The 288358-nt window shown below is 48.1% G+C and overlaps 2 protein-coding genes across 2 annotated transcripts; one reads left to right on the top strand and one right to left on the bottom strand.

Moving 5' to 3' along the window:
- Window positions 1-36267: 36267 nt before the first annotated feature.
- On the top strand, window positions 36268-46751 carry LOC129342286 (5-hydroxytryptamine receptor 3A-like). The gene is made up of 10 exons (XM_054997972.1): window positions 36268-36701; window positions 37113-37318; window positions 38148-38314; window positions 39312-39356; window positions 40045-40154; window positions 42288-42457; window positions 43913-44076; window positions 44784-44994; window positions 45963-46196; window positions 46462-46751. The coding sequence occupies exons 1-10, from the start codon at window positions 36268-36270 to the stop codon at window positions 46749-46751; spliced, it is 2031 nt and encodes a 676-aa protein (XP_054853947.1).
- Window positions 46752-60738: 13987 nt separating this feature from the next.
- Window positions 60739-263486, bottom strand: ZBTB16 (zinc finger and BTB domain containing 16). Its single transcript, XM_054997477.1, has 7 exons — window positions 263420-263486; window positions 260346-261668; window positions 171817-171914; window positions 141752-141838; window positions 80483-80653; window positions 69221-69388; window positions 60739-66921 (listed from the first exon to the last, which is right to left on the bottom strand). Exons 2-7 carry the CDS (start codon window positions 261590-261592, stop codon window positions 66692-66694), a joined length of 2001 nt encoding a protein of 666 aa, XP_054853452.1. The 5' UTR covers window positions 261593-261668; window positions 263420-263486; the 3' UTR covers window positions 60739-66691.
- Between the last annotated feature and the right edge of the window lie 24872 nt (window positions 263487-288358).

The following is a 288358-nucleotide window of genomic DNA, read 5'->3' as shown; positions in this document are numbered from 1 at the left end:
TTATTGTAGCATAAGCTTTCGAGAGCCACATCTGACGAAGAGAGCTGTGGCTTTCGAAAGCTTGTGCTACAGTAAAGTTGGTTCGTCTTAAAGGTGCAACTGGACTCTTTGCTGTTTTCCTTTGTGCATTAGTCATATCGTTAAAAACAGGATGAGGTGACTAAGAATAATGCTGAAACAGATGCGTCTCATGGAAGTCTGTGTTGGCTTTCATTCTGTTCTTAGACAGGCAGTATGGTGCCTAGCAGAATAAGAACATAAGAACATAAGCACATAAGCAAAGCCATGTTGGATCAGGCCAGTGGCCCATCCAGTCCAACATTCTGTCACACACAGTGGCTAGAAATCCAGTGCCATCTAAAGGACTGTCAGTGAGGCCAGGACACCAGAAGCCCTCCCACTGCCTTCCTTCCAGCACCAAGACAACAGAGCACCACCTCCCCACAAAGAGAATACCATCTATCTCCTGTGGCTAATAGCCACTGATGGACCTCTGCTCCATATATTTGTCCAGTCCCCTCTTGAAGCTGGCAATGCTTGTAGCTGCCACCACCTCCTGTGGCAACGAATTCCATGTGTTTATCACCCTTTGTGTAAAGTAGTATTTTCTTCTATCTGTTCTAACCCGACTGCTCAATAATTTCATAGAGTGCCCACGAGTTCTTGTATTGTGAGAAAGGGAGAAAAACACATCTTTCTCTACCTTCTCTAACCCGTGCATTATCTTGTAAACCTCTATCATGTCTCCCCTCAGTCGTCTTTTCTCCAGGCTAAAGAGCCCCAAGCGCCTCAATCTTTCCTCATAGGGAAAGTGTTCCAACCCTTTAATCATTTTAGTTGCCCTTCTCTGTACTTTTTCCAGTGCTATGATATCTTTTTTAAGGTGTGGCGACCAGAACTGTACACAGTACTCCAAATGAGGCCTCACCATCGATTTATACAGAGGCATTATGATACCGGCTGATTTGTTTTCAATCCCTTTCCTAATAACCCCTAGCATAGCATTAGCTTTTTTTATGGCAGTCGCACACTGTGCTGACGTTTTTAGTGAGTTATCTATCATGACTCCAAGATCTCTCTCTTGGTCAGTCTCCGCCAGTTCAGACCCCATCAACTTGTATTTATATTTTGGATTTTTGGTTCCAATGTGCATTACTTTGCACTTGGCTACATTGAACCTCATTTGCCACATGGATGCCCACTCTTCTAGCCTCGACAGATCCCTTTGGAGTGCCTCACAATCCTCTCTGGCTTTCACCACCCTGAACAATTTCGTGTCATCTGCAAATTTAGCCACTTCACTGCTTAATCCCAATTCCAAATCATTAATAAACAAGTTAAAAAGCATTGGACCCAACACCGACCCCTGTGGCACCCCACTGCTCACCACCCTCCACTGTGAGAAGTGCCCGTTTATACTCACTCTCTGTTTCCTATTAATTAGCCAGTTTTCGATCCACAAGAGGACTTGGCCCTTTATCCCATAGCTACTGAGCTTACTTAGGAGCCTTTGATGAGGAACTTTGTCAAAAGCTTTCTGGAAGTCAAGATAAACAATATCTATCGGGTCTCCCTTGTCCACTTGTTTGTTCACTCCCTCAAAGAACTCTAACAGATTGGTGAGACAAGATCTTCCCTTACAGAACCCATGCTGAGTTTTCCTCATCAGCTTTTGGTCATCAATGTGCCCACTAATTTTATTTTAGATAATAGTTTCCACCAACTTACCCGGTATTGACGTCAGGCTGACTGGCCTGTAATTTCCCGGATCTCCCCTGGAACCTTTTTTAAAGATGGGGACAACATTAGCTACCTTCCAGTCCTCAGGAACAGATGCAGAGTTTAATGACAGATTACATATTTTTGTGAGGAGATCTACAAGTTCACACTTGAGTTCTTTCAGAACTCTTGGATGTATGCCATCTGGGCCCGGTGATTTATCAGTTTTTAAATTATCTAGCAGTCGCATAACCTCCTCTCTCGTCACCTCAATGTGACTCAGGTCTTTCAAAACCCCTCCCAAAGTCAGTGCTTCCGGAGTGGGCATGCACTTCTTATCTTCCACAGTGAAGACAGAAGCAAGAACGCATTCAGCTTCTCGGCCATTTCCCTATCACCCTTTAGTAATCCTTTTACGCCTTGGTCATCCAAGGGCCCCACTGCCTCCCTAGCTGGTTTCCTACTTCTAATATATTTAAAGAATTGTTTATTGTTTTTCTTTATGTTCTTTGCAATATGCTCCTCATATTCCCTTTTTGCCTGTCTGATCACAGACTTGCACTTTTTTTGCCACAGCTTATGCTCCTTTTTATCAACCTCACTCCGACTAGTTTCCCACTGCCTAAAAGAATCCTTTTTACCTTTTACAGCTTCTATTACATTGCTTGTTAACCATGCTGGCCTTTTCCTAAACCTATTTGTGCCTTTCCTAACCAGCGGTATATATTTAATTTGAGCTTCCAGGATTGTAGTTTTAAATAGTCTCCAAGATTCCCCAAGTGTTTTGACCTTTTTTACTTTCCCTTTCAGTTTCTTCTTCACGTACCCCTCATCTCAGAAAAGTTACCCCTTTTGAAGTTAAACATGGCTGTGTTGGTCTTATTTGGCAATTTCCTATTTATACATATGTTGTACTCAATAACATTATGGTCACTGTTCCCAAGTGGTGCAATCACATTTACATCTCTCACCAGGTCTTCAGCATTACTGAGGACCAAATCCAGGATCACCTCTCCCCTAGTAGGTTCTGTAACCATCTGTTCCATAGCACAGTCATTGAGACAGTCTAGAAACTCACTTTCTCTCCCCCGATTCGAACACCCATTGGCCCAGTCAATGTGTGGGTAGTTAAAATCACCCATTACAACACAGTTTTTTTGTTTAGCAGCCATCTTTAATCCTGTCATCATTTTATAATCCTCCTCTATTTTCTGATCTGGAGGGCGATAACAAACTCCCACAGTTAAGTTTCCATTTGGGCCCGTAATTTCAACCCATAGCATTTCCAGAAGCGAATCTAATTCAATGTATTGTCGAAGGCTTTCACGGCTGGAGAACGATGGTTGTTGGGGGTTTTCCGGGCTGTATTGCCGTGGTCTTGGCATTGTAGTTCCTGACGTTTCGCCAGCAGCTGTGGCTGGCATCTTCAGAGGTGTAGCACCAAAAGACAGAGATCTCTCAGTGTGAGAGATCACACTGAGAGATCACACTGAGAGATCTCTGTCTTTTGGTGCTACACCTCTGAAGATGCCAGCCACAGCTGCTGGCGAAACGTCAGGAACTACAATGCCAAGACCACGGCAATACAGCCCGGAAAACCCCCAACAACCATCGAATCTAATTCAGTTACCTTCTCAATCTTACTGGAATGTATACCTTCTCTGACATATAGAGCCACCCCACCACCAACCCTTCCCTCCCTATCCTTCCGATATAATTTATATCCAGGAATCACCGTGTCCCACTGATTTTCCTCATCCCACCAAGTTTCTGATATGCCCACAATGTCTATGGATTCGCCCAACACTAAACATTCCAGCTCCCCAATTTTACCTCGGACACTTCTAGCATTTGTATATAAACACCTGTAACTTCCCCGGCACACTTTGCCTCGAGACGTAGTTAGGTCATCTGCACTGTTTGTCTCCATCTCAGTTGACAACTCTAATCTATCTCCCTGTAGAAGTGTTATACCTAGCCCTTCATCTCTCTGAGATGAACCATCCTGAACCAGAGACACTTTATCTCTTGTCGGCTTTCCCCTAGCATTTAGTTTAAAAACTGCTCTGCCACCTTTTTGATTTTAAGTGCCAGCAGCCGGGTTCCTTCTCGGGACAAGTGGAGACCGTCTCTCTTGTACAGCTCCCGCTTGTCCCAAAAAGAATCCCAGTGCCTAACAAACTTGAACCCTTCCTCCCTACACCATCGTCTCATCCACGCATTGAGACTCCTGATCTGTGTTTGTCTCTCTGGCCCTGCGCATGGAACAGGTAGCACTTCTGAGAAGGCTACCTTGGAGGTCCTGGCCTTGAGTCTCCTGCCTAACAGCCTAAATTTTTGTTCCAAGACCTCACGACTGCATTTCCCAACATCGTTGGTTCCAACATGGACCACGACCGCTGACTCCTCCCCAGCACTATCTACCAGCCTATCTATAACACGCGTAATGTCCGCTACCTTCGCACCAGGCAGGCAAGTCACCATACGGTCAGAACGCGGTTGTGCCACCCAGCTATCTACTTGTCTAAGGATCGAATCACCAACTACCAAGAGCCTCCCTCCCGCCCCACCCAGGGATGGTTCCTTGATGCGAAAGGAAACCTGCTCACCAACTGAAGAAGAGGTCCCTTCTGAGGGCATGTTCCCCTTATCCTCAGTACGGTGCCCTGATTCCACAAGATCCTCATTCTCCTTGACAACAAGAACGCTGCCATTTTTAGAGTGGGACACATCTATCCTGTCCCTGAGAATCTTGTCCTCGTGCCTATCTAACTGTCTCCGCTTCTCCAGGTCAGCCACCTTGGCCTCAAGGGTACGTACTCATTCCCTGAGAACCAGGAGCTCCTTGCAGCGAGCACACATCCAGGACTTCTGACCAGAAGGCAGATAGTCATACATGTGACACTCAGTGCAATACACTGGAAAGCCCCCAACCCCCTGCTGGCATTCTGACTTCATTATTCTGTTTTAGGAATAACACACGAAGAGGAAAGAAAACGGCTATGATCCCCCGGCTAAGAGCCACAGGCCAAGAGCCCTTTAGCTCTCGCCCTTCGGCTCGCGCCAAGGGCTCGCGCCCCTGCCCAGCAGTTGCCTTTTCAATGCAAAAGGTCACTTCCTGCTAAGCACAGGAGGTGAGCACAAAGGGGGTGTGTGGCTTGTACTCCAGCAACCCCCAGCAGCCTTACAAACACACTCACCCTCAAACACAATCAAGCCCAAACACACTCAGCCTCAAAACTACACTCAAATCAACACAAAACTACACACAAAAAGCCCCAAAGCTAGAGAGGACCACCCTTAGCTTCTCAGCTTAACCCACCACAGCCAAGAAAGGCAAAAAGCCCTTACCTCCTCTAGCAGCTGCAGACCATGTGCTCCTGAGCCCAGGTGACGCTGCTCTCCCAGGTGACTCTGCTCTTTCTTTTAATTCCGCACAGCCCCATTTAAACGTGTGGTGAGCCACTGTGGCGTAGTGGCTAGAGTGATGGACTAGGACCGACATGACCCAGGTTCGATCCCCCAGTCTGCCACGGAAGCTCGCTGGACGGCCGTGGGCCAGTCACACATTCTCGGCCTAACCTACCTCACAGGGTTTGTTGTGAGGAAAAATGAGAAGAGAATGACGTAAGCTTCTTTGGGTCCCCACCTGGGAGAAAAGTGGGGTATAAATGAAGTAAAATAAAAAAAAATAGGTGTTGCTTTTGAGCTCAGTCAGCATCTTATGTTTCCTCTCCATTTCCAGCTCTGAGGACTTGGACGTCCATCAGAAAAAGCAGGACTGTAAGAGAGAGTCCTGGGGCCTACAAGGGAAATTCTTGTTTTCCTGACATGTTGGGGGGGGGGGATATTAAATTGTCCTGCAGCCCCAGAATAATCTGTGCTTTCATGTGCACTTGTAACATCCCAGTCATGCCTGCCATATTCTTACGACACTAGGCACACATGCACAGTCTGCAAAGAGCTACTGCATTTCCATACGGCACGTAAGTCTAACGGGCTTTCCTTTTTATGTTGAGCATGTACAATACACATGAAGCTATGGGGGTCACAACTGAGGCACCATCAACCACCAGGAACAGGAATAGTAGGTTGGGAGGGGTGGATGGGAGAAGCATCATGCACAAGTCAGAATGCCCCCTGCACAGCCCACCTCTTGAGGAACTGGGGTCCGGAGCAAGTTAGCATCGTACCTGTTCTTCCTCGATGGAATTTGCAGGTGTCTGCTATGACTGACAAGTTTGGGATTGGCAAAGGTTCTGACCATTGTTCCTTTCCAAGGTTTGGCATCCAGACCTGCCTTTTACTCAGCTAAATTCATTCACTTTGCAAAATGGCCAGTCCAGAGAGACTCCTTTTACCTGCTACTGTTGTCTCTGTTCGTGCTTAACACTAATTGCCCATGAAACGCTCCTGCCGCAGCTAATGAAATGGAGAGCGTCAGGCAGTTTTCAAATCACCTCCTCGAAGGAGTCCTTCCATCTCTCCCTTTTGAGCTCCTCCGGTTTAGGAAAATGGGGAAGGGATCTAGCTACAGCCTCTGGCTCTGCAGTGCTGGGGCAACGGAGGCCTGCACTCCAGTTTGTAGAATTCACAATGGCTGGCGAGAACTTCAGAGAGCACCCAGTCATTTGGCAAGTCAGTGCTGTACTTTCTTCATAATTCCTTAGCAATTCATATGGGCTGGATACTCACATCTTACTTGTGGAAATTCCCTGCGGGATCAGAATATATAGGATAGAAATACAAGATTCTTGAGAACTGCTGCTTTCATTTAAAAATCCATGTTTCCATTCCACATTAAGTATGTCTGGAAAGCAGGCAGGCATTCTCTTCCATCTCCCTACCCATTCAATGCATTTTTATCCCACCCTTCTCCCGAGTTGTTGGGGGGGGGGCAAGGCTGTCTTTCCCTTCCCCATTTAAATGGCTTCAGTGTTCAAGGGGTGCAGCTTTTGCATTCCCTCCTGAATTCAGGGATACCCCCTGACTCAGACACTTCATCTACCTGCCTGACACCCCTTAGACCCATTCTGGTAGCCTGTCTCCTACCCACTTCTCTTTTCAGCAGGATCACACATCAAACTGTGAATAAAAGAGGGAAACTGGCCCTGATCCAGCAAACGTTCGTCAAACCTAAGTTCCCCTTGCAACCGGAGGAGACAAATTAGCCCTGAACAATCGAAGTCTCATTGATTTCAAACTCATGAGCTTACTATAAACTTATTACCATGAAAGCTTTGTTATCTGACGCTCATGGGAAATGGGGGCTGCCAGTTAATCCAATGTGCTGGATATTCAAGCTTATTGCTCTACCCAGGCCCCTACCCAGAGGAATCCACAGTGACGAAACTCCATTTCACCGGGAATGCCGCAGCGACAGACCCTGTGCCTGCCACGACCCTCAAGCCACGGAGACATCTGATGAAGCAGGCAGGCCAGAAGCCCAGGAGCCCTTGCTCATAGCCGGCTCCTGACAGCTTGAGGCTGGCTGAGGGAGAAGGCAGCCAAGAACGGAGTCTTGCCTGGAAATAGGAGCAAGAAGAAAAGCCACTCAAGGCGGCCTGTGTGATCATTTTGTTGTTCAAAGCATCTTAGAACAGCCCTGGAAGAGCCATCAACCCAAATGGATCTGCATGGATCTGTGGAGTGAAATCAGCGCTGGAGACAAGGTCTGTCCGAGCCCCTCTGATGGAATTGGGTATAACGCTTTATCCATGGCTCTGTTTACCTTTGGGATACAGATGTTCCGCACCTGCAAGCCATTGGGCAGATGCTTGTCAATTTTTCAGCTGAGGACCTCAAGCTAGCAGAGAGGAGAGTTTTAACAGAGGAGGAGGTGGCCCCCCTGGGCAAGGATCTCTCTGTGATGACCATCAATAGCACTTTTATCCCACTTTCCTCTGAGAAGATCAGGGCGGCGTGTGTCGTTTTAGCCTCATGACAGCCCTGCTAGGTAGGTCAGATCATGGGGGAGAGAGGCTGACCCAAGGGTGCCCCGGGAGCTTCGTGGCAGAACCCTGGTCTCCCCAATCCGAAACCAGCTCTATAGCCACTACACCATACTGTCTGTTTACTAGCCAATAGACAGTATATTCTCCCGCTAGAGCAGAATTCCTTTTTTAAAATATTCCCAGGCTTCTAGTTGTGAATCTTTGAGTGCACTGCTGATGAAACTCAAAACTCTGTTTTGAGTTTCATCAGCAGTTGTGGAAGAAGCTGTTGTGGAAGAACACATACCTGCCACTGCCTACCATCACACGGCTGAAGGTCTAGAGAGTTGGACTGAGGTCTGGGAGACCTGGGTTTAAGTCCCTGCTCTGCTATGAAGCTCATTGGGTGATCTTGGCTAGTTGGGTGCTCTCTCAGCCTTGCCTACCTCATAGGATTGTTGTAAGGATTAAATGGAAGAAGGAAGGAAGAGCTGCTTGGAGACAGGGTGGGATAAAGTGCACTAAATAAACATTATAAAATTATATTTGCCCCATTAGGGGAAATGCCCAGGCGACACAGAGAAATGTGGGCTTCCCCCAGTGGGGAAAATAGTAGCATTTGGGAAACTTTGAGTGTAGGGAAACAGTACAAAGGGTTGAGTTAACCTCACCCTGATCAAGTCATAGATTCTCTGGATATTTTGCAATAAGAGATATTCTGGAGGTCTATTCCTGGGCCTTCCAGCGTGGCGTCTGGTTCAACCTGAAGTTGCTCATCATTACACTTGTCTCTCTGGAACACTTTTTATGGAGAAAGGCTTCAATGCCACCCCATTCATGTTCTACTGCAATCGACAATTGTACAATGAAATACCATCATATCGACACCCCCCCCCACTGCCGTCCTGCGTTCCTCCCCCACCCTGTTATTTATTGCCCTTGTTAACTTTTATTATTAAGCATGTAAACACAACTTGAGGAAAATTTTCTTATCACTGTAATAAATTCTGATTTCCGAAGAGGCATGAAAATAAATTTGGAGGCCATTATGCACCTCTTTTCTTAATCGCTCTCACTCGTAAAGCCTAAGAAATCTTGAGAAATTACAGACTGGGACAGAAACGCTGGATAGCCGAATCCTCCTAATTCAGAAAAAGGACTTTGGGAAGCCACTACGTGCTTTCTCCTTCCGGCCACTACTAACATAAGGGAAGAAAAGACCCGGAGAAAGAGGAGCAGGAGGAGACAGAGTCCCACCCTACCAGATCTTCAGCTAGTTAGAACTTGGGCTCCATGTCAATGCATGAGATGTCCAATAAAAGACATGGGGACAAGATGGTACTAGAGCGTCCCACTCCATGCAGGCTTCTTTATGTCATGGAACATGAGTCCAAGCACAAAGCATGCGCTCAAACACAAGAACACAAGGTCTGTTGCTGCAGGGCATGCAAAGCATAGCGATTTCCGTACAAACGAGCCCTGCTTCATGCTTTGACTGTGGACTTCTCAGATTCATCTAGCTGGCTACTCTGGAAAGAGGCTGCTGGATCGAATGGACATTTACACTAATCCAGCAGGGCCCCTGAAAAGTCAATGGGAGATCATATATGTGTCTACTTAACTCAACGATGTTTGTGCTATGGGATCCCACAAGGTAGTATCCTGTCCCCCATGCCTTGTAACATCTGCATACAACTTTTGGGTGAGGTGGTCCAAGGATGTGGGTTGAGGTGCTGTCAATATGATGGTGACACCCAATACTCCCTCTCTCTCTTCTTCAATGGAATCAGGGGAGTGTTGGTTGTACGTATTCTAAGCAGGTGCCTGGAATCAGTAATGGACTGGTGACAGTTAATAAACTGAGAGCCAGTTTGGTGTAGGGGTTAAGAGCAGCAGGACTCTAATCTGGAGAACCGGGTTTGATTCCCCACTCCTCCACTTGAAGCCAGCTGGGTAACCTTGGGCCACTCACAACTTCTTGGAGCTCTCTTAGCCCCACCTACTTCACAGGGTGATTGTCTTGAGGATAATTATAACCCTTTGTAAACCGTTAAGTTGCCCTGGAGGGTGGTATATAAATTGAATGTTGTTGTTGTTGTTGTTAAGTTCACCCAGAAAAGAAGGAGAAGGTCAGTGGGTTGTTTGGTTGTTCAAGGAAATGGTATCCAGCCTCCTTTGGATGGAGTTGCATTCCCCTTGAATGTCACAGCTTGCCAGTTAGAGCCACACTTTATTTCAGAGGACCAAGCAAACTTCGTGGCTCAGTGTGGCTTTTAGCAACTTAGTATGTCAGCTGTGACTCTGTTTCTCTCTCACACACATAGACACCAGATTCAGGGATACTGGTAATAGTTATCACACACTGCTGACATTCAGTTTAGTTTATTGCAATACATGAGGTTGTCTTTGAAGAAACACCATTCAGTCCTCAATATGGCAGCCAGCTTCCTGACTGGGACTGGCTGGCTGGACCATATTTACGGCAGTGTTAAAAGATCTTCCCTAGTTTCCAGTTTGTTTCCAGGCACAATTTAAAGTGCTAAAGGGCTTCAGACTAAACAGCTGAAGACCTACTTTGGGCCATACTGTTCTGCCCATCTTCTTTTTTTTTTCCTTCTGTTCTGCCCATCTTCTGAATCACCCTGGAAGACCCTGTTCCAGCCTTCAGTGGTTACATGGTGGCCAAGGCTAGGCCCATCTTTGCAGCGACAGCTTGTATGACATTCCCTTTCCAGGGATATCACTCTGTACAGGGCACCAAGTCTGAATACCACTGGGAACTTTTTCCTCTTAAATATTTGACTATGTGGTTTTAATGTTGGCTTAGTGTTATTTTTTTTCTGGCTTGCTGATTTTTAATCACTCTGATATTTGATTGCTAGTTGGGCATTTTAACGTTATATTATTGCTTATGGTTTTTTATGAGCTGCCTTCAAGGTGGAAAAGACATTTCTTAAATAAACAAAGCTCTCCACAAGCACTGTATTTGAATAACTGAAAGTCCAGCTGCTGGGACCCTCCATTCCCAAGAGTGACTCGATCGAAATGTGTGCTAAGAAGATCCATGTTGCAGGCATTGATGGCCAGTTGAAGCAAGGCCATGGCATTGCTCCCTTACAGCTGGCCAACAGGCACACATTCCAGCTTCATGCCCTTGGCATCCTGGTGGCTTAGGGTTACAACTATGGTTGCCAGCTTCCAGGTGGTGGCTGGAGATCTCCTGGAATTACAACTGATCTCCAGGCCATAGAGATCAGTTCATCTGTAGAAAAGCGCTGCTTTGGAGGGTGGACTCTATGGCATTATACCATGCTGAAGTCCCTTCCCTCCCCAGACTCTGCACTCTCCAAGCTTCACCCCCAAAATCTCCAGGTATTTCCCAACCTGGAGCTGGCAACCCTAGTTGCAACTCCAAGCTGGGAAGTCCCTGGAGATTTGGGAAATACCTGGTCAATGGTAATTTGTGGCAGTTCACCAATTGTCTTTTCCCACACTGCTTCCCATTTTCAGGAGGAAGCAATGGGTGAGCTAATGTCCATTGTCGCACCACTGAGCTTGTGACTCCTGCACCCCCTTGGCTTGCTCCAGGGCCATTTTTACTTCCCAGTCCACTCCTGTCCTTGACATAAAACAAGGGGCTTTGGGCGTCAAACCTGCACCCACTCACAGAGGCAGCCCCGAAACTTCAGCCCAGCCCAGCCGGGCTTTGCCCACCATTCCTTTGGGCCTTTTCTGCCCAGGGAGATTCCTTCCTACCAAGGACTGTGCCCATCTCAGGCCTGTCCCACGTTGCTCCTTCTCTTCCAGTCCACCTCTATTTACGGTGAGTTATTTACCTAAAGAGACATTTATGGCTTCATAATTAGCAAGACAATGCAGCGCCCGAGAAGCTGGCGATGGCCTGCCTCTTAGCAAGGGAGCAAAAACCCATCAGTGTCTGAAATGACCCATGACAGCCATTAGATTAGCGGAATGTGTCGCGGCGCTCCCCTGGCTCAGCCTCCTGCTGGCAAAGGGCCCCCAGCTTTCTGCTGATCGGATCAGGGAGGGGGGGGGATGTACTTAAATTCGTGCTTCATTTGGCAGCACTGTAAAACTGAATTACAGCAATGCCATACCCAGGGGCCATGGGACGAGAGAGAGGGAGAATTCTCCGGTGTTCGAGGGGAAGCTTTTCCCGTCTATTTCCTAGAGATACGGCGCCACATTAATAGCCCACTGAGAGTTGCTCTCTGCCTCCTAGAATGAATCGCATTAAAGAACAGGCCACAGTAGGAAGGAGGCAGCAAAGAATTAAGACGCACAGGAGCAGGGAAAAGTGCAGCCCATTGCGCCATTTTCTAGAGGAGCCTGTTGCATCAGCGCAAGGAACTTCAGGCTGTGGCTGAACATGTGCGATGCAAAACCCCTAGCTTGCCGCAGCAGAATCAACGTCCAGTGCCAGTTTTAGAAGCAAATCCTAATCGTTGTTCATTCTTCCTTAGAAATCAACTGGCTTAATTCAGCTCAGAGGACTAAATAACGTACCTGTGACAATTTATAACGGGAGTTGCATTTACCTCATGCGTAGCCCAAAGGCCCCCATTTAAAAGCATATAGGCAGGATAAGTACATGGGGCTGGCTCATGAAATTGTCACCCACCACATCTGAAGGAGACCCTTAAGCATAAGGCAGACAACCTCCAAGTGGAGCTTGGAGTTCTCCCAGAATTCAAACAGAATCTCCATACTACAGCAAGATTGAGGTGCAGTTGCATCTTAAGGATGAACTAGATTTTCAGAGTATGAGCTTTCAAGAGTTAAATCTAAAGGAGCTTCTTCTACTCTTCTACTACAGACCAAAATGGCCACACATCTGAAACTACTTCCATACTACAGAGATCCCTTGTAGGAAATGGCAGCTTTGGAGAGTTGACTCTATGGGATCACATCTGCCTCCCTAAACTCTCCCTAAACCCTGACACTACCCCCAGATCTCTAGGGATTCTCCAACCTGGAGTTGGCAACCTTGGGACAATAAAGTCCCATGTGATCATCCGCAGCCGTACAGTGGCTAGCCACAGCAGTGCCACGGGAAGACACTGGAAAGTAGCCCCCACGGGGCAAGCGCAATTCATGCAGGGTGACTTGGGGCAAATGAAACACAGTTCAGGAGAGTTGAAAGCAGCCTGCTTAATTAATTAATTAATTGTTATTATTTATTATTTATCAAATATATAATATTTGATAAATAAAAATGCTTTATTGTTATTATTTATCAAAATGTAGCTGTGGATGGTGTCAGCAGGGGAACAGGTGTGCTTAACCCTTCCCCCTCCCCTCCAGTTTATCAAATTGTCCTTCCCCGGTTCTTTGTTTCCCTTGCTGGAGAAAGACAGGGGTCTCTTCTCTTTCTTCCCTTGTAAAAATGATTTTGATTGGGGGAAAGGTGGAGGGGTGGTGGTGGCACCTCTATCGCTTTGCCCCTCCTCCGGCCAAATCGACAGTGCCCCATTGCTGTGCCCCTGTCCTCAGGAGTGGCCGTGCCGCAGCAGGTTGGGCCTCTCGTAGTCCAAGGCTGTTCTGCTTTCAGGTGCAATGGAATCCCTGTGGGCTGCGCAAGTTAAGCCAAGGCCTTGTGAAACCGCACAAAATTAAAGGCCTCCCGGCCCAACATATCCCGCCCTGCCTGATATCCTTCAAAAACCCATTAGCCTTTATGGGGAGCTTGTCTCCATCAAAGAGAGAAATGGCTGACTGTGCTGCCATTTACAAACCTCTGTTACCCATCAGACACGTGATGGACGTGGCAGGGAAAGCTTGCTGAGAGGAGCTGCTTTCGCTGGCCCACAGAGGGCACTGCCAGCCGCGGGACCCTGCTCGGCTGGCACTGGAGAGAACAATGGACTCTCCCGACCCCGTCCCCATCATTGGGCCAGGGAGTAGATGCCGCTGAGCCTCGTTTTGGATGCCAGGCAAGGAAATTTGCGGGTGATGATGCCAGCACATTTGGCAAGGGCTTCTGCTCCTCTTCAAGTGCATTATGTTTTTGTCTCTCGGAAGCGCTAATTAGAACCTGAATTTCAACCAGGATTTTTTCTTTAAAAAACAAAACAAAAAACAGGAGGGTCATTTCTGAAGCATTCAAAGCAAACTGTATCCCCCCTCCCCCCCGCTTCCCTCATGTTAGCGCCTCCTGAGAACATGAATCCAAACGAACACTTTGATGAATCCTGGAGAAAATAATTGGATGGGGGTGAAGTGGAAGATATCAAAGTCAAACCCTTCATAGCTTCTTCCCGATAAAACTTGCAGCTAATTTCCCTTAGGTTACTCTAAACTACCTCCTCCCATCCCGTCCAGCCTGCCAGGTGAGATCTTTCTTACAAGATCTGCAATCTGTGTCCCTGCCTACAGAGGTGAGGCGGGTGACAACCAGAGGCGGGGCTTTTTCGGTGGTGGCACCTCGCCCACTTTACTGTTCTGTAGGCCTCAGACAAAACATTGCTTTTTACTCAGGCTCTTAGCCAGGGCTTTTTTTCTGGGAAAAGAGGTGGTGGAACTAAGTGGGTTGCCAGCAGAGGGGGCAACTCTTGGCGGGAGGTAGTGCCCCTGGTACCACATGCATGTGCACGAAGTGCACGCAAGTTCCCAGGACCGCACAATGACATCACTTTGGGTCAGCTGGAACAAGGGGGGAGTTTTTTAAAGTTTAAATCGCCCTCGGAGAAAATGGTCACATGGCTGGTGGCCCTGCCCCCTAATCTCCAGACAGAGGGAAGTTTAGATTGGCAATCTAAACCCCCCTCTGTCTGGAGATCAAGAGGCGGGGCCACCAGCCATGTGACCATTTTCAAGAGGTGCCGGAACTCCATTCAACTGAGTTCCAGCTGAAAAAAAGCCCTAAAGGGTTCCAGTTTGGTGTGGTTAAGAGCAGTGGGACTCTAATCTGGAGAACCAAGTTCGATTCCCCACTCCTCTGCTTAAAGCTACCTGGGTAATGGTTGTTGTGGGTTTTCCGGGCTGTATTGCCGTGGTCTTGGCATTGTAGTTCCTGACGTTTCGCCAGCAGCTGGGGCTGGCATCTTCAGACGTGTAGCACCAAAAGTGCTACACCTCTGCTACACCTCTGAAGATGCTACACCTCTGAAGATGCCAAACACAGCTGCTGGCGAAACGTCAGGAACTACAATGCCAAGACCACGGCCATACAGCCCGGAAAACCCACAACAACCGTCGTTCTCTGGCCGTGAAAGCCTTCGACAATACATCTACCTGGGTAACTTTGGGTTAATTACAGCTTCTCAGAGCTCTCTCAGCCTCACCCACCTCACAGGGTGATTGTTGTAAGGATAATAATAACACACTTTGTAAACTTTTCTGAGTGGGCGTTAAGTTGTCCTGAAGGGCGATATATAAATCCAATGTTGTTCTTCTTGTTGTTGTTGTTATCTTTTCAAGCTGTTCTCGTGGTCAGCTTCCGTCCTGTGGACTCTTTTATGGATATCCTTTTTAGGCTGCTGTTTTGTTTTTATGGCATCTTATGACTGATAATTTAAAACTGTTTTTTATGGTTTTATTACATTTAATTTTGTGGGCTGCCTGAAACTGGTCTCTGGAGAGGTGGCATAGACTCCAGCTAGGTCTGACTGCAGCAGAACCCAAATGTAGCCACTGGAGAGCAATTCTGTCTGTTGGTTCACCACCCTCAGTATGACCTAGGAGGATGGGCAGCAGCTCTTCAGGGGCTTAGGTAAAGATAGGTCTTTGCCTGCCCTGTCCAAAGAGCTTTACCTGGAGACACCAGGAATTGAACTGGGAGGACTCTCTGGCTGGAAATCACCTCTCCTCAAAGGGTAAAGCACCTGTTGTAAAGCAATCTAAAACATATATAAACCACAATAAATAGTAAGACTGTAACTATCCAATCAGAGAAGTCTCTGACCACCCCAGTCTCCTTCTGAAAGCCCCTTCCTGAATGAAAAGGTCTTTAGCAGTAATACAGCATCTTCCTACATTTTCAGCCATTGCTTTATGGGAACTTTGGAGCAGTTTACAATATTCAGAGTGACTTTCAGTTGCAGCCAGTTGGCTACCAAAACTTGGAATAGGGCTGCCATCTCCAGGTGGGTGGAGCCTGGGTTGCACAGGGTTGGGGAGGGGAGGTGCCTTAGTGGGGGTATAACTCCATACAGTCTACCCTCCAGAGCTGACATTTCTTCCAGGAGAACTGATCTTAGTCGTCGGAACATCAGTTGTAATTCCAGGAGGTTTCCAGGCCGCATCCGGAGGTTGGCACCCCTACCTTGGAAGGAATCAGTCAAGAACTCCCAGAACAGCTGGATGGAAGTGATTGTTAGTGCTTTGCCCATCCCAGGTTTATCCTTGATCTTTCAGACAACAATTCATTGAAAATAGGCAGTCCCTAGCTAAACACCAAAGGGTCTGTTCGTTGTGGTGCTTACACAGCGCCGAATGGGTAGCCATCTTGTGCAAGCCCCCCCCCCCGAAACAGCAACTCTGGTTCCTGATTCTGCCAAGTAGGGCAATCCTTGATCCAGCTTGTTACAAGCAGGAAGGACTAGGGAACTAGTAAAAACCATTAGGGGGGCTGGAGATCTCCTGGAATTACAACTGATCTCCAGGTAACAGAGATCAGTTCCCCGAGAGAAAATGGCTGCTTTGAAGGGTGAAGATGACTATGGCATTCTACCCTGCTGAGGCCCCTCCCTCCCTCCCAAAACCCGACTTTCCTAGGCTCCGCCCCCAAATCTCCAGGAATTTTCCAACCCTGAGTTGGCAATCATAAAAACTATGGTGGGAGTGACTCTTTTTACACAAAATGAGAAGCCGAGCCATGCGAAGTCTTCCTGGGATGTAATACTTAGGGACTGGTTGTTGGCTCTAAGAGAGTGTGGCTCGCTGTGGCCCTGAAGAGGGCTTCTTTTTCTCAGCCGGGAGGCCTCTTGATACCAAGCGCCTTTGATTTCCCAGAAAACCAATTACTGAACAGCAGATTACAGAGCTAATAAAATCCCATTATACCATTTTCAGAAAGTAAATCTGATTGGGATGCAGCCAATTTATCTTTGATGACCCACAAAGAACGCATCCATTCCTGTGGGCGTCCTGTTAACGGCTCTAGATGGACGGGGCAGAGGCTCAGACGTGAGGGTAATGCAGAATTAGAATCTATCGGACTAATTAGCTAGCCAAAATAAGCAGGGCCAGAAAAAAGAAAATAAAACTCATTTTAAGAATTGTAAATCACCTGATCAGCATTCAAGAGGTCTCTTAACTTAGAACTGGATTTCTAGGCCAGGAAAACTGAGGTTCTAAGCCTCCCTTTCCTGCCTCTGAGGGTTGCCAGTAGAGGTGTGCATAATGGAAAAATGAGCTGAAAATATACAGACATCACTGGTTCAGCTCATTAGAGCAGTTTCCGGAATGCTAACCAAATCTGGGAAACTAAATTGCAATGAGTTCCTCCCACCAAAAAGTTTGCATATTTCGTTCCATGACTTCCAGCAGCAGACGGGCGCTGGGCTCATCTCACAGGGCAGCGGCTTGTTTTCCTGAACAGATCCCAAGAAAGGAGAGAGACCTTATGATATTTAACTCTGTTGGTGGGAAGGCGGAATGACACCAAGGCTCATGAGCGCATCCCCCCCCCCATAGCTACCCAGGAAATGGCATGGTCTCCCTGCCTGCCCATCAGGTCCTTGCAAGGGGAGACCCCTCCCCTCCCCTCCTATCAGCTTTGGAAACATTTGGAAGGGAGATGTCAATTTGCTGCAATATGAAAGACATTTCCCAGGGACTAAGCACTATTGAATAAAATGGGACTTACCGAGTAGACCTGTTTAGGCTTGCTCCCATATTCTTCCAGGGCTCTCTCTTTTTCTGAGTCAAATGGAAAATGTGTACCTATTCCCCTCCTTTCAAAAACAATCCTGCTTTTCCCCACAGCAAATGGAACACTTATGGGGCAAACATTGGTTTGTTTGGGCAGGGTGGTGGTGGAATTCAGCCAGTCATTCTGCCTGCCTGAACACCCTTGGGTGATGGAGAAGATGGGCCCCAGAGTCTCATTTCCCCATCCACCTTGAAAGAACTGCATGGGTTCGCACACGTGCAGCCAACGCCTGTGCAACGGAACAAAACTCAAGAAAATAGGGTGAAAAACCCCAAACGGATCAGTTCCAAGCCTGCATTGACCAACCTGGAACAAACTAGTCATGGAAGGGAATTATTCTGGAACCCCCGAAACCAAAACAGAAACAGAGAAATTTTCTTGATGTGTGCCCCTACTTGCCTGCCTTCAGACGAGGCCTGGAGATCTCCCAGAATTACAACTGATCAACAGAGATTAGTTCCCCTGGAGAAAATGGCAAGCTCCGTGGTGTTATATCCCAACTGGGCCCCTCCTTCCCCCTCCCCTCCCTACCCCACCCTCCAGCCCCCATCTGTAAATATCCAGGAATTCCTCCACCCAGAGTTGCAACCTTCCTGTCCTTTCATGACCTTTCATAAGGGTGAGAGACCCGCAGTGACATCGGTGCGTTGCACCTTTCCTCATCTGCACCCCACACCATTGACTGCCATATGTGTTTTGAGAAGACTCATGATGCCATCACGTCCAGCCATGGGTTTGATCCCAATTCCACGTCCCTGCCTCATGCTACTTTTCCATTAACATCAAAGAGCAGGGCTTTTTTTCTAGGGAAAGAGGTGGTGGAACTCAGTGGGTTGCCCTCGGAGAAAATGGCCACATGGCTGGTGGCCCCGCCCCCTGATCTCCAGACAGAGGGGAGTTGAGTTTGCCTGCTGCAGCTGCCCTCCACTGGAGCGGCACAGAGGGCAATCTAAACTCCACTCTGTCTGGAGACCAGGGGGCGGGGCCACCAGCCATGTGACCATTTCCAAGAGGTTCTGGAACTCCGTTCCACCGCGTTCCTGCTGGAAAAAAGCCCTGTCAAAGAGCATAGTCAATTTGCAGGGAAAAGCTGTGAAAACACGGCACAAATCCCAGGCTCCCGGAAACAAGACAAACACCCAGAACCTGTGCAGAGTAGCTGCAACAGGCATTAGTGGAGTCGAGCTCCTTTTGGGGCCTGCAGTGGCTCCCCTGTGAAGGGCCACTCAGGCTCGTACGCCTGGTCCTTCGCTCGACTGCTCCCTCCTTTCTGTTATCCAGATTCAATAACAGCAAACAGCTCCGAGCCGCTGCTTCTTCCCCGCGAGGAGGCTTCCCATCTGCTAACAAAGTCAACAAATCAAATTAGCGTAGGCTTTCCACTCGCTTTCTCTCTGACACCACTATTGGCAGTCGGGGGTGAGTTCATCAGGGTTTGGCACTAATTTCTTGTCTTGTTTAAGTGACTCTTTGCTGCCGTCGATGCAATTTGCCCCGGCTCTGTGGCCAAAGGCTCCAATTCCTGCCAGTTCCACCACCAGTCCCATTAATAGAGGAAAATAGAACCCCGACTGCCGCTCCGTCCGAAAGCAGAGAGTGCCACAGTCAGCGTCACCAGGGGGGAGCAACAGGCCTCCAACCGGGTCTCTCCTGGACTATTTCTGAAGGGCAAAACTCCATCTTGTGAGCATTGCGGTACGCGGTCCAGCTTGCACTGTGCAGTGTGGTGCAAAGGGCATTTGGGTTGTAGGCAAACTTACGGCACACAGAGATGATCTCTTTCGGGGAGACGCATCCTGCAGTTGGGGCTGGGCTCCCAGGGCCTGAGAAAGAAGTCATTGTTATGCTGCCATCCATTTGGGCGGCAGAGGGCAGGTCACATTGCGGGATGCTCTCTTAGGTACAAAATGGCCTGCAACCAGAAAAAGGGCACAGCAAGAGGCTAGGGTTGCCAGCTCCGGGTTGGGAAATTCCTGGAGATTTGTGAGGTGGAGCCTGGAGAAGGTGGGGCTTGGGAGGGGTGAGACCTTAGTAGGGTAAAATGCCATACAGCCAACCTTCCAAAGCATCCAGGGGAACTGATCTCTACGGCCTGGAGATCAGTTGGAATTCTGGGAGATCTCCAACCACAACCTGGAAGCCAGCAATCCTGTTTTGAAGAGATCGGGCCAGACTAATATGTGACTTTTTCTTCTTTTTTAATATACTGGCTCTTTTCTCTTTTCTGCATGAGTGTGTACACGTGCAGATTCAAAACGTGCTGTCTTCTCCCTGGGGTTGCCAACTTTTCAGAATTACACGTGATCTCCAGACTACAGAGTTTAGTTCCCCTGGAGAAAAGTGCTGCTTTGGAGGGTGGACCCTACGGCATTATACCCCACTGAGGTCCATGTTCTCCCTAAACTCTCATCCACCCCCAAATCTCCAGGAATTTCCCAACCCAGAGTTGGCCACCCTAACTACCTATAGCTTGCAGGGTGTATGATCATTAGGATGACACCTGCCATGCTCTGCAAGGTTCTGTACACTGCGTGTACTCTGAAAGACCCTGTGTACTATGATGATATCTGCTGGAGCTGTTCTCTCTCTTCTCTCTCTGGCTGGAATGTGAGTCTGAATGGGAGGGGGCTGCTCTGTGGTTATCTGTGTGTTTTCTCTTTAGCCGGGGAAGCGGTGCCGCATGGTCTTGAAGTTTCCAACACATCATCTCTGCTTTGTCCTGCTGATCATCTCTTGAACTTAGCTGTTTCCTGAAGGGGGGGGGCACTCTAAGGATTAGGCGGAGCTTAGAATCCTATATATGCTACGCGCTTGTAGAGAAACACCATTCCTGACAAAGAATGCAGTAGGGATAGGATTCTAGTAGCTTATCAATAAAGTGCTTTAACTCACGCAGTTCCTGGACTCATGCAGTGAAGTCTTTTGAGAGTTACCTGGCAGGTCCTTACAACGGTCTGCTCTGCCAGCTCAGAAGAGTTCTGTAGCCTGATTCGGCAGCTGGGGTTGATCTCAAAGTTCAGTTCAGAAATGCCGAAAGAGCAAGAGGTAAAACGGGCTGCACCACTTCAGGCTGCAGGTGAGAAGTACCATTCTGGCATGGTTTGGAAGAGGAAACCTTCCAGCAAGTATAAAAAGTCCGAGTAACAGCAGGAAAATCAGTTCTAGCCCAGCTGTCTCCTTTGCTGTGCTTGTGAGTTATCTTTACATAGCAGGTGTTAAAAATGTGACCTTCCAATTGCCTTTTAGTTCTAGGTAAGGGTGTCTGGGGTGTAGCAGCCCTAATAGCCCAGACCAGGGCTTTTTTTCAGCTGGAATGCAGTGGAACGGAGTTACGGCGCCTCTTGAAAATGGTCACATGGCCAGTGGCCCCACCCCCTGGTCTCCAGACAGAGGGGAGTTTAGATTGCCCTCCACACTGCTGCACGGAGGGCAATCTAAACTCCCCTCTGTCTGGAGATCAGGGGGCGGGGCCACTGGCCATGTGACCATTTTCGCCCAGGGTGATTTAAACTTTAAAAAACTCCCCCCTTGTTCCAGCTGACCCAAAGTGACATCATTGTGCGGTCCTGAGTTCCACCGCTGAGTTCCACCACCTCTTTTCCCAGAAAAAAAGCCCTGGCCCAGACTAACCTGAACTGGTCAGATCTCAGAATCTAAGCAGGGTCAGTACTTGAATGGGAGACCCCCTGGGAAAATGAGGGCTGCTCGGCAGTGGAAGGCAATGGCAAACCACCTCTGCTCATCTCTTGCCTTGAAAACCTATGGGCGGGGGGGGGGGGCGGGATAAAGTTGCAGAGTAATTATTGCGCAGTAGAATCAAACCACAGACTCCTGTGGTTTTAGCTCTAGGAAAACACTTTTACTATATATCAAGGGAAAGGGTGCATTTTAGAAAATATAGAATAGCTAACTGACTCCTACATCTTGATGGTCAGACTAGAACACAATTCAATCTGAAGAAAGACCGAACAAAGAGCAATAGAACCCTAGTATATGTTGCTAGTTAATTGCCCCCCAATAAACTGGTTCACCCAATAGACAATCCTAGATCCCTTAACTTGAGCAAAATACTTCCCCCTTCTGTGGCGGGAACTCTTACTCTACAGCTAAGTGGCCTTGGACAAGCTCCCTATTTAACTAAACAAAAAGAACAATTTAACTCTTCCATGGCTGAATTGAATGATGCTTGCTAAAAATCCCTCAAACTGTGATACTGGATTTAACTGTTTATTAGTTGATGTTTGGAAAATTTGTGACGGCCTATGGCTATATAGACAATAAACTCTTTGGGTACTTTGGTACTAAAAATCCCAACAAAACCCGAGGAGGTGGAATCACTCCTGGGGTCACCATGAATCAGTTGTGATTAGACAGCACATTTTACTTTTCTTATGTCTGGGGTATTGCAACAAGGACGCTTTGTCCCTGAGCTGCCCAAAGAACTCAGGCCCCCACCCCCAAAGGTGGAGCTGGCAAAGGAAAAGCCCATCCTGAGGGGGTCTTCATAAGATGGGGGCCTATCCTCCTCTCCTCTGGTCTCCCCCTGTGAAATTAGGGTTGCCTCTTCCAGGTTGGGTGATTCTGAGGATTTGGGGGAGGAGCTTGGGGGGTGGCATTTGGGGAGAGAAGGAGTTTAGCAGGGATGTCCTGCCACAGAATCCACCTGCCAACGCTGCCGTTTTCTCCAGGAGAGCTGATCTCTGTTATCTGGAGATCAGTTGTAATTTTGGAAGAATTTGGGATGAGGTTGGCACGCCTATGAGAAAGGGAGATGGCACAGACAAAACAGGATTCATTTATTTAAGATGTTTTATTATCCTGCCTTTTCAGCTTATAATGACCCCCAAGGCAGCTTTTGAATGTTAAAACAATATGCAACCATCAACTTCGGCACTCAGGCAAAAACAAGAGCAATTAAAGGAAAAAAACCCTTGATAAAGAATTCATAAGAAGCCAAATTCAGCCAATTAAAATGAAATGCTATTAAAATCTCGGGCAAACAGGAGATCCGGAGATGCTGGTCTGCCCAAATCTGTGCTGAGAAGGAGATCTACTCCTGGAGCACCACAAGAGACGTGGCTCCTTCCCCCTGTAGCTCCCTGCCTCACCTCTGAACTTGGGGGTGCTGGAGAAGATCTCATCTGATGGCCAGCTTCACGCGGCACAAGGAAGAGTGCGTGAGGCCCCGATGCTGCAACAGCTGGCTCTTGTCTGTGCCCTGCAAACCCCACTCATCTACAGGATGGGTTCAGATTGCACAAAGAATAGCCTGTCAATTGTGAGAAGCGTTCATCCTCGAGGATGCTAATACCTCTCTCATGCTTATCTTTTGGATCACAAACCCATTCCTGGTTCTCAGGTCCCATAAAATGTAACCGAGGCTCATCGCGTTTCAGTCTCGGGAGAGATGAAGCAAACACCATCCGATCCCGGTCACTTCCTTTCACAACTTGATATGTTAATGCAAAAATTATCGCTCCAACGTCCTCATCAGTTGGCCAGGAGCAGGTTCCAAGAGGTCTCTCATCCGGTAACTCGTCATCTCCAACTTCATGCAAAAGGCTCGGCCGTGGCCCTCCCTGCTGGATAGGAAGAGGCAACAAGCCTCCGTCCCTGCTCATTTTGCCTGACATCAACTTGGGTGGGTGCATGTCTTTGGATTCTCTCTGCCTGAAACTTGAGGCAGCAGAGAGAGAGAGAGGGAGAGAGAGAGAGGGAGAAGAGAGAGAGGGAGAGACTGATTGCAACATTAATTATGCATTTTCAAAAAATCTGACAGTTAAGGGAAAACAAGCAAGGAAAGGAGTGAAGTGGCCTCTGGCTCCTTAATTGCATTGAATTTCTCCACAGAGAGAAGAACGGAGAGGGGGAACGGGTGTGAGAGAGAATCGCAAGACTCCCTTGTTTGCCTCCGGCTGGTGTGGCGACTCCTGCCCTCCTTCCAGAGGCCATCTATGGCTCCCTCGGCTCTGCTGATGTTTCTTCTCTGGCTCCTGTTTACCTTCATGCTGCCAGGCAAAGGTAAGACAACTTGGGGAAAAGTTTGACCGAACCATGTTCATTGTACATGTTTGGGTCAAGACCACGCAAGAGAATCTTCTGTGGGTTCAGTGGAGAGATGTGGGCAAATCTCTTTTCAAGTCAGCAGGTGGCTTGAGACTCCTGGGGCTTCTGGTACCGTTTTGTACATTGTGAGAACACCTGTGTTGGTTATGGAACAACCTCGACGGGCAGCCGTTGTGGTGTGAGAAAAGGAGTGTTTTAGGGAGGGTTGGAAAAGTTGAGATGAAGAACGAAAGCCCCATTGCCCTAAAATTTGCTTCTACATGCTGTACTGATGGCCATTGGCTTTGAGGGCTTTAAGATGGTACTAGATTCATTCATGACATAAAGGGGTTTCAGTGACTATTAGCTGATTGAAACCTCCAGTTTCGAGCACAGTGTACCGGGCAGTATCAGATGCACTAACAGTAAGGGAGGGCTTTAGTCTTTTTGCTGTGCTTGTCAGTTTTCCTGGGGCAATTGGCTGGCCACTGTTGGGAACAAAATAGTAAAGAGTCCAGTAGCACCTTTAAGACTAACCAACTTTATTGTAGTATAAGCTTTCGAGAACCACATCTCTCTTCATCAGTCACATTGTCAGATGCATCTGACGAAGAGAGCTGTGGTTCTCGAAAGCTTATGCTACAATAAAGTTGGTTAGTCTTAAAGGTGCTACTGGACTCTTTACTATTTTGCAACTACAGACTAACATGGCTAACTCCTCTGGATCTATATTGAGAACAAGATGCTAGTCTAGATGAACTACTGGTCTGACCTCACAAGGCATTTCAATGATTGCAAAAGTTCAGCAAGTTGGTGCCGATTCTTTGATAAAAAGGCTGGCAGGTCTGGAAGCACATTTAGCATTTAATGAGCTCTTTAACGAGGCACGTTAAGAACAGTCATCAACACAACTCCATGTGAGAAGGAGGAATGATTATTTCTAAGAAGTCAAATGCAGCCCTGAAAACCTTATAGAAGCTCTTTACATTAAGAACACTGAGCTTTGGAGAGGCAGTTGTCCACCCAGGGCGTTCGTCAAGAGATACCCACTTATCTCTTCAAGCTTCCAGTTTCTTATCGTTCAAATTAACTAGGAAAAATAAAAGACTGTAGGCTTGGAAAAGTGAAAATTGTTTGTGGAAAAAAGTTTTTTTTTTTTAAAGAACCCCTAGTTTTTAAATCCAGGTTGAGAACCTCTAGTCTGAACCATGCCAACTTGGAACGAACGAACGCCTGTGCTTGAGTGTTTGATTGGGGAAAGTGGCAGGGGCTGAGATTCTTGGACTACACAGGTGGTGTTGAGGATCAGATGAATGTGTTGATGCTCACACTTCCTGTTCCTGATAGCACAACACACCGGGCAGACTAATGATCATCTGCTAATTAGGAGTAATTTGGTTTGCTAAGCGACGGGAGCAGAATTTTGAGTTGCTGGAAAATGATGACAGGTGGGCATCTGTTATGGTTCTGTTGCCATCTCGAGGCAGGTTGGAAGTTGTTTTTCATTCGGAAGACATTGCAGGGCTCTCTTGCCCGCTACAGAAAACTATCAAAAATTACCATCCCAGAAGACAAAAAAACAAAAATGTATGGGAGAGAGCAGGACTACCTGTGTGGCTCAGCACTGGGGGCACAACAGGTGTGCTGTCCTCTATTAGCCCCATTGACAGGAAGGCTGGGGCATTCAACAAGTGGGACAGGTGTCCAGTGGGACCATGCACACAGTTATTAAGAACGGGTGTCCAGTGGGACCATGCACACAGTTATTAAGAACAGGTGTCTGGTGGGACCACGCACACAGTTATTAAGAACGAGTGTCCGGTGGGACCACACACACAGTTATTAAGAACTGGTGTCCGGTGGGACCACGCACACAGTTATTAAGAACGGGTGTCCAGTGGGACCATGCACACAGTTATTAAGAACGGGTGTCCGGTGGGACCATGCACACAGTTATTAAGAACGGGTGTCCGGTGGGACCATGCACACAGTTATTAAGAACGGGTGTCCGGTGGGACCATGCACACAGTTATTAAGAACGGGTGTCCGGTGGGACCATGCACACAGTTATTAAGAACGGGTGTCCGGTGGGACTATGCACACAGGTATTAAGAACGGGTGTCCGGTGGGACCATGCACACAGTTATTAAGAACGAAACAACCTCAGTCCTTCTCAGTCACCTAAGACCCTTGGGATGTTATGGCCCCCGCCCACTAGAGCTGAGGGAAGGACTGATGGAAAGCTGAGCTGTGTTGTGATGCAAAGCTCAGGTTCTGGGCCCTCTCATGACTGTCTCAAAGGAAGCCTTGGTAGGGCCAGTTTCACTCGAGAGATGTTCGGCAGTCCTGGATTTTCCCCATCGAAATCACCACAGCTCTTTTCTCTACCCACATCCTTTCAGGGATTCATTTGATGTTATATCAACATACAAACCTGCCTGATTCCGAGTTAGTCCGTCTAGCTCAGTGGAGTCTTCTCTGGCAGGTGTTCTTTCCCAGCACCTGGCATCCTTTACTTGGAGATGCCGGAGACTGCCTGTGGGAGATTCCGTGTGCAAGCCACGCACCCTGCCATTGAAGAGGCGGTGGTGGTGAGTGCCCTCAAGTCATGGCCAACTTACGGCGACCTCCTGGTGGGCATTTCATGGCAAGACACTAACAGAGGTGGTTTGCATTTATCTACTAGCCTTAAGCAATATGAATCAATGCACTGGGGACCCCCAGCCTTGCGGGGTCTGCCGTCGCCTGCCTCCGCAACCCTGGTCTTCGCTGAAGGTCTCCCATCCAATCGCTACCAAGGCTGACCTTACTTAGCTTCAGAGATCTGATGAGATCAGGCTCACCTGGGCTATCCAGGTCAGGGCACCGCTGAAGAGGAGGGCACAAAGTATCTACATGGAAATGCATGGAGCTCCATAAAGTGAGACAAATGACCCTGCCTTGTACTGCGCCAGGCCACTGGACCATCTAGCTTGGTCTCCTCAGCTCCCATTGGCCCTCCAAGGACTCAGGGAGATGCTGCAGTCGGTCCAGGGATGGACCGACTGCAAGCATGTGCCCCAACACTGAGGTACGAGCCCTCCCTCCCTCCCTCCCCAGCCCAGGTCCAAACTGTCTGTAAACTTGCTGGAATCCAGCATGCCCCAGAAGAGGCCACATCACAGCAACAGAGAGGTCTCTCGTGCTATCATTGCACCACTGGAGTGCAGGAGATGTGGCAAAATTTAATGGCTACCCAATATGTCCCAGTGCTTGCGGAGACAAGAGCCACCGCATTTACACCCGCACATGACCAGGAGGGCGCTACCGATGATCAACTCCCTACCTGCATGTGCTCTGAAGTCAACATGGAAAGCCCCCCCCCCCGCCATGTGGTGAATCATTGTCTCCATCTACCACCCCAGGAAAAGATGGCTCATATGGCACAAGCAGAGTGACCTCCACCCCCACCCCCCGCCCAACAAGTCATACCCACTTGGCACCTCCAGTCCCTGAACCTCTTCTTGGGAGCCAGATCTCACTCCTGCCCTGTTCATCCCACCATGAGGAACATGTGCTCCCTCCTTGCATTTTCTCATTGACAAACAGTCCCTGTGTTCCTGTACGTGTGTGTGTCTGTGTGTGAAAAGCAAGCAAAGTACAAGAGTTCTCTGCAGAGCCCACTGCCTTCTGTTGCAGGCAGGAGCCTTGGGGGTGGGGGAGATCGGAGGGAACTGTAGTCTTCTGAGGATGCCGAGAAAGCAACCTCAGAGCAGCAGCCCCTTCCCCAAATGCACTCTCTGGGGGGCTCTCTGCTGGGCCCCTCTGTCTGTCTTCATATACCAAGTTTGTTGATTCACGACAGACATAAAATCCCAGTTCTTGGGCAAGCCGTCCTTCAGGGCCACAGGAGATAAGCCAGCTGATGGGAGGGGGGGGGGGGTTGGCGGCAAGATAGTCTTGGGAACTTCCCCCTGCACCCCCCTCCCCAACTGCTGCCAGTAGATATCATAGGGCTGTATCCAGACTACAGGCACAAGGAATTTTGCCCATGGAGCGCAAGGCCCCCTTCCCATGGCAGCTCCAAATACCCCCCAATCCTGCTCCTCCCTCTTCCACGAGAACAGGATTTTGGTGGCATTTTGGGCTGCTGGGGGTGGGGGGTGGAAATAGTAAAAATGGTTCTCCATGGACGGAAGTCCTTGTGCCTATGGAAACGCCTAGTCTGGCTGCAAGCCATGGAGTATTTAAATGCATGGAGTAGTGACCTAGTAAATGCATAATCTCTCTTCTTGTGCGGTTTCCAAGGATGACACCTTCGTTAAGAATGTCGGTTCACTGGCTCCGCAAGCAGACTTCCTCTTGGGCTCTGTGAGCCACTGCCCCAAAGACCGAGGGTGCTACCTTTTTGTCTACTGTGGTGGTGGAGATAGGTCAAGACGGGTTATCGTATTGGTCTGTCTGTAGCAGTAGAAAAGAGCAAGAGTCCAGTAGCCCCTATAAGACTAACAAAATTTGTGGCAGGGTAGGAGCTTTCGTGAGTCATAGTTCACTTCAGGTATCTGAAGAAGTGAGCTGTGGCTCATGAAAGCTCCTACCCTACCACAAATGTTGTTAGTCTTATAGGTGCTACTGGACTCTTTCTCTTTTCTACTGTTGTGGTGGAGAGTGCCATCAAGTCATAGCTAATTTATGGTGACCCCTGGTGTGGTTTTCATGGCAAGAGACTAACAGAGGTGGTTTGCATTTGTCTACTAACCTTAGGCAATATGCATATATGCACCGGGGACCCCTAGCCTTGTGGGGTCCCAGGGCAATTACCCACCTTTGCTTCCCTCTCTGCACCCATGGCATTCTCAAGATCCTCCTAAGAACATGACGATGCTTGATTCGTCACTCCTAGAATCATATTTTCCATTGTGGTCGACCAGATGCCAAGTCCTCAAGCAGGGTGAAGACAATCGCCTCCCCCTATGCTGTCCCCCAGCACCTGGCGCTCAGAGGTACAGTGCCTCTGAGCTTGGAGGTTTTACATAGACATCGTGGCTACGAGCTGCTGGGAAACCAAACCTTGTGACTTGAAGATTCCTCTCGATAGAGAGCCAAAGCTTTGCATCTCAGCTCCCCTCCATCTTTATCATGAGAGAGAGTGATGCGCTCGGAGTGGCAAAGCGTCCACGGGCAGCCCCTCCTGCCCAGCTGCAGAGACCACCAGATGCCAGTTGGCTCTTTAAGGGTCATTTGGAAGAGACAAAGGGAGATTGCCTGGCCAGCCTGCTTGTGGCTGACTCCCCTAATTTGTTTTTCTCTTCCTCCTCTCTCTCCCCTGCATTCTTCCTCCAGCTGCCTGCGGCTCGTGAGCCCAGCGAGCTGAGAGGAATTACAGTTGGTATGAAAAGGCAGAGGGGCTGCTTGAAAAGCCTTCTCCAAGGCCGCTTCCCCCCAAGTACCTGCAGATCTATTCCAATTAGCTGCTGCTTGCAAAGTGTGAATTGGGTCCCAGTGTTAGGAAGTCATGTTCAGGGAGCCAAATTGCAGGCAGCGGGTCGGGTGTTTCGACTGGGCTCTCCCCCCCACCACACACACACACTTTCTTTTTTTCTCCTGAGTTGCCTTGTAAGAAAAGGTTGCTTTGAAGGCAAAGTTGCAGTGAAATTAAGGCTGGCTGGGGGTTGCTGTTGCCAAAGACAGTGGGGGACAAGAGGCCAGCAAAAGTCCCCAGATTGCAGCACAGATGCCATTCTGAGGGCCAAGCTACAAGTGACGAATGACACTTGAACAGCAAGTGGATCGAGTGGAGCGCAAGTGGAGGGCAAGTGAACAGGGAGGAAGACACTTGCTGTTCAAGTGTCATTCGTCACTTGTAGCTTGGCCCTGAGGAAGCCACCCAAACCATTGTGTGTTTAAGTAGAGATTCCACCCTGTGCTGTTGGGGAAGATTCAGTGTAGGTGCTAAATTATCCATGTCCCTTTAATTATATAAATATATTTATCTAGATGTGCTTGATCTGGCCTCAGCTATTGATGTTCTGGTCACATCCTGGATAGACTGCTGCAGTTGGGGCTGCCCTTGAAGGCTGCTCAGAAATTGAAGTTTGTTCAGCACCAAGATTTCTGGCTCGCCTGGCCTACAGAGAGTGTACTTTGCCTGTGTTGAAAAAAATGGCCACGTTCTTTTTGAGAAAAATTCAAAGTGCTGGCTTCGTTCATGTGGTCTAGGGTTGGGTTATCTCACGGGCTGGCTCCCTCGTATGACCCCTCCCATCCACTGAGGCCTTCTACTGAGCCCCTGTTCTATGGGCCCTCAACAGCTGACAGAAGTAAGGGAGTGTTGACCAGAAGTAGCATCTTCTTTTTCATGGCATCGCAACATGTGGACGTGGGGGCAGTGCACAGCCCGGAGTACAGCTTGTGATCTTCGCAGGCAGAAGCTTCATTGCCTAAGCAGAAGAACGGAACCAACAGGGAGCTACTCAGGAGGCCAAGAAGATGAGAGAGCTACCATAATTCAAGGCATCCAACCCACTTCCCAGATGGGATGCCTTGGATTTCACTTGCAGAGAGCCAGGGGCAGAGAGGAGAAGGGATAGGCCAGGAGGAGAAAGACTCACATTTTGGCTACTGAGGCTGCCTTCCCACAGCCAGCCTCAGAGAAATCATCACAGAAAGATCGGGGTGAATTCCTCAAACACCGCAGAGTTTTTACCCTTGCTTGACTTAATGTCTACCTATCTGCTCTTCTGGATGGAAGACATGCTTGCAATTCTGTACGAGAAATGTCTCTGTCCAAGCCCCTCTGGTATGGTAGAAACAATTGAGCGTGTCCTCCTATGCTGCCAGTTTTACCAGAACATTCGGAATGGATATATTGCTCCACAGGCACAATTATCTGGGTAGATCAAATCAGTTTTACATTTCACTCCTTCTTGGTGATCATTGCAATGAAATCTCTTTTCAAGTAGCTAGATTTTGTGCCTTGGCATGCTTAATGAGGCAGAAGAACATGCTTTAGCAGATTTTAACTATGAACTGTATTTTATGTTTAGTATATTTTATATATTTATGAGATGTATTTGATGTATATGTCTGTTGATGATTTTTGATTCCCATTTCTGGTCGTGGATTGTAACAACAAATACATACAAAAAGATCAGAGGGAGGTTGGATTCCCCCCCAGCTCACAGTAGGTGAGCAGAAACGGGTTGGAAACGGTGACCTAGAGTAGATGTTCTCTTAACAGTGTGGACTGAAAAGACGGCCTCTTTACAAAAGGCTCCCCCAAGGAAGAGAGTTGAGATTCTATCCAGAGGGATCATTGCGGAGGTCTGCCAGGCTAAGTGCTGGGTTAGGAAACGCCCCCCCTGCCCCTTCCCTCCTCTCTACTGCCTCACCAATCGCATCACCTTAACTGAGAAGCATGACAAAGACAGACACTCCGTTGCCCGGGCAGAAACAGCAGCTCCAGTTATTCTTGTGAAAAACACTGGCAACTTTTCTCAAAGCAGACGGTCAAGAAGGGGAGATGGGAATATGGCAGCCTTGGATGCTGCAGGCGAGGTTACATTCTGCAGACATCAGAGAACCACAGGCAGCTACTCCGGTCCCGTTCCACAGCTAGAGAACTGTTGGAGATTGACAAGGGCTGTCATTACGAGCAAGTGTGCTATGCTCAGAAGGGCTGTCCCAAAGATGACAAGCTCAGGGTAGCCACCTTGCTTGGCAGTGGCAGGAAATCCGCAGGCAAAGCTTTCCCTAGCAGGGAGATAAGGACGAGGCAGGCTTCTCTTGCTTGATAGCTGCACATCTGGCAATTGTGAAAAGCACAGGCGCATGGTCTGAGAAGCGCGAGCGCCCGACTTACCGGGCGCTCGGTTTGCTGCCGCGGGGCCGGAGGGCGGAGAAGGCGCGGTGGCTGGCTGCCGGCCGGCCCGGGCTGGGACGGCGGCAGCCAATCAGTTTGAATCCCCGCCGTCCAATCGCGGCCGTTGGGGGAGGGGCCGGGGCGAGGCCGGCTGCCGGACCACGGGGAGGGAGTCTTCCCTCTGGTCCGCCAGCTAGGTATTTAAGCAGGCAACTGCCTGGCCCCTCCTCACTCGGCGTCGGGCGGCGAAGACGGAAGGAGCTCCGAGAGAAGACACCGAGGAGGACGGAAGAGCGAGCGGCGTGGGGCAACGTGTTCGGAGGGAGGCTGCGGTGCAGAGAGGTTTAGCTGAGCCTCTCTTTCGTCACCCAGCTCCTCTGCCAGTTGACTCCCAGCCTGAAGAGGGCGACGAGAGCGGCACGAGGAAGGCGGCGGCGGAGAAGCTCGTCAGAGCACAACCTACCCAGCGTCCAGCCCCACGCCAGTCGGCTCCCTGCCCTCGGCAGAGTCCAGGGGCAGGTGGGAGCACCGCGGCCGTTCGTCCCAGGGGCAAGCTGAGCCTGGGGCGCGGCGCGGAGAGGAGGAAGGCAACAGCGGAGCTTCAGCGCAGCAGGGGGAGGGGCAGGCTTTCGTTTTTCGTCTCCCACATCGCTGCGATTTTAGGCCATGGCACCCAACAAGAGGGCGGGGGTGGCCAGGTCGGGGGCAAAAGAGGGGGGGAATAAGAAAACTACCCCCAGAGCCCACGGGAGGGCAGGGCCACCCCAGAAGGGGGACAAGGGTAAGGCCAAAGCCAACGCCACTGATGGGGGAAAGGGGGCGCGGGCGAAAAGGGTCCCCCAGCAGGTAAGCGGGGGAGCTCCCCTCCCTTCACCCAGCCAGCAGCGGGCAGCAGCACAGGGCCATAGGCAGGCTGAGAGGCCTCGTCCCCGCCCCTCTCAGAAAAAGGCTGCAAAGGGAAAGGGGCCCTCGAACAGCAAGGGCACAGCAGGTTCCCTCCAGAGCATCAGCCGGGCATTGGAACTCCTCACGGCCCGTGTGGAGAGCTTGGGGAACTCCGAGCCTGGGGGGGCCGTGCCCCTCCCAGAGCCTGTGGAGGTCCCTGAGAAGAGGCGCAGCCGGAAGAGAGCGGGCAGCCCAGCCAGGGGCCGCCGGGCACAGAGGTCTTCAAGCTCCAGTTCCAGGAGCTCCAGCCACAGCCGGTTGCGGCCTGCCAAAAGGAGGAAGGGCTCCAAGAAGAACAGCAGAGGCCACAGGAGACGCGAGGAGTCAGACAGCGAGGGATCCACAGGTGAGTCCACCTCCTCTGGGGAAGAGACCCTCAGGGAGGATTACTGGGACGCCGCCGCTTCCATCCCAGGTCTCCCAGGGTGGGCCTTGCGTCGCAGGGGCGGGGGAACAGGAAAGGACGACCCCTCCGGGGTCTGGGGCGAGGACCGGACTGACGCCCCCCCCTCTGGTTCCTTTGGGGATGAGGAGGATCCCCCTGGGATCCACCTGTCCCGCAAGGTCCGAGAGCGCATTTTGGACGGGTATTATGTCGACCTCTTCTCCCTCCTCAGGCCGGAGGCAGAGGACGGGCGCTGTGGCCCGCCTTCTAAGCGGGACAAAAAGGGGCCCAAGAGGGATGTGGCAGAGCGCACCTTCAGCAACTGGTTAGAGGGATTCACCGTATATATGGGGGTCGTGCAGATTGCCTACCCGGAGCGGGGATGGCACCTGTCCAACCACTTGAGCAATGTCCTCCGGGCCCGGGCCTTGGCGGGGGAGGCGGCGGCATTGGACTATGATGAGGCCTTCCGTAAGAGGGCCTCTCACAACCCAAGGGCTAGGTGGGATCTCATCAGCCAGAAGCTCTGGCTTTGGCTGGTGGGGCCGCAAATGAGGGCCAAGGGCGAATCGTCGCGGGGTCCCCGTTGGTTCCCCCGGCGGGACAAGCAACGCGGCCTATGTTGGGAGTTCAATCTGGGCAGGTGCCAGCGGCCCAAGTGCCGCTATGAGCACAGCTGTGAGTCTTGCGGGGCCCCGCACGCCCGTCTCTCTTGCCCCCGTGGCACCCTTCCCTTTCGGGGGGGAAGGCCCTCCAGCAGCGGGTCCCATAGGGATGGGGGTCCACCACCGCCGCAGCCCCACAGCCCAGCAGCAGCAGCAAGTAGGCCTGACCATGTCAAGTTAGGCCGGGCCCACACGCCGGTGCTGGTAGCAGCCCTCCGCCCCCTCCTGGAACGATACCCAAACAAATTGGCGGCCGCCTTCTTGCTCGATGGCTTCTCGGCAGGTTTCCGAATTCCATTCATGGGCGCCCGCGTGGCCACCACCTCAGGCAACCTAAAATCTGCAAGGGAATTGCCGGAGGTGGTCGCTGCCAAGATCGCCAAGGAGGTGGCGGCTGGTCGGGTCGCCGGCCCCTTCCCTTTCCCTCCGTTACCCAACCTTAGGATTTCCCCGCTGGGGGTGGTACCCAAGAAGGCCCCAGGGGAGTACAGGCTCATCCACCACTTATCCTACCCACGGGGCTCATCGGTCAATGACTGCATTCCGCAGGAGCTGTGCTCCGTTAAGTATGCCTCCTTTGATCAGGCGGTTCGCCTGGTGCGATCCTGCGGGCAAGGGGCCCTCATGGCCAAGTGCGATATCGAATCCGCGTTCAGGCTCCTCCCCGTGCACCCTCAGGACTTTTCCCTCCTGGGCTTCAAGTTCAGGGAGCAATGGTATGTAGACAGGTCCATGCCCATGGGGTGCTCAGTGGCCTGCGCGGCTTTTGAGGCATTTAGCACTTTCATCGAGTGGGCGGCCAAGGACCGCATGGGGTCCCCCCATATTACTCATTACCTCGATGACTTCCTCATTATGGCGCCCCCTGGTGGACACACTTGTGCCATCCGCCTCAGGATCTTCCAGGACCTGGCGGAGGAACTCGGGGTCCCGCTAGCCCGGGAGAAAACCGAGGGGCCCTCCCCCCGCCTTACTTACCTGGGGATAGAGCTCGATTCTGAGGCTGGCCTCTCCCGCCTCCCCCAAGAAAAATTGGGCCGCCTGCGGGAGATCATTGCCGCCACTCTCCTGCGGGAGAAGTGCACCCTGAGGGAGCTACAGTCTATCATCGGGCACCTCAATTTTGCTTGCAGGGTGGTTTCCCCGGGCCGGGCCTTCTGTGCCCGTCTCTCCAGTGCCTGCAAAGGGGCCTCGGCACCACACCATCACATACGTCTCTCTAAAGGTTTAAAGGAGGACCTCAGGGTGTGGCTTGATTTCCTGTCCAAATACAACGGGGTGTCCCTGTGGCAGGGGTCCCTCTCCCCGGGTTCTGACTTGCAGGTTCAATCCGACGCAGCCGGCAGCTTGGGGTTCGGGGTGTACTTCAGGGGGAGATGGTGTGCGCAGCGCTGGCCCTCCTCCTGGGCTGCCTCTGGGATCCTCCGGGACCTGACCTTCCTCGAGCTCTTCCCCATTCTGGTGGCCGTAACAATTTGGCGGGAGGAGCTCCGGGATAAAAAGGTCCTGTTCTGGTGCGACAACCAGGCCTCCGTGCGGGTCATTAACAAGCAGTCCTCCCGATCCGACCGGGTCATGAGGCTGGTCCGCCGCTTCGTGTTGTGCTGTCTTGCTGCTAACATCTCTTTCTCAGCCCGTCACGTAGCAGGTGTGGATAACAGCATGGCAGATGCGCTGTCTCGCTTCCAGATGGAGAGGTTCTTCACGCTGGCACCCGGGGCCTCCCGCACACCCGAACCATTCCCACCGGACCTGTGGCGAGTTGGCGAGACACCGTGACGCAGGGGATCCTCTGCTCCGTGGCACCCGCCACTCTGCGGGCTTACTCCAAGGCGGTAGCGCGCTTCCTCCAGTTCGCGGCGAAGGATGAAGGGCAGGGCTCTTGGCCGGCGTCCAAAACATCGGTGCTACGATATCTTGCCCACCTGCGAGGAGCCGGTTTTGCCCCAGGAACCATGCGACGGGAGCTGTCCGCCATTTCCTTCTTCAGCAAGGCCGCGGGTCTCCCTGACCCCTGTGACTGCTTTGAGGCCCGGAGGGCCATAGAAGGGTGGGGCAGGGTCTCTCCACGGGTGCCTGACCAGCGCAGGCCTATTACGCTGCCCACCTTGCGGGCTATTCTGCGGGAGGTCCCCAGCATCTGCTGGTCCCCCTACGAAGGGCGGCTCATCCGAGCGGCCTTCACCCTAGCATTTTTTGGAGCTTTCAGGGTCAGCGAGCTGGTGGCGGGGTCTCGCTGGGATTCCTCCGGCAGGGCCCTCGCAGCTGGTGATTTGGTGCTCTCCAGACGCACGGTTGCCATCTCAATACGTCAATCCAAAACCGATCAGCGAGGCCGGGGGGTCTCTGTCCTCCTGCGGGCCTCGCGGGATTGCGCAACCTGTCCCGTCGCGGCTGTCCGATCCTTCGTGGCAGGTCGGCCTCAGTGCTCCGGTCCCTTCCTGGTACACAAGGACGGTACCCCCCTCACGCGCTACCAGTTCGCTGCCCTGCTGAGGGCATGCCTTCAAGCTGCCGGATTCCCACCGAGGGACTTTGCCTCCCACTCCTTTCGCATCGGTGCAGCCACGTCGGCAGCACAGCTGGGCCTTCCCCCCGACGCCATCCAGCGGGTGGGCCGCTGGCGGTCTGGGGCTTTTCGCACCTACATTCGCCCTTCTCGAGTGCTCTCCCACTGAGTTGTGTCTGTGCTTCAATTTGTTGCAGGTCAGCGGAGGACTGTTTGGATCTGCGGCCATAGCATCGTGTTTTGGGCCGGGAAATATGCTGCATCATCGGGATGGGGAAGACACCTCGGGCTGGACGGCCACATCGCGATTCGCTGGATCGGCACCCGGGGTATGCTATGGGAGACGCTGGCCCCCACCTTGGTCCGACAGGCCCGCCGGGAGGGCCCACCTGACGCGCTGATCATCCAGCTGGGCGAGAACGACCTGGGCAGACGGGAAGGCCCGGAACTGCAGCGGGCGATGTGCGCCGACCTGGACTATCTAAGGGGATTGTTCCCTCGGACCTTCCTTTTGTGGTCAGACTTGCTCCAGAGGTGCTGTTGGCGCTTTGCGCGTAACCCAGAAAAGGTGGACGGGATCCGGCAGCGGGTGGCCCGCGCCATGGGGCGCTACATTTCTTCAGCTGGCGGCCTACTCATCCCACACCCGGACATTTCTTTCCGCTTGGAGGCGCTGTTCCGCCCGGACGGGGTGCACCTGTCCAGCTGGGGCCACGACATTTGGCTTCAGGACCTGAGAGATGGCCTGCTCGAGTGGTTGCGGCGGTAGGAGCTTTGGCGGGAGCCCCCCCCCTCCTTGGGGGAGAGGGGGGGCTCTGGTGGCGGTTGGTCATTGGATCGGATCTCATTTTGCGGGAGCCAGGGCCTCCGCCCTGGTTCCTGTTGAGGGGATTCCCATAAGGAATCTTGGGGTGAGTCACGGAGGTGCATGCCCAGCTCGGGGGCTGCCAGGTCGGACTCATCTCCAGGTGGCAGGGGAATCATGCAGGGGTGTACACCCAGATGATCTCCTCCCTTAATGCCACTCCTCCGTTCCCCCCCTCAGCTGGGGTCTGAGGGGGGAGGGGTTCATCGGCTTGGCAGGCGGGCCCGCCGATGCATGGGGATCCGATCCAGATGACTGCCTTCGCTCCTTACCTGCTGTGTTAATAAAGTTGTGGCCTGTTTTCTCTCCAGCCGTGTGTTTGGTCTCTGTTTGTCATCGCGCCCGCGGCCTCCGGCCATCAGCACTAGGCTGCAAGCGCGAGCGCCCGACTTACCGGGCGCTCGGTTTGCTGCCGCGGGGCCGGAGGGCGGAGAAGGCGCGGTGGCTGGCTGCCGGCCGGCCCGGGCTGGGACGGCGGCAGCCAATCAGTTTGAATCCCCGCCGTCCAATCGCGGCCGTTGGGGGAGGGGCCGGGGCGAGGCCGGCTGCCGGACCACGGGGAGGGAGTCTTCCCTCTGGTCCGCCAGCTAGGTATTTAAGCAGGCAACTGCCTGGCCCCTCCTCACTCGGCGTCGGGCGGCGAATCCCACCCACCACTCCCATTGTTCAGCGGACCGGGGGGGGGGTCAGTGGTCCTTGTAATTTTCCTTGTCACAACTGTTGGCGGTTGGTCATTGGATCGGATCTCATTTTGCGGGAGCCAGGGCCTCCGCCCTGGTTCCTGTTGAGGGGATTCCCATAAGGAATCTTGGGGTGAGTCACGGAGGTGCATGCCCAGCTCGGGGGCTGCCAGGTCGGACTCATCTCCAGGTGGCAGGGGAATCATGCAGGGGTGTACACCCAGATGATCTCCTCCCTTAATGCCACTCCTCCGTTCCCCCCCTCAGCTGGGGTCTGAGGGGGGAGGGGTTCATCGGCTTGGCAGGCGGGCCCGCCGATGCATGGGGATCCGATCCAGATGACTGCCTTCGCTCCTTACCTGCTGTGTTAATAAAGTTGTGGCCTGTTTTCTCTCCAGCCGTGTGTTTGGTCTCTGTTTGTCATCGCGCCCGCGGCCTCCGGCCATCAGCACTAGGCTGCAAAAAGGTGGCAATCCAGTTCAGGCCATGTTGGATCCTCAAGATGTCCATTTTTACAGGACAAAGAATCTTGCCAGCATCCTGAACTTTTATACCACAAACTCCCCCCACACACCCTGAATCAGTTCAGGAAAATATAAAATTTGAGTTCTCCATGGAAGAAAATTAATTCTTGTTCCCATCAATATGGCATCTTTTGTTTTCCAGCATCTCAGAGAGTCACCAGTGGTCCTGCCAGCTCCAGTAAGGGCACCTTCCTCCAGCTGTCCAACTATCTGTTGACCCACTACAAGAAAGGAGTCCGGCCCGTGAAGGACTGGAGGACCACTACCAATGTGGCCATCGACGTCATGATCTACGCCATCCTCAGTGTGGTACGTTCCTTGGCCCCGCCCCAAGCCACACAGGCCCAACACTCTTGCTGCACTGATTAAATAGGAGTGAGACCATCAACACAATCCACCAACATCTGGAAAATGCTCTCAATTGACAGAAATCGCAGTTCTTCTAGACTCCCTTGTTGGGGGCATTAAATTACTTTGTCGCCAATGTTTACTGAGCATCGTAACAGAATCATAATTTGGTTTATGTTTCCCCCCATCCTGGTTCTGATGTTTGGCCAGAGTCCCTCCCCCTACTCCAAAGTCCTTACAGACTTCTTTTTGGGTCAATGACCAGTTCAAAGTCTTAGAGTACCCATTATCTTTTGGAGATACCCAGCTAAGATTTTAAGGGTATACTTAAGAATATGTGTGAACGTAACACAGAGGCATTTGGAAAGGTATGTTTTAAAGACATGCTAAGTGAAAAGTCGGGCTGGTCAACTGCTTCCCTAGTGAGCAAAACTAATAGGAAACTTGGGTTTGGTGCTGTACCATTTTGAACGTATGCCTCCTCATGTGGAACCAGCCCCTTGTCCATATGGCCTCAGAGAGCTGACAGCAGATCTTTGAGGCATAAAAACAACAACAACATTCGATTTATATACTGTCCTTCAGGACAACTTAATGCCCACTCAGAGCGGGTTACAAAGTATGCCATTATTATCCCCACAACAACAAACACCCTGTGAGGTGGGTAGGGCTGAGAGAGCTCTGAGAGAGCTGTGACTGGCCCAAAGTCCCCCAGCTGGGTTCAAGGGGAGGAGTGGGGAATCAAACCCAGCTCTCCAGATTAGAGTCCTGCGCTCTTAACCACTACACCAAACTGGCTCTGCATCATGCAGAGAAAGACCTTTCCTAGCCCTACTGCCCCAGGAGATGCCGTGGACGGAGCCGTGGCCTGGAGCAGGCAGAGCACATCCTTCCAACCAGGTGGGCAAGCAGGAGAGATGGTCTTCGGCAGAACTAACCTCTTCTCTGCTTTGAACAGGATGAAAAGAACCAAGTTCTTACGACATACATCTGGTACAGACAGGTAAGGCACCCCCAATTCTGTGCTGTCCCTTCTTTGCACCAGCATTAGAAGCAACATAGCCAACCTCCCAGGGTTGGACCTCCAGCTCTCGCGGGTCTTTGTTTAATGTCCTGTAATGCATTTAGTGATTCTTCTGCTTCGTCTCCCTAGTCTAGAAAAATGTCTGAGTTCAATATGTCTGTAAGACTGCAGTTACCATCATGCTAAGTATGCTATACGGCAAGGTTTCAATAAGCGAATGGTTTGCAATCTGAGATGTCTGAGATGCATCTGACGAAGAGAGCTGTGATTCTCGAAAGCCGACGATGCATCTGACAAAGAGAGCTGTGGTTCTCAAAAGCTTATGCTACAATAAAGTTGGTTAGCCTTTAAGGTGCTACTGGACTCTTTACTAATCTGAGATGTGTGGCTATTGCTGCCCACCTTTGAGAGTTTTTAAGGGAAATTCAGAACAATATGAGGAAAAAAATGGGTTAGCAGTGCACATCAGATTATTTGATTGAGTGAGAAAGACAATGTGGAGGGGAACGAAAGAGGGTCAGAGGAAAGGAAGTATGTTTTTGTGGCCAATAGATGCAAAGGACTGAGCAAGGATGTGCCCACTCCCTAATGGTTCTGCCTAGCCCACTCCCCTGTCTTTTAATCGGTCCATCGGCCAAGTCTTCTCCTCCTCCTTCCCACTCTGCAGTGCTGGACCGACGAGTTTCTGAAGTGGGATCCGGGGGATTTTGACAATCTCACCCAGATGTCCATCCCCACCGAATCCATTTGGGTTCCTGACATCCTGATCAACGAATTGTAAGTGGAACAAACCTTCCGGGGACCCCCAGCCCTGCCTCCACTTTGGGGAGTGTCAACAGGCTTAGCCCCCTCCAGTTCTGCTTTCTCTTCGTCTCTTTCCACTTTGTATTCTTGGCAATGGTCTCCGGTTGGCTCAAAGCTGGCACAGGTCTCTGTGTGCTACATATTGCAGATGGGGAGAAGGCTGAGCAATTGGGCTGGTTCCAGTTGTAGAAAACGCTAAACACTCATAATTACCCTTGCTGTGCTGGGCGTGGGATTCAAATATTCCGAGGAAGTCTTTGTCGAGGAGCGAGGAACAATACAGGGGCAGCTGCAGCACCATCAACCCATACTTGGGAGAGAGAAAAGAGGGAAGGGGGAAATAGACCTATTGTTACAAGCATCCTTCTGTTGCTACCAGGAGGAGAAAGTCCTTGTTGGAGGGGGAAAACCCCTTTTCAGATTTCTTTTCTGAAGCCACACAGCCCTGTGGTGGACTCTGTGGGGTGCATCAGAAAAGATCTGCTGCTTCAGAAGAAAGAAAGAAACAAAAACAGGGCTGTGAGGTTCGGGGAGTGAGAAGTGGTGGAGAAGAAAGCTGATGTAGGGACTGTCCACGCCTTTATGGTGGACTGGAGTGATGGGTCTTGTCCTAGAAGTACCCTTGCCTGCATCCTGGAAGTGAAACTGGGAAGTCTGCATGAAGCTAAAGAAAAGGGAAATGATATATTGTCAAAGGCTTTCAGTCGGAGAACGTTAGTTGTTGTAGACGGTGCTACACCTCTGAAGATGCCAGTCACAGCTGCTGGCGAAACGTCAGGAACTACAATGCCAAGACCACGGCCATACAGCCCAGAAAATCTACAACAACTAAAAGAGAAAACATTGCATGTAGGATTTAAAAGATGGGTGTGTACAGGGCTTTTTCTCTGGGGAAAGAGGTGGTGGAACTCAGTGGGTTGCCCTTGGAGAAAATGGTCACATGGCTGGTGGCCCCACCCACCCTGATCTCCAGACAGAGGGGAGTTGAGATTGCCCTCCGCGCTGCTTGGCACGGAGGGCAATCTAAACTCCCCTCTGTCTGGAGATCAGGGGGCGGGGCCACCAGCCATGTGACCATTTTCAAGAGGTTCCAGAACTCCGTCCCACCGCGTTCCCCCTGAAAAAAAACCCTGGGTGTGTAAAGAATTATTGTACAGTTAAACTATTCATAGCAAAATGAAATATACTGTAAGTCAGAGGATTTTTGTGGACAGAAGGATGTATGTACAATTTTTGCTGATTCTCCCTTCTCACGGCAGATCAACTCCCCCCCCCCCCCGCCCCCGCCCCCACTGTTCCTGGATACTCCCTCTCTGGCACAAACCTCCGCTCTGAAGTCTGTTCTTTCACACGACCACCTGTGTTCCAGGGAGGGGGTTACCTTTACAGTCCCCATCCCATCTAATGAAGGGATCTCTGACTGTTGAAAGTTTAAACTGTAGAAATCTAGTTGGGTCTTTAAGGTATTACTGGACCCGAATCTTGCTCTAGTTTCCCTCCCTGTTAGCTTACTGGGCAAAAACCAAGGTCTTCAAGGAACAAGCCCTGAGTGCAAAAGCTCCCCCTTCTGTACAGAGCAGGTGCCTGTCCAACCAAGGCCTCCATACCAGCCTGCATGATGAGGGCTGCTCCCTTTATCAAGATTCGAGTCCAGTAGCAGACCAACAAGGCTACCCACCAGAACCTTCCTTTATCAGTGGCTCCCTTCTTTCAGGTGAGAAGTTGCCACTCATGGACAGCAGGAGCCATAGGCAAGAGGTCTGTCCATTTGGTGAAGCTGGCAAAAGTGATCTTCCCGTGCAATGATGGCATTTTTTGCCATTAGTATTTCCATGAAAAAGCATAGTTCAGAAAAGAGGCCTCTGGAAATGTCAAGAGCTTTTCAAGAATTAAAATGCAAAAGGGGGGGGGGTTGATGCTGAGGGCGCTAAACAGCTGTGCTGCAACGAGATGCCCAGATTTCCATTTCAAGGTGTTCAGGAGCTTTTGCAAACTTTCCCAAAGCTCTTGCGTTTTGAGACCGGGCATCCAGCGCTGCAGCCTTCCATCCCGGGCGCGCACGGGTTGCGTTTCAGCTGCAGCAAAGTGACTTTCCTTGTCCGGCAGCGTGGATGTGGGCAAATCCCCTGACATTCCCTACGTCTACATTCACCATACCGGGGAGGTGCAGAATCTGAAGCCGGTCCAGGTGGTGACCGCCTGCAGCTTGGATATCTACAACTTCCCCTTCGACGTACAGAACTGCTCCCTGACCTTCACCAGCTGGCTACATAACAGTACGTGGTGGCTTGTGTTGTTTTCACCCTGGGAGCTTCTGGCATACTGGCCATTGTAGGGAGAAGAAGCTGGGTCAGATATCTAAATGGGGATGGGGCGGGGGGGGGGGGGCATACCACTGTCACGTTGCAAGGATGCCCTTTATTGTTCCAGCTTAATATCTGAGGCACTCCCTTGCTGCTCCTGGGATAGGCTTATCACTGGCTTCTTTTCTCAAAAACAAAGTGCAAGTTCCGTCTTCAGTGGTAGTCTGTCTTTAATTCCAATCTCCATCTCATGTTGATTGTGAGGGGCATCTGGGGCAACTGTTGGAGACGGAGTGATATAAGTAGGCAGCTTGATAAGATCTAGCATGGTTTGTTTTTGCGGTCCTCATTAATCTTGCAATGATCTTGATGTTCAGGTTCTTAACAAGGTCAAGGTAGTCCCCTATGCAAGCACTGAGTCATTACTGACCCATGGGGGGACGTTGCATCACGACGTTTTCTTGGCAGACTTTTTACGGGGTGGTTTGCCATTGCCTTCCCCAGTCATCTACACTTCAACCCGAGGAAACTGGGTACTCATTTTACCGAAGGATGGAAGGCTGAGTCAACCTTGAGCCGGCTACCTGAACCCGGCTTCCGCTGGGATCAAACTCAGGTCGTGAGCAGAACTTGGGCTGCAGTACTGCTGCTTACCACTCTGCGCCACGGGGCACCTTTTCACATTCTTTGGCCCATCAAAATCACAGGCTTAAGACAATCTACTTTTATTTCATTTATGTCATTTATAGTCCGCCTTTCTCACTGAGACTCAAGGCGGATTACATAGTGTGAGATTAGTACAACCAGTGGCAAGGACATTTCCATACAGTGTCAAGGTCATTATCATAAACAATGCCATAGCGTAAATAAACACAAGTTTGCAAAGACATACTTTTAGCAGGAATCCAATACAGAGTTGAAGAAATGCTGAAACAGAACACAAGCAATTCTAGGACTGACATTAGACAACATGAAGCACGGGTAGTACATAGAGTACATATTGAAAGCAATAGATAATATGTAAGTGGTGAAGTCTATGGCCCCTAACTCATTAGCAAAGCATGTGAGACCCCCTCCCTACAATATAGCCTTCCCATTTGAGTAAAAAGCCTTTTTGAATAATTCAGTTTTGCATCATTTGCAGAAAGCCAGGAGGGTGGGGGCTCTCCTGACCTCCTCAGGCAGACCATTCCACAGGGCAGGGGCCACCACAGAGAAAGCCCGTGTGTGGGCTGCTGTTGACTTCGCCCGTGTACAGACTGGCACCTGTGCCTGCCCTCCAGCTGACATTTAGTGAGAGCTCGCTGTGATGCATAGATGCCAGCCAACCAATCCCTTGGAAGAAGGTGTGGCATAAAGAGGGGAGGGGTTTCCTAGAGAAGGTGGGTGACACTTTTGCTTCTCTTCTTCCTCTCTGCTGTCCCTCAGTCCGAGACATCAACATCTCCCTCTGGCGGTCCCAAGAGGCCGTGAAAAATGACAAGAGTGTCTTCATGAACCAGGGTGAATGGGAGCTTCTGCACGTGCTGAGCTACTTCCGAGAGTTCCGAGTGGACGCCGCCAGCGAGAGCTATGCAGAGATGAAGTTCTTTGTAAGGAACGGTGGTGGTGGGTTTAGTGCGAGCAGCAGGATGGGTCGGGACAGAACTTTCAAGGCCAGTGCGGAGGGTTAGAGAGACATCTCTGTGATGGTGTTAACGTCTGGAAGGCGGCATGGCCATGTGTCATGGATCTGCTTGCCCAAATCCTCCCAACTAGCAATCCCACTAAATGCATGTCCAATGGAAAGTAGATATATTTTAGGGCTCTTCAAACAGTACATATTTGTTAGGTTTTAGCCATTTGTTTAACCAACCAACCATCAGTAGCTGGAGATTCTTATCCGGACAAGGAGAGATACAAAATGCCAAGAGGAACGTCTCTCTACATTTTCTGCCCATTTTGTGATATTAAAACACAAACAGGGAAATGTCACAATGCAAGTCAAAAGGCCCCCTTTCCAGGGGAGAAAGGGTTAATCCTGCTAGACTGCAGTTTTACAGCAAGCAAAAGGGATAAATATTTCAGCAGGAAGAGAAAAGTGGGCAACAATGAACATCCTGGGGGGGGGGGGAATCCGCTCTGCCTCCTCCCTGCTTAGTGAGGCGCCGGGTGCTGTGAAGCTTTTGGCTTGTGTCACTTCGGACCAGCACGAAGGGAACTAAATGAGCTTTAATGGGTTGGGGAAGAGCCAGCCAGCCATTAGCCTTTCTCCCCAGATGGGCCTTGCTCCGGCCTCAGCGTGTCTCTGCACCAGCAGGTGGTCATCCGGAGACGCCCGCTCTTCTACGCCGTCAGCCTACTGCTCCCCAGTATCTTCCTGATGGTAATGGACATCGTGGGCTTCTACCTGCCCCCTGACAGCGGAGAAAGGGTCTCCTTCAAGATCACGCTGCTGCTGGGTTACTCTGTCTTCCTGATCATCGTGTCCGACACCTTGCCAGCCACTGCCATTGGGACCCCACTTATTGGTAAGAGCACGAGAATGCCAGGGAGGCTCACTGCTAGTGCAAAGGTGTGAATGGATGAGGATGCAAAAAAAGTCGGTGGCACAGCATCCCTGGGTAGGTGAAGGTTGCCCCATCATCCAAGTTGGGTTTCGGAGATCAGAAGCACCACGAGGGGAAGTCTATGGAGACTGGCTTCCGGGATCTTTATGGAAGTGCTGCTCGGGCGGTGGCTGGAGCCTGTTTAGGCACAAGCGGGATAACATTCTATTTATTTATTTAGTTAGTTAGTTATTTGATTTTTAGCCCTCCCTCCCCATGAGAAGACTCAGGATGGGTTACAATCATAAATAAATTGCAATAGATAAAACCAATACAATACATCTCAGTGCAAACGTAGATTTCAGCATTCCAGATGGTGCACCCTGTCCCTGCCCACCACACACAAGGGAAGAAAAGGGTGGAGGTGTGGGTTGGTGAACCTCTAACTCCTCAAGCATAAGGAGGTAGATAGACCATATGCTCCCCCTCCAGTGGCAGAAGACAGGCAGGGAGGCTAATTAAATGGATCCAGTGCTGGCCTCAACCAAATGCCTGGTGGAGCATCTCCGTCTTGCAGGCCCACTGAAAAGATACAAGATCTTGGCAGGTCTGAGTGTCTTCTGACAGAGAGTCCCACCAGGTTGGGGCCAGGACAGAAAATGCCCTTATGCCAGTCAAGCCTCTCTGGGGCCAGGGACCACCAGTAGATGGTCCCTACTGCAGATCTAAGAGCTCTCTGAGGTACATACATGAAGCTACCTGAAGGCCAAAGTAGGAGTGAATTCCAGCTGAGGGGAACTTTGGCTGGGGAGTTGTAGGAGAGCTCCCTGGGCGGGGACCGTCAGGAGTTCTGAGCTGGGGTGAGAATGGAAGGAATGGGGCGGGGGAGAGAAGGGCGGCTCTATCTTGAGTTGACTGAGAAAGGGCCGCTGCTGCTTCCCCTCCTCCAGGCGTCTATTTTGTGGTGTGCATGGCCTTGCTGGTCATCAGCTTGACGGAGACCATCCTCATTGTGCGGCTGGTTCACAAGCAGGACCTGCAGCCGCATGTCCCCGACTGGGTGAAGCGCTGGGTGCTGGAGCGAGCCGCCGTCCTGCTCTGCATCCGAGACAGGAACGCCTTCTGCCCTGTCCGCACTCAGAGCTCTGATATGTCCCGGAACGTGGAGAATAATGACAGCACAGGTGAGTGGGAGAGCTAAGCCCCAGCCGACGTCAGGACACACAACCACCACCACCCCTTGGGCCGGGTAATTCATTCCCTGCCCAGATCCAACTAACATCATGGAGGGAAACCATTTCAAGAACGGCTTGTAATGAGCCAAGGTGAGCGCTGACATAAACTGGCCCTTAACTCCCGCACTCAGCTGGGGCACAGGTCCCAAACTGGGTCCCCTTCATTAATCCCAGCTTTACTGAGAAGTTGTCCCACCCCTCTCCATTCCTGCAGCCAAACTGAATCACTTCAGTGTTGAATCCACGCGTGACTATGATGGAACTGCAAGTGGTTCGGTGATCCCGGCGCAGGGAGGGGACTCCCTCATGGTCGAAAACATCCTGAAGGAGATTAGAGCCATTCGCCAGTTCCTGGAGAAGCGGGATGAATTCCGCGACATTGCCCGTGAATGGCTGCAGGTCGGCTACGTTCTGGACGTGCTGCTCTTCCGAGCCTACCTGGTCTCCGTGCTGGCCTACAGCCTCACCCTGGGCACTTTGTGGTCCATCTGGCAATATGCTTGAGACCTCCCCAGCCCCAGCTGCATGTAGGTGGGCTTGGCAGGCGATCTGCATACAAGGCTCACACTCCATGAGTCTTTGGGAGATGATTTGATGCCTCAGTATCTATCAACCATGAAAATCCAGGCTTTAAGGTTCTTCTGCTCTTTAAACACACTCATCATAAGACTTGGGGCCTCCACTGACTCTTAAAACTAGCCGGCATGTATCTGTTTCAACAGCCACATTGCAAAATTCACCAAGCTGGGTTGTGTTCCGCCACTCACAGTTGTCTAAATACATAGAAGGACCTATCATTGCTCCTAAATGTCAAAATATGTCTTAAGACACATGCCAGTAAAAAGCTGCTAGAAAAGACCTTCAAGGGTGATCTCCATTTCAAGGCTCCAGAGTACTAGGTGGGTAGAGTGGAGGAGGAGTAAACATCCACAGAAAGGAGAGCAGGTGGCCAAGTAATGGCTCTTTCTTGCCATTCTCCTTCCTTGGCATTTTGAAGCAACACCTTTCCCACTTGCATCTCAGAGTTAGAGAGCTACATCTTGGCCATACATATATACTGTCACTCAAGGCATTTTGCCCTGTCTATACCTAACACAAGATCAGTGTTAGAATGAGAATCCTGCATTGAAGTCTCACCAGCGGAGGAAGTTCAGTTCCTAGGTGTTAGGAAAAGAAGGTTCCTCTGTGCAGACTCAATGCCCGATTTGACGGGGCTGGGGCGTACACCTACGCACTGACCCCAGCACCCCCCTCCTAGCTGTTTAGCTTTCTTGAATGTATGCTTGGCATTCCTGTGGTTCATGTTCCACTAGACCTGCCAATTAGATCTTTTCTTGTTGGGGTTAGTACTTTTTAGCCATCTTGAAAAATGTACCAGTCATTCATTTTCAAGATCAAATGATGATCAGACAGTTCACCCATTTTGTAAATAGCATTCTGTGCCACCTGTACAGTGGGGGTAAGGACTGGCTCCAATCTAGCCCCCTGCACTGCAAACTGTTTTTCTTTATTGCACCCTTGTGCAATAAACTGAACGCTCCTCTAGTTAAACTGAACATGCTGAAATGTCTCCATGTAGATAGAAGAGGATTTGAAAGCTGACAAGGTATCTGAAGCAGCTACAATACTCAGACCAGATTTTTTAAAAGAAAAAAAAATGATTCAGTTGGGGAGAAAATACTTGTTTAAAGGAGATAAGATGGTATCATCCGTTCGGCCAATTCCTGCTGAAGCAGAAATGTACAAGCTTTGGCCCCAATCTTGAGAAAGGTGCCTGCACTTCAGCTCCATAGAAATTAATGGGAGAAGTTAGTGACAGATAATTCCCATATGTTTCAATGAGATTTTTAAAAGACTAACTTTTTCTAGATTTGCTTTGGATTTGACCTAACTCAACCTGACCTCTGTTTTCTTTCTTGTCCTGAAAAGAAGTCAATGTATTTATCTAAGAAATTCCTATACCTCTTGTTTGTTGTGCACTCAAAGCTATTAATATTTATCAGCCACAGTGTTCTAGGCACAAACAATGTGTACAGCTCCAGTTATTGTTGGGAGTGACAATGAAGTTATGGATTGAATCTAAAGTGCAGCTTTAGCAAAACAGAGATCTTTTAGGTTCCTTGATCATTAAAGGGGTCTTCCTGTATACATCTAAAAATTAGTTAACCTTTTCACAGTATCTGCCAGTGGAAGTTGCCTAACCAAACAACTTCCATATTTTTATATGGGCATAGAGTAAGTCAGCCAAAAATATCAACATACCTTTTCCACCAAACTAGAAAGCTAGAGAATCCCTTGTTCCAAGGAGATGTTCAGCACCATGGATAGAGCAGAGAGCTCACGAATGGCTTTGCGGTCTTTCCCCTCCTATCCGCTAGACTAGAGTGGAGGAATTTCCTTCCCAAATCACTTTTACAAGCTTCTGTGCGAGGATGTAATGGCACTGGGCGCTTTGGGAGACAAAAAAAGCCCACAGGAAAGAAACGCAACAGGAACTTAATTCACACTGAGCTCAAAAGCGCTGAAGTGTAGCTGTTGTCCACAGCACATGCCACCGACACTGCTGGCCATCTGTCAAGTATCCTTTACAGCGGTGTTCTGCCCCACTCAGACTTCTCTGTCTCGGCCTATGGCTGCAAAATGAAATGCAGCTTTGAACCATCCATTGAGAAGAAAGAGGAGTGGGATGGAACAGCTGTCCAGCCCCCAGACTCTTCTTGGGTTGGGTTCAGGGAAGGGCCACACATGTCTTTGCTTATTGAGAATACCCTAAGAAAGCTGTGTGCTGGGATTGCCAGCAAGGAAGAACTGGGAAAATATATCAGAAGGGGATCTTACTAGAGGTGTTGATTATCATGTAAAATGTGACAAAAATAAACCAGATAACTCCCCGAAGTCTAATTAATGCCTTATAAAATCAGGTAGCCAAGGCTCCATCTGTTCCAAGGTGACCACAACCAAGTAGTCATGATGAGGCAAGCTCATCTGGTTGTGGGCCAGCCACCCAGGATGACAACTGAATCATGCCGTGGCTGGAAAATCAAGGGCTCGTGTGTTTGTCTACATGGCCACGAAGGAGAGCCGTCCTGCCCCGGACTGGGGGCAAGCCCCAAGCGGCAAGTACTGCAAGGGCCCCTGGCTTCAGGGTTGCCTGCCTAACTTTATCTGCAATGCCCTTTTCATGGCGCACATGGAGCTTTTTTGTCACAGCATGGAAGGTTCACGTAAGATTTTTAGAAAGACTAGATGAACACAGAGCAGGCTACCAGCAGCCAAGAAGCCTTCAAGGCAACGCTGCGGCCTCTGTCTGGGGGTGCCGTGACTCTGACAAGATGCTGAGGTTAACAGCAAGAGTGTCATACTAAGACCTGAGTTCAAATCCCCACGCTGCCATAAAGTTCATTGGCTAACCTTGGGCCAGTCACACATTCTCAGCCTAACATACTTAACAGGGGTGTTGTGAGGAGAAAATGGGGAAAGGAGAATCACGGATACTGCCCTGAATTCCTTGGATGAACAGCAGCAAAAATGGCAATTAATGGATAATCAGATAAATTGATCGTGCCACATTTGCAATAGACAGCAGGCCACTGACAGTGTGCCAAATGTGATGGACCTTTGATCTGAGAGCGGAACTACAAGTGACAAAAGGCACAGATTGGACATTTGTCAGCTTCCCTCAAGTTTTGATGGGAAATGTGGGCAGCTTGGCGGAATGCTGGACAAGTGACAGTTGAAAAGTCCATTAGACAGCAGTCGGAGAGCGAAGCTGCGAGACCAGGATGCCAACATTTCCCATCAAAACTTGAGGGAAGCTGACAAGTGTCCAACCTGTGCCTTTTGTCACTTGTAGTTCCGCTCTGAGATCCACACCCCATGTTGCATTTCTAGGCTTATGCATATGCCTAGAAGTCTAGACAACAACAAAGGAAGTGTTCTCCAAGCCTCAGCCTCCATTGGGTGTCTCCCAAGGACGAGCATCTTTACTGACCATCTTATTTTCATTGGAGTGTGCTGTCCAGAAGGAAAGGGCTGATCAGGCAGGGACACCCTATTAGGGTAGCTATTAGCCAACAGCTGGAAGGTGGAAATGGAAGCCGAACATCTGGAATGCTCCTTCCTTCAGCAGTTCTACCAACAGCCAGGTCCTAACAGACATTTGGGTAAGCGTCTTGTTTTGTGTAGGGAAAAAGAAAACAGAGCCTCTGCATCTCAGCAACTGGATTTCATTTAAAAGTATGATAGGTTTGAATTATAAACTGCTTTGGAATCCAATCTGGCAGAAAAACAGGGTTGAAATATATTATGTAAATTAAATACACATGTGCGTCATGCAGGTAAGCCATTGGCAAACCAGAATTAGCCATCTCCCCGCTGAGCTGAGTTAGAGGCGACCCCGGGTTTGCTGCCACATACTGGGCGAAACGGCCTCAGTCAGCCTGGCAGCACCCAGGGCTTTTTTTTCTGGGAAAAGAGGTGGTGGAACTCAGTGGGTTGCCCTTGGAGAAAATGGTCACATGGCTGGTGGCCCCGCCCCCTGATCTCCAGACAGAGGGGAGTTTAGATTGTCCTCCACGCCGCTCAGCGGCGCAGAGGGCAATCTCAACTCCCTTCTGTCTGGAGATCAGGGGGTGGGGCCACCAGCCATGTGACCATTTTCAAGAGGTGCCGGAACTCCATTCCAAAGTCTACTCTGCAGACTTTGTTCTTGGCCCCATGAGTTCTCCATTCACTGACTGTCAAGTCTGAAGGAGTCCACTCCACAGATGACATAAACCAAACAAAGTCAATTTCCTGCTAGAGGATTTGTGAAACCTAGGCTGCCTGGGCTGGAACCCCTCGAGAGGGACTCGTTTTAACCGGGTGCCAATGCATGACAAATTCAAGATTTAGCTTGCAGTCCTGTTACATCCAAGCTCGTCTCAAGAAGGCTGGGCTGCCGTGGTGACCATCTCGGCAGAGGCTTCACCTGCAGGAAAACTTCAGGATGACTGGCAGGTGGGATCCTGGCATCAGGGCCAGCATGGGATCCTGGCATCAGGGCCAGCAATGAAGCGCTGATGATCTGTAAGTGGCTGGCTATTGATGAGGTGTCCAGCTAAAGACTTAGTAAGACACTAAATCAGCCCCATTGATCCCGCAGAGATCGATGGTGCTACAGACCTGATCACTGCAACGGGCAATTAACAACCGCTGGAATGAGCTGCCTTCATGTAACATCAAATGCTTCAACAGACAAATCCAATCGGCCCTTCGATCCAGCCCTTCGTGGTGCCACAACAAGGGCTGCATGCTCGCGCGCTGTATGTGCATGCAGGAAGCACATGCATGAGCAGGGACGTGCGTGCACCTTGTGGGCAAGGGTCACCGAGTCCCATCCCATCCCATCCCATCTGTGGGTCTCAACTTTGATGAGTGAGCCAAACTGTTCAGTGGACATTAAACGGCAGAGGATTAAACAAGGAGATTCAACTTTTTGGCTCTCCTCTGTTCCGTTCCCCTGAGGTGAAAAACCAACAGTTGTAGTCTTATTACTTCTCTTTATACATTTATTTATATTTTCTTGAGACAAAGGCCAGTGTGGGAAGTCTACCTGGAGCTCCTTCTTCATGTGGCCAGGAGGGCCAGATCCTGGGCCCCTAGGACTCTGAACTGGGCAGCCAGTCCAGTCCAGTCCCATCCAGTCCTGTGCTGTATGGCAGCCTGCTGCTAAGCTTGGCCCTGGATTGGGGGCACTTATTGTGGCGTATATTATCAAAAGTAATCCAAGCAGTCTGATCTGGTGGGGCTGTTTTTCAAAGAGGCGAGTCCTCATCTAGTAGCCTCTAGGCTGTGAATCAGTCTCAGACTCCCAGAATTAACAGTGAAATCCTAAACAGAGTTACTTCAGTCCATTCAAATCAGTGGGCTTAGACTGGAGTAACTCTGCCTAGGATTTTACCATAAGATGTTCTGCATGCTGGGTCAGAGCTGTAACAGAAGAAAATTTGGGGAGGGTGTGTCAATTTCCTCCTTGCAAATAAAGGATTATTACTTCTGATGTATTATTAAAATTACAGCAGTCACATGAGAAGGTTACTTGAAAATAAGGATCTCCTTCAATTGGAATGTGAAAATAGCAGAAATTCAGAGTTTTGGATCCAAGTTCTGAAATGGAGATCTGGCCGAGTTTATCGCAAAACCATCAAGGCCTGCCCCTTAGGCAAGAAAGGGTGTGGGAGGCATGGAGAGTTTGACTCTGTGGACGTGGGGCCTGGAGAACTTTCCTCTGACGTCAGATTGGTCAGAGATGATGGGTATCTTTTGCCTTCTGGAGTCATCTATTGTCAACTGACCCTGTAAAAGCTTTTGAGAAAAAAGACAGGAAATGATCGTGATGTCTTTGATTCCTCCTCCGATCCCTCAGCTGATCCTCTTGTACTGCCTCAGGATGGGGTGGGGGGAAAGAACGAAGCTGAGTCCCGACTACATCCAGCAGTACAGGAGAGAGGCGGGTCGGTGAAAGGCCTGTGGCCGGGAGGCAGCAGGCCAAGCCTCTTCCACGGCTTTGGAAGGAACAGGCGAGCTCTGCACAGCTGCACCAGCCAGCATTGGGCCTGCTCACTTCCAGCAGTGAACTGGAATCAGTGCTGCTGCTGCAGCTCTTCTTCTGTCCTCTGCTCCGTCCGATTGCAACATGCCCTGTGCAGGCTAAACTCTGAAAAGTCGATGGGCCGTGTAGCTTGCTGGTCCCTTCTGTGGACATGTTTGCACACTCCAGTTCTCCACATGGGGTCACGCTGGCGGATGGAAGCCGTGACATGGCCGCTGTGGTGTAGTGATGACTAGGATCGGGTGACCCAGGTTCGATTCCCCACTCTGCCATGGAAGCTGGCTCGGTGACCTGGGCCAATCACACACTCTCAGCGTAACCTACCTCACAGGGTAGTTGTGAGAATGATGTACGCTGCTTTGATTCCCCAATGGGGAGAAAGGCAGGGTATAAATGAAGTTTAAAAAAAGAATAAAACTTTGCAGCTGCAATTCCCATATTTATAAAATTTGCAAAAATCACTGCCAAGTACCATAGGCCAATATGGGCTGCAAGAGCCTTTCCTTATTCCCTGTGCAAAGTATGTCAGGAGGTTTCCTATGCGTGAAACACACACACACACCCCACATTCTACGAAACCCTTTGCTAATCCTAGGAACAAGTGAGTTAATAACCGTGAGGAAGAATGAGCAAACTGAGATCATTTCCCAGGCTGTCCACATGATGGCAGCGTAGCCCAGTGATTGTGCCGCAAGAGCACAGGTACCCTTTACCCACCTCACCCCGCCCTATCCCATAGAAAGGAATCGAAGAGGGCTGGGAAAGGTCAGCAACAAAGCTGAACAGCAAATCAGAGACAGGTTTTGGGGACAAGAACGTGTAGCAACCGGTGTCAGCAGGATCTACGCCGCTGCTTAAAAGGCTGGCGGGCACTGCTTGGCTGGTTCTTAAAGTTGCAGTTATATGCATTATTATAAAAAAGAGGCTGGGAACTCTCGTCACTCTACATGCCTTCCAAGGCTACTGATAAGGTCTTGCTAAGTCTGCTGTGGCATGCTGAAATCAGGCCAAGGGGCCCCAGGGGTGCCATCGTCACATGGTCCGAATATCTTGTTCTTCTGATACAGCAGTTCCAGTTTCTGCCGTGGCTTCTTCCTAGGGCTGGGGGAGGGGCACAAACACCAGCAATGACGGGGTGGCTGTGGTGGTGGGGGGCGGGAATCAACTGAGAGCCAGTTTAGTGTAGTGGTTGAAAGTGCGGGACTCTAATCTGGAGAACCAGGTCTGATTCCCCACTCCTCTGCTTGAAGCCAGCCGGGTGACCTTGGGTCAGTCACAGCTTCTAGGAGCTCTCTCAGCCCTACTCACCTCACAGGGTGTTTGTTGTTGTGGAGATGATAATAGCCTACTTTGTAAACTGCTCTGAGTGGGTGTGAAGTCATACGGAAGGGCGGTATATAAATCGAATGTTATTATTATTACTACTATAGTAAATAATTACAAGATAAAACAAATAAGGGCCTAGCTATGTGGAATTCTCTGATACAAAAGGAACAGAAACTGAAGATTAACTAGAATGCAGATTTGAGAGGGGTGAAGTAAATATCACAGCAATCACAGAGAACAGTGCATTTTTGGGGGGGCGCATTTGGAACTCACTTGTGATGTGCAAGAAAGAACACACGCACATGCGACTTCCGGCCTATCAAAGTGAAACCTAAAGGCCTGCTCATGAGAGCTTTTTAGCTAGGGATTGCTGCCTTAATGAATGGACATGCCTCCCAGGACACCTGTCTCTTAGTCCCTTCAAAACCCTTTCCCACAATGCCTTTGGCATACTTCCGTTAGTCCCCACCAGGGCTTTTTTTCTGGGAAAAGAGGTGGTGGAACTCAGTGGGTTGCCCTCAAAGAAAATGGTCACATGGCTGGTGGCCCCGCCCCCTGATCTCCAGACAGAGGGGAGTTGAGATTGCCCTCCGCGCCGCTTGGTGGCATGGAGGGCAATCCAAACTCCCCTCTGTCTGGAGATCAGGGGGCGGGGCCACTGGCCATGTGACCATTTTCAAGAGGTTCCGGAACTCCGTTCCACCACGTTCCCGCTGAAAAAAAGCCCTGGTCCCCACCTCTCCACTTACATGAAACTAAGGCAGAACTGGCACAAATCCATAGGCCCCTCCCATTTATCTTGCCTCCCCTGTCCTATTACAAGCTCCTTGGGGCAGGGACTTGTCTTGGACTTTGGAAAGCATAATGCACGTTTATGGTTCTTTGAAAATGACAAAATAATATTCACCCCTTTTGATTGGGGGATTGGTATTGTGTATTTGATGGATGCCCTCCCCAAACTTTTACATTGCGCAGATATTCAGCTTTAGGTAACGTGGTTTGGATCCATTGTTTTCTGTGGCTAATCTCTCTTCCTCTTACAGATGATCGTGTTTAATCGAGGATCATGCAGTGAAACAGATGATCACAGGGGAGAACCTGAAGGGAAGTTCTTAGCAGATAGCAGTAAGTAAAATCACATGGCAGCGTGTCGGATTTGGCTGTTTAACAGCACAAAGTTAAGCGGAGGGCGACTTAGAACATGTGAGCCAACATTTGAGTAAGCGGTTACGAAAATCACTAAGAAGATGGGAACGTTATTTTGGGGCAGGGGGGCGGGGCTACCAATTTTAATTCAGCCATTCTTTATTCCGAAGGAAGTCTTCATGAATACTGAGTTTTCTTCCTCCCGTTAAAAAAACAGCATTGCAACATTTTTGGGCATGGCGTGTTTTATTGTTTTATTGCAATGTTTCCATCTCACCTTTTAGCCAGAAGACTTCACAAGGTGGATAATAAAACCAAATACAATTGATTAGTGACCAAAGCATCTCATGTACACAAAAAGGTAATGCGAAACGTCTGAAGAGGCGGCCTCGGGAGAAACCAGACGGATAAAACAAAGATCACTGCAAAAGCACACAGAGATTTAAAGCCAGTTCAGTCTAGCTGGGGTCCTCCAAAGCTTTCCTAGACCACACCTTTAAGCCGGCATGTCCATGCCATCAGGGCAAGGTTGCCATAGCAGGTGTTGTCTCATCTCAGTGCTCCTGTAAAAATGATCCTAATCCACCTGGCCACCCACTTGATGGGGCACACAGAGAAGGGCCTTGGAGGAAGATATGGACATGCAGGCAGGGCCATATGAGAATCAGCAGGCCTCCCATGGAATCTTGCAAGGACTTGCGAGTGTGTTCAGGATTAAGTGTGCGCGTGTGTGCATGCAGGTGCATTGTCTTCTTGGAGAAACGTAGCAAGGAGAGAGCCTTCCCCCCTCCCCCACCTCATCAAATACCAGCTTCGCACCCAGTGTCGGTTCAGCAAGATCTCTGGGGTCCCCAAATGAGGATCATTTTTTGCTGTATGGAGCCAGTGATAGTGTCTCTATAGCTCATCAATAATGGAAAGTATAAACAACACTTTACATTAAGTGACACTAATTACCCCCATAGACTCCACGTAATTACATGTTTAACTACCTTTTGATTTTTATGGCATTACGCAGCCCAGCATGGCAAAACCCCTCATGAAGCTCCTCGGGTTCACGTTTTCCACCGGGAGCATCTCAGAAGAGAAGGGAGGGGGGGAATCTCTCTCTCTCCAGGAGTTGCTCTCACGTCAAGCAGAAATGGCTTTTGGGATGGCAATCTCAGGACTGGACAGGCTTGCATTTGGGTTCAGGTTGTCAGGCTTCAGCGAACCGAGGAGTTGCCTCTCTCGCCCATTGACTTAGATGGGGGCCCAACCCAGTGAGAAGTTCCCAGCTGCACGAGCCCCCTTCGTGCCTCACAAGGCACCCCCCCAATGAATTGGAGCCTCTCAAGAATCCCAGCAGCTGTCTTTTGACCCACCCGAGAGGCCCCCGAGCTTCCGCACAAAAACCCGCAGTGCCCCAGCAGTGGGCTGTACAGTTTGCATCTCAATAAAAGGAGCAGAAACGCGGCAGTTAATGTAGTCAGTAAATAAATAAAGGAGGGCTTAAGCTTAGTGTACAGCAATCAGTTTAGAACTACAGGATAATTAACCCAGCAGGGGGCTGGAGCAGCATATAGTCAGGTTTAAATGAACGAGTTCACTTTCATTGAGGCAAACTTGCTCGACTCCCTGGGGAGTATAAAAATACATTGAGAAGAGTCGGGAAAAGGCGCTGAGTGGAGGCACGCACGGGCACACACGGCAGGCCCCCCCCCCGACCGCCCCCTCGTCTCCTCAACCCAGAACAGCTCTTTCCTCTCCTCCTTAGACATGTTGATTTTGAGACAACACATGAATCCCAGTTCTGTTCTCAGTCCCTTTTCCACACAAACAGAATTCTACTATCACCCTCTTCCCCCAGGCCTTGGGAATTGTCTGCCCAACTAAAGCCACCTTCCCCTATCACGTCAGCTACTACGTTTGTCAACATTACATGACTGAGCCTTCCCCTTCCCAGGAGTTACAATATCTGCAAATTTCTCTGCTCTTTCACAGCAGTGCAGCCAATGGTCTGGGAGGGCTTCAGAAGTGGGGAACTGCTAGACTTGTATATCAAACTTGGTTAGGGTAGCGGATGCCCTATTTAAAGGGTCCACTTAGTCTAAGGCTAGATCAACCAGATCCCGATAAGCTTCACACAGGCAGTGCTTCTTTGTGCAGGTGGTCTCCACCGACATGAAGAGGAGCAGGAGAATCCAGTAACCAGCCACACACAGAGAGGCGGAGGGGCGAGTGGAGCCTGTGGGCCCAGGAGCTGTGTGGGGAACTAAACTGGGAGCGATCTGTATCTCTCCCTGCAATGCAGATCCCTTGTCAAGGTCCCCAAGGAACCAAAGACCCTGAAAGTCACCTGTGGCGAGCCAGATCTCCACCTGGAAAGCCCCTCTTGGTCCTGGGTGTCTTGGGGCGAAGTCTCAGGAGATGTTAATGGAAACCACGTTCTTGCTCCCTGTACAATAAAGCCAGAGCGGCCAATTCATTTGGCCCGCGGTGAAACACGGATGTCCGCCCAGAGTTTCATGAAAACATCCAAGACATTTCTAGGGTTTCAGGGGAGGCTCCTCCAAGGCCAGCAAATTGTCTCTAGGGAGGGTGGAGGGGTTTGCCCATTCTGAGACTTCTCTCAGGCAAAATTTGTGGTGAATTTGAGGTTCTTGCTTGGGATAAACCCTTGGTGAAATTTCTGATAGTTCTGAGAGCTAAGCTACAAGAGACGAATTACACGAGGAGGAGCACGTGAAGGGAGAGTCGCAGTGTTAGCCGGGAAGCTGAGTTTTAAAAGAGATCGGAAGGCTTTGTTCATTTCCCTTCTCTACAGAGCCAGGGTGATGCTGCTCAAGTGGTTTATTTCCTCTTCGCCTCTGAGAAGGGGAGGTGAAACTGACAGAGCCTTCCAGCGGCAAAGAGGAAATTAACAAACCCTCTGAGGAGGGATCTTTGCTGGCTCTGTAGAGAGGGGCAATTGACAAAGCCTTCCGATCTCATTTAAAACTCAGCTTCCCGGCTAACATTGTGACTCCCTTTAGGTGAGCATCCTCCTGTAATTCGTCTCTTGTAGCTTGGCTCTCAGTCATTAAGACAAGCAAAACTTCTCAGAGGAAAAAATCTCCCTAGACAAATCTCATCTGTGTTTTTTGCAATACAAACATGATCAATTTTCTCATTTCAAAGGGCAAAGGACATCCCCCCCGCCGTTTGGTGAAAAGATACGTTTTGACATTCCAAATTTGCTGGAAGTGAAAGTTGTAACCATCACAAGGAAGCATTTCAGTAAGACGAGGATAAAAGCCAGATATCACAATATCAACTGCAATTACAAACTAAGGATGAGAAAAGAGAAGCTGTTTCATCGGAACAAAATGGCCATTTTCTGGATAGTTGACAGCGCTGCACCGGGAAATTCACAGCTTACCCCTTGCGACAGAAAACAGGCTCAAAAAGTCTCCCTCAACACAACTAAGTTCCTGAGTCGGCAGCTGAGCCAATCTAGGATTCGAAGCTGGCTCAAAGCTGTTCCAAACTCACATTGTCAAAGCTCCCGTTCTAGCCATTAGATCATATCTGGGTCAAAGAGCACACAAGGAGGGAAAGAACTCCTGCCATACAATGTCTATTCAAGCCCGGCCGCTATTCACTCCGGTCTTCTCCCCCCACAACCAGGAACACATGACCTCTCCCCCTGCCCCCCATCCGAAGCCCAAGCCTATACCTTTTGATGTCACTTAGCAGAAAAAGGCAATTAAATGTTTTCAAGAGGCTGCCTGGAAGGAAAGCTCTGATGGGAGCCACTGGAGCAAGGAGCAGGCAATGAAGATGCATGTTTAGCTCGCAGGGTGAAGAAGGAAAGGACACCCATGGAATTCCAGGGCTCCATGCAGATATTGGAACTAGTTTGTTCCCAATGACATTTGTTTTGCATCTTTGATGCTTGGACATACTGCTTGGAACAAGGAGATGACCGCATCATGTATTAAAATAGCAGAGTCCATCTTATAGACTGACAAAGAGAGCTGTGGCTCTTGAAAGCTTATGCTACAATAAAGTTGCTTAGTCTTAAAGGGGCTACTGGACTCTGTTATTTTGCTACTACAGACTAATACGGCTAACTCCTCTGGATCTATGCATCATGTATGTTTCCTTGGAAGCAACTTCCTCCACGTTTCTATGAAATGTACTTCCAAGTAAGTGTGCATAGGGACTGCAGTCAAAGAGATAAAAATAACACTCCCAGCTTGAGAACATGGGGGGGGGGGACCCTCTGGATGGGGGAGTCTATTGGCCCATCGTTTAGACCCAGCTCTCCAACATTTCAACCTACATTCTGTCTCAGGGCCAAGCTACACATGACGAATGACACTTGAACGGCAAGTGTATTTCTCCCTGTTCACTTGCCCTCCACTCAATCCACTTGCCGTTCAAGTGTCATTCGTCATGTGTAGCTTGGCCCTCAGTTGGTGAAGGTTCCTCTTTGCATTTTGCACATCTGTGTAACGGCGGTTTAAAGGGACACCCCATCTAGAGGTGTGGATGTTTTATCTCTGGCTCTAACGCATCAGGAAAATCAAGTCTTATCATTCTTTCCCCTTTTTGGGCTTGGGGAATCATTCTGAGAATATGGAGGTTTAAGATTTATCTCTATGAGAAAGATGTACTTTGAAAATGTACCCAAACAATCGTCAAGTCTGTGATTTTAAAATCAAACTGAAAGGTATTGGACATTGTCAACATTAACTAGCAAGTATTAACCCATCCCCTCACTGGTAATGGGAGCCTAAATTGAGCGTTGGCCTCTGCTCATGTCTGGAGCAAGCAATGGAGTCCACACCAGGTTCCATAACCTGCTCCCAGCGACTCCAAAACTTTCTGGAGTGTAAGCAACAGCTCAAACAGATGAGAGGAAGGTTGGGTCTCTCAGTAACATGAACACTGAGGCTTCTGCAGCTTCAATTTGCCTTGGGGCAGCACAGGAAAGGGAGGATTTAGCTCTTCAATTTCCATCTGGTTTCTCCTCTCCTATAAGCATTTTAAAAGAGAAAATAGATGATTCCTCCTCTAAAATGCTAAAAAGCAGAGCAGGAGATCTTCAGGTCATCTGCTCAATCCCCTAGACTGTCTGTTCAGTCCCGTTTCCAACCATATACTGCCTGCTCACTGCCCCAAAGGGTTCATTCCTTGGCTCTTTTCACATTACTTACTTGCTTCCGAAACATCGCGAAATGTAGCGCAAAAAACGCAGAAGATAGTGTCTTCTCGCGAGAGTTTTGCACGACATCACGCAAAACTCTCGTGAGAAGACGCTATCTTCCGTGGTTTTTGTGCTACGTTTCGTGATATTTCGGAAGCAAGTAAGTAGTGTGAAAAGGGCCCTTGTTTTTCGCCAGTTCTCATTCCATATTTTGCTGCCAAGAAAGAGGGAAGAAAATAACGAGACACAAAACATCAACGACTGAATTAACTTTATTATTTCTTTTTCTAACTGCAGATTCAAGGTATACAACTGAACATTTGCTATTTTCCTTATGAGACTTATAAATAAAAATACAAAAAATGTCCACTACAAAAAAATCTACCGTTAGTAGGATGTAAAAAATATTCTCTTTGCTATAGAAGGCACAAACTTCACTTAGTGACAAATGGAGAGAAAAAAAACCTGCAGCAGTCAAATTCTTTTTTTTAACCTTTTCTTTTTTTTTTCCCTCTGCCAGAAACACTGAAGTTTTACAAAGAACCGCACCTGCCCCCTACACAGAACAGATGCAAAGGTGGAGAACAGCAACTAGGAGAAGACGGCACAACGTTCCTTGGGATGGGGGGAAATCTGAATTATGTTGCGTGGATTTCTTTTTTTAGCTAACTGCATCTGTGACTCTAGAGTAACACATAACAGGGACTCACAAGCGGTACTGCAAAGAAACAAACAGAAGAAAATTTTGTACAGGAAAAAATACTTAACCCAGAATCTGGGGGGAAAAACCCACAAAGAACAAAAAAAAAAATTGGGCACCTTCTAAAATTAGGCTAAGAGGAGGTGCTGAGGTAGACAGAGCCAAGACAGCAATTCAAAACACTCTTTCTTTGAAATCACACGGGCAATCACACGGGCACTTGTGCTGTCACGACGTCAAGAGACAAGCAGGAAAAATATTAAGAAGAAGCTTTACATTTTGCTTGGTCCTAAAGGACAAAATTGGTCCTCAGTGCTATAACAGACATTAACAGAAACGCCATGGAGACTGACCACGGCTTAGCCTCCAAAGATCATGCATACGCCAACACTAGGCAGAACATATACTAAGACGCACGCCAAGAAGCTGGCACCCAAGTGCCGAAGGATGTCATGGTAGCGGGGGAGCAAATATTCACTGGGCTGAATGTTCCGGGCTCGGGAGTGTCTGCCCTCCCACCAACACAGGCCCTTCCTTGTGTTGGTGGGCGACTGAGCAAAGCACCCTTACATCAAAGCACAGCAGGAGCTCTCGGAGGGGAGTGGGGGGTGGACATGGAAGATTAACTGCAGGGAAACGGAGTGAAAACGAATGGAAAAGTTGCCTGACAACCCATCGCTCGACTAAATTCTCATCTCTATTAGTACATCTCGGTAAACTTCTTGTTTTACTTGGCAGGAGTTTTGCATAAAGGAGTAATTTTCAGGCTTGTGAAATTCGAAACTGGCAAGAAACTAGGGCCATTTTCATACTGCTTACTGGCTGCAGAACATGGTGCAAAGCTCCCGGAACAACAGCGTCTTCCTGGCACGATTTTGCGCGAGAATTGGAGTTATGACACGCTAGAAAGACTCTGTCATTCCGGGAGCTTTGCACGATGTTCCGTAGCCAGTAACCAGTGTGAAAATGGCCAAGGCGTCTGGAACTGGGGGGACGGACGGACGGACACCGAGGTCCCCTTGCAAAATTCAGGATCCTCTAGAATACCATGACATCCCTTAGCTAGGAAAGTCCAAACCAAACAATGGTGAGACATTGCAGCATTTCCCCTCTTTTAAATGTGGGAGAAAAATTACCTGTTTCAGGCCCAAAGATGAAACAAGCCATTTCCCAAACACTGCCAGGAGAATGGCACTCGGTCAATGCCTGCCTCCCTTCCCACCACAAAGCAGCAAAGAGTTAAACTTCTCTCACAAAGATGCGCACCAACCCACATTCATCCATGCACGTATACAATACTTCTTAACACTTTCACTTCTGAAGCTTATTCCCAAAGCAAGAAGCACAGACAGCCAGGAATAGTTTATATACTTGCAACGGGATTCTATGCAAAACATAAAAGTGTATATACGGTAGACAAGCCAGGTTTCTGGATTTGCAGGTGGATAAACATTGAATTAAAACATGGTAAAGCCTTTGTAATTCAGTACCATAAAGCAGTACTCAACCAGGTGGCTAAATGTGGGAGTTACTTGTATGCGGTCAGCGATGCAAAGTAAACCGGCTACCCAAAAGGCCGGCTTCATAAAAACTGACTGTACTTTAAAGTGGGAGGAAAATATTTCCCTTAAATTCAAACCCAGCGTGTGCAATCCCGACTGCCAAGTCAAACCAGTCGCCCCTTCTTCTGAATCCACTTTGTTCTCTGCCATTCAAACACAACTTTACTCGTGCTCAATCAACGTTCACCACGGGGCAGAAGCAGAATGCTTGCCCCCCAAAAGAAGAAAATGCAGAGGAAAATTGCGTCTTCCCACAGACTCACTAGGCGTGGGTAACAACGGTTGCAGTATGGATGCACAACCCCACAGTCGCAATGAGCACCGCCCCCTGACCTCCAGTCCTTTCTCCTGGATGAGGGAAGACCCACTGAGGCCAACCAGAAGGCTGCATCCAAAGGCGTTTTCCCACGTGTGCTTTGGAAGCTGCGATTTCACCCTGATTCAGTACCATCCTCTCTGGCAAACAGTGGATGACAACAATACTGCATGATTTATTTAATACTAGGTCACACCCACTCACACCCATACACATACGCACACCAATTCCTGTTCACATTACAAAAGGATGGGTGGGGGGGAACAACATCTTGCCAAAAACAAGGGGACTAACAAATGATACAAAAATATTACACTTTGCAAATAATTTATCCATCCAACACTTTCAGCTTGGTGAGTGTTGAGTGAAAGAGGAGGTGGAAAGTTGGGGGAAAGTTGGGGACACCCACAGAGGCCCTGGAGGCATCTCTGCAAGCAGGTGAGATTGGTCAAATTACTGCATATTTTGCTTAACATCATCTGCTTTGAGTGATGCTATAATTTGCTTTTCACATTATAAACAAAGCTCTACTTAAACTATATTCACATATTCAAGTTTAACTGTTTTTTTTCCTTTTCCAAATTACTAATTTTTCACTAAACTGTTTCAACTCTCTGAACTGTTACAATGAAGTGTGCTCCGCTCCCACTATTTAAGGCCTTCAATGTTTGTCAGCAGTTGAGACAGGGGGATGGCGATGGGGGCGGGGGGGGGGGGGGCGGGGGCGGGAAGGACAGCAGTACACAGAGACACCCCGTAGCAATTTCCCTTTTCTCCCATCTACATAATGCTTCCCTAAAAACTTTTTTCGATATATAAATGCAGCTAAATTAGAATAAAATATACATTTGCAAATATAAAGCATGAGATGAAGATTGAAATGAACATCACAAAGCAAAAAAAAACAAACACAAATATTGCAAAATGTGCTTTGTAACTGCAAAATAAAAAAAAAACAAACCACAATAGAGGTAGCTTTCAGGATAACATGATCCCGTTTATACCAAGCGGGTCATTAAAAACAAAATACCAATTTTGGTAATAATAATGCACAAAAAAATTTGTAAGGCTGACATGGAAACCGGAGTCAACGGCGCTTTTGCGGCTGCACTGCGGCACTTTGGCGCGTCATACCAACGCTTTCTCCTCAGGTTTCTCAACACAGCCTTTTTAACAATCAACCCAAAACATGTCCCCCCCCCCCCAAAGCGAAAACAAATAAGCTCATGAGGTCACAAGAAACCGAGGTAATTTCAAGTACAATGTGCTAAATCATTGTTTTAAAAAAACACATTAAGAAAGCTGAGACAAGGGAAAGCCATCTTAACAGTCCACTCCTTCACAGACACGGGACAGGGAAGAACGACCAGGCAGCTCGCATACTTCACAAGCCTTGGGCGGGGTGGGGAGTGCCACCCACTAGAGAAGATATGGCCAATTGTCAAGACTAGGGGGACAGGAGGGGCTTTAAGTGTCACTTGGATTGGGGGTGCAAGTTGAGCTGGAAGGAGGTGGGGGGGGAGAGAGAGAGAGAGAGAGAGAGATTGAGATTCCTCCCCATTGGCTCTATGAGAGAAGGAGGAGACTGCTAGAAAAATGCATACGTGGTGCTGTCTCAGTTTTGTCTCTAGTCTCCTTCCCCATCCTGCAAGAGGCAGCAAACCAACTTCTGCCACGTACAAGAACTTTTTGCCTGGCCTGTTGGGGCAGACAACTCTAGTTGCCGACCCCCGCAGCAACTGTAGAAACAACACAAAGTGGGAAAAATGGTTTGGGGTCTGGCCCTGGGGAACAAGAGGCGACGCACCATGGATCTCTGCAGGGCCGTTTGTGTATGTGCAGGTCAGTGTGTGTGTTTGTGCGGGTAATGCACCTTCAGCCCTAGGATGGATGTCCCACGCATGCATGCCAGTGCTTTCAGAATGCAAACAGTCCTGTGCATTGCAGCCGCATACCACCACCCCAGTTCAGTGCGTCCCGTGGCACAACTGGGCATCATGACTGCCTCTGAAAGGCAAAAATCTGAAGCACAAAAAAGTGGCCCAAAGCCACACCCTGGGGCATTCAAGTAGCCCTCGTGAGTCCGTGGCTGGATTGCTGTCAGTTTCCCGGATCCGGGTTCTGCTGCCCTCCTTCATAACATGCAGGCCACCTCTTTCTGTTCCCGGGAGGGAGGGTTTGGCATGCGGAAAGGAATGTGAGGGGCAATCCCATTCTCCCAGGGAAATACATGTGGAAGCTCTTGCGAGTGGGGGAGCTTGACAGGTGCAGTGGAGGCCCCAGGCACTGCAGCCCACCAGACCAGAGCTCACGTGCCTACAAACTTCAGCACTTGCTTGTACCGACTGAGAAGGGCTGCTCAGGAACTCGGAACTGGAACCCCTCCTTTGAGATGGCTGACCATTAGTAGTGACAAATGTGCAAAGTTTCGCCATCCCTAACTGGTATCTCTCACACACATCCCGTTCCCACCTCTGCTAAAAAAAAAAAATGCATAGAAGGGTCTTTGGTTGGGAAAAAAGGTGGCCGCCTAAAGGGAATGTCTACAGGTGAGTTGCGAGTTCTTGTAAGCACAGCATGCCCTAGGTCCTGCTCCCTGGGGGTGGGGTGGGGGAAACAAGACCAGTTTTTAACTCAGAAATGCAATGGTGGTACAAGCTTTAGCCGAAAATAGGAAGTGTGGGGTATCTATGGACAAAGGCAGGCCCCTTCACTCAGTGGAGTGCACAACCCCTCCATCTCTGGCCAAGGATGGCTTCTTGTGCTTCTCCCTTCCGGCCCTGAAAGTACAACTCAAGAGCATTGCAAAGTTGGAGCCCGCCAGGGTCCCGTGCTCTGCACACCACCTGCAAATTCTGGCCCAGCATTCTCCATGGCACCGCAACATCTGCCGAGCCATGCTGCTCAATGGCAGCCCTATGCATTCCCACCCCAAGGGACTACCTGGGTGGGGCAGCTAGCCCAGCTCAGGGCCTGCCCAAGAGGGCAGGTGGGGGAAATGGGGTGCTCAGGCACTGGGTGGCTAACAGGTTTGGGGGGGGCATCGAAATGGGCATGCCTGACATCCAAAAGAAATGCCCATGAAGAGCCACTTTCAAGGACTGTTTCCCTGGCCAAATGAAGCCCGTCACGCCGGCATGCCTTTCCCCGGTCCTAATGGATGGCTGGGTTTGGAGAAAGGGAAAGGGATCTCTAGAGAGAGCCCTCAACACCTTCACCATACCACATTCCCCCTCACTTCTTGGGGGAAAGGGACCAGGACAAGGATGCTGGGTGAAAATCCAGCTCCCGGTCTCAGCACAGACAAGAGCCTTGAGTGAAATCTGACAACCCTCCCAGCAACAGCCACAGACCCTTCCCGACACGGGCACCCAAAACCCAAGCAGGACCACTTAAGCCACGGGCGAGGGCTGGATTCTGACTCTTTGCTTCTTCTCACGGGAGCTTCCTCTTTCCCTTCCCGTAGCCCCACTGCAAAAGCAAGCCTGAAGGAAAACTACCAAGTCCTAAGGGAACAGAAACCAAACAGGGAAAATGAGAAGGGAGACGGGACGGAAGAGTGAGGCCGGGGTCGATTCGGGGTTTTTGCCCAGTCCTGCATCCCTCCACCCCTCCTCTCGTCCCTTGCTTTAGACATAGCAAAGGTACAGATAGGTCTTCTCTATCCTCCAGTCGGTGGGGATCTCCTCTGGTTTGTGGCCCTTCATGTGTTTCTGCATGGCGGAAAGGCTGGGGCAGTACTCCAGGCAGATTGTGCACTGATACGGTGACGCGCCGTTGTGGGTCCTGAGGTGCTTGATCATGGCGGAATAATCTCGGGACCGCTGGTGGCAGAGCTTGCACTCAAATGGCTTCTCGCCTGCAAGGGAGGAAGAGCAAAGCAGAGTCACTGGCGAGGGGGTGGCGGGTAGCAGCACGCATTCAAACGTGAACAAGCTTTGGGAGGGCTGGCTTTGCACCGCCAACCTTTTTTAAAAAAAAAATTGAAGGAGCTTTGCCACACCTTTCTGGGTGTAAAATATTAAAGAGTCCAGTAGCACCTTTAAGACTAACCAACTTTATTGCGGCATACGCTTTCGAGAACTACAGCTCTCTTTGTCAGATACATCGTCAGCTTTCGAGAACCACAGCTCTCTTTGTCAGATGCCTGATATATACACTTTTCTGGGTGTATATATCCACACACTAAAATTTTCATAAGGAGAAAAAACCCAGAAGTCCACTGACACTTTCATTCCAGCATGAACTTCCATGAGTCAGAGCTGCCTTCTTCAGAGGCTCTGGGAAGTTAACAACAGTCTAAACGACAATGTGGAAATTCTGTGCTGAGCAAAGCTGAGTTCTGCTGCCTAAGCTAGCAAACTGGCGTAATTCTTCATTTGAACAGTTTACTCTTCTGAGGCAAGAAGTAGGACACTGACAACTTATTCAGCAGGTGCTGCCCATGAACGTATCCTATTCCTCTCCCTTGTATGGACTAGAAACTTGTTCGGGAAAGCAGGATTTGAGTCCAGTGGCACCTTAGAGACCAACTATATTTCCAGGGCATGAGCTTTCGAGAGTCACAGCTCACTTCTTCAGATACCAAGGGGACCTCGACTTTTGAAAGCTCATATCCTGGAAATCTTGCTGGTCTCTAAGGTGCCCCTGGACTCAAGTCCTGATCTTCGACTGCAGACCATCACAGCTATCTGCCTGAAATGACTTGTATGAGCAGTTTCAAGTGCGTAGCCGTGTTGCTCTGCAGTAGAAGGGCAGGATTTTGGTCTTGTAGCATCTTAGAGACCAACAAGATTTCCAGAGCATGAGCTTTGGAAAGTCACAGCTCCCTTCTTCAGACACCTGACTCTCAAGAGCTCTGACTCTTGAAAGCTTAATCTTCTTGGTCTCTAAGGTGCCACTGGACTCAAATCCTGCCCTTCTACTGCAGATCAACACGGCTACCCACCCAATTGTTCTGAAAAACAACACACTTAGATTTTTAGGGGGCTGGATAATGAGGAATGCTGCACATCGTGCCTTGTGGAACTGTAGAACTCCTGCTGCTCTGGCTAAATAAAACCGGATGTTCATGCCATTAAGGCCACTCGGGTATTTTGCGTACAGGACATGGGCTTCTCTGACTTTGCATGGGAGGGTCCCAGAAGCCCCAAGGACACCTTTCCGGGGGTGCCATTCCTGCTGAGCTGGTCCCAGTGCACACCACGCAGTGGGATGAGGTGAAAGACTTCTGAGATAGCAGGTGGGGGAGTCATAGTTTTAATTTTCCTCTACCTTAACAACTCCTTGCAAATAAAAACATCTCAGGGAATAAACTTCTAGACCACCCTTCATATGCTGTGCTGGCTTTCAATTTACAGAGGATTATTAATATAGGGGAACTTTGAAAAACGTAACCTTTTTCCTGCAGCCTGAGCTGGGACAATCTATACCGTCCCTTCCCCACCTCAGCTCTCTGCTCCCTCCTTCCCACCCCCTCCTGCCTGTCCAGAGCAGGCCTCTCTGGGCTCTTTGGGAGAATTATTTTTGCTACTGTATGTAGCAGCAATGGTTGGAAGCCTCAGGGATCATTTCTACCCCATAATTAAGTGCCTTGGCCTTCTCGGTATCGAGACCCACTCTCTGCACAGACAGAGCGAATAATGAAGTAAAGAACAGCAAAAAGCGATCTCAATATTGATCTGCTATTTACAATACTTGCTGCCAGACAGAACCCAGGATTGCCACGCAGATGCGGCCTCTACTCCCGACCCCCTCTCTGACCCCACTCAGCACGGGATATGCCAAGGATGGGGGCTGAACATCAGGCCGGAGGCCGGAAGCACCAAATGGCTTTGGACCAAAGGACCTGAAGGGCATTCTCCACTCATCAGAATTTGCTCTGGACTGGAGATCTGTTGCTGATACTGGCCCAGGGAACCCCATTCTTCGATATCAGGCTGCCAGGCTTTTGGGACAGAACTGACCCCCCCCCAGGGTTCCCCCTTGGCACCCCCACCCCAAAGAGAAAGAGAAGCATCTTTAGACATAAAGCAGGGGGGTGAGGCGAGCATATGGGCACTCAAGGGGCTGCATCTGGCCCAGAGGCCACCCACTGCTGCCTGTCCATTAAGCTTTGGCCAGGGCCAGTGGTGGGAGGTTTGGCTGAGGGCAGGTACCTGTGTGGACCCTGTAGTGGGTCTCCAGTTGATGCTTGAGGCTAAACTTCTTCCCACAGCCATTGCATTCATAGGGCTTCTCTCCAGTGTGGATGCGTTTGTGGCCCTTCAAAGTGCTCTCGTCCCGGAAGCAGCTGCCACAGAATTCACACTCGTACGGGTGGTCCCCTGCAACAAGAGGGGAAGTCAGAGGGAAGCTGGCTTACAGATCGAGAGGAACCAGCAGATTATTTTTCATAGGTTTACCCATCTTCCTCTTGGCCCTGTCGAGTGTCTTGGCTGTAACAACAATGGTTTCTGGGAGTCTACACCTTCACTGGAGACAATAAAATTTGATGTTTTATTGGGGCTGGGTAATATGGGCTGCTGTCTAGAGTTGTTTTTATGACTGAACTGTATGCCTATTTGTGGTTTTAATGTAAAATTTTAACGTACATTTTAACTCCATGGCAGTTTCGCTCATCTGAACAGGGGCTCCTGCAGGTACCACCCTGCACATCGGCGAAATCAACAGCAGCCCGTACATGGGCTTTCTCTGTGGTGGCCCCTACCCTGTGGAACGGCCTGCCTGAGGAGGTCAGGAGAGCCCCCACACTCCTGGCTTTCCGCAAATGATGCAAACCCAAATTATTCAAAAAGGCTTCTGTATTGCAGGGAGGGGCTCTCAGATGCTTCGCTAATGAGTTAAGGACTTCACCACTATGTTGCCTTACATACTACCTGCTGTCTTAAATATGTGCTCCTATGAGCTGCTTGTGCTTCTTGTGGTCTAATGTCAGCCCTAGAACTGCTCATGTTCTGTTTCAGCATTTCTTCAACTCTGTATTGGATTCTTACCAACGCTATGCTTTTGTAAAATTGTGTTTATTTACCTTATGGCACTGTTTGTGATAATGTTCCTAATGTTGACTGTACTAATCTCACATTGCGTAATCCGCCTTGAGTCTCAGTGAGAAAGGTGGACATAACGACATAAATAATAATAATAAATAATACTGATGTTATTCGCTCTGAGCCCATTCATGGGGAGAACAGACTATGTCCAATCAATCAATCAATCAATCAATCAATCAATCAATCAATCAATCAATCAATCAATCAATCAATCAATCAATCAATCAATCAATCAATCAATCAACCAACCAACCAACCAACCAACCAACCAACCAACCAACCAACCAACCAACCAACCAACCTTTTTTCAGAACAACAGTTTCCACTGCTTCATTAATGAGCTGGAACAGCCAATTCTTAGCCGATTTCGAACCAAGGGGGCCACTCCTGGCGCCTTCAGGAGCACCGAGGCTCCAGCTCAGAGGAGGGGGGTTGCTAATAAGGCCTCTGACTTCCCTGTCTGTGAGGCAGAGCAGGAAAAGAGACGCGGAACGCTCGGCAGAGCGAGGCGCAGCTGACGGCAGAGGCTGCCGTGTGGAGACAGGTAGGGACCCTATTACAGAGAGGTTGTCCTCAGCACACTGCTAACAAGAGCGAGGGCTGTGAAGGTGACGGAAGGGACACATGGCATCCTTCTCCAACAAGTCCCTCAATTTCTCTCTAGGGACCGCACAACTCTACTTCACACAGGACTGTGTTATGTGAAAACCGATATACAAATCCTAAATCACTTCCTCCTCAGTGTCAAGGCAAAAAACAAACCAACACAACCCTGGGGTGAGGGACTCCTTGTGTTGTCTTGCGAGCCTTAAAAATGATCAAAATAAAACCCCAGAGGAATGAAGGAGGAGATATACAGGCATTCAGGATGGCGTGCTGGTTAGGACTGGGCTGCAACTGGAGAGACTCAAGTTCCAGTCACTATGGGACCACCACGATGCCCTCTGAGTGTGCTTGGGCCAGGCACACTCGCTCCGTCCAATCTACTTCACAGGGTTGTTGTGAATATAAAATGGAGGAGGGGGGGGGGCAACAAACTGCTGCTCTGAGCACCTTGGAGGAAGGACTGGGTATAGATGTAGACAATCACTGACTGATTTATCTGACCTCATGAAAGCTTCTAAATCATCCAGTTCAGAGATTTATATTCCAAATTATGAACAGTTCAGGGAGCTCCAGAGAAGGTCTAAAGACAGAGATCTTTAAAGAACTTGTTGCTTAGCACAAATAATTTCTGCAAGTGCTTCTTGTTTAACCCTTTCCATCAAGGAACACAGAGACTTCTCTCAGAGTTTAATCTTTGTTCTTTGTTGAAATAATCTTTTTAAAAAATAAAGTAAGAAAATAAAACATAAAGGCTTATTAAAATAAAACCAGTAATTGATGGACATTGTCATGCAATAAAACCTCTTAACATTTCTCAATTAAATCAATGAATGTTTTAAAATTAGATCATACTCAGGGCCAAGCTACACATGACAAATGACACTTGAACGGCAAGTGGATTGAGTGGAGGGCAAGTGAACAGGGAGAAATACACTTGCCGTTCAAGTGTCATTCGTCATGTGTAGCTTGGCCCTCAGTCTTCTTATGGAATGCATTGGATTTCCAATAAATATACATCCAGAAGAAAATATTTCTCACCCAAGTCTTCTTCATGAGATTTCCTTCTTCAAAACCCTAACTTTTTATTTTATTTTATTTTAATTTATTTATTTATATTCAATTTATATTCAGCTCTCCCCACATCAGCAGGCTCAGGGAGGATTACAACCAGAATTAAAAATCACATTTCACAATTTATATGATTTAAAACCATAAAACATTTAAATATCCTAGATTAAAATACATATATATCCTATAACAATTCTCTTCGCGTGTTTCAGATGATGCACATTTATCCTGGTGCGCCTGTGCGGGCGCACCAGGATACAAAGGGCACCATGGAACGCCGCCACCCGAGGGCGCTGTTGGCGGCAGAAGGCCGGACAAGTCTGCCTGGCCCTCTGCTGCCGGGCTTTGTAGCCCAGCTGGAGGAGGAGGGTGGCGCGGCACGGGAAGGGCAGCGCGCCTACAAACCCCGGTGAAGCCAGAGCGGGGGCAAAGCGCCCGCTGGAGCCAAGCCGCGTCAGTTTTGGCAGAGATGAGAGGCGACAGAGTGGGGGCAAAGTGCCCACTGCCCCACTGGAGCTGGGCCGCACTGCTCTCCATGGAGCCGGGACGAGAGGGTGGGGGGATGAAGCTCCCGCCACCCTGCGAGCCCCACCGGAGCCAGGCCGCGCCGCTCTTGGCAGAGCTGGGACGACGGGAGCAATGCGGTCCAGCTCCGGCAGAACTAACAGGGCAGTGGGTGCTTCGCCCCCTGCCTCATCACCTCAGATCCACCCAGCGGGGGGGGGGGGGAGGAAGGCGGTGCGGTGCGAGCGCCAGTGGAGCTGGGGCAGGGACAAAATGTCTGCCACCCTCTGAGCCCCACCAGAGCTGGGCGCGCCGCTCTCCGCAGAGCCGGGGCAACGGGGCCGGGGGGTGACACGCCTGCCACCCTCTGAGCCCTGCTGAAGCCAGGGCGTGCCCTTCCAGTGGGGATCACAGGGTGGCAGGTGTGTTGTCACCCCGCCCCATCGCCCCGGCTCTGCCGAGAGCACCGAGGTTTGGCTCGGGCTCACAGGACGGGGGCGTGTCACGCCCCTGAGTCTCAGCCCTCTGCAGACCCCCCTTGTCCCCCTTCCTGCCAACTCTCCCCAGACCCCTCCTGCCTCTCAGCTGTCCCGACCCCCCTTGCCCCCTACCTGCCACCCCTCCCCAGACCCCTCCTGCCTCTCGACCCTCTCCGAACCCCCATTGCCTCCCTACCTGCCACCCCTCCCCAGACCCCTCCTGCCTCTCAGCCCTCCCCAGACCCCCCTTGCCCCCTACTTGCCAACCCTCCCCAGACCCCTCCTGCCTCTCAGCTCTCCCCAGACCCCCCTTGCCCCCTACTTGCCAACCCTCCCCAGACCCCCCTTGCCCCCTACCTGCCACCCCTCCCAGACCCCTCCTGCCTCTCAGCCCTCCCCAGACCCCCCTTGCCCTCTACTTGCCAACCCTCCCCAGACCCCTTCTGCCTTTCAGCTCTCCCCAGACCCCCCCTTGCCCCCTACCTGCCATCCCTTCCCAGATCCCTTCTGCCTGTTAGCACTGCCTCACATCAACCATATGCCTGGCGGAACAGCTCTGTCTTAGGGGGACAACTTTTATACTAATGGATATGTGCTATCTATAAAGACATCTTTAGGGTTTTTCACATGTGACAATAACATAAAAATACGATCGATTTTAGATTTAACTGGTTCTTCAGATTTTCAATCATGTGGCACTCCATGAAAGACAAGTGTGCTGCTATGGTGCACCTGCGTGACAAACTCTATAGTGGTCCATTCTAGTTATTAGTGGTCCATTCTAGCATTTAAAGTATTGTTCATATACGTTTGTTCAACTACTTTTAATTTGTTGTCGTAAGATAAAGGAACAAACTACATTAAAGTTCACTACAATATATATTGGTGTAGTGGTTAAGAGTGCGGGACTCTAATCCGGAGAACCAGGTTTGATTCCCCACTCCTCCACTTGAAGCCAGTTGGATGACCTTGGGGCAGTCACAGCTCTCTCAGAGCTCTCTCAGCCCCACCCACCTCACAGGGTGTTTTGTTGTTGTGGGGATAATAATGACATACTTTGTAAACTGCTCTGAGTGGGCATTAAGTTGTCCTGAAGGGCGGTATATAAATCGTATGTTGTTGTTGTTATTATATATAACTAGAGAATATTCTGATTTAATCCATATCCTCACTACAGACAGACTTTTGATTATGTAAAGAGCTTACATATGATTCTCTGAGGTTTGCCACTTAGCTAGTTTTGGCAAGCACTCTCCCACATTTGCCATGGACCTTCTGCTGCTTTCCTCTGAGCAGCAGGAGGGGAATGCGGGGTAACTCACGGCATGCGCTGCAGCATCACTTCCCTTTGAAAACCTGGTAGTCCTATTAGAAGCAACACTATTACTCTCTAGGAATGCCTCAAATCTCTATAGCCTTTACCATAGAAATCAGAAAGAATTTGTAGAGAGTTGCATTGGGGCCGTGATGTCTCTTCTGGGTTTTCACAGGAAGTGATGTCACAAAGCACACAACACTGTTTTTAAGTGTTCCTCCCCTTGAAAGCTTCTGCTGTTCACAGGAATGAGGTTTCTTCAAGATTCCCAAACCCCACAGGAGAAACCATACATGCTTAAGGTGTCTACATACATTCAATTGAATGCAGGTATTTCTGGGTGGAGGTGGCCTTTGTTTCCACTGTCTACCAGGTCCTGTAAATTCCTACCTTTCATTTTTTAAAAAGTAAATCTATAGTCCCTTTTGTTTCAGAGATATAAGAGGAAAGGCATATCTCCACAATGAAATGGGCTAGAAACTTACTTCCCTTTGTAAACGAAAGCTGGGAATTCAGAGAACCTGACAGAATGATCATTATAACGTTACGATGCTATAACTACCGGTCAATTACCAGTTTTAAAAGCCCTTTGGTGGTGGTGGGTGGAAATGGCTGCCATGGGGAATAGGGGAAGGAAAAACGGTGGGCAGCAATGATCAGAACTTTCCTATCCACATGGGTACTACCCTGGCTTTCTAGTGCTCTTTCCCAAAACATCTCAACCAGGTTTGGGAAAAACCATGGAAAAGACAGGAAAACTTGTAAGGTGCACAAAAGACCCACAATCCTGTAAGGGAAACTCCTTACTTTCCAAAGCATCTAAGCTGGGCAATAAGTGACCCACGATTATGAAGGTTCCCCCCCCCATTTGGAGGAGGTTACATTGGCTTGTGTTTGTATATGGCTTGACTTGTTTTTACAAGTTTTCAGAAGTTTTTCTGCTCCGAAGTCCTTTCTGATTACTGTAACTTACTGCTCTCTGCTTGTGGGTAAGTAACTGGTTTAATTAGGAGTGGGTTTATGCAAAGACGCAGAATTCTCTCCCATTTATTTATATTACTGAATCCATAAGCCATTATGAAAAGGATATGCGGTACAGGAAATGAGCGCTTCGTATTCTTGGGACTTACACTTGGCCACATGGGATTTGGGGAAAGGAGTTAGGGGTAGTGGAAATTCACCTGCTAAGAAGAAAGAAGGTTGGATATTTGCTAGTGACATATTCAAAGCATGTTCAATAGTCTCTGTCATTCCATCACCTTTTACCATCCACGTAAATGATCTGGGGCCTAAATGAAGTGCAGGATGGAAACGTGGCCTTTCCTGCTGTGGCACCCCAGTTAGAGAACTTCCTCCCAAAGGAGAGTCCCCTTGGTGTCATTTTAGACACCAGGCAAAGTTGCACAACACAAGTCCCCTCCCACTCCCCCTCTCCTGCTCTCACTCACCTAGGAGCCACCTTGCTCCACTGCTGTTTCTGGCTGTATTTTAAGTTGCTCTTCCCCCCCCCATTCATTGTTTTTTGATGTTTTGTTCTTTTGATCGTCGGCTGCCCTGGATCACATGATGGCAGAAAGGTGGCAGGCATATCTATAATTTAACAGCAGCACTGTAGAGATGAAATGGCTTGAGCTGATTCAAGCCTCTACTGTCTCCATTTGGAAAGTAGAAAAGAGGAAGAGTCCAGTAGCACCTGTAAGACGAATAAAATTTGCGGTAGGGCAGGAGCTCTCGTGAGTGACAGCTCACTTCTTCAAATCAGGCATCTGAAGGCATCTGAAGAAGAGAGCTGTCGCTCACGAAAGCTCATACCCCATCACAAATTTTGTCAGCCTTATGGGTGCTACCGGACTCTTCCTCTTTTCTACTGCTACAGACAGACTAACACGGCTGCCCATCTTGATCTATCTCCGTTTGGAAAGAAAGCCCTACAGCAGAGCACGATTCATCGGGAACTTCTCACTGAAACAAAGGGGGAACGGTGCTCACGTTTCTCCTCTTTATTTCAATGCAGAACTTCCTGGTGCCTTTTTCTTTTTTGTGGGGGGGGGGGGAGAGGGGTCGGTCGCTAAAAAGCTCCACCTTGCATCCATTGGATAAATGAATAGTTTTGCCCTCCTGGCACCAAACCCCAGGACTCCTTCCTTCCCAAGGAAGGGAAAAGGTGAGCCCCCCCCGCCCCCGCCCCATCCCCGCAGCTCCTCCTTATTTATTACAGAAGCCAACGCAAGGACAATAAAGATAGATTGATCGCCTCAGACTTTGTTCATGAATATTTAAATATCGCTGATTTGTCTTGTCAGTGTAATTACAATTTTCTCTGGGCCTGCGTATCCGCCGACCACAAGTTTATGGTAAAGAATGGGCCACCGTATTTCACTTGCCCCGTTGCAGATGTGCGGAGCCACCAAGCGTGTAATGCTCCTCGCATTTCATACATTTTCCTCAGCTGCTGAAGGCTTAAGTCATCCACAATGACCTACGCTTTTTCATTATCTCCATGTCAAACCGAACTCGTGCCTGAGCATAAATTGTCCTCCTCGTTATAGACTTGCCTGCTGCTGCCTCCACTTCCTCTTTACAATGATATTTTATTCTCCCTTGCTTATTTGTCTCCCCCTGCCCCCCCCATCTCACAGCACCCTCCCCTCCTAAATCAGGACCCTCACCCCATCAATTCCAATCCTGAGGCAGAAGTCTGCAGGCGTTGCCGAGCAGTTCTTTCAAAGCCATGCATGGAGCAAGTTCCAACGTTACGTTTTTGGAACTCGGGAACATAGACAGCTATTATAAGCCAGGTTGGGTCCAAAACGGTTTAGCCTGGCTGGCAGCAGCTCCCCATGACCTCAGGCAGACAAGAGCTTTCCCCATCATCTCCTACCCAAGAGCCTTAACTGGAGCTGCCGGGGCCTGAACCTTGGACCTTCTGCTTGCAAGGCAGGAGCTCTGCCACTGAGCCACAGACTTTCCCTAGATGAAGGTGCTTTGCTCTGTGTTGTGCCATGGGTCCAACCGGCTCAATCTTGTCTCCTCAGGCTGCCAGACATTCTTCAGGGCTGCCACTAACGAAGAGCTTTCCCTCGCCTTTGAGAAGCTGGGGGTGGGCTTTGGGACTTCCACATGCAAAACATGCCCTCTGTCCCTAACTGCAGCTCCCACACTTCATTCCTTCCGCGACTGGGACGAGAAATTGTCAGACCATGGAACAGTGAAGGGGGGGGGGCACTTTCAACAACGGAACATGCGTGAAGCAAGAGTGCAGCCTTGCAAAGTCACTTTCTTGGCTACCTCTAGAATGCCGGCTGTCCTGGCAAGCAACCAGCAGGGACCCTTTTGTACCCCGGAAAGAGGTATGATTCTTCCACCCCCAGTCCCTCCGTGCTGCCACAGGGATGCCAGACTGAGATTGGGGTGGGGGCGTGGGGGCAGCATTGTGAGCATGATGATGTCACTTCCAGGGAAAACCCAGAAGAGATGGAGAGCAGCGGCACCAGGGCTTTTTTTCAGCGGGAATGCGGTGGAACGGAGTTCTGGCACCTCTTGAAAATGGTCACATGGCCGGTGGCCCCACCCCCTGATCTCCAGACAGAGGGGAGTTTGGATTGCCCTCTGCGCCAGTGGCGCGGAGGGCAATCTAAACCACCCTCTGTCTGGAGATCAGGGGGCGGGGCCACTGGCCATGTGACCACTTTCGCCAAGGGCGATTTAAACTTTAAAAAACTCCTCCCTTTTTCCAGCTGACCCAAAGTGACATCATTGTGTGGTCCTGAGTTCTACCACTGAGTTCCACCACCTCTTTTCCCAGGAAAAAAGCCCTGAGCGGCACCATACGAATCGCTGAAAATCCTATAGGAAAACTGCTATTTAAACCCCCCCCCACACACACACTGTTTTTTGGATAGCATCAGGCAACCAAAGTGCAGGGAGGGGTACCCCTGCCCCCAAGGGGGGCATGGCAGCCCTACACTGCCAACATGCTAGAAATGGCTAAAAAATGTAATGGGACTTGTGACGTCCATGTTCATATTTGTCAGTGTGTCTGAGCATGTGCAGAGTGCATTTCCCTAACCGCTGAACTGTCAACAACCCACATCAAGATATTTTTGGGAACAGGCTTGGGACTCTCAGACAAGTTAAGCACCAATATCATTTGTTAGGAATAATCCTGAAATTAGGCTATATAAACCAGTCTGTTCCTAAGAGCGGCAGGACTCTAATCTGGAGGACCGTGTTTGATTCCTCACTCCTCCACTTGAAGCCAGCTGGGTGACCTTGGGTCAGTCACAGCTCTCTCAGAGCTCTCTCAGCCCCACCCACCTCACAGGGTGTTTGTTGTTGTGGGGATAATAATAACATACTTTGTAAACCGCTCTGGGTGGGTGTTAAGTCATCCTGAAGGGTGGTATATAAATAGAATGTTGTTGTTGTTGTTGTTGTTGTTGTTATTAAATGCCACGAACACACTCCCTGCCCCCAAGAATAGCCTTCTCCACCCAGCTGCAACCACATCTGGAGGACCTTCTATGGTTTTATCATTTAAGCGAATTTTTCAACAGGCAGAACCCCCATGAATGTGAACTGGGATTCGCTTCATAATTTGCATTCCCAACGGCCAGCAATCCCTGCAGTACTTTACAATTATTTTAAAACAGGGTTTTCTTCCTTTTGGTTACACGGAAATGGAGTTCTAGACCTGGAAGCTTTTTTCACAACCTCTTGGCAAATCTAATTATCAACCTGATCACATCTTAAAGAAGTCAAAATCTGGATCATCCAGAAGTCTGGCCAAAGACACCTGCTTTGTAATCTGTGCAGAGGGACCAAACCGGATCTACATCAGAGTGCCCGGCACGCTGAAACGGCTGCCAGACTTTACACACACACTCACACGCGCAATCCAATTTATGGCATGTTGATTAACGTTGTGGAGCGTTTTAATGAGGTTGACATTAAGCCCGGGACTAACGGGACTAATTAGAGCCCCCTCTGGCCAGGCAGCTGCACCTGTGACCCAGCCTCAGTGTCATTACCTGGCGTGCTCCCCAGCAAGCAGGGCGGCTGGTCCTCGGGCCCTGTAAACCGCCTGGCCAGCCCATCTCGGGGCTTTATTCTCTAGCTGGCCAAGTAAATCAGAGATCTGTCACTGCCAGGAGCTCGGCTGGCCCGTTTACCAAACGCAGCTGCTGATGCTAAACATACAGCACTGGAGGCAAATGGGGCTGGAGAGGATGGAATAGTAATGAGGCGAAGCGGAGAGAGTGCACCGCGCAAGAGCATCCAGCCCCACTAAGGCTGGTGCACTGCCAAACAGAGAGGGGCTGGCTCACCGACACCCATGTGGGTCTCTCTGGAAGCAGGGACAAGTTAAGTAAAACCCCGCATCTCACAAATCCAGAGGAGTTAGCCATGTTAGTCTGTAGTTGCAAAATAGCAAAGAGTCCAGTAGCACCTTTAAGACTAACCAACTTTATTGTAGCATAAGCTTTCAAGAACCACAGCTCTCTTTGTCAGATGCATCACCAGCTTTCAAAAACTACCGCTCTCTTCATCAGATGCATTACCAGCTTTCGAGAACCACTTATCTCTTTGTCAGATGCATCTAACGATGCATCTGACAAAGAGAGCTGTGGTTCTCGAAAGCTTATGCTACAATCAAGTTGGTTAGTCTTAAAGGTGCTACTGGACTCTTTACTATTTGGCTTCTCACAAGACATCTTTGGGATTTTTGCTCCTATGGGCTGTGTCACGCATTGTGCTTCCATTTAAGATACCTGAATGAGATTTAGAGTGACCACGCTGACATTTCCCAGTCCTGGCTGATAGCCACTGATTGACCTGTTCTCCTTGATTGTGTCCAATCTTTTAAAAATACACCTGAGCTAGCAGCCATTACCCAGAGGTGAAGGTCCATCTGAATAAACTCCCAAGCCCAACTCCCATTTAGTGAACCCAGTTACAAGTAGCTGGTGGGAGGAAGGAAGGAAGGTCTGAAAAAGTGATGCTGGTCTCTTTCCAGCTACAGCTGGCCTCATTTTCCGAAGCAGAAGTCCGATCCATTTCCAGCATTTGACATTTGAAGGATGGGATGTGGAGCATTATTCCTCCTCCAATCAAGCACAACTTTCCCAGAGCGCAGCCCAGATGGGGGACCAGCCCGGTTAGGGCTACCTGGTACCTTAAGCGGATGAGCTGTGATCCAGCAACCCACATGCACACCACACACGGAAATCTCCCACTCCGGCCCAAATTGTTAGAAGCGCATTTGTGGTGCCTTTCAAAAGAGGGGAACCCGAGAATCCCCCCCCCCCCGAATGGAAGCAGCCGGTGCACAGATGACTCTTCGGGTGAGCCCCCAGCCCCCCAGCAGGCGTTTTGTGTCTCTCTGCCACAACTTACCCGTATGGGAGCGCAGGTGCCTCTTGAGGGCTGTGTGGCTGGGGAAGGTGCGGTTGCACTCACTGCAGATATAGCTGCGCACCCCTGCATGGACCTCCATGTGCTGCTGGAGGGCGGTTTGAGTCTGGAACCGTTTCCCACAGAGTAGGCAGAAGACGGCCATGTCAGAGCCTGGGGAAGGGACACGGAGGAAGAAAAGTGCTCATCAACAATCTGGTTAGTCATTTTGACACACTTCTCACCCCAGAAGAAGTCACTGCTCCAGTCTGTTCGTCAGGAACGCACCAAGAACGTGCAAAATGGGGACTGTGACCCCCTCAGCCTACTTTGTGTTGCCCCTCCCAAAGGCCCCGCTGCACCCTCCGGTCACGGCAAACCCTCTCTCTTCTGAGACTTCACCAGGCTTTGCTCACACACTCTGAAGCATATTTTTGCAGTCTAGAGGACAAGAAACTTGCTTAGATCAAAGAAAAGAAAAGGGTATGTTTTTAACTTTTCTGTTCTCCTACAGGATACAACACAGGCACAGTCCTGCTTCGTACCACGGCTCTCCCTGTGTCTCGCAGATGTAAAACACACACATACAAAATACATTTCTTTGGTTCATCGAATCTGGATTTCTGTAAAGCCTACTCAGTTTGCCTGTGGCAAGATGGCCTCACAATTGAAAAGACACCTTCCTTCGTGCTACACGTTAATGCTCCGACTTTAAAACAGTTACATCAAAAGCTGTTATCAAAGAGCATATTAGCAAAAACATCTTCTCTAATGAAACCTGATTAAACTAGTTAGGAAGCAAATTAAAATAAAATAAAATAAAATAAAAAGGCAGATTAAAAGGGGGGGTGGGAAGGAATGTTATGATGTGTCTACAGCAGCTTTTGAAATTTCATCAGCTGAAATTGAGAAGAGAATGCTTTTCCTAATGTATTTTTGCACTATCCATCTGCAAGAGGTAATTTTAAAGGAATAAAATTAAAAATATTAACTATCACTCTAAAAACTGCCTCGTTGCAGGTTGCAGAGAGCAAACAGGGAAGGGCTCCAATTTTATCTGATGGCCAGCAATAACGGCAAAGCATTTTATATTGTAACAGTAAGATGGAAAGGGAGGAACTTTCAGAGACAGCCTCATAGAAGGAGAGTTTGGTCCTCGTCAGGGGCTACTTTTTTAAGGAGAGGTGATGGAGGTCAGATGTGCCCGGAAACCAAGGCAAGCCATGGACTCCAAAGCTCTTCTCCCCAACTCAGAGGTCAAAACCCCTTTCCATTTCACCACTGTCCTCAGAAACAGACTTTTGGAAAAGCTTGGAGGAGGTTCTCACAACCACGGAGAGCCACAGAACACTGCAGCTCGCAGTATCACCTGGCCACAGGAGAGGAGATACCACTTGGCTTATACAGGTCCCAAGAAGCACTTTGGATGTCGATACAGGCCAAAGCAAGCTTTGGTTCGAGGTAATCTTGGCCCTTGCTTCTCTCAAGTCAGTTCTTGTGGTTTTACAAGGGGGGAGGGGGTTAGACGACCCCCCTTGTCTAACAGAAGATCAATCCAGACCCAACTGCACAAGTTTTCGTAACTGGGAATTACAAAACAGCTTTTTATACCAAGGGTTCATCTGAATGCCCGATTGTGTCCCAGTTCCTAACCCAAAGTACACCCTTCAGTCTGAACAGGAAGCGTTCTTCATGCTTATTGGCAGGCAAACATGAACTCTGACACCATACATACTGACAGCGCAAGTGGCGCCTGAGCACGCTCACTCACAACTGGGAAAAAATTACATGCCCTTGGCCTCCTGCACTGCTTGAAGCCACCTGGAGCAGTGCAGGCCAAGGAGGCACCAAGGGGCTCCATGTGCTGCCTCCACAGAGGTGGTAAATCTCTCTCCATCTCAGTTCCAATCTTTACATTTACACATTGACAATAACAGCCACCCTACGAATGACCTTTGCGCCACTAAACAATTTTCTTTTGTTTATGCTAAGTTGATCGTTTCAAAATGCACGAGCCAGCGCACACCGCATTATGCTGGGAAGATTAAAGCAAGAAAAAGCCGCCTTTTTGGAGGCAGAGTAGAATGGAGGGAGGGCGGGCAGAAATAAAATTATCTCCAAAATTGTATGAGTTATTCATCAATGACACCACAATGCTATCAAGGTAACCACCATATTTTGCAGTGCTCTTTTTCTTTAAGAGAAAAACACCTGAGGAGCAATTTTTACTTTATTGGCACATTCTCCCCTCCAGGAGAATGTTTGCAAGGCACACCGAGAGATGCAAACAGCTTCAATCACAAAGGCCAAATCTGGCTGAATGCAGAGCACAGGGCGCTGGGGGAAGATGCACAAATGCCAAAGGCAGAACTGGTTTTGTGGCCTCTGTCCCTGATGGACAGCAAGTGGGGGCTGCAGTGGGGGCTGCCACTAAATTCTGAGATAAATTGGGGGGTTCTGATGTGAATCTGGTGGCAATTGTGCCTGGCATTTGCAGCACAGAATTGGTTGTTACTACTTGCACAATCTTTCCATAAAGCTAAGAGCCCAGAATAAAACCAGAGAGCCCTCTTCTCTCTCTCATCTCCATGCTAGGGAAGAGAGAATCATGCACTTGCAGAAGTTACAAAAAACCTCTCTGCTTACACCTGCGCTCGCTATCCTTCAAGAGGAAGCAGGGGAGTGCAGCAGGAGTTGCGCACACAGCTGGGGAACATTCCAGGTGCCATACCTTCCAAGAGGAAGCCTGTTATTACCCTGCATCGTAAATGCTGACTTAATCAGGGAGATGGACCTCTAAATATACACAGGCTTTTTTGGGTAACAGATTTCTAAACAAGAACATGTCAGTGTCGGAGAAGGAGCTGAAGAATTATTACGAGGTTAGCAAGACCCAAAACGCTGCCAACTGTACTCCTGCAGGCCAAGAATGGGGCGTTTTTCCTGACCCAGGTGGCTTTGTGTCTTCTTGCCTCTCCAAGGCAGGGTGAAATGCAAATAAAGATTCCAAACCCTTTCGGTGGTGCGGATTGACTCTTCAAGCTACTGAATTTTGAAGTCCTGTACTGATTAAAAAGGGAAGCCGGACCAGATGGCGATTTTTGTCCCAGGCACCTTTCATGCCAGGAGTTCAGGATCTTGTCATGTTTCTGGCCCCTATAAAACCCAGTGTGGCCTGCTCTTCCACCTTAGGCTGCACTTTGATATGCTGAAATGGACAGGCAAAGCTTTTCCTAGCAGGGAAATAGGCACCACCCCACACTAATGCTTAACGATCAAGGCAGGAGGCTGCCAGGAGCTGGCAACTGCCAGCTGTTTCCCCTTCGCAAAAACTCGGTAGCGTCTCGATGCGAGTGCATCATCAGCCAGGCCAGCCGCCCTGTGCAAACCGTGCCATTCCACCAGAGCAACCAGGTGCTAGGGCTGCAACCAGGGACTGCAAGGAGACACAACAAAGGCTTTTCACAAGCAGGGACGCACATAGCAGTGAACTTCGTAATTGTGAGGACTTCAGTAAAAATATGGGATGGATCCTTAGAATCACTGCCACCTCCTGCCAGCCCCCCTCAAGGGACCACCCCCCACCAACATCAAGCAAGCCCCCCCCCCATCCCATGCATGGAAGGTGGGAGCTGCCACGGCAGAGCTAGTAGCCAGAGCCCCAGTTAGGGTGGGTTGGAGCGGCTGCCATGGGGGAGCGCTCTTCTTCTTTTGTCCCCTTTGTCAAGGGGAAGATGGGATCATGGGTGGTTGGGGGCCCCCAGCGCAGGGTCCAGGGCAGCCCCCCCCCCCCAAGTTGCCCATTGGCTAAATCTGCCCTGGACACAGAAAGAGATTCTGCCCTCAAAGCACCTCTCCCTCTTTGTGACCTCCTGCTCTTCAGCTTGTCCCAATATATGCATTAACTCCAAACCGCAAACACTCAGGCTCAAACTCACCCCCCCCCCCCAGCTGTAGTTCTGTTCTAAGGAAGAGTTTTCATTAATGCAAACGACTTTTCCGCACCCTGGCAGCCGTCGGTGCATTTGCTGAAGCCTCCTTTTTCATTCAAGGATGTGCCTGCCTTCTTTCCGATATAAAACTCTGCAGCACGCCAGCACCGTGGGAGACGGGTTTCTGTCTGCATCTTAAGAGGATGCAAAAGAAGTTGAGCTGACAGCAGAACACGCAGCTCTGCTCCTTCTTCCGACATTCCCTTTATCTCCCCAGTTCGCAGCTGGCACTCTTTCATCCTTTGCTTCTTTGGATGGTCCCGCGATGGCACGTCCAAATGGCTCACTTTGGGCTTCAGCCCAACTACTTTCTCCCCTGTGTCAATACACTATGCGCCAGGATAGTGTATCCTGCGTATCCTGTTGTTTGCCCTTCAGAGGAACCAGTTTGCTAATGTATAAGAGGCTGCTGGACCAGATGGGCCACTGGTCAGACCCAATATGGCTCTTCTTATGTTCTTACAGACCGCCTTTCTCACTGAGGGCCAAGACAGATTGCATCCTACGTGCAGTTTGTGCTCCAAGAACTGAAACGGCCTCACTTGAGGCACACAGAGAGTTGTAAGAGCATCTCCTGTTGGTTCCCAAAAAAAAGGACAGGTAACCAGGTCAGAAAAACAAGGCAAGATTTTTATCTGAAGTGGAGACCTGTCAAACTCAAGCGGCTTGCAGCCTCCCAGGACAAATTAAATTGGCCCTATGAAATACTACAAATCCTTTCTTTTTCTCTCAAAGAAGCTGCCTCCTTTGATTCTGAAGGAAAGAGCATAACAGATTATGCATTTGGTTGAAAGGCAAAGATAATCTCGAAGTGTTCCTTACTTGGGCAGGGCGGGGGGGAGAGGAGAAATACAGCTTTCTGCCTCTTCTTTTTTCAATTTATATCCCACCAAAGGCTTCAAAAAAGCCTCCGGGTGGCTTAGGAGGGAGCAGACGCAAATGCATTTCATTAGACGACACCTCCACCTACAGTAAACACATTTGTCAGCTCACTTGCTCATTAAGCTGCATTTTCTCCCCCCACCCCCCAAGAAGGATTTATTGGTACTTGGACCGTAAAAGTAACCTGAATTGAGTTACTAATTTTGTCAATCACTTTAAGAGGAGGGGGAAAAAGCAAAGTTCCCAAAGTGAGGTTTTGGACCACAAAGGGAATACTAAAATAACGATGGGGTTGGTTCCAAAATGTTTTTGGCTGTCCCCTCCACCCCCAGCTGAAATAAGAGCGTCCATAATGTCGGCTGTCCTCCCCAAGCCACAGTTCGTGAGGTGGCCGTTCATTTCTAGAGACCAAATATCCCAGAAGGGGGAAAGCTGAACGATTCTGTTTCTGGTGGACCCCGACCTGAGTAGCAGGCACCTGGGGAAGAATTACTGAGGCAAGGAATTAAAAACACACGTTCAGAGACACTCTTAATGCCAAGCCGAAGGAGCCCCCCTTTTCTCGGCTTGCCAGTCAGGAGGGGAAAGAAAGGCCCACCACACACAGCCAATGGGGAACGCTCCGCAGAGCTCCCAAATCCACCCCCTGCCTCGAAACAAAAGTGGCCGCACCCACAAAAGAGTAAATCCCACGAGGTATGCAGCCCTCCGGTCTGTAACTTTCAAAATGACAGCAGGATGGGGGGCAAAGGTCAGTGGGTCTGAGCCCTCAGCCCCTCGGCCAGCTGTGGCGCGGAGGCCCTTGGCCGGCAGGATGCCTGCCCAGAGAAGTCGCCCGTAAGTAGCACCCGCTGAGGCCCAGAATAAAGGTCGCCAGCAGGAGTGGAAGGCAGGACAATGCCGCTCGGCCAGCGCGCAGGCCTGGAACAAATCTATGGTGGCACCGCAGGGTCCTCATTTGTGAAACTAATTGCGCCCCCCCCCAACATTTTAAAAAAGCTTGGACTCCTTTTAGCGGCCAGGAGTATTGGGCAGCAGTTGCCCCACAGAAGCAGCCCCCACCTCAAACAACCACCAAAACAAACTCCCTCCTGCAAAATTTTGTATGTATGAGGTTGGAAGAGTGAAGAGGGAACAGGGCTATCGCTGAGAACATCCCTGCATGGTAGCCTGGTGCCAATATGAACCTGGGTTCCAGATCCACTGATGGGCAAGCAGCAGAAATAGAGGAGTTTTTATAGCAGGCAGTAGCACCATATTGGCAGTTGGGTATCGCTTGATTCCCAGAACCAGGAGATTGACTGGTTGGTTGGTTGACTGATTGATTGATACATACCCCGCTCTCCCCACAAGCAGGCTCAGAGCAGGTAGCAACAATCAATAAAATCACATTAAAATACATTAAATATATTAGTTACATTTCTGGGCTGCAATAACAATGTCCAGGCATGAACGACCTACATATTTTTGTTCCTCTCCTAGCAGTCTTGGCCTGGGTAGCCCAGGTGAGCCTGATCTTGTCAGATCTCAGAAGCTAAGCAGGGTCGGCCCTGGTTAGTAATTGGATGGGAGACCTCCCACGAAGATCAGGGCTGCAGAGGCAGGCAATGGCAAACCACCAGGGGTCACCATAAGTCAGCTATGACTTGACGGCAATCTCCACCACCACTAGCAGCCCAGGGGATATGGGGGAAGCAACCACTGCCTGATTTGGAGCCCCCACCCCAGTTTGGGCCCCAGTAGTAAAACCATAGCTACCCAGTAACAAAAGGAGCAAAAGCAGAAGCTGTAGCAAAACAAAACGGCTAACAGAAGACTATAGTTTGGCTGGTTAATTTCCGATATACTTCCAATCAAAGAAATACTGGGGGCTTTCTTGCCTGCAGCTGATGATGTGCTCTTGGGCCATTCAACAGTTTTCTTAATGCCCCGATGTTCACGTATAACTCTGTGTACTGCTCTCTGCCACCATCATTAATACTCTACCTTAGACTACCACAGTGCACTTTAAATGGGACTGCCCTTGAAGACTATCTTGAAACTTCACTCAGTCCAAAAGGTTGCTGCTCATTTATTATCAGGCACAAATTGGGGGGGGAGCACATCATACCTATGCTCTATGGACTTCACTGGTTACCCATTTACTTCCAGACACAATTCAAGAAGTGGTTTTTTTTTTACCTTAAAAGCCCTTAGAAGTTGGACCCAAGGTACCTGCCAGAACATCTGTTCTGGCATAAGCCTTTCCGTTCTCTGAGGCTGGTGGATGAGGCCCTATTGGATGCAAAGACTGGTGTTCAGAAAGGCAGCTGAATTTTTCTCAAATCCTGGGAACTTTTGCAGATGTAATATGGTCAGATGTGGGAGAACACATGCTTTGTTTCACTGGAAGAGAAAGCTACAGTTCCTAGGCTTCGTGGAACAGCAGAAAGTCTGGGGGACTAAAGAGGTGGGCTTTCCATAAGGCTGAGTGGTGTGAAAAGGACAAAGCCTGCATCATTTGGGAACTGCTTCCGTTGGCTACCCTTGCCCAACTTTGGCAGATGTTCAGCACAGAGAGAGAGAGAGAGAAAGAGGGAGAGACAGACTGAAGGGGGTGGCTGGCATTGCTCCAAGAAATAAAAAGCTTTTTTGTAAGCCAAAGCCATGTGGAGGTGACATGGGGGACTTGACCCAATTTATGGCGCCTGCCAAGACTGTTTGTCTAGACTCTCTCCATCTTGCCAACGGCTGGCACCAACACCTTGCATGGCTGCGTCCTCCAAGGCCGCTGCTAGACCTGCCACGTGGCAGAGAGGAGAGACCCATCCCAGTACCAGCCTGAAGAGTTCAAAGGGAGGACAGGAGCGCTGTGCAATCCAGACAAGAAGATATGTTTAGTAATGACATTGGGAGGGCCTTCCCAACATCCTTCCCAGACTGGAGACTGAGGCATCTAGAGATCATGAAGCTGCGTTATCTTGAATCAGACCACCGGTCCAGGCAGAAAAACATTCTTCATATCATCTTTTTAACTAGAGATGCTGGCAGGGGCTGGACCTGGGACCTTCTACATGCCATGCAGAAGTGGTTCGACTGTGAATCCACACTCTGCTGGTTCGACTCCCACTCCTGCCATGAACTCAGTAGGTGGTTTTGGGTGAGCCACTCCTCTCAGCCCAGCTTCCCAGCTGTATTGTGAGCATAATAATAACACTGACTTGTTCATTGCTCTGGGTGAGACACTAATATGTCTAGAAGAGTGGTATATAAGTGCAATTATTATTATTATTATTATTATTATTATTATTTGAATTACATGCAACACAATCAATAATAAAGATCGCATGTTATCATTGATTGGCCTTGCTGAGCTGATACAAGTTTCCACCAGAGACCTAAGTATCAGCCAGGTATTGGTGTAATATGGACGCTGTTCCAAGAAATGCTGTCTTTTGCAGTTCTGTAGGTGTTATATCAGAAAGCTGCAGTTTTTCCATGTAAGTTGCAAAATTTTTCAAAATAGTTCCGAGTGCCCAAATGACAATGGGGACCACTGTTGTGTTCTTCTTCCATAGTCAGGTGGTTTCTCTTGCCAGATCTCTATATATTTAATCATTTTTTTCTTGTTCTCTTTCTTCGACTTTGGCATCCCCAGGAATTGCCATGTCAATTATTCAGACTTTTTGATTTTCCACGACTGTTATGTCTGGTGTATTATGTTCAAGGTGCCGATCAGTTTGAATTCTGAAATCCCACAAGATCTTGACTTGTTCATTTTCTAGCACCTTTTCCATTTGACGTTCTCATGAATTCTTTGATACTAAGTTATACTTTTTACACAATGACCAATGAATCAACTTTGCAACTCTGTCATGTCTAGCTTTGTAGTCTGTCTGTGCAATTTTGCTGTATTCAGAGATAAGATGGGACAGAGATAAGGTGTATCTTTATTATTGTTGTTGTTGTTGTTGTTCCTTGTCAGTACAGCAAGGATGGCCCAAGGGACAGAGAATGGAATGAACTGTTCTTGAATATATATTTTTTTTAAATCCACAAATCTGAAAATACAATTTGTAATTATTTTTGAGAAATTCTGCAGCACACTGGGGCAAAAGCAAAGGGGCTGTGCAATTCTTACTTCACTCATACAATTTTAATGCACTGGAGAGTTTTTAAAAAAGCTTTGTTTTACTGAAACATGAGAATATTTTGGGGGTAGTGGGGGGGGGGTTGCACCTGGCACACAAAAAGGCATCTCATCCAAAATAACATTCAAAGTAATATATTGTCAGCAATGCCAGATTTAGATTTGGTAATCTGAAATGTATTGGATTTTGCTTAAACATACTGAAAATCTCCTAAAAGGCCAAAGATGGGAGGGAATGAATGTGAAGTAGCCTCCTATACCTTTAAAGTTGTTTAATTCATTCTCTTGAACATAGTAAGCATTTTCACCAGCCGTTCTCTCCAAGATGCGCGGAACAGAATTTTGGGAAAGCAGGTTGGCCCAGGATTTTGTCAATGTTGTTTAGTATCTGGTTCTGCTCCACCCCAAATGTTAATATTCTATTTTTGATTATGCCTTTTGTACAATCTTGGCCTTAAAAATGCATCACACACACACACACACACACACACCCACACACACACACTTTCTTATCTTTCCCTTTCTGCAGCAACCTAGGTTGAAAAAAGAACCCTCTCTTAGAAACACAAACATATTGTTTTAAGAAGCACTTATATATTTGAATATAGTGGTGATGGGGGGGGGGGATTGCCCCAGATAAACAGCCACCAATAGTGAAAAGGTGGGGGGGGGAGAGAAGGAACACACAATGAAAGAGAAAGAGAGAAAGAGAGAGAGGCAGAATTCTGCATTTTGCTGACATTTTCTGTGGGTTTTTTTCTCCCTCCAGAAGATGATTACAAATTAAGCAGCATTTAAATGCTTTTTACTGTCAACAATTAAAAAGGGAGAATATGGAAAGGGAGAGTGCAGCGGCCAATTCATTTCCACGGTAACGGTGCTATCAGAGAACACCAAGGGGGCCCTGCCTGTACTGTACGCCACACAATGGCCCAAAGAGGGAGGAAAGTACACCATTAATTTTGTAGGACATTCAAAAGCAAATTAAAATATAAAAAGCTTGCGGCACAAAGATAGATATGGAGAGAGGGGGCAGGACAGGTCAAGCTTGTGGAATTAAAGTCTTAACAGCAGTCGAGGTTTAAGCACAGCCTTCTGACGGTGCATTCAATAGGCACGTTTTCTCATCTTCCAGGCCTTCTTTTTTGGGATGGTAGTGTGTGTGTGGGGGGGTGGGGGGGCAGAATAAGGCATGGAGAGATGACAAATAGGAGAAAAGAGAAGGGGGATACATGCACACACTTGGGGCTGTTCTCCTGAAGCCAGCAGGAGAAAACAATTAATACAGCATGCTCACCAAGAAGGTTCCTAAGGATAAAAGCCACTGCCTGGCACGGGGCTTCTTGGATGTGGCATGGCATGTGTGTGTGTGTGTGAGCGAGCGAGCGAGCGAGAGAGAGAGAGAGAGAGAGAGAGTTAAAAACACAGCTCTGTTTGATTCATGCACGACTGCTTTAAATAACAGGTGATTTGGAGAGCAATTTTGACTGCACTGATGCACAAACGAAGGTAGGGAAAGTGTTTTAAACAATATGGAGAGCTGTCCAAATTTCTCCCTGACCTCCGTTACAAATTGTATATCTATTCCTCTATTGCTAGACTTTTAAAAGACAAATGAGGCTGTCTGAATGGCTTCTCCCCCCACCCCGTTTCAAGATTGGAGGGGGAGGTAGACAGACTTTGGTGAAAGGTGGGGGCATTTTCCATTGCCCTTTCACTTCCTCTTCCTTTGCAAAAAGAAAAAAAAGAAAAAGAAAAATTGAGGTGCTAGCTTAGTGACATCCTTACCCAATATGCAGAGAAAACTACAATGGTATGGTGTCAGTGTGTGCGCGCGGGTGTCTGTAGGGGGGAATAAATGTGTCCGGGGACACACATCCCATTAAAAGTTAAGCCATGAGCACTCTCTGCTGTGGCGTCATGCTTAATATGCAGAAGGTAGGCCAAAGAAATAAAAGAGACACGTCCCCTTTAAAAGGAAATATAATTTACAGTGTGCAGCCAGCCGCTCCATAGTTTCAATCTCGTTTACTATAGAGAAAACGCGGCTAGCTGCTCTGTATCCCACAAATCCGATTTAATCAGACAAGCCAGCCAGCGTGGCTTGAAGTAAAAACGGATAATTAGTAAACAGAGAGCTACTTCAGCGCTTCATTGGCATTCGAGCCGGGCGACTGTGTCGCATTTAAAATGCAGTCTGATGAAGTTTACAAAATCAAACCATTTGTTACTCCTATTGAAGAGGCTTCGGGCCACTTGCAATTAAATTGGAATTAGTGCTCGGAATGAGATACAGCAAATTCATACTAAAAAGGGATCTGACTTTGAGACATTTGACTTCAAGTCTTTTCTCCCCCCCCCCCAACCCCCTTACCCTACCCAAAACATACACATTATAGTGTGTGTATGCACACTTGCGGGTTGTGGGGTAATGCAGTAGTCGCCAGCTTCTACGCAGAGATGCATGCAGGGGGAAAAGAGCCGTGGAGCACGCCCTTCGGATCAGGAAACTATTTCCCACGTCTTTCCTAGCAGGATACAAAGAAGTGTCCAGGCTTGGGGAAGTCTTAAGGGATCTTGCCCATTCTCCCAAGCTTGGAACTCCCTCCCAGAACACTTCCAAGGGACCACCTCTCTCTCCACCCCCACCTTGTCTATGAAACTTTGGGGCTCCAAGTTATCAATCCTTGAATGGGAACAAAGCATAAGTATATGCCACTCTTCACCAAGCTGGAGCTATCCAGTAATTGTATTTCCGCTTTTGTATCTTCCAGACAGGAAGCAGTCCGCCTCTCTATGGGCACCCTGGGAAGGGGTGAAGCCAGCCTGATTCTGTCAAGATGAAGAAGAAAGTCAGCAGGAGGGTCCATGATGATCAAAGAGGACCCAACACTTCTGAACTCTCTTCCCTCCACCTCTCCCAAGAGAAGTCCTAGAAGTTACAGAGCATTCATTGCTTGTTCAAATGTCTATATTAATGCAGCCCAGCATTTCTTTGACTCTACTGGTTGGGTCCCCTTCTCACTGTCATGCACCTGAGTTGACAAGGTGGGTACAGAACCACCTGCCATGGACTTCGTGGGCAGGCCTACCAGTTTTGTGAACATCGCTAACGCATGCAGCTTGGCTGGGCTCACAATCTGGTGGGACACGCAAGGAAGTCAAATCACATATGGGGTGACCTCTGGAAGACACATATGATGTGTGCCAGTACCACGCCAGAACAGTCATACAAGGGCAGCCTCCACGCAAACCAATGATGATGATTAAATTGCAACTGGCTTTCTCTACCACGTCTCTGGGTATTAGCCCTTCTAGTCACCTCTCCCTTTCAGGATGGTCTTTGAGAAAATGAGCACAGCCAATAAGGAAATGAAGTTGCTCTTTGGATAGTTGTTAAGGGGAGACAGAAACTTACTTAAGGTTAAAAGGGGGTATATTATTATATTTTAATGGTATAGTATAGAGTTAGAGAGTTACAGTATTGTAGTAGTATAAATTTAAGAGTAAGATAGTATAATTATTTGGGAAAGTATAAGATTGAATAACAAGATTGTATGGGTAATAGTAAGTATATATGATATTTTAGGGATGTAACAGAAATAAGAGATTTATAATACAGATAATAGGGAGTTAAGGAATAGTATATATATATATATATATATATATATATATATATATATATATATATATATATATATATATATATATATACTTATTATATGGTTATATAATTTTCATACTCTTAATTTAGATAAGTATTATATTATGATAGTTAATATAAGTAAATAGACTAGATATATATGATATATATTATTATAGATTTTAGGATATGATATATTCTTTAGATTAAGTTGGGGATGGAAAACTGTTGGGAGTCACCAGAAAAAGGGGGGGGGGAAGGATGGGGAAAATGCAAAGGAAATGAAGTTGCAAGCTTGTTGAGGCAAGTGTTGCCAGGGCAAACAGCCGTCACTCACTGTACAACGATGGCATGTTCCCAAGAAGGTTTTACAAGTCCCGAGATGAGGTGGTGGTGCAAAGCACTGTCAAGCTGCAGCCAACTTACAGGGACCCACCTAGGGTTTTCAAGGCAAGAGACGAACAGAGGTGGTTTGTCATTGCCTTTCTCTGCATAGAAACCCTGGGCTTCCTTGGTGGCCTCCTATTCAAGTACTAACTAGAGCCGACCCTGCTGAGCTTCTGAGATCTGATAAGATTGGGCTAGCCTGGGCCATGCCAGATCAGAGTGACCTCAACAGATATATTGTCGAAGGCCTTCACGGCCGGAGAACGATGGTTGTTGTGGATTTTCCAGGCTGTATAGCCGTGGTCTTGGTGTTGTAGTTCTTGACATTTCGCCAGCAGCTGTGGCTGGCATCTTCAGAGGTGTAGCACCAAGAGACAGAGATCTGTGACACTGAGAGATCTCTGTCTTTTGGTGCTACACCTCTGAAGATGCCAGCCACAGCTGCTGGCGAAACGTCAGGAACTACAATGCCAAGACCACGGCTATACAGCCTGGAAAATCCACAACAACCATGGACCTCAACAGAGTTTGTGGCATTCCGGAGTTCTTTAAGTTAGCAAGGATAGCTGCTGGAATCGGGGGTGGTGGTGGAGCAAACAACCGCTCCAGGGATGGTCATGGAGACAAAGAGTTCATTCTCTTGTATGCTTCCAGATTCCAACAGATTCTGGATGGCCAGCCAGAAGACCATGTGCAGTTATGCTGTGGTACCTGTTGTGTGTGTGTGTGTGTTATGTGCTGTCAAGTTGCTTTTGACCTATGGCGACCCTATGAAGGAAAGACCTCCAAAAGGTCCTATCGTTAACAGACTTGCTCAGATCCTGTAAACTGGAGGATGTGACTTCTTTTATTGAGTCAAGCCGTCGCGTTTTAGGTCTTCCTCTTTTCCTAGCATTATTGACTTTTCTGAAGAATCTTGTCATCTCATGATGTGACCAAAGGTACCTGTCATGTCACCTCAAGACCAAGGAAGGCATTTCTGTCAACTGCAATGTGCTGAATGCCCTTCATTGGGTCCCAGTTGTGCTAGTCAATCTTCCCCACTATAAATCTCTGAACCAGGAACAAAAATAGCGTTTAACTTTGCAAAGGAAGAGGCCATCATGCTAACACATTTGCACCTTTAGTTCTCGGCATTAAGGATGTTGTTCTATTGAGGATTCAGAGCAAAGCCTTCTCTTGGCTGTCTGATGCCCTGGACTATCTTAGCACCACCTTCAGCAGATTACTGGATGGTTCCAGGCCTTGCTAGGGCTTCTGATACAGCACATGGGAGGTTTGATGGAGGTTGATGAAGCAGCAGGCACAGGGCGGGTGGCTCTTAATGGTACAATGAAGAACAAATTAACATGGAAAATGCTCCACCAAATTAACAATAGCAGTTGGAGATTATGAGGCTTAAGCATCTGATTCCTCAATGTTTCAGTCTTGCTTCCTTCCCAGAGAGGGCATAAAATGGAAAAGAATTGTCGCATGCGTTCGTGAAAATGCTGGAGAGCTCATTTAAAGGGCAGTGCGGTAGCCCTTTGTAATCCAGGCCATTGCAGTAGACAGCTGGATATGTCCCACTAGTAAAAAAAGACAGGAGTTATAGAGGGTATTATTGGGGTGGGGGGGAGGGGAGGAAAGAACCAAAATTCTCTCTAACTTCCTTCAAGCATATTTTAATCTTTGCTTGGAAATGAGTGGATCCATGACGGAGATGTTATGCACACAGTGAAACATGGCTCTTGCACGGATATAGTTTACAATGATAGATGGGCCAGGCAAAATCCAGCACTGGGCCCGGAAGGGCGTCCATCGTCTGACAATTTCAGGCCACAAAGGGAACTGCAAGACAATCAGCCAGATTACGAAAGAAGCCTCATGAAGGGAGACGGACAAATATTTGTTTCCGGATGTTGGCATTGCAAATGGTTGTGTTTTACAATTCTTTATTGCTGGAACTGGTGAGTCATTTGTTTCTTTTATGCAATTTAGTTTATATGGTATTTATACATACAACTTGCGTCATTTAAATGTATAATGCTGATTTACTGATGCTCAAAATAATTCCGAAATATTTGGCATAAGGGTACCAAGTAAAGACTCCTGGGCTCGATTCTTAAGAGAAGGATCACAAGCAAAATGGAAATTCACAGCGAGTCGGTTTGTGAAATGTGACAGTGCTCTGTTCTTGGAGAGCTGCTCATGCGATAACACCTGCTCTCCCCCACCCCACCCCACCCCACCCCATGCCATGAAAGCCTTCCAGGTCAGGATTTTTCTCCACATGCAGCCAGTTGCTGTTCCAGGCCATACAAAGGACCTTTTCCTGGACACAACTCAACCTTGTCTTGCTGTCGGGGTCCTGGTAGAAGCCTGGACTAACTTCAAAAGAGATGAGATTAGGAAAGGGACTCAACAGCGCCTTGGGTGGGGGGGCAACTCCAGAGCTCTCCAGAGCTGAGGCCGCTCCTCCCTTGGAGCTGCTCACATCTTAAGCCACCCCCAGTATATTTTCCCTCAACAGCATCCACCCCCAAACCCTCCACTCTACACCACACCACTAACACATGTTGAAGACCGCCCCCTGCCAAGTTAACAAGGATTGGTAAATAGAACCTCTATGTCCAGAGGCAGTCTACCTTTGAAGAACTGATTCTGGAGACAAACAATGGGGATGCTGTTGGCCCTTTGCTCTTCTTGTAAGGCTCAGCTTTGGCTGTGCACTGCTCGAAACAGAAGGGTGGAATATATGGAAACAGGTGACTGGTCCATGGCCACAAAGCAAGCTAGCACGGCGTAATGTTTAGCGTGTCAGAGAAGGATCTGGGAGGCCCAGGACTGGATGCCTGCCTGGGCATGGAAACTGGCTGGCTGACCTTGGGCCAGTCAGACACTCTCAGCCTAACCTGCCTCACAGGGTTGTTGTGAGGCTAAAACAGAGGAGAGGAGAACGATGTAAGCCACTTTGGGCCTCCAAAGAAAGGCGGGGTATAAATGACAATAAAGTAGAAAGCAGAGAGGGTATGGGCTCCGAATCCCACAAATAATCTCCCTTTCCTAAAACTACCATTCCTCCAACAATATCTGCTGCTATTCCATTGCATACACCACAATTTGAACCCCCCCCCACCCAAGACTTCACATGTTTCCTGGGGGAAAAGGTCAAGTCTTGCAACTGGAAGGGGGGCTGACATCAGAGTAGAGCGCCTTTTCTCCACGGCAGCACCCGCTTCAATGCCGACTGCAGTTCCTATCTTCTCTAGTGAAAAGATCTCAGACACCAACGAGAGAAAGGCCATTTTCGACCTAAGATCCACAAGAAGTGTTGCCAGGCCAATGCAGAGGCCATTTCCACATGCACCTTTAAGACTAACCAACTTTATTGTAGCATAAGCTTTCGAGAACCACAGCTCTCTTCATCAGATGCAACTTTATTGTAGCATAAGCTTTCAAGAACCACAGCTCTCTTCGTCAGTGAAGAGAGCTGTGTTTCTCGAAAGCTTATGCTACAATAAAGTTGGTTAGTCTCAAAGGTGCTACTGGGCTCTTTTCTATTTTGCTACTACAGATTAACGTGGCTAACTCCTCTGGATCTGTTTCCACATGGGTTATCTAGCTAGGGTTAAAAAGCTGTTGGGAACAGGCTTTCCCCCCTGCTTCTCCACAGCATCATGGAGCATTTGTGTACCTGTGGGGGCTTCCCTGTTTCCCCCCCAGTCTTTCCCAAACCTGCTTTGCTCTGAAGCTTTGGGCACCATCACAGCAAAGTGTGGGTGGCTACATTGTGGGGGAGAAAATTCAGATTTTCTCAGTCCTGCCCATATGGCAGCCATTTCCCCTCCAGCAACTATTTCCTACCTCCCACCACTGGGAATCGTTTTGGTTTTAAATGGCAACTGAATATTAGATCAATATAAAAGAATAATAATATATGTAACAGGTCCTCTGAATTCCAAATTCATTAAAAAAAATTAAGTGATCGTCTAGCTTCTTTCATTGTCAAGATATAAGGGGAAAAGGCATAGTTCTGCAATGGAAGAGGCTAGAGAATTTTTAAAAAAATGAGAACTGGGAATGCAGAGAAACTGTTATTGTTATAATGTTATATGGATATAATGATATTCAGTTGCCCATTCCAAAAAAGTGCAGTAGCAACAGGGAAACCACACATGGCTGTCCCTATGTGGAAAACACCTAAGACAGAATCAAAAAGAGTCCAGTAGCACCTTTAAGACTAACCAACTTTATTGTAGCATAAGCTTTCGAGAATCACAGTTCTCTTCGACAATATACAGTTCTCTTTGTCAGATGCATCTGACGAAGAGAACTGTATATTGTCGAAGAGAACTGTGATTCTCAATAGCTTGTGCTAAAATAAAGTTGGTTAGTCTTAAAGGTGCTACTGGACTCTTTTTGATTTTGCTACTACAGACTAACATGGCTAACTCCTCTGCATCTATGACCTAAGACAGAGGGAGCAGCAGTCTGATGGGGGATAAAATAACTTCATTTTCTAGGTCTCGTTTTTGTAGGGATCAACGCTCAACAGTAGAGCCCTTGCCTTCTGTGCAGAAGGTCCCAGGTTCAATCCTGGAGAGCTCCAGAGAACAAACCTCCAGTTCAGGGGTGGACTGGCCACTTAATTTTCAGGGAAATTTCCTGGAGGGTTGCCAGTGACCAGGAGCAAGTACAGCCAAGCCCCCACAGCTCTGCCAGGGTTTCAGGGTCCACTTCAGTGACAACAGTCATTGGCATCACCTGGCCAGTTGTGTCCTCCTGCACTGCCACCGGTTTGTGGGAGGAACTCCTGGGTGAGCCTCTGTCCAGTGTGGGTGACACTGAACCGAGTGTGTGTGGATGTCCGCTTCCAGTGCTGCGGGGACCTCTCGGCTTGGCTTTCTTCTATTCCCCGTCCACTGCTGCTCCAGTTGCAGGTGCAGGGAAAGACCTTAATCTGCCCAGGACCCTAGGTGGCTGCTGCCAGTTCTAGCAAACAACACTGAGCTGAATGGAGCCGTTGTCTGACTCACTAGATGTCAGATTCACATGTCTGTGGCTTCTTGAACACAACTCATTGCCACAGAACATGATCACGGCAGGATTCATGGAGCACATGCCCAGAAATAGCTGATGACCATGACTGCTAAATGAAACCTCCATGTTCAGGGGCAGGGTACGTCTGAGAACCAGATTCTGGGGATGGGAGCCCATCCATCACCACATTCTGCTTATGAGCTCCCAAAGACATCTAAGCAGCAACTGAATTCTAATGCATAAACTGGAAAATTGCAGACTGGACTATAGGACAGTTTGGTGGATAGGGAACTGGTTAGAGGACCGCACCCAAAGAGTGGTGGTCAGTGGCGTTTCATCAGATTGGAGGGAGGAGTCCAGTGGGGTGCCGCAGGGCTCGGTTTTGGGCCCAGTACTTTTCAATATTTTTATCAATGATCTGGATGAAGGGATAAATGGGCTACTCATTAAATTTACTGATGATACCAAATTGGGAGGCGTGGCAAACACCCAAGAAGAGAGTTAAAATTCAACAAGACCTGAATACTCTGGAGAAGTGGGTGGTTGTGAACAGGATGCAATTCAACATAGACAAGTGCACTATTACATCTGGGGCACAAAAATGTGAAGCACAAATACAGGATGGGGGATACACTTATGGGTAGCAGTGTATGCGAAAGAGATCTTGGAGTAAGAGTGGACTGTAAACTAAATACGAGCAGTCAGTGTGATGTGGTGGCAAAAAAGGCCAATTCAATCCTGGGTTGTATCAAAGGGGCCATAGCGTTGAAATCGCAGGAGGTCATAGGCCCTCTCTACACTGCCTTGGTCAGACCGCACCTGGAGTATTGTGTGCAGTTCTGGAGGCCTCACTTCAAAAAGGATGTGGACAAAATCGAGAGGGTGCAGAGGAGAACGACAAGGATGATCAGGGGTCTGGAGACTGAGCCCTACAAGGAAAGGCTGAAGGCCTTGGGAATGTTTAGTTTGGAGAAGAGGAGGTTGAGGGGGGACAGGATTGCTCTCTTTAAATATTTGAAAGGCTGTCATTTGGAGGAGGGCAAGGAGCTGTTCCAGTTGGCAGAAGAGGAGAGGATTCAAAGCAACGGGCTAAAACTACATGCACAAAGGTACCGGCTGGATATCAGGAAAGACTTTTTCATGGTCAGAGTAGTTCAAAGGTGGAATCAGCTGCCTAGGGAGGTGGTGAGCTCCCCCTCACTGGCAGTTTTCAAGAAGAGGCTGGATGAATATTTGTCAGGGATGCTTTAGGCTCATCCTGCACTGGGCAGGGGGTTGGACTAGAAGGTCTATATGGCCCCTTCCAACTCTGTGATTCTGTGAATTTTCCTGATTGACACAACTGCCCTCTATCTTTCCCCAAAAGCCTTCCCCACACCTTCTCACCACCAGTGTCTCTCTCACCCAGACGGCTTCTCCCACCCTGCCCAATCCTAATTCTTCTCACTCAGTTCAGAATCAGTCACCAGAAAGAGCCCTTCCAGTTTAGTCAAAGAGAGCCTGGATTCCATGCCCTTGTTCTCAGCCTCCAGATGTGGGGAGTAAGGTGCAAAATTCAGAATGAGCTACTGCTGTCCAATCAGCAGCCACCTCCCAATGTGCTGATGCCAGTCTGCCCCCCTGCCTCCTTACCAACCAGACCACAGCACAGGTGCCCACGTAGGGGCAGGCAGGGGGATGTGCCTTGCAAATCCTTTCATCACTTATGCACCAGTGCGTCTGATTTTCATCTTCAGTCATGCTGGCTGCATATGCGCATCCCAATCTTTAAGGATTTTAAGGCATGCCTCGGCACAGTGTGTGCACGGAATCAGAGGTCGTCACCAGTCTCCAGGGTCATAAGCGGCTCTCAGCTGCCTCATTTCTTACACTGGTTTCCTGGTGACTGTCAATTATTTAAGAGAAGAGAAAAAGAGGTGGGGATTTCACAAAGAGACACCCTACATTTGATGTTGGAAGCACCCAAGGGGTGTAAAAGAAGAAGCGTTCATCTGCGAGGCAAACAAGAAGGCGCAGCCGGAAAGGGGATTTGCACGGCCTCACAAAAACGCATATGCCAACTTGGTGCCCTTGGAAGCTGCTGAATGGGCACTACAGGTTGCCCCACATGGTTACCTTAAGCAGTTGATTCTGGACTTAATATCAGCTCCCATGGCCACAAACTCTAACAACATGGGACAAAACACAAGCCGCCCCTCCCAGGGCAACTCCCAAGCATGTCCCTCTGAAATACACAAAAGGGAACCTTTTAGCAATGCTGTTTTCTGAAGGCCTTCTCATGCATGCCTAGAATATGTACACATAGAGTGCATGTCATCCCAGCCTGAGCCGAACCCGTCCTTTTTACACTTCCTCCCATCTCATGTCACTCGGCTGCCACACGGCTGCACGAAACAATGCTGCCATTGAGAGATGATTGCGGTTTTCTGCTAATAGAGCAGCCTCAGAATGCTAAAAGCACATTTTTTAAAAAAAGGATACTGTATTTAAAGATGCTTTTCAAAAGCGAACATGCAACCACCAATCTAGCCAATGCTGGGCTGTGCAATAAAATGTTAAAGGGGGGGGGGGAGTTACTGTGCCCACTCCTGAGCAATTCAGCAACAGAAAAAGATGGCTTAGAGGAGTGTGCTTGCTGGTGAGGTAGCCGTGGCAGAAATGGAGCGCTTTGGGATGGGGAGGGGATCCAAGTGAAGCCCCCGCTCCCCATTTCCCTTCTCACCTCTCTCTTCTGCCTGCCCGCATTAACCTTCAAAGCGGACCACGTAGTGGCTGCCTCCAGTGTTGTTTAAGGATTTTGCTGTAGCTTGGAAGAGTTCGGGCTACCCTCAACCATTCTAAATTCTTGCGTGTTGCCACCTAGATGTGCAACTGAGCCTGAAATGCGAAAACCCCGGCAGAGTTTTTACAAGGTTGTTGAGAGCCAGTGTGGTTCGAGTGACAGACTAGGACCTGGGAGATTCAAGGTTTGACTCCCCACTCTGTTGCTGAAGCTCCTTGGATGACATTGGGCCAGTCAAACACTGTTAGCCTAACATACCTCACAGGGTTGTTGTGAGAATAAAATGCAGAACAATGTAACAAAGTGTAAAATTGTAGATAATTATATAACAAAACCCTCCTAGAAACTCTTAATTAAAAAAAAAGAAAAAGAAATGTAAGCCACTTTAGGTCCCCCTTGGAGAGAAGGACAGGATATGAACGAAGTAAGCAAACAGCCAAATAATAAAAGAAATAATAAAAGATTGTATTTAACAGAAAAGCAAAGACATGCAAATAGCTGTTAACTTGAAGTTTTCACAACAATTAAAGAGTTTGTCTGAAGTTGGGTTACAGAAAAAATACCTCCCTGGGCTAATGGAGTAAAGAGAAACAGGTCAAGAATAAAGTCCTTTGAGGTGACTAGTTTGAACTGGTCACCCAGGGTCCCTGTAGGAGGGGCCCATTTTCCTACCCCAAGCAACTATCTTGCGAAGCAACTCCAGGAAATGCACACTGAGCTTTCAGGAAATGCGATTTTGTACGTTTCTCCAGGCTCCTGTCCCCTTCCTCAGGACTGGTCACAATTTTCTTTCTCAAAGAGGGCGGGACCGATCCTGAGTCCTGAATTTCCCCTGGGACCTCTGGGCAGGAAGTGGAGGACTAGTCCCTCCGCCTGATCCCCACATGGTCCCTATTAAGGTGTCCGAAATGCAAAAGAAGTTGCCCAGAGGGCCTAGGAAGGCCACAGGTGCCCGAAACCCTGGCCAAACAGTGAATGCTATAACGAACCTGCAGCCGCTCGGTCCACGGTTCGTGACAGACGGAGATTCGGGATTCTGGGCCACTGGCTCGGCCAATGACCGGCACTGCAGAGTTTCTCTCTATGTTCAGGGTACCCACCCCTCCTCTCTCTCTCACACACACTGTTGATTGTAATGGTCATTTATTTATTTTCATGATGGAATGTATTTTAAACTAAGCTACAGGTTTAAGGTGAACGATAGGACATTTTGGAGGACTTTCATTTATAGAGTTGCCATTGGTTGGAGGAGATGTGATGGCGCATAACACACAGAGAGACGTTTAAGCTAAAGGAGGGCAGTTTCAGCTGAACTGTGACCAGGCAGCGGTGTGTGTGGGGGGGGGGGGCGTTCCCTTGCTGCAGTTGTTCACACTGGACAGACATCTACTGGCTTTGGATCTCCTAGGCAGAGTATTGGTCTGGACCTAGAAGGCTAGAAGGTCCCACCCAACTCAATGCAATGGAAAGGGCCCTGAGAACTCAGTACAATGTATGCATTTATTAAACCAACTAATAATTGGATCACTGCGGGCACCCATCTTTTTAAAGCATTAAATTCAGTTGTTCTTCTTCACTTCTGCAACATCTCCAATGTTAACAGAGAGTGATTCCACACACATTGGATAATGCACTTCCAATCCTCTTTATAGATCATTTGGAATGGATTTTTTCGTGTGCGGAACAAAAAAATCCACCTCAAACGATTGATAAAGTGCATTGAAAGTGCATTATCCAATGTGTGCGGAATCAGCCAGAGAGGGAAGTAAACCAGCTCTCCCTACCTTGTTCTCAGGCTGAGAAGAGGTGACGATCCAACTTGAAACTATCGCTAGAGAGAGATCAAGATGGGTAGCCATGTTAGTCTGGCTGTAGCAGTACGAAAGAGCAAGAGTCCGGTAGCACCTAGAAGACTAACAACATGTGTGGTAGGGTATGAGCTTTCAAGAGTCCCAGCTCACTTCTTCAGATACGACAGCTCATGCTCTCCCACAAATTTTGTGAGCCTTCTAGGTGCTACTGGACTCTTGCTCCTTCCTCTCTCTATAGAGTCATATCATCGGTCTATCCAGGTCAGCCTGACTGGAAGAGTCTCTCCAAGGTCTCTCACAGAGGTCTTTCTATTACTTACCATCTGATCTCTTTAACTGGAGACACTGTTGGGGACTGAACTTGGAACGTTCTGTATGCAAAGCTGGTGCTTTAGCACTGAGCTGCAACCCCATCCCACGTCCTTGGTACCGCACAGCGACACAGAAGGACAGAAGCAAAACTGCAGCAGGACAGAACTAGTTTGACTTGAACTAGTTTGGCTCTTTCACACAGCAGAAAACTACCACTAGATCTTCTGACAATAAGTAGTAGAAAAGAAGTGAGCTGTGACTCACAAAAGCTCATACCCTGTCACAAATTTTGTTAGTTTGATAGGTGCTACTGGTCTTTTGCTCTTTTCTACTGATACAGGCAAACTAACACGGCACCCATCTTGACAATAAGAAAATGCTGAAGTTTTATCAGTTAAGTGGAATCCGGACAATAATAAGGCAGGAACATCTGGCAACAGAGCATCAATGCAAAATCAACTGCTTTGGAAATGGAGATGTCAGAAATCCCGCGAAAAAGCCACCAGCGTTCAGTGTGTGGGGCTCTCTTTTCAGGACGTGTGGAAATGGCCATAGTCCAGCAGTCTATCCATTGGCATCGTTCTGGTTTTCCATACTGACTTCCTAACAAGTGCAAGCTCTCTGGTTTGAGTTCTGTAATACACTGACAACATCAACTGTTTGCTTTAAAAACAGACGGAACACTGACTTTCTTTTGCTGCCTAAATTTTGCTTAAGGAATGCCTGGCAGAAGCAGAGCTGCGGCCGAGATCTCCTGGCCTTCTTTTTAGAGAGATCAGGGGTAACATCAGAAATGCACAGAAACTTGCTTTGCGCTTATCAGTGAGCACAGCGCACCCCGTACAGTGCAGAAGGAGCAAATGGGTTGGCCCTCGCCTGCGGTGCAGGCCCTCTACATTGGCCCAATTTACTGGTTCAGCTAGCCCAGTTGTGTATCCTGGCCAGGGTGTCAATCACATGGAGGTTTCCCCAACCCTCCTCGCCAGTGCAGCCCAACAATTCAAGTGCTGGACTAGGATGTGAAAGATCGGGTTCTGTTCCATACTCTGCCATGAGGCTCAGTGACAGCTAAACCACATGAGACGAATTACACAAGGGCACTCAAGTGAAGGGAGACACAATGTTAGCTGGGAAGTGTAGTTTGAATTTCACGTCTCGCTACAGAGCCTGCAAAGATCACTCTTCAGAGGGTTTGTTAATTTCTTCTTTGCCTCCCAGAAGGCTCTGTCCATTATTAACAAACCCTCTGAGGAGCAATCTAGCTGGCTCTGTAGAGAGAGGTGAAATTCAAACTACACTTCCCGGCTAACAGTGTGTCCCCCTTCACTTGAACGTCCTCGTGTAATTCGTCTCGTGTGGTTTAGCTCCGAATGACTCTGGGCTAATCTACCTCACAGAGGTGCTGTGAGGATAAAGTGGAGGAGGGGGGGACCAGGTACGTGGCTGTGATCTCCTTGGAGAAAGGGTGGGAGAGAAGTGGAACAGATTGAACTAAGGACCTCCTGCTTATGAGCGTTTGCTCTGCCGCGGAGTTGAGGACTCTAGTAGCAGCACTGGGAAATCAAAGGATGTACAAAAGCATTTAAAGGCTAGAAGGGTGAAGAGAATGTGAGAAGGGCGCAGGAGGGGTGGAGAGGAGAGGGAACATACTGGGATAAATTAGGCAGGTACACACCAAACCCGCAACCCTGCAATTTGTCTTGTGGTGGACTCGTCGCTGGTCTCTCCCAACCAGGTTCAAAGGCTGCTTCAGAACTGCTAGAGAGTAATTCACATCTTTACAGGATGCTGATTCTCCTAAGGGGGTATTTGTTTTGTTAGTGTTTACTCAGAAATGCTCAGCTTTCATTAGAAGGTGGCACAATGCCCCTCCTAGTCCAAATAACAATCTTAAGTTTTTAAAAATGCGTAAAGCAACATCCTTTGAGCACAGTAAAAAGGGTTGGAACACAAACGTTTCTAAATCCTTCCCTGTTAGCACTTCTGGTACCATTGTACTGAAGTGGTCAAGTTTCCACCCACACTACACGGACATTTCTGCACTAAACTTGGGGGTTCCACATTGGAAATCTCCCATGCCACTTTCTTGCACGTTCCCAGTCATCTGTAGTTTTGTGTAGTGGTTAAGAGTAGCAGGATGCTAATCTGGATAACTGGGTTTGATTCCCCACTCCTCCGCTTGAAGCCAGCTGGGTGACCTTGGGTCAGTCACAGCTCTCTCAGAGCTCTCTCAGCCCCACCCACCTCACAGAGTGATTGTCATGAGGATAATAAGAACATACTTTGTAAACCACTCTGAGTAGGTGTTACGTTGTCCTGAAGGGTGGTATATAAATTGAATGTTATTATTATCATTATTATTTTTAAAAAGCAGTGACAAGAGGAGAGACCACTGGAAACCAAACAAGGCAGGGCCCATCAGGCGAGGCAACGCTGCCGCCATTACCGCCCTCTTTGTTTCTCCCTCAGGCTTGACTTAAATGTGAAATTTTCTGAGGCAAAGGCGCTTGTGAGTGGGCCTTTGCCCTCAAAAAGCTTCTTATTTCAATTGCTACCCATGTCAAGCAATTTACACAGGATGTTTAAAATGGGTCTCAGCCAATGCAAAGAAGCAGCGTGGCACCACAACTTCCCCATATCTTTCTCTCCACTCAAAGCGGGTTCAGTGAGACGGTTTGTGATCAAACTCACTTTTACCTCAGCCCGCTTCGCTCTTCAAATCAGGCCTAACTAGGCAGGAGTTGGAAAAGAGGGCATTTTACTGCGGGAATATTTCCCTCCTTTCCATAAGAGTATGAAAGATACAGAAAATCTCCTGACGAGTTAGCCATGTTAGTCTGTAGCAGCAAAACAGTAAAGAGTCCAGTAGCACCTTTAAGACTAACAAGCTTTACTGTAGCACAAGCTTTCAAGAACCACAGCTCTCTTCATCAGATGCAATCTCCTGAGAGATTGCATCTTTGTCAGAAAATCTCCTATTATATTAAGATGGCACCACTGCATTTATTTGGGAGGTGGGAGACGGGAGGGAACAGCAGCAGCAACTAAAGTAGCCCAAAGTGAGAGGTGCCACACTGCTATGCTCGGGAATGCCGTGCAACAGCTTTTTAGAAAAAGAATTCCTGATGTGGCAGGGGAGATCTCAATTAATTTGCAACGCTGCAGCTGCGTGGCATCAAAGCTCCTGTCACAAATAAAGCTCCTGCCGTGGGGAACTTCGGCTGCATCCTCACGTGGCTGGATGCTGGGATGTCATTGGACTAGAGTGATCATGCACAACAGGGCTTTGCTGTACGGGCCAGAAGGTCCAGGAGCAAAAGACTGCTACAGTGAAACTGTAACGTAATATCCAGTGATGTGCAGGCGCAGCCCGAGCATGGCAAACTATCCGTCCCTAGCAATTTCAGATGTTTGCAGTCACCTGCAACCAAGCTTTTTGGACATTGCACTATTGTTGTGCACTACAGCAAACATTTGCAACTGGCATGGCTGTCATGGTGTTACAGCAGTAAGTGACTGCTATAACACCATGACAGCACAACAACCAAACATGAGAGCTGCTATAGCATAGGGGTTAAGTGGTTGGGTTGCGAGTCAGCAGTCTGCTGGCTCGAATCCTACTATTACCATAAACTCTGCAGGTGGCCGTGGGTGAGCCACTCCTCTCAGCTCAGCTGCCCAGCTGTATTGAGGGGATAATAATAAATACTGACGTTGTTCACGACTCTGAGCAGGCACTAATCTATCTAGAAGAGCAATATATAAGCACGGTTTGGTGTAGTGGTTAAGAGCAGCAGGACTCTAATCTGGAGAACCGAGTTTGATTCCCTACTCCTCCGCTTGAAGCCAGCTGGGTGACCTTGGGTCAGTCACAGCTCTCTCAGAGCTCTCTCAGCCCCACCTGCCTCACAGGGGGATTGTTGTGGGGATAATAATAACATACTTTGTAAACCGCTCTGAGTGGGTGTTAAGTCATCCTGAAGGGTGGTATATAAATTGAATGTTGTTGTTGTTGTTATTTTTACTACTACTACTATTATGTTTATGTGGGGAATCCACTGTATGTAAGATTCTTGTACGTCTCAAAAGGCTGCACACTCTTACCTTAACTTACATTGGGATGGTGACAGCATAGAAATGAAAAAGCATTCTTAAATAAGTTGCAGTGCAATGCATTGACTAAGAAGTCAATGTGAAGGAAGGGGCTGGGGGGGGCATGTGTTTTGCACAGGCCCCTTCATAGAAAATCCTCTGTAATCTGAACGGTCTCAATGCAGGGCTGGCAGTTGGGTTATGCCACTGTGTTACACTAAATGAGAAGCTGAACAAAAGGAAACAGAAGTCCAGCAGCGCCTTACAGACTAACCACGTTTAAACTGCTAGTCTTCTGGGTGCCACTGGACTTTGGTTTTATTTTGCTAGAACAGACTAACATAACCCCTCTGCAATTATCCTAAGAAGCTGAACAAACATTCTGTCTTACTGGAAGCATGTTTCTGCCTCCCCTGATTTATTCCAAAGGCCATCTGGGCCTTGGGAACAATGTGGTCCCATATCTGAATGACCGGCCACGTTAGTCACACCCCTTTCCCTCGACCTCTGCAGCCCTAATCTTCACACACTCTCTCAGGCTCTTTGAGGGAAGCAAAATGACCAGATCCGTTTCTCACCTCTCCTTTGGCTGCCGAAGTTCAGAGGAGACAAAAGGCGCCCTCGCCTCTCCACACATCAGTGCGACAGGCGGCATAAAAATGACATATGCAGTAACCCCCCTCCCCATTGCCTGGAGCCAGCCTGCCAAGTTCTCAGAAAAAGCTTTTCACTTCCTATCCAGAGGAGTTCGCCGTGTTAGTCTGTAGTAGCAAAATAGAAAAGAGTCCAGTGCCACCTATAAGACTAACCAACTTTATTGTAGCATAAGCTTTCGAGAGCCACAGCTCTCTTTGTCAGATGCATCGGCAGCTTTTGAGAACCATAGCTTTCTTCGTCAGATGCATCGTCATCTGACGAAGAAAGCTGTGGTTCTCAAAAGCTGATGATGCGTCTTGCGAAGAGAGCTGTGGCTCTCAAAAGCTGGCAATGCATCTGACGAAGAGAGGTCTGGTTCTCAAAAGCTTATGCTACAATAAAGTTGGTTAGTCTTAAAGATGCTACTGGACTCTTTACTAAAGTCATAAGCGTTAGCAAGCCAAAGTATCCCCTGACTCAGAGAACTGCTCCCCTCACCTCTACCTAAGAAATTCTGGAAGGTATCAATGCTCTTTTGGCCCTGCCCTGGCCTTTCATCTTATTTCCTGAGGAGGAATCACCATCTTTACCCTGAATTTCATTTTGGACACCATCTACAGACAATTCAGGGATGTACAGAACAACCTCCTCCACCCCTAGAAAAACTCCACAAATCATACTGAGACTCTTTTGGTTTGCCACAAAATTCTCCAACATCCCCCAGGAACCTAGAATTACTTTGGGGTTTCATCTTAAGTAAAGTTTTGGCAGTGCGGATATTTTGGCAGGCAATCTCTGTGGGGGCTATCTCAGAGATGGCCCGGCCTTTTTCTGCAGCGCCAGCAACGCAAGATGAAAACTTGGGTGGAAATTTTTCTTTCTCTGTTTTCTTGTGGGAGATGCCACTAACCTAGTCTGTCAAGATGTGAACTGAGATCTTGCACCCGTAAAATGCTTCTTGGGAGGGGGTGTGTGTGTGTGTCTAAATTTTAATTGTTTTCCTCTGGGAAGCAAGACGTATGTCAAGTCCACTCCGTTTGTAATGTGAATTCGGAAACGTTCTGCGCAAACTCTTCCCCTCCTTTCCTTCATCATCTGCAGCCATCATCAGTTTATTCATACTTTATTACACTTTTTGTGGCAATTGCCCAAGGAAGGAAGAGCGATTATGCCAAGGAAGGAGCAGAGCGGGAAAGAATCAAGAGGCTATTAGAGGCAGTCGCTTTATTGCAACAGGCACGCCAGCTCGTTCCTTTCATGTTCAGTGGAATATAAAGCCCCGAAACATTTTAATTTTAAATTCTTATCATTGAATTTACTGCTTTTCTCTCCCAATGATTTGTGTTGCTTTTTAATTTTTACAGTCTCTACAGCAGCCAGATGCTACCGCCTTGGGCCAAAATAATAAAGCCGGCTACTGCAATCATGAGTTACAGAACAAAAAAAACACACACACCCAACCCTGAAAAGCGGGCTTGACAGAAGTTAATATCTCAATTTAACAGTGCTGCTTGGCTAATGATCCTTTGATATGTGTTTATTTAAAAAGGTCTGATCTTGACCTTGAAGGGAAAATGAAACACAAAGTCTTTATGAGAGCAGAGGAGAGGAGGGGGTGAGAGAAGGACTTTATTTAGATATTGGCTTTGTGTCAATCACCGTGGCAGCTGGACGGGGTGAAAGTCACTAGAGGGGGAGCAGCAGGGATGCAGGGTAGAATTTACGTTAAATTTGGGGGTTGAGGGAAGCAGGAAGAGGGGGTCGGGGGAGACAAATTCTGGATGAGGACCAAATGTCCGCGTGTCCTGGGCTCCCTCGTGATGGTGGCTGAGACAGGGGACCTGGGCTCGAATACAGCAAGCGGGCAAAACCCGGAATGCAGTTCATAAAGATCTTCCCCCAGACATCAATTACACTATTTGTGTTTAGACTGTTCAGAATCTGTAAAACAGGGCCAGTGGGACCAAACAACAGAGACCAGCGCGAAGCTTGGGAAGATGCACAGGTTGCTCCGAAATGCACATGGTCATTCTCCAGGCCTGTGGGAATATTCATGCATGTCCAAAAGGAATACTGTTCAAGCTGCGGTCACTAGCCCTGGAAACTACCAGAGGGTCCCAATGCACGGACAAGTATCAGTCAGGGCTTTTTTTCAGCTGGAACGTGGTGGAAAGGAGTTCCGGCACCTCTTGAAAATGGTCACATGGCTGGTGGCCCCTCCCCCTGATCTCCAGACAGAGGGGAGTGTAGATTGCCCTCCGCGCCGTGGTAATCTAAACTCCCCTCTGTCTGGACATCAGGAGGCAGGGCCACCAACCATGTGACCATTTTCGCTGAGGGCAATTTAAACTTTAAAAAACCCTTGTTCCAGCTGACCCAAAGTGCCATCATTATGCAGTCCTGGGAGCGTGCGCACACTTTGCGCACGCACATGTGATACCAGGGGCACCACCTCCCGCCAAGAATTGCCTCCTGTGCTGGCAACCCACTGAGTTCCACCATCTCTTTTCCCAGAAAAAAAGCCCTGCCCACAGCACAAGAACAACATTGGCCCAATTCAGGCTGCCGGAACCATTTACACTGCTGCACAGGATGCTGTTTTTTCATGATGCCGACTCTACTTCAAAGTGGAAGCACAGCCAGCATGTTCAACATTGGATGTACTTCATTTAGGTAATTTCGGGGTAAAAAATAGGCATTTGTCTTTCCTGACTCATGGGATTGTGTGCATGGGGTAGGTTGTGTGTGTGTGTGTTGATACTTGGACCCCCAGCAGTGGTTGTGGGCCAAAGGTACCGAGGATAAAATGGAGACAGAGATGTTCAGGGCTGTAAGCCTCTTGTGGTCTTATATATTTTAAAATAGAAAAGAGTTCAGTAGCACCTTTAAGACTAAACAACTTTACTGTATTGTATTGTATTTATTGTACTGTATTGTATTGTATTGTATTGTATTGCTTTCTAGAACCACAGCTCTCTTCGTGAGATCTTGCATCTGACGAAGAGAGCTGTGGTTCTCGAAAGCTTATGCGTCAATAAAGTTGTTTAGTCTTAAAGGTGCTGCTGGACTCTTTACTATCTTGCAACTACAGACTAACATGGCTAACTCCTCTGGATCTGTATATTTTAACATGTTTTTGGTCCTTCTGTGTCTCAGCCCATCACACAGATGAGAGTAAACCAGCTATTCAATTTTTAAAAAATCCTCTGTAAAGTTGACTTAAATCGTTCTTACCAGGAGTAAAACGGGAACAAAGAGTCCCATCTGGCCAAACAGCTGAATAGGAAAAGCTTAGCGATACTACACCATAATCACAAACAAGCCTATATTTAGATGTACAAAGAGACAGCAGTGATATTTCAATCTTTAAACCGATATGAAAGATGGAGAAGGCCAAGAGAGCTTGTGTCGAAAGAAGCTATTATCTCCAAAGAAGGAGGCAGAGACACTCAGTCGAGTTAACAACACAACAGCAGCAGAAAATGATTCTTATTTTATTTTTCTCCCCTTGGAATGACCAATTCTTTGGGCAATTTTCCAGGCACAGCCAACAATCGAACAGGCCCTGCATCCTGGCCGGCGTGTCTACAACTTAGGTGATTAGTGGTGAATCTTCCCTGAAAATTTCCTGTTTCCTACTCTAGATAAAACCAAATGAGAGGTGGGAACTAATGTAAACCAAAGGGGCCTTATCACCTTCTTTATCAGATCCTGGTCTAGACTCTGGTTTAATAAAAAAAAAAAACTTAACACATTGCGTATGCCTCCCCAGCCTCCTCCGCACACTATAGGCTCATTCATAGAAACTGGCCCTCATGTTGCTGAAAAGGCCAGATTCAATTACAGCACCGTTCCCTGCTTCCAGAATTACACGGGTTTTTTTTCGAGAAGCAAACTATTTCAACAAAGGAGGGGAGGGGGATTAAAAAAAAAGATGACACAAGAAATTTGAACAGAAATACCTGGCCAATAAATGCAAGGATGTGCAGCAGCTCAAGTTTTATGTCCAACCTGGAGAATCACAAGGGAACACAAAGATCAGAACGAGGAAGAACCTAGGACTGGATCTCCAGAATGATTTTTAATGGGTAAATGCCCTCTGGTGTGGATCGAGACCAAATGTGAGGGGTTTAATCTGTCCCCCCCCAGCTGTTTCCTGAGCTGACCCCTCTTCCCACCGTTGCTATCTGATCTGTTGGGAGAAACACACAGGTTGCCTGCAAAAAAGCAGCTCTGAGCCAAGGGGCTGAGGTCATATGAAAGGTAAGCAGAAGGAGCCGCTCCCCTGTTCTGCCCTTGATGGGAGTCAGTCTCCACCCCACGGGTGCCATGTACCAATAGAAGCTGCTCAGGACATCCATTCTTTGATATCCCAGAATCTCATCTCATCCGAGGGCCTAAGCAGGCGATCACTGACCAGGTGCCAGCTGGGGGCAGGCGAACTCCCAGGGGTTTGACTCCTTGATCGTCAATCCACCTGCGGGAGTGATCTGCGGGAGGTGAGAAGCCCCCCCTCCCCGGACGTCGCCCGCCACGGGCAGGCACATCGGGAACATGCGATAATATCACTTCTGGAGAGCATAACGATGTCACTTCCAGGAGAGAGACTGTCGCGCTGGTTGTGCGAACGTGCGAACGCTCCCGCACTTTGTTTGGGGCTGAGTTTTGCTCTAAAGGGGCCAAATTGGACCTGCATGAGCGAGGGAAGGCTTGCGTGTCATGATGTCATCATACATGCGCCGAGAGTGAGCATGTACTTTGTGTGTGACGGGAGACATACTGCTGACACGACGAAAGTGTCAGGTCCCTCCCCCCACCCACTGGTGGTGGTGGGGGGGGGGTAGAAAGACTTGGAAATCCTACGGGGTGGGGGGAGTTGGACGAGAGAAGTGGCATCAGAGCAGAGTGGTTAACCCTTTCCCCTGCCATTTTTTTCTCATCTAAATGCCACCCCTTCAAAAAGGGCTGTTTGCCCCAAGAAGGAAATTAGGCATCATGCAAATACATGAACCTCTCACCCCAAGCAGGCAAAATAAGAGCTTCTGGGTCGCAGAAAAGCAGATTTACATGAGAAAAAGCAGGGAGATGAAAGGGTTAAACGCCGCTCATTGCCCCTTCTTAGGACTGAGTAAGGCCCCCTCAATGGGACTACGACAATGACGACTACGACCAACAACACTGCGTTTGGGAGAGCAGAGGACGGATTTCCAACAACATTCCTACCTTAGTCCCTAGAGCTGGCCAACATATTAGACAGAATGAGATTTATTCATTTATCGTATTCATACCCCGCCCTCCCTGCGAACGGGCTCAGGGAGGCTAACAACAAAAAACATTTTACATTAAAATCATCCACAATTATCTACAACAGTATTTAAAACTCAGCACAATTCAATACAAACACTAGAGAGGCACTGTAGATAGTACATTAAAATACCTAAAAAGCATGGATACAGCTGTGATGTAAGCCTGGAGCAGCCGGCGATAAAGGCTGAGTCCTCCATTTATCCTCAGAACAGCCCCGAGTGGTAGATTAGGCTGAAAAATGTTTATTGGCCCAGGATCACCCAGCAAGCTCCCCTGCTGAGGAGAACTGAGTCCAGGTCTCCCAGACTTAACCTGATGTTCTAACCACTGCACCACACTGCCTCTCAGCTCGGCTCTATTGCATGTGTAGACGAGGTCAGAAAGGGCACAGCCCTCCTTCTGCATCATGTGCAAATCAGCTGTGAGACTCTGATGCTAATCTTTGGGAGAAGCAGAAGGCAATAGCAGTTAGAGAAGTTTCTGTCCATGCACACCTGACATGGCTTCTAAGCTATTAAAGAGAGGTAAGAGACAGGAAGTGGCAGGAAGTTCACAGTAGATTTGATTCCACAAGCAGAACCTGCCCCAGCCTCTCATTCCCTCTTGGATCTCAGCAGGGCTTTTTTTCTGGGAAAAGAGGTGGTGGAACTCAGTGGGTTGCCCTCGGCGAAAATGGTCACATGGCTGGTGGCCCCGCCCCCTGAGCTCCAGTCAGAGGGGAGTTGAGATTGCCCGCCACACCTCTGGAGCAACACGGAGGGCAATCTCAACTCTCCTCTGTCTGGAGATCAGGGGGCGGGGCCACCAGCCATGTGACCATTTTCAAGAGGTTCTGGAACTCCATTCCACAGCGTTTCAGCTGAAAAAAAGCCCTGGATCTCAGAGTCTATGGCAGAGGAGGTCTGTGGACTGGGTTTCTCTTGGCAATCAGAGAGTGCGGTTCCTTTGTATAATCTGAAAGTTCTAAGGACTGCAGAGTCCATATTCTGGAAGACTTCTGGAGATTAACCCTTCGGAAAAGTTCTTGAGTTCCATTTACATCAAAGCCTACAACACCATGACCACTCAGTCCTGCCTTATGAGCGCAAATCATGTCTTCTCCAACTGGATGGCCAGAATAAACACAATTAAAACAGGGAAAAAAGGAAAGAAAACACCAACACTGTCACCATCTGGAACTTTTTAAAGGAGTGGTCTTTGCTTCCTCCACCTGCCTTCTGTCCAATACCCCATTTCAGGCCTATTTTCACTGGAAGCAGGAGTGTGACCTGCCGTCTCCCATGAGCTGTTAAACAATCGATGCATTCCCCACCCGCGAATGGAGCATTTCCATGATAACTGCTTAGGAACCGGTCCTGTACACAGATCCACAAGCCACACATCAAACGTAGTTCAAAAGATATGATATATAATCTTATATTACACGCATTGTTCTACCTTTAATCTTAAATGTCAAAATGCAAGTAATATGCAAAGAAACAGTGTAGTTTGGAACAGGTCACAAGAACAGGACTGTACACTTCTGTACATAAATTTTCAACTTAATAATGTGGTTGGCAGGCAAACTCGAGTATTAAACTCCAATCACTATGGATTGTCGCCTGACTACAGTAACTGGAACGAGAAAGGTTTCACTGATTGCTAGCAGGAATTCGGTTTTGAAAACCAACCGAAATTTCATTTTGGTCACCAATGAGCTACTTCGGCAACAGAACTGCGGGTTACTTTTTGAGAAGGCTTGATTTGCTTGCCTTTTCTGTTTTTAATTTCCAGCTGCATAATTTTATCTCTCTGAGTTAAAACCAGAGACACGCTAATTAGTTATTGGAGGGGGAGAGAAAAAAGAAAAACCCAAGACACCCCCCACCCCCAATTTGGGTTTCTAGGGTCTCAGGAACATGCGAATAACTGTTAAGGTAAGCTAAACCTCGTCAGGATGAACTTTTTCCTGCTACTTTAATTAAAGTTCTTTAGAATTAAAAAGGACACTATTCAGGAACGGCTGAAAAAAAAATTTCATTGACACTCACCCGTCCCCCTCCCCCTTTTCCCAAGGAAAAGAAAAAGGTGGTTTTTGTGTGCCTGTTCAACCAGCCCTCACTGTACAAAAGGAAACGGATTTGCGGCAGGACACACGAGATGACCCTTTGACCCTCAGCCGCTGAAAAGTCCTCAATGGCATAAATACCAGATAATCAATCACATACCAGGAGGCCTGGTCTCGCTGCCCTTACCCCAGTGGTCGCGTTTATGAGAGATGAACTGTAAATGGACACCGGCTTAAGAGAGGCCCCTTCTGGCATTCCAAGGGCAGGCCGGAATATTTTATGGTGGACAGAAGGGGGAGGGAGAGAGAGCACCTCTTGACCATCTAGTTTTACACATTTCAGTGCTAATTTATAGAGAGGTGGAGTTGGCTCTTGAGACTGTCTTGAAACTGTCCGATGATGCTTCCCCCCCTCTGGTGATCCCGGCCTCTTCTCCCCAGGCTTCGTAAACAGAAAAGTTAAAGCAGGAAAGAGAGCGAGAAAGACTTGCCCAACAGACTTTGCTAGGAGGGAGCAAATGAAGTCACTGAACGACTGGATACTGAATGCAGATGGCACCATTCGGCACGCCAATTCTCTTGCGGATCCAACACTAAAGCACTCACTCACAATATCAATACCATAGATGGCTGGCTTTCCCCTGGCGGTAGAAATCAAGATGCCAAAAAAAGTCTTTTGCCACTAGAGGAAAAGTCAGGCACAATCACAAAAAGACGTGGGACAAGCCATCAGGGCAAACCATCTCAAATATCTACACAGAGCGGACGAAAGGCGCAACAACATAAAAGTTCGCTCTTGCAGGGCAGGATTGTTTGTTTTGGTGTGTTTTTCTGTTTATTTTCCACCGTCTTCTGGCGCTTCCCTGCTCCTTAATAGTGTTGGACATTTGCTCCTCTTTCCCGATCTACGTCTCAACAACCATTTCAAATCTAAATGGGAAAAAAGAACTGCAGAGGCATCCAACTGAACAATAGATCTTTGAACTCTGTGTGTCCCCCCCCCACTTTACAAAAAAGTTTGCCAAGATACTGAACTAGTTCAGTTAAAAGGAGATCCACTTGGCCACTAAATTTGATAATGCTTTTGTCTGAAGGTCAGAGGCTAAATATGTTCACACTAATCCCCTTCATCTAGAATTAAAGGACAAGGAAGGGTTTCTCTAGCTTAGCAAGAGGGCTTTTCTCATCACTGTCTAAACAGTATTTGCAGAGGGGAAAATTAAATTGGGCCCTCGGCTGTTCATTTTTAAATACAGATTCCAAGATCTTGCACGTCTTTCTGATTTGGTTTCAGGGGAAATGTGCCATTACAGAGAAACTCCATTCTTGTTACAGAACTGAAGGCATTCGAGTACAGTTTTGCTGCTAACTTTAAAACCATGTAGCAGGCTGTTCTTTTCTCTCTTCCTTTCTGTTCTGTAAGCCAGGGAGATTCCCTGGTTTTTGGAATGTGTGCACAGACTCAAATTTCAAATGCTGTCACACAACATTACAGTCACACAAAGAGAGACTGTGTTTATACATCCCAGAATCGGGGAGTGGGGGAAACTCTTTAAACCCACAAGAGCCAAGACATTCAAAGAGATACACTGCTAACCTAAACTAACCTGTGCCATGAAAACGCTGCCGAGGTATGCAACTTTTGTGGTGCTGCTCCTTGACATTCCACAGGATCGAAAAGATGCTAGAAGTCCAGAACTGGGGTAGTCCCAACAGAGCTTTAAAAATTCCTCCTCAGAAAACTCATTGACATTTCCTGCTCTAGCCATACGATGGTAGACTACTAGCCAGGAGAAAGTCCGGTAAGGGGCACTTCAGCACATTTTATATTTTGACAATATCATGAAGGTTAAGCATTGATGGGATCCCAATGCACCCTTCTGAAAAGCTTAACCCTTGGCTCTCTCCAGTTCGGGTTCTCCATCCATCAACTATGCTAATTCCCAGCTGTGGGAATTGTCACTGTATTTCAGCCACAATGAATTTTCGAGTTGAATTTTAAGGCTATTACTTGGAAGAATACCTCTGAGGGACTAAACAGAAAGAGTTTCAATAAGAGTAGCAAAATTTCTGAGAGGGGTTCCCCAAGCTTCCCTAATTCTTATCCATCATTTATTTAACGACTTTACTTGTATTTATTGATTAATTTTTTTAATCCTACCCTTCCTCCAAAGGACTTAGGGAGGCATACGTGGTACTCCCCTCTCCATTTTTATCAATGACAGAAGCCTGTGAGGTATTTTTATTCTTGTGTGCAAATTGGAAGCTGAGGCAGAGGTTGATTTGCACCCAAGACAAGGGAGTAAAGCGGAAGGGAGATTTCTACTCAATCCCTCAGACCTCTTTGTTCACTGGACCATGTTTTGTTTCGGAATGAATGGAGGGAGATGCATTTCGCTTTCAAGTTTGAGATTATAATTATTTCATACTATCCATCTCTGCTCTTTTGACCCTCAAGAGTCCCCGTTTTGGTTTTGCTTCTCCCTTGTGTGAACTGGACTCATAAAAGTTTCATCCTCTTTTCTTTTTCCTGCATCAAGTTTTCTCCTAAAATATACACGTTTTCCCATCATTATTTGCACAACAGTAAAATGTTATATAGATAGGAGACTTAAGATGATATATCTATAAATTGCATATAAAATTATACAATGTGCATACACAATACAAACAAACCTATATAACCAACAATGAAAAGCGGAGAACCGGATCAAAAAAAGAGGGAACGCAACGTTGTTCCTATAAATCTAGATTCTTCCTCTTTCCTTCAACTAAAGCAAGCATCTTCGAGTCCCTTCAAATCCCTGCTCCAAATCTACCTTTCCCATGAAACTTTTGGCTTAACCTTGGTCCTCATCCCCCAAAAGAAATGAAGCTCAATGGCAAAGGCCCGTATCCACCCATCTTTTGTTAGTTCCTCCCCCCTTGTTATTCTTTCCTCCTCGAGAGGACCACAGCCAAGCCAATGTGCATGCAGATATTTTCATGAGCATCTCCAAAAGGGGACAAAACAGGGGTGCTCTTAGATGATGGATAAGGGGGGCAGCTGCCCCAGGCCCTGTGCTAGGGGTGGGGGTCCTGTTCTTGTGTCAAACCTTCCCTCCATTTTGTCTGGATCAAATTCAGTTTGTTAGCCCTCACCCATCCCAAAACTGCTCCGGGCTAGTGATCTCCTGCAACTACAACTGATCTCCAAGTCCCCGAGATCAGTTCCCCTGAAGAAAATGGCTGCTTTGGAGGGTGGGATCTATGGCATCATACCCTACTGAGGTCTCTCCCAAACTGTACCCTCTCCAGGCTCCACTCCAGGAATGTCCCAACCTGGTCCTACTCCGGGCACCTGTTCACAGTTTATGCAGCCTCTTTGGGATGCGCTGGAAGCGCAAGATAGAGCTGAGCATCGTCCGCCTAATAGTGGCAACTCAGCCCCAATCCCAGAGGCTTTACATAGGTGTTAAAAAGCGGAGAGGGCAAGACAGAACCCTGTAGGACCCGTAGAGACCAAGGGGCAGCAACTTATTCACCGGAGCATCGGATGACATGGAAAACTGTTCTTCTAACTCTGCTGGCGATTCTCTTTGTTTATGGGTTTGCTTTTTCAGTCCTGGAGTTGTTTTTTCCGCTTTGTTGTTTTAATGTGCTGTGAGGTGTCTTGAGAACCACTGCTTGGCAGGCAGGGTCAGAATGCTTTAAATAATGGCCTGCTTATTCCCCCACCTAATTGAAGTCAGCAAGGTAGCTTGCAACATATTTAATGCACGGTAAAGCAAGTAATCGATACTCTAATATGATGCAACATGATCCGCGTAACGATAACTGCATGAAGACTTGATCTATCATGGGCCAATCAGCAAAAGGCTCAGACGAGCAAGAACGTTTTTACTTTGTGCCTGAAATTGAGGTTACAATAACCATCAACAGGTGTTTTCTTCTGGGGTTGTCCTAACAGAGATAACAAGAAAGGATGCCATTCTTTGCAACGCTAGAGGGTTTGACAGACAGGTTGCACTGCATGGAATGGGTAAAATGAACGACATCCAGAGAGATTCTGGCTGGGGACTTTGGAATTTTGCTGGCATCCAACTCCTGATGTGGGGAGAAGGAGAGAAATTTATCAAAGAAGCTTCACCCGCCTACAATTTAGATACATGGATATTTATGTGGAGGGAGGATACTTACATTGGATACCTATAGTGTGTGAGTGTGAGAGAGAGCATGTGCTAGAGCACTGTTTTAATGTCCACTCTAACTCAGTGTGTAAAGTTTGCATGCTCTCCACTCTCCTATAGATGCTTCAGAAAGTTTTGCAGCCTGCATTGGAAAGGTCTGGAAGGCAACTTTGAGCCTGATGAACTGACACCTTTTAATATACATTTTTTTTCCTGAGGGCTGGTTAAGGCGGCCTGAGGATGGGGTGGAAAAGAGAGAGAGAGAGAGAGAGAGAGAGAGAGAGAGAGAGAGAGAGAGAGAGAGAGAGAGAGAGAGAGTTGTTTTTGTGCAGAGAAGGCACGCTAGGCATTTCATTTTCAAACCGTGAGCCAAGACACACAGCAAAATATTTCAGCTGCAAGTCATAAGGTTCCGATTATGGAACGGAGCCTTTCCAAAAAGAGACACCAGCTCTGTACTTTCTGTTCCTCTGTAAACACATTGATGGCCCTTTTTCAAGTACGCCGGGAAGATTCTGTTACAAGGAGACCAGGCTTGCAAGGCACTCGTTTCAAAAACAACACCGAGGGATGGTTGGGAGCCAACACCGACAAGAATAAATGTCTAAAGTTAGGCTTCTAAATCCATATTTAGGCACTATAAATAAGTGGCATGACTTTTCTAAAGTGCTGATTTCCCAAAGCAGCTTCTACATTCAACTTGTGGATGTCACCGGCTGGAGGAACCTGGGATTAAATACGGGGGCACGCTTGCTTATTTGTTTACCCATGGCCGTTTTCACACGTCTTACCGGCCGTGCAAAATCGTGCAAAACTGCTGGAACGACGGCATTTTCCTGGCGCGATTTCCCCTCATGACTCTGGTTTGTGGTGTGAATCGCACCACAAACCAGAGTCATGAGGGGAAATCGCACCAGGAAGACGCCGTCGTTCCGGCAGTTTTGCACGATTTTGCACGGCCGGTAAGACGTGTGAAAACGGCCCATGTCAGAAGTATTCTTACCACAACAGGTTGTGCACTGAGCCACCATTTAATGAGAGAAACTTTCAGTATTTGCAGCTCTGGCTGCCCCAACTCAAAAATGGACACAAAAAATGAGGAAGATATTCAGAAAAGGGCAACAAAAAGGATCAAGGAAGTGACGGAGCATATGAAGAATGCTTAGGACCATTCAGATCAACAACCGACTAATGACCTGCCCATGTGAATTCTCCGTTGTGACACAGCCAACTGGCAAGATTGTCACTCACCTCTCGAAATTACTTCGCAATATGAGGTTGAAGCCAAAAGCTTATCGCATGGTTGAAATGTAGAAGAATGGCTATAAGAATGATAACTATTTGGTGGACACCATCTTGGCTGTTGGTTTGAACCCAACACTGATGATGTGGGGAGGACAATGTGGTGAATGTGGATACGACAGAAAGGGTGTGTGGAGATGTGTGGAAAGAGCATACTGAAGCAATCTGCTGGCAGCAGACTAAAAAGGAATAAGAAGGAAGACCTCTCCCCTTGTTAGCAGCCCAACTAGACTACTGAGGTCACTGCTTTGCTTTGGTGCAATAGTCACAAGCATCAATGGCTTGTGAGCATTGCAAAGGGATTAGAAGACCACGTGGAAGGGCCACGCCTCCACGGCAGAGCATATGGGAACTCAGAAGCTTCCAGGTCCAGTATCGTGGATTGGACCTGGACGGATCGCATGTAGCGTCGCTGGGAAAGCCTGTTTCCCTGGAGTCATTGCCAGGCAGAGAGAGGCTAAGAGGATCAAATGGTCTCAATGCAAAGCCACTCTGCATATTCATATAGAAGAGGGAAAGATTGGCATAGCATCACTTGGTTTTCTATATTTATCCCCAAACTGCAAAAGCTTGGTATGGCAGTGCATTCCCTTCTCTTATGTGATGAACCATACATTTTAAGAACAATCAAATTAAGGCTTATGGATCATGAATCCCAAAAGGTGTTCCCTTCGCACCCCCCTGTCTGTTCTGCAGCCAATTTAGGTATACATCAAAGGCTTGGAATGATGCCCCATTACCTTTCTGGTTTGGATTCCCCATTCCAGCGCCAAACTTTTACTCTGGCTCGCCTAAATGCCTTTCGATTGATAGTTCTCTTTGGCAGATTTAAGCAAATACCTTCTCAAAACAGGCTATGCCCATGCAAATTAGGGGTTCTTGATTTGTTATCTCATATCATTTTAGAGTGCTTCCTCCTTGCCTTACAACGTAAACAATTTTTGGCTGAATATCTTCGGCACAGTGTTCTTACCAAAGGAAAAATTTTAATTTACCTTTTAGAAGATGTTAACCCTCAAATTACTACGTGTCGCAAAATTTTTAGCAGAAGTTTACAAAATTAAGTCCAAGCATACCACTGTATCTTAATCGTTGGACACCTACTCATTCTTATCACTGACTATTATTTTAAGTGATTGTTTTTTACTCTTGTTTTATCATTTATCAGACCTCTGTATCTATTTCTGATTGTAAATTATCACGGCTTTTATGCCAATAAAGGTATGGAATTGACACTGAACATATAGAAGAGGTGTCCAGCAGTACAATCTCAAGCAGTTACACTCGTCTAGGTCCAGTGAAGTCAATGGGCTTGCAAGAGTGTATCTCAGAATCCAGAGGAGTTAGCCGTGTTAGTCTGTAGTCGCAAAATCAAAAAGAGTCCAGTAGCACCTTTAAGAATAACCAATTTTATTGTAGCATAAGCTTTCGAGAATCAAGTTCTCTTCGTCAGATGCATAAACTTGATTCTCGAAAGCTTATGCTACAATAAAATTGGTCAGTCTTAAAGGTGCTACTGGACTCTTTTTGATTTTGTCTTTACTATTGTGCTCTGAATGACACTGTAAGCATACCCAACTGCCATGATAATCAGGACCAGTTCTCTCACGTTTAAAGCCTGTATATTTCTCACTACCTGTTGCTAAAGCTGGAGCCAGAGGAGACACTGGGGGATCTGACAAGAGCAATTTTGGGGGTGGGCAGCAGCTCCGAGGCCCGTGTTTGGAACTGAGGCTGCGGCACAGGGTAGGCAAGAAGAACTCTTCATTTACGCACTGTTTTCCTAACCTTAAATGCTAACTGGGGAAAACATACAACCGACCTGAAAGCCAATGTGGTGCAGTGGTTAGAGTGTTGGATTAGGATCTGAGAGACCCAGGTTCGAATCCCCATTCTGCCATGGAAACTTGCTGGGTGGCCTTGGGCCAGTCACACACTCGGAGTCTAACCTACCTCACTGGGTTGTTGTGAGGATAATGTGGAACAGAAGAGAATGATGAAAGCGACTTTGGTCTCCGCTGGGGAGAAAGGTGAGGTGGAAATGAAGAAATAAATCTGTATGCTTTTCCCAATGGGATGCGTTATTGGGGTCAAGGGGACAGACACCGCCTTTGATCTCGTTCCCTGACACCCCAATTCAAAAGGGACCCCTGAGATGGATGATGCATCCTTGAGATGTGGCTCCTTGAGATTCACACTTGGTGTCTAAGGAGAGATGGGAGCTTGAATGCAGAGCCCCGGCAGCAACTGGGGTGGTCTGGCTGGGCTTTCCATCTCTTTCTGATCGGCCCTGCTCAAGAGGCTGCTGACTCACGGCTGTCCCCAGCTGTTCTGTTCCTTCTCGGATGGAAAGGTCATCTATAAAATGCACCCATCATCCAAGGACAGGCAATGTTGCCAGGTGTATATCACCCTCCCACCCAAAGCAGGGGATTACCTGTACTTTTTGCTGCAAAGAGGTGTTACCTTTTTACAAACTGAAAGAATTATTGTTAAAGGAAGGGTACAAATCTGCAGCCCATTGCCGTCATTAGCAATGGCTAATTTTAACATACTGGATGGATCATTTCTGCTTCTGCTGCCCCCCCCCCCCCACCAATTCTCTATCATTTGGAGCATTCTGACCACCAAAGGCCAGGTGTAAAGAGGTTTCTGTCTTTGTCCTCCCCAACGTAATTTTACTGTCAATTCCCTGCAATTGAAGATCTCCTGGCTTAGCTCTCTGGCAGATCACTGACATTTCCCAGGCATTCCCTGGACTTGCCTTGGTGGTGACGGTCACAAATTTCACTACCTTGAGACAGCACGGTTCCCAAGTACCCCTTCTGCATTTACCTAGAGCAAGAAAATGGCAGAGAGCTTTTTTTCCCCCACCAAAGAGACAGCACTACATCAATCTGGTTTTGCAAAGTCAAAATGTTGTCTTCGTTCTTTGCTTTTTTCCAGCCTATGCAGAGACGTATTTGAGATGATGTGTGTAATTCTTGAGCGCTCTCAAACCATTAAGAAATATTTACAAAGATGTGGTGTGTAAGGGGACGAGCACTCCCCTGATGTAATTCCAGGGCCAAGAGACACAGAAGAGTTGCTTGAACAGACAACCAGGAAGACTACTACTTATTTCATTATTACTAACCGTTCGCAAGTCTGGCATCTGTGGCTCTCAGAAGCAGCTTTTGATACTGAAAAAGAAGCATCCCCTGGAGGCAAATGCCTGTTTTAGCAGCTCCTCTTGTGCCGAGCCCAGTACATATTTTTGTAATTCAGCAACAAGTCCTGAGCAACATAAATGGCCTTCCTATTCTATGTATTCCTCATCTCAAGTCGGTTAAATCTTCCTCCTCAATATTAGCAGCCTGGAGAAAATAAAAACCGTGCAATTCATATGCTGAAGATTATGGGATTGGCCTGTGGAACTGAAAAAAAATCAGCTTTTTATCCTAATTCTCTAAGACATTTGTCACCAAAACACTTATTTTCAACCTTTTTAGCTTCCAAAAGAGGATCAAGATGCAAAACCCCCTTTTCAATGTATCTCGCAAAGGAAATCTAAGGGAAATGAGGAAATCCTGCCTATGTTTCGTGACACTGAAGGAAGATGCTCACAGAACATCGCAGGGGGGCTATGCAGAAACTGAAGTTTCTAGAAACTGGGCAATCGGTGTCGTGTCACTTCACTTACAAGAGCAGTTCTGTGTGTAAGAGAAAAGCAGCCAAATTATAGCATGGACCATAAATTTTGCCTGAAAAATCTGTACATTCAAGATGAAAGCCCTTCCCGTTTGGTCAACAGAGTGTTCATCAGAAGGGAGTTTGACTCGCTCGAAAGCTCATCCCCTGGAAATCTTGTGGGTTTTTAAGGCGCTACTGGATATGAGTCTTGCTTTTCTACTGCAGACCAAAATGGCTACCCACCCGAAACTTTTAATTTGCATAGTTATCCCCCTTTTGTTGCATTTTAATTGTTGTGTGATTTTCGTAACCTTTGTACCCTACTTTCTCCCATGCTGGACTTAAGACAACTTCAAATGATACAATTAAAATCATAACACCAATTAAAAACAACATTCTGTATCAAACGCCGCTACTGTTAATAGTCTAATTGGCAGCACTGAAACGGATTTGTTGCCTTGGCATCAAGGCACCAAGAAAATTCCAGAAACGAAGTGGACTAGCGCTCAGTTGTAGCGGTGAGAAAACAGGGGATCATACATGACTGAAAGGTCCCGCTGAACAAAAACCTGAGACAGCTCCGTATCACCATATCATCCAAGGACAACTGAAATCCCTTGTTCCACCCCAATGAATGAGCATCGCCTTGTACTCTGTAGCAAACGAAAACAACATTCCAGCTAAGCTTGAAAGCATCACCTTCTTTGTCTTGGGCCCAGTCTAGCACAACGCCCTCACTCTTGCGCACTGCTCTTTCCATGAAACCAATATGAATAGGGGAAAGATAATTACCCTTAAACATACTTAATGCCAACAGTACATTATCTCTATCTGTGGAGAGGCATGCTGATAGTATTTTCCCCACAAGCTTAATCAAGCTGCTATCTTAAAACTCTCCAGAGTGCCGTGAAAGAGTAATAGGAAGTTGTAGGCCGTTTGAGGAAGAAATTTTCATTTGTTTTGCTGGGGTGGGGGTGGGGGTGGGGGGAGAAGAGAGAAATCCCACACAGGTTGTTTGCACACCAGCCCTCAAAGAGTGGCTGCTACCTCGTATGATGGGTACCACCGCAATGGAACTGGAGTCTAGACGTGCCATCTGCTGCCCAGAAAACATAAGCAGAGAAGACAGAACACAGCCCCAAAGCAAATACATGAAGAATGTTCCTGCGCATTATTCCCCGCCCCCTCCCCCCACTAATATTTACAAAAATAGGATTTTGTTGGGTCTGTCTGGGCTCAGGTGAAGGCCAGTTGTACTGAAGATATTTGTACTGATGTCCAAAGAGGAAGCATCAAGGGAAGTCAAGACATCTAAATGAAACTTCCACACTTTCCTCTCCACTTCTACTAGGGTAAGACACACGAGGCTGAAGGCTTCAGAAACAAAGACCATCCCTTACCAAGGGGCACTTTGCAGCCGGGGGGAGCTTTAAATAACTTTAAAGATTGGATTCTAAATTGAATAATAGTAAAGAGTTCAGTAGCACCTTTAAGACTAACCAAGTTTAATGTAGCATAAGCTTTCGAGAACCACAGCTCTCTTCATCAGCTGCATTGCCAGCTTTTGAGAACCACAGCTCTCTTTGTCAGATCTGACGAAGAGAGCTGTGGTTCTCGAAAGCTGGCGATGCATCTGACGAAGAGAGCTGTGGTTCTCAAAAGCTGGCGATGCATCTGACGAAGTAAAGTAAAGTTGGTTAGTCTTAAAGGTGTTACTGGACTCTACTATTTTGCAACTACAGACTAATTCGGATAACTCCTCTAAATTGAATAACTAAATTGAATAACACAACCTTCACCACTCCGTTTCCGAAGATGCTTGCACATGTATCAAGCCAAACAGTGTGTGTTCAAAGCCAAGATGGAATCTGCGCCCATGTGCATGTCAGAGTGTGAAAATAACTCTGGCAAGATTCAGGCATTGTCAGATCATTCTAATCTAAATGACAGCTAAGTCATATGATCATCCAAGGTTGCAAGGTTGCATCAGCCAGATGTGCTGAGTGCAAAGGTAAATGCTGATTGGATGTAAGTTATATAAATGTACTCTGTGTACTGTGTATTAGGTGCCTGCATAGGTATCAGAGTCTGGCGAAGCACTTTGCCGCTCTGAGTTGGATTGTGTATATATATCTCTGTAAATAAATCTGTATATAGTTCACCTTACTTGGTGTGGTCTCTGCTGCATCTAACCTGCTAGCCAATAAGCTGCTGGAAAGCTTTGCGTCAGTGCATGGTCAACAAGATCAGCGGTTGCACCAAACTGGTTCTCCCACTGTTCACACCCCCTTGACTTTTCGTCAGATGCATCGTCAGCTTTCGAGAACCACAGGTCTCTGATGATGCATCTGACAAAGAGAGCTGTGGTTCTCGAAAGCTTATGCCTCAATAAAGTTGCTTAGTCTTAAAGGTGCTACTGGACTTTTTACTATTTTGTTCATTTTAGTGTCTCTCAAAGGATTCCCACCAGGGTTTTTTGTTGGCTTGTTTGCTTCGAATCACTGGCAAACTGCCTTGTGACAGTACCAACCCTGCAAGTTGAAAGCTAGCACCCTGGTCCACCTCTCCTCCTCCTCCGCGACTGCCGCACTCGGGCGAGATTCCCCCTTCTTCCTCCTTGTACCTCCACTTACCACAATACTGTTTTGAATCTCTAAAATAATGTGACAAGTTAATGATGGCACAATTATCTAAATGTTTAACAGACATGTTATCTAAGTGAATCGGATCGAGATTTCATCCCGCTGACAATAAACATCAGTAGGAGCGCAGAAAGTGATGGGCAAATTATCACAAACCCTGCAATTTCAATGCTATTAAATTTGGAGGAATAACAGCCCCGAGGCCTGTAAACGCTGAATAAAATAGACCCTTGTGTTTGTCCAACTATTAAATCAAAATGCTACCAACATCCTAGCGAGGGAGGGGAAGAACAAGACAATATATAGCTTTTCATGTTTCAGTCACACATTGGTTTTATTAACTCCCCTGTGTAGGCTGGGTGCTGGTGGGCAGTTTTCCAGAAAAGTTTGGGGGCAGCAACAGGATGCCTGGATTTCACCAAACAAAGGGCAGCGTAAAACTCAGAGCAACAGTAAGTGGAGCAAACACATTTTCTGCCAGCAGCATCCATGCTCGAACACACTTCGTGATTATCTGGGTGGAGAAGGTGGCACAGCACTTGCAGGTGATGAAAATCAAACCAGAGAAGACTTGAGCAAGTGGAATGGAAGGCGTTCCAGTCTGACTTCCACCCCAGCAAATGTGCAGTGAAGATGATGAGCTGAGCTACTCACATAAAATTAATGCGTGCTATTGTAATGAAACGACGAGATGAATTCATGTTATCTTCAGCATCCAAAATTAAAAGGGGACCCTTTTGCAAACAAAGCTTTGATGGGTTGCGCTGGGAAGGGTCCCTGGCTCAGACCACAGCTGTTGAACTGGAAACTATCAAAAACTTCATTCATAGAATCATAGAGTTGGAAGGGAACACCAGGGTCATCTAGCCCAATGCACAATGCAGGCAATTCACAACTACCTCCCTCCTATCTCTCTAGTGACCCACTGTTCCACGCCCAGAAGATGGCAAAACACCATCAGGATCCCTAGCCAAAATGGCCTGGAAAAAATTGCTTCCGGACCCCAAAGTGGCGATTAGCATTACCCTAAGCATGTAAGAAGGGGCCATGAGAACTAAACCCTAATGTAACCGCACCCATATCAATACACATTTCAATCAATGGTCCTTCATTCTTATCTCCTATAGGTGCAAATCGGTTGGTGCTCCCAAAGAATACGTATAATTCCAACAGGTGAGTATGTATAGACATAGCACTGACATGTATGTTGTTCTTCTTTCTTTACAGGTAGGCCCAGTTCAGACGGGAAGAATCCCTCCTAGAACCCAACAAAGGACTGGCTAATTTGAACTTGTTAAATAAATAATACTTCATCAGGGGTCCTTCAACTGTTCCACCAAATATCACCAGTAACATATGCAGTTCTCTCTTGAATCTTAACTCAGCGCACCCAATTCACAGCCGTGTGCTAGGAATTGAGGGACTGCTCTAACTGTCAGGAAGTTCTTCCTAATGTTTAGCCAAAACCTCTTTTGATTCAATTTCAACCCGTGGGTTCTGGTCTGACCTTCAGGGGCAACAGAAAACAACTCTGCGCCATCCTTTATATGACAGCCCTTCAAGTACTTCAAGATGGTTATCATATTACCTCTTAGTTGCCTCCTCTCCAGGTTAAGCCTTCAAACTTTCATTGAAACCATGGAAGAGAAATGAGCGCTATCAAGTCCACCTTTCTTGCTGACACCCTCCCTACCAAAGTGACCTAAAGCATTGCATTTCATCACTGAATTGGTGGCATGGTACAAAGAGAAAGAAAATATTAACACACAAATTGTCTTGGAGATGCCTGAAGGGAACGCACCCAGACTGCTCAAGGAAGCCTGCTAAGGACGAAGGTGATGCAAAAGAAGACAAGATGCACAAAGGCACTCGGTGAGAGATGCTACAAATGTCACGTCGAATGTGTTTGACGAACCTTCGGTGTTTGGGTAAGGCAACCAGATGCGAGTGCGAGTTAGGCACTCATTACTCGAATGCCTACTGAACAGGTTTGCATTAGGGTTTTTTTCTTCCATTTCAAAACTGCACACGTGCAAAATGCTGCTGATCCAAGCAGACTGGCAGCAATTAACTAAGGATTACTTAATTACAAACATCGAAGGGCAATGGTTGTTGTGGGTTTTCCGGGCTGTATTGCCGTGGTCTTGGCATTGTAGTTCCTGACGTTTCGGCAGCAGCTGTGGCTGGCATCTTCAGAGGTGTAGCACCAAAAGACTGAGATCTTCAGAGGTGTAGCACCAAAAGACAGAGATCTCAGTGACACTGAGAGATCTCTGTCTTTTGGTGCTACACCTCTGAAGATGCCAGCCACAGCTGCTGGCGAAACGTCAGGAACTACAATGCCAAGACCATGGCAATACAGCCTGGAAAACCCACAACAACCATCGTTCTCCGGCCATGAAAGCCTTCGACAATACATCGAAGGGCAAGATTTCTTTCAACACAGAATTTATTTATTTATTTATTTATAGTCCACCTTTCTCACTGAGACTCAAGGCGGATTACATAGTATAAGATTAGTACAATCAGTGGCAAGGACAAAGGCAGGCATTACCATACAGTGGCAAGGACATCTCCATAAACAATGTCATGGGGTAAATAAATACAAGTATACAAAGACATGGCATTAGCAAGGTTGAAGAATCGCTGAAACAGGACATAATCAGTTCTAGGACTGACATTAGACAACATGAAGCACAAGTAGTATATAGGAGTACCTATTTAAGGCAACAGATAATATGTAAGGCAACATAGTGGTGAAGCCTATGGTTCCTAACTAGAGATGGGCATGGAATGGGAAAAAAAAGAACTGCTCAGTTCGTGGTTCGTTAATTTCCACGGAACACGAACTTAACGAACTCACCCAATTTCCGAACCGGTTCGAGGTTCGGGGGGGCCCCAGGATGGCCCCCTTCATGCTCAGAGAAAAAAAGCACCCTTTCTCCAAACACCTCCCCATCCCCAGTCAGTAAGAAAAACAAGAAAGCAAGAGAAAAGAGGCTTTTCAGCCCCTTTTCCAGCAGCCAGAAGTGCAGGCCAGAGATCCAAGTTGCAATCCCAATCCCAACAGCCACCAAGCTCTCCTCCCTCTCCCATTCTACAGAAACTGAAACCAGGAATCACACAGCTTCCCCTATTTATGGAAAAAGCCAAGAGATTAAACAACACAGGAGCACTCTGATTGGCAGAAAAAGCTGCCTAACATGGTTTTGGAAGGAAGTGATTGGTGTTAGCATGGCTGCTGAAGGCCCATCTCCTCAGTTGCCTTGGAGATTCTAACCCTCCCCCCCTTTTCCTGGCTGGATAGGCCAGAGTGGGAGCTCTCTAGTTGGCAGGGACAGCTGCCAATCAAGCCCGGAGGCTTCAGATTGGGGCAAACTAAAGACTGCCACCGTTGCCTGGGCGAGGGAGTATTTGGCTCCAAAAGTGTGCGAACCGGCAACGGAACGGTAAGAAAAGTTCATTTGGTTCGGAAAAACATGGTCCCGCAGAACAGGTGCTTCTTTGACTACGAACCAGCCATTCCATACGGAATTTTGTTCCGTAGTTTGTTTTGTGCCCATCTCTATTCCTAACTTACTAGTGAAACATCTGAGATCCCCTCCCTACAATACCGCCCTCCTATCTGAGTAAAAAGCCTTTTTGAATAATTCGATTTTGCATTGTGTGTGGAAAGCGTGGAGGCTCTCCTGACTTCCTCAGGCAGCCCATTTCATAGAGTAGGGGCCACCACAGAGAAATGCATATCATTTGGGACTGATTTAACTATCTATGGCTATCAAGACAGTGCCCACCACTTCCTCTGCATTTTTTTTCACCTGTTATGTCACCAGAAGGCATTCGGAATTTTTAAAAAATCAGTACTTCCTACTGTGATCTAGCATTCTAACAATGTATTCTCATGTTTTGCAAATTCCATTTTTAAAAATTCAGTCTCTATACCCTTTCACTGAGGACTTTTAACGGGGAAATGTGCTGCCTGCACCTTTTATTGATTAAAAAAACAACCTCCAAAGTTCTTCTGGTGGCACAGCAGGGAAAACGGCAGCCATTGCTGCAAAAAAAGCAAACTGAATTGCACTGCGCCAGAATAACAGGGTAGCCTGCTGAACTGCCACAATTGGGCTGAAAAACAGCCAAACTACCATTGAAAAATCAGTTCCTTGTTTGCAACCTGCAAACAGTATGTGAACTGAACTGGTGAGTGTTGGCGCATCCCTACACAAGATGATTTTATCTTGAGGAGGTGGGGGAAATCCCCTGAAAGCCAACTCCAGTTTAGATGCTTATCATAAAAGCAAAATGTATGGAAGACAGAATCACTTTGTATCAGTTGAAAGAAAAAAGTGTTGGTTTCCCAGCAGAGCCCAGTGGTGCAGAGTGGTAAGCTGCAGTACTGCAGCTCAAGCTCTGCTCACAACCTGAGTTTGATCCCGGCGGAAGCCGGGTTCAGGTAGCCGGCTCAAGGTTGACTCGGCCTTCCAACCTTCTGAGGTGAGTACCCAGTTTCCTGGGGGTAAAGTGCAGATGACTGGGGAAGGCAATGGCAAACCACCCCGTAACAAAAAAGTCTGCCAAGAAAAGGTTGTGACGCTACATCCCCTCATGGGTCAGTAATGACTCAGTGCTTGCACAGGGGACTACCTTGACCTTTTACCTTCCCCCCCGCCCCCAGTACATTTACATGTACAGAACAACAGAAAGAGTGCTTAGATTGGGGTAGGTCAACTTTTGATCTGGGGCTCCCGCACACTTTTGAGAGCTTTTGGCTTGGCTTGGCCGGGGAGTGGGGGGGGGGGCAGGACAGTAGCTAACCAGGAGAAGTCCCAGTGGTCATGATCACCTATCTGGACCTGAGCACTACCCATTTCCTAAAGATTTTTCAGAATGAGCAACAACACACCACATTCTGGACATTTGACTGAGCACTCCCATTCTGCCAAGTCAAAAAATAATGCAACTCTACAGCAAAAGCTCTACCTGAGGAAAAAAAGTTAGAGCTTTGCCTTTAACAGAAACGTGTGTATTTCCTTTCTTAAGAGGGAATCGCGGCATGGCTTAAGACAGCCAGGGTTTCTGTACCCGGGAGCAGCATTCACTCACACAGAAGGCCAAACAGTGTCTGGGAACTGGTCTGTTCAAAGGAATAGGCCTGTTCAGCTCACAAATCAAACTGTGAAGCACTTGCTGTCAGGGCAGAGAAGCCCAAATGCAGAGAAAACCACTTCTATATCAGGTACCAAACATGCCCCGGTAAGAGCTGAGAGTGAAATTAGGTCAGGACTGTAGTTCCATGCCAGAGCACTGACTGTAGAAACACAAGCACACGGTTCTGTCTCCCAAGTGGGTATGACGTTACGCAGCACTTTGTGATCATCCGTTCACTCATGTGAAATACTTTGGCAAGGCCCTGGAAATCCTATACAAATCACCTCTGATATTTAGAAAAGTCAACGGCTATTACAATTCTTTAAAAAGGAAGGAGCCGGCTCACGCAGAACCTCTGCAACCCGGATTCCAGAGGCAGGCCTCAAGTGGCTGGCACTTCTTTAAATGTGAAAGGAAAAAGGTGTCTCCCCCCCCCTTTTTGCCTTTCTCCCCCAGGCATGGCAGGCTGCCAAAACCTTTTCCTATTGATGCAAAAGCCAGGTCAAGTGATGTGAACACCTAATAAGAAACCAGCAGAGCTGAAACTCCTCCTAGACATTCACAGACACCTCTTTTTTTAAAAAAGGGGTGGAAATGTATTTTTTTCATCTCCTGAGCAGAAATATGATCTGTCATGAAAAGAAGAAATGGTCTGTTTGGCAGATGTCTCCATTTGGTGATGCACAGCGGCTTTTAAAAAGTTGAGAAAGAGGTTGTTCGAAGAAGCTCATCCATTTGAGAGGTAACTTCTCATACATGCAAGCTACCACTCAATAAGCCAAAGATTTTAAGGTGGACATACTACTGGAGCCCCGTGGTGCAGAGTGGTAAGCTGCAGTACTGCAACCCAAGCTCTGTTCACGACCTGAGTTCGATCCTGGCGGAAGTTGGATTCCAGTAGCCGGCTCAAGGTTGACTCAGCCTTCCATCCTTCCAAGGTCAGTAAAATGAGTACCCAGTTTCCTGGGGGTAAAGTGAAGATGACTGGGGAAGGCAATGGCAAACCACCCTGTAAAAAGTCTGCCAAGAAAATGTCGCATCCCTTTGTCAGATGCACGTCCCCCCATGGGTCAGTAGTGATTTGGTGCTTGCACAGGGGACTACCTTTACCTACTACTGAAGCATTTTCCAAGATCAGGATGCCCAAAATCTGGCTGCCATTTTTAATCTGAGACTAAAGACTCACAATTAATGTCCAGACTGTATGGTTCTCCTTTCTACTTTGGAAAGGGGTGGGGGGAGGAGAATGGTTAGATGTTCTTATGAGGAAAGACTGACCAAAGTGCATTTGTTAACCCGTAGAAGAGAAGATTGGGGATGGGATTACACTCTTCAGGTTCCTGAAGGGTTGTCACATGGAACAGGGCAAAGGCCAGGGCTTTTTTCCAGTGGGAACACGGTGGAACGGAGTTCTGGAACCTCTTGGAAATGGTCACATGGCTGGTGGCCCCGCCCCCTGATCTCCAGACAGAGGGGAGTTGAGATTGCCCTCTGCACTGCAGCCACTCTGCAGCCGCAGCGCGGAGGGCAATCTCAACTCCCCTCTGTCTGGAGATCAGGGGGCGGGGCTACCAGCCATGTGACCATTTTCTCCGAGGGCAACCCTCTTGAGTTCCACCACCTCTTTTCCCTGAAAAAAAGCCCTGGTAAAGTCTTATTCTCTCTTGCTCCAAAGGGCAAGGCTAGATCTAATAGGTTTGACAGTGCAAACCTAAGAACACTTTCTGGGAAGTAAGCTCCACTGAATAGACCTGCTTAGGATTGCTCCCAAAACCACAGGAAGATACTTTTTGGTTTGGAGAAATTTCCTAATGGTGAGAGCAGTTTACCAATGGAACCAATTACCCAAGTCTGGACAGCCGTCTGTCAGAAATGCTCTAGTTTGGGTTTCCTGTACTGAGCAAAGGATTGGACTAGAAGGCCCCTTCCAGTTCCCGGACTGTATGAAACAATTGTCAACCTGTTGAGGTCAGCTCATGTCCAGCTGTGGGCCATGACCCACTAAATGAAGACCAAAAGTGCAGAGGGTCTCCGCATCGGCCGCCAGCAGATGCAAGAAACATGCATCCATGCGGTGAAAGAGATTTGTTGTGTGATAAGAGGAACGGAAGTGGCAAATTGCTTTAATATTGCACTGACACATGGGGGAGTAATCATGCAGAAGCTGTTGAAGCCCGCCTCCATGCAAATGGCACCTTGTGCCTACCTGGCCTTTCGCCTAAAATTTTCATCAGGACCAGGGGCAGGTGAACTAATACGCAGCAGCATTACAAGTAAGACCCTCATTTCAACTGTCCTGGGCTGAAGCGAAAAACAAGAAAGGCAATCTGATTCAGTGACAGCAGGGCACAAAGAACATGGCAACTTTCTTGCACCCTAAAGATTGCTAGTCCACACTGAAGACGAGCAGGATTGCAAGACATATCTTTTTTGCTGGAGAAAATGCCTAGAAGTGAAGTTTTCCATCCTCCGGCCAGCGATATTCGACATGAGGAAGCTCTCAATTCCTTGGCAAGAGGGGGCCCTCTTTGGCCATAAAGCCTGCTTCTGACATGTAACCGAGAAGCGCTTGTTTACAGCAGGAGGAGGAGGATGATAAACCCACTCTGCTCCGGTCACGCTGACCCAGAGCTGCCTATTTGTGTTCCTCCATTCTACATTTTCATGTCACCATCTGAGCTCTGGCATGGGCTCTGGCTCTTCCTGGCAGCCGGGGATGTTCTCTTCCCAAGGTTTTAAATCAAAACATACTTAATTATTGTCCCTGGAGGAATCACTCCCATCTAAGTTCATCAGTGAAACTTGGTAACTGGCAACTCTATTCTCCTTTATTTCCAAGAACTAGACAGAGCCCTCACCAGCAACCAACTTGGAAAACACAATTTCCCCTCTCAGAACAGCATTCCAGCATTAGGCAGGGTGGTTTGGGTGGGGGGGTGGGGAGAAGGGGGGTTTAAGAGGTACCAAAGACCAAAGAGAAATCATTTCATTTGGGAAGACACTTGAAGCACGTTGCCAACTGTGCTGTTACCTGATACGCCACCCTCCGCTTACTGATCCAAACACGGAAATAATTCCTGTCGAATGTGGGCCATGACAGGTGCACATCAAGACCACAAAGCACCCCCAAACTGGCACAGCTGTCATACAGTCCTAACGTTAAACATCTGATTCTGCTCCAGTCCCCATGTAACCCTCCTGCGCCCTTATCTTCAGACCAAGCGCAGTAATAGCTCCCCAACTGAGCTCTGCTCAAGCTCCCCCTTTCTTGGGGGCCACACCTGCGCAGCAGAATGGGCTTCCTGAGGAAGTGAGTGAAACACTGCACAAGTTTTGGAGACTCCGTCAAGCAGAGACCTTCCAACATGGAGGTAGTGATGGACACAGGCATACATGGCTTTCAGAGACAGACTCATGGAGGAGAGGTGACCAGTGGCTACTAGCCATGGTGACTCAAGAGAACTCCCACATTTGGAGGCAGTGCCAGGAGGTAACTTCAGGGGAAGGCCTGGGCCTCTGTGCCGTGCTCTTGGCCCTCCAGAGGAACTGGTTGGCCACTGTGCAAGGCAGAAAGCTGGACTAGATGGGCCACTGGTCTGATCCAGCAGGGCTCTTCTTATGCACTTAAAATAGTAAAGAGTCCTGTAGCACCTTTAAGACTAACCAACTTTATTGTAGCATAAACTTTAGAGAACCGCAGCTCTCTTCGTCAGATGCATTGTTTGTAGCATAAGCTTTTGAGAACCTCAGCTCTCTTCTGACGATGCATCTGATGAAGAGAGCTGTGGTTCTCGAAAGCTTATGCTACAATAAAGTTGGTTAGTCTTAAAGATGTTACTGGACTCTTTACTACTTTGCAACTACAGACTAACATGGCTAACTCCTCTGGATCTTATGGACTTAGTGGCTCATGAGTGGAGGTTCTCATTTGCTTCCTTTAACCAGCATTTCATTCATTCATTCATTCATTCATTCATTCATTCATTCATTCATTCATTCATTCATTCATTCATTCATTCATTCAAACTTTTTTACCTTGCTTTTCTCCATGGTTCAAGGTGGCTTGCAATAGTAGATTAAAACATTTACAGTTAAAACCAAAATGAAATAACTATTTGATAGCTTTAAACTTGCAGGGAGAGGCTTTCTCATTTCTAACACAGAGGAATGCTTAAAAAGGGCTTTTCTAGTCTTCACAGCCATACACAAGACAGGCATCACTGCAGGCTCTGACCTCCTCCTTCTTCGACATGCCTCAGACAGGAGTCAATGGCTAAAGGGTTAAACTGGGTTCTAACTAACAGTGTGGGTGACCACAGTAGAAGAAGTATTCAGCTGCTTGCTCCAAGGGTAAAAAAGAGAAGGGTGCGATAGGGTTGCCAGATCCTCCCTGGCAACTGGCAGGAAGTGGGAGACACGTGGGTCATGGGTCACATCACTGGGTCACATCACATCATGTGGGTCATGGGTCACATCACTGACGATGCCCTGACATCACTCGTGTGAGCCCTGTTAGCACACTGCTGACATCCCTCCCCCTCCCTCCATTTCCCCCCTGCCAACCAGCTGAGCAGTGGTGGGAAGTGGGGGATCCCCTGCCCTGATTGGGGACAGGTAAACCTGGAGTGGGAGCAGCATCTCCCATCCAGAGACTGCCCCCCCCCCTCCGAACAGCTCAGCCTTTTAATACACATTCTGGCTTCTCTTTCATAATCCTGTGATTTCTGGGGAAGCAGGTGCATTTTAGCAACATTTATTTTTGCAAACTTCTGAAGGTAGTTATTTAAATAGTACTAAATGAAAAACAGATCCGTTGCTGCCGGGCCGTGCTTAGACCGAAGGGGATCTTTACAGCACGTCTTGGTGAGGAACATGTCAGAAAGCCATCGCTATGTTACCTGAAGCCCAGAGACTCTGCTATGCTTTTATGACCAACTGGCAACGCAGGCACTGGTCTCCCTCCAGCAACAATCGCTCTTCATGTTCCTTTGGCACTGGACACACGGGGGACTTTCGAAGCCAATTTTTTTTCTTGTGTATGTGAGGGGGGGTGGGTGGAATTTTGGGAAAACTGAAAAACAGACTTTTGCTCCAGAGTAAGGAAAGCTAGTAAACTTTATTAAACTGTTTAATAGCTTTGGTTTATGGCGCACTTGATCCCAGGCCATAACTGAGGCCTGTTTCGAAAGATCAAAACGTACACAAATGTATGGCTGCATTCTGTCAGTGTAATGGCTCCCTCACAGAAGAATGGCAGTTTGGCAAAGGTGCTAGGAATTCCCTTACAGATGGTTAGCCCTGGATTTAAAGTTTTCAGTGTTCTCTTGGAAGAAGGGACGAGTGAGAGTCTCTCTACAGGAGACATCTTCCACGGGGACGCTCAAGTGTAGGGATATGCAAAGTTAGCCGGGAAGCGTAGTTTAAAAAGACAGAGCCCGTGGTGATTGCTCCTCAGAGCAATTTTATCTTCGCCTCCCCAAAGGGGAGGTGAAATTGACAGAGCCTTTGGGGAGGCAAAAATGAAATTAACAAACCCTCTGAGAAGCGATTTCCACCAGCTCTGTCTTTTGAAAATACCCTCCTGTACAGAGATAAAATTAACAGAGACTTTGGCTCTATCTTTTAAAACTATGCTTCCCAGCTAACATTGCATCACCCTATACTTGAGTGTCCCCACGTAAGATATCTCACGTAGAGAGACTCGGAGTTGGAGTCTGTGGTATAGACATGGCCGCAATCTATGGTGCAGATTACTTCAATGTCACAGTGCCTGTTTCAAAAGGCAGGATTTTCACCCAGAGATTTAAAAGAAAGACGTTCATATAATACGCAATCACTACAGCCTGATCTGTTTGCACTGCAGCTGATCTCCCACCCTACTGAAAGTCCTCAGCTACCCGCTGCATTCAAAGCAAACAGCATTATCATTTGCAGAACTCATTACTCAGCCTCCGAAGGAGGAGCATACTTATTCCAAAATTTATCAACTGCCACTTCACCAACAATGTTTCTGGATCAAACGACAGTTCCACATCCACCCTGCTCCCTGAGGGGTGCATAACATTACTCTTGTCTGTCAAAATCCTCTGCAGTAAAACAGACCACACAGTTGAAAACTGAGTGAGCATCAAATGTGTTAAATTCCACTTGCTGAATTATACTCTCCAACCTCAATGGCATTTATGGCTTTATCAGTACTAAAAAGGTCTGCAGGCCTAATGCGGCCCAGAAGGGAACAAAGTCTCTCCTGCTTTGGTTTCACTTGGCAGAACGGCTAGAGCCTCCACTGGGATTACCAAACTGTGGAATCGTTTGAATGAGCCATTCAGTAAAAAAAAGATCCAGAGGAGTTAGCTGTGTTAGTCTGTAGTAGCAAAATAGTAAAGAGTCCAGTGGCACCCTTAAGACTAACTAACTTTATTGTAGCATAAGCTTTCGAGAACCACAGCTCTCTTCGTCAGATGCATCACCAGCTTTCGAGAGCCACAGCTCTCTTCATCAGATGCATCACCAACTTTCGAGAACCAAAGCTCTCTTCATCAGATGCACTGCCAGCTTTCGAGAACCACAGCTCTCTTTGTCAGATGCACTGCCAGCTTTCGAGAACCACAGCTCTCTTTGTCAGATGCACTGCCAGCTTTCGAGAACCACAGCTCTTTGTCAGATGCATTGCCAGTTTTTGAGAACCACAGCTCCATTCATCAGAAGCAACTGACGAAGAGAGCTGTGGTTCTCGAAAGCTGATGATGCATCTGACGAAGAGAGCTATGGCTCTCGAAAGTTTATGCTACAATAAAGGTGGTTAGTAAAAAAAAAAAAGGAGGTTCTTGCAAAATAAAATCCACCACAATTCCAAAGGCACCAGCCCTCATGCTGAAAACACTGCAAAAGCCGAGGTGTGAAAACCCAGCTGCTGCTTCTCCTTGTACCCCTTCCAAGCTCCTCAGACTGCCGCCAATTCAGTGTCTACCCAACATCATCCATAATAAGAGCTAATGGTCAGAATAGCTTTGAACAAGATTCACTAGGGTTGCTTCAAAGCTGGATTGTCTCAAATGCACGCTGCCCTCAAGCTCATTATTCCTACGGAATAACTGCTGTGCGACCACACACAAACCCTGCAGCTGAACACCCCCACTGTATCTTATACATTGCAGAGTTACAGCATTCTAAGTGCATCGAAATCAATGGGTTTAGAAGGGTGTAACTATACTTGGAGTGGAGAGTGCCCTCAAGCCATAGCTGACTTATGGTGACCCCTGGTGAGGTTCTCATGGCAAGAGACTGACAGAGGTGGTTTGCCATTGCCTGCCTCTGCAGCCCTGGTCTTTGTTGGTGGTCTCCCATCCAATTACTAACCAAGGCCAACCCTGCTTAGCTTCTGAGATCTGACAAGATCAGGCTCACCTGGGCTATCCAGGTCAGGGCATAACTATACTTAGGATGGCACTGAATCTTAGAGATGGAGGGATCATTTGATGCCATCTAGTCCAGCCCTCGGTTCAGGGCAGGATATCAGCTCCTCCCACAGAGGGTTGCCCAGTCTCTGCTTGAAGACCTCCAACGACCTCTGAGCCACAAACCAGCAACTGGGCCACACTGCTCTTTCCCTGTTAACGTTCAACCAAAATCTGTCCTCCCGTGACATAAGCCCGTTTGCAAATCGAGTCATGCTCTCTAGAGTGGCAGGGAACAAGTCTTTGCAGCAGAGAATAAATAAGCCTTTGCCTTCTTCCATGCGACAGCCCTCCTGGCATTTGAACAGCAGCAGTGGTGGAACTCAGTGGTGGAACTCAGGACCGCACAATGATGTCACTGTGGGTCAGCTGGAACAAGGGGGGGGGAGTTTTTTAAAGTTTAAATCACCCTCGGCGAAAATGGTCACATGGCCGGTGGCCCCGCCCCCTGATCTCCAGACAGAGGGGAGTTGAGATTGCCCTCCGCACCGGAGGGCAATCTAAACTCCTCTCTGTCTGGAGATCAGGGGGCGGGGCCACCGGCCATGTGACCATTTTCAAGAGGTGCCGGAACTCTGTTCCACCGCGTTCCAGCTGAAAAAAAGCCCTGCATGTCCCACTCCCACCCACCTCGGTCCTCTTCTTCTAAACCGGGTTCATGGAACACGGGGATGAGGCCTACGTGGGGCAAGCAAAGGTTTTCGGCAGGTATCTGCTGTGAAGCAATTCTCTAAATATCTCCTTGGGATGGGAAGATTTCCGGATCTTGCCCATCTCAGCTCAGGTGAGTACAATCGAATACACTGTTCAAGACTGAAACTAGCAATTGAGCAAATGCCATTGAGCAACAGGTGTTGAGCAAACTGTTTATCAAAAGGTTTTTCCTCTCCACCTGGATGATCAGAGGTCCAGCAGACATTATCTAATAAAAAAAAAGATTGATACTCTCTGCGTGTGCATATTATTAGCATTGCAATGGCCCACATACTTCCCACTCCAGTTCTGAGAACCGGTGAGAATATTCCACGTGCCAAACAGAGCCAGTGTGGGTGAGACAAGCTCCCCAGCGGGGTTGCCACCAACAAATGCTGCCTGAACCTCACATGGCATCGAAAACACGTTCTGGATGTCTGGAAGCAGAATGGCATTCCCGGCTGAACTGTCAAATTTAAAGTAGCAAAATAGAAGAGATCAAAATTATTTACTGCCTTTCAGGGGGCCAAGATAGGAACCTGGCGAGACCTTTCCCTCCTGATCAAAGTTTATTGGAAGAGGTACCGGCTCAACAACCTGCCAGACAAGCATTGGCTTTCAGCTAGAATTAAGATACTGAGGGCCAAGCTAGAAGTGACGAATGACACTTGAATGGCAAGTGAACAGACTCATATGTATTCCTCCCTGTTCACTTGCGCTCCACTTGCACTCCACTCGATCAGTGATCGCTGGTGCCTAAACTTTTGCAGCTGGTGTTGATTACCGGTGTTCGGGGTATGAGAATACATCCTTAGGCTCATCCCACTCCCAAATCTGTTTTCCATACTCCATCTAGAGCTTCCATCTCCTCTCCTGGCCAAGCCTCACAAAGGACCCTGGAGTGGCATACTTGGTCTCTCTCACTAGCCCACGCCTAGGCCTCAAATCTTGATGCTGAGCCAGTTGTCTGAACGCAAAGTGGTTTGTCCATTAGTAGGACAAGTTCAGAGTCAGTGTCAAGAGGGACCACCACAAAGTTATCTCCTTAACAACAGGGTCTTTCCAGCCACCCTGGGAAAACACTGCAGCTCTGCCAATCTGGTATAATTTCAGAAGATGGGGTGGAGGGGAGCCAAGCAAAACCTACCGGTGTGTGTCTGTCTGTGACTCTCCAGGGCGTCTTCTTTAGAGAACTGTGCACCACAGTGATCACATACAAAGGCTTTGGCACCCGCTACAAACAGAGAGAGAGAAAGACAGAGAGAGAGAGAGCATTATTAAAAAGCCTGCTGCAAGAACATTTTGGATTAGAAGATTTCTGACATGAAATGGCTGCTCTGGAAAAAGAGGCTCTCACTCAAATAGGGAGCTGGCCATCCTTACAACCAAAGTAGTTCAGCACAAAACTTGGTCCCAAGGTCATTCAGCGCTTGCACCCCAGATAAAATTATACATGTAAGTTGCAGGGTACAACCCACACCTTTTTAATGCACAAGAGCATAGCAGTATTTAAAAAACAAGTCCTGGGTGACGCAAGTAACAAAGGAGACATTCCTTCTGCCATTTCCCAATCATAATAATTTTAATTAGCAACCAAACTGACACTTCAGAACATTCAAAACAATTCAGTAACCTCAATCATCTTACAACAACCCTGTAAGGTAGTTCAGTATTATTACATTTACATTGCCAGTGGGAGAGGGAGACGGTGATCATTTAAAAGAGGGTGAATTTCTGGACTTGTCCAGTTTAGCTGTGGGCATGACTTCTCCCACATGCAAGGCAGGGAATATGCACAGCAATATAAAGGAAATGTGGCTGGAATTGGTGGCCACTGGAATCAGCCAGGTCAAAACGTGGCTCAGTAGGAGCAGGAAGAGGCAGGAACCGAGAAGGCAAGTCAAGGCCATCAAGGGGGATTGAAAGACTTCATACCCTGTTCCATGAGAGCAAACTGAAACAGATGCAGCATGCCCTGGGGGACCAGATCTGGGGCAGGCAGAGGCCAGGGAAGGCAGTTTCCTTCGTGCCATCCTTTGTGCCACGGGCACCTGCCTGGCTGTTACCGGGAGGCTGGCAACGAGGGTCGTTTCACTGGAACTAAGGTCACGTGCCAAGGTGGAAAGACCTGAATTATTATCTCCCAGTTTCTTTTTAAAAAAACGTTGCACATCCAACTGGAAACTTGATGTTTGCTTAAAGATCATTGCAACCGCCTTTGCCTTATCAGAGTGGTAACTAATCTCGTTTTAATTGCCTCCCACCCCCACCATACCACATTCCCTAATTGTTATACACGCCGTCTGTGCATCAGAGAAAGAAAGTCTATGACTCTATCAGATAAGGAAAGTGGCAGCAACGACGCAGCATCTTGAGAGCTACAGATATTTCCACAACTATCAGTAAGGTGTGGTATCTGTGGTCTTTCTTAGAAAATGGTTACCAACACAGGCGGCGTCTGTTGGGTCACAGGCTCTCGCTATAATGGGGGGGGGGGGGGGGAAGGAAGCACAGGATGCCTAACAGCAGATAAGTAACTTACAGATAAAAATAGAGCCTGTGATATAGACACAGCCTTCTAAGCATATGCCGTTAGGCCAAAGCTGTGAACATAATTGTTAGATCGGAAGGTTTGATTCATCTGTTCCAAGAAAATCAAGCATGGATCCGGCTGCCAATAAGCAACCTTGAACAGGGGTTTGGAAAGAGGGAAGAGAAAGGATAGAAAGAATAGCAAAAAAAGAAGGGAAAGTGAAAGGAAAGAAAACGAATAAATGTTGTTCATTAATATTTAAAAAGTTTATTTTCAGAGCTGCTTCGCTCTATCTGTGAAATAACATACTGCTTTTCTGGTAGCAGAAAATCTGAAAAACAAGTATAAAGCCAAGCACAGAGATTACATCTTTCTGAAACAACGCGTAAGTAAATTACGTGGCATGTTTAGCAACATGGAAAACTCCCAGCAGATGCATGGCTTCATCAGCAGACAGTACCCAACAGAGTAGCATATAGTCCCGGTCCCTACCAATGCATCTCTCTGAGCTACTTTTTATGACACAGCCATATAATCTGGGTAGCATGCCCTCCCAAATAATTCTGTTTGATTAAAACACCGTTAGAAAACCACAGCAGACTCGTTGGTACCTAAACCCAAAGAAGCTTTCAGTTATGACCTCTAATTATTCGCCTATGTCCTGGAAAAATTGTGGAAGTATAGGCACATTTGCTCACCTTTGGTGGCAATGCCCCAAAATAAATGCATTTTGGGTAGAGATACTAAAACAGATAAAATTAATAACGAATTACGAAATACCACTGGACCCTCTTTTAATCTTTTTAAACCTTTGGCAAAATCAAAACATACCATCCCCGCAAAAAGAGTTAATCATTAACCTACTAACTATAGCAAAATCTTCAATTGCTTACTTTTGGAAAAAACAAATACCCCCACCAATCTCCCACTGGCTATCCAAAGTATGGGATCAGCTTATCATAGACAAAATAAAAGACAATTTAACCAACACAACACACAAATCCAACTTTTATGAAAAATGGTGGCATTTCTTAGACTACATTGATAGGACAGAAGCAAATCCTCCAAATCATTTATATCAGAAAATACTAGATAGTTAGTTATGAGCTAAGTTGCTTCAAGAAAATTTTGTATAATAGCTTTAACTGTAAGAACTGCAAATCAAAGCATTCTGTCAGCAATTTTATTTATGAAGAGTATCTTATTGTTACTTCCATATATTACTTTTTGTATTTATTGTTTAAGTTGTATGGTTGAAGTTGTTTATTGTTTTGTTGATAAATAAAAAAATTTAAAAAAGAAAAAGAAAACCACAGCAGAATCCATGCAAGCTCAAGGGAGCCCTATTTCTTCTTCATCCAGAAGAAAAGGCCCTCTTGCAAAGCTCTGGCTTTCCACGGTGGGAGGCATCTGGAATTCGCCTGGGCACCCCTGCAAAAGAGAGCTTCGACTTGGCTACCACCTGCTGACCCTCAAGTGGTGATGGCAACCCTCTCAACAGGGCCTCTCCAGAAAATCTAAAAGCACAGTGAACAAGAGGGTGTATTGGGGGGGGGGGCGTACTCTCACCATATACGGAACAAGAAATGCCACATGTTCAAGCTGGAATCAGAAAAGGAAGAGGCCCTAGAGATCATAGTGCAAATTTTCATTGGTTATTGGAGCACACCTGAGAATTTCAGAAGAAAATCAGTTTGTGTTTTACAACAAAGATTTCAACTGTGTAGATAATGGAAAGCAATGGATAGCAGGCTGGATGAAGGATTTAATTACATACTCTGCCGTTCGAAATATTTGTACCTGTAATTTTAAATCTTTTAAATTTTTGATGTATTTTAATGTATTTATTGCATTTTTAAATTGAGAAACTGTAAATTTTAACGTCTATGAATGTAATCCGCCCTGAGCCTGCCAGTGCGGGGAGGGCAGAATAGAAATTGAAATAAACAAATAAATAATAAAATAAAATATTAAAAGAAACGGGTGTGCCACAGCATCTGATTGTTTTGATCGCAACCTGGGCAAGAGGCTACTGTCAGGACAGAATATGAGGAAACAGAAAGATTTCCAGTTGGCAAAAGTCTCGGATGAGGATGTATTTTATCTCCCTATCTCTTCAACCTCTATGCAAAACATACCATAGGAAAGCTGGATTAGATTTAGGCGAAGATTGAGTGAAAACTGGAGAAATGAACATTAACTATATGGGATAGGCAGATGACACCACATTAACACCATGAAGACCTGAAACAACTACTGATGAAAGTTATGGGAGAAAGCGGCACAGCAAGATTACAGCTGAACATCAAGACGACAAAAGTAAAGACTACCAAGGAATGACACAATTTTAAAGTTGACAACGAAGAAATTGAAATTGAAAAAGACGTTCTATTCTTTTGCTCAATAATTGGGAGATTGCAACCAAGAAATCAGAAGGAGATTGAGCCTTGGAAGGGCAGCCACGAAGCAATTACAAAACATCCTTAAGGATAAGGACCTGTTGCTGGAGACCAAGCTCAAGATATTCCCCATCACTATGGATGGATGTGAAAGTTCGACAATGAAGAAAGGCGGAAGGATGAAAATTGATTCATTCAAAATATGGTGTTGGAGGAGAGTTTTACAGGCACTACGAACCATCAAAAAGACAAAGAAATGGATTCTTGATCAAATCAAACCTGACTTCTCCCTAGAAGCTAAAATGACAAAACTGAGGCTATTCTACTTTGATCACATCACGAGAAGACAAGACTCCCTGGAAAAGACAGCAATGCTAAGAAAGGTGGAAGGTAGAAGGAAAAGAGGAAGACCCAAAATGGGATGGCTTGACTCAGTAAAGGAAGCCATGACCTCAGTTTGCAAGACTATCAATGACAGGATGTTTTGGAGGTCATGGATTCATAGAGTTGCTGGAGGTCAAAAGCGACTTGACAGCACGTGACGCACACGTGTTCCTTCCGATCGCCAAAGCACAGTCGTTGAAGGTGACACTGTTAAGGGGTTCACAAACAGTCTCTGAAGAGAAACAAGCAAACACTGCAGGTCAGAAGGCGATAGGCCCATGTTTTGATTAGACAAAAAGAGATGGTTGTAGTTTCATCCTCCTAGTCCCATTCCACTGGGGGGGGGCACATTAGCCTGGTGCAGCCTACACAACCAAGGGTCTTGTGGCTGCAGACCACAAAATGCCCCTCCATCACGAAACCATTCATTCATCTTCAAGGTGCCACGCAAATATTTTTTCACCCTATGCTATTCATCCAAAGGGTAGGCTCCAAACAGTATTTCAGTACCAGCACCCTAAAAAACTGGATGGTGTAGCCAAAGGAAACATGAAAATGAACAGAGGTGCCCCTTTTTCCCATTAAAAAGAATGCCTCCGCCTTTAAATTGTCTCAGTAACGGCTGGCTCACAGGCAGAAATATTTGGCAGCAGTGAAATTAAAAGTGATAAATTTTCTCGCCAAGCTTTGATCGATAATAGAGGTCTCATCTGTTAATCAATAAGACAGTCTGCCTGTTTACTGTGCATACGTTGTTCTCGCGGCTGCTTTCGGGGCGATGTCAAGTTTGCATTCAAAACAACTCAAGTGTGCCTAAACCAAATGGCCAGTCCCGAAAAAGAACGAAGGGATGGGAGAAAAAGCAGGCCAACGGCCTCACATGGCCCTTCATATATTAAAAGGGACAGTCCGCACACCCTTGGCCTCCCTTCAGTCGCGTGCATTTTACTGTATTTTATTTGATCAACGCATAGGCTTTTAATTCATGGGTGCCAGTTTTGAAAAACCAGGGCTTGAGCATAACAAAGACAGGCCAGTTTGAAGGCCATCCAAAGCTTCGGTGCACAGTTCAAAAAAGGAAAGTGAGTGAGAGCGAGCGAGCACACAGAGGCAAGGATGCCAAATTACTCCCCCCCCAACCTCTGTCCCCCTCCCTCCTGCAACCCGGCCCTGTTTAAATAATAAACACAGCTTTATGACCAACATAATTAGAAAGGTCAGTTCTATCTGAGAACTATTACTGGCCGTCATGCCAGAGGCAGTTCAGGGAATGTTTTGTTCCAGAATCGTTGACCTAAAAGGCCAGTATAGTCAGTTGGTACCTAGAACGATTGGGGCGGGGGGGGGGGTGGAAGAGGCCAGAGATTTATCCAGGCTCAAAGCAGCTGAATACATTAGGGTGGGGGAACCGAAGGGCAGAGATCTTCCAGGGCACCGACCCTCCGATTTCTGAAGCCCCTCTGTAGAACAGGCTGTGGAGATGCGAGGCCAAACCCGGTTCCAGAATCAGAGCTCACAGCAGTTTTTAAAGCTTAATTTTCAGGTGGAGGGGGATTCGGCCCCCCCAGTTCCCATGGCCCCTAACCCAGTAATCCATTCAGACCTGAAAATTAAGTGTAACCATTGCGAGGAGTTTCAGCTAGGGGACTCCGCTGGTTTGGCCCTCAGTGGGAAGAAAGCACTTGGTTCATGGTCAAAACCAGGGCTTTTTTCTGGGGAAAGAGGTGGTGGAACTCAGTGGGTTGCCCTTGAAGAAAATGGTCACATGGCTGGTGGCCCCGCCCCCTGATCTCCAGACAGAGGGGAGTTTAGATTGCGGCGTGGAGGGCAATCTAGACTCCCCTCTGTCTGGAGATCAGGGGGCGGGGCCACCAGCCATGTGACCATTTTCAAGAGGTTCCGGGACTCCGTTTCCCCGCGTTCCCGCTGAAAAAAAGCCCTGGTCAAAACTGCTGTCCTTCACGTGCCCAGGCTCAGCTGGGACAAAGCAAACAGCTTCTGTGGCTCATTCTGGTCAGGACAAGGCCAGCCCTGTCTCAATTTTCAATTGTTTTCTGCTTCCATACTAGAGTTCCCAGTTGCTCACTGGCGACGGGCAAACTCCCAGTGGTTTCCCCCATTGCTCGTTGGCGATCGGCGATAAGCCCCTCAGAGATTGCCCGCCACCAGCAGACACCCCAGGAACATGTGTGGCGCATGCGCTCCCAGGGGGTGCAAGTTGGGGTCAATTTTGGGTTGAATCAGCCCAGCATGGAATGTGGGAGCGCTCCTGCGGCAAGTGCGATGATATCACACCTGGAAGAGATGTCATCATGCAAGCGCCAGGGAGTGCGCGTGTGCACTAAGACCGACATGAGGCAAGTGCCAAGTCCTCCCGCTCCCGCTGGGTATGGAATAGGGACCTGACAGCCCTGTTCCATACCCTATTGTATCTCTTTCATTGCATGTCCTAACTGCTATTCATTATTGCACTTTGATCAGTTCATGTCCTAGCTGTTGATTATAATGTATTTTCACCTGCACGGTGTAATCCGCTTTGGGTCTCAACGAGAAAGGCATCGTGACCAGGGCTTTTGTTTACCCAACTCCATCCTAGCCACTTGGAACCAACAACACCATCAGCAGCAAAGCAGTGCTTTATCAGGGGTTGAGCCTGTCTCGAAAGAACATCCTCTGCGCTGGGTGTCATTCTCAGCCATGTGCTCAAAGAACACAGGGTTGCAGGCCCTCTGGCTGCCATTGGCTTAGCTACTCTGATGTCAGAAAAGGTCTTGTCAGCCGTGGGCAAGAAGCAGAACGCAAGACAAGGCTGCGGAATGCATGTTTTTGATATCAATTAACATTCTTTATTAAAGTAAAACACATTAAGGACCTCCTAAGCTTCTACTTTCCTCCCATCAATTCAAGGAGGCAGAGGGGTGGGGTGGGGGTCCCAGGCAGTGACTAGAACCAGACCTGCTCTGCTTCAGCCAAGGGGCTGCATCATGCACCCTCCATCCCAAATCTGGGCAAATCACATGGGTGCAAATTGGCTGAGTCCAGGGCTAGAAGCTGCTGGTGGGATAAGCCTGGCATCTCAGATAGGTTTGGGGGCCAAGCGAGCATTTGAGAATCCCTGTGGCTCACATGAAGTGCTAGGGATATTGCCCACCGGCTTCTTGTCACTTCTGTTTGGAACCAACAGTCAAGTACAGGATACCCAAGTCGGTTGTGAAAGAGCCTTGGATCTATCCTTGGACATGCATCAGAAGGCACACAGTATGCCGGAAAACATTCCCATTTCTCACATGTCACTATCACATTTTTCAGTGCTAACCTCAGACAACTCCATCCAGATTTTTGGGCAGCCAGGTGACCAGGCGCCTGGGAATTTTCCAGCCCCAGCAGCAGCCCAAACTTCTGCTCACACGCTCATATTTATTAATATAAAAGAGAGCTGCTCTTGAAAACCAGAAACAAGATCTCACGGCAGTAATGATTCACTTTTAGATTAGCTATTCTGTGCCTATTTATGCCACCCATCCTCCAACGAGGTCAGGGCCATCCTTCCTCTCCCATTTTCTCTTCCCAAGAATGCGGTGGTGGAGAGAGTGACTAGTCCACAGTCACCCAGCGACCTTCATAGCGATATGAGAGAGGGGCCATGGCTGAGCGGCAGAGCATCGTCCTGGCATTCAGCAGGCCCCAGGTTCAATCTCCGGCATTTCCAGTTAAAAAGGGACCAGGCAGTAGGTGATGTGGAAGACCCGAGACCCTGGGGAGCAGCTGCCAGTCTGAGCAGACAATATTGACCTCGATGGACAGAAGTGTGAAAGGCAGCTTTGTGTGTGATTTGAACCTGGGTCTCCCAGATCTTTCACTTATGATGCTGCAGTGCTCTTCTTGCCGGCTGCTCCTCATCATAAGGATCACAAATCCCCAAAAGGAGATGGTGGGTGGAGAAAAAAGGTTGGCCAGGTGAAGACTGGGGGAAACGGCCCACTCCAACCGGAGAACAGATAAGTGGGTTATTTCAGACTGGTCAACAGGAGCATGCGACACCCCCAAACCCCGTTTCTGGGATTCCCTGTCAAGTGTGAAATACTGTCAGCGGACATGGCTCTTTAAAGCGGACCTACCAGCCAGGGAGACAGAATGCCGCTCCAAGAAGCACTCTTTTGATCAAGACAGGCAGCTGTGTTAGTCTGTCTGTAGCAGTAGGAAAGAGCAAGAGTCCTGTAGCACTTATAAGACGAACAAAATTTGGGGTAGTCCAGGTGCTACAGGGCTCTTGCTCTTTCCTACTGCTACAGACAGACTAACACAGCTGCCTATCTTGGTCCATCTCCATGGAAGGCACTACATTCAGCCATACAGAGCGGAAATCCATCAGCCTTGCGAAGAAACTTGCGCAGGTACAAACAGGCGTCACTCTTTGACAATGAGAGAGGGAAGGAGGAAAGGGGGGGCCTGGTGGTCTTTATTCTCCCCATCGCCCAGGAGTGATGTTCTCCTGCCTCTGTAAGCTAAACAAGGACGCCTCAAAAGTTCTCAGCACCCCATCCATAAGAAGGCTTCACGTGCCACCTGCAACAGTGATCTGCATGCGCAAATACCGCGTTGGAGCACAGCTTTCACTAAAAGCAATCTTTTAAAAACAAGGGCTCTGTTGGTTGGGCAATTACTACCTGGATCCTATGAACAATCGCCATGTGTCTCGAATAGCCTCTGCGGCAGAGCATTGTCGCTCTTGTGCGAGCACTTCTGTGTGCATGAGACTGAAGGTTTCCACACAGCGAGCCTTGATGGTGCTAGTGTAAAGAGGAAGTGCAATCAACAACAACAACAACAACAACTGGGCTTATATACCGCTCTTCTAGACAGATTAGGGCCCCACTGAGAGCAGTGAACAAAGTCAGTGTTATTATTATCCTCACAACATGCCTGGGGAGCTGGGCTGAGAGGAGGGGCTGCCCCAAGGCCACCTGCTGAGCTCATGGCAGTCGTGGGATTTGAACCAGCAGAGTGCTGATTTGCAAGCCAGCCACTTAACTGCTATGCTAAGTTTGACAGCCAGTTTGGTGTAGCAGTTAAGAGCGCAGGACTCTAATCTGGAGAACCGGGTTTGATTCCCCACTCCTCCACTTGAAGCCAGCTGGGGGACCTTGGGCTAGTCACGGCTCTCTCAGAGCTCTCTCAGCCCCACCCACCTCACAGTGTTGTTGTTGTGGTGATAATAATGACATACTTTGTAAACCGCTCTGAGTGGGCATTAAGTTGTCCTGAAGGGCGGTATGTAAATCAAATGTTGTTGTTACAGTGGCAAAAAATACCCAGTGCAAGTAGAACAAGGATCCAAGCCAATGTCCTGAAGTTCCAACAGAGCATGCTCAAGAGTGACTATCCCCCCCCCCCCCCCGCAACTGAATTTCTTGGATAAGATTTTATTTTGCCTGTGACCAAGAGGCATGCATCCCATAGCTGATAACAATCAATTTCTAAAAAAGACAAGGATAAAAAAACGACAAGGGGACAAGCCTGCCTCTATATAGTTCCCTATTTTTAGATTCAAGTGCACAGGTTCTGGCAACTCAAGGTACAGTGATGCAGAAAATGCACTCTGCACATGCTCAGTTAGGCTGCAAAACTTAATTGCAGGGCACATTGGGCAGGGCACGCACAAGATCCTCTGGAAACTCCGGTTATGATGACCTGAGAGAGAAGGGTCTGCAGAAAGACTCCCCTGTGTCTCAGATCCTGGAGAGGCAACTGCCAGCCAGAGAAGGCCAGGCAAAACCAGGCTAGGCAGTCCAATGGTTTGATGCGGTACCAGCGGCATCACAGCTTCATACATTTACTGAGAAAGCTCCCCTTTTCTGGGAGTGTCTGCAATATAATTAGCCTATCCCGAAGGACAGTCAGCATCTCTCAAAAGGTCCACGGTTTAACCCAATACCCAGTATCACTTCTTTGGAACAGGTACATGGATGTATTCCCAGCTTCTAATGGGTCAACATGGGGGTGGGGGTAAGGAATACCAAGTCACCAAAAGGCCCCTTTTTGCCATCTCAACAACTGTGTGGCTTGGCTGGCTGGCTAGAGTCATCTTTTGCCAAAACTGCTTTGGCACAATGAGATCTGAGGTTTCATTAGACCAGTCTGTCCACAGCCGGAGAATTCTGATTTGCAGAAATGATCAGAAGGTCCTTAGATTGCCTTCTGAATCTATGAACCATACTAGTCAACTAAACTTTGTGGGGGAGGGAGGTGATACAGAGGATTAACAAAAACAAGCTGAGTTTTGCCATCATGAAGAGGTTTTTAGAATGGGGAAAAAAGTGTAGAGATTTTAAAATAAACATCTTGAATGTTCCAATGAGATATGCATGCTTGGTTACATAAGGGAAGTACAGAGTGTACCAAAACAGCCGACCCGAAAAAGCAAAAGCTGTCAGAACAATCAGTGCAGACGCGGGGCATCTTACGACAGGCTACGCGGTACAGTTTTATTTACAGTACCTCTTATCAGACAGGGAACAGCGCGCGGCCTGCCAATTTTCAAAGGCTAGGACTGGGTGTTCTTTCTTTTGCTCAAGTAGATGTGTACTTCAGGCAGGCAGATTTTTTCTCCCTCTACATCAAATCAGCAAAACAAAAAGCAATCCTGAGCCAGGAATCTTGGATATACACAAGCATAAAAGGGGGGGGGGGAGCGGTTAAAAGACAAGGCAGGGAACACATCGATTGAATATGCAAATAGTTCAAGGTTAATTTTACTATGTGAGTCACCAGGAAAATGTCAGCCAGAATCAGTGCTTATTAAGCCAAGGTTTTAGAAAAACAAGGAGAGATATTTATTTTTAAAAAATTGCAGAACATCAGTGACGGAGCACTCCAAAGCAAGACATCAGGAGTGGTTGTTTAGATTTTTTCTTTTGAGGGGGAAAGAATCTACCCATTGAAGCCAACAGCTTAAATGTAAACAGGAATTTGGAAAAAATGGGATGGCAGAAGGAAGGGAAAGACGAAGGGCAGTATTTTTAGCAAGCTGTCTCAACTTGCCTACAGTATAAAGATATCTTCCGATGACTGACCCTGGAGAGACGGACGACAGGACCCCGTGTGCTGCCAACTGCCAGCTGCATGTTCGAAAACATGCCTCGTCACTGGCACCAGGGCGGCCTGATCTTCCACGGCTGTTTGTACAAGCAAATTTATAGCCCCCCAGCCTAATAAAGATACTTTGCTTGAGATGACTGGCAAAAAGCAGACCCGCTTTTCCCCTTCTGAGCAGGATTCTGCAAAGTCATTTCAGCCCTCTGGAATGGCAGTAAAGGCGCTCCCAAGCCCCCAGCCTGGTTAGAGCTCCAAGGCACGCACCTGCCGCCTTCCACACCCCTTCCTCAAACCCCCTAAGACTCAGTCCTTGCACCAGCAAAGCCAAATCCCCCCTTCTGCCATAACTACCCACACTTGGCCACTGGGCATGCTCATTTAAATACTCAGCAGCTTACCAGCCTCTCCCTTTGCCCAGAAGAAGGGTGCCAGGTGCCATGTAGGAAACCAGTTCCAAACAAAAACGGGGGTTAAAATATACCAAATTGGGAAGGGTATTTTCAAACTCCACTGGAGGCCAAAGTTGCTGTTTAATTAAAGTGGCGCAAAGTGCTAAGCTGCTGTACTGCAGCCCAAGCTCTGCTCACAACCTGAGTTCGATCCTGGCGGAAGCTGGGTTCAAGTAGCCGGCTCAAGGTTGACTCAGCCTTCCATCCTTCCGAGGCTGGTAAAATGAGTACCCAGTTTCCCGGGGGTAGAGTGTAGATGACTGGGGAAGGCAATGGCAAACCACCCCGTAACAAAAGTCTGCCAAGAAAGCGTCGGGATGCGATGTCCCCCCATGGGCCAGTAATGACGCGGTGCTTGCACAGGGGACTACCTTTACCTTTACCTTAGAGGAGAGCCACTATTCCGCTCCTGATGCCCAACAGATGAGACACCTTCTGCTTCACCTGGGTTGTGCATGAGGGAGACTGCCAGGGCCTGTCTGCAGCAGTGGGTGGCCACGGTCAGATCTTGACCGGGCATCTGTACGAACACCCACCCCAGGGCCCCCAAGAGCAGCTGCAGGTCTGGAAGTGTGGGTCTGAGCTGGAACCTGAGAGGGACTGACAGAGCTGGAAGCGGAAGCCCAGCTGGCAGAAACTCCCGCTTTCCTGAGAGTCTCTCTCCGGGTGAAAATGCAACAAGGCCAGGCAGGGAGGCCAGAGAGCTCACCGCCCCTCACCTACGCATGCACACAATGTGGGTCACACAAAAACACACCCTGCTTTTGACTGGAACATGGAAAACATGGGAACTGAGACACAGGCCTTACTGGCCTCTGCACATTTCCGAATCTGGACTTTTGGCACCTCCATATGCAAGTGCCACAACTATGGGGCAAGCACAGGGCGCATCAGTCCCTATGCCCATCGGCCTCTCACTTAAGAGGGTGTTCTTGATCGGATGGCACTACAGCCGCTGATTTTTTTCCCCTTCAACGGCGAGCGTCTTGGGTGGATACCTTGCAGGCATACCCCAAAGCAAGCTTCCTCCAATCATTTCTGCATGTTTGTCCAGGGAGTAGGAAGTTGTGGTTGGATCACAGAAACAGTCACCCCAAATCAGGTGGGGGAGGAATCAACTGAAACAACAACAACATTCGATTTATATGCCGCCCTTCAGGACAACTTAATGTCCACTCAGAGTGGTTTACAAAGTATGTTATCATTATCCCCGCAACAAAACACTCTGTGAGATGTAACTTCACAACACAACCTGGAATAAGATGGAGCCCTGTACAGAAGACACAAAAGGGGCTGGCAGTCTCTTCTTTGCCCCTGGTCAGGGGCCACAAGCCAAATGGAAACCAGTTCCTGATCTTGAATATAAAACTTCCCCACTCCATCTGCCACACCTTTCTGGGAAAAGGTTAGCACCTGGACAGCCACAAATCCTTCTCTATTTTGCATTCGCTTAACAGGAAAAATAGATTCTCTCTCCCTCCCCTGGGCTTCTACACTGAAAAATGCAGAGGCAATTGATCAGCTGCCAGCTGCCTGCTTCAGCTCCCTGGAATAAAGCAAGACGACCCGTAGGTCTTTCATATCTCTCTGTACCTCCTGCAAAACACCCACCAAAGAGTCACAAACATGCAACTGGCCAAAGGATACCAAAAGGAAAAGCCAACAGCCGCCACGGTCACACTCCCCCCTTCTGAGAACAGCTTGGCTATTATTAGGCACTCTCAGTCCAAGAACACTCCCCAATATCCAGCCAGTTTAATGGCTTTATTGAGGACACGGACTGGGGCTCTCTAGTTTTTAGCACTTCTGATGTTAGGAAGTAGTAAAAATGTTCTAACTGGTTAAAAATGACACTTGTCCACTTGCCTTTGGCGTGTCTAAGACTTTAATTGTCACTCTGGCTGTTGGATGTAAAGATCCTCGCTGGGTTTTTTCCCCCATACCTTTGATTTCTACTTTTTCTCTCCATAATTGAAGTGTTATGTTACACAGTACTGAAGCTGACATTTCAGAAGGGGAGGGGGCAACCATCCGTGTGTTATGAAGCCAAGAAGCTTCACACACACACACACACCCTAGAAACTTTACCGATCGGCATTAATGATTTGTCTTAGCCTTATTCACCCCCCCTTCCCTCCTTCATTTTAGGCCACGCCAAGAAGCCCTGCGTACTAAACTGCTTGTACTGTATTATTACCTGAGCATTATTAAAGTGTACCTGACAACTAAAATGACATCTGAATTGCTGCTTGAGAAAGTGGAAAGGTTTGGACTATAATAGAGGACCTGAAATGGGTAATACAGAGAAAATAGAACCAATGATTTACAACTATTTCCATTCAAAAGCTTTGGGGGGAAAGAGTGGGCTCAGGCCACCAAGCACGGCTGCTCTCTGGCCACCCTTCATTTAATTTTATGGGGGAGTGGCAAGCACTGCTAAAAGACAGGAAAGGTGGTGCAGAAGCTGTGTTGGGTCTAATGCACTGAATAGCTTCTACTCGCCGCAGACACCAGCGCCACGAGGCCAAAAGATGATTCCATCGCCACCCCCCTCCTCAGCAATCCAGATTACCTAAGGGTTATCAAGAAGAACATCTGTTCAAACACTAAAAGGGCCTCGGTGTCCTCCCCCCCCCTTTTGGGTAGGTGTACAACTCCCATCCATAAACTGGCTTTCCCTTACATGGCCAGAAAAAGGACGGCTCATTAAGTATCCAATGCAACTAATTTTACAGTTTCGTAAGACACAGTTTTCTTGTACTCGTGTTTAACTATTCCTAACGGTGGTAAACTTTTACGAGGACAACAGCAAGTTGAGTGAGAGAAAGAGAGAGAGATTTGACAACAGACCAAAAGATATGAAGGGTGCCCAAACCAGCAGGTTGTCATTTTGAGAGAAGTGGGAGAAACTTCATAAGAATTTGATCAGAATTTGATCTGATGCAATTCCCGTGACTAGCAGGTGCCTTGGCAGTGAGGGATTAATAACAAGTTTAATATGCAAGAAGCCTCAAGCAAGACGCTCAGCAATACGAAGCCGATCTCCTCCTACACACAAGAGTAAGACCATTTCTCACCTATCCTACCAAGATATCTCTATGAAAATAAATATTCATTTCTCCTCCTAGCTTCAGCATGTTTAAGAAAGTTAGGAGATCTGTGTTTCCATCATATTCTGGTGTCTTCCAGAAGCATCAACGATGGATGATTTGTTGACCTCCAGCCTCCTGGAACTAACCAGCATGAGCAGAAATCTCGGCTCTTTGACTGATACCTCTCCCCAAAAATGCCGAGCGTCTTATGTTTCCAGAACTGTCGGTTCCTTTTGCAATGAATGAGTCCCCATCCACAAGGAGATGATGGTGTTCCCATACCGGTCACGAGAACAGAAACCCACAGGCATCTCATGAAAGGAAGAGCCACACGCCCCCAGCTTGTGCCAAGGTTAGTCTCAAGCCTTCAACGGGACCCATCTGTGCAACCATAAGGGTACGTTACAGTCAGTACCGATTGTCATCTGCATCAGGTTACTGTCTGAAGTTATCCTTCCGGTGCTCAGAGAGATAAAATGTATTTTGGTCCAAACCCCTTTTCCAGTTATTTTACTATAGCGTGCTGAGTGGGTGGAGTATCTCATAGGACCAACTGATTACCCAACCAACTCAGATCCACGGATAAGAACTGAAAGAGTTGATTGATGAGGGCAATGAAATTCAGCTAGTGGTCAGTATCGGAGAGGCATCCCTTCACACTGCAGGTTTGTCTGAAATCTGACATCCCCTGGGGGCCAGACCAGCTGCAGATTCGGTTTTATCTCGCTTCTCAGGGCTTTTTTTCAGGGGGAACGCGGTGGAACGGAGTTCCGGCACCTCTTGAAAATGGTCACATGGCTGGTGGCCCCGCCCCCTGATCTCCAGACAGAGGGGAGTTTAGATTGCCCTCCGTGCTGCCAAGTGGCGTGGAGGGCAATCTAAACTCCCCTCTGTCTGGAGAACAGGGGGCGGGGCCACCGGCCATGCGACCTTTTTCGCCACCCTTAAAGGGCAATTTAAACTTTTAAAAACTCCCCCCTTGTTCCAGCTGACCCAAAGTGACATCATTGTGCAATCCTGAGTCCCACCACCTCTTTTTCCAGAAAAAAGCCCTGTCTCTTCCTCATACAGGGCAGGATTTGACACCTGGCTCAAGGGACCTAAGGAATTTGTTCCGAAGACCCTTCTAGCACCCTGCACTACGGTTTGCTCCAGCTTGGAACTTGCAAGCGTAACCTGCCAACGAGTTGATTCCACACAAACCCTCTTAAATGCCTCGGCCAACCGATTTAAAATATTTATATCCTGCCTTTCCCCTGAGGGTCTGAGACAACTTACAAAACATTGCTAACAGGCACTGACAGCAACATTTTTAAAAACTGGCATTAAACAGAACCACTAAGCAAATCCGCCACCAGCTTATGCCACACCCAGAAACCCTCACCAATGTTTGCAAGACCTGCCTTAGATCCTCACTGCAATGATCCCTGGCAGAGGAGGTGGCGTCCTCCTGACTACGAGATCAGCAGCAAAGGATAAGACCGCCTCCAGGTGCCGTCACTCTTCCAGAGATTTCCATGCCCCCATGTACAAAGTAATCAGAAACCATGGGCGTGGTGGGCATATCCTCACTCCCTCACTATTTTATTTGCGTCGTTTCGTCCACCTTTCTCACTGAGACTCAAGGCGGATTGCATAGTTTAATTCAATATGATCTGCAGCTGGGACGTCCAACAAACAGTGCAACAGGGTTCAGATAGCATAAAATTTGAAAACAAGTTGAAATCTGATACAAAGCTAAAACGATATTGAAAAAGCATAAACAATTAAACATGACAGGTTCAACAATGCAGAAACTACCTAGTAAAGGAGTACTTACAGCAACAGACAGTACACAGCAGTGTAGTCTACAGTCTCTAGCCCTTTATCAAAGCATCTTTCTGAACCATTTCCTTACAATACAGCTGTTCTGCCTGTGTAAAAAAGCCCACCTCAATAATTCAGTTTCTGCATAATTTGCAGAAAGCCAGGAGAGGGGGAGCCCTCCTAATCTCATCAGGCAGGCCGTTCCGTAAGGTGGGACCACAAATGAGAATGCACGTGTACAGGCAGTTGTTGATGTTGTCTGTTTGCAGGGTGGTATCTGCAGAAGGCCTTGTTCAGATGAGCAAAGCTGCCAGAGTGGTTAAGAGTGCAGGACTCTAACCTGGAGAACCAGGTTTGATTCCTCACTCCTCCGCTTGAAGCCAGCTGGGTGACCTTCGATCAGTCACAGCTTCTAGGAGCTCTCTCAGCCCCACCCACCTCACAGGGTGATTGCTGTGGGGATAATAATGACATACTTTGTAAACCACTCTGAGTGGGTGTTAAGTCATCCTAAAGGGTGGTATATAAACCAAATGTTATTATTATTATAAAGGCAGTCCCATAAATATGAGGGACCAAGGCCAGAAAGGGCTTTGTATGTGATAGCCAATACTTATTTTTATTATTATTTATTATTTCGATTTAGCCTACAGAAGACTGGGGTGGGAGGGGAGCTCTGCTACTGAACACTGAATTGAGCCCAGTGACTGATGGTCAGCCAATGGAGTGACTGCAGAATGGGAGAAATATGCATGCTCCATCTAGCTCCCCAATAATAACCAAGCCTCCATATTCTGCACCAACTGGAGTCTCTGAGTTGACTTTAAGGAATGACTTACGTACAGTGCATTACAGTAGTCTAGTCTTGATATTACCACCGTGTGGATCCAGGTGGCCAGATCGGCTATGACAAGGTAGGCGACCATCTTCCAGGGTAGAATGAGTTGGGAGAAGGCCTTTTTTACAGCTGCATTAACTTGCTTCTGTAGCAGCAATGCTGGATCCAGTAGAAGTCTAAGCTCTTTACTGAGTCGCTTTTGAGAGCCAAAGCTCCCTTCTTCGGATAGGGAGCCAGTTTGGTGTAGAGGTTAAGAGCGGCAGGACTGTAATCTGGAGAGCCAGGTTTGATTCCTCACTCCTCCACTTGAAACCAGCTGGGTGACCTTGGGTCAATCACAGCTCTCTCAGCTCCACCCACCTCACAGGGTGATTGTTGTTGTGGGGATAACAATAACATACATTGTAAACTGCTCTGAGTGGGTTTTAAGCCATCCTGAAGGGTGGTATATAAATTGAATGTTGTTGTTGTTGTTGTTATATCTGAAGAAGAAAGCTTTGGCCCTCAAAAGCTTTTACCTTGAAAATCTTGATGGTCTCTAAAGGGCCACTAAACTCAAATCCTGCTGTCTACTGCAGACCAACATGGCGACCTTCCTGAAGAGATACAGAGAAATATATCCCATGAGAGAACAGCTAAAGTTCATTCCCGGAGAAAATTCAAACATGCTGGATTTGGAGGAGACCGTTACAGGGATGGATGCCGTCTACACTGGCGAGGAGCACCACAACCTCCACCAACCAGGATCCCACAGCAGGGAGGCAAACGCACATAAACACAAAGAGTTCAATTCTACTTCATACTAGTGGAACCTCTTCTGGAGTCTTGTGCCCCATGCCTAGGTACCACACTTTAAGAAAGATGTAGACAAACTGGAACTGGTTCAGAGGAGGGCAAGAAAGATGGTGTGGGCCCTAGATGACAAGTCCTATGTGGAAAAGTTGGAGGAACTATGCATGTTTAGCCTACAGAAGACTGGGGTGGGAGGGGAGCTCTGCTACTGAAAAAAGCAAGAGCTCAGTAGCACCTATAAGAGCAAGAGTTCAGTAGCACCTATAAGACTAACAACATTTGTGGTAGGGTATGAGCTTTCGTGACCCACAGATCACTTCTTCTGGGCAAAGACTTGTTCTCTTCCGTTTCAGAGGGGAAGACAAGACCCAATGGGCTTGTGATACAGGAACACAGATTTGGGTTGCTAAAGCTTCAGCAAGGGAACCAGTTATGGGAGGGGGACGATTCTCCTTTGATAAAGGGCTTCAAGCAGAGACTGGAAGCAGTCTGTCAAGGAGGCCTCTAGTTTTGGGTTTCCAGCACTGAGCAGGGGGGTTGGCTAGATGACCTAGAGGGTCCCCTCCACTTCTAGGACTAGGGTCTCTGATTTTCCTTTTTCCATCCACTACCCAACATGACAAGGGTCATTTTGTTAGTGAAAAATATAGACTGCCTGTCTCATAAAACAGATCAGGGGATGAGCTCCCTCTTTGTCACACACTCGGCCTTCCAATATATTTAGCCTGTTTACATTGAGACATGAATTGAACGGTCACGTTTTTGGCAGCCGCCCTGCGGTCGAGTTGCAGCCAGCAATGATTCTCAGCTACACTCCCTTCCAAGCGTGGCCTCATAACTCACATATTTCTGATGCTGCAATTCTCAGATATGTATGTCACCAGCATCACCGAGCCCCTTCCCTGATAGCCAATGGATCGTATGGGTGTGATTAATTAAAACAAAATGTGGGCCTCAGCATTATGACTTGAGTGTTGTAACTGATACAAAAGGAGGGGGGGGTGGAATATGGATTTGCACAAAAAAAAAAACCCAGGAAGAAAAATTTATGCACCACTGTCAGTTTACTACCTAATTAATTCAGTAATTTCAAAAACAATTTTATTTATGTTCCGTTTACCACATCAAAAGTGCAAAGAAGAAGAAAAAATGCTCTCCGCAACTCATGATGCCGAAATAATACCTCAAGGCATCTATTTTTAATCAGTCTAAAAGAAAATGCACCCAAACCTTCTATCCAATCTCTCATGGGCAGACCAGCAACCCCAGGAGAAAGCAAACAGCCAAGTCTTCCTTCTGAGCGCCCTTCCTGGCTGCCGAAAACGGTGCTTGTCAAAAAAAATAATAAAATAAAATAAGAGGAGGAAAGAAAAAGAGAGAGAGCGAGAGAAAAAAAACCCCACAGAAATCCATAATGGCCTGAGGCTCCTCTCCAATCTATTTTCTGCTCAGCTGGTTTTAAATGAAGTTATTATGAGTCATTAAAACACCCGCAAGCTTGTGGAAGTCAGCCAATTACAATTTTAAATTTAGCCTGTTCTCTCCCCCCATTCCTTGTTTTCTTCTGTTGCCCACAAAAAGCCACTGGGTTTGGTCTGGTTTTCTTTCTCTGCCCCCCCCTCCTAAATTCACCTAAAGTAGAAAAGATAACTTATTAAAATCCCATTCTATAAAGAAACAGCTGTGATAAAATATCACTCCCTCCCTGGTTTTGCATATCTCAATACAAGAAGCTTTTCCCCTTGCGATTTAACATATAGAAGGTAAAAATTCGCACGCACGCGCACACACACACCCCCCACACACACCCCTCCCCTACCGAAAGTACATATTAGATGAGAGACCAGATGAGAGGGTGTAGCTGGGCTAAAGAGAGAGCCAGAGGGCTGTAACGGTGAGAGTTTCAGACTACGACCATGCTCAAAGCTCCAATCTGCCATGGAACCACACTCTCAGCCTAACCTACCTCACAGGGGTGTTGTGAGGATTAAACTGAGAAGAGGAGAGTAACATGAACCACTTTGGGTCCCCAACAAAGAGGATATAAATGAATCAATTAAAAAAAATTCAGAGTGGAGTATCCATCCGGCTCCCTCAGGTCCTAGTCCTTTGGTTCCTGCCTGTATTTTCTTATCTAGACTGTATCATACCTCTGCAACAGCCCTGTGAGGCAGGCCCTCCTCCTCCTCCTCAGAGCAGTGACCGGGAGCAGAGACTGAGGGCCAAGCTAGAAGTGACGAGTGACACTTGGACGGCAAGTGAACAGACTCCCGTCTATTCCTCCCTGTTCACGTAGAGCGCAAGTGAACGGCAAGTGAACAGGGAGGAATAGACGTGAGTCTGTTCACTTGCCGTCCAAGTGTCACTCGTCACTTCTAGCTTGGCTCTGAGAAAGGGCAGCACGCTGGAAGTGATGTACTGAATAGACGGTGGGGAGAAATTTGAACCGGGAACTTTGCTGGCCCCCCTCTCTGAGCTGGGTTGGGCAGTACATGCTGCCACGGGCTCCTGCCACGTCTTCACCTTTTTCTCCGGGCCAGCCTTCTTCCACTCACGTGCAGGGCGGCAGCAACGTGCTCCAGCCCCATGCTAATATGGGCCCAAAGATAGATGGCTGCTGCCTCTCAACCTCCCTCCTCTCTGTGAGCAGACAAGCAAGGGAGGCTGAGAGCTTTTCCAGCATAACTCCAAGACATCAATTCTGCCTCTTGATTCCTTTCAGACAAATGAGAGCGCATGCCTGCGCTCTGGCATGCACACAGACACACACACACCCCGTCACCTTCTTTAAACAAAAATTATATCCAACAAGAAAGGAGGGGGAAGCTGAAGGAAAGGGAAGGCTGCAGGTGGAGTTTCAAAGCGTACAACTGTACAGGATGAGGCCCAACCTAGCCCAAGAGACAACATGCTGGAAGAGGAACACAACACGGGTGTTTCACAATTTACAACTGTCAGCATAGTCAGATGGAGGGTGCAAAAGAAAAGAAAGGCAGGGAGGGGGAGAATTTCTGTTTGGGGCCCATTTGTTATTGTGGTTTATCAACACACACACACACACACACACAAAGCGGGGTGGGGGAGCAGAGAGAAAGCAAGGGCGATTACATAATTGCTGCCCCCTCCCCCTTGGAGGGATGCTGTATTCCACAGTTGTGCTCAGAGGGGAAAAAATGACAAACAGAATCCAAAACCCAACAAGCCTGTGTTCTGTTTCAGAAGGCACACAGTGTACTGTACGGCCTATAAAACTCCAAAACAGCCTCCAGACACTTCTGCAATCGTCCTCCATCAAAACACTTTGCCTTGCATACAAAAATAAGATCCAGCGCTGAACGGAATACACAATCAGCCCATTACAGTACAGGGGAGGCTGCTACTTAGCAACAAGGGGCCTTTAAAGCCGAGATGCACGACAGGAAACAGAAATCTGTCGAGCCTGTTGGGCAAATGATAAACATTAGCAAGTTTTTTTTTGTTGTGCTTTTTTTAAAAAAAACCTACAAAAGCCATGCAAAAACGGAGAGCATGTTTTGGATGGCGTATATTAAAAGGGCACATGGGAATCAGGGCAGAGGTTTGGGATAAAGCAGCTCACTGGAGCTAAAGCTGGTAGCCACAGAGATGTTCCTCTCTCCCCACCCCACAAGACAATTGGGGAGGGGTTTTTTTTTGCAGCGACCTCTTCTGAACTTTGAGAAGGTTCCAACCCTTGCATGAAGGACTAGAAGCTTAGAACCAGAACTAGCCGAGAGGGCGGGGAGCCCATTCGTTTAGCATCAGCCACGGCCACAAGACTGCTGCATCTGCCATTTAGTGGCTTCCTTGGCTCCAAAACTGGCTCTTCGGAACGCCATGAAGGGCAGAAAGCATCCAAAAGGAAAGAGGTTTTTAAAAGAACAATGAGCAGCAAACAGGAGTGCTGTGAAATAAAATATATTTCATCAGGTAAAGACGGGCGGTGGGGGGGCAGAACAAGAAATACGCCAGCTGTGCAGCAACATGAGTGAAGGTCTTTGCCAGAACAGGAGCTAAAAAGAAAAACTGTATTATTCCAGTCAGCTTAAACTCTCGAGGCGGGGTGGGGTGGGGGGGAGAAAGAGTAGTGGGGGGGGGGGAGAAAGAAATGTATTTTTCATCAGCAAGTGTATAATTTATAAACAGTATTAAACAGTTTGTGTTTTCTTTCTCTCTCCTCTCCTGTGTATGAGGGTTGGACGGCGCTCAAGCCCGCATTAATTCCTGCTCTGGGTACAGTGTGTTCTTGGATGCACATCTGCGAGTGATCATAAACTCTCTGGAATGCTGGCAGAACATCTAGACCTGCCGGCAAGCCGATGACATCACTCTGGGAATAAATTCGGGACAGCGGCCAAAATTCAAGGTGGCAAGAAGGGGAGGGCAGGAGGGAGGGGGAACACCCAAAATAAAACGAACACTTCCCTTTCCTCTTAAAAACTTTGATACAACCCATTACTTGGAGGAGGAAAAAATAGCTTTTAAAGGCGGGCGTACACGGTTGGCAAGTCAATTTCAGATAGATTTGGGGAACAACAGGAGATCAAAGGGCAGAGAAATAACCCCCAAAAGATGGCCCAGTTCCGAAGGAATTATTTTAAAGGTAGCAAGGTAAATACCACGGAATATTCATGGACATTCCTGCTTCTGGATGGCGTGGTGGTGGTGGGGAAAAAAGAATGCTGACACAAAGCGCAGCTTCAGTGAGTGAACAGGAAATGGGGGAGAAATCTATCTCGGAACTTGGGCCCAAGAGGGCCAGATCCTGTTTGCAGAGGCAGGCTTAGAAATGAAGCAGCAGGAGGGCTGGGGGGGGCGAGGGTAACGTGGTGAGGAAGGTAGGGAAACTGGTTCTTCCTCTACATGAATTCTACCCATCTCTGAAACATGTTTTGTTAACTCTTCCGCCAAAAGGCAGCTGCCTGTTGCTGGACAGGAGGAAGGCAGCCCCTGCAATTATCACAAGACACATGGGATTTGGGGAAGGGTCTTGCATCCAAATGAGCCAGCTGAAGAGAGCCGCCGGTGACTATCTGGCCCATCTTTTGTTAGCCGATGTGCACAGCGGCCACTTGCTCCACACTCTTGTGTCCTCGCCTGCACCAGGCCCCGGAATCCAGCCGTCTGTCTAGTGGGGCACTTCTCTATTCTTGTCACACAAACAGCCAATGTCGGAAAGCCGACAGCACCTCGCCATCCTGCCATGCAGATCGCACATCAGATGGAAGAAAAGGCAGCAGAGGTGAGGAAACAGCCTCCCTCTTTGGGGGGCTTTGCAGCACGAGAAGGTCAATAGGAGAGCACTGGAGAAGCCCAACATGGCCCAAGCACTGCTCAAACTCTAGCCCCTGGCAGGAGAGAATTTGCAGACCCCTGTATTTCACCACTGATATGTTCCGTGACGGGAAGAATTGCTAAGGCTGGAAGCATCCTACACAGTTCAGCTGCGAACACTGTAGGGCAGGAACCCAACATTTGGACTCTAGTTACTTTGCAAAGTGTCTTGCTCTCTGATAGTGGCATGTGCAGAACAAAGTGGCCATGAGCGCCACTTCAGGGGTTTAAGAAAGTCCCCCTCTGTTCTCTGCTATCTGGCCAGTGCGGGGAGTCCAGCCGCTCGCTAACTTTGCTGTGATGTCCCAGCCCTCTCAGCAAAAAAAACACCAGAGCATAAGGCCAGTGTGTGTGTGTGTGTGTGTGTGTGTGCGCGCGCGTGTGCGTGCATGTGCGCACACACAATATTGCCTAATGCCACTGCATTCATATGCAACTTGACTGCAGGTATCCCACTTTAAAACCCTCCATTCCGCTTGGCAATGGCCAAATTGCATTTTGCTACTCCAGGGGGCATTTTTGCCTCTCAATAGCCCACTTCCTCTTGCTGGAATTCAGCTGCTATGAGAAGGCTAAAAGGCGGTCAGTAGAAAAGCACAGCTGGTTTAGGGGCCAAGCAGCAAGGCCAGGTCTGGCGCCAGAGCTTCTAGCTGCCTACCAGTAGATGTCTCATGGGAATTCTGTCTTTCCTGGACACCATTCCCCACCTGCCATAAGTCCAGGTTAACAAACAGGGGTGTGTGCACCCTTTTCAGATAGCCATAATTATTCCATGCACAGATGAAAGAGTCACCATAAACACCGCCATGAGAAAACACACCCACACAGCCTTTAAATGCAAAGGCAACAATTTTATTGGCAAGAAGCCCCGTTTCAAAGAGTTTCTCCACTTGCTCCTCCTATGGGAACAACTTTCATAACACTGCCTCGACACGTGTTGTTACCGTTTGCCCTACAGCCTTTTAAATGCGCAAATCTGCAGCGCAAGATAGTGGCTAGGCAAACTCCTGGCTGAAAGGCACGCCTCTGCGCCTGGAGATGCTGTTGGCAACGGCAAGAATCACAGGGCCATGGTGAGACTCCCAGCATGCTCCAAAGCTGGAAAGAAAAGCACCCTTGGCACACAGCCCACATGAAGAAGGAATGGGGTGGGGCCACGGCGCAGTGGCTGAGCATCTGCCGGGCCGACAGAAGGTCTCACATTCAACCCCCAGCAGCTCTGATTTTTTTAAAAAAGGTCAAGTAACAGGAGATCTGGAAGACCTTCACCTGGAGAGCAGTGCCAGTCTGAGTAGGCAATACTGACCCTGGTGGGCTGATGGTCTGATTCATTATAAGGCAAGCGGGGACGGACCTCCTTGTGCAGTTTGCAGCAGTGCGTGCGAGACAATGCTGATCCAAAGCTCCTTCCCTGCCACAATGGAGTGCGGGCACACGTGGGCTTGCCAGTGAATGCCACGTCAGGTGCACACACAAAGAGGGCTGTCAGTGATGCTGAAATATCACGGGGAAGCCGCTGCATGCACCAGACCACAACCTCAGGAGCCCCGGGATCAAGATAACTTCATCGCAGCTCCTACTTATGAGAGAATAAGTCACACACTTGAAAAACAAGAGGCGCCATGGTGGCGAACTGCCACCCACAAGAGGGTGCTTTTGGGCATCAGCTTGTCTCAGAGGGGCAGTTTCTCCCTGTCCACTTATGACAATTCCCCGATCTGCAGATTCTGCACAGTATAGGATAGAGGGCTAGGACTGAGGAGTCCTGGGTTCAAATCCCCTCTTAGCCATAAAATCTCTGTGGGTGACCCTGGGTTGGTCACCCTCCCTCATCCCTGAGCTATCTCATAGGGTTGCTGTCAATGTAAAGGCGAGGATAAGGATACATTGCAAGGATAAAACAGAGGACGGGACAGCCCCACAAGCCACCCCAGGCTCCTTGGAGGTAGAGCAGGTTAAAACAAGGCAGAACTAGTCAGAAGACTGGTCAGGGGGAGAGAAAAGCTGACTGCCAGCACTGATCCTAAAATGAAGGGTGCACATGGACAGAAGCTTCACTTGCAAACCCTTCATCTTTTATTCCAGGTCAGAGGAGAACACGTGGCAGGAAACATGCGCTGGCTTTGCATTTAACAGGATTCAGGCAGCAGGGCTGAGAAGGGTCTTGTGGTGTAGTGCAGGACAAGAGCTTGAAAAGAAAAACAAGGAGAAAACCCTCACGGACGCCATCGGGGGTGCCTCTGAGCAGGCCTCCCGTGGAAAATAAGGTCACACAGGCAAACTGCAGCCGTGATCAGATTGGATCTGGGTGGGTGTCCATTTACCTCCAACAACTGATATGTCCATGGACCAGACAGGGAGAGGCAAGAGGGGAAAACATCTTCTTCTTTACACGGCACCCTCTCTTCCTCCTCTGTGAAATTTTCTCATAGATCTCTATTATTATTATTATTATTATTATTATTAAAACAGAAGAGCCTGCATATTCACCATTAATCTGATCTAGGGGAAAATTCTTCCCCACCTAAACATATTACAAAACAAAAAACAGTCCCCAAGTGATGCCAAAGGTAAGTTGAGCCAAGAGCTCCTCCGGGGTACTCAAAACCCAGCCCAAAGCTGGGTTATTATTATTACTTATTACATCTCTAACCCGCCCTTCCCGCAAGCAGGCTCAGGGCGAGGTACAGCAGTTATAAAATACAATACAAATATTAAACAATAGTTCATCAAAACAACAGTTCAACTCATAAAATCCACAGATAATAACTGTCCCAAGATGGGGTCGATTCCAGGTTCCTGCCCCTCAACATAGGGGGAGGGAAGCGGACAGACAGCGTACTGCAACTCATACGTGGGTCAGCTCACAAAGGGTACTACCTAGCCCCATGCTGTACCCATACATCGGGCAGCCGGCCAGTGGACACTGCATAACCCCACACTTGGTGGGAGACCGGTGGGAAGCTCAGGTTCTTCTCTCTGTGGCTGGCTTGTGCCCTTCGGAGCCCAACACAGTGCTCTGCACTCAGGCATCACAAAGCCAAGCATCGATTCAATTCTTGCACCATGTGCCCCCCCCCCAATACACATGTTTCTTTGTACAGGGCAGTGACCTCAGTAAGGCATGTGGCAATTTTGATGACCCTGATCAGTCCTGTTATTTAATTGGTGGGTCATTACTTGAAAAAAAAATGATCTTTATATCAGATATCTCTCATGAACACTTGATTAGTTAATGCACATCCAAAATGAGTTGCAAACAAACCATCAATTAAGTTCCATGTTTTACAGCTGCCATCAGAAGTACCCAAACATGGGAGTAAGAAACAGGGCAAGGGAGAGGCAGAGCGTGGGATATGCCTCTGATGGGGCTGACATCTAATTCCACAATCGGTGAATCTTTTTGCACACCCACAAACCCATCAATTACCAAAAAAAAAAAAACAACAACCAGTATTGGAGCATGGAGTGGAGGCCCTCCTTCAGCCAGCTGAGTGCCAGCCAGTCTCATGTGCCCGAGGGGAAGGAAAAGAGGAGGGGGTAGAGGAGGGTTGGGGAAAAGAGCTTCGTAAACAAGAGCGCTGGAATTTAACTCGGCTGTTTTTGAGCATCAGAGCTGCTCCCTCCTCCCTCCAACCCAAGCAGGAAGAGAAAAAAAATTAATCTTTCATGATGACAAACTTGGCTCAACGCTCACTGTACATACTGTACCCGCAAAGCAGGCAGCCAGCCAGGCTCTGGCACAGGGCCAAAACGACTACAACAAACACAGCCAGCGTGCGCCAGAGAAGGAGGGGGGGGAGGAGGGAAAACACAGCTGAGAGGCAGAGAGAGCTTGACACGCGGCCCGCTCCCGGGCTGCCCTCCGAGAAGACAAAAAGCACAACATGGCTGAGTGTTGCTCTTAAATCGCTGGCACTTTGGGTCCAGTCCATTTTTCAAAAAAAATTTCTTGTAGTAGAGGTAAGGAATGGCAAATGCTGTATGTCCTCTGTTCTTGCTCCCTAAAATTCTGGGCTAAGCATAACTAGCTACCCGCAGGGACCCACAATCCCTTGTTCTTACACATTAAACTTGTATAGCAAAACTTCCTCTGTGCAAATACAGACCTTTCCAAGGAAGAGGGGGAAACACACCACCTTTCTAGAAGCATCTCTTTCTAAACTTTTGAAGGTCAGTCAAAATTGGGTTGGGATAGAGAGGATTTTTTTCTCCCTCTTCCCAACTACTACAACTCAATGAAGTACATTTGGGGAAAAAATGCTACTTGCACAGTGCGTGATTAACTTGTGGGACTCACTGCCAGTGGATGTAGTGGCAGCCACTAGCATGGGTGGCTTTACAAGGGGATTAGACACATTCAGAGAGGAGAGGTCCAATAAGGGCTGTAAGCGATGGTGGCTAAAAGGAACCTCCTCGTTCAGAGGCAGTACTTGGGGCAGGGGGTGGCAACCACAAAGGCAAACTTTAGCCTCCATACCCGGCTGGTGGCCTTCTGGAACAACTGGTTGGCCACTGCATGAAAAAAAGATACTGGATCAGATGGAACTTCGGTCCAATCCAGTAGGGCTTAATTCTATGCTCATAACGACTAAAATTAGCATCCAGTTCTGTGGAAATTCAGCGACTGCTGGCTCTTCCGTGTGTTCCTAAGGAGGAGGGAGAAGCCCCCAAACCCAAAACTAATTGTGCATGGAGCTGCACATGCAAGAAAAGTCTGAGACTGAATTAACTTGCAGAGTGCCAAGTCGGCGCACTAGCTTTGCATTCCAACCCCCTCTACGTCTATTTAATTAAAGGACCCTGCATAATTTGGACCCAATAGCGAGATTCATTAAAGGTAGCGAGTGCCTAATTCCGCAACAGTTTTGCTAATGAAACTTCAGCGGATGCTCAAAGGTGGAAAACATTGGATTCAGGACGCACACAAAAAATGCAAACCACGTTGTGAGTGAAGACGAAGGGGTGGGGGCAGGGGGAACCGCACCTGAACACCCGGGAAGCTGAAGGACAGGATCGAACAGTAATCAGCCACAGAGGATTCAACGTCTGTGATTCAGGGCTGTGCTTTAGCATCTACACAATTAAGGAGTTAAGAACAAGCCTCAGGGAAGACAAGACCAGGCTGTGGAAACATCTAACCATCTAGAATAAGGGCAACCAGCTAGTTTGATACCTCGGAGACAAGGTGAAGGGAGGGGGCACTTTCAATTTCATGCATCTGCAGCGGAAAACCTGAATTTGTCCCGTGCTTTTGCATGGGGGGAATACAAGTGTGTTTTTAAAAGCCATGTTTCTAGTCTTTATGATAGGGAAGAAGTTTGACAACATGCGAACAGCTCCTGGAGAACTCTCAGAACTGGAGAGGGGGCAGTACAGATTTGCCAACCATCTATATCCTGAGGAGTTAGCAGTGTTAGTCCCTAGCTGCAAAATAGTAAAGAGCCCAGTAGCACCTTTAAGACTAACCAATTTCATTGTAGCATAAGCTTTTGAGAACCACAGCTCTCTTCGTCAGATGCATCGTCAGCTTTCGAAAGCTGACAATGCATCTGACAAAGAGAGCTGTGGTTCTCAAAAGCTGATGATGCATCTGATGAAGAGAGCTGTGATTCTTGAAAGCTTATGCTACAATAAAGTTGGTTAGTCTTAAAGGTGCAACTGGACTCTCTACTATTTTGCTTCTATATCCTGAATCACTCCTTTTCCTTCCAACACAGAGACCATTCCCTGGTCCCTTCTGGCCACCCTCCTCCAGCATGAGAGCCTAACAACTAGAAAGCAACTCTGGTTCACCTCTTGCTTTGGCCTTGAATCCCCAAAGAGTCCTAGGGTAAGCCATTCTCTTGCAGACTTCACCCCCATGTGCAATATGGGAATAATCATACGGGCCTACTTTACAGGATTGTTGTAAAAGTTGCAACATAACAATGTGAACTGTTTGGGACACGTTTCAAGTGTTTAAAGTAAAAGTGAATCGTCGTCACCTCCAGACCTTTTCTTCATCATTCTCTACCCCGACTGCCCAACATTTGATTATGATGAAGGAGGATCTATTGTTAAATAAGGAGGGCAATTACGTTCCCATCAGGATGGTATCTTTAAAGGGGCTCGCATCTATGGAGCCCGGTTTAAATGTGATGCTGGCAGAGTCCAAAAAGCACTCCCTCCCTCTCTCCCTCTCCCCACACCAAACGGGATCTGAACTCACACAGTCGTGTAGAAAATGAGCTGGTGCCTGTGTAAAACAGCGTGGAGGGACGCTAACTGAGCTGTCCAGTATAAGACACTGCATGAACACAGGACCCCTGGGAGAAGACTCAGGGCAACATCTAGCCCCGTCTTCTGGGGTACTCCAATGGCAAACTCCTTGGCCAGGGTTTCAGTGGATTCCAATTTCCGGCCAAGCCAAACAGCATCACACGAGGGACGATGGAAGCAAGCAGAGCTCCCTCAACCTTTCCAAACTTACCTGAATGGGCCAATAAGTGCATCCGGAGGCGCAGGCTGTCAAGGAACCTTTTCCCGCATAATTCGCACCCGTATGTCTTCATTCCACTGTGCAGTTTTCTAAGGAAACACACAAAGACAGAAGTGAGCCTGCTGTAGCAGCATGGCCAGAAATGCAGAGGTGGGGGGGGGAGTAGTTTAACCTGTCGATACTTTGGCCTTTGCGGTACTTTTCTCAGATTTTCTCACCAGTTCATGTGGAAGTGGAGAGGCCAAAAGGGGGAAAAAAAAACCACCCCAAATTTCATTTAAAGCAAGCACTGAAATGGATTAGCTGGATTACCTAAATATCCCCACCCTTCTCTCTTACAGAAGCTGCAGAGGAATAATTGCAAGCATCGGAAATCTCATCAGCAAGGAGAGGAAAGTGATGAACAAGATTCTGCTGCTGCAGGCTGGGACATTAGCGGATCTGATCTACTCCTCCAGAAGCATCCAAAAAGCCAGGGAAGGTTTTTAAACCACCACACAACTGTAGCAGTTGGGGTTGGACCCAAGTTCAAATGCATACTCAACCACATGCTTATTTTTGGAACCTTTCTTATAGTCTCATAGCACCTTTAAGACTAACCAACTTGATTGTAGCATAAGCTTTCGAGAACCACAGCTCTCTTCGTCAGATCTGACGAAGCGAGCTGTGGTTCTCGAAAGCTAATGCTACAATCAAGTTGGTTAGTCTTAAAGGTGCTATTGGACTCTTTACTCTTTGGCAACTACAGCCTGCATCTACACAATGGGAAACCTGTCCACTAGAGCAAGAAGAACTCCAGGCAGGCTGATGCAGGAATTTCCCAGCCTCCTGATAGCCTACCTTTCTAGACTGCTGGCAAGGACAGCTGAGAGCGGGACGCTAAAGCGCTTTTCCACCTTTGTAAAGAATTATAAGCAGGGTCAGTCTTGGTTAGTAATTGGATGGGAGACTTCCAACGAAGACAACAGTTGCAGGCAATGGCAAACCACCACTGTTAGACTGTTCCCATGAAAACCCCACTAGGGGTCGCCATAAGTCAGCTATGACTTGACGGCACTCTCCACTACCGCAAAGAATCATGGAAATGAGTGGCAGGCAGGAACAACAGACAAGCGCCGGGCGGGCAGAAATGCAGACAGAAGGCTGGGAATCAACGCATCAAAAGATGAATTAGAGATCGGGAGAAATATCCAACTTTTATCATCCCTAGTACATGTCAATGCAATCTACACACACACGCACACACCTCTCTCCTATGTCAAAGGTATACAAATCAAAGCCTCAGAATATGTGGATTTTCACAACCCAAGTATCCCTTTGAATACTGCCCTTTACTAACCAGCCGTAAAATGATGGATGTGTTGGAAGAACCCCAATGTGCTGGGAGGGGAAGAGATATCCCACTCTGGGAGGGGAGGAGAAATCCCACTCTGGGAGGGGAGGAGAAATCCCACTCTGGGAGGGGAGGAGAAATCCCACTCTGGGAGGGGAGGAGAAATCCCACCCAAACTGGCCATTACAAGCCACAAAAGTCCATATTCTGAGCACAGGGACTAGAAGTCTGAGATGGACTGCTCTGCTGTTACTATACTTCTCAAGCAAGCCACTTTGCTGGAATCCAAGAGCATAAAGAGGCGTCACCTCATATTCACCCAGACTCTCCAGGTTAAAGCAGCAAGCCTTGGCAAGCCAGTATTTGAAAAGGTCATTTCAAACATTACTTGGTGTAAATCTGGCCTCACTGAACTGGCAGCTGAACCCATATTTGCAAAATTACATGTTGTGCATCTATTTTACATTTTCACACATATGTGTAAAACAAAAATGTAACAGGCATGCACCAGCCAAATTAAGCATTTGTCAAATGGTTCCAGTGTCCCACGGCTCATCTAATCTTCCACAGAACCCAATGGCTGGCAGAAAGAAACAGGATTCTGCACTCTGTAATTTATACTTCTGGAACCCTTATTTTTACATGTCCAGATGGTGTTAAGCATGAAAAAAGAGCAGGGGAAATCCACTTATCTTCCAACCCAGCAATAGTAAAGCAATATGTAGAGTTGCCACAGAATTTCACCAAAAGTGAAATTTCACGGCAAATTTCTAGGCTCCGGCTTGGGTGAAGCTTTCAAGGAACTCTGAGACTGGCCAGAATTCAAATAAGGTAATCGCCATTTCTGTAGAAAGAAGGTCCAAATCTCCCAAGAGACACCCTGGCCCTGCCTAACGGTTGACAGAAAGATGCCGTGCAAGAGGGCATCAGGTGCCGCTATTTTAAAATGTTAACAGAGATGTACACTCCAGAAATGGAGAGAACAGCCATAAAAACTGGGTTTAAAAAAACAACAACACCAAACCACACATGAGCAGTTGTTTGGCAAGCTACAATTATGAAAAACATTAAGCAAGAAAAACAAGCATATTCCTTTTCTTGGTTTATTTCATAATGTCAGAGGATGATACATTGGTCATTTCTTAGGAACAGCCCATGGCACAAATATTTAAGGAGCGCACGCCAGCCAAGAATTTCTAAGACGAGAGATCATAAGACACAAACACAATCCAGTGCCCCAGGAAAGGGAACAAAAACGCTCACGGGCAAGCCTTCAACGAATGGCAGCCTCCGGGGGGGGGGGGGGGCAGCAGCAGAGGGACCTCAAGCTACAGTTGCTCCTCACTGTGTCCTTTAAGACTAACCAACTTTAAGACTAATCAACTTTATTGTAGCATAAGCTTTCGAGAACCACAGCTCTCTTCATCAGATGCAACTTTATTGTGGCATAAGCTTTTGAGAACCACAGCTCTCTTCGTCAGATGCAACTTTACTGTGGCATAAGCTTTTGAGAACCACAGCTCTCTTTGTCAGATGCAACTTTACTGTGGCATAAGCTTTCGAGAACCACAGCTCTCTTTGTCAGATGCATCTGACGAAGAGAGCTGTGGTTCTCGAAAGCTTATGCTACAATAAAGTTGGTTAGTCTTAAAGGGGCTACTGGACTCTTTACTATTTTGCGACTATAGACGAACATGGCTAACTCCTCTGGAACTGTGTAACAGGGAAGGCTGAGGGGCTGGACTCAGATATCACTCTTGGACACTTTCAGCAAAAGACCCTCTGAATTGCTTGGCCTGGCCTTCGCGTGCTGCCCCAACAAGGGTGAGTCAAGAAAGGCGAATGCAGCTCACTCCACGCATCGTTAACTGCCACCTAGCACACACCTCACTCTCCGTGCACCAAGACTCTTCAGCTGGCCCCTGGTCCCTTCTTGCCCAGTTGCCATGGCACTTCCTCCTGCTACCTCTGAGGGTGCCTCATCAGGCCCAGAGACCCACTGACTTTTGGATCACATCGTGCATAGCACACAGTGCCACAGAACTGTCCCAAGGCCGCAGGTCAGCCTGCCCTGCCCCACCAGGGTATAGGACAGCCAAGGAGCATCGCGAGGAGCACAAGCAAGAAGCCTGCTGGGTGACCTCTGGGCCAGTGGGGATTCCTCTGCATACAGGGAAGTTGCCCCGGGGAGCACAGAAGATGACTTCCAAGAACACCATTCTGAGCTCCATGAAAATAAAAGCAAGGAGGACAAAAATCAATTTTTTAAAAATCACTCCATTCCTGAATTAGCCATGAATTCTGCATCAGTGCAAAAACAATGGATGATTATTGGTAGAGAAGGAATTCCCAATTCAGTGGCAGATTCTTACGGACATTTTTTAAATTCTGGCTTCCTCCCTGTAGACACGGGAGGCTGCAGTTCAGAGAGATCTTTAGCACCTGGAGTTGGTTATCCAGCAGCTCCCAATGTGGGATCTTTCCCTTGTGCTTCAATGCTGCTTTGGTTCTATCTAGATGAAGCTTTTGATGGGGCTGTCTTGGAAGACACCTCTGACATTGCAGCTGGGACAGAAAGCGGTTGCCTGTTTCAATGGGAGCGAAGTCCTGCAAACTCACCGCAACAGCCGTAAAAGAGTATCATTGGTTGCCAGTCTTTTTCCAGGCCTAATTTAACATTCCAGTCTTGACCTCTAAACTCTCAAGGTTCCAAAAACCCCAGAAAGTGGGGCTCTCCACACAAGCCACCTTCATCAAGTCCCAATTCATGCTCCAGCAATAATTGCGTTCATATTGTTCACAAGCGGTGCGGCTGTTGGCAACTGTCCAGTTGATATCCTGCCTGTTGTTGTTGCTGTTGCTGTTGCTGTTGTTGTTGCTGTTATTGTTGTTGTTGTTGTTGGGATCACTCAAAGGAAGGTCAGCTTTCCTCCTATATCAGACAGCACAGCTGCCATCTTGGAACCAACTGTGCTGGCATTTCAACGGGGCACCAATTGTACATGGGCAAAATCAACAGGAGTCCGCACACGGGCTTTCTCTGTGGTGGCCCCTACCCTGTGGAACACCCTGCCTGAGGAGGTCAAGAGAGCCCCCACTTTTCTAGCTTTCCGCAAATGATGCAAAACCGAATTATTCAAAAAGGCTTTTGTATTGTAGGGAGGGGCTCTCAGATGCTTTGCTAATGTGTTTAGGGACCATAGACTTCACCACTATGCTGCCTTACGTACTATTTGTTGCTTTAAATATGTCCTCCTATGTGCTACCTGTGCTTCTTGTGGTCTAATGTCAGCCCTAGAACTGCTCATGTTCTGTTTCAGCATTTCTTCAACTCTGTATTGGATTCTTCTTGCTAATGTCTTCGTAAAATTGTGTTTATTTACCCTACGGCATTGTTTATGAAATTGTCCTTGATACTGACTGTACTAATCTCACACTGTGTAATCTGCCTTGAGTCTCAGTGAGAAAGGTGGACTATAAATAACATAAACAACAACAACAACAACAACAACAACAACAACAACAACAACAACAACAAGGAGCAGAGCCTTTATGGTCTTGGCTCCACAACTGTGGCATTCTCTCTCCTGGAGCTCAGGTCAGCACACTCCTTCCATGCCTTTTAGGGAGGCGTGAAGATGTTTGTGCTTTTTCTGTGTGAGCTGACCTGACAATTTCACAGCGAGTTGACTTTGTTCTGCCATTTCATCTGATGTTTCGTTTTGTCTCTGTCACTAAATGTCATTTAAAACTATTTATTTTGTTTAAGTAGTTATATTTAAATATTCTTCTGTTACTATCTGAAAGTCATAATGGTTGAAAACTGGCCTACAATTACGTCAAAGAAGAAGGCAAATTGCAAACCAAAACAGGTTCAAGTAAAAAAAAAAAGAGCTGACCTTTTCAAAGGGTTTGCAAACAAGGAACGCTTCGATGTGGACTGCAACTAAGGAGCCCCCAACAAAGAAAGATCCATCTCAGGTATTTCACCTTCTGGACCCTGGTTGGGACCTTCACAAGACCCGTTCAAAACATGTAAACCGAAAGGGAAGAAAGGCAACTTGAAATGAGGCTGCAGCCACACACGTTTTGCAAAGGACAGGAGGGCTGAAAAATAATGCCCACAACACAGAAGATAAAAACATCTTAATGCGATAAAATCAAAAACTTCAGTAAACATAGGTTTAAAATCTTAAGATGGAGCCCCCCCTTCATTCTTCCCTATCCACCATACATAGAGGAGAAGGGAGGTGCAGGTCGGAATCATCCTGCTATACTTCACGTTTGGGGGTGGCAGGTGGCTATATAGCCCCCCCTTCCCACTCACAAGAGACCAGCAGGGAGGCTTGTTTGATGGACCTAGGACTGGCTTCAACCATACGCCTGGCAGAACAACTCTGTCTCGCAGGCCCGTCAAAAGGATACAAGATCTTGGCAGGCCCGAGTATCTCCGGCAGAGAGTTCCACCAGGCTGGGGCCAGGACCAAGAAAGCCCTGGCCCTGGTCGAGGCCGGCCGAGCCTCCCTGGGGCCAGGGACCACCAGTAGGTGTTTGTTTACCTGCTGATCTGAGCGCTCTCCGGGGTACATACGGGGAGAGGCGTTCCGTCAGGTATGCTGGTAGGGATTTATAGGTTAAAACCAGAACCTTGAACCTGATCCAGAGCTCCACAGGAAGCCAGTGTAGCTGCTGCAAGACTGGAGTAACACGTGCCCTGTATGGCGTACTCATCAGCTCTTTCGGAAACCTGATAAAAGCCTTTGGAAATGGCAAATCGGCTTTTCATACATTCCCCCCAATAAAGTGAAAATTACTTTAACTGGCCTGAATGATTCAAAGGGGATCAGAAAATCCGAAAGATCAAAGAGATCCTCGTGCCAAGGGGACAGCCCGATGCTCAGAAGTCTCAAGACGGCGCTAGCCAAAGGACCAAAAAATGAGGTTGGACTATCGTATCACCTACTATGTCATGAGTAAATGCCAGGTCAAAGACACGCACACACTCCGACTTCAAACTTCTGAAAAATCAGCCCAAACATAAGTTAATTTGCAAACAAATATCACCTCCACTCTTGTCCTACAAAAAGAAAGATATGCAGGGATTCTGCAAGGTATACTTCTCAACTAAAAGCCAAAGAAATGCACCAGCCATCGAAACAGTAGAAAGTGAAATGGGCTGAGAGCCTGAAATGTGTCATAATTATACAGACAGAAAAGAGTGATGGAAATACAGAATTTGCACTGGGGTGTGATAGGCAAGACCAGGGCTTTTTTTCAGCGGGAACACGGTGGAACGGAGTTCTGGCCGGAGCGGCGTGGAGGGCAATCTAAACTCCCCTCTGTCTGGAGATCAGGGGGCGGGGCCACCAGACATGTGACCATTTTCACCGAGGGCGATTTAAACTTTTAAAAACTCCCCCCTTGTTCCAGCTAACCCAAAGTGACACCACTGTGCGGTCCTGAGTTCCACCACTGAGTTCCACCACCTCTTTTCCCAGAAAGAAAGCCCTGGGCAAGTCAGTCAATAGGAAGATGTGTCACTAGAAGAAGCTCCCACCCCACATGAGGGTCAAATAATAATAATAATAACAACATTCAATTTATATACCGCCCTTCAGGACAACTTTACGCCCACTCAGAGTGGTTTACAAAGTGTGTTATTTTTATCCTCATGACAAGCACCCTGTGAGGTGGGTGGGGCTGAGAGAGCTCTGAGAGAGCCGTGATTGGCTCAAGGTCACCCAGCTGGCTTCAGGTGGAGGAGTGAGGAATCAAGCCGGCTCCCCGTATTGGAGAGTCCTGCTGCTCTTAACTATTACACCAAACTGGCTCAAATCAATTCTGGAAGCAACCCTGGATCTCCAAGCCTCCTCCTCTCCCAAGCCAACCAAGATGTGAGACCAGACCCTGATGCCTTGACATGCACCACCCTTTCCTAGTCTTCCAAGTTCCAACCTAGCCTCCTTGCCTAAGCACAGCATTTCATCAATGCCCGTTCTTGGTTTCCTTTTGGCTGGGGGTTCTAGTCTGTCAATCCAGCTGATTTCTTCCCCAGTTTCCTGTCCATTACTTCCTTCACTTCACCTCATTTCTTATCCCCTCCTGACAATCCATTCTGTACATGGATTCTCACCCAAAACAATATTCCAAGCAACGGGCTATACTCGTGGATAATACCCACACATTCTGCACACAAATTCTCATATACAATACTGGAAAGAGTCACAATTTCCCTAGAAGAGGGCTGACATGACGCGTGGAAGGAAACTTGAATCAGTTTAATTGCTCAGTTGCAGGCGGTCTAATGCAATAATTTGCAAAAGCCAGTTCCAAATTCACGGCTTCACACTGGAAGGATTAAGTGTCATGCAATAATTTATACCAAGAAAGTTTTAAAACCTGGAACGGATTTAACAATCTTCCATGACAAATGGTTGAAATCCTTCCATTGCCAATATGAGGAAATGGGTTTTGGGCACCCAGCTTTAAGTGTGTCATTTTTCAGAAGATGTACACATAGCCCCTTGTCAGCTCCATAGCTCTGAGAGCCTGTGTTTGCTTTCTGAAACACTCCCTTTCATTCTGGCCCTGATAGCTGTATGGACACAGATGAGTGTTGCAGGCCAGCCCCAGCTTCAGCCAGGCACCTCCAGATAAGATACCTCCTTGTCCTCTGCCTTCCTCCCACCCCATCGCCCCAACTGAGCCCTCTCAATAGGGTGTCAGAAGTGACAAAGGAACACATTAATCTTACTATACTCAACACCTCACCTAGAGATCTACGTGGCAATCAAATCTCAAGCCTCAACGCTACCAACCGTTACATAACTGACCCATTGTTTTAAAAAATAACAACGCTGTGGCTTTCGGCAAGTAATTTATTTGAAATATCTCTATCAACAAATTTCAGCAGGCACAAAAGTTTTCCATTTGGTGGCTGCTTATAGGATGATGTTATCGCGCCCAATCTCATACAGTCTCTTTCAGCAAGGTCTTAAAGCGCTTTATCTCCCAGGCTCCTGGTAGCAAAATATGATTGAAACGTTCTATTTATGCTCACTGGATTAAGGCAATGTTGCAAAAAAAGAAAAAGAAAAAGTCTAGCAGATGTAAGCAAGGTTTATAGCTGCTCGTGCTGTTAAGATCTGAAAGAGAAAGATCAATAGACAAGCCTGCAGTTTTTACTAAAGTTGTGCTTTTAAGAAGAAAAACAACAAAAAGTTAAAAGCACACACATATTGATTCCCAATTATATTCTCCAAAATGCAGGAGTACAGAAAGATGAACTGTACTTTAATATCCAACATCTGACAGACATAATAAATTCCAAACCTTTCATACATTCTTTTAAAAAAATGTCTGTAAGCAAAATTAAAGCAACAAAGAGTGATGCTGAACAGCCACAAGCGCCATAAAAGCACACAAGCAACATTTCTGAAAATATCCATGACATCAGTTGACACGAAGGTCTTCTGTTCTGCTTGACCAAATGAAAAGAGTTTGGTACAAACTGAAGCCAAAATACAACCAGGGCTGGACATCCCAAGTGCTGGCCTGGCCAGTCTGGAACCTAGAAGAAGCATGCTGAAGTCTAGAAATTCAAAATATTCTCCTAGCCCGACATATTTATATATTTAAAAGATGTCTATCCCCCAGTCGCTAAAGCCTGCCTCATGCAGCTAACATAAAATGAAGCAATAATTATATTACATATACATTTGTGTGTTTGCATCAACAAAATGAATTAAAACTAGGCCAACTACAACAGCAGCAGTACCCAGCAGTATTTTAAAACAGCAACCAGTCAGCTAAAAAGCAAAACTGTGACAGTGGGAAGAGAACATATCAAGAGAATAAAATTCAGTTTACAGATGGGGTAGGTAGGTAAAGGTAGTCCCCTGTGCAAGCACCAAGTCATTACTGACCCATGGGGGGACGTCGCACCACGACATTTTCTTGGCAGACTTTTTGTTATGGGGTGGTTTGTCATTGCCTTCCCCAGTCATCTACACTTTACCCCCAGGAAACTGGGTACTCATTTTACCGACCTCGGAAGGATGGAAGGCTGAGTCAACCTTGAGCTGGCTACCTGATGGGGGTAAATAGAAGTATTTTGGCCTGGCACCTAAAAGCCAGCAATACAGGAGCCAGGCAAGTGCCGAGGAGAGTATTTCACAGGACCCCATCATAGAGATGCTAATTCTAGCTTGAGGAATTCCTGGAGATCAGGAGCAGTGCAGGAAGCAGGAGGAGCAAAATGTGGGGTAACATCACTTCCAGTCTTGGAACCAGAAGTTACATCACAATGTTGCGCAATGCTCTAGGAATTTCTCAACTTTCTATGGTAAAAAAAAAATTGGAAATTTGAGAAATTCCTAGAGTGTCAAGTGATGCTGTGGTTTCACTTCCAATTCTGCAAATGGAAGTGATATCATGGAGTCACCACCAGCACAGATTTTCAAAGCACCGCCTCATTTTGCTCCTGGGCTGGCAACCTTATGAGGAGGGCAGAGTTGTAGGGAGGGGGCACTGCGGATCAGTAGGACAGCTTGAAAGCAGGGGGTGTTTAGTTGTTTGAACATGTAAAAGCAGCCAATCAGAGCAGTCCTTGCTCATGACACAACCAGTTGCCTAGTAGAAAGTGCAAGGAAGGACATTGCTTTCAAAATGTTCTTTCTTTCCCCCCCAGTGTTTCTCACTGCATTGAACAATTTTATTTTAAAATATTTTATTTGGGGAGGACTCCAATGGCACTTTGCACAATCACGCATAGGTAAAAATCCTCCCAATCCAATCAGGTTGGTGTGGCAGATCCCCAGCTCCCTTTTCCTGCCCCGGGGGCCCCCGCTCTGAGGAGCAGCAGGGGAAAGAGAAGCAGCAACAACAAAATGGCCGTCATCCTAACAACATGATAACACTTCCGGGGAAAATCCAGACTGACGTACCCTTCCTTTCTTTAACATTAAAAAGGGATTTGCAAGGGAGTTTCATCCAAATTAACAGCTGGTTCAACAGGGTTGGATCAATCTGAGGAAATATTTTTAAATACATGGTAAAAAAAACCTAACGTCTTCAGCGATCTTTAATTATCACAACGGTTGGATTATGCAGCAGGTGGCCATGGATCACAAGAAAAAGCTTCTGTTTCAAGGGTAGGTGCAGAAATGCTTTGGTCCAAGGCCATCATCACGCAGTCAAACAATATGTTAAGAATGGCCATGTGACAGTTGCACAGAGTTGACCTTTCCCAGATTTTGGCACGCTGCTCTTGCGATTTGGCAAATGTTGCCATCTACAATAAGATAGCCACTTGACGGATCCACAGAGGGAGGGGGGCGGCATGTTGCCTCCCCTCTCCTCCTACTTGCAGTGGAGCACATGGCCTCATCTTCTCTCCGACATGCCATGTCTCCTTCTAGATACAGGCACAGCTCATGAAGCCATGATCAGAAACGCACGGGGACTTCAGTCTAATCATGTATCGGAGGTGGCAGGACGGGCACATTCCCTCTTCCTCTCTGTGCATGTTGGCTCCATACACGGAGGTACTGTTGTACACAGGGTAGTGGCTCACCACATCTTGGTTCGACCAAGCCATGAAGAATGTCATGGGGAAACAGGCCATTTCGCAACCCAACCCAACCCAAAGAGCAAACTTGTATTAGCTTTGCTGTCTCAGAGACATGGCAGACGTAAGCTGGCAATTTCCCATGCAGCCAGTAACAAGGTATCCACAACAGACTTCCTATCTATCTCTCTATGCTAGCTAGCTGTCCCTCTCTCCCTCCGTCCATCCGTCCGTCCGTCCATCTGTCCGTCCACCTATTTATTTAACAAAATTTATATGCTGCCCTTCTGCTCTCATAAGGGCCACCAAGGTGGTTAACCAGTTAAGAAGTATATATAACTTTAAAATTATTAAAACCAACCAAAACACATCATTAAAACAGTTAAACCAGAGCAAAAAACAAAGAAAAACATAAAACCAGCAATTAAAACATTTAAAACATGGGGCATGAAGGAGGGATCACTGAAGGACCACCAAATGGAACAAGAGGGGTTGAGTCCAATGGCACTTTAGAGACCAACAAGATTTTCAGAGTGTAAGCTTTTGAGAGTCAGAGCTCTCTTCAGAGGGAGTTCTGACTCTCAAAAGCTTACACTCTGAAAGTTTACACTCTCAAAATCTTGTTGGTCTCTAAAGGTGCCACTGGACTCAAATCCTGCTGTTCTACTGCAGACCAACATGGCTACCCACCTAACTAACCAAATAGAACAAAAAAGTCTTCACCCACTGGCAGAAAAGAGCAATAGGACAGATGAATCTCCTGGGGAGAAAATCCCAGCGTTTTGGTGCCATAACTGAGACGGTCCTCTCTCGGATCACTACCTGCCTGATCTCGGAAAGTGGGAGCACCCGAAGCAAGGCCTCTGAAGATGACTGCAGTGGTCAGGTAGGTTTATAAGGGAGCAGGTGTTCTTTAGGTTGGTCTGTTCTTTAGGTTGGCCTGGAAGGTCAACACCAACAACTTGAATTGTGTGCGGAAACAAACTGGGAGCTAATGTAGATAGGTCAAGACTGGAGTGGTATAGTCCCCACGGCCCACTCCAGTCAACACCCTGGCGGCAGCATTTTGCACCTTCTGAATCCTTCCCAAGGGCAGCCCCATGCAGAGCCCATTGCAGTAATCTAATCTATATGTACCTAGGGCATGCACCACTGTGGCAAAGGTCTTTTCTGCTCAAGAAAGGCCACAGTTGACTAATCAACTGAGGCTGGTAAAAGGCACTTGCTTACCCAGCAGTAGGCCTGGGTCTAAAACCAACTTGTTCCTTCACGGAGACTGCAACCCCATCTAGAACGGGTCAGACCTTCAATGTACCAGTAGCAACTCCAACTTGTTAAGATTAAGCTTCCAGCACTTCTTCAGAGTTTCTACAGTCTGCCTGGGATTCACTGGAACAGCAAGCTAGAGGAGGGTGGCATTCGCATATTGGTGATCCCCTGATGACTTCACCCTGCAGTGTTCAAGGACACAGGAGATAAGATGGAACCTTGCGGAACACTGCAGACCAAAGGCCAAGATGCTGGGCAGCAGTCTCCCAGCACCACCCCAGTACTTGAGATACATCACCTGCGATGCACGTGCCGGCATCTATTAGAGGGGTACGCACTTTCATGAAGCCTGCAGATGCCAGCTCACCCTGAGAGGCTTGATTTCTGATGAGGCAAGCGAGTTATCCAGCCGAGGAAAATTCCAAATCCCAATGTTATACATGAAATATTTCAATATTTAATGATAACATCTTAGGATGTTACTATTTCTCTGAACTCCACATGCCACCAGCCAGTGCCTAGAAATTGCACGTGGGCTCCTCTTTTGACTTGGCCACTAAGACCCGGGCATCATTTTCTATAAAGAGCATTAAAGATGCTCTTTATAAGCAACAAGCGTGAAGCAGGACTCTCTTTTGGACTTTGGGGATGGGCAGGCCAGGGGAGGAAGGGAACGAACTGCTGCTCTTTTGAATGGGCAACTGGAAAGAACCATCAAAAGCCAGGACTGGAAGTAGGCCTCTCACAAGCTGTAGGTAATTAAAAAGGCCTGTAAAATCTCCTGCAAAAAAGCACTTCAAAGAGACAGTAATTCCAGCACTGACCAGTCAAGACCGTGTGGTGTAAAAATTATGAGTTTTCCCAACGGGGTGCTTTGTGTGAAAGAGAGGCTGGATTGGTGGCAAGCGATTTGGCACCATTCAGGAGATTTTTATGTTTGTGTGTACACAATGGGTGTGCGCGGGCATTTATCAATGCAGACCAAATCCACCCGTACAGAGGAGCAGTAGGGGGGGAAAGAGGAGAAAGCATCACCCGCACGGCCATCTCTCACTGGGGTCTTTGTTCCAAGCAAGCCGGAGAAATCACGGTTCCTTGCAGGCCCAGCAAGAGGTAGAGGCACCAGCCAGTAATGCAGGACAGAGATACTGACCGCAAGAACTGCCCTGCTGGGTCAGACCAAAGGCCCGTTGACTCCAGGTGCTCTGTGAAAGTCAGAAAGCAAGCCATGACGGGAACAGCCCCCTCCTCTATGTGTGCCAAGCACCTGGCAGTTAAGAGGGACACAGCCTCTGGACACAGCCCTTCCATCTAGCTAGCTTAGCAACGGACCAATGATAGACTTCTCTGACATGAGTTTGTCTAATCCTTTCGAAGCCACCTAATTTAGCTGCCGTCCCTGCTACTTGGGGTAGTGAATCCTGCAAACTACATAGAGTGTGAATAAGTCCTCTCTCTTGTCTATCTGGATCATGTCTCCCATCGAAGTCCCCGAATGATGCAAAGTTCCAGAGTTATAAAGAGAGAGGGGAAATTTCAACCGATATTTACCACACCATTTCAACAGAAATAAGATTGGACTTTGCACAACGGTTAGCAACGTCTTCAGCATAAAAATGCACAATGGGCTATCGATACGTGTATGCAACGAATGACAAAAGCTCGTCTTCCTTTTTATCATAGTCGGTACTCCCAGTCTGGACTGAATTTCAAATAGCGGGGAGAAGTGCTGGTCACTCCCCTGGAATATTTTAAACAAATTCCAGGATTTGGCATGAGTAAGATAGTTGTTGCTATGGATAGACACAGATTTCATTTAAGCTATATATTACAAATATAGATGGTTTTACAGGTTTAATTTTCTCGTTAGCATCTACAAATTCTATCATAGTTTCATGCTTCATTTGCAGACATGCATATAAAGTTTGTTAGCCTGCTCTGAACACAAATATATAAAATAGTTTTAAAAGGCAACCCTCCATTCCAGTTCTATTTACAAGCTATTCACTATGCTTCTGCCATTCCAAAAACTATGTTAAACAGAATTGTTCAAGAGAGCATTTTTATAAAGCTGACAGGGCTATATTATAATGGCATGATTCCGATGTTTCAACGAAAGCAACAAGTCTGTGGACTTTACTGCTGTGTACAGCATAGCACATAGTGTTGCTATAGGCATTATTGTTCTCAGCTCACCGTATTTTCTTCTTATATAAATACCATTTACTGTTTAACATGTCACGTTTAATACTTATGCTTTGTTCAGATTTCTACAATCCCAGTGCTATTACACTGCTTATTACATATCTCATCCTATGGACTGCATTGACACATGGTGCCTTCCTTCGAAAGGAGGAAGGAAGGTATGCCTCTTGTTCGGTTCAGTAAATTGCAAGGTAGATTCATAGGCTGTGTGCACATGATGACGTGATGGGCTTCGACATGACCTTATGTGTTGGAAGAGCTGGGCGGTCATCCTTGGATGTCACTCACGAAGCCTGAGTAGCGCCACTTGTTCTTCCCTGGCATACCCAAACAATTGGATAACATGATTGTTGGATAACATGATTGTGTTTGTTTTGATTTTTATGTGAGTACTCTTTATTCTTCATGGAATTCCCCTCTGGGTGAATGGAATTGTTTTCCTAGTGGGTCTTTGTAAAATAATAACAATTTTCTTGCAGGAATGGCACAAACCCAGGTTACCTGGTTACACTGAACCTAGAAATTAGATGTTAGCCTCTCAAAATTCATAATAATTTTTCGGTACCACAGAAGGCTGGAAAGGATGGTGTGGACTCCTCAGAACCTAGGAGTAGGGGTGTGCAAGGAAAAAACTTTCGGCTTTCTTGTTTCGGGATTACCCGAAACAAGATTCTCTACCGTCATTAGCCGAAAGCCGAAACAAGAATCTCTTTCGGGATTCGGGATTCGGCATTATTTCGGCATTCTTTCGGGATTCTTTCGGGTTTTTTTGTTGGGAAAATGCCTCCGTCTTTCAGGACGCCTGGAGGAGGCATTTTCCCACCAAATAAGCCCAAAATTGGTGGGGACCTTCCTCTAACCCTTCTCTAACAACCACCCAAGTTTCAGACAGATTGGACTTTGGGGGGCCATGTTATGGCCCCCCAAAGCAGGTCCCCCCATCCTCCCCATAAGAAAGCAAAGGAGCAGCATATTGTTAGCATGCTGCTGCTGATCTTTCTTCATTATTTCCTATGGGGAAAAATGAAGAGGCAGGCTTCCTTTGCCAGGGGTGGCATTTTGCATGCAAAATGCCCCCCAGCCCTCAGGGGCCCTTCTCCCACCCCTCCTCCCACCCCCCACCAAGGCTCAGCCTGCTCCCACTTGGGGGGGCCATTTCATGGCCTCCCCAAGTAGGTGCTCTAATCTCTACCACTGACAGCTGGGGGAGGCTTGTGTTGCCAGGGGTGGCATTTTGCATGCAAAATGCCCCCCAACCCTCTGGGGCCCTTCTCCCACCCCTCCTCCCACCCCCCACCAAGGCTCAGCCTGCTCCCACTTGGGGGGGGCATTTCATGGCCTCCCCAAGTAGGTGCTCTGCTCTCATCTCTACCACTGACAGCTGGGGGAGGCTTGTGTTGCCAGGGGTGGCATTTTGCATGCAAAATGCCCCCCAGCCCTCTGGGGCCCTTCTCCCACCCTTCCTCCCACCCCCCACCAAGGCTCAGACTGCTCCCACTTGGGGGGGCATTTCATGGCCTCCCCAAGTAGGTCCTCTCAGCCCCTAAAGTCCACCCCTTACAGCCCCACACAAACCCAATTCCCCCCCAGCTGCCACACACAGACCCAAATCCCCACATTAGCCCCTCACAGACCCAAATCCACCCCCACCTGCCCCACACCCATAACCCCAGGAACAGGCTGGCAAAGGCCAGCCCTCTCCCTTTGTTCCCTATGCTGGGAACTTCTAAACTCTCTTTCCCTGGGCAATTCTGCACAGCCCAGGGGTGCCACAATGGTGGGCACACTTCTGAGTGCCAGCTGGTCCCTGTGAAAGAGCACCTGAACCACAGACACCCTCCCTCAAATTCCCCCACCACCTACAGAGATGGCTGGCCAGCCAGCCCCATTGTTCCCTATGATGGGAACCAACTGCACAACAAAGAATAAAACAAGAACAACACAAAATAAAGTTTTAAAAAAATTATTTTCTCCCTTCCAAAGTACAAGAAGGCAAAGCATTATGACACATTACACCAGCAGTCCCCCACACAGAAAAATTAAAACAAAACTCACTTAACATCAGAGAATCACAAAGCATGATTCCTGTCAAAAACACTTTATTTCTTGAACAGCTTTAGGTTACACAGCAGGGGGGAACACCAAAGGGCATGGCAGCACTATCTTACACAAAAATAACACAACTCACTTAACATCAGAGAATCACAAAGCACAATTCCTGTCAAAAACACTTTATTTCTTGAACAGCTTTAGGCTACACAGCAGGGGGGAACACCAAAGGGCATGGCAGCACTATCTTACACAAAAATAACACAACTCACTTAACATCAGAGAATCACAAAAACACAATTCCTGGCAAAAACACTTTATTTCTTGAACAGCTTTAGGTTACACAGTAGGAGGGCACAACAGGGCATGATAGCAATGTACTACAAAAAATAATACAACCCACTTCACCGTTTTTGACAGCAATTGTGTTTGTGTGATTCTCTGATGTGAAGTGAGTTGTGTTATTTTTGCGTAGTACACTGCTTTCCTGCTCTGTGGTGCCTTCCTACTGTGTAACCTAAAGCAGTTACAGAAATAAAGTGCTTTTGACAGCAATTTTTTGGGGTGATTCTTTAATGTGAAGTGAGTTGTGTTATTTTTGTGTAAGATACTGCTTCCGTGCCCTTTGGTGTTCCCCCCCTGCTGTGTAGCCTAAAGCTGTTCAAGAAATAAAGTGTTTTTGACAGGAATTGTGCTTTGTGATTCTCTGATGTTAAGTGAGTTGTGTTATTTTTGTGTAAGATAGTGCTGCCATGCCCTTTGGTGTTCCCCCCTGCTGTGTAACCTAAAGCTGTTCAAGAAATAAAGTGTTTTTGACAGGAATTGTGCTTTGTGATTCTCTGATGTTAAATGAGTTTTGTTTTAATTTTTCTGTGTGGGGGACTGCTGGTGTAATGTGTCATAATGCTTTGCCTCCTTGTACTTTGGAAGGGAGAAAATAATTTTTTTTAAACTTTATTTTGTGTTATTCTTGTTTTATTCTTTGTTGTGCAGTTGGTTCCCATCATAGGGAACAATGGGGCTGGCTGGCCAGCCATCTCTGTAGGTGGTGGGGGAATTTGAGGGAGGGTGTCTGTGGTTCAGGTGCTCTTTCACAGGGACCAGCTGGCACTCAGAAGTGTGCCCACCATTGTGGCACCCCTGGGCTGTGCAGAATTGCCCAGGGAAAGAGAGTTTAGAAGTTCCCAGCATAGGGAACAAAGGGAGAGGGCTGGCCTTTGCCAGCCTGTTCCTGGGGTTATGGGTGTGGGGCAGGTGGGGGTGGATTTGGGTCTGTGAGGGGCTAATGTGGGGATTTGGGTCTGTGTGTGGCAGCTGGGGGGGAATTGGGTTTGTGTGGGGCTGTAAGGGGTGGACTTTAGGGGCTGAGAGGACCTACTTGGGGAGGCCATGAAATGCCCCCCCCCAAGTGGGAGCAGTCTGAGCCTTGGTGGGGGGTGGGAGGAAGGGTGGGAGAAGGGCCCCAGAGGGCTGGGGGGCATTTTGCATGCAAAATGCCACCCCTGGCAACACAAGCCTCCCCCAGCTGTCAGTGGTAGAGATGAGAGCAGAGCACCTACTTGGGGAGGCCATGAAATGCCCCCCCCAAGTGGGAGCAGGCTGAGCCTTGGTGGGGGGTGGGAGGAGGGGTGGGAGAAGGGCCCCAGAGGGTTGGGGGGCATTTTGCATGCAAAATGCCACCCCTGGCAACACAAGCCTCCCCCAGCTGTCAGTGGTAGAGATTAGAGCACCTACTTGGGGAGGCCATGAAATGGCCCCCCCCAAGTGGGAGCAGGCTGAGCCTTGGTGGGGGGTGGGAGGAGGGGTGGGAGAAGGGCCCCTGAGGGCTGGGGGGCATTTTGCATGCAAAATGCCACCCCTGGCAAAGGAAGCCTGCCTCTTCATTTTTTCCCCATAGGAAATAATGAAGAAAGATCAGCAGCAGCATGCTAACAATATGCTGCTCCTTCGCTTTCTTATGGGAGGATGGGGGGACCTGCTTTGGGGGGCCATAACATGGCCCCCCAAAGTCCAATCTGTCTGAAACTTGGGTGGTTGTTAGAGAAGGGTTAGAGGAAGGTCCCCACCAATTTTGGGCTTATTCGGTGGGAAAATGCCTCCTCCAGGCGTCCTGGAAGACGGAGGCATTTTCCCATAGAAAAGCCGAAAGAAAGCCGAAAGAATCCCGAAACGTTTCGGCTTTTTTCTTTCGGCTACCCGAAACGTTTCGGCATTCCCCGAAACGTTTCGGCATTCCCCGAAAGAAGCCGAAACACTTTTGTTTCGGCATTCTTTCGGCATTCTGAATGCCGAAACGCACATCCCTACCTAGGAGAGACGTCTATGGACTTGGGGTGCTCAAACCTGGCTCCTCGGCCACTGCCTATAGGCCATGCTTTGTTCCACTTCAATTACTCATCTTCCCCCCGCCCACAACATAATGGGGAGGCACACAAGGTTTATCTCATTGTAAACGAAACTGTATTTGCTTGCAGCCCCGCGTTCTAAGTCTCCTACTTAAAATGGCACATAAAAATGCCTTCTATATTTATTTAATGAGCTCCCATTCCAACCCCTCCTCCTGCCGTGCTCCTTTTTTTGTATTTAATGAGAACAGAAAGGGGGGGGAGGGAGAAGCAGAAAACTTGCCTCTAAGTTTGCACAGGTTCAAAGCCAGAAAGAGGGACAGAGTTTAGGGCAATTGATTATTTTTCTAAAGTGCGCGTGTGCACACACACATATATCCCTCCTCCCCCGTAAATAGACAGAATACAATGGTTAGGAAATTTGACAGAAAACTATTCCCAGTCATTTATTGCCTTAATACGCACCTTTGTCCAACAGGCAGTTTTGACAAGAGCAATAAATTCCAAATTTATGTCAACAGAGCATATGTTGAACACCTCATTTCTGAGCTAAAACGGCATGCCGCCCCATAAATCACCGTTCTGTTTGAAATGAAAGTAGATTACAGGCCTGGGTTATTGAGCAGTTAGAGCTACAGTCATATAAATCAGAACTTTTAACTCTGGGCGATCCGTCGCGCAATTAACTAAAGGGTGCTTTGTCATTTCAAGGTTTGCGCACACACTTGGCGAGACCCGCTGCTACTGGGAGAAAGATTGGGGGGGTGGAGAGGGGGAAAGGAAAAGTTTATTTGGCAACTGACAGATTCGGTGCTCTCCAGATTTGCTAAATACCTGTTGGACCAGTTAATTTTACAGCCAACCCACTAATCCTTTCCAACATTTGCTGTTAATGTAGGAAGAGGAGGGGGAAGCGGAGCTTGCTAGCTTTGCCCACAGCGTTAGCTAACAGCCAGTCCAACAGGGCAAGATACCTAGTGGCTGCCTGGGGTGTCAATATAAAGCAACACATGCGATGCAATAGGTGTGCCCTGAACTACATTTATGGATGTATATACAGCTGTATATATAGCCATGGTGCCCAGTGTCATAGAATGAATACAAGTTTTAAAAGTCACACTCTCAAAAACGGAATTATGAAACATCTGGGGAATTAGGAATGTGCCAACAGGAATATTTTGGCTAACCGCCAGCTTGCACTACTGCTGCCCCTCCTCTCAGGGTGCGCAGCCTAAGAAGACTAGAAAAGATGACTTCTCAGACCAGGTGACTCTTCCCAGCCATAGAGAATACTACAGGTGGCAGATGGCCCTCCCAAAGAGGAAGATGGTTGATCCAAGGACACTAGCGTAGGACATTTGCTGGCAGAGTTCTCACACTGTCAGTCAGGCCCTAGAGTAGCCAGCTTGGTCCATAGAAAACTTGTCTCATCTGACAAAGAGAGCTGTCGTTCCCAAAAACTTATGCTATAATAAAGTTGGTTAGTCTTAAAGGTGCTACTGGACTCTACTATTTTGCCTCCTTGCACAACAAGCTGTGAACATTGTTCGAGTTCTATTACCATTCAGCACTGCAGTGTGCTTCTCCTAGATCTTGACACATGGTTGAGAGGTGCCCATTAGACTATCAGTCTCTGCGGGGAATGCCTAAGACGCTGCACTCTCTAAGCACCAGATGAACGGCAAAGTGCTCACTGCAATATTAAGGAGGCGGCATGCAGGAAGATTTGGAAACTAGCTGCAGAACAGCCGATCAAGACCTCAAAATGCAGCATAGTGACTGCCGCAAAAGAGAGACATGTAGCTATCGAAGGGTGTGCGCGTGTGATCTGGAAGGTTACCAATCATACCACCAGCAGCACTATAAAAAGAGTCCAACGTTAAGTATTTCCTTCCCTATAAAATATTCATTGCAGCATGTGAGGGCCAGGGAGCTAAAAGCTCAAGCTTTGGCTAACTCGGTACTGCAGTAATAACAGTTTTATAGGCACCTTCTGATTTTATTTATATCAGGCTATAAATATGTTGCTCTATCAGAGGTTTGGTAGGGCACAAGCCTAACACCACGAAACCAGCAAAATTATGAATCCTGGCTCCAGGCTTGCATTTTAAAAATGAAAAATTGACAAAATAATCTGCAAGAGAAAGAGAAAAACTCCCCGATATGTTTAAAAACACACACACAGACACATCATCGATCCTTTATGATGATTTGTGCAAACGCAGTATACAAGTAACAGATTTTTAAATTTAAGCTCGCTTATCTTAATAAAAGCAAATTGACTGTCAGCCGAGATCTGCCAAGCAAATACTTAAAAATATCTCTTTTGCTTATGGGACCCAAGGAGGGAAGACCTCACTTACAAATGCGCCAAAACGAGAAGATTATGGGAGCAGCCTTTATTTTCATGAAATAGTAAAGAACCCAGTAGCACTTTTAAGACGAATCAACTTGATTGTAGCATAAGCTTTCGAGAACTACAGCTCTCTTTGTCAGATGCATTGTCAGCTTTCGAGAACCACATCTCTCTTCATCAGATGCCTTGGTTCTCGAAAGCTTATGCTACAATAAATTTGGTTAGTCTTAAAGGTGCTACTGGACTCTTTACTATTTTGTGAGTACAGACTAACACGGCTCTGGTCTTATTTTCATGAACATGGTTATTTCAGTTCTGCACTAACTGTTTGTAATGACAAATACTGGCAAAGAAAAAGGAAGAGATTAGAACACTCGTCCCCAATGTGGCATTCACAGGCACCGTGTAGGGATGTGCGTTTCGGCATTCAGAATGCCGAAAGAATGCCGAAACAAAAGTGTTTCGGCTTCTTTCGGGGAATGCCGAAACGTTTCGGGGAATGCCGAAACGTTTCGGGTAGCCGAAAGAAAAAAGCCGAAACGTTTCGGGATTCTTTCGGCTTTCTTTCGGCTTTTCTATGGGAAAATGCCTCCGTCTTCCAGGACGTCTGGAGGAGGCATTTTCCCACCGAATAAGCCCAAAATTGGTGGGGACCTTCCTCTAGCCCTTCTCTAACAATCACCCAAGTTTCAGACAGATTGGACTTTGGGGGGCCATGTTATGGCCCCCCAAAGCAGGTCCCCCCATCCTCCCATAAGAAAGCGAAGGAGCAGCATATTGTTAGCATGCTGCTGCTCATCTTTCTTCATTATTTCCTATGGGGAAAAAATGAAGAGGCAGGCTTCCTTTGCCAGGGGTGGCATTTTGCATGCAAAATGCCCCCTTACCCTCAGGGGCCCTTCTCCCACCCCTCCTCCCACCCCCACCAAGGCTCAGCCTGCTCCCACTTGGGGGGGGCATTTCATGGCCTCCCCAAGTAGGTGCTCTAATCTCTATCACTGACAGCTGGGGGAGGCTTGTGTTGCCAGGGGTGGCATTTTGCATGCAAAATGCCCCCCAACCCTCTGGGGCCCTTCTCCCACCCCTCCTCCCACCCCCCACCAAGGCTCAGCCTGCTCCCACTTGGGGGGGGCATTTCATGGCCTCCCCAAGTAGGTGCTCTGCTCTCATCTCTACCACTGACAGCTGGGGGAGGCTTGTGTTGCCAGGGGTGGCATTTTGCATGCAAAATGCCCCCCAGCCCTCTGGGGCCCTTCTCCCACCCTTCCTCCCACCCCCCACCAAGGCTCAGACTGCTCCCACTTGGGGGGGCCATTTCATGGCCTCCCCAAGTAGGTCCTCTCAGCCCCTAAAGTCCACCCCTTACAGCCCCAGACAAACCCAATTCCCCCCCAGCTGCCACACACAGACCCAAATCCCCACATTAGCCCCTCACAGACCCAAATCCACCCCCACCTGCCCCACACCCATAACCCCAGGAACAGGCTGGCAAAGGCCAGCCCTCTCCCTTTGTTCCCTATGCTGGGAACTTCTAAACTCTCTTTCCCTAGGCAATTCTGCACAGCCCAGGGGTGCCACAATGGTGGGCACACTTCTGAGTGCCAGCTGGTCCCTGTGAAAGAGCACCTGAACCACAGACACCCTCCCTCAAATTCCCCCACCACCTACAGAGATGGCTGGCCAGCCAGCCCCATTGTTCCCTATGATGGGAACCAACTGCACAACAAAGAATAAAACAAGAACAACACAAAATAAAGTTTTAAAAAAATTATATTCTCCCTTCCAAAGTACAAGTAGGCAAAGCATTATGACACATTACACCAGCAGTCCCCCACACAGAAAAATTAAAACAAAACTCACTTAACATCAGAGAATCACAAAGCATGATTCCTGTCAAAAACACTTTATTTCTTGAACAGCTTTAGGTTACACAGCAGGGGGGAACACCAAAGGGCATGGCAGCACTATCTTACACAAAAATAACACAACTCACTTCACATCAGAGAATCACAAAGCACAATTCCTGTTAAAAACACTTTATTTCTTGAACAGCTTTAGGTTACACAGCAGGGGGGAACACCAAAGGGCATGGCAGCACTATCTTACACAAAAATAACACAACTCACTTAACATCAGAGAATCACAAAAACACAATTCCTGGCAAAAACACTTTATTTCTTGAACAGCTTTAGGTTACACAGTAGGAGGGCACAACAGGGCATGATAGCAATGTACTGCAAAAAATAATACAACCCACTTCACCGTTTTTGACAGCAATTGTGTTTGTGTGATTCTCTGATGTGAAGTGAGTTGTGTTATTTTTGTGTAGTACACTGCTTTCCTGCTCTGTGGTGCCTTCCTAAAGCAGTTACAGAAATAAAGTGCTTTTGACAGCAATTTTTTGGGGTGATTCTTTAATGTGAAGCGAGTTGTGTTATTTTTGTGTAAGATACTGCTTCCATGCCCTTTGGTGTTCCCCCCCTGCTGTGTAGCCTAAAGCTGTTCAAGAAATAAAGTGTTTTTGACAGGAATTGTGCTTTTGTGATTCTCTGATGTTAAGTGAGTTGTGTTATTTTTGTGTAAGATACTGCTGCCATGCCCTTTGGTGTTCCCCCCTGCTGTGTAACCTAAAGCTGTTCAAGAAATAAAGTGTTTTTGACAGGAATCGTGCTTTGTGATTCTCTGATGTTAAGTGAGTTGTGTTATTTTTCTGTGTGGGGGACTGCTGGTGTAATGTGTCATAATGCTTTGCCTACTTGTACTTTGGAAGGGAGGAAAAAAAATTAAAACTTTATTTTGTGTTGTTCTTGTTTTATTCTTTGTTGTGCAGTTGGTTCCCATCATAGGGAACAATGGGGCTGGCTGGCCAGCCATCTCTGTAGGTGGTGGGGGAATTTGAGGGAGGGTGTCTGTGGTTCAGGTGCTCTTTCACAGGGACCAGCTGGCACTCAGAAGTGTGCCCACCATTGTGGCACCCCTGGGCTGTGCAGAATTGCCTAGGGAAAGAGAGTTTAGAAGTTCCCAGCATAGGGAACAAAGGGAGAGGGCTGGCCTTTGCCAGCCTGTTCCTGGGGTTATGGGTGTGGGGCAGGTGGGGGTGGATTTGGGTCTGTGAGGGGCTAATGTGGGGATTTGGGTCTGTGTGTGGCAGCTGGGGGGGGAATTGGGTTTGTGTGGGGCTGTAAGGGGTGGACTTTAGGGGCTGAGAGGACCTACTTGGGGAGGCCATGAAATGGCCCCCCCAAGTGGGAGCAGTCTGAGCCTTGGTGGGGGGTGGGAGGAGGGGTGGGAGAAGGGCCCCTGAGGGTAAGGGGGCATTTTGCATGCAAAATGCCACCCCTGGCAAAGGAAGCCTGCCTCTTCATTTTTTCCCCATAGGAAATAATGAAGAAAGATCAGCAGCAGCATGCTAACAATATGCTGCTCCTTCGCTTTCTTATGGGAGGATGGGGGGACCTGCTTTGGGGGGCCATAACATGGCCCCCCAAAGTCCAATCTGTCTGAAACTTGGGTGGTTGTTAGAGAAGGGTTAGAGGAAGGTCCCCACCAATTTTGGGCTTATTAGGTGGGAAAATGCCTCCTCCAGGCGTCCTGAAAGATGGAGGCATTTTCCCAAAAAAAAAACCCCGAAAGAATGCCGAAAGAATGCCGAAAGAATCCCGAATCCCGAATCCCGAAAGAGATTCTTGTTTCGGCTTTCGGCTTTAACGGTAGAGAATCTTGTTTCGGGTAATCCCGAAACAAGAAAGCCGAAAGTTTTTTCCTTGCACACCCCTAGCACCGTGACACCTGCCTGTTTATTTCCTGGCACCCACTTGCTTCTTATCTTTAAGGATAAGTCTGATTTTGAGTTTTGACTGGAACAGGGGGGAAAGGGGATTTGGGTCATGCTGCGCTGACTGACTGACTAGCAAAATGTTGCTGCCATCTCTGGCAGAGAGATGGGTTAGGGTGACAATCCCTTTCCACATGGCTTGTCACGCAGACTTTTGTATGTCTCTCGGCTCAAAACTTATCCATGTGCCACGAAGGCAGAAACCCCTCCTCTTTTGGGGGAAACTGAAATCAAACGGCATCTCTTCTCCCAAGCATCTCATGCCCTCTCTGTTGAGGAAGCGCCTCAGAAGAGCCCAGGAGGAACCGCCTCTGCGTCTGCTCAGACACAGCTGACAGTGCTGTCAGACGACACGATGTTTGGAGCCTCCCAACATTCTTGCTTGGCCCCTGGTAGCCATTTTGTGATGATGCCCACTATCCTTTCTCCAAACCTTTAATTTCCAGGATCCTTTGAGAGGGCACCGTGTGGTTAAAGTAGTACAAAACTGAGAGGTGCAGTACAGGTGAGGTTACCTCTAGGCCACACAGAACCACACGCAAGATTCCATTTTAGGCAGCTCCAATCTGAGGCCATCTCCAAATGTCCAATCCGCTCACGCTCTACCATTTTCTTGGGCAGGTCCCTTTCTTTCTAAAGGTTTTTTAAAAGGGTCAGCCACAAGGGCTTTTTTTCAGGGGGAACGCGGGGGAACGGAGTTCCGGCAACTCTTGAAAATGGTCACATGGCTGGTGGCCCTGCCCCCTGATCTCCAGACAGAGGGGAGCTGAGATTGCCCTACGCGCCGCTGAGCAGCGCGTAGGGCAATCTCAACTCCCCTCTGTCTGGAGATCAGGGGGCGGGGCCACCAGCCATGTGACCATCTTCTCCGAAGGCAACCCACTGAGTTCCACCACCTCTTCCCCCAGAAAAAAAGCCCTGTCAGCCACTAAATGTCTTTAAAAATGCGAAGGAGGCCAGACCATTCAGTGTCTTCATTCAGAAATGAAGCTCGGCTTACATGGTGTAGTTCAGGTGGCTGGATTCTCAGGAAGTTTTGACAAGAATTTTAGCGGTAGGGAGACTGAAGCCGGGCCCGTTTAAGCTGGAAGAGATCACGACCGAGGTCTGTGCTGGTGGCCCCCTCCCCTTCCACACCAGTTACTGCCAAATATGGATCCTGGGTTTTTTAAAAATCACAATCGAAAGGCAGAGTGACTGCAAAAAGTGCCATGTTTAATACAGATAATTCAGTAGTTCTCCTGTCGAAGATGGGTACCGAAGGACTGATGCTGCTCCCACAGGGTCAGGGGCTTGGAGCCGTCAGTAAAAGCCAAGTAAAAATCAATGTGAAATGGTCACAATTCAAAAGGTTGTGCCGTTCCTGGAGTATCGCAGCCTCTGGAGACTGAGCAAGTCAATGGGAGCGAGCCTTCCCAAGAGGCCTCCGACAACAACCAGAACTAAAAGCCAAACGACACCAACCACTAGCCGATAACTTGGAACGTATTCTTCCTTTGTAAATGGCTGCTGCTGCAGTACGGGCCAGAGGACTCTTTTCAAAGAACCCTCTCTTATGCCATTATGTTGAACTCAGACATCTCACTGGAGGTGGCCTTTGCCTCCCAACCCCAAAACATACATGTTACCTTAAGATGAAACTCTGATCTCATCTTATCTCAGAAGTTAAGCAGGATCAGCCTTGGTTTGTAATTGGATGGGAGACCTTCAACAAAGACCAGAGTTGCAGAAGCAGGCAATGGCAAACCACCTCTGATAGTCTCTTGCCTTGAAAACCCCACCAGGGGTCGCCGTAAGTCAGCTATGACTTGAGGGCAGGATTTCGTTTTGCCCTGACCTGGGTAGCCCAGGTGAGCCTGATCTCATCTTATCTCAGAAGTTAAGCAGGGTTCACTTTGGTTTGTAACTAGATGGCAAACCTCCAACGAAGACCAGAGTTGCAGAGGCAGGCAATAGCAAACCACCTTTGTTAATCTCTTGCCTTGAAAATCCCACCAGGGGTTGCCGTAAAGCAGCTATGACTTGAGGGCATTCTCCACCATTACCTTTCCCCAAGGGGATGAACTACAGCTCTAGAGGATGACGAGTTAACTCCCTCTTTTCCAGTCAAAACTGAGGCCTCCTATGTTTGCTATTTTGTGCTGTCACCCTAATTATGATTTTGAGATCTGAAATCTATCGGGAGCTCTTGGAACCAAGTAACCTTTGGAGCCAGAGACCCATAAACCAAGATTTCAAATCGCAGCACATAACATAGCAGCAGCTTCAGAAGAGTTTAAAGTCATGGCTTGTGGAAGAATTAAAGCCTGGTTTCAAAAGCAGTAAACTTATATTGCCAACTGAGCTGAGTTCTCTGAATTATTTCAGAATGAGGTACAGGGAATGGATTTCTATGTTCTGGGACAGAGGGGCGGGGTAGGAGAAAAGTCAGATGTTTTTGATGTTCCCTCAACTACTGTTTGGATACATGACAGAGCCGCTCAGAAACAGATCCAGGCTGACAAAATTCCATAGGACAGAAGTTTGACTCCTAAATTTTAGTGCTGATTGGTGCAGAAATGGAATTGTCTCACTTAATGGTGCTTCTCAGATCCCCGCAGCCAAGCACTCACTTTTCTGTTAAGGTGCCCGTGGACTGAACCGAGAGCTAATGCCGTAGAATGGGATCCTTTTTCACTTGGCCAGTCCTACAGTAGCCCTCCGCCAACTCTGAGGTGCCTTTAATATATACCATTAAGAAGCCGGGGGCCTGGTTTTCTTCTTGCTTTCTCTCCCTTACGAACTCCGTTTCGTGCCCCGGTAAATCAATATGAAAATCAATTCATCCACTGATATATTTTATCAAGATACATGCGGCGATGCCACATCTAATTTACAGTGCAGACGTGGTGGAAGTCCAAGGTCATCAGACAGAAAAACAGTCTGACGAAAAAGAAATCCCATCTTATAGATTGCTTGCAAATCAAAAGAGCGAATGGAATCGGGAGCCAGGAGCGAAAACGAGCCTGGGGAGGCACCAATTACTGGACTGGACGGGGGAGGGAGGGGGGGGGCTTCCTCCTTGCTACGCTCATCTAAAATGGGAAAAAAGCTGGAGCGTTCAGAGTCGAGGGCGCTTCCCCCTCACCTGTGTCAGCAGCCCCCCAAAGAGCCTCCCTGGGAGAAGTTTTTGTGGAGGTGAAATTTTAAGACCAGGATCCAGACAGCCACCTGGGTGCAGGATCAGGGCCGTCCCTCTCCTTCAAATGCCACAAGTGAGGTCAGTCGACTGTAAAACTACCAGTGTCCTGGACACGGCCAGGAGGAGAGGGTAGAAGGCATAAGCAGGGAGTCTAGAAGATTCTGGAAGGCTAGGGGCACAGCTAGGGAGGGGCAACCCGTGCATTCTGAGGCAGAGCCAAGGAAGAACTGGGTGTATTAGGGGTGGAGACTAAGGTTGCTAAGCTCCAGGTGGGACTTGGAAATCTCCTACAGTTGCAACTGATCTCCAGACTACAGGGATCAGTTCCCTTGAGGAAAAGGGCTGTTTTGGAGCTCCCTGGCCTTCCTTGGCTCCACCCCAAAATCTCCAGGAATTTTCCCGCCCAGATTTGGCAACCCTCGTATGTATGAATGGGATGGGATTGTGATATGCATAGGGCAGAGAGCACACGTCACAGGTCTGTGCTGGACCTTGGGCAGGGGGAGAGGCCCGATTAGCCAGATCAGACATCTTTTAATACCGGCATGCAGGGCAGGGATTTCTCCCTCCTCCCTCCAATGAGCTCGAACGCTCTTATTTACTACCAAGCAGTGACATCAGCTATCATGAGCCTCAAATAGCTTTGCCAGGCACTGCTACATATCAAATATAATTCCTAACTGCACCGTCACCATTGCCTTCTCACTTCTAAACATAGACGATTAAAATAGAGCTTCTCACAGGACCGAGGAGTCAGCTGCAGGTTCAAAAAAGGAAGGAGAAAAAGGCAGCAATGCCGTGAAAACATTTTCATTTTAGGGAGGAGCTGTGGCTCAGTGGCAGGGCTTCTGCACGGCCTGCAGAAGGCCCCTGGTTCAATCCCCAGCATCGCCAGTTAAAAAGGACCTGGCAGGAGGTACGTGGAAGGCCTTGGCCTGAGACCCTGGAGGACTGCCTGAAACCCTGGAGAACATACAGGAGGAATGAGGAAGACCTTGGCCTGAGACCCTGGAGAACATACAGGAGGAATGAGGAAGACCTTGGCCTGAGACCCTGGAGAACATACAGGAGGAATGTGGAAGGCCTTGGCCTGAGACCCTGGAGAACATACAGGAGGAATGAGGAAGACCTTGGCCTGAGACCCTGGAGAACATACAGGAGGAATGTGGAATGCCTTGGCCTGAGACCCTGGAGAACATACAGGAGGAATGAGGAAGACCTTGGCCTGAGGCCCTGGAGAACATACAGGAGGAATGTGGAAGGCCTTGGCCTGAGACCCTGGAGAACATACAGGAGGAATGTGGAAGGCCTTGGCCTGAGACCCTGGAGAACATACAGGAGGAATGTGGAAGGCCTTGGCCTGAGACCCTGGAGAACATACAGGAGGAATGAGGAAGACCTTGGCCTGAGGCCCTGGAGAACATACAGGAGGAATGTGGAAGGCCTTGGCCTGAGACCCTGGAGAACAAACAGGAGGAATGTGAAAGACCTTGGCCTGAGACCCTTGAGAGCGGCTGCCAGTCTGAGTAGACAATACTGACCGTGATGGACCGATGGTCTGATTCTATATATGGCAGCTTTGCGTGTATTTTGCTCTGCTGTTCAGAGATCATTTCTGCCAGTTAAAGCATCCTACCATAACAGAGTGAATACCACCACACCATCCGTGTGTACTGATGTCCTTAAAAGGGATATGGAGTCCTTTTTGAACCAATTCAATTGAGCTTGTTCTGCCCACAGAGGTGTCAGATCAGCTGAGCAGGGTCTACCCTGGGTGACATTTATTAGAGAGGTAAGTTCCACAAATGCCACTGGCAGGGCCTTCTCATAAGTGGCACCACAGTTATGGAATTGTCCAGCAACATCTTGATATAGCTTCTATTGACTGACAGCTTAAGACCTTTACTTTCTTGAAGGATTTTGACTCTGGTGGGAGGATATTAGGGTGCACTGGTTTCCCTTATGTGTTTTAAAGATTAGATGTATGCCCACGCGTGCATGGGTGCAAGACGGCTCTACAATTTTAGTACATCTGTTCTACAAAAAATAAGCACAACAAGAACACACAAAGCTGCCTTACAGCAAGTCAGACATCTGGTCTATCGAGGTCAGAACTGTCTTCTCTGACTAGCAAAAGCTTCCCAGGATTTCAAGCAGAGAAAGGTCTTTTGTATCACATACTATCTGGAGGCGCCGAGGTTTGAACCAGGGAACTCCAGCATGTAAAACAGTTGTTTTGCCATCATTCATGTTCGGTGTTCCATCTGGACCAGGCCTCAGCCAGTATCTTGTGAAGAACTCCTCTTAAGACAGAGAAATCCACCTTCTCAAGGAGAAGACAGGCCACAGCATAAGCTGTTGCACAGCAGTAAGAACATAAGAGCATAAAGGAAGCTGGCCAGATCAGACATTTAGTCCACACGCTGTTTCACGAAGAGGCCCCCTTGTTTCTATAGAGGGCCACCAACTCGGCATAGAGACCCTGATTCGCATCCTGGTACTGATACTCAGATGTGGACTGCCTCTGAATTTGGAGGTTCCCTTTAGTCACAGTGGCTTGTAGCTACTGAGGAGCCTCTCCATTATGACTCTAACCTCCTTTTAAAGCTATCTGTGCTCATAACGCCCTGCCCTGGATAGCCCAGGTAAGCCTGATCTCATCAGACAAGAGTGCTGAGGGAATAAAGTCAGTGTTATTATTATCCCCACAATACAGCTGGGGAGCTAGACTGAGAGAAGGGGCTGCCCCAAGGCCACTTGCTGAACTCATGGCAGTAGAGGGACTCGAACCAACGAAGTGCTGATTCACAACCCAACCACTTAACCACTATGCTACAGCAGCTCTGATTATTGTTAGAAGCTCATGTCCTTCACTACTTCCACTGGTAGTGAACTCCACAGTTTAATTACTCATCAGGTAAAGAAGTATCTTCTTTTGTCTGTCCTGAACTTATTTCCCAGCAATTTCATTGGGTGCCCCAAGTTTTAGTACCCTGGGAAAGGAAGAAAGAGTTCCCTCGATCCACCTTCTTCACCCCATACATAATATTTATAAACCTCCGTCATGTCTCTGCTTTGCTGTCTTTTTTCAAGACCCAGGACCAGACGTGGTATCCATGACATAGAGGACAGAAGGGCTCCCACAGCAGAGACTGAGCTCCCAAAACGGGGCCCATATGATATCCCACGTTAGAGAACTGGCTCTCATTGTATGCCCACTACGTTTCATGGCATCATCACCAGAAGCAGCCAAAATTAGAGGGCCTTTCCAACTTGACTGAGAGCCAAGCTACAAGTGACGCCTGACACAGGTTGGACACTTGTCAGCTTCCCTCAAGTTTTGATGGGAAATGTAGGCGTCCTCGTCTTGCCGCTGTAATGGAGAGCCAAGCTGTAAGACCAGGATGCCTACATTTCCCATCAAAACTTGAGGGAAGCTGACAAGTGTCCAACCTGTGTAAGGCATCACTTGTAGCCTGGCTCTGATTAATTGGTACTGCTGCGGTAGAGTTGCAGGGGGCTGGCGACCCTGTTCCTACCTAGGTCACAAGTAGAGTTGTTAAGCTAGAAAAACAATTAAGCTACCTTCCCTGACGCCTCCACTAGAGCAAGGGATGACTCCAGAATCTTCTCCGTCCCCTTTGCATGCTCAGTGGAGACCTCTGAAAGACTCAACGGCTACATTCGCTTGACTCTTCACAGAGGAACTTAATAAGTTAGTCCAGCAATGCAAGCCTGTGTTCCTGTGGCTGTCTTTTGCTACTGTCTTTTGCCACTCGTTGGTAACCCCCCATCCAATTTTGGTCTGTGGAATAGAGAACTGGGCCGTGCAACTTGCTCGACCTGTGGGCATGCATGGCCTATGCAGCATGGGCATCCTTCCAAAGAGATGAGGAAATGTGCTGAAAGACATATCATGTACCATAGGGCACGTTGAGTGGATACTGCAATTTCACAGAAGCTGGGGCGGTGGGGGGGGGGAGATAGCCAGAATTTGGGCTTAGTGGAAGCTGCCCTATTCGACACGCGTCCAGCATCAAGCGAACAGCAGCTATTAAAACCCCACCTGCCAGGAGAAGCTTAGTCCCACGGACTGTAACGTCATTCACCAGGAAAGAGAAAATTGGCAGGAGCAGATAGGGCTGCTTGGATTTCTCCACTTCTAATGTATTCTAATGTCCTGGTTCCAAAACAAATTTCTTTGTTCAATATTCATTAATTGCTCACTCGCCTTGAAATGAGAATTTTTAAGAGCTCAGAGAAGCACATTACGGGTTGGATCAGTGGGGAACTGAAAATCTTTGCAACCCTGAAGGGAATCAAAAGGTAACACTCCTGCCATTTTTAGATTCACACACAAACACTGCACATATATATTTATTCCGGGACACAACAGAGTCTTGCAAAGGTATACAAAAGCCTGCTTAAGGGGGCTGGTCGCTGCCAATTTGACAGAGAACCCTTGGCTCCAGAGCAGCGGCCGTAGCCTTCCCCAGAAGCAGGAGTTCCTTGAAGGACAAGAAAAAGGGACACGACTGGAGCAAGCAGCTGCATCCAGAGAAGAATATCACGTGCAACGGGGCCCAGCACTCCTTATCTGGCACCTGAGGAACTCCTTTGTCATCCCATGTGTTATTCTTATTCCATAACTCAAGTAATCAATCATCAACATGGTAGGCCACCTCTCATAGCACTGCCAGATATACGTTGTCCCCTAAACAGGAACTAAGACCTGGGCAATGAAACTGCCCCCCCCCCCCCCGCTTTCCTTTTCAACTCCGGAGTCAGATTTTTCAGTGACCGTTCTCAAGACGCATTTGGGAAGCTTTGAAAAGTCCAAATGACACCTGTGGGCTTCAGCAGGTAACCGTTTGCTCCCCGTCGCCCCTGAAGCTTCCTTTTACCTCTGCCGTTGGGCAGACTAGCTGCGGTGGCAGTTGCTAAAGGGTTAACCTGCCGAGTCAAGAACCTGCCACTTGCCAGGGCTCCTCAGCAACAGCCCAGAGTGGTGGAAACAGGGATTCAGCAATGCTCAAGTGCTAATGCAGTTTATCAGGAGCTCAGGAAGTGCAAACAGCAAGGGGTTAATATATTCCAGCATCTGCAGAGACAAAATGCCCTCTTGTTTGGAATAACCAGCACTAATTCAGTGGTCTACCAAAGCATCTCTGAGGTTCTTTGGGCACCTTGCAACACCAATATATTATATAATTTCTCACTCTGTGTGTCATATACATGCACACACATGTATGCATGTGCACACACACTCTATTTTGCAAAAAAGCACACTGACTCCAGAGGGCCAATCATTGCTTTGATGGGCAGTGTTGTATAGGGGTTACAGTGCCAGACTAGGATCTAGATCAAGATGGGTAGCCATGTTAGTCTGTCTGTAGCAGTAGAAAAGAGCAAGAGTCCAGTAGCACCTGTAAGACTAACAAAATTTGTGGTATTTCATGAGTCCCAGCTCACTTCAGATACAGCTCTTGGAGAGTGGAGTGATTTCAGATGCCGAATGACAATAGCTGGTGAATGACAACAACTGGTGTGATAGGATAAGGTGGGTATGCAGAGGGGTGGTGGGTGTGGAAAAATCAGCACTGGTAATGAGACATAGATCCAGAGGAGTTAGCCGTGTGAGTCTGTAGTAGCAAAATAGAAAAGAGTCCAGTAGCACTTTTAAGACCAGGGCTTTTTTTCAGTGGGAACGCAGTGGAACAGAGTTCTGGCACCTCTTGAAAAGGGTCACATGGCCGGTGTCCCCACCCCCTGATCTCCAGACAGAGGGGAGTTTAGATTGCCAAGCGGCGCGGAGGGCAATCTCAACTCCCCTCTGTCTGGAGATCAGGGGGTGGGGCCATCGGCCATGTGACCATTTTTGCCGAGGGCGATTTAAACTTTAAAAAACTCCCCCCTTGTTCCAGCTGACCCACAGTGACGTCATTGTGCAATCCTGAGTTCCACCACTGAGTTCCACCACCTCTTTTCCCAGAAAAAAAGCCGTGTTTAAGACTCACCAACTTTACCGTAGCATAAGCTTTCGAGAACCACAGTTCTCTTCATCAGATGCACAGACTCTCAGCCTAACCTACCTCACGTGGTTGTTATGACGATAAAATGAAGGAGAGGAGAACACTGGGGAAGAAGGCAAGATATAAATGAAATAAAATAAGCATTACAATACAAGCAACAGGAACTAAAAAAATCAAGGGCAAAAAAAGAATTAAATAGAAGCAAGCAGCTATTTTAAAAAGGAAAAAAACGACCTTAAACGTAGATCCTTTCTGCCAGGGCCATGATACAATTATTCAGATGTTTTGATTCCCAATTCAGAAATAATAAGCAGTTCACCAGTTCCAAGTTTAAAAATACACCCAACGTCTGGTATTCCTAGTAGCACATTACACCACATTTTCCACATTTTTCAAAGTGAGGAAGAACATCACCACCATAATTGATTCAGCCATAAATAATCTGAGCAGAAATGTTAATGATAGGACATTTGGGAGGTCTTTCATTCATAGGGTCGCCATAAGTCAGAAGTGACTTGACATCATATGATATACACACCCAAGAGAAATTGGGGAGCCACTCATACGAGGGCAAAAAGAAAGAGAGGTTCGGCTGGATCGGATCCAAGGCCTAGCCGGGCTAGGATTGCTTCCAGCAGCAGGCAGCCCAAGATGCCTCCGGGAAGCTTACCGGGAGAGCGAGAAGGCGACAGACCTCCCCAGCTTGTTCCCAGACTGTGGCCCCTGCTGCTTCCAAACATGGGTATCTTATTTAGTTGTTGCATCTGATGGTGACAAGACGAGTCTGGTATGCAGCTGTCTTATAGCCCTGGAGATCGTTGGTCCTTCTCGCCCATTTATTGTCTGCAGCTAGGGCTGCCAGCTCCAAGTTGAGAAATTCCTGGAGATTTGGGGGGCGAAACCTGGAGAAACCTGGAGAAAGAGGGGTTTGGGGAGGGAAAGGACCTTGGCATGGCATAATTCCATAGAGTCCACCCCCAAAAGTAGCCATTTTCCCCAGGTGAACTGATCTCTGTGGCCTGGAGACCCGTTGTAATTCCGGGAGATCGCCAGCCACTGCCTGGAGTCTGGCAACCCCAGTGGCAGCCACCAAGTGATGACTCCCCTTGCTTCTCAAAAAGGCCAGAAACACAAACCGATCCCCACAGGGGCAAATCCTGTTCAACTGCAGATTTTAAAAAGACAAAGAGTTTCAGATGGTGAGTTTGACTGACGTCCCCCTCTCACAGCACAACGCCCCAATCCAGGGACTCCCCTGCTTTCTCCAGCAGCAGATTCTCAAAATGTGTGTGTGTGTTACGTGCCATCAACTGAGCTATGGTGACCCTATGAATGAAAGACCTCCAAAATGTCCTATCATTAACAGACCTGCTCGGATCCTGCAAGCTGGCGGATGTGACTTCTTTTATCGAGTCCAGCCATCTCGTTTTGGGTCTTCCTCTTTTTCTACTGCCTTCCACTTTTCCTAGCATTATTGACTTCTCCAGAGATTCTTGTTTTCTCATGATGTAACCAAAGTACGATAGCCTCAGTATTGTCATTTTCACTTCTAGGGAGAATTCAGGCTTGATTTGATCTAGTACCCACTTATTTGCTTTTTTGGCCGTCCACGGTATCTGCAAAACTCTCCTCCAGCACTACATTTCAAATGAATCCATTTTCTTCCTGTCAGCTTTCTTCATCGTCCAACTTGTAACTTTACCGTCTCGAATGTAACTAGATTGAAATTCTCAAACAAAACTTAAGAGGCAGCGTCATATGGGAGGCCTCCCATCCCTTTGTACCATTTGGCAACACATCTCAGAATTGCACCCACTGACCCTCCCCATGGGGCATGAGTGTATGTGAGAGAAAGCATGTGCACACCAAGAGAACGCAAGGAGGGGGATGTACTAAACCTCTCTTGACATTATTCAAGAAATTCACACAATAAATTAACTTACATACATATTGGTTCACTTCAGACATCATACAAAACCATGGTTTAACTACATTAGCTATGGTTATGATTGTCTGAATGCAAGCCACTTCACTAACTAGGGTTGGTTAAGGACTGTCCACTCAGGATCTAAAGCTATTTTATTAGCCACAGTTATTCTTAACTATGTTTTGTGTGGTCCGAATGCAGACTGCCTGGCTCGGACCTGCCCTGTTCTTTCGTGCTGCCTTCTTAGGCTACAGAGACTTGATTCATACATAAGCACAAAGCTATCATTTATTTTAACTATGGCTAATTTGTGAAACCAGGATTATGCTCACAGATAATCCCCCAAATCATGGCTTGCCTCGATAAATGCTGGTTTCATTTCCTTCTCCCTGTTGCCTAGAAGGGATAGAGGTAGGGTACAACCATGAAAGAAAACCATAGTTGAGACTAACTGTGGTTAAGACATTAGCTTCAAATCCTGACCCTGGTTGGATGTGAGCAAACTAACCATAGACAGTGGAGCAGCCTGCATTCAGACAATCATACTAACCATAGCTGGAGGTGGTAGAGAGTGCCATCAAGTCATAGCTGACTTATGGCAAGAGACGAACAGAGGGGGTTTGCCATCACCTGCCTCTGCAACCCTGGTCTTCCTTGCAGGTCGCCCATCCGATTACCCACCAAGGCCGTCCCTGCCAAGAGCTGACGAGATCGGGATTGGCAGGGCACTAACCATAGTTATCTTAAGGTAATCAAGGCTTGAATGAATAAAGCCAGAGAGAAGATAACATTTTTCAAGGCAAACATGGATTTCAATGCCAATCTGGGAGCTGAATCCTGATTTCACAAACCCTAGTTTTATATGATGTCTGACCCGAGCCATTGTTTTGAAGGTGGACCGTGCCCTCTGAGGAGGTTGGGTGGGCTCCCCCTCTCCAGGCTTTCCCCAAACTGTGCAAAATGGAATTATTTAAGATGGCTTTTGTACACAGGTAATAAGGCTGTAGTGCAAGGTTCAGAGAGATGCTCTGGTAAGGGGACAGAGACTGTAGACTACACTACTGTGTGCTATCTGTTGCTGTAATTATGATCCTTCTAGGTAGTTTCTGCATTTTTTAATATGTTAAGTTTCAAATTGCTTATGCACTGTTTCAACTCCTTACAGATTCCGGTTTGTTTTCAAATTTCTGCCAACTGGCATTTGCATTGTTTACTGAACGTCCCAGCTATTGATTGTATTGACTTATGCTGTGTAATCTGCCTTGAGCCTCAGAGAGACAGGCGGACAATAAATGGCATAAATAAATAAATCTCACCCCACCACTATCTGTAGCGGGAAGACTGAGTCAAATATTCATGCAATGAAACTCTCCCCCAAAGAGTCGCTCCTTTATGCCAGTCTCATTTGGGACGGTTGTGCTGGACCACAACAGATCAACCGACCTCGAGTGATTCTGCCAAGAGAATTTTCTTTGGTCCTCCCTCTTCTTCCAACGCCAAACTCTCATTAGCCCTTCCCACCTGGCAACATCATTTGCTCCAGTGGCACACAAACTCTCAACATTTTCTTCTGTACACACAAACACACCTTCCTCCCAGCTGTTGTCTAGCAGACGAAAAGTTAAGTAAATACCTAGCCAGGAAAAAAACCCCAGAAGCAGGCGTGCATGTCCTAGATCCAGATTTGCTTTTTAAAAAAAAAATAATAAGGTAATCAAATATGCAATAGATTCCACAAGCCTATTCTGAGCGCACACCTGGGGTCTTATGATAACGTCAGTTACGTCTCTACCACCCATGGATTAAAATTTCATAGAACTATGATTTCATCAGCTACTAAACTACAAAGGATTAATTAGCAGCAAGGAAACAGCTCGTGTGTTGAAATTAATGCCTTATAAAAAAAATAAATCTATCTTTGCTCTGCAGATGTCAGTGGACACCAAGGGGAAGGGCACTCCGATGAGAACACAGCCCTCTCCTATACCATTAAAGTGTCAAATATATATTATGGCTGCAGCTGAGTTTTTAAGACACCTTTTCCAGAGGCGGGCCTACCTCCCTTCCGAAAGGAGTTGAGTCAAACCGCTGTCCTCCCGAACTGCTTTCTAGAAGGTTCTGTGAATGTGACAAAGCTTTCTTCAACGGGACATCTTTTAAAAAATAATACAGAACATCACAGGAGTTCGAACTGGTTACGGCTAATCCGAAGCACTCCCAAGACCAACATGCCTAAAACTTCCATTTGACAGAAGATCAAAGCAACGGGATATATTTACCCTTTTCAAAAGATCTCCAAGCAAAGACGGAGATTGGGAGAAAATCTTCGCTGTTTCCTGACAGCCATGACAAAGTTCATGTTGGATCCAGTCAGATTTTCTACTCATGAGAAATGGAAGAAGAGGTCCACTTTGTCCACCAAGAAAGCTACATTACAAATCATGGGATCTACTTGGACAAAAGTCATATGGGACCGGGGGGGGCAATAAGGAGGTAATTTGTCAGTACTGGGGGGGAAAGCTGGCTGGATCCAACCCTTAAGGACCGAGCATCAGGTGTGTGTGTGGGGGGGAAGCCTTCAAACTCTTGGGATGCAACTAAATTGGTTTCTCCCCAGGGAGCCACAGTTCTGCAGTGGCTAGGGAGTTCTCAAGACCCTCTTCCATCTGCAATCCCCCTGCCCAGGTGAAATGGAGCTTTAGAAAAGAAGCTCTTCCACAGCCAGTTGCATTTGTTTGGGCTGTTTGACGAACAGTAAGGACAGAAATGAGCTCGGAAAATGAAGGGAGGTGCAGCAAATCGACGTTTTTGTGCTGGGTGGGGTGAGGTGGGGAAGAGATGAAGGTGGTGACAGAGCCTTGAGGGGAGCCAAAAAGACACCTGCCAGCTGGACGAGTTAAAATCCCTAAAGGAAAAGCTCCCTGAACGAGGCGCATCCCAGCGGAGAAGCAAGGGGCACTGAAGTTTGTGTAGCACGAGTGGTCAAGAGACAGGCTTCGCTTCTCCCTCTGGTCTCTGGGAAGATAAATTAACAAGCTGTCAGCAGAAGACAGCCAAAGCAGTTGTGTTTCTGTAAAGGGGCAGTGGAAGTGTCTTTGATTAATGAAACCTTAATACTTGGTCGTTAGGAAGCCTTTTTCCAGACAGGCCAAGGAAGATAGATCCCTTCCGGGCAAGCAGGCTTGAAAAACGGGTCAAGATTTCCCAGGATTCTAGTGAAACAGAAGGGAGCTAACAAGATAGCAGGGAGGGGGGACTATAATTCCTTCAAGCACTAAAAGAGACTGCTCTTTGCACTTGAATTTCTTTAGCAAAAAGGTGGTGACCCTAAAGACCCTTAAATTCTTTCCCCACGATGTCTTCCAAGAAGCCACACCAGCGTCCATCTAGTACATTCTTCTTCCCTCCCTCGTTTGATCTTCACAACACCCCTGCAACGTAGGTCATCCTGTAAACTTCAAGGCAGAAAGTAGGTCTGAACCAGGCACTCCTTGGTGTTCTAACCACTGCCCCACACTGCTTTTCCAAATGCCAAGCGGAGACTTCATGTCTCAACAATGCATCAAAAGGCAAGAGAACAAGATGGGGCGACAGGACAAGGTCTAAACAGCAGTGACGGAGTGCCTCATCAGCAGAGAGGCATTTCACAGGCTGACCCACACTTGGTTGGATCCGAGGTTCTCTTTGAAGAGGGGATGGTGGGTTAGCGTGCTCTCCGCAAGTGACCGGCAAGAAATCACACATCGCTCTTCATTCAGTATTAGCAAGAAGGGAGGGGTCAACTCCTCGGAAGGAGCTCCAGTTTCCAAGGCCTCTCCAAAAAGCTTCAGTGACTGGCAAAAGGGAAAGCTTTGCTTGCTTCCTATTATTTTATTCTGCTTTCCAGCAACAGCGGCCTAAGAAAAGAATGCCCATGCAAAGGAGGTATGTGGCATTCACACAGCCAAGGGGGTGCGCCTTAAGCATTACTGACCAGGGCTTTTTTTTCTGGGAAAAGAGGTGGTGGAACTCAGGACCGCACAATGATGTCACTTTGGGTCAGCTGGAACGGGGGGGGGGGGGCGTTTTTTAAAGTTTAAATCGCTCTCAGTGAAAATGGTCACATGGCCGGTGGCCCCGCCCCCTGATCTCCAGACAGACGGGAGTTTAGATTGCCATGTGACTATTTTTAAGAGGTGCCGGAACTCCGTTCCACTGCGTTCCAGCTGAAAAAAAGCCCTGGGTCTCAGGAAGACCCTGATCCTTCCAATGATTTTTGTTTCTGGAGGGGGCTTGCATACAGAAGAGGGGCTACTGGCAGGAATGGGCTTGCCTCAGAAGAACTGCATCATGTTATGCACCAACTGGCTAGAGTTTCTCACAGTCCTGAGAAGATTCCAAGGTTCCTCGCTTCCTTTCAACTCTGACACTTTGGCAAGCTTGGTCCAAAGAGAGCTTCAACACCATAGACTAGCACTGATGTGCGAAGACCCTCACAACAACTCCAGAGAGCAAGAGAAAGCATCACCCTCTGCATCTGTCCACAGCCCCATATTCAGGGGCAGTCTACCTCATTATCAGACAGAGTTTGGCCCTAGTACAAACAGACTTGGAAAAGCAGCCATGAAGGAACTAGAAAAGATCCTTAAAGATCAGGATGTGTCGCTAGGGATCAAGAACAAGATAACCCGTATTATGGTATTCCCCATGGGAAAGTTGGACAATGAAGAAAGATGACCGCGGAAGAAATGGTTGATTTGAAATGTAGTACTTGAGGAGAGTTTTACAGAAACCCTGGATGGCCAAAAAGACAAATAATAAAGGGGCTCTAGATCCAATCAAGCCTGAATTCTCCCTAGAAGTAAAATGACAAAACTGATGCTATTGTGTTTTGGTCACATCATGAGAAGACAAGACTCTCTGGAGAAGTCCATAATGCCAGGAGAAATGGAAGGCAGTAGGAAAAGAGGAAGAGCCAAAACGTGATGGCTGGACTCAATAAAGGAAGCCACGTCCTCCAGTTTGCAGGATCTGAGCAAGTCTATTAATGATAGGATGTCTTGGAGGCTGTTAATTCATAGGGGTGTTTTGAGTGGGAAGCAATTTAACGGCACATAACGCACAGTACAAACAGGACAGGTCTGGCCTTCTACCTGCTCAACACAGCAGGACTTGCCTTCTGGATGTGAGTCAGATTCCGATCCAAGGCTTAATTCTGAAGTCAAGGACTTAGGACAGAGAACGCTTATGGCCGCGGTTCTGCTCTGGCCCTTACAGGAACTCTCATTCATTGAGCGGAGGGACGGCCAGCTGACCCCAAGCAGACAGCTGGTGCACCATGAAAAAGGTCCCCCCACCACCACCCTCACTGGCTGGGGACCTCTCCAGCCAGCTCTCTGGCCAGCCGCTGCACACGGCAAAGAAGCAGAAACCACGAAAGCTCAAATCAGTCCTTTGGCTTTGAACTTTTGCATTAAAACTGCAACCACAAGTCCGGCCGCATCCAGCTTGGACCTCAAGGGCGGTTCCGGTTCCCTCATACGCACGTGCTCTGAAGGGTCTCTCTTTAATTTGATGGGATACACTTGCCAAAAGTTTAACTGTAAAATTCCAAAAATATTCCTTCATATGGCATCTGAAAAAAGTGAGCTTTGGCTCATGAAAGCTCATGCTGGAATAAATATTGCTCGTCTTTAAGGTGATGCCTGACTTCTGTTTTATTTTGCTACAACAGACTAACACGGTTATCCAAGTAAAAGATCTGATCTTCATAAGAGCTGGACAGATACACTGTGGTTTCAGAAATAATCCAGTCACTTCAGCAAGTAACAAGGACTTCCAGAGCGTAACTGTTAGTTTCTCTCTTGGAATAATCAGGGCCGCCAGCCTCAATACTGAAGGGAATTCTGCAAGAACGTTATGCCATCTCTCTCCCTTTCCAAACCAGTTTTTGTATTGAAAGGGGAAAGAAACAAATTGCTTATGATTAATCGCTGCAAGAATTCTTCTCAAAATACTTCCCTTTAAAATGTGACCGGTGCAGAGCCAGGGGGGTAGGGGGGGAGATCTGTTTACTCCGGCTGATGCCAAACTCCCTACAAAATCAGTGAATAAATTGCAGCTCCCCCCACCAAAACCTGTGTGGTTCCAGGGCAAAGAGTCGCCAGATACAGAGGTGTCAAACTCGCTTGTTCGGACTCAGTCCCGCAGGAGTTCTCAATATTACATGGTGGTGGTCTCTGTAAAGCTCATTCATAATGTTTGATTTGGCTCCAATTCCAAAACCACATTGGAAAAAAATCTGTACAGAAAGAAGCAACAGGCCCAAGCAAAACCATTCTGGAAACTTTTTTTATGTTAATCGAGAGTAATCTCAGGATCTGAACAATACAGTTAACGTTACTGCCTGGAAGGACATCGCGGTTAGGCAGCCGTGCCAAGGCCTTTCGCAGACTGGAGGGGGGGAGAGCATTTAAAAAGCAAGGCCAAGGGCCCAGGGATCGGTTGAATTTTTAGAAGCTGGAGTTTTAAAGGCTAACAGCTTTGCCCTCCAAAACCTACAACGAACAAACAGGCTCTCTCCATTTCAGACTCTTTTTGCGATAAACAAGAGGAAGCAGAAGGGTCACAACACAGCACTGTGCACATCAGTCGACAAGGGGCTGTGCGATGTGGCATGATGTGGCAACTCGAACCACCGTGTCTTTTCTGGCCGGCTGCCAGGGCAGCGCTGGCAAAATTTCAGGTACTTGGGGAACTCACTAATTCGATACTGACTGCAAAGAAACGGGGATGCTAACGGCCCACCTGCTGAGAAGGGACCCAGCACAAGCCCCATTTTAAATGAACAGGTGATGCACAGGTGCTCTCGCACAGCTCTCTTTGTCTGAAGAACTTCCCAGGGGACCCTGTCCTAAAATACAGGGCTGTTGCTGCAAACTGCAAGCACGGGTTCTAGACTCCTTCAAGTATTTGATGAGAAACCTGAAACAAAAGATTCGCCGTCTTGTTTCTGATCAACTACAGGAAACTGAGGAGCTTTCATATCTCCACATTTTAAACGCAGCCTCTCCCATCCCTTGTCTCTGTCTGGGGTCCATCTTCCTCCACTTCTTTGGGTGCAGTGGCTTGCCAGCTTCCGAGCCTTCAGTCACTGTGCTCCAGAGCCCAGTGGAGTTAATAACCTCCAAGAGGTGCTTGGAGTTCTCCTGGAATTACAACTGCTCTCCAGACTGGAGAGATTAGTTCCCCTGTACAAAATGGCAGCTCCAAATAACAACAACAACATTCGATTTATACACCACCCTTCAGAACAACTTAACACCCACTCGGAGCAGTTTACAAAGTGTGTTATTATCCCCACAACAACCACCCTGTGAGGTGGGTGGGGCTGAGAGAGCTCTAAAAGAACTGTGACTGACTTAAGGTCACCCAGCTTGCTTCAAGCAGAGGAGTGGGGAATCAAACCTGGCTCTCCAGATTAGAGTCCTGCCGCTCTTAACCACTACACCAAAATGGCAGACTCTATGGCATCGCATCCTTGCTGAGCTCCCTCCCAAAGTCTACCACCTCCCCAGGCACTACTCCTAAATCTTCTGGAATTTCCTATGTCAGAGTTGGCAACTCTAGGGTCCCAGTTTCAGTTCCCTGAGACATATAGCCATGCAACGGTTGCCAACTTCCAGATGGGGCCGAGAAGCCTCCCAGAATTGCAACTGACTTCTAGACTACAAAGATTAGTTCCCCAAACTAATCTGGCTGCTTTGAATGGTGGACTCTGTGGCATTATGCCCTGCAGTGGTCTCTGCCCTCCCCAAACCACACCCTCCCTACATTCTATTCCCCAAATCTCCAGGAATTTTCCTACCCAGAGCTGGCAACTCTACTTGATGCTCCAGTCCCTGCTTGAGGTTTTGCCTCTGGACTAGTCAAATGTCTACTTCCCTCGTAGCAACAGCACCAAATCGCCACAATCTTCGGCCGACCTTTCTTGCTCAGCAGTTCTGGAATTTTCGTGAAACTTTCCAATATCCCAGACGCAAACTCCAGGGGGTGGAGTTGTGATTCGACACACGCAGTTAGCCTATCTTTCATTGCCTGCTTGCTCTGTGGCCTGCCTTTAAAGGCCTGTTTCCCTGCAATTAATTTTTTTAATGTCCCCATGTGCACGTGCAAACACACCCCAGCACCCCCCCCCTTGCCCTGCACAACAGGTTCCATGCAAATTCTAGAGCTTTTAAATTATACTGTTAATGAAAGCAAATAAAAGCAGTTAAAAGGCAATTTACTCAATTGGTGTTAATATTTAAGCACAGCATGTGCAAAGACAAGATCACAAAATTCAGAGAGATTTTCCTCCAGAAGGAAAAACTTGTAGCCCCAGCTTAAAAGAAAATATATATATATATCAAGCGTGTTTGGAGTTGTGTGCGTGTGCGTGTCTGTCTGTCTGTTTTCCCCCATCTCTCTCAGCATCAGGTAATGAGGCTTTTTATTAAACTGCATTTTCTCACATTAACCTCATCTGTTTCTATCACGTAGAAATTACAACGTATAAAACAAAAATCAACTTAATCACATTCAGGCGCCACTTCCTAGAGGCAAAGCAAATGGGATCCTTTGTCCTTCCCCACTCGAAGGCCTGGATGGTGAAGGGCCTTCCTTATAGGGTTGCCAGCTCCAAGTTGGGAAATTCCTGGAGATCTGGGGGGTGAACCCTGGAGAAACCTGGAGAAAGTGGGGTTTGGGGAGGGAAAGGACCTGGGCATGGCATAATTCCATACAGTCCACCCCCCAAAGTAGCCATTTTCCCCAGGTGAACTGATCTCTGAGGCCTGGAGACCAGTTGTAATTCCGGGGGATCTCCAGCCACTACCTGGAGGCTGGCAACCCTACCTTCCTACCTTGTGGTTTCTCTTTTGGATTGTGGCAAAGAAAGCCGAAGTCGTCAGAACCGAGAGCGCTAAAGCGAATGGAGGATCAGAACACTTTTTCCACTTTCCACCACGTTGCAAAAACTTTGTTTCCGTTCTTGGACTCCTTTCCTCTTACTTACCTACCTGCTAACCGATCAGCCACCTGTAAAGTTCAGCAGTGCTGCTCTCTTGCCAACACCCAGCTAGTTGATGGTGGCGGTGCTCAAATGAATGTGTTTGTTACACCTACAACTCAACTTCATGTAACCAAATACTGGTATAAGACTTTTGAATAAACTTGGCCACAAAGTACAGTAAAAACCTTGCAGTGTAAACTTTTTAAAACCTTTTTTAAAGATCAAAAGGCCTTTACTCCCTCCAACTTCTCATCACATTCATGAGAGAGAGAGAGAGAGAGAGAGAGAGAGAGAGAGAGAGAGAGAGAGAGAGAGAGAGACTTCCTTATGAATGTTTTTTGCTGAATTTTTCTGATGCGCTGATTCCAGCCTCTTGAAGTTGGGGGGAATTCTTCCCATCCTCTTTGCTGCCTTTTCAGCTGAGATCATATGCAGAAAATTCTTTTACGTTTGCAGCCAGTGCTGGCATCTGGCCGGGTCAGTGAGACACCTCGCTCAGTCACCAATATGAACTGTCCACTGCTCTGCTGGGATCTGGAAAGATAACTGGATCAAAGATCAGAGAAGGGGTGGGATCACCACTCAACCTCACAGGAGGAGAGGCTGTAGCGAGAGAACAGGACGAATCTTTGGTACGGAAGGGAGGTCGCAAAACCACGTCGCAGGAGCTAAACAGAATCAAGCACCCCCTATACCTACACACAAACTCAAAGACACACACACACACACCTGGCTGCCTACTGCTCAGCAGAGAATTTCACTGCACCACTGCATTTATTCAAATGAAGGCAAACCTGAATGTAAGACAACTGCCTTAAAAATCGGTATTATTGGACGTAACTGTAACTCGTATGCCAATTTAAGATGACCCCTCTTTTTGGGGGGGGGGATAGCTGTGAAAAAACCTAGTCTTGAATAAATACTGTAATAGATTTAATTTTTTAACAAATGTGCAACACCCACACACACAAAATTCCCTTTCTGCTGCTGACCTCTTGCCCCCGCTAGAACTCCAGGTCTGATTCACACAGACACCTAATTATTTTATTTTTATTTATTTAAATCATTTATATGCTGACGAAGAGAGCTGTGGTTCTCAAAAGCTTACGCTACAATAAAGTCGGTCAGTCTTAAAGGTGCTACTGGACTCTTTGCTATTGCACTCAATGACACTCCTGGTGAGTAAAACCTGGACTGAAACACACGGACTCATTTCCTACCGGCTTAAAATAAAGAAACCAAAACAAAATACTTCTCACAGACCCCAAATAACCTTGTAATACCCAAGTAGGAAAGTATTACTGTTATTTATTGTTTATAAAGTACCGTCAGCATGTGCAGAGCCTATATATTCCAAGGGCTCAGCGAAGCTGGGGGGAAACGTTCTTCTATATACAGAAGCTCTTTGGGCTGCGTGTGTGTGAAGAGGACTGCAGAGAGGATCCATTTGGGGGGTGGCTTCCTCCCTCCCACTCCTGCAGTCAACTAACAGGAACCAGGCTAAAAAGGATGTTTACGTTAGCCTAATTTTCAGGCTGTAACCCATCCCGGGGGGAACACATTCCTGCCCAACGGTACAAGGTATGTGAGCCATCTGGCCTTGGGGTGAGCAAGAATGGGTACAATTTGCTATACAGCCCCTTTGGGCACCGGTACTGTTCGCTTTCTAGAAGGGGGGGGAGGCTCTTATTTGTCTAAACACCATTCATGACCACCCCTGCCCCATTATCCTCAGTTCATGGAAGCAGCCTGGGTGGGTGGGTGGAGGCACTCTGTTCATGTTCCAAGGTGCTCTTCTTGCCAGTCCGGCTGGAAGCGTGTGAAGAAATTCAAAGTCCTGCTGATGCACAACAGCGCAGGCGACCACTCCGTAGGACAGGGACATTAGAACAGAGTGGATGAGGGAAGAAAGATTTCACAGGGACCCAGAAGGAACTTTTAAAGACATTACTACAAGTAACCAGTTTGCCAGTGCCTGTTTTGCAAAGAATATATTATTGCAAGGTACGTATTTCTACCAAGAAACACACCCTCCTCTCTGAAAAGGGGTAGGGGGATTATGCCCCTCTTACTTGGGAACTGGATGCAAATTCTGCACTCCTACATCTAACGCTGAAATTCAGAAAGAAATTGGATTGTTGTAAGTGAAGAAGCGTTATTTAAAAACATGTAAACATTAGGTGTTTTAAATGAAAAGAATCTGATGAAGAGAACGGCGATTCTCGAAAGCTTATGCTACAGTAAAGTTGGTTAGTCTTAAGGGTGCTACTGGACTCTTTTCTAAATGAAAAGAACACTCTCTGGGGAGGAATATAGAGAAACCCATTGCAGAATTATATTTCAAAATCTCTTTAGAGGCATCCTCCTAAATCGTTGAATCAGGGCCGGTATTGCTCACCAAACAATATTTGGCTGAGTTTAGCTGCACACACACACAATAGAGGGGGGGGGGCGCACTTCTAGGAAGTCTGTTCACTCAGTCAGACTTAAGTGATCTCTAACTCCACCATCTTCCCCTCCCCCTGCCCTTGCTGAATCTAACCCCATGAGGTCATGTACCCAAGCAATGAGAATCAGACTGTACGACAAGGCACCTCCAAACAGGGCTTTGCTAGACATTCAATAAGCTCTCTGTGTGCCTCACGGGGGGGGGGGGGGGGCGGGGATATTATCCACATGCCCAACCCATCTGACCTCCGATGGAGGTGCTTTCTTCTACATACGTGTCACAGTGTCTACCTGGACCTCTCGTTTTTTAAAAGTCTCATTTTTTTAAAAAAACAGCCCTGGAGAACTGTGCTGATTTAAAAAAATACACACATTGTTTAACCGGACACAAGTACTCCAAGACTAAATCCCACATACACAGAGCTCTGTAGTCACTTTTAAGACCCCACTTCTTTGTGTATGAGAAACTGTCCCTTGCGCTGAAATGAATGGAGAGAACAGAAAGCATTTTGGAGCCTCTGCATCAACAGCAAAGAACTTTTGACTTTGGCTGAATGAGGCACCGTCAAGCTCTGAAATATCTACTCTAAGACAACGTGCAATTCCACGCACGGCACAGATGTGAGCACAAATCATTGCAATAAAATCCAGTGCCTGCATTTCCCTTATCTGTGTAAAGTCATCACAAGAGATCCGCAGGGTGCTAAAGACAAGAGACTCACAAAATCAGTTTGCTCCTTAACTTCCATTAAATATCATCTTAAGATTTCCCCCCCTCCTCTAAGGCTATAATGATTGGCGAATAAGGCCTGGATTTCTAATGGCTGGAAATATTTTGTACACTCTGCTGCACTCTCTGTAGCCCCTTTGTCAGAGGCAGGGTCTCTGAGCTAAAGCACAGACCAAAAGACCATCTGTAGCCACCGTCTTTACAGAGAAGTTTAAATAGAAGGATGAATGAACACAGCAATTAATGAATGACGAAGCCGTATGGTCCCACTCAGCTTCACATACTCACATGTGGCATTCAACCCCCCCCCCTCCAGCCTTCCGCTACAATGAGGGGGTTTCTAAGGTAAAAAAAAGGGGGGAAGGGAGAGAGAGAGAGAGAGATTTAACACATACACAAAGGAAAAAGACAGCAACTTGTGGCAGAGTTCCCACAAGATTAAGCCTCTTAATTTAAACCAAAGAAAGGCAGATTTCAATCCCAAATTAGAGGTGAAATTTGAACACTTGCCCTCCAGAGTTCAGAACTGCCAACAACCCACAAGAAAATCCAGAAGACGGGGCTTTGCATTTGCATTTATACCCAATTAATCAAAGATTACAGAACTGAAAGAACAAAAAACAGTTGGTGTAGATCAGTGCTGCGTTTTCCCAAGGCGTTCATACCCCAAATGTCTGTACTTAAAAACGGCAGTGCAACATTTCGGTTCACCAACATCTCAACAGCCTGCCTTTTGATACCTCATTTGAAGCACCTCTGCTGAGATGTACAAGGCATCCTGGCTGCTTTCTCTCTCACTTCCTGCCTTGCACTTGTTTTTGAAGGACATATCTACAAAAGCAAGACAAAGTTGCCATTATTTTGTAAGGCAAGAAAGATCAAACTCAAGCACAAGGCACAGAATTGCCCTAGATATTTCTGGGAACAAAGTGGTCACCTGGGTCCAATTGGACTATTCCGATATTACAGAGATACCATATCAGTCACATTCAGACCACTTCTCTACATATGTGCTTAAAACATGAGGAGGTAAATGAAGCCTCCAAATTGGCCTTAAGCCCATTCCAACTCTGTTGGGTTTGAGTTTCTTCAGAGCAACTCCTGCGCTTGCTGGGAACTGTCCCAGGTCCTGACCAGCTGCCTGAAATCAGACTCTCTGCTACTGAAGATAGACTTCCACATCCTGCCACTTGTGGTGGGCTATTGCCTCTCCTGGTCAGCTTCCTCAGGGCCACTTTCCCCTGTCACCTGTCCTTCCTTCCACAAACAACCACTTTAAATTTAACTTTTTTGTCCAAAACATGGCAAAGGGAGAAAACTTAAGCAACGATGCTCATTTGTCCAACCACAACACTGTGAGATTACTCTAACAGAGGACTTATATCCCACATCTGCATACTATTCTCTTTCACAGAGAAGCGCCTAGATTTTGAAAACTGCCCATTCATTCCCTGCCTACTCTCTGGCTCTAACAATAAGAATGAAAAACAGTGGACTAATAATGCTTCTCTTTAATCACAGTGGATGGGGGGGGGGGAAATCCAGAAAGAGTCAAATTCAACCCTACACAAGCAGCTGCCCCAATCTGGATGGATTTTTAAATCTTATGCCAGTCAAAAGATCGGCGGAAGCACTGAGATTCCACCAGTTGAGCCGACAACCACAATCTCTCTTTCATTCTGTGTTCACCAGGAGATGTTTGTGCCTGTACGTTCTCTCCAAAATTGCCAACTAAAAGGTTAATGCAATACACGAAGCAAGCAGTTCGCAATATTAGAATGCTATTTTTATTTTAAAAGCCATCATGTGTAAAAACGTTAGTGTTTTTGAAATTGCATTCTTGGAGTTAATTAAATGGACAATCTTTTACACATAAAAAGTGAAAGAAAGCAATTAAAAGCTAAACAGAGAGAAATGCTTTTGCAAAGTGCTGCGCTCTCCTCCGATACGCACAATCCTTCTGCGAGAGCTTCCTGCAAAATGCAGGCCTCGGTGGTGCTAGTACTGTCCAAATGTGGCTTTTAACAGCACCCTTGGTGGCAGTTCTGCCAGCTCTTATTTCCTTTCCAAGTTTACCTAGGAGACTTGGTGCAGCGAAAGAACCCTTGCTTAGGGATAAATGCAACACACCCGCAAAGCAGATTCCACATCCTCATTAAGACAGCACAAGGCAAAGCGGAGGCACATGGTGGACAGACTGTGTGCCTTTCCAGGGGGCTAGGCCTGGAAGGAATACCAGGCAACTTGTGTGCAGGACAGCCCCTAGCACACTAACACCAATCTGGAAGAAAATATGGGTTACCGGTGCCTTAAATCAATGAGATGCCAGACCATGCCATTTCCACACATGTTGAATAATAATGCTCTTTCAATGCACTTTAGCAATCCTTTGGAAGTGGATTTTTTGTTCCACACATGGAAAAGCAGTTCCAAAATGTTCACTAAAGAGTATTGAAAGTGGATTATCCAACGTGTGTGGAAGCAGCCCACATATTTCGATGTCCAGAGCAACCCAAGGACTTCTGGAACTATGAATCTTTGTGTAGGCATGGCATGACAGCACCCAGATGATGCAACAAGCCACAGCATGTTTCAGCAACACTGGTGGTAACAATATATATCAGCTCTCTCCTCTCCTCCATCACAGCCTGCCATTTGGCAGCACTGAAACCGGGATACAGAGCCCAAGCAGGCAGTGCAGTTGGGCATCCCACTGCAAATCTGCTTTGGGGGGAGCTGAAAAGCAAGAGACACAGAAGCCTGCTTTGTGCCCAAGGAAAACCATTCTGGCCAACATCGCTGGACCAATCTGGGACAGAAGTTAAACCGCAAAGGTAAGCCCACCTTCACAGGCTTAAGCCCCCCTCCCCTTTCTGACCTTTTTCCTTAAATTATTTCCAGCAATTTTTTTACATACACACAGCAAAGTACAAAACATGGTTGAGTGATCATGTTGCATGATCTTCTTGCTATCGCATACAAGACGATGTTCAGTTACTTGAGATATGATTTAATTTACACATCATAGAATGGAAGGGACAAAATGCTGCCATCAGACAGGCAAACGCCAAGGGAGGGAAGACGCAAGAGGTTTCCCACTGTTGAGCTACAGGCAAATATTTTATCCAGAAGACAGCCAAATAAGTAATGGCCAACAGCCAGGAATTCTGCTTTTCAGGATTTTTCAGCTGCTCTTTTCACTTTGCCAGAGACTCACTTCATCATTAACACCAGGAGAGCACCTCAAGCAGTCAAGAAAGGGCAGCAAAATAGTAAACAGTCCAGTAGCACCTTAAAGACTAACCAACTTTACTGTAACATAAGCTTTTGAGAACCACAGCTCACTTTGTCAGATGCAACCATCATTTTGCATCTGTCGAGTCAAGCTGTGGTTCTCGAAAGCTTATGCTACAATAAAGTTGCATCTGATGAAGAGAGCTGTGGTTCTCGAAAGCTTATGCTACAGTAAAGTTGCATCTGATGAAGAGAGCTGTGGTTATCAAAAGCTTAAGCTACAGTAAAGTTGGTTAGTCTTAAAGGTGCTACTGGACTCTTTTCTATTTTGCTACTACAGACTAACATGGCAAACTTCTCTGGATCTAAGAAAAGGAAGGAGTTGCACTGAAGACAATGGAAGAATGAAAGGTGTAACACACACACACACCCTGCCCAGACGTCCTTTTAAGTAACTGTTCACAGTCACTCCCTGTCTCCCCCACCCCTCCCTCTCTTTCACCTCACAGCGATCCACCTACTCAAAACTAGTGATATTAGAAAGTTTCCGTCGCATCTGTGTCACGGTGATGAGGCTGACTTTCGTGTGCAATGTGTCATACTCTCGATGTAGAAACTGCCTCAGCACTGTAGGACAGCAGGATTTGATGTGTCTGAAGAAGGGAGCTCTGACTCTAAAAATCTTACACTCTCAAAACCTTGTAGGTCTCTAAGGTGCCCCCGGGCTCCTGCTGTTCTACTGAAGACCGACATGGCTACCTCCCAACCACTGCAGGAAAAGCACCTCTGGTGGAACCAAGCAGGCAGTGTTCCTGCTAATGTGAGCACGCGAGCAATTGCTCACAAATTCGGACTCCTCCGCTCACAGCTTCTCAGATGTGGCTCACAGATACTAACCCTCAGGCGGCCCCACCCTCCCACTCAGCCAGAATCTGCAGGTGGGCTCTATAGGGATGGAGCAGGGATGGAGCCTCATCCCACTTCTCTCCTCCCTTCCTGGCCGTGGCTGGTTTGGCCCCCAGGGTGGTGCCAGAGAGCGCCTCCAGCCACTGCTGGCTCTCTAGCTGGGGAACGGAGCAGAGCTGAGTGATCGGGTCTGGCCTGACCCATGCAGTCTGAAATCGCTAGGATCCCCTCAGCCCCAGACAGCAGAGGAGAGGAGGCAGCACCTCAGCCACCACCATGGTGAAGGCGTCATTTAACTTGGCCTTGGTGCAGAAGGAGGCTGCAGAAGTAAGCACTGACTCACAAAAGCTCATCTTGAAATAAATGTGCTAGTCTTTAAGGTGCCATTGTGTGTCTGCTTTATTTTGTAGCAACAGACTAATACAACTCCCCCTTTGTAATGAGCATGGACATAGCCATTTTTATACAGAAGTATACTCTCATTTTTGTTGCCCTTTCACCCAATGGCTTTTATTGTGACATGGTTTTGATTGTAATCAAAACAATTTGATTTTAATTTTTTTTAAAAAGGAGGTGCACTGAAAACTTTAAGTTGTTGTTTCAGCTCACATAGTAGATTTTTAGCTCACAACACTGCAAAGCTTAGAGGGAATATTGCAAGCAGGGTATATGACTTTAAATCGGGAAATGCCTAACACAGAAGAGTGAAGTGGGCCATGGGGCCCCCACCATTGGACCAGGCTCCAAACGATTAAAAACCCTTCAAGATTCCTGATCCAAGAAGTCCCCAAGAGTCAAAGAAGAAAGGAGAAAGCCATCTTCACAGGCAAGGGAAATGATGGGTGGAAACAGAATTTCCTAAGAGAAGCAGAGACATTTTTCAGCCTCTCTTGTGAGGCTCCTTGCCGCCTGTGGATAGGGCTGCTGCATGTATCTGCTGCATTTAGTGGCAAAGGCCTTTTTACAACTCTTCAAGCAGCCCCGGAAATGGAAATTCCCTGCGCAGAGTGATCCAGAAAATCAAAGCCAGGCAGGGTGTGATGGCGAGCAAGCACGGCGAAGGAAGAGGTGGAAGGAAGTTCTCCGAAGGAGGGAAGCAAGGCACTGCCACATGGGAAGAGTCCACAGTGGCTCCTTCCCGCACCACTGGAGAAATCCCGGTGCAGAGAGGTGCCACTGTGAGACTGAGTCCAGGCAGTCACACACCCACTGATGAACAGGAAAGCAGCCATGTTCGCACAACCGGTCCACGGGACATCAATTCAGGCCATGGATGTTCACAAAAATCCTGCAGTCTGCAAGACTACATTGCAGCCCTTTGGAAAGAGCTCCTTCTTCTCTCCTTATCAGGGCAGTGACAAGAAGATGGAAGCCCATCTCGGTGTCAATAAAATCCTGGGGCACTCCCCAGCCAACATTCCACCCAAAGTATTCAGCGGCTCTTACAAGGGCACAAGAAAAAGCGCCTGTTATCTTAACCCAATAAAACATGACCTTTGGTTTAGGAAAGAGGTAAAGTTCAGTATTGATTGGACATCCAATAATCTGCTTATAATTACTATTATCTTGCCAACTTCATCTTGTTAAGAGGTCACAACAATTTCACAGAAATCTTGCTGGCCGCCCCTTTTTCCTGCCAGCTTCATATCTGGGCCAAAAGGTCAATCGCTTTGGATAGCTAATTTTGTCAGGTCCCTTTTTTGAGAGTCATTATATTTGATGTTGCTTCACCTCTCATTCGCCAGGAGGATACAAATCTGAAGATAGTGAGAGGTACGCAAAGGCAAGATTGCTCAGAATTTTAATTAATACCACTTTGAATGTACACACTTGCATATGGATGTGCCCAGTAAACTGAACACACCGGTGGAACTGGAACTTTTCTGGAACTCCAGAAAAGGTTCCTTGCTTTGTGGAACCGGCACTTTGCACTCCTCCGTTCCTCCACAGGGCATCAGCAGGCGCTTAGCACCACCACCACTCCCAAGTGCAGGTCTTGCTATGGCACCCATCAGTTCTGCCGGCCAGCAAAGTCCCGTACCCTGAGCAGACCAGAGAAGCCACACACTGCAACTGACTCCCCCTAATTTACAGCTATGGAGATGTGCCTTTCAAGAACCGGGTTAATTATTGGTCCAAATTACCTATGCAAACACACATAAAATGCAAGGCCAAGATCTCCAACCACGACCCGCTCCAGCTGCAGGAGGGCTTCCTTATATTTGATTTGGATTTACAGCCTGCTCCTATCCGTAAGTCTCAAGGCAAGTCAACAGAGCTTTTTATCTAATCTTAGGATTTCCTCAATGACCTCTCTCTGGTCTCATTTCATCACTCCCCCTTCATGGCACATAGCCTGGTTTTCAGGCCAGAACGGGATCTCTAGCACATACATATTGACCGGTATCAGTTTGTCCTACCTTCCCTCCAAAGTGCTCAGGGCCGTCTACTGTCTTCATTTTTGCCACACAACAATCCTGTGAAGTAGGCCAGGCTAAAACAAGCCAGGGGGCTTCATGAACAATTGGACTAATGTACACAGATGTTTGATCCCATCTTTCAAATACATGAGGAAGGGAGCCTACACACACACAAGAGCACTGCAGGTTTTGGACACAAATAGCAAAATCAGAAATGGAGAGGGTGGTAATGGTCAAATGGGCAGAAACCAGAATGGCCACCTTGCTGTCCCAGATCCACATGTTGGAAAAACATAGAAGACAGCTGACCGTGAAACACATGGGCTCTTCCAGCACTGACACTGAAGTTTGCCTGAAGTGAAACTTGAGGCAAACGCAAACAGATCTATTGAGGCAGAGCAGCCGGCAGGAAATGTTTAAGAATGTTAACTTTTGGTATAATTCACAGGATTTCTCCAGAGGGGCTTCCCCCTTCTTTAGACTCAAGACTGCCAGGGCTACTTCATGAATTACTGAAAATGAAACATATTAGACAGTTGTGGAAGAAGGGCCAGGCCCCTGAGCTTCGATTACTAGCAGATGCACTAACGTTTCCATAAAGTCAGGAACGTACATGATCAGTCCAAGTTCTCTCCCATTTTGGCTTCAAAAGGAGGGGGAGAGATGTAAAAACCTACCTTCATCCCAGGTAGAAGGAGCCTTCCCATACATGAGATGGAGAAGAAACAAGGGTGGAAAAAGTACAAAGAGAAGAAGAGGAATGGTAGTGGACAGTCTGAATCACAAGCCCTCTGCTAGACCACTCAGTGGCTGCTCCCTGGACATGCCCAACAAGATATTCTCTTTAACAGGGGTTTTTTTCTGAGAAAAGAGGTGGTGGAACTCGGTGGTGGAACTCAGGACCGCACAATGACGTTACTTTGGGTCAGCTGAAACAAGGGGGGAGTTTTAAAAAGGTTTTAAAGTTTTAAATATTGGCGAAAACGGTCACATGGCCAGTGGCCACACCCTCTGGCGGCTAGAGATTGGGGGCGGGGCCACTGGCCATGTGACCATGTTCAAGAGGTGCCGGAACTCCGTTCCACCATGTTCCTGCTGAAAAAAAGCCCTGCTCTTTAAGGAGATCCTAGTAGCACCTTCTGTGGGGGGACAAGGCTGCAGGAAAGCCCCTGTAGGAGGCAACAAACCACACAAAATTCACTGTCACACAATGCGGTGATGGCCCTGAGCTTTGAGAGGTGAACACAGCTGGTGTCACGTAGTGGCCTGAATGATGAACTAGGACCGGGGAAATTTGGGGGGGGGGGAACCACCCTCGCCCTGAAACTTACTGAGGGGCCCTGGGCCAATGGGTCTGCTCAGCCTAACCCTACCCCACAAGGTTGTTATGAGGATAAAAGGAGAAGGGAAGAACGATGTACATGGCCCCAAGCTCCCTGGAGAAATGGTGGTACAACAAGCCACTAAAACATAGAAATAAATAATAAAAAGTGGGTTGGGGGGGGTAGCTGTGTTGGTCTGCAGCAGAACAGCAGAATGCGGGGCCAAGTGAGACCAACACAAGACCAAGGGAGCTCTGAAGAAGACCAAGGGAGCTCTGAAGAAGACCAAGGGAATCTGAAGAAGACCAAGGGAGCTCTGAAGAAGACCAAGGGAGCTCTGAAGAAGGGAGCGCTGACGCTCGGAAATCCGTAACCTGAAAATCTTGCTGGCCTCTAAAGTGCCGTTGGACTCAAATCCAGCTAATAAAAAGTGGTTATGGCTACAGCCAGGGATGCCAACTCTGGATTGGGAAAGTCCTGGAGATCTGGAGGGGTAGAGCCTGGGGAAGGAGGGGTTTGGGAGGGCAGAGACCCTCAGAGAATTATATCACCATGCAGTCCCCTCTCCAAAGCAACCATTTTCTCCTGCAGAACTGATTCCTGTCATCTGGAGATGAGTTGTAAGTCTAGGCGATCTTTATCAATGACTCTTCCCCTCGATGACAGGGAGTCCCTTTCACACAACGGTGGCTGATACTCCAGCTGCTCCTTTCCTCCACAAGCATGATTTGGTGGCAGCTCTCTGTGCGCTCGTCACATCCACACTGAGTGCAATGCACAAAATGAGGAGATTCTTTCCAAGACAGCGAGGCGGTTCCAGCTGGCTCAGAAAAGGGGCAGCAAGAGACCGATCAGTGCTTGCGGCACGGAATCCCTGTGGCCATTTGCAAAAGCGGGACCGTGGGATCCTCCTGTGCGGAGGTACTTCTTTACGAAGTGAGCAAGCAAAATGTGGAATTTGCCGCCAGAGGATACAGTGAAAGCTACAAGCACAGACGGCTTCAAAGGGCGACTGGGCCCATTCAGGGAAGAGAGCCCATCAGCCACAGTGACTAAAGGGAACCTGCACACGCAGAGACTGCAACCTCTGGACTCCCTGGGGACAGCAGGCAACACCAGAGGAGGAATTTGGCCTCTCTGACTGGTAGTTGGGCCTCTAGAGTAACTGGTTAGCCATTATATGAAATTGTCCTGTGTTTTAATTACGTTTTATTCTTTGTTTTATATATTTTTTTAAAATTTAAAATTATCTACTATTATATAAAAGGTGAGTTGTATTGGCGACGACTCACTTTTTATGAGGACGGAGACAGGGCAGGAAGGATGAGCCCACCACCTCCGCCCTCCCCAGCCATGATTGGCCGTGGAAGGGGTAGGACAGGTGAGCTGCCCACAAAGCCCTCCCCCGCCACAATTGAGCCCGCCACCTCCACCCTCCCCAGGAATGCTGATGGGGTGGCGCGACGGGCCCTGGAGTGCTCCTGCGCTCCACACCGGCTCGATTTCTGCCCATTTGAAGCCGAATTGGGCTGATGTGGGGCACAGGGACACTGCTGGGGTGGTGCGATGGGCCCTGGAGTGCTTCTGCACTCTGCACTGGCCCCTATTTCCACCCACTCAAGGCCCTGCTAGAGCCTGTTATATTGTTAAACACAACGGGCTTTGTTGCTAGTGGTTATATATTTTGTATTTCTTGATCGATCCCCCTGACGAAGCTGTTGCACAACGCATAAGGGTTCTATAAGCATTAAAGACTCTTCCCTTTGCACCAATTTTCTTTTTTTCTTCATTTGGCCATTATGTGAGACAAGATGTTGGACTACATGGACTGCTGGTCTGATCAAGCAGGGCTCTCCTTATGTTCTTACATGCTCCCGGGACCAATTCAATGTGCCAAGGATTATTTTCAAAGCCCTCAGTCTGGACTCCAGGTACTCAAAGGACTACTTTCACCCCTGCAGCCTTTCCCAGCAGTAGCACAATCTGACTGCATATGCCACAAATGTCTGGAAGCAGGACGGCCTTTGGGGGGCGGGGTGGGGATTGCTTTGCAGCGTTGGTGGCTCAACGCAGGAAATCCATCCTCAGGGCACTTGGCACGGTGCCAGCACCATTTTGAATAATTTCCCTCCAACATCCTCTTTCCACCTGTTCAATTTTTAGAAGTTGTTGCTGGCTTATGTAGATATTTTCTCTGCTGACTTTTAAACTTCTAAAACTTCTGCTATTTTATATTCTATCGCTTTTTATCTTTTGGTGCTCTTTTTATTTTATACAGTAAAATCATATGCAGCAAACCACCTTGAGAACCAGCTGCCGACAGCCAGGCCTAATGTTTTAAACAAAATCCCAACAGAACCTCCATGTACAGAGGAAGTGTACCTTGAAATTACAGGTGCTGGAGGACACAGTACATGAAATGGCTTGTGATCGCCCACTGGCAGGCCAATATGCTGAATGACTTCAGCACAACCCAGCAAAGCACTTTTTATACTCCCAAACAGCCTCTCTTTCCGGCTGTTACTGCCACATGCCTCTGCCGTGCCCCAAGCTACCGTCGAACAAAGCACATACAAACCAACAGGAGATCTACACTCCGCGTTCTGGCCCTCTCCACTTACAGGTCCTTCCACAAATGGAGGACACCCCTTTCGATGAGATATGCTGCCAGGGCTTTTTTTCTGGGAAAAGAGGTGGTGGAACTCAGGACTGCACTTTGGGTCAGCTGGAACAAGGGAGGAGTTTTTTAAAGTTTAAATCACCCTCGGCAAAAATGGTCACATGACCGGTGGCCCTGCCCCCTGATCTCCAGACAGAGGGGAGTTTAGATTGCCCTCTGTGCTGCTCAGCGGCGTGGAGGGCAATCTAAACCAGACAGATCTCCCCTCTGTCTGGAGATCAGGGGGCAGGGCCACCGGTCATGTGACCATTTTCAAGAGGTGCTGGAACTCCGTTCCACCACGTTCCAGCTGAAAAAAAGCCCTGTATGCTACAATAAATCAAATAATTATTTAGGAAGGAAAGAAACCAAAGCAAGAGTGAAACAGGGCAAGAAGAAGCCACACAGAGATGAACTCAAGCTGTGACAGACATTTTGCCCTTGTCCAGTTGATTCTCAACCATCTCAGCTGCGTGTTCCAATCAAATCATGCGACTCCTGTCCTTTTGCAGCGTGTGTTTTGTTACAAGGCAGAGAGTGAGAGAAAGAGGCAGGCTGCTCCGACGAGGAGACATCTGTGTTCAAAGAGTGTAATACCATACTTAGGAAGGCAAGGAAATTGATCGCCGTGGCACCTTTTCCCGGTAAGATCACGACTCTGTTTTAGGAGGAGGAGGCCTTTCTGAAACGCAGTCTTAACAAACAGCACATTGCTCAAGCGTTGGAGAGGCGAGTGTCATAAACAAGCAGGCACATGGCAAACATATTGATTTCCTCAACCTTATCGCACAGCAACCCCTGCTCAGTTACCAAGCTACTTTAATATGTAATTTACTGCAAGGAGAGAGAACAAGACGGAGGGTGTCTGAAATATTTACTGTAGAAACCAACAGGGAAAGACTGAGCTGCCTCTCTCTACGAGGGGCTCGGCTCCCAACCGAGTCTGAGCAAGGACAAAGGAGGTGCTGTGTGGGGATATCTTCTCCACCATTTTCCAAACCCTGAGAATGGGGGAAAGAAGGGAATTATAGTTTCCCAACTGCATGGAGTTATTAACGCTATTCATCCATTGGGCAAGATCGGAGTCCAAAAGCACCTTAAAGACCAACTAGGGCTGAATCCACACACCTGCGGAGCGTCCGGGCGTTGCGCTAAATGTTCGCTAAACACCCAGAAGTGTAGCGTCTTTCTAGCGCGATTCAGAAATCGTGCTAGAAAGACGCTACACTTCCGGGTGTTTAGCGAACATTTAGCGCAACGCCGGGATGCTCCACGGGTGTGTGGATTCAGCCTAAATTTCCTGCCTATGAGTTTTCAAGAATTAAAGCTTCTTTCATCATCCATTGTAACCATTCCCTTTAGGGAAATAACAGACAAGATATTGTACACACGCTACATTTTACTGGGGGAATTCAATACTCTCCCAAAAGAGAGGACAGAAAAACTATCCTCCCACCCCAGGACGATCTTTCTAAGACACCCCACCAAGCTGGTAATCTCCACCACTTAGCCCTAAGGCAAGGTTTATTTATTTATTTATTTTATTTACTTTAGATTTTTATTCCGCCCTCCCCGCATAGCGGGCTTAGGGTGGATTACAATGATTTAAAACACATTGAAGATAATTTATACAATATAAAACATTTTAAAACATTCAATCAAACAAAGTGCAGCGATATAATAACCAGATGGCAGCATTTGATAAGCACTACTTAAAAAGCAAGATGGTGGACAGCCCTAACGGGAGGGTTCAGGTCTCCCACTCTTTCTCTTTTTATCAGCTGACAGAAGACAAGCCCACCCTCAACCATATGCCTGGTCGAACATCTCTGTCTTGCAGACCCCGCGAAACGATAACAAATCCGGCTAGGCCCTGGTCTCAATGGACAGGGAGTTCCTCCAGGCTGGAGCCAGGACCAAAAAGACCCTGGCTCTGGCTGAGGCCTCCCTGGGACCAGGGACCACCAATAGTTCTTTCTCTCCCAAACGGAGCTTCCTCTGGGGCACATAGGGGCAGAGGTGGTCCCACAGATACGCTGGTCCCAGTCCGCATAGGGCTTTGTAAGTTAACGCTGAAACCTTAAATCTGATCCAGTGCTCCACTGCAGTGGGAAGATATCTTCTCCACCTACCTTTAGTCTCAATTGGGGAGAGGATAAATATTTCAGTTCACAAAGAGCTCAACAACCTGGCTCCAGGCGCATGGAACATCCCACAGCTGATTTCTACAAACCTGAGAGCTGTCATCTGATGGTTGGGTGACAAGAGACGAGCAAGAAGAGACAGAGCACCCGTTCTTATTGCCCTGTACCTCACATATGATGCAGGAGTGATGGGCAGTGACCAGTTTTTTAAGACTCAAAAGGCAGCTGACCTCTGAGCCAATCCACCTATCCTTGCTCCTTTATTTCACTTTTCTCCCAGCCAAGTTCCCAAATCAGAAGTGAGCCACATTGGGGGGAAAGTAGGAAAGGAAAGGGTCAGTTCCTCTCACCTGTACAACCCTTTACTTGAAAAATTTAGACACCCCCCGCCCCCCCCCCCGCACAACACACTTTCTATGCAAACAGAACTTATTTATCTCCAGCCAGTCTAAGCTGGCTCTAATGAGAAAGAAAATTTCATTGAAAAATATTTGTGCCAGATGATGCAAACTCACACTCTGTGTCCTTGGATCTGCAAGGCGCATGCATGTGCAAGCCATGTCCAATGAAACCAATAAAGTTCATACACGAGTGAACCTGATTTGCACAAGCAAGCACTTCTTCAGTCGGCTTTTGCATTACCAACAGCTCGCTCCTGAAAGTGGCCCTGTGCGTAGAACTGGAGTTGGAAGGGGCTTAACAGCTATCTAGTCCAACCCCCTGCCCCACACAGGAAATCCAAAGCAAGAGTATTCCCAGCAAACAACTGTCCACCATCTGCACAAAAGCTTCCAGTGAATAACAACAACAACAACAATAACAACAACAATTCGATTTATATACTGCCCTTCAGGACAACTTAACACCCACTCAGAGCGGTTTACAAAGTATGTTATTATTATCCCCACAACAAAACACCCTGTGAGGTGGGTGGGGCTGAGAGAGCTCTGAGAGAGCTGTGACTGACCCAAGGCCACCCAGCTGGCTTCAAGCGGAGGAGTGGAGAATCAAACCCGGTTCTCCAGATTAGAGTCCCGCCGCTCTTAACCACTACACCAAACTGGCTCTCTTCACCAAACTGAAGGAGAGTACATCCATCTTCTAAGCAAGACCATTAAGAAGTTTCTCCTAACGTTCAACTAAAATTCACCCTCTTGTCATTTAAGCAGGCAACTCTTCTATCATCATGAATATGTGGAAAAGGGAGGGCAACAGAACTGTGCTTGGGGGCAAAGCAAAGAGAAACAGGTGCACATCTACTCCCCACTAAAATTGATAGGCAGCTGTGCAGCCAAAATCTTTCATGGCACATGCTCCGGTCTCCCCAGCTGTGCTTTAAATATGTTTCAAAGGCCCAAAACTCAGTGGCAGATCATCTGCTTCCTGCAAAGACCGGCCCAGGTCCAATCTATGGCTTCACCAAGTTAAAGGGTCTCTGGGGGAGACCTTAGAAGGCCACGGCCAGGCAGAGAAGACAAGGTGGGCATCCTGAAAGGCAGAAGTGTAGAAGCTGAGTGCCTGACTCGACTGCAAAAGGTCTTAGGTTCAATTAAAGGCATATGAAGGATCCACTGGGAGTTCAAAATCGTCTCCTCTCCAGAGAAAGAACAGTCAGTCTTACTCGGACTACCTGAGACCCTTTTAACTGGGAATGCCAAGGACTCTGCCTAGGACCTTCTAGATGCACGTCCGATGCTCTGACCCTGAATCACAGCCCCCTCCCTTTTAAACAGCACCTCCATTTGAAATGCGGTCTTGGTTACCAGGGCGAAGAAAGACCCCAGAGTTGCCAGGCCAGCTAGATGCCACAGGAGCAATGAACAGACTCCACATAAAGCCACAGCATGTGCTCAGATGTGGAAAAGATGTGGAAAATCCACAAGGTACTTGAACAAGGCCAAAAAAGAGATAAATGAACATTTTAGCTGTTGCATCTTAGATTTGAAAACCACTGCCTTCCGTACCACGCTCACCCAAATGGGGAAAAAACACAATAAAAAGAAGAGGAAACACACAGCAATGTATCAGGTTAGGAAAATAAAGCTTACGGAGTCTGCAGCCAGCCAGAGAAAACATGTGTGGCACAAAAGTACTTGTGTTGAACAGCTACCAGTACAGCTGGAAGCCCCTCTCCGGAGCCGAAGTTCACTGCAGTTCCACTTCAGAAGCGCGCCATAATAAATGGCTCCTCGCGTAGGGTAAACCTTGCCAAACAGTTTAATGGTGAAATTAATTCTTCAATCAAGCTGACACCTTCAGGAGGCCAAAGTGTTCGAAGACTGTGCCACACCTGACTTTCTGGCATCATGGGCCTCTCTGGAAAAAGTTAAAATTCTGTTGCTTCAGAAACACTCCGATTAAACAGGATAAACTACCTTTCAGCTGCTCCAGGCTTCAAAAGAGAGATTATTTATTCTGCCAATAACAATGTAGCACAACAGTTTATAGTTTTTATGGCTGACTTTAAAACAAAACAAAACTCAAAACTTGTCTACTTGGAAAAAGCTATCTAAGACGTGAGCATCTTTAAGCTTCGTGACCTACATTTGTTCGGCACAGCCTCAAGATTTAGAAACGGCATTCAGCAAATGAAGGCGTTATTCTAAGCCCGAGTTTGGCTTTGGGGAGGGGGAACTGGTGTTTAGAACTCAGATCTAGAACTCTTCCGTCCAGAAAGAAGAAAATTCCACCGACTTGAACACAACCAGTCGCAAAGCTTCAGGCCTTAAAGTCAGGCTTCCACATCAAATATGACGCCAGCACCTCTTTCTTGTCCGAAACTGACAGAGACAGAAAGTGTTTAATAATCATGATGCAAGGACAACTCCGCCTTCTTTAGAGTGTGGTATGAGCACAATATTAAAATAACCTTTAGATGTTTAAAGCCATTAAGAGTTTACATTTTCATAGCAAAAACTTTTTGTTTAATCCTTTTTATACAGCATCTTAAGTAGATCTTTTGGAATTTACAAGATAAATACTGGTAATTTGATTCTTATCTCCTTTAAATCCAATTCTAAGCCAATTCCGTGTAAGGGACACTAATTATAGCCTGCAGGGGAATGAAAAAGGTAGCCTATCAGAGCGAGTACGCCTGGAACACTTAGAAGGGTAGGAGATGCTGAAAAGTTAAATAGATTTCAAAGCCACTCTCGTAAGGACTGTAATTTGTTAAGTGAAAATTATTCTCCGCGCCCCGTACCAGGGCTCTCTCACACGTGCAACTGGGTAATCTTATCAAGACAGCATAGAAAGCATGCCGGGGCTGCCGAGGCGGGGGGTTGGCGGGCCCGCCGATCTCTTTCAGGCTGTCCAATCTTGCAACAGAAGGATAAGAAAAGGGGAAAGGGAGAAACCCAGACTTTAAGCTTCAGACAGGACTTTAACCTTTGCTTTGCTCTCAAACAGATCAGAGGTAGGGGGCTGTCAGCCGAGATCTCCACAAGAGCCTCCATGTGCAAAAGCTGTATACCTTCATGTCTTGCCTGCAAACGCACCAGGAGCATCTGGTTAGCCATGGACCGAAGAAACTTTGCTCGCCTATTTTACAGACATTTAGAATGGAAGAAAAGCTCTGTCTCAACAGAATGCCTAGTGCTGGGCTCAGGTTAACATTGCCCGATGCTGAGACAAGCCCACCTCCCCAATCCACCTAACTTAGTCATGCCCACTAACTAGCAGCACCTCTCCAGCGTCTGAAACCAAGCAAGTTTCAGGTGGGTAGTCGTGTTGGTAGAAGAGCAAGATTCAGGTCCAGTAGAACCTTAGAGACCAACTAGATGGTTGATCTCGAAGGTCTTTCCCAATGCCTGCGGAGCTCTTTTTAGAGGACCCAACTGGGGACTTCGGCCTGCAAAGCCAGGACTCTCAGCCAAAGGGGCTGAGGCTCAAAGAGGCTCAGTCATGGCTCAGGCAAGTTTGGACCCTCCTCAATCAGAGCTCATTTTCAGACCCCTCATACTGGACCAGTTCCCAAACCACCAGGAAAAGCACACCCCACCCAAACCTCTTTCAGGGTAGTGGCGAGAACAGAGAAACACTTGACGCTGCTTATATGGAGCAAAGCCTCAGTCCGCCCGCGTCAGTATTATCCTCCCTGACTGGCAATGGCTTTCCAGGGCCTCAGACAGAGCTCCTGCTCATCTACTGGCTGTTCTTTCTAACAACAACAACAACAACATTTAATTTATGTACCGCCCTTCAGGACAACTTAATGCCCACTCAGAGCGGTTTACAAAGAAGGTTATTATTATCCCTGCAATAAGAATCCCCCTGTGAGGTGGGTGGGGCTGAGAGAGCTCTGAGAGAGCTGTGACTGGCCCAAGGTCCCCCAGCTGGCTTCAAGCGGAGGAGTGGGGAATCAGACCTGGTTCTCCAGATTAGAGTCCTTCCGCTCTTAACCACTACGCCAAACTGGCTTTCTCAAACTGGCTCAAGCTGGAGGTTGATCCTGGGACCATCTGTGGATTAAGCAGGTGCTCCACCACTGAGCCAGGGCTGCTCTGCTAGGGGACAAGAAGCAAGGCCAGGGTGGGTTTACTTCAGTCTTTTTAGAGGCATATACCACAGGTGAAGTATCAGGTTTCATGGCAGGGTCCACCACCCTTGCATACACCCTCAGGCCACGGGCTAAATACAACAGCCAGCAACAAGATGCTATTCAGAAGCCACACACACTGCTGGAAGGAGCCTGGGGGATCTCTGGGCTTGCTTTCCTCCCTCCACTTGCACGCGGCCAGGAAATTAAATGCTTTTGCAGCAATTCACAGTTTTGGCTATGTTCAATCCATGGCTCACCCTTGTTCCCAACAGCCAAGTTGCAAACTGCAGCTCGACTGTGAGCCAAGCTAGAAGTGACGAATTACACTTGAATGGCAAGTGAACAGACTCACATGTATTCCTCCCTGTTCACTTGCACTCCACTTGCACTCCACTCGATCACTACAAGTGGAGTGCAAGTGAACAGGGAGGAATACACGTGAGCAGGGCTTTTTTCAGCAGGAATGTGGGGGAACGGAGTTCCGGAACCTCTTGAAAATGGTCACATGGCTGGTGGCTCCGCCCCCTGATCTCCAGACAGAGGGGAGTTTAGATTGCCCTCTGCGCCGCTCGGTGGCGCAGAGGGCAATCTAAACTCCCCTCTGCCTGGAGATCAGAGGGCGGAGTCACCAGCCATGTGACCATTTTCCCCAAGGGCAATCCACTAAGTTCCACCACCTCTTTTCCCAGAAAAAAAGCCCTAAACGTGAGTCCGTTCACTTGCCACACAAGTGTAATTTGTCACTTCTAGCTTGGCCCTGTGTTTTGCAGGGCAGAGATCAAGACACGGATTGTGGCTCAGCGACAGGCACAAACTGTGCTTTCCCACAAAAGCAAACCTCTGTTGCCACTGAGCTGTCAGGAAAGAAGAGAGAACATGAAAGCCCAAGCAGTATTCCTGGGCTGCCAGGCCCCCATCCCAGCCAATTCTCCCACTTGTCTCAGGCAACGCTTATAAAATGCTAGCATAGCACAGGTGGTGTGCGCACGAGTGAGAAGAGAAAGCATGCACCACTGTGGGATGCCACGCACCTGGACACTTTGCCCCCCCCCCAAATCTCTGTAAGAAGCCAGCCTCAAGAGGGGAGGGTCAGTTTGGCCTCCTCTTCTGGTTACCCACTCATTTCCAAGCACAATTCATAGTGCTGGTTCATGCAATTAAAGCCCCAAGCAGTCCAGGACCGGGGCGCCTGAAGGAACACCTGCCCAGCCCGTCAGTTGCTAAGGCCCTGCTCCAAGCACTGCCACTTTCCAAAATGTGGTATATGGACACTAGGAAAAAAGTGTTGGCACTTTGGAACACACTCAACAGCCATTTGCAGGCTGCAACTTTGTTCTCTTTTAGGTTCCAGGTCTAAAACAACTGATGGGAAGAATTCTAAAATCAGAATTTCTCCAGGCCTTTGGCAACACTTGAATTCTTTTTTTAGAATTTTCCCCATCGGCTCCGTCATTAATACAGAGATTGATGGGTGCTTTTCCTTTTTACTTTAGGAGTGACCAACTTCAGAGCTCCAGATGAGTAAATGTTCAATAAACTGCAAAGTTTACATGGGAGAAAGTGAAGAAGAATCCAGGGAGCATTGATGGAGCTTCAGATACTATTAGAAAAGTGATCCAGTTTGGTGTAGTGGTTAAAAGCAGCAGGACTCTAATCTGGAGAGCCGGGTTTGATTCCCCACTCCTCCACTTGAAGCCAGCTGGGTGACCTTGGGTCAGTCACAGCTCTCTCAGAGCTCTCTCAGCCCCACCCACCTCACAGGGTGTTTTGTTGTGGGGATAATAATAACATACTTTGTAAACCACTCTGAGTGGGCATTAAGTTGTCCTGAAGGGTGGTCTATAAATCAAATGTTATCATTATTATTATTTATACCACACGCAAACCAGCTAGCATGTAAAAAGGGAACTGGTGAATCTCTCCCACCATGAGCCGTGTGAGCTTCCACTAGCAGCTGAAATCCACATATCTTGCTCCAGGCCTCCACTTTTCATGATACATTGGTAAGAAACATCCCATCTGTAATGCTGGAAGGGAGGTGGGGAGGTAAGTAGAGGCCTGTAAAGGAAGAGATTCGACCATCTCAGAGAGGGAGTTCAACAGCTGCCTGGGGCTATAACGCCACGGTGCAGCCCAACTCCTGTCCGAATCTTCTCAAGGGTTCTACCAGAGCAGAAACAAACAGAACCTCCCAAAGCTAATGGGCAAAGAGCCACTCCAGATTTCAAAGAGCAATAAATAAAAATCCACATAAGCAAATTTAAAAATAAATCAATTTGGCACCCCACCCCGAAGCTAAGGGGATGAGTTGCAAATTCACTTCTAGGTAAATAAGTATCACAATTTTTGCTGAAGCTTGAAACATCTTTATTAGGCTAACTGCCAGTGCATAACACTTACTCACGTGCAGCCTAGAAGGGGAGAGAGGATCAACCTTCCCTCTCTGGTCACTCAGGGACAATTTTTACCTGGCACAGGTGAGAAGGCAAGTGAGTAACAGGGGGTTGAAATCAGGCTGAAAGCCGGGCAGAAAAGCCACCCCCTCCTCCCTATGCTTCAGCCACCTGTGTTGTGTAAACGGGTTCAGACTGATGCTTGGTCCCCCCCTCCATTCCTGGAGCATCCATGTGCCAAGCTTTGACTCCCCCTAGGGCCAAGAATTCTACAAGAAATTCTTCTTTGAATGGTGCCTTTCGTGAGCTGTCAGGAGAGCAAGGCAACAGGCTCCTGCCCCAAGGAGCTTCCAATCTAAAGTCTGATACAAAAAAGACAATGTGGGGGGGGGGGATGTGTGACCCTTCCAGTTCTCTATCCTCTGGCTTGGCTTCAGTAGGGAAGGGGGACGGAGGGGCCATGCCAAAGGCCTCCAATGAAAAAGTGCTTTTTATAAATGGACAAGAAATAGAGTTGCCAAAACCTGCTGGGAAACTCATGGAGATTTAGGGGTGGAACCCAGGGAGGTGGAATTTGGGATAGGGAGGGACCGCAGAGCCAGTTTGGTATAGTGTTAAGAGCGGTGGGACTCTAATCTGGAGAACCAGGTTGGATTCCCCACTCTTTTGCTTGAAGCCAACTGGGTGACCTTGGGTCAGTCACAGCTCTCTCAGAGCTCTCTCAGCCCCACCCACCTCACAGGGTGTTTTGTTGTGGGGATAATAACAACATACTTTGTAAATCGCTTTGAGTGGGTATTAAGTTGTCCTGAAGGGTGGTATATAAATAAAATGTTATTACTTTGTTATTCAGCAGGATATAATGCTATGGCGTTCACCCTCTGAAGTTGCCATTTTCTCTGTAGTTTGGAGATTAGTTGTAATTCTGGGAAATATCCAGGCCCCAGCTGGAGACTGGCAAGTTCCCTCGAAAGAAACTTGCAGTAAGTTTCTCTACGGAGGTAGAGAGAAACTGGAAGTCTCTTCCGCTCTACAAAAAAAATATTCTGGTTTAACTTTTCATTTTCTTCAGCTTCAGAATAAACTCTTGCCACAGCTCGGAATGATCAGGCATCCTGGTAGAACTTTTCATTAAATTAACGGTTCAGTTCAGAAGTGAGCTAGGGGTATCGATTCAGGATATCATTAAAAAAAGGAGACAGCAGTGATATGAGAAAATAGCACAGTAGGGCCTTTGACAAAGGAGAAATCCAGTGTTACAGAAATAATTTTTTTTTAAATCCCACAAATGAAAAACAAAACAGGTAGAAAACAAAACACCCCCTCCTCTAAAGAAGAGGGAGAAAGGAATTTGCTAAGGCCCTCCTTTCAGAACCAAGAAATGGTAGGAGATTCAGGCAAGGGACCCCCTCTCTCACACACACACTCAATGCACTGAAAAGGGCAGGAAGGAGCCTGCATTTCCACCTCCACCCCCATGTTTGCCGAGGGAGGCAACAGGCGTCTTAAGCGCCCCTCAAACTTTGCAAAAGTCTCACGCCAGCCTCATCCCTTTCTCTGCCTGACAATCAAGCCCCCTTTAGTCTCCAGCTACGTGTGTCGGTGTCCCCACCCCCAGCCCCCAACCTTTGTGCCCCGTCCTCTCCGGCCCAGGCAGGCCTGACTGAGCAGGCACAGCTGCCTTTTAAGATGGCCTCTCGGGACTCCCCTTTCCCTGGGCCAATGAAAGGAACTACTGTAAATAAAAGGGGCCTCGCTGACCTACCCATTGTCTCCCGCCCCGACCCCGTGCATTCGGGCTACTGTAAGGGCCTGTTTTGCACAAAGACCCCCTTTAGGGGCACCTCAGAAAGCTATGCCCACGTGGGAAAAAGCCACCCTGCCAGGAGGCACACAGCAGGCTTTGAAGGCAGCCAGCGTCCCTCACGAGTGCGGCATCAGGGGCATCGCTTTGGGAAATGCCCAAAGGAACGGAGACCCAGCCAGCTTCTTGTGTGTTTGACCACCGCTAAGGTCTGCTTTTGGCTGTTCCCACAGTCGACCCCACAGTCTGAATGATTAGCACAAGGAAAACGTATGGGATTTGCCAACTTGCTAGGAAGGACCCAGATGGCTTTCCCAAAGGAAAGGAGGTTCATGGTATCCCAGCCAACATTCACAGGCAAGTGGCCAAAGGCATTTTAGACATGCTCAGAGGCCCTGTATAATTTCCCTCTCCAGGGCTGTCATCTCTGACCCCAGTTTTGCTTGGACTGGCTGGCTGGGCTGCTGAACTGTACCATTCAATACCCAAAGAGCAGCTGAACACCTGAACAGCTAGGAAAGAAAATTCCCATCAGCCAAGCACATAAGAAAGAACAGCACAAAAGAAAAAAGCGGAAGTTATCTTCCCATGTCCTTTCAGTCGGCGTTCTGGAGAGTGGAGTTGGACAGAAGGTTCAGGCAGCTACGGCTATATGGCAAATTGAGAAAGCCTGCAAGAGAGGAGAAGGGGGCAGCTCCAGCAGCCATTTTCAGGGCCATGACTCAATCAATAAGAAGAGTATCTGAGCATGTGCAGAGTGCCTTGCCCTCAAGGCTGGGGTTGGACTAAATGCACGCATGTACATCAATAGAACGTCAGCAGCTGAATGGGTGAACTGGCTCCCTCCAACAGTTGCCTATTTGGGGAACGTGAAAATTTGGTGCTTGGTTCTTGTGGGATCGGCTACACCTGTCTAAATTCATCTAGTGGCCATACAGGTGTGAACCAGCCCTGAGTGAAAACAAATCACACGCTTGATGGCCCAATTTCAGCACAGCAAATGTGACATTGCAGATGATCTTGAGCCACGTACCTTTCCTCTTCAAGAATTAAACTCTGTCCCAGAAACTCCCCACGTTCCATTCCTCCTCTCCAAAGCCCAGTGGCTTTCTAGGCCACCTCTTCCACTGGCTTGCTTGCTGTTCACAGCTTTCTACAAGCCGTGCCTCTCCCTTCTGCCCCACGGCACGTGCCTTCTACCCAGCCACGCAGTACCTGCCATCCAAGCGGCACGTACCAGTCCGTCTCTAAATTATCTCCAGGGGAGGCTGCTGCGGCTTTTACCCCGCTAAATAATGCATTTTCAGGCCCTAATTAATGCGAGAAAAAGGATGATATACATTTCTCTGTTGCTTTAAGTTACATCTGGTTAGACACTGAGAGAAGAGCAGCCTCTAGCTAAAGGGTCAGATAAGCTAAAAATCAATATGAGCAACGGGCTGAGAATCCTTTAAATCAGAGGGCCCTGTTTCCAAACTCTCCCTCCAGAAAGAGGAAAGGGGGGAGAGGTATAGCAGAAGCTGCCGATTTATCAGCACCGTGACTATGGAAATCCTCCTTGCCTGACTTGGTGGGATACAGAGGGCTCAGGCGGACAACCTCTTCGCCCACTTGTGCCATACTCTAAAGAGCAGTGGCCAGGACTGGGTGAACACATAAAGCTGCCTTATGCTGAATCACACCGTTAACCCATCAGGGCCGGTATTTTATCCTCTGTTGGGCTGCAGCTCTCAAGGGTCTCAGGTGGAGGTCTTTCACATCTCCGACTGCCTGACCATTTTACCTGGAGTTACCAAGGACTGAACCTGGGAACCTTCTGTACATCAAATAGGTCCTTTACTCATTGGGAGGTCATGGGATGGCATGCAGAGAAGCCCATTTCCTTGAAATTACTTGCTGCGTACATGCTCATGTGCAATGTGAACTAGGGGAGAGGGAGACAGACAGTGTTTCCAGAGGTATCAGAAGGAAATAGCCATGCTGAGCATATGGAAGGCATCGAAGTAGGGTTGCCAGCCTCCAGGTGGTGGCTGGAGATCTCCCGGAATTACAACTGATCTCCAGGTGACAGAGGTCAATTCACCTGGAGAAAAGGGGTGCTTTGGAGGGTGGACTCTATGGCATCATACCACTCTGAGGCCCCTCCCTTCCCCAAACCCAGCCCTCATCAGGCTCCACCCCCAAATCTCCAGGAATTTTCCAGCTTGGACCTGGCAACCCTACATTGAAGACAACACAGCAAGAGACACACCAATGGTGGAATTCTATCTCAAGGAGGTCAACCTCCCCACAAGGCCACCATTTTCTATCTAGCATGATCCAAACAAATAAATGGTTCTACAAGCCTACGGTTGCCAACCTCCAAGCAGGGCCTGGAGATCTCCCAGAATTCCAAGTGATCTCCAAACTACAGAGATCAGTTCCCCTGGAGAAAATGGTAGCTTTGGATGGTGAACTCTATGGCATTATACTCTGTTGAGATCTTTCCCATCCCACGGTCAACCCCCAAATCTCCAGGAATTTCTCAACCCAGAACTGGCAACCTGAAACCCCAAATAAGAACTGGAAACCTCTGCAGAGCCAATATATAATCTATCTAATGGCCTGCATATAATCTTTTGATTAAAATCAAGTTAAAAGGTTTATTTTCTTAATTTTTCTACTGCTTTGTCAACCTAAGACAAGTAAAAGGTCAACTACTGAGAGAACCTAACTGTTAAATGTGATCCCAAGATAACTGACAGACCCACCCTGAATTTCACCAGAGACAGACCAAGCCTTTTTGAAACAGAGCGCCATGTTCTCACACAAGAAGACCTCCATCAATTAGCAGGGTTAATTACCACCATTTTAATTCCTTGCCACATGAAACAAAAGGCCTCGGGCCGGCCTGACTACCCGCACTCCCTTTAGATGTCCCAAACAGAACCACAACTTGGTAGGTTAAGGGGTGACAGTCCCAATTAACACATCCTGGACCATGAGCTCCGGAACCAGCACAGCCCGAAGCACAGTGGACCAAGCAGGGGTGAAGACAGCTTACCAGACCAACCGCTACTGCTTACGAAGCAGAAAAGGGGGTGAAAATAACATTTCTACACATTCCACTGTGCAAGTTTCTGCCCTTGATAGGTTTAGAAAGCATTCTTATTATTTTGCTTCCTATAAGGACCACATGAGCACACAATTATGGAGCAGGAGGTGTCCTCAACAAAGCAAGTGCAGCAAGGCCAGGCTCACACTTGAAGCTTATCCGTTACAGGAGAGCAGGAACCAGCATCTTGAAAACCAAAGAACTAAAAAACTTCAGAAGGGTGGGGGGAGACAGGAGGTGGTCAACGTTACAAAACACATCTCCTGGCCTACAAAACGCCAGCTCGTGCCACAACCGCCAGCCCTTAGTACCCCAAGTAAGGAAGAAGGAGGTCTTGTAACCACCTCGACAGTTAATCAGAAGCGGAACGGATCGTGAAAGGGAAAAATAAAATCGAGATAGAATCATCAATGCTGTTTGCCTTCCTCTTCCTTGGGTACAAAGAACTGGAGTGGAATGAACTTTTTGTTTGCGGCACGTGATGCGGGCAGTGTGGTTTGCAAATTGCAATCTTTAATCGCAGGAGACGCTTGGCAGTTGTCACCCCACGAAGGCCACAGCCAGACTAGAACTTGCTAAGTGTGATGCCACCACAGCCTCAACTGAACACAAGCCACCATCAGCATAGGACAGCCTGTCCTTCTGCTGATAAGAAAACAGATTTGGTGGAAACCAAGTACCCTAGAAATAAAGGTAAATGCTGGCACTAGATGCCGGTGGGCCCATAACATGAGAGAGCTTTAATTCAAACAAACAGAGAGAAACCCCTCCCTCGGGGGGGGGGGTCTGGACTTATTAAAGGTGCAAAGAATAAGCCCAGGCTCCTTAACCTGGTGTAAACAGAAGCCAAGTTTCGAGTAGAAAAAGTACCAGCTGGAAACTTCCATTTTTATCATTCGTACACACTTTCAAAGGGGAGGGGGGAGAGAAGAAGGGTGAATCATTTTTAAACCATAACGTACCCAGTGGTTAAATCAGTTCTCTTAATACCTGCCATTTCACAAGTTTCAACTTTCACACTCCCAAATTAGCAGAACCTGTCTTTAAAGAAAGTCACGTCTGAGAAACAGTCACACACGCGCCATGCGTGCATCTGGTCTTGATGTCATCCTTGGGTACACGGAGGACTGAATCACGCTCCCCCCCTCCCCCAACACTCCTCCCTTCTATGATCAGCTATAAATAACTGGTGAAGGGGAGGCTGGAAAAGTCTGTGGACAAGCGGCGACTAGCACATAGACACAACATGACCACCTTGCTTTGGAACGAGGGTCCGCAACATCTCGCAGGAACAGAACGAACCACTGTGCTCTCGTTCTGCTTATGCTAACCCAGAGAGGACCAAGGGGAAGACAAAAGTTCACAACTTTTACAGCTCCACAGCAAATTGGTTCTCCTAACCAGGGTCCTTTAGAGATGTGGGGTGGGAGGGATCTTTAAGGCCAACAATTGCATTCCAAGCTCAAGCAAGGCAGCTTTGAAGACATTCTGATATTCTATCTGCCCTGCTCTGGTTTTCAAGGCACATTTTTGGCGCATTTCTCTGGATAAAACACTTTGCAGTTCTTATAACCAGGGCGGCTTGGTCCACACAATGAACAAAACAGTATATTAAGTAAAATCACCCTGACCTAAAATTGGTGCCAGATGTGTTAGGGGACAGCCGACACAATGTAAAAAGGCAGGGAGGTCGAGGAGGGGGGAGCTGAGCGCTGGAAGATCCATTCATGAAGAGCCACTTGTTAACGGGAGGTATGGCTGGCCGAATTCCAACAGAAATGGAAATTCAACTTGGGTTGGATATCATCTTGCTACAGCAAGAGTTCAGGAGGACTAGGTGGACTGGCGCTGTGTCGTTTTCACCTCATTGTAGTGTCATACTACACACAGTTTTGTTGCTGGTAACCTATGCAAACTATTTCACTTACCAATTATTTTGACGTCGTCAGCCTGTCCTATAATTGCCGTGCGATGACAGTGCCCCTCATCCCAGTTTGGGGCAGTGAGGCAGATGCCTCTTGCGGGCATCACTGTGCAACCCCAACACACTCTGCTCAGACTTGGGGGCTTTTCTCAGCCTCCACACAATGAGGAGATCCACTGCATTCCGCAGGGGCCAGTTTCATCTACTCCAAAATAAAAGTGTTGGAATGGGCACTTTTTCCCTTCGAGTCCCAGAGTTCAGAAACACAACTCATGCAATGTTCTACATCCAGGGGCTGCGCTTGTGAAGGCTTTTTTTTTTTTTTTGCACAACGAAGATCACAAACAACAAGACAGTGGACTTTGTATTGTTTCTCGTTTGCTTCCCGGTACAATAAACTCTTCAAGGAGATACCAGAGTTCTTTAAATAGCTGACAAAGTGCAAACATTGGACAGCAAAGACATGCTGCAGAAGCTAACTGAAAAGGTCTTGCAAGACAGGCTACGAAACTGAAGGCAGGGTGGAGGGGGGGGGTGTTTTCCTGCCATTCAACTCAAATTTGGAAAAACCTGGCCGATTTACAAGGATCAAAAAGCAAGCAAAAACCAACAGTGCAGATAAAGATGTTGCAAAGCTTTTTTTAAAAATGGGTCTAGATAAATGGATATATTTTTCTTATATGTTTTATTTGTCTGTTATTTATTTATGTCATTTATAGTCCGGCTTTCTCACTGAGAATCAAGGCAGATTACATAGTGTGAGTCAGTGCAATCGATATCAAAGACATTTCAATATACAAGTAATGGGTATATACATGCGATTTTGCAAGATTTAAAAGAAAAGAAAGAGAAAAAAAATTAAAGATTTAACAATGTTGGAACAGAGCATAAGCAAATTTCATGACTGATATATTAAAACAATATAAGAACTACCCAGTAGGATCATACCTAAAACAATAGTAGTGAAGTCTGTGGTCCCTCCCTATTAGAGATGGGCACGAACCAAAATACGAACCAAAATCAAGCACGAACCAGGCCAGTTCGTGGTTCGTGAACCACGGTTGATCAGATCCCATTTCTGACGAACCGCCATGAACATTTAGGCTGGTTCGTTTGGTTTGTTTTTTGGTTCGTCACTGCAGACAGCCCGGTGCCAATCTATCAGTTTCCTAGGCAACAGGGGATGGACTTCCTGCAGACCTTCTGCTGACCCGGAAGTGAACTTCTGCTGATCCAGAAGTGATGGTTTTCTGACCTGGATGTGACGTTTTCACGAACCAAACGAGCTGGTTCGTGAACCAGGGGCAGGTTCGTGAAAAGTTCGTGGTTCTTGAAATTTGACGAACCATGAACCGCATGGTTCTTTTTTTCCGGTTCGTGCCTATCTCTACTCCCTCTCCCTTTACCAGTAGATCTCTTGAGACCACTTCCTTATAGTACAGCCCTCCCATCTGAGCAAAAAGCCCTCTTGAACAATTCATCATTTACGCAAGGTCAGGAGAATGGGAGCTCTTTCTTTCTTTCTTCAACTTTAACACATTTAAATAAATTACATACATTAAACATAAAGCAAGTTGAATGCACTAAATTCTAATAATATTCCCGATCATACACCAGAAAACCCTTCGTAAGGTGTAGCACGGGCATACAAACCTGCATGTGAATATATAATTACACACACTTCACTACCACCGAATTTGCAAATAAGAACTGGGCTATTTATAATTCACACTGCTCGGCACCCAATTGTCACCCGTCCGTCATTGCTTAGATCTTCCTGTCAATATGAAATCATTGCTACCTCGATGCTTCCTTTTGTTTATCAGCAAGACATGGCATTTAAACAGGTAATCAGCTTCTCATACATAGCTAAACAGACCGCAAGGGTTATCAGTACAACTGATGTGTACTCGGATAAGAACGACAAACCTCTTGTACGAATGTGGTCCAGAAACAGCCACTTCTCCTACAACCACTCATGTCTGCCTTTGGGCTGCAAACTGAACATTTCATCACTTCTTGTGCACAGAAAACAGAAACAGTCCTGGGGAAACTAACAGAATATTTAAACGTTCTGGATTATGGCCAGTTTAAGAACTCTGCGCTCCCACAGATTTCAACAAGAGATTTCAGTCTCTGCCCAACTCTCCTAATGAAGATGATGGGACTTAAAAGTGCTCGACTTTGGCTGGATCGTGCCCTGAGATGGTAATACAGACTGACAATAAGAAGCAATGAAGTTCTGCTCCTAAAAAAGCTTTGCCGTGATTTGCTGCTGGATCCGTGCCTCCTGTGGGATAAGAAGCTGCCACAGGGATCCCAGGTCTCCCAAATGGGGCAGGGAACCCCCGTTCCTCCCTCCTCTGCCACCACTCAACCGGCCACTGGGCGGAAAGGCAGAGGAATAGACCTTCCAGGGGCGCTCCCGGGATGGCACGGCGCACTTCCCGTGCTTCACAGTGGGCCGATTTGGGCTGAATTGGCCTGCTGCAAAGCACAGGAGCACTCCTGGCCCCTGAGCAATGATGTCATTTCCCAGAAAAAAAAACAAGTTAGGACCATTTAAAAGATCTTTGATCAATGAAAAACAGGGCCCTGGTAACTGGCCTGCAGATTCTTAAAAAATAACATGAACTTTAAAAAACATAAGTACTTACAGCCTGTGTTGATAATACACACGTCTTTAAAACACAGAGAGAGATTCTCCATCATTGGCTACAACATACATTGTACAATGCCAATATAAATCTCTCGTGCACACAGAGAGAGACTTATTTACATCACATATGCATCTTATAAGCAACTTGAAAAAAACAAAGCATGCCTGTTTCTTCAGAACTGCTTTACACAAAAAACGATGGAGCCTATGGATTAACTCAACTTACGGTACCGTCCCAAACAGATTTACACTCCTCTAATAGCAAAGAGCCCAGTAGCACCTTTAAGACTAACCCACTTTATTGTAGCATAAGCTTTCGAGAGCCACAGCTCTCTTCGTCAGATGCAACTTTATTGTAGCATAAGCTTTCGAGAGCCACAGCTCTCTTCGTCAGATGCATCTGACGAAGATAGCTGTGACTCTCGAAAGCTTATGCTACAATAAAGTTGGTTAGTCTTAAAGGTGCTACTGGGCTCTTTGCTATTTTGTTACTGCAGACTAACACGGATAACTCCTCTGGGTCTACACTCCTCTAAGTCTGCTGAAGCCAATGGACTTAGAAGGGAACAACTCCGGTTAGGAGAGCACTATGAAAACTTACACCGTTCTTCAGCTACCATTTCTGTCTTTGGGCCTCATTCTGCTTCAAATGCACTCCCTTACTATTCTGCTAACACAAGAAGGGCCCTGCTGGCTCGGGCTGAGGGCCTGTCCTGTGCTGGTGCCAGCAGAGGCCGCCTGGGTGTCTCTGGCAAGTCCACACATAAGGCACGAAGGCACGAAAACAAGCTCCCCCTGATGTCTGTTCCCTGAGCCTGGTATACTGCCTCCAAACATGGAGACTCCATTCAGCTGGCTAACAGCCATCAATATTTGCTGTTGGACCTTTGCAATTAGACCAGCCGGTGCACAGAGAGCAGCAGGACCAGTCCTCTGGCCAAGCCATGCAGGGGGCACAGCAAGGTGAGCGTGGGTATCGCTCACAGCCATCAGCAGCACAGAGCGGATGGGCAACACCTCCCGGACTTGGACCTGCAGAGCAACCAGTGGGGTCCAAAGTCAGCCCCTGTGGCCCTGGGGACTTGGTGTGGCCTCAGCCAGCTGCTGCCTGGGCCCAAGCAGGGATGCAGGAAGGGCCACACCAGTGCTTCGTTCTCGTGGCCCTTCTTACACGCCCAGGGTAATGCCAATCGCCGCCTTGGGGTCAGCGAGCAATTTTCCCCAGGCCAGTTTGGCCAGGGATCCTGGAGGTGTTTTGCCATCTTCTGGGCCTGGAGCAGGGGGCACTGGGGGTGTCTAGGGGGCAGGTAGTTATGAATGTCCTGCATTGTGCAGGGGGTTGGACTAGATGACCCTGGAGGTACCTTCCAACCCTATGCTTCTCTGATCCTATGATGTGTATACATCGCGTGGGAAGACAAAAATACATGGAACCAGTTCTGGAGGCCGGAGAGAGAGAAAGATGCCCGCATGGAGAGTAGTGCCTGGGGAAGACGTAAGGCTACACAAAGCAGCAAGCTGCCTAACATCAGGGGCAGGAGAGATGCATTGCCGGCAAGAATGACAGAATCCAGGTCTGGCCAGTATGAATGGGACAAGCTAATTTACACAGGAAGTGTGCACTTACCAGACCCTTCATCCCAACACACAAAAACCTCGGCCATCTCTGGAAGCAATTACAGCCAGTTAACATGATCGGCCTGCCACTAAAATTAACTGCAAGCAGAAATATTTTTTTTTCGCTTCACCAAGAGGCGATGCCACAGCCCCCGTGTTTGACTGATGGGAAATATTCAGTAATTACTCATTTTTAGAAGTCATTCCTTGAAACTATCCGGGTGGGTGAAACAGTGGCCGATCATGAATGAAAAAGAGAGTGCCGCTCTTCTTGCCAGATGCAGGGAAAGGCCACCCCTCACACGCCGCCAAGGAGGAGCAAATGCATCTTTACACTCACAGGAAGAGGAGAGGAGAGGATTACTCAGACTTCTAAGAAGTTCAGCATCATTGCAAGACTTCCTCACAAGCTGTTCTGCGGTATCTTCGGGCACGAGGGGAAAAAACCTCTGCACCAATTTCTCCCTGTCCTGCGCTCATCGGCCCCCACTTTGTTTGCAATGACTTAGTGCGGGCATATGACCCTGAAAAGAATTTATTTCCTAGAAGAAAGCGGTCACGTAGCATTTATCACGGAGCCGTATTTGTGAAGGGAAGGTGAGAACAGAATACAGGCACGCCAACGCTAAATGGCTGATCAAAGAGTGGCCCAACCCGCCACCCTCGCCCCATCCCACCTTATTATTTTATTTCCCAAGGAGAGCGTTTGTTATTTCCCACAGTGAAATTTATTTCCCAGCTCCCAAGGAGACTGGGGGACCACCACCACCCCTGCTCTCGCCCCAAGCCTGGCACACGCATGGTCGACGAGCAGATTATCAAAAGCATAACTTGACTACAATGGACATTTAAAAATATATATATAGATTGTTTGAAATTCCACACTGCCTCTGAGCAGATTGCTGCTATCGTGGTTTACAAAAAAGAAGGACCCCCCCCCCAAAAGAACATCTAGAAATATAATCTAAACCACCTGCTAGAATCCAGTATTGTACTAGAAAATGTTTAAGGAAAAAAGCAGAAAAGCCAGAGAATCAAATACCAACCAGAATGGACAAAGGCAAAGGGGGGGGGGATTGGACACACCACCCAAAATGTCTCAGACAAATGACATGAACTCTCTCATGGAATCTAGCCCTTGATTTCAGCGGGGTTTGAGAAGACGGTGGGGTACTTCCTAATGCCACCATAAAGTCCAAAGAGTTTTCTTTTTAAATGGAGAACAGATATTTCAATTTCTCTCATTCCATTTGACCGACACGGGTCATTCAAAACAACAACAACACATTAGCAATGGAACTATCTGTAGAACAGTCTCAGCAAGCTGAAGCACAAACAACCTGGAATCCCAAGTTCTATATGAAAGAGTAAAACGGTGGGACTGGGACGAAATAAAAGCCAATCAACTGCCACCAGCTGGGAAATCACGGGACTCGTCTTTAGTATTTGCTCAGATGCTTGCTGGACTTAAAGCCTGCAAGGACTGAACCCTTTTCCTTACTGGCTTCCAACCTCATCCCAAGACCATACAAGACCTCTGAATCCAAAGGCCCTGGTCCAGAGATCCCTTTCTTGAAAGCGGCTTCAATCTGAAGCAGGAGGAGCTGCGCCGCTCTTATGCCTCTGAAAGGTGCTGCTGGACTCTTTTTTATTTTGCTACTACAGACTAACACGGCCAACTCCTCTGGATCTTCTGCTCCAGCGACATCCACAAAAAAGCAAGTTCACTGAAGGATCATCATTCCCCTTTTGGGACGTTTTTAAACATAATTTATTAGCTGACAGATTTCAGTACAAAACTTCCATGCAATTCTAAACAGAGTTACTCCACTAAACTCCTCGATTTCTTCAGTGGGCTCAGACTGCAATAACGCTGCATGGATTTACAGTGTCCATCTTCAAGATACAAAAAGTAGGATGAAATCCCCAAGATGAGAAAAGTGATATTTCAAGAAAGCTGTAAAGAGACCAAACCAAAGTTACCACCAGCTAATTGGACTTTGCATTTTTCTCTTTAAGCAGGATCCATTGCCTGATGAAGGGGACCACATACACCTCCAACCGTCCTGCCCACATTCCACGCATGGTAACAGTTAAGGCCCCCACAGGATAAATCAAAGAGTTCAGGGCTATTACACTCCACAATGCACTCCCTCTTTCCCTAGTGACGAGAACCAGAGAAATGCGAAATGGCCGCCCAACTTCCTGAGGAGGGGTCTCCACTGGTGCTCACAGGTTAGATGATCGGGGTCAGAGCGAGGGACCTTAGCAGCAGCATTCATTTCCTGAAGGAGGCGAGTTCTCCTGGCCATAAAGCTAATAAGAACTTCCTTGCCTGGCATGCCCTGACTGACAGAGCTACTTGTCAGTGACCGCGTAGTGGGAGAACGCTGGTTTCCATTAACGGGTTACGATGCCAGGTGCCGCTAATAAGGTCCATCGACAAGAAACAAGAGACCGCAAAACTAGCCTACCAACTCTGGAAGTAATCTTTGTCAAGACGGGGGCGGGGAGTAGCGGGGAAAAGAGGAGAGAGAGATGGAGAAGTTCAGGTTGTCAAGAATTCCACAGTTCAGAAAACCAGCACAGTTAACGCAGTCGGAGAAACCAGAAATCTACTGGAACACCACTACCAAAAGTACAACAGGTCAGCGACAGCCAGACTCATCACATGCACTGAACGACAATCCACATTGAACAGAAAAGTTAAATTAACCTCAAAACAGGAGTGGAGGCGACTGGACTGAAGGAGCAACTGCCCAAACTCTGGCTATAAATCAGCGACCATTTATTTCACATGCTTAATTCTCTCCCAGGAAAAAGTGGGAATTGAAATGCTTAACTTGTAAAGACTCTCTCCCCCCCCCCCCTTGTTTCTTGGAAGGTAGGCAACTCTCTCATTAATAGTACTGTATTTAAGCGTCTTTGAACGGTGGGACTCCCCTCCCCCTCCTAATGCGCAATTAGAAGCTAAAATCAATACCAACATCAGATTAACTATGAACTTTCCTGAACCTCGAAGGAAATCTTTTATTTTCAAGAAATGTACAGTTGCAAACTCAATGCACACTCAATTAGTCAAAAACTTAAGCTCCATTTTAAACATTAAAAAGAGGGGGGAAGCGGAATGTCCTTCAAAGTTTTGATGTTCTTAATCAAAAAAGCAGCTCAACTGAACTGTTAAACTTATATTAATATAAAGAGATGTTTGCTTTTGGGGAAGGTCAAGAATACCAGCTGTTATTTCAAAAGGCAAAAACGGTTGAAAAGCCTCAGCAGAGACAAAGACCTCCACCCCAAAGATCTCTCCCATCAATTCCCAACACAAACTTCCCTTGCTCTCTTGAATTTACCTCACCAATCTCTTTCTTTATGCACCACAGCCTCAGAAACTATACCGTACCTATAGTAAATTCCAGTCACTGGTGACATTTACCAATACCTCTAAATGTCATTTTCTCAGGCCAGTGTGAAGTATCAAAAACTATCATTCACCTTTGGCTAAAACCCAGTTAAACCTCATGTTTTCAACTAGTTTCTTCTCAATTCTTGGCACATTTTCCAGCCAATTTTAAGAAATAAGGTCAACATTTACCAGTAAATTATGGAAATGAGAGAAACACTGGACCATTCGTTGAAGGAATTTGGGCCGTCTGAAGCTTTAATTGGCAAATGTCACAAAAACACCCCAGATAAAAGCAACGTCATGTCTTTTATTCACCCAACGTGCTCGGCATGTTTTCCAATGGTCCATGGCAACGTTTTCAGGCAAACAAACATGAAATCTGGTCATAAGCATCATTTTCCATCAGCTTCTGAGGATGCTGAGAATTACCAGTAAATGTCAACATTCACCATTCATATTTACTAGTATTTAGATTACATGGGCCGATTCCAGATGGCCAGAAATTGCGGTTTTTCTGCAGAAATAATCGCTTACCGGCCACGTGTTCACTTTCGTCTCCATCCGCTTTGTCTCGCAGCGTGTCGTGCCGTCCCGCTTCCGGATGTTCGCACGGCCAACTGAGGTACCCGGGATTGGTTGTTTCCTCCCCGTCACAGTTGACGTCGGGGGGGCCTTCATTGGTTCGCATTTTGTTTTTAAAAAAATTTTTTTTACGTGTTTTGCACAAATGCGCAAACGCGCAGGTATGCAAATACGCAGCATCGACGTTTGTGCGCTTTTGTGCATTTGTGCATTTGTGCGCATTTGCGCAGTTTGATGTGCGCAAATGTGCGACTGCGCAAATGGCGCCCGGTTTTTAAAAAAAAATTAAGGGAATATTGTTGCCGGCCGGCCGGCAAAGGAAGGAGGGAAGGGGGAGGGCCTCTCCGTGGCGACGAAGCGTCCAGAAGTGTGCAAACCCGCCATACTGCGTTCACACCATCCGCTTATATAGTGCAACCGAGCGCCATGGACCGCAGGTAAGCCGGGATGGGAAATTGCGGGTTTTTACGAGTGCTGTCGCTGAAAAAGCGAAAGCACTCGCTTTATTTGTGCCCGTCTGGAATCGGCCACGGACAGAAATCCATTGGCATTTTACTGGAAAGTTCTTCCGATCAGATGGTGACGGGATTAAGGCCTGCAAGGACCACTTTGATGCTTCGGCCTTTAAAACAATTGATAGCTGGGTTACTGACCCTTTGGTTTTACTCAGGAGCCCATTTTAACTTTGGTTCAGGAGCACAAGTACACAACACAGTGGGAGGGGGGGGCTTAATTACACTGGCAAAATGCATCAAAGGTTAATTGCGAAGGCAGCAGAATGTGGTGGGAGAGATGGTGCTACTTCGGGCAGCAGGGAAGTTGGTCACATTTTTATGGTGCCCATGTAAAACCTATCCAAACACACACTAATAAAATGGCCCATCAGGGGGAGAGATTAGCTGAGCTAGTTTCCCATTTACAGGGAATGACTGATCTAGAGGAACCTGGAGAAACGTCATCCCCAAAGGGGTAGCAGCCATTCCACCACCTCTGCGCTCGGCCACCACGTGCCCACCTCAACTTGCTGTGTGTCCAGGCTTCGGACAGTCACCACCCCACGGCTCCCACTGGACTCTGCCACGATTAGTTAGTGCTACACCAATGTTAAGACCGGCCGTTTCTTAAGCCTGCAAGCTCCGCAGCAAGGGAAGACTTATTTTGTTGCTGAGAAAAGCAACCAGGAGGAGGCATTAAAAGCATCAAAGTTATCCATTTATGACTCTCAAGGGAGAAAACCTGCCATAAAAAAAAACAAAAAACGATTCAAGACTATTCATAATTTGGAACAATGAGGGGAATTCTAATTCGACTGAAAATGCGCTGCCATTAAAAGATTATTAATCAGCTCTGCCAACATCCAACTGGTTTAGTGCTAAAAAAATCCCAAACAACCTCTGCCAAGTTGCCTTCCTGGCCAGCCCTGGTGCTGTAGCCAATTTGGACCAGTTTATTCCCCCACACGTGGAAAAGAAGAGACCGTTGGTGCAATCCTAAACAGAGTTACTCCATCCTAAGCCCACTGATTTCAATGGGCTTAGAATATGTTTAGGATTGTACTGAGTATTTAGCAATCAGACTGAAAATCACTCACTCTGTGCCAATTTTGCAATAACCAGAATACGATTCACGATTTCTGAAAACCTTAAAAGTGCAAAGGGCACTCCAGTATTTGGCCTGTTTTATTTGCATGCATGGATTTATATTTGTTCATTTATATCCCCTGTGGGGACTCAAAGCGGCTACAGAATATTATTCTCCCCTCCTAAGTTTTTCTCACAGCAAACAGCCTGTGAGAAAGGGTTAGGCAGACAGAATGTGACCGGCCTAAAGTTACCCAGAGAGCTTCCGTGGCAGTCTTCAGAGTCAAACCCAGGTAGAGGGCTGAACTACCTGATATTGTCTGCAAAGTTTCTGAACTAATGCATTAGAAATCCAGCACTGCTGTGTTTTTTCATTTCCAAAGTTGTTTAACAGCATCGCTCTGGTCCTTCGCAATGGTCACTGATGTGCAATTGCCCATCAGTAAAACACAGCAAAAAGCAGCCAGGATACTACACAAGGGACAACTGCATCAAGATTATTTTGCTGCAGTGTTTGAACAACAGAGATATCTCATCACAGCACACGCACTCCTGACACCATCATGTTTAACCTTGCATCCGGGCTGCTTTGTGGCAGTGTTTTACCAAGGCACACTAGCACATCAGTCATATAATGGTGGGCAGAAATACGAGTACACTTGAAGCAGCAGCTAGGTGACCCTTTTCCAACTCCAAAGTTCAGTTGGAATGATGGAGAAGCAAAATGAAGCTCAGAGACAAATGTCAGAAAAAAGGGACAAAATGGGGGATTCGTTCTTCCTCTAGTATTCTGGGGAAACTGATGAGGGATGAGCGTCATCCGCTTGTTTTGAAAAGCGATCAATGCCTAGCCTCTTTGGGACAAGGATGTCGTAGAAACAGAAGAACAATCCCAGATTCCCATTTTCACACACTTTTGCTAAGCGCAATCCTAAGGGGTCTATTCTGGGAGAAAGCCCCAGTGAGCATACTTGAGCAGGATTCCGACTACAGATGTGTAGAATTCCTCTCTAAGAGCTACCAGCCTTGGCACATTTAGTGGGGAGTAAACTCCATAAAATGCAGTGGGATTTGTTCCCAGTCTCACAAACTTCAGGCAGTGCTGTTTCTATGTATATACCCACAGCACTTGAAGATTATAGGAATGGGCTTACTCCTGTAGATGGTACAACCTCAGGCAGATCAGCAAATCTTTCCTGGCACTTGTGGGCTTAGTACTCCCTAAACTCTTTCCAGGCAAATATCTAAACAGTTCTGTGGCCCACCCATCATGGTGTGGCCACATTCTTTCTAAAGAACAACAGGAGAGGCAGCTAGCCTTTTTCTCGGCCGAGGTGGGAGATGGAATGTTTCTCCAAGCGAAACACACATTTGCATGTAGAAAAGTGGCGTGTCAGGGAAAGAACTATACTAAATCCCTTTTCCCTGGCATGCTAGCTTTCTATGAGCAGGGAGATTTGCAGTCATTCGGGAGAAGCATTCAATTGTACGAGTCACCCAGCTGAAGACATTTAAGTCAGAAACAGGGCACATTGTCCCACCAGTTATTTAGCAGAACAAGATTCAGTAGAACCCAGAGAATCCAATGACATGCTCCATTTTTAAACCAGTGATGAAAATAACCCAACCACCAGAGTAACACATTGGTACTGTGTTTTTTAAAAACCGGGGGAGGGTGTTGCCAGGCCAGCCTACATCCGAGCGGAAGGAACATCTTTGTACATCAGCTGCTTTTATTGTCTTTAGAAGCTGCCAGTCCAAACTGGCTACAAGACTTCCGATAGACTATACAATTCTCTTTATCACACAAGCAAGCTGCCAGTGTATATATTGTACGTTGGAACTATCATAATTAAACGTGCTGGTTCATTAAAACACTTCAGAGCATCTCTGATATTGTCGTTTTGAATCCCTATTAGCAGCCTACCCCATAATATGTTTACACAGTATTAGACACACAAGAAATATTCTTAGCTCTATATATCCAAAGCAAATGTTTGCACATGGCTAAACTGATGCTGTCTTTGAAACAAGAAGTAGTTTTGGTTTTCTGTTCTCACAGGCAGAGCTAAGCAGCCAGCCGGGGGAGCGGCAAACTGAGTGATGGGAAAAAAGCCCTTTTCACCTACCAGATAAAACGGAAGATCCCCAGATCAATTTACAAGGCAGGCCCCTCCCAACGCTGCCCAGCAATGCCATCAGAAACAGATTCCTAAAACAACCTCTCACACTAAAAAGAAAAAGAAATGACACATTTGTTTCAAGGCAAAGCTTTTCTGGAATGATTCTGAGTTTATTCCCAAAGGTACAAGCAGAAATTTGCTAAAAACAAAGCACAGAGATCTATTTTACCCAGATCTGAAAATCACTTGTTCACTAATCTGATGTGGAGATTTTTCATTCCAATATTTTAGAGTGTTATCCTCTGTTAGAGAATGCATGCAGCAAACTGCATTTTGGTTTAAAAAAATAAAGATTAGAGGTCTACATACATCTTCTGGTTAAGCCAATATGAATTAAAACAACTTTCAGACCTGCCAGGGAAAACAACCAAAATTCACCAAAATAGTGAATAGGTCAATTACCTCATGGGGGGGGGGGAATCCTATATCGTCAAACTGCCCAAGTGAAGAGCAGCGATACTTTCCGAGCAACAGGTCCAAAAGATGACGATTCTAACTGGATCTCCAGGAAGCAGCAGAGGGGGTGTATTATTGTGAAGAGCCCAATATCAAACATAATAGCTGTACAAAAAAGACGCAACGTGACCTTGTGTGCCAGGGAGAAACCTAAGAGCCTCGTCCACGTATTACAGTGAATACGCACACAGCCGACTGTAAGAAAGAGACACACTTGCTCACTTGACGAATGATACCAGGGAATACCTGATTAAATGTGAGGCTTATATCCAATCATTCTGGAGCATGTGCATTAAATGTAACATTACTCAACAGGCTTATTTTAAAAAGCCCTCAAGAGTACACTGTAGAGAGATTGTACGTCTGTTCACTGTAGCTAGTGATCAGGGAAAGTGTGAGTATCTGTGTGTGTGTGTGGAGAAAACACAGAGACCAAATTAGGAGCTGCTCTTACGCTCTTCAGCCCAGTTTCAACATGACACTGGCCTAGCATCCTAAGTGAAACTGGGCTGCTCCTCGTGCCAGGCTTCTCGGCATGCTACACTGCTGCCCTGCACAGGTTCCAGGGAGATGCCACCTGAGCACCACACCCCACAGGCCAGCTCTTTAGCCCGGCCTGCATGGCACTGAAACCAGCTCTTCGTATGGAGATGTACATTAGAAACCTGGAAAGAAGATAACAGAGGCCTGCTTGGCAAACTCTGATGGCTCAGATATGGCTCACGTTGGCAGTCACATCCTTGCATACAAGCTGACAGGACAGCCTTAAGACACAATAAAACACACACACACACACTTGCACATTGCAACAGGTCCCAAAACAGCTCTGCATCCACACAACGGGAACCAAAGCGGTAGAAAATCAAGAGGCCAAAAGGACCGGCTTTCTAGGAAGCACAAAGTATTCCTCTCCAGGGAAGAAGTCGTCTGGCCGCCCTTCTTCAGTCAGAGGCCACAAGGACCAATTTGGGCATCAAATGCCAGACAGGCCCCCTACCCACACTAAATTTTGCCTCCACTAGCCTGGGCATCTGCTTAATTTTGCTTCCACTTGAAAGACCAGCTGTCCAAACCTTTTTCGTGTAATTCAAAGCTCGACACCAATATTAGTGGCACAAATGATAACAAAACCGGGTTTTGTCCAGCAGACAATAAAGTAAGTCTCTTAAAGATTAGGGTGGGGCGGCGAATGGGGGCGACCACTGTTCAAGAAGTGAAAGGTAAGGTTTGACTGAAAGCAAGAGCGAGACCAGGGGTCAGGCTGCGAGAAGACGGAGAGTGCACGTACCTGTGTTGTTCAACCGTCTCATTGTCCGGCAGCTCCGCCCCACAGACACTGCACTGCTCGCCAATGGCTCGGGTTTCGGTTTTTATACCCACAGCCAGTTCCCCGAGCTTGCTGAACAGCTCCCTCTGAATGAAGCCTTGGGGCAGGAGCCCCCCGTAGGCACTGAAGTCCATGGACACGGCAAGGGCAGGTTGCATGTGCAGGGCAGGCGCCATGGAGGAAGAGATGCTAAGCATGGAATCACTTTTGTGATTGGGTAACACAGAATAGAGGCCCATGGGCTTCTCACCATGAGGAACCATCAGCTCCGGCCCAACCGGGGGGCCTTGGACAGCTTCAAGGGGCTGCTCTGCAGTTTCATCCCGGGCATAATGAAGCTCGCGGGCACTGGTGATCACACTGCTGCGCGTCGGAGTGCCGGGGCCTTGCTTGCCTTTGTCCTCTGCCTTGTCCCCGACGGAAGTGTTCAGGTCAGCTGTCCTCGGGCTCTCATGGCTCAAGGCTTCCTCGACCTGCATGGCTTCAGTTTTCACTTCAGACACGCTTGGATGGCGGCCGCTGGCCGAGTGCAAATCCTCGGGGGCGTTGGGCTGCAATGCCCCTTGCAGTAACGACTGGCCAATGGACATCAAACTGTCAACAGCAGCCTTAGTGGGGCTCATGGCAGACAGTCCAAAGGAGGTGGACACCGAAGGGCTCTGCTCCACCATCGTCCCTGTTACGCTCTGGCTGGCTAGACTGGAGTAGCCGCTCTCTTCACTGGAATGCTTCGAGATGAGAATATTTTTAACATATTTTGACTTCCGGTCTTCCTCCTCTTCAGTGCCTCCATCAGCCATGTTAACTTCAGTGTCGTTGTCTTCCGAGGCCTGGATGGTCTCCAAGATCTTCAAGCACTGTTCCTCCAGGTACTCGATCTCCAAGATCTCAGCAGCATAAAGAAGGTCATCCAAGTCCTCGACTTTAGCCTGCAAGGTGGCAGTGTAGGCATACTCCAGGATCTGCTGGAAAGTCTTCGGCGAGAGAAAGTCCAAGGTGTAATGCTGACTATTGCGGTGGAACAGGATTTCAAACATCTTACTAGTGCAAGCCAACACAGTCCGGTGAGCGTGGAACTCCTGGCTGTCCACCAGGATTACCACATCACACAAGGTCCCTGCAAGACGCATCTGGTTGGCTTTGTGCAGGAGCCCCGTGGCGTGGCTCGGGTTCTGGAGCTGTATCACCCCCATTTTAGTCAAATCCATAACACTCCCAGAGTCTAGGCATCGGGGAGTCTTGCCACTGGACCGTCTGGAGCTGGCTTCCTTGGGGCTCAGATGTCTGTACAAAGTGAAGAACAGAAATGAGAACTTAAAATATACATATATCACGAACCACACGCCTTTGGGAAGCTGTTGAGAGAACCCTGGGGAAGTTGAGGAAAGAATTTTTTTTAATCCAAAGGCAAATAAAAAGGGAGAATAATTAGAGAGAGCAAAGGGGGCAGTGGGGAGTCAATGGAGGGGGCCGGATGCCTGCCTGCTTTGCTTTCTCCTCTAACCTACAAACCACACGTGGACAGAGAAATGCTGGTGAGGGAAGAGAGTGCGGAAGGGCACCCTGAGCCCGTCATGCTGCTCCCGGGGAGAGGGGCAGGCCATCCCACCTGAGAGCAAGCCAGCCTCTTCTTTCCACCTTGTACCAGTCTGCTCACCCAGGCTTTAAACACCCCAGCCCCAATTCACGGCTTTCAACAGCATCCCTTTTGGCACACACGCCTCCTCCCCCCAGGGACGGTGCAGCCAAGTGGCGCACAGATCACGGGGGGGGGGGGGGAAGCGGGTTCAGGCAGCCTGAGAGCCTAAAATTCTGCCAGCCCAGCTCCCAAAAGTCAAGATGCTCCACCTCCTCGCTCCCCAGCAGCCCTGCCAACCCCATTGCCAGCCAAATGGCCCGGCTTGGGGGCGGCTGGCTTCCGACACTGGGAGAGGTGCATGAGACCACCTCCCCAATTCCTGGGAGGACCCACACCTTCGTGGCCTCCAGCCCAAGCAAGGGGGCAACCGACAAAGGCTGGCGCCCCCCCCGCCCCCAATCTCTCCCTGCCCAGTCACCAACCCCCCCCCCCCAGCAAGGCAGCGCCGTGGAGGGAAGCGGCGGCGGCCCCTCCGCCGCCCCGGCTGGAGCCCCCGTCCGCAGGGCTCTCGGGAAACGCAGCCGGCCTGGAAGCGGCGACCGGCTCATCCGAAGCGGCTCTTCTGCGCCGGCCCGGCCCGGCCCGGCCGCCCACCTGAAGCGACTTTCCCGGGCTGTCGCTCCGCTCGAAAGCCGCCCCGGCTCCGGCCCCGGTTCCCGGCCCCGGGGGGCTCGCGGCTGCCCCGGGCTTCTCCTCCAGCCCCCAGCCCCCACCCCCAGCGGCCCTGCTCCGGAGCGGGGGGAGCCCTCGACGGGGCGGCGGAGCCTTCGGGCTGCTTCGCAGGCGGCCGGGCCCGATCGGGGCTCCTCGTCCGAGGCAGACGGGGCCGCTCCGAGCGGCAGCGCCGCGCCGCGCTTCTTTTCCGGGGGCCGCGGGGCAGGGCCCGGCCGGAGGGCGCTTGTTGCGCAAGTGGCGGCTTGGAGCCGGGAGCGCCGCTCAGGCGCCGGGAGGCTCCGGAGCTGCGCGGCGCTGCGATCGCGGCCGCCGGTGGAAGGCGAGCGGGCGCCGGGCGCGCCTCGGGCAGCCGCGGCGGGGAAAGCCAGCCGGAGGCGCGCCGGAGCCGGGCTGGGGCTGGCGGCCGGCAGGCTTCCGCGGAGCAGGCGAGCGCCCGGGGCGGCCCCAGGGCAGCCGGGACTTCGGGGCGCGGCGCGCGAAACTCTGCCGGGGGCTCGGCGCGCCCCGCGAAGCTCGGCGAAGTCGGGCCGGAGTCCCGCGGCGCGCTGCGAAAGGAACGGCCGGCCCTCGCCCCCGCCCCGGGCCGGTCCTTTGTGGCGCCCCGGCTGGCCGGCCGGCCGGCCGGCGGCGAAGCGAGCCGGCGAAGGCGAAGGCGAAGGCGAGGCTCGTGCAGCCCCGCCGCGGGCGCCCCGCGAGCCCTCGGGCCGGGCGAGCCACTCACCGGGCGCTGCCGGGCGCGCTGCTGGGCGGCGTCGGCGGCGTCGGAGCGGCATCGCCGGCCGGGCAGTTCGCAGCGCCCGCTCAGCCGCTCTAGCGGGGCTCGGCGGCCGGGCCAGCGAATCACCAGCCGCTCTGCCTGCCTGACGTTGCGCCGGCTGGCGAGGCGCGCACGGGCCGCCCCCTCGAAGCGCCGGCCCGGCTCCATCTTGAGTGCTGGCACCGCCCGCCCCGCCGCGGGCCTGCCCTGACCCCTAGCTGCCGCGCGCGGGGAAGGCAGCCCAGCCCGGCCGAGCCGCGGGCTGCCGGGGAGGGCGCGGCGCTCTGCACGCGCTCAGGAGCTCGCCCCGCCGCGCGCCCCCTCCCCCCCCCGCCGAGCCCCGCGTCCGCCCCGTCGGAGGAGGGGGAAGCGGCGCCGGGGCCGAGCCGGGGGGGGTTCCGGATCCAGCCCGGAGGAACTGGCGGGGGGGGGGGGTGTTGCACTAGGGGGGACGGGGGCGAAGGGCGCCCCCCCCCAGAGCCGGACTCCAGGCGCCGTTTGCGACGCCCGCGCACCCCTGGGGCCAAGCGGGAGCGGCCCTGGGGGACTTGCTGGGGCGGGAGGCGGGAGGCGGGCGGGAGCGGCCCCCGGAGCGCCCGGGCTGCTCGGCAACGCGGACTGCGCGGCGCAAGGAAAGGCGAGCTCTGGCGAGCCGCTGCTGGACAGCGCTTCCCCTGCCCGCTTCAAACATGGAGGCGCAGGCGGCAGCTGCCCGAGGGAGGGGGTAGAGCCCGGGGACCCCCCCCCCCCCGCCGACGCCCCGCCTCCCCCGGCACCTGCAGCCGCACAAACTCCCGGGCGGAGACGGGACGGGGCACCCGCGCCCGGGCAATCCTCAGCCCTTTCCATCGCCCCGCAGCCGGCCCGATCCCCAAGCGCGTTCCTGGCTGCCTGACAGCCGTGCCAGCAGCGCCTTAGTTAGCCAACGCTAAAGGAAACGAATGGCTCCTGCCAGCCCAGGGACCCTGCCTACGGGGAGGCTGCCCTCGCTTCTCGGCATGAGTCCCTGCTCTACTTCCATTCCTTCCAATTATGTCTCCTGCTCTGACAGTGAGTTACACGGAGACCAGTGGCCTGTTTTCCTAAGAGGGTGAGTCATTTCTACCCTGATCTATATTCAAAGCTAAACTGCTCCACTAGAAGAGTACAGCATGCCTCCAGTTTTGACTCAGGGGAGAGGATGGCCAGCTTTAAGAAGACTAGAAAAAACTCAGCGGTCTCACTTGGACACCACAGGCCCATTTAAAGTGGGGAGGGGGGAGGAGGAGGAGGAGGAGGAGAAGAAGAAGAAGAAGAAGAAGAAGAAGAAGAAGAAGAAGAAGAAGAAGAAGAAGAAGAAGAAGAGGGCTTGTCCAAAAGTTCTAAGATGCTGAAAAGCAGCAAGGGCAGGAGGAGAAGGAGGTGCGCGCCGCCCCCCTGCTGTGCCTCCTTGCTTGATCCCTTCCATGCCTGATGCAGAAGCAAGCCTGCCTCACCAAAGCTTCCGATTAGAATCCTGCCCTGCAAGCAGCAGGCGTGGGGACCGCCCCCCCCCCACCTCCATCTCCCTGGCATGTCCTTTTCCTTTTGAAACTGGACACCTGCACAGACACCAGCATCCATTTCTATGGGCCTTACACATGCCATTTGTTCTTTGGATCAGGGCCTCTAAACACTAACAAACGTATTGTGCCATCAGCATTTGTGCGCTTGATGCAGAGAAGTGAATCCCAGATCTCAGGGCTGGAACATACCGAGCAAGGAGAGAGTGACTCGGAGCATGCAATGTGTTTTCTGCCCGCCCCCGCCCCCCCCATCCTATAGGTTTCCTGCCTCTCTCCTGTGCAGCACTCTGCCCCTCTAGTAGCGCTCCTATGCACAGCCCATTTGAAAGGAGAGCAGAGTAGTGCTGCTCAATGGCTCCCACTAGTTGCACATTTGAATTGTGGCCCATGACTTTGTGTTTTGATCACACACACACACAATTTAGGCTTCCAAATTACAGGAGCAAAGACGTGTCTTCAGAAAACTTTGGGAGCAGTCCTAAGCAGGTCTATTTAAAAGCACGTTTTGTTTTATTCAACGAGGCTTACGCCCAAGAAAGTGTTCCTAGGACTGCAGGCTAGGACTGCATAAAAAGTCCGCCTTTCTCATTGGCAGACTCGAGGCAGATAACAAGCATGATTTTTAAAAACTTTTCAGCCAGTCAGTAATCTAATTAATGACTGAGTTACTGAATTTATGTACTTCTCAGAATTGGAGGAATATATGGTTCATACCCCATTTCTAGCTCTGACCTGGATAGCCCAGGTGAGCTTCATCTGGTCAGATCTCATAAACTAAGCAGGGTCTACCTTGGTTAGTAGTTGGATGGGAGACCTCCAACGCAGGCCAGGGTTGCAGAGCCAGGCAACGGCAAACCACCTCTGTTAGTCTCTTGCCACGAAAACCCCGCCAGGGGTCACCCTGAGTCAGCTATGACTTGAGGGCACTCTCTACCACCACTCCACACTACAGTTCAAAGAGAAAACAACCACGGATCCTTGAGTGAAATGAAAATTCCTTTCCCCACTGCACCATCATTCCCTGCTCTTCTCTGCTTTGATTCTGCGTCAATGTGGCCCGCTTTCCTGAGTTCTGCATTTTCTGCTTTCTGAAATGAACGCACGTAAACGAACAGAGCTACCTGGCTTTGCTCCACTCACCTCCTCTCCTCCTCCCTCCCCTTACATGTTACAAATAGGCTATAACTGGCTATTGTTACTGTTAAAATAGCAAAATAAGAATGGCATTCAGAAGAGAACGCCTTGGGCCCTGCGGTGGGGTGGGTGCAAAATGCAGAGAAAGGGAAAGTGTGCCAATAATTATAACTGGATTTAATGGTTGTGAGGATGAGACAGCAATGGTGACGCTCGTGGAGTAAGAACGGCTTGAGGCCTCTCAACAGCAAGCTGGGGATGAGATCTCTAACGGTTGCTTGGATGAGCTGCACAGAACATGTTTCCTCCCCTCGGATGGTTGGAATCCCACCACGGCCAAGAGCTCAGCAGGTGCCCTTTGGTCAGCTCTCTCAGCCTCAGCTCCCTAGCTGAATTGTGAAGATAATAATAAGTACACACACTTTGTTCACCACTCTGAGTGAGGCACTCGTCTGCCTAAAAGAGTGGCATGTAAGGGCAGTTATTATTATTATTAATAATACTAATGAACAGGGCTCATTTTGAGGGGGAACACGCCGGAACACAGTTCCGGCAGTTCCCAAAAGAGGTCACATGTCAGGTGGCCCCACCCACCTCTCGGCCATTTTGGACCCATTTCAGCCTGGATCAGGGCCAAAACAGCCCGGATTGGGCCTCTGACAGGTGGTGGATCACTCTCCCGCTCAGCAGCAGCCCGATTCTGACCATTTTGGGCCCCTTTTGGCCATTTTCAGCCCTTTTTTGCCATTTTGGGCCCAATTTTGGCCCTGAATGGCCAGGATTGGGTCCAAAACAGCCATGATAGGTGATGTCAGGGGGTGTGGCATATGCAAATCAGTTATGCGAATGACACACTTCCAGTGATGTCAAGGGGCATGGCATATGCTAATGAGTTATGCTAATGAATTCCTCCAGCTCTTTTTCTACGAAATGACCCCTGCTAGTGAATAATATCAATTCTGTAAAAGCAATGAAAGGTTGACTTGGATGGAGGGGCTCGTACACAAGTCCAGGGACTGGGGGCACTGCCAGTGCGAAGGGTGTTGGGTGGAGTAGCAGAGACAGAGGTCCTGGGCAGGCAGGGAGGATGAGAGCCGGGAAGCTGAGTGTGAAGAGGGCTCTGTGGCAGGAGGTGGAAGGACAGGGGCAAAGCAAGCAAGAGGTTGGGGAAGGGTGGCTGGAGGAAGCGAATAAGCCCACCTTCACAGAGAAGAATGGCAGCAGGAGATACTGGTGAGTGCTCGGGTAGGCCAGGGGAACCTTCATGCAGGGCTGAGAGACTGACGTCTTCCAGGGCTTTTATCAAGTCTGACTGATTGAATAGACCGCTTGCATCTCTCACTCCAGCTTCACTTTTCCTCGCAGTGACTGTCCAAATGCCTTGATGGTGATGGGGGAGACCGACCAGTGCAAGCAGCACCGCAAAACACGCCAAGAGAGGAGTACAGCGTGGAGAAAGCATCCAAGCTCTCCGCCCTTGCTTGCTCAGCTGGCTTTCTGCTTCCAAGAAGTCTTTAATACAGGGGAGAGGTTCCAGGCATGAGGCTTCTCCTGCCCCCCCACTCCACCAACTCAGCATCTGACCTCCTCGTTCCCCTGCATATGCAAATGAGGATCATGCAGAATGGGTGGGGCCTTGGCTCCATGGCAGAACTCCACTTTTGCTGGGAGAAGACCCCTGGTTCGGTCCTCAGCGCCTCCTGCTGAAGAGCCTCGGGCGGCTGGCGCTAAGGAAGACCTGTTCCTGCCCGCCAGAGAGAGCAATGCTATTTATTTGTTTATACGCCACTTCCCCAGTGGGGACCCGAACTGGCACCCATCGCTCTCCTCACCTCCATTTTATCCTCACAAGGCAACCTGAGAGGAGGGTTAGGTTGACAGCCTGCGATTGCCCCAGGCGAGCTTCCAGTGAGCACCCAGTGAGCTTCCTTGGCAGACGGGATTCAAACCTGGGACTCCCAGATCCTAGTCTGATATTCTAACCACCAGGTCTTTTTTCCTGGGGAAAGAGGTGGTGGAACTCAGGACCGCACAATGACGTCACTTTGGGTCAGCTGGAACAAGGGGGGAGTTTTCTAAAGTTTAAATTGCCCTCGGCGAAAATGGTCACGTGGCCGGTGGCCCCGCCCCCTGATCTCCAGACAGAGGGGAGTTTAGATTGCCCTCCGTTCCGCTCAGCGGCACGGAGGGCAATCTAAACTCCCCTCTGTCTGGAGATCAGGGGGCGGGGCCACCGGCCACGTGACCATTTTTAAGAGGTGCCAGAACTCTGTTCCACCACGTTCCCCCTGAAAAAAAGCCCTGCTAACCACTACACTAACTGGCTCAGCTGAAGTGGATGGACCAGCAGCCTGGCTTTTCCTTATATTGTATTTGTGGATTTATATGGACGATGTGATCTGCCTTGGGCATCACTTTCAAAAGATGTCTTATCGAGATAAATAAAAAAATAAAATAAACGCATCCGATTTAGTTGCTGTTTGCAGGAAGGGAAGCACAGCGGACTTCAGATTCCAGCAAATGAAATGCATCGGCATGCTTCCTTGGAAGTGAGCATGATCTCGCAAAGGGCCAGGCTGGTAGAAACCTATCGCCAAAGAACTGACCGATAAGTCTGTCAGGTTTGGGGCAGTTCTGCCTCTCTTCCAGACTTTTAGCACAGGAAGTCTGCCCTGTTACCCATCTCTAAGCCAGAAAAAACTTCATTGAACAATTTCATTAATAAATAATACTGCAATTAGCATTTGTAGGTGTTCAATCTGCTTCACACATATTATCCTGTTGCAGTCCTTGTAACAACCCTGGAAGGTAGACCCAGGGAAGAGTCTTTAGAATTACTGCCTATGAGTGAAGTCTGCACTTCCCCGTTTCCAAACGTTTCCAAAGCTGATAGGTGGAAAGGGTCTCTTCTTGTGAGGACTGGATTGACAGGGAGGCGATGCCATTGCCAGGGGCGCGATGGGAAAAAATATGCACTTATGCACATTGCGCACATTCCCCCTTCCCACCAACAGAGTTAAGTAATAACCTTCGGCTCTCTCCCCTTGGGATCCAATTGATGAATGACGTCAAGGAAAACAAGATGCTGCCATGAGGGCCCAGTGCTTGCCTGCTGCTGCCGCTGCTGCAAAATAGGAACCAAAAGGAAACGAAACACACAAACTTTTAAGTGGGAGCGTGTCATTATAATTTGGTTTCCTGGATTTGATTCACCCTTCTGAAAGCTGCTTTAACGAAACAGCAATTTCCGGTTGTATTTCCAGCTCGTTTGTTTCGTTTTGCACACTTCTAGTACAAAGGGTTTACAAATGATAGAAAGCTAAATATTAGCCTACAAGTAGCCTCCTGTGCATACTTTCCTTGGGAGCAAATCCCATTGAATTCGGGAGGACTTACTGCAAAGTAAACACGGGCAGGAGCGGCCTACACACGTTTGCAGCACACTGCAGATTCCATTGTTTTAAAAAGACGGTTGAGTGAAGAAAGCAAGTAACATTATGGTGAGGAGTTTTGTTTACCTTCTAACTTTCAAAAGGCTGGAACTCAGAGCTGAAATTTTGTAGCTAGGGGGGCTGTTTTTACGGCTGCACGCATGAAATTAAACCGCGTGAGTCCCATTAGCCGTAATGGCAACCCCATTGCTAAGGCCCCGCACAGTCTGCTGAAACTTAACTCACTGCTACATTTAACCTTTGTCATAAAGTACAACGCTATATTTGTTTAGTTTTCTTTCTTTTTATGCAAGTAACAAAAGAAGCTGGCTGATAGGGTGGAAATCTGTTTGTTTGATTTTAAAATCTAGAGGCCCCTTTCCTGATTGCTCAATCTGACTAGCAAGAAATTCAACAATAATCAACATTCAGAAGTAAATTATAAATACCAGCCTGAATTGGTCTGGGAGACAAAGACCTAACCATTCTCTTAGTCCAGATGAGGCTGCATATAACCACAAAGCTCCCTTCAAGAGATGTATAGCAGCTCTGGCTTGTAACCAGGGCTTTTTTTTCAGCGGGAACGCGGTGGGACGGAGTTCCGGAACCTCTTGAAAATGGTCACATGGCCGGTGGCCCCGCCCCTTGATCTCCAGACAGAGGGGAGTTTAGCTTGCCCTCCGCGCCGCTTGGTGGCGCGGAGGGCAATCTAAACTCCCCTCTGTCTGGAGATCAGGGGGCGGGGCCACCAGCTCTGTGACCATTTTCTCCTAGGGCAACTCACTGAGTTCCACCACCTCTTTTCCCAGAAAAAAAGCCCTGCTTATAACAGCTAAACTAACCCTTCTGAGCCATCTCCAAGGGTAGCCCCACAGTGCAGTAGTCCAGCTTGAAGGAGAAAAAAGCATGGGTCAAGCTGCATTTATTTACACAGCCTCCCCCCCCCCGCCCCAGCAGACATATTGGGTGAGAATGCCCCTTTCAAAAGTAACAGCCTTCCACACCACCACCTCCTATGCAAAGGAGCAATAAGACTCTTCGGCATTGGGCTAAGCAATCTCCAAGAGAAACACTGGATTTGGGGTGCGCTGAAATTCTGTTGGCAAATCCTGGTTTTGCTGCCCTTTTAATTTATCAGTAATGCCTTGTAGAAGCAGTTTTGGACCCTGAACGCTTCCGTTTCTTTGCTTTCTTAAGCCTTAATCCTTGCCTTGGAGTGTAACATGTTTATTAAGAATGAACCAGCACATGAAATGAGGCCAAGCTGGCCATGCGCAAGGAACGTGGCATGTGCCATTACTCCAAATGATTGAGGCCATTTTTCCTCATGTCCTGCAATTTAGTTGCAAGCAAGTCTCCCAACCAGACGTGGGGGCAATGAGCTGGGGAGGATTGTGGGGGGGGGGGGGGTTCCTCGGGGCTGCTATTGCCACAGGCCTTTACCAGCCACTTGGCATGCAGAAATCTGGCGGATGGAGCATTCCTCCTTATTTTGTCTCTCTCCCACGAATCGATACACATGCTGAATTTCCAGTTTAACACGCAAGAGCAAAGCGAGCAAAAAGAAAAAAATGTTCTTCCTTCCCATGGGCTGTGTCGTCCTTGAACCCTGAAGGGGTTGTTTACATCCTCTGTCTTCACATTAGGAACTAGCATGTTTTTTTAAAAAGAGAGCTGTGTTTCTGCTCAATGGAAAGCATCCTTCCCAGGACATCGAGATACATCCCTGCCCGCTCCGTCCCTTTTCTGTCTCTCTCTCATGCTCTTGAATTCCATCTCATTTTAGCATCTCACCACAGAAAGGAACCAAGCCGACCAAAGGCTGGGATTAGAGCTTGGTGCTTCACCATCAACGTTGCAGGCCAAAGTAAGCAGCCAGGGGCAATGTCGAAAGGTGGCCAAAGTTGCCCCTCACCCACTTCTACAGAGGCGGCTCTGTGTTGTTTATCTTTCCCCTTTCTCCTGTTTGAATGACTGGTGCCCAGGCACTCCTAGGGGAGAGGGGAACAGCTGGCCTTGGGGAGGAACAGCTCAGCTCACATACAAAGCAGCTTTATACGGAGATCAGCCATTGGTCAAACTAGATCAGTATTGTATGCTTGGACTGGCAGAGGCCCCCCTGGGGGCCTTTCCCAGTCCCAAAACCTGAGATCCCTTTTAAATTGCAGATGCTAGGAAATTAACTCAGGACCTTGGATCTGTATAATTCTGTTGCCCTTTTTCATATTGCAACACCCTCACTGACAGTCACCCTTGTATGCGTGGAGGGCAGGAATGTATGTCTACAGCGCACAGAGACACCTTACAACCCACCCACCTTGGGCCTCTGCAATACGTAGATACACACCTCCCCATCCCATGTACACACGACTGCACAACAAGCCTGTCTGCGTCCACCAACAGGAAGTAGGGGAAAGCATGTCTGTACATGCAGACTTCGTTCTCCAGCCAAGCCACCCAGGAGGGCAACAAAACACTACAGAGGCTACGCTTGTGCCCAACCATTGATGGTGACGCAGAGGGGGTGGGCGTCGCCTCCAGGATTCAGCCAGTGGTGACAAAGGGAGAGTGGCAACGCCTTGTTCACGGTGACAAAATAGTTCCAACAGCCCTGTCAGCAGAGCTCCCTGAAATCTATTATGCATCCGTCGCTCCATCTGTCTATCTACCTATTTGCAAAATGCAGATACCACCCCTTTCCTGAGACCTGCTCGATGAGGCTTATAAAGAAAAAACAATGCAGCGAAATCACCAAAACAGCAAAAAATTAACAATACTCAACAAGCCATAACCAGCAGCCAGAGCATAAAAAAGAACAAAACGCAATGTGCAAAATCTGGAGATGTGGGGGTAGAGCCTGGAAAAAGTAGAGTTTGGGGAGGGACTTCAGAAGGGTATAATGCCGTCGAGTCCACCCTCCAAAGCAGCCGTTTCCTCTAGGGGATCTCATCTCTGTGGCCTGGAGTTCAGTTGTGATTCTAGGAGCGCTCCTGCCACCACCTGGAGGTTGGCAACCATGGCTCTTCCCAGCTTCCCAATAAAAACCAGTCCTTTCCTCCTGCATGAGGAGAGCAAGAATGTGCAACAATAGAGCCATTAGTGGCTTAGGGCCCTAAGCTTGCAAACACTTGGAGACCAACTGGAAGCTGCTCTGAGGCGAATGCTTGACAACCAAGGCCAGGCAGCCCACATTCCAAGACCTGATCCCCCAGCTCAGATGGAAAAGGGCACATTATCAGAAGTGACTCAGCTACGGAAGGCAGGCGTCGCAACACTGTGCAATGGGCACCCAGGCTCTGAGCTGTCATGTTTATTTTTTTGTGTCTCTACCCGACAATGCATGGTTTGGTTTGTAATTGCATTAAAATGTCTCCTCTAGCAGCCGATGACCTAATCATCTCTACGATGCCTATATTTAGAAAGTCTCCTTTGTGCTGCACAGAACTGAAGCCAGAAGTAACAAGCACTGCTCTCGGTGTCTTCATAAACACAGAGATAGTTTAGGGGAGGGGGCTCGATTAACTGCATAATTTTTTATCTGCCTACGTCTCCCGCTCCCGTTTTGCTTCTTATCTTTTCAGCCTGAAAAGTCCAACAGTATTAAAATGGGACAGGGTGAGGAGCCAAATCGTTGTTATATCTTATCGACATTTTTAGGGGTTGCTGCCGACCTCCTTTGAAAATGGAGGTGCTTCTAATGTAAAATTGGCAAAAGGAAGTGGTATAAATGAATAACATATGAAGAAATTAAAAAATAGCCCTGAAAGTGAGGGCACGCCAGATCACCACTGAACATGTTAGCAGGACCAAGAACTGTGCTTTGGATCAAATCAGTGTTCGGGATGACCAAATGTTGGGAATAGTAAGTCGTCAAAGAGTGTGGTGGGAGATGTAGTCCAGAAGGCAATTTTGGAAGTCACATGAAAAAGAAAGCACTCCTAATTTAAATCTGAAAATGCAATAGGATGAATCCCCAACTAGGAGAAAAACTCTAAACTCGTCTAATCTCAAAATACCCCTTAATCAAATCATTATTAAAGTGACTATGTGCATTTGTGTATATCATAAAGTGCTCAGAATTCCATCAAGAGTTTGTCTATCGCATAACATATTTCATCCTTAGTTGTCTTTCTATAAATACATTACAATGAATCTCATTCTTTAAAAGGCTGTACAATACAAAAAGAGTAATTGATGGTCGCAATTTAAACACTTAATATTAACAACTAAGGATGAAATATGTTATGCGATAGTGGTGGTGGTGCTGCTAGTATTAGAATCATAGAATCATAGGGTTGGAAGGTACCTCCAGGGTCATCTAGTCCAACCCCCTGCACAGTGCAGGAAATTCACAAGTTTCTCCCCCTCCCCACACCCCCAGTGACTCCTGCTCCATGCCCAGAAGATGGCAAAACACCGTCAGGACCCCTAGCCAAACAGGCCTGGGGGAAATTGCTTCCTGACCCCAAAGTGGCGATCGGCCTTACCCGGGGCATGTAAGAAGGGGCCACAAGAACTAAGCCCTGATGCAACCCTTCCTGCCTTCCCTCTCGTGATCTGCCCAGGTTCACAGAATCAGCATTGCCATCAGATGGCCATCTAGCCTCTACTTAAAACCCTCCAAAGAAGGAGAGCCCACCACCTCCCAAGGAAGCCCATTCCACTGAGGCACTGCTCTGTCAGGAAGTTCTTCCTAATGTTTAGCCATATTATACTACTTGAGAGCCATTCATGGACCACGGATGTGGTGGTCCTTAATTGGTGATGTGAACCAGCAGCCTGGGTCGGATTAATGGTCCACAGATTTTAGCATGCCATTTGCCCACATGGGGGGAGACGGAGCTCCAGCAATCCACAGCAAGTCGCTTGGTGCAGACCGAGTGTGGAAGAAAAGGGTCCATATCAAGGAAGCTGCCCAAGGCCTCATCAATGGCTCTCAAGCAAGAGGCACATTGAGGCACCCAAATCTCAAAGATGGCGCATGCTGAGAGAGGGAGAAGGTCACAGCCGTCCTATGCTTCCCATTCCTTCTTTTGCTGATGCTTGGAAAGATACTTGTCCTGCCTCCCATCTAGGGCTTCTTTTCTGGGAAAAGAGGTGGTGGAACTCAGGATTGCACAATGACGTCACTTTGGGTCAGCTGGAACAAGGGGGGAGTTTTTTAAAGTTTAAATCGCCCCCGGTGAAAATGGTCACATGGCTGGTGGCCCCGCCCCCTGATCTCCAGACAGAGGGGAGTTTAGATTGCCCTCCGCACCGCATGGCACAGCGGGCCATCTAAACTCTGTCTGGAGATCAGGGGGCGGGGCCACCGGCCATGTGACCATTTTCAAGAGGTGCCGGAACTCCGTTCCACCGCGTTCCAGCTGAAAAAAAGCCCTGTTCCAATCCAAGGCTGCCACCCGATTGCATTAACAGGCCATTCATGACAATGCATACAATAGCTATTGACCCTGGGGGACAAAAGCCACCCCCAAAGTTACGTCCAGGAGAAGCAGAGGGGGGACACCAAAGCCTCCTCAAACACACCATTTGGCAAAGCAAACAAATCAGCCAACCTCCTTTGACAACTCACGCCCTCTGTGCATCTTGGCAGGCCCGAAATAAAAATTCCCCCAAAATGAGTTGCCCAAGTAGACGTAGTCAGCTACATGTCCCATTTACAGGCAGAGCTGTACGGGAGATTGTAAGCAGTTCATTTGCATTCAAGAAAAGAAATCGTTCTTCACGACTTTCAGGAGGTTGGGTTGATTTCAGTGGTGTTCTCCTGCCCCCCCCCCAAAAAAAACTTCATAGGAAGAAGCTTCCAACTGTAGATCACTACTAGCTAAGCAAACCTCAAGAAACAGACTGACTCAATTCATGTGCATTCCCAGTCGGAACATAAGCCCTGTCCCTCCATACAACCCCATTCCACATTGGCCTAGATTTCGGAAATTGCAGGTCATCTTGCGTGAGCAGGGGATGGGCCATCTGTCTCTGCCCAGAGAGGTACAAGACACACAAACGGCCACAAAGATAGTGTAAGTCTAATCAAGAAACCACACCCAGGAGGTACAGGCTGGTTGCCAAGTTATTTATTAACCGATTTTATTTCTGTCATATTTGCAGGAGATACAACAAGACCCCAGTATCTTATCTTCCTGGAAATTCCGATGCTGCTGGGGCTTCTGATAACATTGGGAAGCCAAGACAGTTGGCAAATTCTCCAGACTTTATTTTCAGAGATTTATGGATGCCTCCTCCAGGTCGGGAGCAGCATTCTGGAAGTTGTCTTCATAGCTCCACCGCCTTGGTTTTTTCTTGCTTGTGGCCCATCAAGGAAACTGGAGTGGCTCCCACAGGGCTCTGTCCCTTAGGAAGCTCTTAAGCCTTTTCAAAATGAAGGGGAGTTTCAGTAGGTCACTCGCCTTTGGTTGCTTTCAAGAGAACAACGGGTTGGGAGGAAAGTATTCCTAGTTAGTTCTGGTGTTCAGGTTCTGGACAGGACCTGATCTGCTCTGCTTCAGAACGGAAGCCACACCAGGTGCCTTTTCTGGGCTCAGATTAGTTTTCTTGCTTGGCTGCAGACTTCCATGTTGCCTCGGGGAAGGTCACTTGCGTGACTAATCAAATCTCTGACTCACCCCATGCCCAAGTACATGAGTCGCCGTCTCATGATTGCAGCCTTTCAGCCGGATCAAACTGCTAGCCTCTTTGGCTGAGATCCGTTTGCTTTGCAGTCAATGGGTGCTATGGCCCAGGTCTTCTTTGAGAAGTGAGATAACAAATTCTTGTGCCTTACCTACTTCAGCTGGGCTTTAATAAAGTACTTAAATCCAAATGGTTGCACCAGAACCTGGACAGAGATGTTCGCCCCAAAGAAGGGCCATTCAAATGGGCGTCTTTCAGTTGGAAGTAACACAGTGTGGATTAGGTTCAGGCACAGTTGGCTGCACATTTTGATGCACACATTTTTTATTATTTTTTGTTTGTTTGTTTAACTCTTGCTTTTTGGTTTACTTTCCAAAGCAGATTACAATACAATCAAAAGTTAGGTGAATAAGCTATCGATGCAACCAGCAGCTAAATCCAAAGAGTAAAGCCAAGCAAAGATATAACACTATCTGTTGCTGTATGTGTGATCCTACTATATCAATCAATCAATCAATCAGTCAATTAATCAAACAATCAAACAATCAATCAATCAATCTATTTGATACAGAATCAGCTCCGGAGAGTAAAAGAAGAATATAATAAAAAAACAATAAAAATAAGAATAGGGAAATAGATTGATTAATCCTACTATGTAATTTCTGCATTGGATAACATAGAATCATAGAATTGTAGGGTCATCCAGTCTACTTCCCTGCACAGTGCAGGAAATTCACAACTACCCCCCACCCCCGGACTGCCCCAGTGACCCCCTGCTCCATGTCCAGAAGATGGCAAAACACCTCCCAGATCTCTAGCCAGACTAACCTGTGGAAAATTGCTATCTGACCCCGAAGTGGCGATTGGCATTACCCTGGGCATGTAAGAAGGGCCACGAGAACTGAGCACTGATTCAACCCTTCCTGCCCTCCCTCTCATGGTCTACCCAGGTTCACAGAATCAGCATTGCTGCCAGATGGCCATCCAGCCTCTGCTTAAAAATCTCCAAGGAGAGTCCACCACCTCCTGAGGTATACATGTCATAGGTAGAGATGGGCAAGAACTGCATTACGAACTTCAAAAACCCACGAAATTGATCGCGCAATCGCAATCCGGCAGTTCGTGATTGTCCACGGCCAATGAACCAGCGTTCAGGAGAGGCCTGGTTCGGTGCATTCGGCCGCGGTTCTGAAAGCCAGACACTCAGGTGCCAGCAATCAATTCCCCTGGCAACGGAGCCGGGGGAATGCCTCTGTCTGCGCTCCGTCACCCTGGAAACCCAAATGGAAGCCCAGCTTACCTTGATCGGCAGGTCTTCCTTCCAACCATGGAGCTGCAAAGCAGTTACAAGTTGGGAGAAGACACCCAGGGAAGGGAGGGGGAAGGGGTGTTCTGTAGCCATGGGCACTCCAATCCCATCCCTGCAAACCCTGATAGGCAGCTCTGACGGCCAAAGGCAGACCTCCAGCGTTGCTCAATGGGACCTGTGCTTATAAATAGCCGAGGGCTCCCAGGCTGGGTTTCACTTTCAGCGAGCAGTGGAGTGGGACACAGCTCTTGCTTGCTAGCCTTTAGGGAGAGAGACAGAGAGTACAATTGAGCTTGGATTTTTGTGGGAGTTTCCTGAGGGACTTGGATTGGAGAGGGTATAACTCCAAGATCCCTTTTGCAATCTTGTCCAAACTTGGGGGATGACTGTAGGAGAGCCTGCAAAACACTTCCCAGGAATATGGGCTCTCTAAGTGCCACGGGGGCCGTTCCGCGCCCCACGAACCGCGAACTGGTTCGGCAATGGAAAATGTTCGTTGTGGTTCGCGACTTTGGGATCATCGTGGGCACCAAACCGCGAACCGCTGGTTCGTTAAATTTTTTTGGTTCGCGCCCATGTCTAGTCATAGGTATTAAATCTATGCTTTGAGATCTCTTTCAGATTTCTACAATCCTAATCCTATTGCATAGCCTATTGGATGTTCTGTCTTGTTAGTTGTATATTTACACTGTGCAATCCACCTCCAGTCTCAAGTGAGAAAGGAGGGCTGTAAATAACACAAATAAATAAACCAAAAGCAACACTGCACAAGATGGGAGGCTGGCCACGCTGGCCAGCCAGCGCTTGAATTGTTGTGGCATAAAGTGGCAACTGTGTGTCTGTATGGCGGGGGCTTCCATGAGGGCCATCACAAAAACCGGGGAGAGGCGAGGGTCATACTGGCTCCTCAGCTTACTGGGAAAGTCATTGGTGGGCCGCTGCTCGGGGGGGGGGTGCTTCTGGGGGCGGGCCCAGAGTGAGCCGAGCTGAGTGGAGCTGGCTGCGCGGGGCGGGGGGGTCGCTTAATTCCACTTGCCCCGGGGCTGCTTCGTGTCCTCCCGTCCTCCCCAGGCCCCTTGAAGCAAACATGCGCCCCGGTGCTAGTTCTGCGCTAATGCTCTGTAGCCACTGAGCACCGGTTCGCCTTTCTGACAGCTCTCAGCACCTTCTCCAGCCCATTTCAGATGGCAAGGAGAAGGGGACGGGGGGCGGACGGGTCACCTGCCGCCGGGCTCCGCAGAGTCCGCCCAGGCCCTCTTCAGCAAGCGCAAGGAGTTGGCATCCCAGCTGCCCTGGCTGGGCGGAACCGCGCCGGGCGCGGCCCCTTCGTCGCGCCTTTCCTTGAACGGGGCTGCCCGGGCCCGCCCAGCCCAGCGCCGCCTTCCCCTGAACTAACTCGGGGCCTCTTTGGCAGGAGGCGGCGGCGAGTTCCCGCCCTTCCCTCCGCAACCAACCGGCGCAGCTGCCCGACGCCCGGGCGAGCTCGGAACAAAGAGAGGCCGCCCAAGGCGCGAGGCTGCCGGGAGCCGCCGCGTTGCGCCCAGCCAGGAGGCGCTGCGCCGACCGCTCGCCGTGGCCGGCGGCTGACCCCTAGCGGCTCCGCGGGGGAAGCGGAGAGGGCCGCGCACGGGAGGCCTCCCCGGGGGCCAGGAGACGTCTAGCTGGGGCCGGGCCCAGAGGAGGAGGGCTGCGCCCAGAGGTGCCAAAGGAGGTGCCAGGGGATGCGAGGGCCACCTAGCTGGGGCCATGCCTAGAGGAGGAGGGCTGCGCCCAGAGGTGCCAAAGGAGGTGCCAGCGGAGCCGAGGGCCTTCTAGCTGGGGCCAGGCCCAGAGGAGGAGGGCTGCGCCCAGAGGTGCCAAAGGAGGTGCCAGGGGATGCGAGGGCCACCTAGCTGGGGCCATGCCTAGAGGAGGAGGGCTGCGCCCAGAGGTGCCAAAGGAGGTGCCAGCGGAGCCGAGGGCCTTCTAGCTGGGGCCAGGCCCAGAGGAGGAGGGCTGCGCCCAGGGGTGCCAAAGGAGGTGCCAGGGGACTCGAGGGCCATCTAGCTGAGGCCAGGCCCAGAGGAGGAGGGCTGCGCCCAGAGGTGCCAAAGGAGGTGCCAGCGGAGCCGAGGGCCTTCTAGCTGGGGCCAGGCCCAGAGGAGGAGGGCTGCGCCCAGGGGTGCCAAAGGAGGTGCCAGGGGACTCGAGGGCCATCTAGCTGGGGCCATGCCTAGAGGAGGAGGGCTGCGCCCAGAGGTGCCAAAGGAGGTGCCAGCGGAGCCGAGGGCCTTCTAGCTGGGGCCAGGCCCAGAGGAGGAGGGCTGCGCCCAGGGGTGCCAAAGGAGGTGCCAGGGGACTCGAGGGCCATCTAGCTGAGGCCAGGCCCAGAGGAGGAGGGCTGCGCCCAGAGGTGCCAAAGGAGGTGCCAGCGGAGCCGAGGGCCTTCTAGCTGGGGCCAGGCCCAGAGGAGGAGGGCTGCGCCCAGGGGTGCCAAAGGAGGTGCCAGGGGACTCGAGGGCCATCTAGCTGGGGCCATGCCTAGAGGCGCCAAAGGAGGTGCCAGGGGAGCCAAGGGCCATCTAGCTGGGGCCAGGCCCAGTGGAGGACAGCCACGACCCCTTACCATTCATAAGGGTGCAGAGATGCCAAATGAGAATTTTGACTAATGCCACTTCTCTCACCTGGAGCAGGACAAGCCACTCCGTTTTCTCCCGGTGGTCTCAAAGGCGTGTTTTCTGTTGCACTGTATCTAGGGTTGCCAGCTCCAAGTTGGGAAATTCCTGACGATCTGGGGGGTGAAACCTGGAGAAAGTGGGGTTTGAGGAGGGAAAAGACCTTGGCATGACACAATTCCATAGAGTCCACCCCCAAAAGTAGCCATTTTCTCCAGGTGAACTGAGCTCTGTGGCCTGGAGACCCGCCACTACCTGGAGGCTGGCAACCCTAACTGTATCCTGTCCTTCCACCAAGGAACTAAGGTTGCCAGCTCCAGGTTGGGAAATTTCTGGAGATTTGGGAGGTGGAGCCTGGAGAGGGAAGAGTTTGGGGCAGGAAGGGACTTCAGTAAGGTATAATGCCATAGAGTCCATCTTCCAAAACAGGCCTGCTCTTCAGGGGAACTGATCTCTGTGCCCTGAAGACCTGTGGTAATTCTGGAAGACCCCCCACCACTACCTGGAGGTTGGCAACCTTATGAGGGACTCAGGCTGGTATGCATGGAGGTCATTCCTCAAACCTCATGTGGAAGGCAAGGTTGAGAAAGCAGCTGGTTCACACAGCTAAGAAGTTTCCGGCCAAGAATAGGGGGAGTGGCCGTGGCTCAGAGCATCTGCTTGACATGCAGAAGTTCACAGGTTCAATCCCCGGCATCTCCAGTGAAAAGAACCAGGCAGGAGGTGATGTTTTGAAAGACCTCCAAGTTCTCGGGCAGAAGGGGCCAGGTAGATCTCTTCGCCTAGACCGTACCACAGGTGCAAAGTTTCCTAGAAATGCCAGCTAAAACCCCCAGTACAAATTGTCAATTCCGGTGGGTATCTGTACCACCTCTGCACCCCACCTTCTGCTCCTGCTGAAAATCCTCTGGGTTTGTTTATTTTCAGTAGCTTCCTATCAAGCAGGAGGAGTGTTATGCTGGGGGGTGAAAGGATAATGGGAGAAGAGGGCACGGAAGGAAGGCATCGCCTGCTGCAAATCAGGACAGAGACTCAACGAGAATGCAGAAAAACCCCTTTTGAGTTGTGCATGGGTAACATGCTCAGATCCCATTTGCCTGGAGGAATTCTTTATCTGCTCCACAGAAGAAAAACGTTTTCATATTCTCACCCACCGCTCCTGACCCACCAACCTAGGCAGCCCTTTTGCCCCCGAGAGCCATAACATTATTTGTTAACATTTTTATGATGCCAAATGGCCTGTGCTAGAGCGGGTGCCATTCTTTAGCTGGGAAACCATATGGCATGCCAAGTAATAAATAAGGTATTGTGATAGTTAATGAACCTAATTGCTAGCAAAGGCTTTAATACAAAGCCTGCGCTGCTGAGAATTTAGCACCGCATTACGGATGCAGTGGCGCTCCCCTGACTTCTGAGGCTTAATTTAAGTTCTATATTGCAAACTCCAGAAAATAATTCCAAACCCTCCTGCTGGAGAAGCAACCTGCTGCTAGACTGTGATTATACAGAATTACTAAAAATCGCAATCAATTTTATACACGCAGTTAACCCTTGCCAGGGCGCTCTCCTCTGGGCAATCTAAGATCCAGCCGCTTCAGATCAAGTCGTGGAGAGGCAGGAAGAACTGAGCACCAGGGACAATCCCCTCCCCGGTTCCCTCTCTCTGGGTGTGGTCCCTGGCACCTCCATTCTCCCTGCAAAATGTCAGCCCAGTGTCGCAGGGGACGAGACCCCTCAAAGGCCTCGCCGTGATGACAGCTGGCACAGCTGGGGGACTCCATGCCAGGGCGTGCAGCCACAGCAGCAGTGAGCTCCCAACCAGGCTACTGGCAGCTTGGCATAAACACCTCCGAATGCTGCTGTAACATAGTGGTTAAGTGGTTGGGTTGTGAATCAGCTCTCTGCTGGTTTGAACCCCCTCCTGCCATGAGCTCATCAGGCGGCCTTGAGTCAGCCCCTCCTCTCAGCCCAGCTCCCAAGATGTAACATTGTTCACTGCTCTGAGTGGGGCACTAAGCACTGTATTTAAGTTAAGTTGTTGTGGTTGTTGTTAACTCTGAGTGTAGCAAGCATGAAAGACGGATCAGTGCCGTCTCTTTCCACTGGCAGTGAAATGCTTGGCCGGGCCAGAGTAGTGGCATTGTGTAAGTGTGTGTGTGGGGCGGGGGTGTCAGGCTATGGATGACAAGATATGGTAGACAGGCCCCTGGACCATTGCAGCTAGATGCAGATTCTTGGTTAAATGGCTTTTATTCAGAAATCAGATCATTTCCATATATATGTCCATAGGACTACTCAGAAGCAAGGTAAGCATCTGAGCAGCAAGAGTAAAAGTTGACAGGAATGACATCATGTGAGAGAGACTTTTCACATTCAAGTCTGCTCTTCCCCCCCCCCCCCACTCCCAATCATAAACAAGATTTTGGCGCTTTTCTTGTGTGAGAACGTTTCATATATTTGTAATATCAAGTTGAGTCACTAGAAAGCAAGACATAGCAAAGTCTGAGAGGGAGTAGCATACAAGGTCAGAAACGCTGGAAGCTGCTGCAGTTCATTAGATAAACACCTGTGAAAGAAATAGTTATGACATTGGTAAAATGCCATTGAGTTACAGCAGGATACATTGGTTCAGAACAAAAGGATCATTAAAATTGGCATGGATGGGGCTCAGACATGACGGGGGGGGGGAGCAGTAGATATGACGAGCGGGCAGCTGGATCGGAGCCAAGTTGATATTGCATATAAGAGCTGAGGACCTCAGGAGCTGGTGCACAGAGACTCTCGCTGGGCTCGCATCTTCCTCTGTGTGGGCTGTAGCATCTGTGCACGGCTCAGGATTGCTCCCCTCTGTCTAGTGGATAAATACAGGACATCTGGGCAGGCTGTCTGTGCAGACACTGGCTCTCTTGCCTGTCGTCAATGAGGTGTTCTAGGGAAGCTTCGTGACCTGCTAGGTGTGCTATACGTGGGCACACCTGGTATTGGGAACACGCTGCAGCACATACGGAGGCGTGCGTCTGACCTAGCTTCAGGGTGCTGCTAGGAAGAAGCTCTCAGGTGTAGGGCCAAGCCCTGGAAAGAACGGGAAAGAGCAAAGCCATGTGCAATGATGTAGGAATGTTCCCAGAGGTGGGTGGGAGGCCCGCCGTGTATTTGCTCTCCTGAAGGATTAAACATGGATTGCTTAATCTCTTAAAGCGGACAAACCCATACGTAGAATACGAGCCCATGAAGCTGCCATCTACTGAGCCAAACCCTCGACCTGTCAAGGCTGGTCTTGTCTGCTCTGACTGGCAGCAGCTCTTCACGGTCTCACATCTCCAGCTATCCCATCTTTTGAACCGGAGGTGCTGGGGACTCAGCCAGAGACTTTCCATATGCCAAGCAGATATTCTAGTCCTAAGCCACAGCTCCTCTCCAAAGCACACAAGGTCAACAGTCATGAACGCACATCAGCAGACGAAGCTGCTTCCTACTGAGTCAGGCTATTCGTTCATCAAGATCACTGAAGTCTTCTCAGGCTGGCAGCGGCTGTCCAGGCTCTCGGGCAGAAGTCATTCATTTCTCCTACTGCCTGGTCCTTTTTAAGTGGAGTTGTCAGGGATTGAACCTGGGACCTTCTGCATGCCAAGAAAATGCCCTTCCACTGAGCCACAGTCTGCTATGAAACTGGTCAGTAGACAACAGCGTCCCCAGTATAACCCATGAGTTTCCTTTATACAGGCGACGGCCTACTAGGTTCAAACATATCTTCCTGCTCGTAAGGCTTAAAGTATCTCCCTAATGCATCCCAGCTGGATTTCTTCCGACAACTTCTGCTAGGATGCAGAGGAGTTCGCCGTATTAGTCTGTAGTAGCAAAATAGTGAAGAGTCCAGTAGCGCCTTTAAGACTAACCAACTTTACTGTAGCATAAGCTTTCGAGAACCACAGCTCTCCTCATCAGAGGCATCGTTAGTTTTCGAGAACCACAGCTCTCTTCATCAGATGCATTGTCAGATGCATCTGACAAAGAGAGCTATGGTTCTCGAAAGCTGTCGATGCATCTGAGGAAGAGAGCTGTGGTTCTCAAAAGCTGGCAATGCATCTGACGAAGAGAGCTGTGGTTCTCGAAAGCTGTCGATGCATCTGAGGAAGAGAGCTGTGGTTCTCAAAAGCTGGCAATGCATCTGACGAAGAGAGCTGTGGTTCTCGAAAACTTACGCTACAATAAAGTTGGTTAGTCTTAAAGGTGCTACTGGACTCTTCACTATTTTGCTAGGATGGTCTCTCTCTGGTGGGATGACCGGCCAGGCAGAAGCTCATTTGAGGTGTGTTGCTTTGGTTTGAATCCTTAGCCTGGGTATGGAAGCCAAAGGCCAGGGGCCTGAATATAGTGGGGAGCAGTGAAGGATTTTATGTCAGGACCCCTTCAAGCCATCTTTTTTCATTTGGGGGATGCCTTCCCAACTCCTCCGGGGAACCTCTCTCTTTCCAGTAGTTCTGTAAAGTGCTGCATGGCACTACATAAATAACAGTACTAACTAGGTCACAGGGAAGCCCACCACAGCTAGCTAGCACAGAGAGACTTCACTGGTTTGATGGGTGTGTTGCCACCCAATCTACAGCTGCTGAATCCGGGGTGGTTTCTGAGCAGGGCGCCTCTATTGCGCGTGCAACCAAGTTGTTATTGATAAGGCTTCACAAGAGCAGCCCGACTCCTGACAGCTATTAAGAAACCAGAAGCAAACCGGAGCAGCAGCAAGAGGCGTCTCCGAAGCAAGACCTCACGTGGTGCATAGAGACTGCAGTGTCTTACACAAAAGGAAGCCTACTTCACTGTAATTTCATCCTCCCACTATTTGTTTCTGTGCAAGGATTGTGCTCCATGTTGGGTTTCGAGGGCTCGTGCATCACATTTCTTTGTGGTGAAAGTTATCCACCACATCCCTATTATTATTTTATTATTGTATCAATCATTTATTTTCATTTATAGGCCACCTTTCTCCCAGGGACTTAAGGCAGATTACAAATATGATTTTAAAAACTTTTTGATCAGTCAGTAAATGGATCACACGCTAATCTCCTTGCCTTTTCTGAACTGATGGGCTCCCTAGAATTGCGGGTTCGTGTTCATACCATGGTTGGAAAAGGAAGCAGCCAGCAGCAGGAGAAGAAAGGAAACGCACAAACTGGAAGGAAGCTACTTCTTTTCAGTCCAAAGAGGCTACTCAAGCACGGGCTGACATCCACCAGGGCCCTTTTGCAGACGGCAGGCTCTCCAGCTGTGCAGTGTGACTGTCTCACTTTCCCTATTTTATTTGTTTATTTACTTTAGACTTTTAGTCCGCCCCCCCTGCAAGTGGGCTCAGGGTGGATTACGTCATATAAAAACACATTTATACAATTTATACATCCATAAAAGCAATAAAACAATTATGAAAAAAAATCAGGCAGCATACCATACAGTATAATATTATTAATTTCCAAGATGGCAGTGATCAGTATTCGCTAATTAAAAAGCCAGATGGTGGGCAACCCTGACCGGGAGGGTTTAGATCTTTCTCTTCTCTTCTTACCAGGCTGGCGGAGGCCCAACCAGCGTCAACCATACACCTGGTGGAAGTTCTCTGTCTTACAGGCCCAGCGGGAAGATAGCAAACCCTGCCAGGCCCTGGTCTCCGTAAACAGAGGGTTCCACCAGGTTGGAGCCAGGACCGAAAAAGCCCTGGCTCTGGTCAAGGTCAGACGGGCCTCCCTGGGGCCAGGGACCACCAGTAGGTGTTTATTAACTGATCGAAGCATCTCCCAGGGCACATATCCTGCCACAGCCCCAAATGTCCCAAGAGTGCTTGGGCTATTGCTGGTAAGAGACCTGGAGGTTTGGAGAAGGCTTTGGATGCCAAGCATGGAAAGAAGCAGAGAGAGAGAGAGAGAGAGAAGATACTACCCTGGTGTCCAGTTAGATTTGTAAAACCAATCCCTTTCTTTCTGATTTGCCTGCTGGGTGGGGCCAGCCGGGCATAATATGGTGAGTGGCCGTAACTGGTAGGACACACAGTGGAACTCCACAGTGTGAGGACGGGGGCCCTGCCCTGCCTATGATCGAGTGCCCAGATTTTGAGGTTCAGATTCTTCTGATTAACACAGGGCTCCGGTGGTGCACCGTGCAGTGCCATTGGTCCATTGCCATTGGTCCATGCTGCAAGAAGGCAGAGAGCAGCATGTGCCTGATCCATGGAGGGCTTCTGGAAAACCTCATTTCCTGTCCATTTTGAGGCCCACCGAACCGGAATGTGATCCGGATGGAACCAGATTTCAGAGCGGCTGGACCAGTGGGAAGTTCTGGGTCCATGGCCCCATTGCCAAGGCCTCGGCCGGTGGTTCTACCCCACTTTTCACCTTGCACAGGAGTTGCCGATAGGCTTAGACCATTGCTCAGTTCAAGGTATTGGTTATTACATACAAAGCTCTTCACGGCCTTGGTCCAGCATACCTACGGGACCGCCTCCCTCCCTATGTCCCTCCGCAGCAGCTTTGCTCATCTGAACAGGGTCTCTTGCAGGTGCCAGCCTGTACATGGGCAAAATCAACAGCAGTCTGTACATGGGCTTTCTCTGTGGTGGCCCCTACCCTGTGGAACGGCCTGCCTGAGGAAGTCGGGAGAGCCCCTACGCTCCTGGCTTTTCGCAAACGATGCAAAACCAAATTTTTCAAAAAGGCCTTTTTCTCAGCTAAGAGGGCGGTATTGTAGGAAATGGGTCCCAGATGTTTCATGAATGAGTTAGGAACCGTAGATTTCACCATTATGTTGCCTTACATATTATCTGTTGCTTTAAATATGTACTCCTATATACTACCCGTGCTTCATGTTGTTTAATGTAAGTCCTAGAATTGATTATGTTCCATTTCAGTAATTCTTCAACCCCATATTGGATCCTTGCTAATACTATGTCTTTGTACACTTGTATTCATTTTACCCTATGACACTGTTTATGGAAATGCCTGCCCTTGTCCTTGCCACTGATTGTACTAATCTCACACTATGTAATCCGCCCTGAGTCTCAGTGAGAAAGGCGGAATATAAATGACATGCATACATGCATGCATGCATACATACGAAACATTTGCACTAGCCCTTCTCAGAAAACCCCAAGTCCAGGGCTTCCATCTCTGTGTGGCCAGAGCCGATTTCTGCCCTTTGCTAACGATGCTGGGTACTGTTGCCAAAGCGGAAGGCAGCTGAGATGGGCTAATGCCGGCTGGAGCGTCAAAAGAGAAAAGTGCCAAGATAGAGAACTGCATCGGGTGGATTTAATATTGTACATAAATACACTTTACAATCACAGAAAGGCTGTGTGCTAAGAGAAAAACCATTGGAATATTTTATAGTGATGCAGATCGAGTGAAAAGGCTGTGAATAAAAAAAGAGAAGATAATTATTTGATGGAGTTCTCTTAGGATACGCCACAGCAGGGAATACTTACGGAGAATACATATTACTAGAGAGACACAGCTATTCAAGCATCAAACTAACCTATAAATTGTCACAGGAGAAAATTGGAGGAGAGAAATGGAGAGAGGCTGAAGTGCCGGCCACATTATTAACGCCGGGTTCCGCTTCCTACCTCGCCTGCTGCAGTTGTCTGCAGCCACAGAGCCCCACAAAAAAAGGGAGACTGCATCTAATAAATGTCTAGTACAAATTATGGCCCAAGAGCTACAGTAAAAAGATGGCATCATTTATCTCTCCACCATCTGCGCGGGATCATTTGGCCTGGTGGCAGCATCCTGCGCTGAGAAAGTTTTATTTCACAGGCCTGTTTTGTGGCTTGCTTCTGATCGGAACCAAGGCTGTTTGCAAAGAGGCCTTCCCCCTCAGCCCCGGCAGTCCTGCTCTCGAAGTCTGGCGTTCCAGCGGAGCTGGTTGCCCTCATAATTGACTCACTGCCCACAGGAACTTTCAACAACTGCGAACAAGGCAAGACAAGCCGGCTTTCCCTCTCCCCATGCCCAATGTATTTCTTGTTTTAAAAATGTCCACACTGCCTTGTCCAGAAGTTCACAATGGATTGCAATCCACAAGGAAGAAGTCAACAACGCAACAATTAATACACAACACATTTCATAAGAATTCAAATGTCCAGATTATAACCAGACCAGTAAGAAATGAATCTCACCAGATCAGTGAATGCCCTGCAGAAATGGTCTGTTTTGTAG

This window comes from Eublepharis macularius, chromosome 14, assembly GCF_028583425.1.
Source record: "Eublepharis macularius isolate TG4126 chromosome 14, MPM_Emac_v1.0, whole genome shotgun sequence".
In the NCBI taxonomy this organism is placed as follows: domain Eukaryota; kingdom Metazoa; phylum Chordata; class Lepidosauria; order Squamata; family Eublepharidae; genus Eublepharis; species Eublepharis macularius.
This window is presented reverse-complemented; position numbering and strand designations above follow the sequence as displayed.

Bases quoted from the DNA above. Each gene is read 5' to 3' on its own strand.
- LOC129342286 (XM_054997972.1), top strand. From the start codon at position 36,268: ATGCTATGGGAGACGCTGGCCCCCACCTTGGTCCGACAGGCCCGCCGG. The intron at 37,319-38,147 runs GTTGGGGGAGGG...TTTGTTTTCCAG, and splicing joins CCCGCCGTCCAATCGCGGCC to CATCTCAGAGAGTCACCAGT. The intron at 42,458-43,912 runs GTACGTGGTGGC...GCTGTCCCTCAG, and splicing joins CACCAGCTGGCTACATAACA to TCCGAGACATCAACATCTCC.
- ZBTB16 (XM_054997477.1), bottom strand. From the start codon at position 261,592: ATGGATTTGACTAAAATGGGGGTGATACAGCTCCAGAACCCGAGCCAC. The intron at 171,915-260,345 runs GTACGTGCACTC...GTGTTTCCTTAG, and splicing joins GAGACGGTTGAACAACACAG to AAAACTGCACAGTGGAATGA. The intron at 80,654-141,751 runs GTAGGTTTTGCT...TCCCTTCCCCAG, and splicing joins TCACAGACAGACACACACCG to GCTCTGACATGGCCGTCTTC.